General features: G+C 42.4%; 5 protein-coding genes, 1 non-coding gene and 2 pseudogenes across 11 annotated transcripts; 5 read left to right on the top strand and 3 right to left on the bottom strand.

Annotated features, from left to right (window-relative positions):
- Window positions 1-14,226: 14,226 nt before the first annotated feature.
- TMOD2 (tropomodulin 2) lies at window positions 14,227-70,912 on the top strand. The gene is made up of 10 exons (XM_059701257.1): window positions 14,227-14,359; window positions 29,387-29,584; window positions 31,116-31,272; window positions 36,093-36,215; window positions 39,791-39,877; window positions 44,747-44,877; window positions 46,667-46,774; window positions 58,806-58,949; window positions 65,277-65,421; window positions 67,405-70,912. Exons 2-10 carry the CDS (start codon window positions 29,459-29,461, stop codon window positions 67,437-67,439), a joined length of 1,056 nt encoding a protein of 351 aa, XP_059557240.1. The 5' UTR covers window positions 14,227-14,359; window positions 29,387-29,458; the 3' UTR covers window positions 67,440-70,912.
- A 20,603-nt stretch (window positions 70,913-91,515) lies between these two features.
- On the top strand, window positions 91,516-169,146 carry TMOD3 (tropomodulin 3). 2 transcript variants are annotated; one of them, XM_059701234.1, is made up of 10 exons: window positions 91,518-91,688; window positions 126,907-127,098; window positions 128,323-128,479; window positions 149,442-149,564; window positions 150,830-150,919; window positions 156,821-156,951; window positions 158,466-158,573; window positions 162,381-162,524; window positions 163,737-163,881; window positions 165,212-169,146. In XM_059701234.1, exons 2-10 carry the CDS (start codon window positions 126,973-126,975, stop codon window positions 165,244-165,246), a joined length of 1,059 nt encoding a protein of 352 aa, XP_059557217.1. In that variant the 5' UTR covers window positions 91,518-91,688; window positions 126,907-126,972; the 3' UTR covers window positions 165,247-169,146. The 2 variants fall into 2 exon arrangements, with proteins under 2 accessions (XP_059557226.1, XP_059557217.1); XM_059701243.1 differs by lacking the exon at window positions 158,466-158,573 and having other exon boundaries at window positions 91,516-91,688.
- On the bottom strand, window positions 120,303-120,945 carry LOC132214340 (E3 ubiquitin-protein ligase SIAH1-like; annotated as a pseudogene).
- A 2,210-nt stretch (window positions 169,147-171,356) lies between the features above and the next one.
- Window positions 171,357-185,125, bottom strand: LOC132237162 (RNA polymerase-associated protein LEO1-like). 2 transcript variants are annotated; one of them, XM_059701207.1, is made up of 9 exons: window positions 182,919-185,125; window positions 182,170-182,315; window positions 181,088-181,172; window positions 179,331-179,506; window positions 178,477-178,611; window positions 175,682-175,817; window positions 174,682-174,805; window positions 173,660-173,757; window positions 171,357-171,754 (listed from the first exon to the last, which is right to left on the bottom strand). In XM_059701207.1, exons 1-9 carry the CDS (start codon window positions 182,997-182,999, stop codon window positions 171,701-171,703), a joined length of 1,035 nt encoding a protein of 344 aa, XP_059557190.1. In that variant the 5' UTR covers window positions 183,000-185,125; the 3' UTR covers window positions 171,357-171,700. The 2 variants fall into 2 exon arrangements, with proteins under 2 accessions (XP_059557190.1, XP_059557201.1); XM_059701218.1 differs by having other exon boundaries at window positions 179,331-179,425.
- Window positions 185,126-190,155: 5,030 nt separating this feature from the next.
- On the bottom strand, window positions 190,156-218,950 carry LEO1 (LEO1 homolog, Paf1/RNA polymerase II complex component). Its single transcript, XM_059701191.1, has 12 exons — window positions 218,784-218,950; window positions 212,228-212,980; window positions 209,897-210,001; window positions 207,102-207,196; window positions 205,582-205,727; window positions 204,739-204,823; window positions 200,678-200,772; window positions 199,716-199,850; window positions 198,187-198,322; window positions 196,026-196,212; window positions 193,377-193,474; window positions 190,156-190,401 (listed from the first exon to the last, which is right to left on the bottom strand). Exons 1-12 carry the CDS (start codon window positions 218,839-218,841, stop codon window positions 190,297-190,299), a joined length of 1,998 nt encoding a protein of 665 aa, XP_059557174.1. The 5' UTR covers window positions 218,842-218,950; the 3' UTR covers window positions 190,156-190,296.
- Window positions 218,951-225,110: 6,160 nt separating this feature from the next.
- Window positions 225,111-225,220, top strand: LOC132225185 (small nucleolar RNA SNORA11; annotated as a pseudogene).
- Window positions 225,221-225,365: 145 nt separating this feature from the next.
- Window positions 225,366-225,491, top strand: LOC132225191 (U6atac minor spliceosomal RNA). Its single transcript, XR_009450813.1, has one exon. It is a non-coding gene; the product is annotated as a U6atac minor spliceosomal RNA (small nuclear RNA).
- A 26,303-nt stretch (window positions 225,492-251,794) lies between these two features.
- MAPK6 (mitogen-activated protein kinase 6) lies at window positions 251,795-285,863 on the top strand. Of its 4 annotated transcripts, none has more exons than XM_059701152.1 (6): window positions 251,795-251,951; window positions 270,474-271,654; window positions 271,947-272,091; window positions 278,168-278,332; window positions 281,805-282,006; window positions 283,485-285,863. In XM_059701152.1, exons 2-6 carry the CDS (start codon window positions 271,100-271,102, stop codon window positions 284,584-284,586), a joined length of 2,169 nt encoding a protein of 722 aa, XP_059557135.1. In that variant the 5' UTR covers window positions 251,795-251,951; window positions 270,474-271,099; the 3' UTR covers window positions 284,587-285,863. The 4 variants fall into 4 exon arrangements, with proteins under 4 accessions (XP_059557135.1, XP_059557160.1, XP_059557155.1 ...); XM_059701172.1 differs by having other exon boundaries at window positions 251,801-251,965; XM_059701163.1 differs by lacking the exon at window positions 251,795-251,951 and adding an exon at window positions 252,449-252,606.
- Window positions 285,864-288,358: the final 2,495 nt, after the last annotated feature.

Here is a 288,358-nt window from a genome sequence, read left to right as displayed (position 1 = left end):
TTGTGCACTCAGGGGGAGAGGGGGTCCCTCAGCCTGGCCTGTGCCCTCTCGCAGTCTGGGACCCCACGGGAGATAACGACCTGCTGGCTTAGGCCTGCTCCTGGGTGGCAGAGAGCAGGCCCAATCCCTAGGTGCAGCCCCTGGTTGGGCTCAGAGCAGGGCCGATTGGGGAGTTGGGGCACCGCCCCATCATGCACAGAGCAGGGCAGATTGGGAGGTTGTGATGCTACCCTCAGTCACGCTCAGGGTAGGGCCAACTGGGGGGTTGGGGCACCATCCCCTGTCACACTCAAGGCAGGGTCGATGGGGAGGTTGCGGCACCACCCCCTGTCACGCACAGAGCAGGGCCAATCAGGGGGTTGGGGCGCTGCCCCCTGTCACACACAGAGCAGGGCCCATCAGGGGGTTGGGGTACCGCCCTCTATCACCCACAGAGCAGGGCCAATCAGGGGGTTTGGGCGCTGCCCCCTGTCACGCTGATCCCGGTGCTGGGAGGCATATTATCCTTTTACTATATAGGGTAGAGGCCTGGTGCATGGGTGGGGCCGGCTGGTTTGCCCTGAAGGGTGTCCTGGATCAGGGTGGGGGTCCCCACTGGGGTGCCTGGCCAGTCTGGGTGAGGGGCTGAGGGCTGTTTTCAGTCTAGGAGTGACTGAAGTTCCCAACCGCTCCTTTCTTTCTTTTTTTTTTTTTTTATTCTGGGCCAGCTTTACCTTGAGGCTTGGCTCCAGCTCTTAGGCCTCCGCGGCTGAAAGTAGGTTTCTGGCCTTTGCTTACAATGTTGCGAATCTGCTGGCTGAAATCCAGAGGTATTTGTTCCAATGTTTCTTAAACTGCCCGCTCAGAGGCCTGCAGCCGCAGGCGGGGAACATTGGTTTCCTCTGTCACTGAGGCAAGCAAGCCTCATGTTAGTTTCAAGCTGCCTGGCTGCCGGCTGCCATCTTGGCTGACAGTTAATTTGCATATCTCGCTGATTAACCAATGAAAAGGGTAGCGGTCGTATGCCAATTACCATGTTTCTCTTTTATTACTGTAGATATTATAACAGCTTTATTAAGAAATTATTTACATGCCATATAATTATCCATTTAAAGTATATAATTCAATGGGTTGCATATTCATATTACATTACTAGTCTTTTAATTATGGTAAATTGCATATAAAATTAGCCACTTTAACCATATTTTTTAAAAATAACCATATTCAAGTATATAATTTAGTGGTATTAATTATATTCACAAAGTTGTGCAACCATCACCACTGTCTATTTCCAAAACTTTTTCATCACTCCAAACAGAAACTATAACCACAAAGCAATGCGGCCTCCCTATCCCCTGGTAGTTCCGCATCTACTTTCTGTTTCTATGAATTTGCCCATTCTAGATATTTTATGTAAGTAGAAACTTACAATATTTGTCCTTTTGTGTGTGGTTTGTTTCATTTAGTATAATATCTTCAAGATTCATTTGTGTTGTAGCATGTATCAGAGCTGCATTTCTTTTTATGATTCAATAATATTCCATTGTAGGGCTATATCACATTTTGTTTGTCCATTTATCTGGTGATAGACACTTGTTTCCACACTTGCTATTGTAAATAATGCTGCAATAAGCATTTATATATTACTATCTGTTCAAGTTCTTGCTTTCAATTTCTTTGAGTAAATATCTAGAAGTAGAATTGCAGGGTCATAGGTAATTCTATATTTAGTTTTTTGAGGAACCACTGAACTATTTTCCATAGCAACTATACCATTTTACAATCCCATTGGCAATATATGATGATTCCAAATTCTTCAAATCTGAGCAAATATTTTTTCCCAGCCTATGGCTTGACATTTCATTCTTTTAACAGTATCATTCTCCAAGCAAAATTTTTCAGCTTTAATCAAGTCCAACATCATTTTTTTTTTCTTTCATGGATCTGCTTTTGGTGATGTGTCTAAAAAGTTATCACCAAATCCGAAGTCACCTAGATTTTTTTCTATGTTATCTTCTAAAAATTTTATAATTGTGTGTTTTGCCTTTAGGTTTATAATCCATCTTATTTTTTTGTGAATGGTGAAAAGTCTATGTTTAGAGTCATTCTTTTGCATATTGATGTCCAGTTGTTTTTCAATACCACTTGTTAAAAAGACTAGTCTATTAAATTTCCTTGGCTTTGTTGTCAAAGAGAAGTTAACTCTCTTTGTGTGAATCTATTTCGGGATCTCTATTCTGTTCCACTGATCTATTAATTCACCAATACCACATTGTCTTGATTACTCTGGCTTCATAGTAAGTCTTGAAAGTGAGTAGTGTAAGTCCTCATGACTTTATCCTTCAGTATGGTATTGGCTATTCTGGGTCTTTTGCTGCTCCATATACACACTGAATCATTTTGTTGATATCTACAAAATAACTTTCTAAGATTTTGATTGGGAATGCATTAAACCTATAGGTCAAGTTAAGAAGAATTTACATCCTAACAATATTGAGTTTTCCTATCCATGAACATGAAATATCTCGCCATTTATTTAGAACTTCTTTGGCTTCTTTCATCAGAGTTTTATTTCCTTCATAAAGATATTATACATAGAGAACCAAGATGGCGGCATAGGTTAACGCCGGAGTTTGCTGCTTTGAACAACTACTTCAAAAGTGAAACCAAAAAACGGAAGGGACATCACCCAGAACCACAGGAATGCTGGCTGAGTGGAAGTCCTACAACTAGGAGGAAAGAGAAACGCATACGGACACTCAGAGGAGGCGCAGTGCTGAAGTCAAATTCTGAGGTGCGGAGTGCGAGGAGCGGACTGGCGGCGGAGGGCGCGGTTGTTGTTTTCAATCGGGAGGGAGTCGCAGACTCTGAGCACCAGATCCGGGCGAGTCTTTAGGGACCCAGACTCAAACAGGAGAAGCGGGACTGTCTGGCTTCGGTCAGAGCGAGTGCAGCTCTCTCTCCGAGCTTTGCAGCGGGTGCTGGGACTCAGAGAGGCAGAGCCCCTTGGGACAGGACTGAGAGCCACCATAACTGCTCTCTCCGGCCCACCCTGTTGATCCTGTGCGACCCGCCCTACCCAAGCCCTGCACAGAGGCATTTGCCGGATAGCCTCAGGCAAAGGCTAGATTAGCACCTCCCTAGAGGACAGAAGTTCTCTCACTGCTGACACAGCTGATTCTCATAGCCACTTGGCCTGGAGGTCAAACCCTCCCTGGAATTAGCTACAACAATCAAGATTTATCTATAAGACTTCGAACAAAGACCACTAGGGGGTGCACCAAGGAAGCATAACAAAATGCGGAGACAAAGAAACAGGACAAAATTGTCAATGGAAGAAATGGAGTTCAGAACCACACTTTTAAGGTCTCTCAAGAACTGTTTAGAAGCTGCCAATAAACTTAATGAGATCTACACGAAAACTAATAAGACCCTCGATCTTATATTGGGGAACCAACGAGAAATTAAGCACACACAGACTGAAATAACGAATATTATACAGACGCCCGACAGCAGACCAGAGGAGCGCAAGAATCAAGTCAATGATTTGAAATGCGAGGAAGCAAAAAACATCCAACCGGAAAAGCAAAATGAAAAAAGAATCCAAAAATGCGAGGATAGTGTAAGGAGCCTCTGGGACAGCTTCAAGCGTACCAACATCAGAATTATAGGGGTGCCAGAAGATGAGAGAGAGCAAGATATTGAAAACCTATTTGAAGAAATAATGACAGAAAACTTCCCCCACCTGGTGAAAGAAATGGACTTACAGGTGCAAGAAGCGCGGAGAACCCCAAACAACAGGAATCCAAAGAGGACCACACCAAGACACATCATAATTAAAATGCCAAGAGCAAAAGATAAAGAGAGAATCTTAAAAACAGCAAGAGAAAGAAACTCAGTTACCTACAAGGGAATACCCATACGACTGTCAGCTGATTTCTCAACAGAAACTTTGCAGGCCAGAAGGGAGTGGCAAGAAATATTCAAAGTGATGAATACCAAGAACCTACAACCAAGATTACTTTATCCAGCAAAGCTATCATTCAGAATTGAAGGTCAGATAAAGAGCTTCACAGATAAGGAAAAGCTAAAGGAGTTCATCACCACCAAACCAGGATTATATGAAATGCTGAAAGGTATCCTTTAAGAAGAGGAAGAGGAAGAAAAAGGTAAAGATACAAATTATGAACAACAAATATGCATCTATCAACAAGTGAATCTAAGAATCAAGTGAATAAATAATCTGATGAACAGAATGAACTGTTGATTATAATAGAATCAGGGACATAGAAAGGGAATGGACTGACTATTCTTGGGGGGGAAAGGGGTGTGGGAGATGTGGGAAGAGACTGGACAAAAATCGTGCACCTATGGATGAGGACAGTGGGTGGGGAGTGAGGGCGGAGGGTGGGGCAGGAACTGGGAGGAGGGGAGTTATGGGGGGGGAAAAAAAGGAACAAATGTAATAATCTGAACAATAAAGATTTAATTTAAAAAAAAGAAAAAATAAATAAATAAATAAATAAAAAGATATTATATATATACCTAAGTATTTTTTTTCTTTTTATGTTTCTTTGTACTAATGCAAATGGTGTTGCTTTTTTCAAATTCCAATCAGGAAAGCAATTGACTTTTATAGACTGACCTGTGTCCTACAGCCTTGCTATAATCACTTATAGCAACCTCACTCCAGGAGGTATTTTTAAAATGATTCTTTGGAACTTTCTACATAGACAATTATGTCATCTATGAACACAGAGTGTTTTATTTCTTCCTTCTCAATCTGAATATGCCTTCCCCATTGCCACACTCCACTTCTTGACTGATTGCATTAACTAGGACTTCTACGATGGTGAATAAGGAATAGCAAGGGGAGACCTCCTTGTCTTGTTTCTGATTTTATGAGGAAAGCATCTCATTTCTCATCATTAAGTATGATGTCAGCTATAGAGATTTTACAGATGTTCTTTATCAAATAGAAAGTTCTCTGTTTCTAGTTTTCTGGGAGCTTTATATTATAAATGAATGTTGGATTTTGTCAAATGCTTTTTCTGTATCATATGATTTTTTTCTTTAGCCTGTTGATTGACTGCTGAACCAGCAATGTATACCTAGGATAAATCCGATTCATTTGTAATATATCTCTTTTTATGCATTGTTGGATATGATTTGTTAATAATTTTGAGGATTTTTGCATCTATTTTTATGAGAGATATTGGCCTGCAATTTTCATTTTTCTGTAATGACTTTGTCTGATTTTGGCATCAGGCTAATGCTGGCCTCATAGAATGAGTTAGGAAGTATTCCTTCTGTTTCTGTTTTCTGGAAGAAATTACAGCAAATTGATATCATTTTTTCCTTAAATACTTGGTAAAACTCACCAGTGAAACTATCTGAGGCCATGAGAAAGCTAATAATGATTAGAGCATAAATAAATTAAATGGAGATTAGGAAACAATAGAGAAAAGTCAACAAAATTCAAAGTTGGTTCTTCGAAAAGATCAACAAAATTCGCAAACCTTTGGCTAGACTGGCCTAGGAAAAAAGGAGACTCAAATACCAAAATTAGCAATGAAAGAGGAGACATCACTACTATCCTTACAGAAATAAAAAGGGTAATAAGTGAATATTATGCACAATTAAATGCTAACAAACTAGATAACTCAGGGGAAATGGATAAATTCTTAGAAAGACACAAATTAATGAAACTGACACAAGAAGAAATATATAATCTAAGTAGATGTAGAACAAGAAAAGAGATTAAATTCCCAACAAAGAAAAGCCAAGGCCCAGATGGCTTCATTGGTAAATTCCACCAAAAATTTAAAGAATTAATACCAATGCTTCACAGATGCTTTCAAAAAACAGGAGAAAACACTTCCTAACTCATCCTATATGGTCAGTGTTACTCTAATACCAAAACTAGTCAAAGGCACCAAAAGAAAATGGTGGACAGAAAAAATTCTCAACAAAATACTAGCAAACCAAATACAACAACATATAAAAAGGATTATACACCATGACCAAGTGGGATGTAACCCAGAAATGAATGACATCTGAAAACCAATGTAATATACAATACAGTGGGGCCTTGACTTACCAGTTTAATTCGTTCGGAGACTGAGCTCATTAAGGAGCTCGTTAACTCAAATTACTCTATCAACTCAATGCAAAAAATCGGCCGAGAGACAGCTGGTATCTCAAAAAACTCGTTAGTCGGGACACTCATAAGTCAAGGCCCCACTGTATTAATAGAATAAGGGGGAAAAATCCCACATGATCATCTTAACTTATACAGCATAAGTCTTTGATGAAATCCAACACCCTTGCATGGTAAAAGCATCAAACAAAGTAGACAGTAACTTCTACAAACAAAAGAGAAAGGAACTTCCACAAACTGATAGAGTGTTTACTACTAAAAAATACCATCAAGAAAGTTAAAAAAGAATAATCCACAGAATGGTAGAAAATATATGCAAATCACATGTCTGATAAGAGATTTACAACCTGAACATATAAAAAATATAAATCGATAATAAAAGATGAATAACCCAATTAAAACATAGGCAAAGGATTTAAAGACATTTCTCCATAGGAGATATAAAAGTGGTCAATAAGCACATGAAAAAAAATGATCAATATCATTAGTCATTAGAGAAATGCATATCAAAATCACAATGAAATACCACTCCACATCTCACTGGTTTGGCTATAACTTTTTTTTTAAAGGCAGACATTAACAAGTGTTGGCAAAGACATGGAGAAATCAGAACTCACACATTTCTGGTAAAAATGTAAATTGGTGCAGCTACTTTGGAAGTAACCCATATGATCCATAAAACCTAGCAGTTCCACTCCTAAGTATATACCCAAGAGAAATAAAAACATATTTCTATACAAAAACTTGTGCACAAATGTGCATCGGAGCATTAGTCATAATAGACAAAATGTGGAAACAACCTAAATGTCCATCAACTGACAAAGAAAATGTGTTATATTCATAAGTGGAATGTTATTTGGCCAGAAAAAAAGAGTAGAGTACTGATACATGCAACAACATTGATGAACAGTGAAAACAGTATGCTAAGTGAAAGAATGGGAGGCTTAAAGATCACTGTGGGAAGCCACCACATGCCAGCACTGTCATGAGTGTGCACCAAGGAACCCGGGAGGCTGATGGACCTTGAGCGTCAGCAGGGCTGACACTAGGCACCGATTGTTCATGTTGAGATAGCAGTGGCTCAAAGCAATTTCCTGACCTGATAGCCTCCAAGTAAATGTTTACTGGACCTTACTGGTCATTACTGACGTTTGAGACTGTCTGTCTGCTATGTGCTTGTTGTGCTTTACTGGGGGCAAGCTGTGTATCTAAAACGGAATAAAAAGCAGACAGGGCCAGGACTCGGTGTGTCTCTTCAAGAAAGAGGTTCCACCTGGCCCCCCAATGCCTTCTAGATTCATATTTCTTGTATAGCATTTTCATTTGTACGTCGGCCCTTCCTTGTAATCCTGAACCTCGCCGTGCAGGTCGCGGCAGATCACATGTTTTACGATTCCACTTATATAAAAGGTCCAGAATAAGCAAATTCAGGGAAAACAGAAAATAGATTAATGGTTTCCAGGGTCTGGGAGTTTGATGAGAAGAGGGAGTGACTGCTAATGTGTATGGGGCTTATTTTGGGGGGTTTGAAAATATTAGATTGAGTGACAGTTACATAACTCTGTGAACACACTAAAAACACATTGAATTGTACACTTTAAAGGGGTAAATTTATGATCTGTGAAATACATCTCAATGAAGCTGCACTTAAAAATACAATAAAGCTCCATCACTCAGCTTCAACCATTATTAATTCATGACCAAGCTTGTTTCATCTATACCCCTGCCCTGCCACCCAACCACCACTCTCAGACTGGATTATTTTAAAAGCAAACCCCAGCCAAACCGATTTGACTCAATGGATAGAGCATCAGCCTGTGGACTAAAAGGTCCCAGGTTCGATTCCGGACAAGGGCATATACCTTGGTTGTGGGCACATCCCCAGTAGGAGGTGTGCAGGAGATGGCTGGTCGATGTTTCTCTCTCATCGATGTTTCTACCTCTCTATCCTTCTCCCTTCCTCTCTGTAAAAAACCAATAAAAATATGTTTTTTAAAAGCAAACCCCAAATATCATCCTATATAATAAAGAGCTAATATGCAAATGGTCATCACACCCTCATGCTGTCATGCCTTAATGGCTCAGACACTCAACACTGGGGAGAGAGGAATGGGGACCAGCCAGGCACAAATGAACTCGCAAGAGAGGAATGGGGACCAGCCAGGCTGTGGCCCAGGAAAGGGACAAGCCGCTCACCCCGTGGTCCCAGGTGCCAGTGCCTGTTGCTGCAGCCTGGGCAAAGCCACCCGCCCATGGTCCCCTGTGGCCGCGGCCAGCCCAGGTGAAGCCAGCCCGGGCCCTGGGTACCTGCGGCTGGCCAGAGGGAGGGAAGCACAGGTCCCTGGTGCCTACGACCAACCAGAGGAGGGAATCCTTGGTCCCAGGTGTGGGGCAAGGCAGAGGCGGTTGGGGCGATCAGGCCAGCAGGGGAGCAGTTAGGGGTGATCAGGCTGGTAGGGGAGCAGTTAGGGGCAATCAGGCAGGCAGGCAAGTGGTTAGGAGCCAGCAGTCCTGGATTGCAAGAGGCAATCAGACATTCCCCAAGGGGTCCTGGATTGAAGAGGGTGCAGGCCAGGCTGAGGACTCCCCCTCCCCCCGCACAAATTTCGTGCGCCAGGCCTCTAGTTTCTTTCATTAAAAAAATCAGTATTTTTCAGTAATATTCAGTAGTATCTCTCTACAAGATAATAACTCTTTAAAAAAATGTAATGAGACCATTATCACATTTAAAATAACACCCTAATATAATCAAATACCCTATGTTCACATTTTTCCCAATGTGATTTTTAAATTTCTATTCAATTTATTCTTTTAAAATGTGCTTTTATTGATTTGAGAGAGAGGGGAAGGAAGGAGAGAGAGAGAGAGAGAGTGAGAGAGAGAGAGAGAGAGAGAGATATGAGAGAGAGAGTGAGAGAGAACCACACGCACCCCGGGATCAAGTCTGCAACCTAGGTATTTGCCCTGACTGGAATTGAACCATGACCTTTTGGTGCACAGGACTACATTGAACCAACCAAGCCACACGGGCCAAGGCTCCAAATGTGATTTTTTTAAATAGCTGCTTTGCTCAAATAAAAATCTACACACTGCACTGGTTATTTCTCTCTTGTTTCTATGTATCTATAAGCTCTCCCTCTTTATTTTTCTTGCAATTTATTTATTGAAGAAATGAGCTGTTTGTCTTGTAGAGTTTCTCACATTCTGGGTTTTGCAAATTGCATTACTGTGATGTCACTTAACATGATCAGTATTATAGTGACTCGCTTTTAGATGCTTGCTGCCAATTACACCATAAATATGACTTAATTCATGGTTCATCAACACAATCACCAATGCTATAGTGTTTACCATATTCTTTGTAGCATACTTGAGACAAATTATTTAATTTAATCTGCATAACAACTCTGTATGGTGTTATTATACCCAGGCTAGAGATGAAGAAAATAGGCATAAAAACAAAAACACAAACTTGGCCACAGTCAACCAGGCAGTAAATGTCTGCGTTCAAACCCAGGTCTGTCTAATGTTAACACCCATACTTCTATCTATTACATGACAATATCCCCATCTTTTGCCTGTGGCTTGTGGTTCTTGTTTGTTTTTTATCCACTCTAAGAAGTAGTGTTTCAGTCCACCCAAAGAACTTTCACATTTCATCCGTAACACTTAGTATGCTTTCAGCTTCAAGTAACAGAAAACTCCATCTCAAATTGACTCAACAATAAGGATATTTATTATCTCACATAACAAGAAATCCAGAAGTAGGGCAGACCAGGGCTGATTGACTTATGACTCAACAACAACATCATTCTATCTCTTCATTCTCTTATCATCAGTGTGCTGACTTTGTCCTCAGGATAGATCCCCTGATGGTTCTAAGATGGCTATTCCAGTTTCAGGTAACACAACCATACGTAAAAACATCCAGTGGAGACAGTGGCATATTTCCCTGTACGTCTCTGTTTAAGAGCAAGAAAACCTTTCCCAGAAAGCCTTCAGTAGACCTCTCCTCAGTTCTCCCTAGCCAGAGCTGGGTCACATTGCCACCTCTAATCGCTCACTGGCCAGTCAAGTGGATCCTATCCCTCTTGCCCATTACAGGTTTGGGAGCACACCTCTGAGATGGTAATAGGGTCACCTTCTCTATTGGGTGAACACCTTGCAGGCTTCTGTAAACAAGAAGTAATAGGATGGGATGGATGCTGAGTAGGCAAGCAATAGTATCTACGACATGTTTCTAATGAGGTATGTACATTTTCCATTGTGAATAACAAAAATACTTCATTGTAACAGCCACGCAGAATTTCTTACTTTCTACCAAGTGACTTTTACTGTTGATGTATCAGCTTCTTTATGTTCATGGAGAGGAGACTAGGCAAGATGGTCTGTCAGGTTCCTTCCAGCTCTAGGATTCTGTTTCAATTTTACTTTTTCATTTTTCAAAAAGCAAATTGAAAACTTAAACCTACAAGATATGGTCCAGAAATAATGATGGGTTTCAACTGATCATAGGCATGGCTGACATCCTTTTCTCCCTTAAAAGATTTTTTTTAAATACACTTTATTGAGTTTTTTACGGGAGAGGAAAGGAGAAGGAGAGGGATAGAGAGTTAGAAACATCGATGAGAGAGAAACATTGATTCCGCTGCTTCTTGCACTGGGGATGTGCCCACAACCAAGGTACATGCCCTTGACTGGAATCGAACCTGGGACCTTCCAGTCCACAGCCCGATGCTCTATCCACTGAGCCAAACCAGTCAGGGTAAAACATTTTTAATTAAATATATTTTTATTGATTTCAGAAAGGAAGGGAGAGGGAGCGAGAGATAGAAACATCAATGATGAGAATCATTGATCAGCTGCCTCCTGCACGCCCCCTCCCGGGGATCAAGCCACAACCAAGTCATGTACCCTGACTAGGAGTCCAACACTGACCTCCTGGTTCATAGATAGATGCTCAACCACTGAACCACACTGGGCAAACTCCTTTAAAAAAATCTTTTTTTATAAATATATTTTATTGATTTTTTACAGAGAGGAAGGGAGAGGGATAGAGAATCAGAAACATCGATGAGAGAGAAACATCGACCAGCTGCCTCCTGCACACCTCCTACTGGGGGTGTGCCCACAACCAAGGTACATGCCCTTGACCAGAATCGAACCTGGGACCCCTCAGTCCGCAGGCCAATGCTCTATCCACTGAGCCAAACCGGTTTGGCCTTTAAAATTTTTTAGATGTAGATTTAAGGAACTAAACAGACTGAAACTTATGATATCTCTCCACTAAGGTTTTTTTAGTTAGTTTGTTTTTTGAAATGCAATAACCATTTATTTTAGATTTTAAAAATAGCTATTTGGGAAGCACAATTCAGGCAGAAACTCAGATAGTGTTCCAATTAGGAGACAAAGGCAAGGTGTATTTATGAGAAAGGAAAAGGAAACAATGACATCATTAGAAGGAAAGCATTTCTAATGGTGCAAATAACATAACATAGTGTCTGTCCATTAAATTTTAATGTAAAAAATAGAAATTTTAAGTGTTCTACCTTCCCCACTCATCCATTAACACCTACTAGCTTCTAGCCCTCCTAGTACAGATGAAGATTGATTAGAAGTTCCTTTTCATAACTTTTTCTTTAGTTTGGTGTCAACATTGACTATCAGATAGCTCATGCATCTTTGCTTTGGCTGCCAACTATGACTTTAACTTAAGAGATCATTTTTATGCCTGCTTCTTTTCATAGTTTTTGTCTGAATAATGCTCCACTCATTTCATCATACACAGGCATTTTACACTATTGAGTATCTTTGCTATATCAAATCTTTGCTACTCTTTCTTTATCTGAATAAAATTGTTTTATTATTTTCAGTGTACGCCTAGCATCAGCTTTCTCTGGGGAAACTGCTGGCTTGATCTGTCAGCAGTCCTGTCATTTATCAGAAGGCTATCATTTGTGACAAATGCACAACACAAATTCAAGATATCATGTCTGCTTCACAGGACGTTTGGAATAACAAATGTACAGGAAAACATGGGAATGTGATTTAAGCTGGTTTGGTCACACCTCCGTTTCATTGAACTCTTTCCAAGCTCAGACTTGTCATTCTGGTGAGGAGACCCAGGGTGCAGTCCATAACCACAGATGATAGTGGAAGCCACACTGGTTTCTCAGTCAGCAGCTCCTGTGTGCCATTGTTCAGCATGCTACTTCCAAAAGCTTTAGACCAGTGGTTCTCAACCTTCTGGCCCTTTAAATACAGTTCCTCATGTTGTGACCCAACCATAAAATTATTTTCGTTGCTACTTCCTAACTGTAATGTTGCTACTGTTCTGAATCGTAATGTAAATACCAGATATGCAGGATGGTCTTAGGCGACCCCTGTGAAAGAGTTGTTCGACCGCCAAAGGGGTCGCGACCCACAGGTTGAGAACCGCTGCTTTAGACACTTCGCCTTATTTTCTGATGCAGCCCACTTGCTGGGGACGGTATGGCCCTGTTTTGAAATGCACAAAGGAAAGACAGTGCTGAGGGTGCCTCTTTGGGGAAGGCTCAGAGTTCCCAGCGTGGAAGGAGAAAAGATAGGCTTAATGACCAGCTGAATGACCTTGAATGAGTCATATCTCCTCTCTGTACTACCTAGCACTCTGGAGAAAAATCTTCACTCTGCATTTCATAAGTTATTGCAAAAATCAAGTGAGAACATGAATCGATAGGAAAGTATGTTCACAAATGCACAGGAGTGTTATTATTTGAAAAGAGGGAATTTCCTCTGCAGCGCTGTTTTATTTTGTGGTTACTGCACAGGTTTTGACAGATTATGATTCTGTTTTACCTCCATTCACCCTTTGCCTATTTCAGACAGAGATCACACCAGCAATGCTGCACCCGTCCCTCCAGTTCTTTTTTCTTCCACCACATCTCTGAGACGCACGTCTCACCGTAGTGTGAAATACTGCATAGTAGCTACTTACAAAACTCAAAGTACCTTAAACCGAACGTCCAGCTAAGTGCTATAAGCAAGAGTTACACTAGGAGTATGCAGCAAGGGTTCAAAAAGGAGATCGCGTCTAACTAGAAAAAGCTTCTGGAAGGTAACCCCATTATGCCGTATATTTTAGTAATTTCGGTATTTGTCCTATGTCACCGCACCCCACTTCCAAAGACAAGACAGTATTTTCTCTATCTTTGTAGCTCCCAAGAACCTGGCAGAGAGGACAGGCGGCTCCCGGCAGACCGGCGGTGCATGTTCAGGGATAAAGTGAACCAGCTAAACAGCTGACCATAAACCGGTTGGTTTTAACATTTATTTGCCCAGCCCAACACGGCCCAGTTATCTTTAGCTCAGCATTATATGTAAGGCTTTCTGGGTAAAAAGGTGTGCGGGGGGGGGGGGGGGGGGATCCCTGTAACTCCCAAGGAAGGAACCTTTATTGAGCATGTGCTAAGCGCCAGACACAGGCGCTTTCACTCAGGCACCTACTACGCGTTTGGTCCTCACAACTCATGCTTTAACCCTACTTTACAGGTAAGGATACTAAGGCTCTCAGAGCTAAGTTGTTCAGCCTCCCGTCTAATGAAGCCACAGCATGTGCGAGGCTCTCAGACACCCTCGCCCTCGCCCCCAAACTTCAGATCTGCTCGCTCACCTCCCCATCCCCAAGCATGTACCCCAGCTTCCCACGCCTGCGCCCCAGGCCCACGGAAAGCCAGTAAAACCTAGGGCAGGCCTGGTCTGTGTCTGAGCCTGGTCCGTATCTGAACTGGGTCTTGATAAGACCTGTGCGTAAAGATGCTCACTCACCCAACAGCTCCCCACAAACTTGAAGAGCCCTTGCCACCCTCCCTATCTGTAGCCCTGAGCTTCTCAAAGAGCCTGCACAGCTTTTTCCTAAGGCTGAGGCTATCCTCGCCTGCAGAGCGCTTATGGGATTCGGACGCAGAATCCGGGAAAAATCGCAGGGGAGGGAGGGAATGGAGAGCCCCGGGCGGCGGGGACCAGGCAGGGGGTCTCGCCTCCGCGCGGCCGCGGCCGCTGGAACTACGCTTCCCAGCCTGCTCCGCTGCTGCCGCGCGCCGGGCGCCGTGCCCGCCGGCCGGGAGCCGCCTGTTGATCGCGCGCCCGCCTGGCCACGGCGCGCCCTGCTAGTGGCCCCGCTATTTCGAGCTGACGGACTGACGGCTCGCACCGCCGGCTCCGGGATGGACGCACGAACGGGTGAGCGCGCAGGGGCTGGGTGGGGGCCAGCCGGGACCAGGCGCGGTGTGCAGCCCCGGTCCGTGGCGCGGGGATGGCCGCGCCCTCCTGCAGCTGGAGGATGCTCCGTGGCGTCGGCGCTCAGCCGACTGGCTGGGCGCGGAGAGCGGGGCCGCCTGGTGCCTCCCGGCCGCGCGGGCTGCGCGGGGCTACGCTGAGGAGAGCGCTGCACCGGGCGACGCGGGCGGGAGGCAGGGTCCCACGCCTTGCACTGCGGCTCCGCAGCCTCTGCAGCCGCCGCGCCGCTGCAGTGAGGGCGCGGTCTCCTGCCCTCCCCGGGCTGCGGTGCTGGGTTTTTCCACCCTGGGCTTTGTTTCCCACTTTCTCCTCTCCTGTGAACGTTTGACAAGCTCCTGGAGCCCGATTTACGCCTCTCCCTGCATCGCCTCTCACTGCACCGTTACCTTGGGCAACAGAGAAGGGTGGACCCCGGCTAGCGTCCTTTTCTAAGATCTCCGGAGCTGTCACCCACAGGCGTTTCAGCTTTCAGAGAGCGGCCTCATGTAGGTCCTCGGGACCCTTCTATTTTTCCTGGTTAAAGAAATGGTAGCATGTGCTCCCTTGAGTCTTCTTAAATTTCCCGTTGATGTGCAGAAATTCAGATTGATTTTTAAATGCCATAATAATAATAAAATATTAATAAAATTCTTCTAATGGGAATTGTTACTTAAAGTATCCAAAGGGGATGCAGGCCAAATGCAAATTAGCAATGAAATGGTACGGCTTCGTCCTGCCCTTCAAACATCTGAATCATGAGGCACTTGGAAAGGGGATGAAAAGAACATCGGAGCAGGTGCTTTTAAGATGGGTTCTTGTCCTGGCTCTAAGAAGCTGAGCGACTCTGGGCTAGTCCCTTCACCTCTCTGAGCCTCTTCCTCCATGTAAAATGGGACGTCTGGGTAAATGATTTCTAAACCTCTGTTCTCCCAGGACTCTCATATCAGGGAACTGAAGAGATGAGGATGCTCTGTTCAGCACCATCACGAAAGCCTGATTGTGACAGAACAAGTGGCTTTACCCTAGTGAGGAGCAAAGATTGTTAGGGCTTAGGCCATCTAATCTTTTTAAAAAGTGATTTCCTCTATCTGTTCTCTTTAACCCAATAAATATGTGTAACCATTTTTTTAATTTTTGTAGATGACTGTAAATTTTGTAGGCAACGTGTTATGTTCGTTTTTTATTTGCTGAAGGTGAGGTCAGGGTGAGGCAGCAGTGGTAGACGGGGTCAGTAAGGCTGTGGGGAGAAAGCCCAGCAGGAAGTAACCAGAGAGAGTATACACTGAGGAAACAGAGGACAGGTGTTGGTGGATTTATGAGAATAACAAATGCTACACAATAGAAGGCATGAGAGAGCCAGAAAAGCAGTGCAGTGCCAACACTGCCATAACTGATTCAGACAAGGACTCACCCATGGTACTAAACCTCTGAGCAAAAGGTTGTTGGAGAACAGGATTCTCACATTATTTCAAAGTATCTCACCAGAGGTCACCTAGGAAACCTGTGCCCTTCCAGGGGAGAGATGAGGAGGTTATCACTTTAACCTAATGGTCAGGCTTACCGGTACCTAGAATGGGTCTCCTGTCGGATGCAATAAGGCCATAACTTCACTATGGAGTGTTCTTGCCAGAAAGACTGGAGGACGGGAGTGTGGTAGATTAAAATACTCAAGTGTTGTGACAGCCTGTTCGGGTGTGTAAACTAGGGATCCTAGATCAGGGAAAAAATGGCTATAAAAGATGATTTGGCCCTAGTCGATTTGGCTCAGTGGATAGAGTGTCCTTCTGCAGACCGAAGGGTCCCAGGTTGGATTCCCGTCAAGGGCACATACCTCAATTGCAGGTTCCTCCCCGGCCCCGGCCCTGGTCAGGGCATGTGCAGGAGGCAACCAATCAATGTGTTTCTCTCACATTGATGTTTCTCTGTCTTTCCCTCTCTCTTCCACTCTCTCAAAAAAAATTAATTAATTAATTAATAAAAATAAAAGATTATTTGGTGCAATTGGGGAAAGTTGAATATTAGAAAATATTATGGAATTACTTTTAATTTCCTTAGGTGCAGTAGTGGTGCTGTGGTTTTGTAGGACACTGCTCTTATTCTTTTGAGATCTCAGTGGGTGTTAGAGGCAGTGTTATGACATCTGCAACTTTCAGCTGGTTCAGGAAAAAAAAAAAGGTCTAAGAGTGGGGGAGCAAGCTCAGAAATACAGCAAAGTGATGACATTTGGTGAGTCAAAGACAGTGGTATATAGGTACTTATCTTTTGCCTTTTGGTAGATTGAAACTCTTTAAATAAAATAATTGGGGGATATTAATAAAATAAATAAATAAGGAGAAAGCACTGTGGAGGGCTGTGGGGTTGGTGACAGACAGCTGCAGTGAAGCTGTGGGGAACTCATAGTAAATCTGTGGCTTCAGGTTCCCAACATTGAAATCCCATTGCAGGTATGAGTGGGGTCAGGGAAAGTTCCCTTTTTTGGTTTATTTTGGCTACTATCAATCATTGTCTTAGGACACCCCATCTCCTAACTCTAACCTCAAATATTAATAATTCCCAAACCTTAGAAATTCTAGCCCTACCCAAGAACCATCTTGAAATACTGTCCCTTTCCTCTCTATGTTCGAGATCTGTGTAAATGTAGAAGGACATCCCAGGTGGTGGCTCTTTTTATTTTGGGTTAGGGAAGTGTTGGGGGAAAGACATGCAGCTTTTTGATAGAACAGAAGTTGTAGGGTTTCCTTTCATTCCCTTTATTTGTAGATCACTTACAACCAAATGTTTCCTTATAGACTATGAGTGGTTCAAAAAGGTTCATAGAAGGCATGTGCAAAAGAGACTTTCTATTTCCAGACCAAGAAAACAGAAATAACTTTTGTTTGTTTGTTTGTTTATTTGTTAATCCTTACCCAGTGATATTTTTCCATTGATTTTTAGGGAGAGTGGAAGAGAGAGGGAAAGACAGAGAGAAACATTGATGTTAGAGAAATACATCGATTGATTACCTTCTTCATGTGCCTGAACAGAACCTTTTGTTACAAGGATATTTTTACTACCCCTGAAATATATATGTATTCCTGTTTTTAAGTTTTGCCCTCCTGTTTTGGCATCTCTTTCATGTGTTTTGCCAGTATCCTGGATTTCCCTAGTGACAGTTGAATAGAGTGGGAATGCGAAGATCACCTCTAGTACTGTGGATAACAGGAGTTCATGGAACAGGGCAAAAGGCTAGCCATGCCAAACCTGGACACAGAAGTAAGAAGCAAATCTGAGGCACCAGTCCTAAGAAAGAAACAGGAGGCCTCTCACCAGAGTGGTTGGAGGGGTCCAGTGTCTAGTGAGCAGGGCTGCTGTTCTGCCAGTATATGCAAGGAAGACCATCTCTCTTGCATATAGCTGACAACCATTCTGACTGGGCAGTACCCAGTCCATACCAGTTGCTAAGTATTTGGATCACTTGGTAAGCATTCGTGAGTCAAGGTCCACACAATACCCATAAGTCATAACAAAGCTTTGGTCAAAACCTGGGATACAGATGCCAGAGAAAGAGGCCAGATAGGTGGGTCAAAAACTACATAAGCAGGCAGAAGTGAGTCAAAAGACAAAAAGTAGGGAACCCATAGTGCCAGTCAGTCAGGAATTGAAAAGCTCATAACTTCCTGAAGGCAATAGGAGAAGACACGGCTAGCACCAATAGGCAGCTAAAAACTAAAATGACACAGATACCCAAGTGGAATGCAAGGAGGTAGAAACTGGGACTCCCCAGCAGACGGACAATAGGGCCAGACAAAGGGGAAAGGCAGCAGCAGGGAGTAGAACCTGACAAGAGAATTGGAAACCAGGTGGCAGTCTGGGCAGACAGCAAGACTTTCATGCTAAAGAGCTTCTGCTACAGCCAAGAAGTTTCTTGGCTACTTCCTTCCCAGGTGGAAACCTATCTCATATTTTCGAAAGCCTACACATGGTGGCTCGCTACACCTGGCAACACTGACTCAGAGCTCTTATAGGATGCTGCCTCTCTATATTCAACAGATCCTGACAAGGATAACAGAGGGAACAGATACCTCAAATAGAAGATTATGCCCAGACCAAGGACAAATGAGAAATGGTTTTGACTGAGGGTTTGCATGCTGTAGACTCTGAACCTAGTACACACAGGATCACATTCAGCATCATCTCCACCTTCTGAGCTAGTACTGGTTTTTGCTCGTTTTGTAGAGAAAGAAACAGAGGCTCAGATTTGTCACCCATTCATGGATCTATAACCATTAAACCCAGGGCAGGTTGACCCCAGGGCTCATGCTTTTAGTCTTCCATCTTCTGAACCTGGAGGGGGATGGTCACTGGAGGGCACATTGTTTTAAAAGGAGACTTTTAAAGCACAGTTTGAGCTATGCTAACTTTTGTGTTGTAAGATCAGAACAAATAGTCTCAGATACAAACTCTTGATCCCCCTTTCAGCTTGTTCCCTCCAATTGCCTTGTCACATTTTTGGCCTGAAATTCCTCCTTATTCCAACCTATTCTCTGTCCTTTATCTCCTGCAAGAATATTCTAGAATATGGCAGAGGCCATTTGGTTGTTTTAAAAAAAGAAATAAAAATTGGGGGATATTAATAACATAATAAATAGGTAAATAAAGAGATGACTATGCCATCTTAAAATAGCTGGATTCCAAAGCACAGGCTATGTGTTTTGTACACATCTTTGTATTTACCCACAGCTAGAAAGGAATTAAATATGTAAGATCAGTTCAAGTTTTATTAGAGGATATGTAGGTGTGCTGATTTTATTCTAATTTATTTGTTTTAGGAAATGTAGATTTGGCTCTTGTACAGATTGGCTCTTATAAAAATTATTATGAAGTATTGAAGATGTGTGATAAAGAATAACAACTTTTCCCGTACCGACTACCCCCACTTGGGATTAAATCATTGCCAATACAGTTGAAGCCCTAGTCCCCCTTCTCCAATCAAATCCCCCCCACTCCCCGCCCAGTGTGGTCTGTCCTTTTCATGAGCAGTCTTTTGTGTCTTTCCTAGGTAGGTATGTACTCCGAAGCAACTTCTGGCACCGTTTTCCCCATTTAAAAAACTTTTCACTAGGTTTTTATGAGTAGTTTTTGTTTGTTCTTTTGTAAAAATTACTCTCTGGTTTGGATTGATTTTAATAAATAGGGCTGCTTGTTTTGGCTTTGGTTATACGCCTTTGCCTATAGGCAGGGCCAAAGGCTGGACACTTCGTGTTGTATCTGATTTTCCTTTTCCATACCACAGTTACACAAAGAAGGTAGGGGAAAGAAAAGCAAAGAAAGCCACCCTCCTTGACTTCCTTCTCAGGGCTTGTACCTTTAGGTGATAGTAAGAGTTACCTGAGCGCCCAAGGCATTCTTTCTCCTGTTTTCCGTTTTCCTGACTTGGCGCAGTGTGTGTGCCCACCTGGACTCCTGAAGCTGTATTTGGCCTTGCTTCATTCCAGGGTGCACACTAGTATCTTGTTGCATGCTGAGCGCTTGCCATGGGACAGACACTCTTCCGGAGGTGAGGCCGTGGCAGTGCTTTGCAAACTTTCCACTGTGGCATCACTAACAGGAGGAGAGGATAAATATGAACCCTTCTGGGCCTGGGTGGGGCTAAAGCAGGTCAGCCATGAGCCAGAAATCTTCGACTTGATTTTAAAGGCTATGTGAATGTTGTGTTCTTTTCCATAGTATATCTGTATTTGTTACTAAAAAATAATAACTAGCTTTCCCCCAAATCTTCAACTCAAAGTTGTACTCCAAGAGGATACACCTTTTATTTTTTTCTCCTCTGGCTTTGCGATCCCTTAGTACATTGACACAACAAATGCACTTTTACCAGGGACTGTTGCATAGTGTTAACATATGATTGTAGCCCTGGCTGGTGTGGTTCAGTTGGTTGGGTGTCATCCCATGCACCAAAAGGTTGGTGGTTTGATTCCCAGTCAGGGCACATGCCTGGTTGTGGGCTTGATCCATGTTGTGCTCTCACATTGTGCTCTCACATTGATGTTTCTCTCTCCCTCTCTCTCTCTCCCTCTCTCCCTCTCTCTCTCTCTCCCCCCTCTTCTCCCTCTCTCCCTCTCTCCTTCGCTCCTTCTCGCCCTCTCTCCTTCTCACTCTCCCTTCTTCTTTCTCTAAAAATCAATAAAAATATTTTTTAAAAACATATTATTGTAACTACTTAATTAATTGTCTCTCTCACTGCTAAACCATAAGCTCATTTGGGGCATAGGCTATCATCTGTTTTATTTGCTCCTGTTGTCCCAGCAGCGTCTGGCAAACACGGGCTTTCAATAGATATTTGTTGAATGAATATGCAAACCTGAGCTGGAGAAAGAATATAAAGAATTTTGATGTTGTCCCTGTCATCTTAGAGTTTGTGGTGTATTCGGAGAGAGAACCATAGATGTAACCTACATGAAAAGATAATGGGAGAGCAAGGAATGAACAGCAAATTGTTAACATAGGCAATTCGAGTTGAGGAAGCAGTGGGCTTATGTGGTCTCAGAAAATTCCATGACAGGGGGTGGAAGCAGTGGATATAGGAATGAGCTCTGGACCAGTGGGTCACTTCACCTCTCTCAGCTCATTTCCTTCATCAGACATTTGTTGCACAATATTTGTTGGATGCCTACTCTGGTTCAAGACCTGTGCTGAGAGCCAGGATTACAACAGTGACTGAAGTCCCCACCCTCACAAAGATAAGCAAGGAAGACAAAGATAAGATAAGCAATTTCAATAAAGTCAAGGAAAGCTCTGACTGAGGGCTATGCCACCAGGATGGAGAGTAACTCAGACCTTGCCTGGGGGTCCAAACAAGGCCTCTCTGAGGAGTTGAAGCTTGCATTGAGACTCGAAGATGAGTAAGACAGCAGTGAGCGGCGGAGGAGGGGATAGGAGTGCTCTGAGCAAACAACATAAGGCATGATCCAGGAACTGGAAGTGGTCCAGGAGGCTGGAGCCAGGAGGAGATGGAGGAGTTGGGGGGAGCGGGGCGGGGGGGAGTGAGGATGACAGAGGCCAGACTGTGAATCTGAACTGTATCCTCTAGGCAACAGGAAGCCTCTGGAGTATTTTATTTTATTTTTTTTTTTAATTAAATCTTTATTGTTCAGATTATTACATTTGTTCCTCTTTTTTTTTTCCCCCCATAACTCCCCTCCTCCCAGTTCCCGCCCCACCCTCCGCCCTCACTCCCCACCCACTGTTCTCATCCATAGGTGCACGATTTTTGTCCAGTCTCTTCCCACATCTCCCACACCCCTTTTCCCCCCCAAGAATAGTCAGTCCATTCCCTTTCTATGTCCCTGATTCTATTATAATCAACAGTTCATTCTGTTCATCAGATTATTAATTCACTTGATTCTTAGATTCACTTGTTGATAGATGCATATTTGTTGTTCATAATGTGTATCTTTACCTTTTTCTTCCTCTTCCTCTTCTTAAAGGATACCTTTCAGCATTGCATATAATCCTGGTTTGGTGGTGATGAACTCCTTTAGCTTTTCCTTATCTGTGAAGCTCTTTATCTGACCTTCAATTCTGAATGATAGCTTTGCTGGATAAAGTAATCTTGGTTGTAGGTTCTTGGTATTCATCACTTTGAATATTTCTTGCCACTCCCTTCTGGCCTGCAAAGTTTCTGTTGAGAAATCAGCTGACAGTCGTATGGGTATTCCCTTGTAGGTAACTGAGTTTCTTTCTCTTGCTGTTTTTAAGATTCTCTCTTTATCTTTTGCTCTTGGCATTTTAATTATGATGTGTCTTGGTGTGGTCCTCTTTGGATTCCTTTTGTTTGGGGTTCTCCGTGCTTCTTGGACCTGTAAGTCCATTTCTTTCACCAGGTGGGGGAAGTTTTCTGTCATTATTTCTTCAAATAGGTTTTCAATATCTTGCTCTCTCTCATCTTCTGGCACCCCTATAATTCTGATGTTGGTACGCTTGAAGCTGTCCCAGAGGCTCCTTACACTATCCTCGCATTTTTGGATTCTTTTTTCATTTTGCTTTTCCGGTTGGATGTTTTTTGCTTCCTCGCATTTCAAATCATTGACTTGATTCTTGCGCTCCTCTGGTCTGCTGTCGGGCGTCTGTATAATATTCGTTATTTCAGTCCGTGTATGCTTAATTTCTTGTTGGTTCCCCAATATAAGATCGAGGGTCTTATTAGTTTTCGTGTAGATCTCATTAAGTTTATCGACAGCTTCTAAACAGTTCTTGAGAGACCTTAAAAGTGTGGTTCTGAACTCTATTTCTTCCATTGACAATTTTGTCCTGTTTCTTTGTCTCCGCATTTTGTTATGCTTCCTTGGTGTACCCCCTAGTGGTCTTTGTTCGAAGTCTTATAGTTAAATCTTGATTGTTGTAGCTAATTCCAGGGAGGGTTTGACCTCCAGGCCAAGTGGCTATGAGAATCAGCTGTGTCAGCAGTGAGAGAACTTCTGTCCTCTAGGGAGGTGCTAATCTAGCCTTTGCCTGAGGCTATCGGGCAAATGGTTCTGTGCTGGGCTTGGGCGGGGCGGGTCGCACAGGATCAACAGGGTGGGCCAGAGAGAGCAGTTATGGCGGCTCTCAGTCCTGTCCCCAGGGGCTCTGCCTCTCTGAGTCCCAGCACCCGCTGCAAAGCTCGGAGAGAAAGCTGCACTCGTCGCTCTGACCGAAGCCAGACAGTCCCGCTTCTCCCGTTTGAGTCTGGGTCCCTAAAGACTCGCCCGGATCTGGTGCTCAGAGTCTGCGACTCCCTCCCGATTGAAAACAACAACCGCGCCCTCCGCCGCCAGCCCGCTCCGCGCACTCCGCACCTCAGAATTTGACTTCAGCACTGCGCCTCCTCTGAGTGTCCCTGTGCGTTTCTCTTTCCTCCTAGTTGTAGGACTTCCACTCAGCCAGCGTTCCTGTGGTTCTGGGTGATGTCCGTTCCGTGTTTTAGTTTCACTTTTGAAGTAGTTGTTCAAAGCAGCAAACTCCGGCGTTAACCTATGCCGCCATCTTGGTTCTCCTCCTCTGGAGTATTTTAATAACAAGAGCAGAGATGTTTAAAAAGATCACTTTGGTTATTTGTATGTCGAATAGGTCAAGGGGGTAAGAGGGATGATCCGGTCAGTGAGGTAGAGTGAAGTAGGTGGGTTCTTAACAGATTTAGGTGAAGAAAGGATTTGGTGATTGATGGGTGGAGAGGAGACAAGGAAGACAAGGTATCAAGGATGGCTCCCTGGTTTCGGGGCCAACCTCCTGAAGTTAAACATTCTAGAGGAGGAGAAGCTGTTTGGAAGGAAAGATGATGAGAGTACTTCTGACATCTGAGAACCTGAGGCAGCCAAGTAGAGATGTCAGTTCAACAGTTGGAAATATAAAAGTCTCGCCCAGCTGGTGTGGTTCAGTGGTTGAGCATCGACCCATGAACCAGGAGGTCACATTTCTATTCCCAGCCAGGGCACATGCCCAGGTTGCAGACTTGATCCGATCTGCAGTAGGGGGCTTGCAAGAGGCAGTCAATCAATGATTCTCTCTTATCACTAATGTTTCTATCTCTCTCCCTCTCCCTTCCTCTCTCTGAAATCAATAAAAACATTTTTTTAAAGAAAAATGAATATATAAATCTAGTCTTCAGGATCAAAGTCTAAAACAAAGATACAGATTTGGGGATCTTCGGGGTATGGGTAATAATTAAAACTTTGGAGGAGATGAGTTCCCCCAGGGAAAATGTGTAGTGTGAGAAAACAAGTTCTAAGACAGGACCTTGCAGCCTGCCAGTATTTAAGGTGGAGGAAGAAGAATTGTCAAAAGAGACTGAATAGCCCGGCCAGTGTTACTCAGTGGTTGAGCGTCAACCTAGGAACCAAGAGATCACTGGTTCAATTCCCAGTCAGGGCACATGCCCAGGTTGCAGGAGGCAGCCAATCAATGATTCCCTCTCATCATTGATGTTTCTATCTCCCCCTCCCTTCCTCTCTGAAATCAATAAAAATATATATATTAAAAAAGAGACTGAGATGGAGTGATCAGAGAAGTAGGAGGAAAACCATCTATGCTGCTGGACGGGGTGATCGTTAAGGCCTCAGTCAGCTCTGACAGTCTGTGGTCCCAGAGCTGGAATCTAAGCCAGAGCACATGGATAAGCCATGAGGACAAAGGAGGACATTCCAAGTAATATTACTATATCAGCCAAGATCCCAATAAAAAACAGAGGACACACTCAAACTGAATAATTAGAAGGAATTTTAATAAAGGGGCTATTTACAAAGATGTAGGGAGGGTTTAAGGAGTCTGATGAGGCAGAAATCTGGCCCTAGCCACAGAGAGATCCTTCACCACCCCAAGGACTACAAAGGAGGCTGCCTGATAGGAGATGTGGCCTCCGGGCCCACCTCCCTCCCCTCGTTCCTGCTGCTTGCCTCCTATTGGCCAAGCAAAAGTCAGAGCGCAAGGAAGCCACCGAGGCTGTGTAAATACATCATCTTCCTGGGGCACAGAGCAGGGTGGGGAGCGGATGTGGAGGGGCAAACAAGATATCCAGAACAAGTATGTGGGAAAATGGAAGTGAATGGATAAGAGCATGCATGAGTTTCTTATTGCTGCTGTCACAAATTTGGTGGCTTAAAACAACACAAATTTATTATCTTACAGTTTGGGGAGCTAGAAGTCCAAAGCAGGTTTCATTAGGCTAAAATCAATGCGTTCCTTTCTGAAGGCTCTGAGGGAGACTCCACTTCCTTGTCTTTTCCAGTTTCTCTAGAGCCCCCCTCTCTGCCCCTTCCTCCACCTTCAAAACAATTGCATCTGCTTCTGTGGTCACATCTTGTTCTCTGACTCCTGCTTTCTGCTTTCTTCTTTTAAGAGCCCTTGTGATTAGTGGAACCCACCCAGATAACCCAGGATAACCGCCCCAGTTAAAAAATTTGTATTTAATCACACTGGTCTCTTTGCCATGTAAGTAACATTCCCAGGTTCTGGGGGATTAGCATGGGGCATCTTTAGGGGGCCATTATTCTGCCTACAACTTAGAGTGAATAAACAAACCATTTTGACTGGATTGGAGGGCTCCCTAGGAAAGTAATGAAAACAGGAAGCGCAGATCAAAGCCGAGTTATGGAAGCTTTAAATGCTAAACTGTCTGAATGTTTTTCTGTAGAGAAGAAGGAGCCACTGTAAGTCCTCCACCAGGGTAGTGGCTTGTTAGCAGTGTTAAGAAAGATGATCTGACCGTGGTGCTCTGGGTGGCTTAGAGGGAAGAACAGAAACCTTTCAAGATGCAATTAGAGTAGTCCAGGCCCAGTGGAACAAAAGTCTGAAACGAGAATGACAGGAAGGGATGGTGTGAAAAGTACAGTGCAGTAAGATTCTACAAGAGGGCTAGCCAACTGGATATGGAAGGAAGGGGAGGAATCTGAGCTTTGGAAGTGTCTCACTGGTAGATTAATGGTACGATCTAGAAAATCAGGAGAGCAAATCTGTTTCCGGGGAAGATGAGTTGGGGTATAGTCGTAGAGTCCTGGAATAGCAATACAAATAGAATCTTATCCATGTTAAGATGCTGCCTATTGTAAACACATGAATATTTTATGTGCCACTAAGGAAAGATTAAAATATGGTACATGCCTTCTTAAATATACAATTTTTACTTTATTGAAAGAGCTATCTTAGCCTTACACCCAGGTTTTTGAAGTCTTTTAATTGACATACAATAAATTGCACATATTTAAAGTGTATACAGTTTGATATGTTTTGACATACGCATGCATCTGTGACACTGTCAGCACAATCAAGGTAGTTCATAACCCCAAATTGCCTCTTTTTTTATAATATATTTTTATTTTTTAATTAGAGTTGAGGTACAGTATAGTTTCAGGTGCACCACCCAGTGATTGGACATTTATATAACTTACAAAGTGATCATCCTGATAAATCTAGTACCATCTAACACCATACATAGTCATTACGATTTGCTGGCTATATTTCCTATGCTGTACTTTATATCCCCATGACTATTCTGTACCTACTAATTTGTACTTCTTTTTTTTTTAATTCTTGTTGTTGAAAGTATTACATATATTCCCTTTATTCCCGCTAGCCCACCCCTCCTTCCAGTTCAGGCCTTCACCCCCCTATTGTCTTTGTCCTTTGGTTATGCTTATATGCATGCAAGTTCTTTGGTTTATCTCTTAACCCACTCCCCCCCCACCCCCTCCCTCACCCATCCTCCCCTGCCTTCCCTCTGAGGTTTGACGGTCTGTTCGATGTTTCTGTGTCTCTGGATTTATTTTTGTTCATCAGATTATGTTATATTCCACAAATGAGTGAGATCATGTGATACTTGCCCCTTTGTAATTCCTCCCCCTGTCTTTCCCTACCTCCCTTCAATCTGTAAGCAACTACTGATTTGCTTTCTGTCATATAGATCAGTCTACATATTCTAGAATTTTAGGTAAATGTAATTATACCATATACATTCCTTTGGGTCTGGCTTCTTTCATTCAGTATAATTATTTTGAGGTTCATCCATATCATCATGTGTATCAATCGCTCATTTGTTTTTATTTCTGAGTAGATTCCATTATGTGGACATACCACACTTTGTTAATCCATCCACCTACTAATGACCATTCAGGTTGTTTGCAGTTTTTGTCTGTTACAAATAAAGCTATTCTGAACATACACAGATTTTTAAAATAGCATACCATCCCTGTGCAACATAAAAAGGGAAAACGCAAGTGAAATGAATTGGCTGATATTCTTAAAACTTCTTCATGTTCAGATCCCAACTTTCTGAATCATTTTTGACTCATAGTCATCAATGTCTGTTTTGTTTCCACCCAGTACCTCCTCTTTGCCATCAAAAATGGTAATTTTATAAAAGTCATTGATGTTGGGTCTTAAACCATTCTGTAATTATACGGAACTGGCCTAATCTGGACCTTCCTTTGGGAGTGTTGCTAAATACGCTTGAGTCGCCACTTCTCCCACTTCCTCCCCACTAGGTTTTAAAGAGTCCCTGGAATTGTTTTCCAATTCCCTGACACCTATTCTGCTAGTTTTGAAGCTGGTGCTTTTGATATTTATGCATATGTAGACTGTGACAAGTCTTTCTTGACTGCTGCTGTGTCAGTAGTTGAGAGCCATCAATTGTAAGATAAATGTCAATTTCAGAATGTTATATTGTCGGAAACTGTTCATCTTAGAATCCATAGGTTAGGTAGTTTAACCAGTTTGTTTGATGGCTAAGAGCCTGGCTGATTGAGATCCTTGTCCACAGTCACACAGTAAATTGATGGTAGCTGGGACCAGAACAAAGTATATATGGTGTAGTTGGTTTCTCTGACTTCAGTGGGATGAATTTTGTTTTGTTTTTACTGGAATATAGCCATTGAAACTAAAAGAAGGTGGGCTTATGAAAGGGAAAGAGAGTTATATTATATATGGAAATGACACAAATAGAAAACCACAAACTTGAATATGGTGAATAGTTGAATTAATAAGGAGAGGGAAACAACATTCTTTCCATGACAAACCATTTTTCATTCTTACTGTTTCAAGTATCTTATTAAAAACAGGGCTTCTCAGATCATTCCTCTACTTTAAAAATTTGGAGTGGCTCCTTATCTCCCAACAGAATAAAGCCCGGGTTCCTAGGCAAGGCATATAGGGAAGGCCCTTCACAGATGTCTTCCTTGTCTTTCCTCTTCCCTTCCGGCAACTCTCCCCTCTAGACACACAAGCATTCCCCAACTTACCATGTACTTTCTTACCTTTGTGCCTTTGTTTACACTGTTCCTTTTTCCTAAGAATGACCCTTCCCCATTCATTTCCACCCTATGACCTCTATGATCTCTTCCTTAAAGTTTCAAACTCAACCTCTTTTTCCCAGTGTCCCCTCAAACCCTAGATCCTTTTATCCAATAATTATCTCCTTATATGTTTAAACTTACTTTATACATTAGTTTTGTTATAACACTTATCCTATTTGTGTGTCTCACTGAGCTGTGATCTCCTTGGGGAAGGGTCATACCTTGTTTGCCTTTGTGTTCCTGTTTTCTAGAACGCTGCCTGGTAATTAGTGGGCATACAGCAAATATTAATTGCCTTGAAAGATCTGACAGATAGTAATACTTCCTAAGGAGAAACACAATCAATTGAGTACATTGTTATTTCCTAAATGTGGTATTATCTTTCAAGGGAATACCTGTAAAATCCTCTGCGAAGAAGAAGGGATGAGTAAAAATTTCACTGTGAGTGGAAGTTTAGGGGTGAGGTGGTATAAAAAGCGGGGATTGAAAGGGGAATGGACTAGGAATGTAAAGAATTGAGCAGGATGGCCCAGGAAACAAAAAGGAAATAGGACTAAAAGAGAATGGGAAAGGAGGAAAGAAGAACAGAAAGGAGAACAGTGGAGAGGGTGAGCATGCAGCCAGGATTTTAGAATCTCCTTAGTCTAATGGCAGGGGAGCTGCTGGACAATGCTTTCTCACATGGATGTTCCAAACTCTCTTTCTGAATGAACCCCATTTTGTATTCTTCACATTACTCTTTCTCTGAAAAGACACAAGTGTGCTGCTCACAACTGCCGTACAATTGGTGCATTGTTCTTCACTGTGTTCTGTGGAAAGCTGGAGGAGGCAGAGTAGTATAGTGGGAAGGCACTCACGACCCTGGGAATCAGAAGGCCAGGCACATCCCAGTTCTGGAGCCTCAAGCAAAGCACTTGGCCACTCTTCACCTCAGACTCTTTATCTGTAAAATAGGTTATTAATACCTGTCCAGGCTTTTTTTCCAGGTTGTTGTAAAGATCTAAGTAAGTAAAATAATATACATGAAAATACTTTGTAAGTGGTCAGATTGCTCTACAAATGAAGATAATATCACCTATTTTGTTGAATTATTTGTCCAATAGAGAGACTCCTCTGGCAGATAGCATAGCCCTGTCTCCTGTTAATAAAGCCTGTTTGCAGAAAGGAGATAACAGTGTTTCTTTCTCATTAGTGGCATTCTGAGGTCTCAGGACGCTGGCCCATTTAAACGTTCACGGCCCATGAGAAGGGCATCTGAGAAACCATGGCGCTACCTTTTCAAAAAGAGTTGGAGAAATATAAGAACATTGATGAAGATGAGCTTCTTGGAAAACTCTCAGAAGAGGAATTGAAACACTTGGAAAATGTTCTTGATGACCTAGATCCCGAGGTTAGTGACCTGGAACTGAAGCAGCGTGGTTAATGATAGTCCCGGATAAATGGCGTGGCATGTCCTTAATTAATGGTGTAGAAATCCCTTAGCTCCAAATGCGAATTCTGTGTTCTTCCCTGATTGGTCCTGAGTCACTTACTCTTCGAAATTTATGGAAAATCTCAGTAACCGCAATCTGTAATATGATTTCTCAAAAACAAGTTTAATGTAAATGGGGAAAAGTAGTTTCCATTGATTGATGAAAGACTAGTCTGACTTGGGTGAAAAGAAGGGAAAGAGAGAAAAGGAACAAATCTTACTGAGTTTCTTCTGTGAATCACACATTCTGCTGGACATAAAAGCCCCTTAGGTAAAGTGTATTATCCCCATTTCATAAATGAGGGGATAAACTAGGAGAAGTAATTTACCTAAGATCCCATACTAGTAAATGTCAGAGATGATATTTAAACCAGGTCTTTAACCCCAAAGGCAGATCTTTTCTGTATCTAGTTTATTTAAAATGTATAGCCCTGGCCGGTGTGGCTCAGTTGGTTGGGCATCATCCTGTACACCGAAAGGCTGCCAGTTTGATTCCCAGTCAGGGCACATGCCCAGGTTGCAGGCTCAGTCCCCGGTAGGGGGTGTGCAGGAGGCAGTCAATTGAGGTTTCACTCTCACATTGCTGTTTCTCTCTCTCTCCCTCTCCTTTTCTCTCTCTCTAAAAAAAATCAATTAAAAAATCTTTTTTTAAAAAAATGTATGAATAACTTGAAATCCTTGGTGATCCTACAACAATAGGTAGATTAGAATAACTGACCATAATATCAAATACACTTACGTGGAGCAATGCTCTTGATATTATCAAGTACATTAATATGTTTATGGGCTCTTGAAAAGCTAAGTAACTTGTTGTAGTGTTTCCTTCAGACCTGCTGGTATTAGCTTAAACTTAGAATCAGTGGCATCCAAAATAATGGTTTCACTATAAATAAAAATGTCACTAAAAATTATTTGTATGATAATCTGATGTGGCAGGTACTTTGGATACTGTATTTACTTTTAAAAATATAAGTATTCTGCTTGTATTGTTTAAACTTAAGGAAGGAATCTCTAAGCTTAATCAAGCAGGTACCATAATGTTCGCTTACCTGCTTGGCCGGTTCCCCAGGAGAAGGGTTGGAAATAAGAGAGAATAGCCATATTGGCTCCTTTGTAGAATCTCCATATGACTGCCTGGGAGCACCTTGGGTGCAGATGTGGCCAAACCTAAGTGGGATCTATGAGGCTGCGGAGGGAGGCTGGCCTTGTGCTGTCACGTTCTAGAAGGCAGCTGCAGAAGTCCCAGAAGCTGCTCCAGCCACGTGTGTGTGCTGCCTGCCTTCGGGAGCCCTCTTCTCCTCAGCGCAGGATATTAGAGCAGGTAGGGCCTCAGATGCCAAAGAACCCCACCCTTAGCTCACACCTCCCCCATGTACAGCAGAGGAGGGAGGGTCACAGGGTATCAGTTGGGCAGGCACCTTCCTTCCTGCTCACACCTCTGTCTTACCAGAGTGCCCTGCTACCAGCTGGATTCCGACAGAAAGACCAGACACAGAAAGCAGCCACCGGCCCCTTTGACCGCGAGCACCTCCTCATGTACCTGGAGAAGGAGGCTTTGGAACAGAAAGACAGGGAAGACGTTGTGCCTTTCACTGGAGAAAAGAAAGGTAAGGGCCGCAGGTGGCGCCTCTTGGGACAAAGGTGCTCCTAGTGTATGTCCTGGAAGGTCAAGCCAGGCAACTGACCTGGGAATGGGAAATAAGCCCATCACTGAATTCAGTGGTTAAAAGAATCATGGCTGATGGATACAGGTCAGTGTAGACATTTGTCCAGACCCATAGAATGTATACCCCCAAGAGTGAGCTCTAATGTAAACTCTAAGCTTTGGGTGATATCAGTGTAGGCTCATTGGCTGTAACAGATGCACGACTCTGCTGTGGGATATCAATAGAGGGGGAGATTGGCAGTGTGGGGCTAAGGGGTATATGGGAACTCTCAGTGCTTTCCTCTGTGAACCTAAAAACTGCTCCCCAAAATAAAGTTTATTAACTAAGTAAAAAAAAAGCATGAAGGTTAATTAAATGACTACTTTGAGTGTGGTGGTACTCAAATTAGTTCTGTAAAAAAAAGAATTCTTGCCGAAACCGGTTTGGCTCAGTGGATAGAGTGTCGGCCTGCGGACTGAAGGGTCCCGGGTTCAATTCCGGTCAAGGGCATGTACCTTGGTTGCGGGCATATCCCCAGTGGGAGATGTGCAAGAGGCAGCTGATGGATGTTTCTCTCTCATTGATGTTTCTAACTCTCTATCTCTCTCCCTTCCTCTCTGTAAAAAATCAATAAAATATATTTTAAAAAAAAAAGAATTCTTAACTCCCAAAGAAAGTTTTAGGAGTAGGAAGTAGAGTTGTGCCTAAGAGAAGGTCCCATAAGCATGAATGCTCTCAGGCCAGGGCCTTCCCCGCTGCAGAAGTCTACTCCATGTCTAGGCATTGGCTATGTTCCTAGATGTTACCTTAAGGGGTAGTGCAGTAAATCATTCATTCAGCATTGACCTCCTCTGTGCAGAGCCGAGTGTCAGGTGCTGGAGTCACAGTGAGTAAGATCCTGCCCTGCCCTCAAGGAGCTTGTGGTCTGTGAGAGAAACACTATGATAGACCTGGGAAGGCTGTGAGATAGGCACGACAGACTCAAGACAGGAAAACCTTCCTCCTTCGCTCTCAATCCTGAGCCCCTTTGGAGGAAAAAGTGGATATCACTCGCCTGTCCAGGTTCTTCAGCTACAGACGGCAACTTGGGCCCATGGGTACTAATAAAATCATTGATAATCTCATGGCGACCACAGTCTAAAATATATATGTATTTTTAATTGATTTTTAGAAAGAGAGGGAGAAAGAAAAACATCTCAAACATCAATCAGCTGCCTCCTGCACAGCCCCCACCAGGGATCGAGCCCATAACCCCAGCATGTGCCCTAATTGGGAATCGACCCAGCAATCCTTCAGTGCACAGGACAGTGCCCAGCCAACTGAGCCACACCAGCCAGGGCTACCACAGTCTTTTAAAAACACAAATCAGATCATGCTGCTTCCCTGCTTAAAACCCCAAATCCTTACTGTGCTTCTCATAGTCCCGGGAGAGTTCTCCCGGCCCACCTCTCTGACAGCCTTCCCTCGCTAAGCCTCAGCCCCAATATCTTCATTCAGTTCCCGAACCTGCTGAGTTTTTTTCCCATCTCAGGGTCTTCTTGTGGACTCTTCCCTCTGACCCACATCCCCATATTTTGCTTTCTAAGCCTCAGCTTAAATGCCCAGGCCTCCAGCTTTCCCTCTGTCTAGAATAGCCCCTTTCTTTCTGCCCTGACACTCATTTGTTATGTTCACAGCCCCGTGACAGTGTTTATCCTTTGTTTATTTGTTTTTGGTTTTGCTTGTTTTCCACATTAGATTGAGATCTCCATGGTGGGGTTGTGTCTCTCTTGCATCCTGGCACAGAAGCTGACACGGGAGGCACTCGATAAATATGGACTCGAATGAACGCCATTTCTGAGCTTCTGTGGGGGTGGGAACGCAGCTCCCCTGCTGGCATGAGTCACAGCAGTGCTGCCTCCGCTTATACTGCGCCCCAGCCCTCCTCTGAACCAGGCATGTTTGACGGGTCACGCACCGTGGATGGTGTTATTTTATTAAGAAAGTAAAGGTGAACAGTGACAAATAACCAAGGATTACCGTAGAAATATAAACTCTTTCTAGGGCAACATAGTTGCTATTGAACTAATTTAATTTTGAAATAAAAAGTAAATTATTTAATGTCAAATTTTCAATAAAATTCCTGTTAACATCCAGTATTAGGGTAGTGACTGAATAACAAGAGGAAAACTGTTGTGTTCTGTTCTCAGAGTAGAGGTTTGAGGAGGAGCTGTGGTAAATTCCCCTCTCAATCCAGATCAACTTACAGATGGTTCACGGGGGAGCTAGGGGTGCAGGAGCGTCTGAGTTATAAATGGGGATACGAGAGGGGAATACAGCTGCACAGGTAGCTTAGGAGAAGATTGAGAAGCAACACAGTTGAGCGAAAAAAAACGAGTTTTCCACAAAGAGCAGAGGGATGAAGGTGAGGTGGGGGAGTCTACAGGGCCCCGGGAAGGACCAGTGGGTGCTCTGGAAGCCGTGGGGGGCTATAGTGAGGGCTCAGGAGAGGGGAGGCACACCTCAGTTCTGAAGGTCGTGTGCCTGAGCTACATTTAATTCTCTAGTGTAGTTTTTTTCACTGAGAACTTACTTGGTCGTTCTCAAGGAATGGCTGTGCGGCAGCAGTTGTTCTGAATGCCGATAGCTGTGGGCCACCTGTGCAACTAGTGTGGGGAGGAACCCTGAACGGTACCAGGATTACTCAGAAATCCGATTTTGACTTTGGACCCGAGATCATCCAAGCCAGAAAGACAGTGCTTCAGGCTGCAGATACTATGAAAATTAAGTCAGGAATAGCCCCAGTGTCTGAGATGCTACTGACTGGTTGATTTTCCCGCCCCGCCTCTCTTCTGGCCATTCTCCTGTTTTGTTTCCCTGTGTGCTTTCTTCCCTTCTTGGAAATATGGCAGCTTATATAGTGGTCAAAGATAGAGACCTGTGGCCAGGATACCTTGGCCTGACCACAAGGAGCGGGCCCTCTTTGGCGTGCCCAGGGGTCAGCTGCTGGCCCCTGTTTCCTTGTCCAACCATTTGAGGATCTGGTGAACCGCCGGGAAGTGTAAAGCCCCTGTAACCAGGGACGCCTCCTGGAGCGTTTTCATGAGGGAGACATACTGACTTTGGGTTTCCCCTTGCCTTTCCCATGGGAGTAGGGAAGGCCAGACTAGCCAAGGAGACCTAGAAGGAACTTGGGTCCTAATTGGCTGAAGCTGAAGCCAGCTGTCTGTTCTACCCCAGGGGATAAAGAGGAGAAGGAATGGAGGGGTGAGTCTTTAGGGAACTCTAAAGATCACCATGGAGGAGACCAATTTCAGAGATCATGCCAAGAAGTAAAAGCAGCTCCAAAAAAGAGAGAAACCAAGAGTCAAAGCAGGAGGAATTGGGAAGAGTATGAGTAGGTCTGGGGCATCGCTCTGGTGGCCCCAGTGTGTCTTGACCCCACCTTTGTAAGCCCATGTGGGATGTGGGTGTGTGGCCTGGCTGTATTCACATCCTCCCGGCCGTGTGATTATTAGTCCAGAGGTTTGGGCAGCGCGGGGGTGGGTTGGGGTGTGGCAGATATTGGCATATTCAGAAGTGAGTAGGGGCAAAATGAATGTAATTCGATTGAACAGGGTAAGGTGGGAGATGGTGGCAGAGAATGTGCACGTGGAAGCACAGAGAGCCCTACTGCCCAGACCCCCACGTCTCTGAGTACGTCACCCCTGCTTATTTTCTTTTAAATCAGGCTGACTTTGGTATGCTGTAGAGAGGTGGCTGCGTCCCAGGTCACTACCTAGTCACGTGATCCTAGATAGAACATCCTACTGGTCTACCATCTCAGTTGGTGAGAGGAAAACTCTGGATGATCACATTTGTCCCTTAGGAATCCCAGGGCCATTTGGATGAATCTGGTCGGAATATTTGCAGGGTCCAAGACAAGAACACAAACAGAAGTCCAAGTGCCTTTTTAAAAAAAAAAAAAATTTAAGTTAACAAACTGTTAAAATATGTTATATCCTATAAGTATACGTAGGCCAGTACTCTTGGGTTTCCAAGAGTTCTACACAGGGATGTCTCTCCTTCTCTACCAGGACCTCAAATGCATATGGTTGACACCTCCGCCTGCATATCCAAGCTTCATTCATACTCATCCACCACTGCCTCTCCTTGGCCTGGGGGTGTACATCCCAGCAGTGTGACCTGCACTCAGGAGGGTGGGCATGGAGAAGGGATTCATGCAGGCCCTGGAAGCAGGCTCAGGGCTCTTGGCAAAGAATCCCAGGGTCCAAGGTGCCTGGGTGTGGTCTGGCAGGCAGCCTCTGTTCTCAGTGGGAATGTCCCTTTGTCCCGTGATTCTTCCCTTGGTGGGGCAGAAACGGTGTGTGTGTGTGTGTGTGTGTGTGTGTGTGTGTGTGTGTGTGTGTGTGTGTGTGAGGGGGGGGGCATGCAGCCAGAGGAGACCAGAGCTGAGCTCTTTAAAGTTGGGGTCCACGGCAGGGCCCCCCTTTGCCCAGGTCTAAGGGCAGTGCTGCTGATCGATGGGAAGGAGGGAGGTAGAAGCCATTTCTCTCTGTGGTTAAGGACTGCAGTCTCCTTGGATGTCAGTGCTGTAGAATGCAGGATTCCTCCTCTGACCTTCCCCCTTCTAATTGTGGATTATCGATAATGGCATTATCCCAGCAATTTAGGCATCCCAGTTGGATGTGCAACGGCCTAATGACTCGGCTCTTAACAGCCAGAGCTGCATTCTCTGGTGGCCCGCTTCCCCTGCAATAAGCAGCCCACACAATGGTTTTTGTTTTTCTTCTGACTTAAAGGGAGAGTCTTTATCCCCAAAGAGAAGCCCGTGGAAACGCGTAAAGAAGAAAAAGTGACCCTTGATCCAGAACTGGAGGAAGCTTTGGCCAGTGCCTCCGACACTGAGCTCTACGATCTTGCAGGTTAGTCCTCAGCTCTGGGCCACTTTCCTGTTTCGTTCTGTGGCCTCCAGGTCGGCACCCATGGCAGCGGCCTTTGAGTTTCTCCGTAGCTACTGGCTTTTATTGTGATACCTGGTTGGCTTCAGTCTTTATGTAGCTGTAAGACTTGATACAGGTGACTCAACCTCTCTGAGCAAACATTCTGCTGAATTTCAGCTGTAAAATGCCCCAGTGATACCCATCCTACCAAACTCAAGAGTTTCTGTGAGAAATCAGAGAATAGAGTTGAAGGAGTGCTGAGGACTTACACAATAAAATAACAGCCCCTGTGCTTTCTAAAGAGCTTTCACATTTGGCACTTTATCATTACCACATTTCCATGATGTTCTTGCTCTTCCCCAGTTGCTGTTCCATTTTGATCCCCACTAACAGATCTGTTGAACCCAACTATGGAATGGGGGTAATTACTGTTACGTTCATGTAGTGTGGTAAATCCACATTCAGCCCAATCTGCTGACTTTTTTTCTAGTTTTCTTAACAGTAGCAACAATACAATAATTATTGGCATTATTATTTGAACTGGTTATACATGCAGATAGAAAAAGCCCCAAAAGTACAAAAGAATATTTAATGGCCCTAGCCAGTTTGGCTCAGTGGATAGAGCGTCGCCTGCAGACCACAGGGTTGGTTGCAGGCTCCTTCCCGGCCTGGGCCCTGGTCAGTGCTCATGCAGGAGGCAACCAATCGATGTGTTTCTCACATTGATATTTCTCTCTGACTTTCCCTAAAAAAAAAAAAAAAATCAATGGATAAATAACCTCAGGTGAGGATTAACAACAACAAAAAGAATATGTAATGAAAGTAAGTCTCTCACCCTGATTACATAAGCCCCATCCCATTTCTTGTCTGTCCTTTGAGAAAGAGTCCATGCATATACCTGCGTATTTGTGTGCCAATGGGATGCACTTTCTCCAAATAAGATGGGTATGTGGATCATGAGGGTCATTAGGTCATCACAGGGAGAGGTGTTTTTAAAAAAAATAGTTCATAGTTTTAGCAAGAATTCTCACGTTTTTATTCCATTGGAAGGCATATTACTATAATCTTTGTCCTCCTAGGACAGGGGTGGGCAAACTTTCTGACTCGAGGGCCACAATGGGTTCTTAAACTGGGCCAGAGGGCCGGAACAAAAGCATGGATGGAGTGTTTGTGTGAACTAATATAAATTCAAAGTAAACATCATTACATAAAAGGGTACGGTCTTTTTTTTTTTTCTAGTTTTATTCATTTCAAACGGGCCGGATCCGTCCCGCGGGCCGTAGTTTGCCCACGGCTGTCCTAGAAGAACCAGCTATGCCTTATTCTAATAGCATGCAAACGGTTCCAGCTACATTTTCATTCCTTCTGTGATATCAGTGGTCAGTTTTAAATTCACGTATTTGAACCCCTCTCAGAAGTCACTGCAGCGTTGAGGCACCTGTGCCACACAGTTAGGAAGGTGCTTAGCAGTGACCAGTCTCCTTAGCCCTGTGGTTGCTGGGGAGGGATCATGTTATGGTGACTGTTGCCTCTCGGTGTGTCCTGGAATTGCCCAAAGGGAGAATGCAGGGCTGGGCTTAAATTCCCAGGAAATGCCTAAGAAAGAAAGAAAGAGATAAACACCCATCGTTTGGAAGATCCTGAAATTCATGCAGTAAAACCAGGGGGATAATCCCCAAAGAAAACTGCCATGTTCATTTTTCGTAGCCTCCCTCCCTCAGCAGTGCCCCTCAGCACCAGGAGGAAGCCCCGCATCTTCTCTAGGATGGCTCTCTCTGGAAGAAGTAGAGCTGCCAGCCTTTGAAAGCGTGTCAACGCCCTGCCCATGTTACTCTAGCAGACCGAGAGCAGAAGGACAGATTGTTCCTCACGCGAGCACCCCCACAGTGGCCGTATTTCTGGGTGGTCCCCCGCCATACCAGTCTAGTTCTCAGCTCTGCTGGTCAGGAGATTTGATCTTGTCAGTGCACGTAGCAGCAGTCTGATTGGGGCCAGGCAGTGGGGACGGGTCCACCTGCCAGGTTCACAGGAAACAGGTAACACAAAAATTAACACTTGGCAATGGGAGCCAAATTATAATTAGAAGTTATTAGTGAGAATGGGGCCAAAGCAAGATACGTTTTTTGGATGGTCTCAGTAAACTTGTGCTTATCAAATAGGGCATCTCCCTAGATAATGCCAGAAACACAGTAATAAATGCTTATTTATGGATAAGAATTTACAAAGCACTTAGAACAGTGCCTGATGCATAGGAAGTCATTTCATCTTTTTTTTTAATCCTCACCTGAGGAGTGAGGATATTTTTCCATGGATTTTTAGAGAGAGTGGAAGGGAGGGGGAAGTAGAGCAGAGAAAAAGGGGAGGGAGAGAGAAACATCCATGTGAGAGCGATCCATCAATTTGTTGCCTCCCACACACACCCCTACTGGGGTGGGGATCGAACCTGCAACCCAGGTATGTGCCCTTGACCAGGAATCAAACCTGTGACCCTCTGGTGCTCAGGCCAACGCTCTAACCACTGAACACACGGGCCAGGGCAGTCATTTCATTTTTGTAGTAGGTAAAGCATAATTATTATCCCTATTTTACAGATGGGGAAACTGAGGCTCGGAGGCATTTAGTAACTTCTCAAGTCACACAGGTAGTACATGACAGTATTCATATTGGCTGACTGCTCCTGGGTGCCCTTTTAACCCTAGACTTGCTGTTCCTTATGGCGTGCTGGCCTCCTGCCTCCTTCTAATGTGCAGATTACAGTACAGCTGACGAGGAGCTCAGAGTTAACAGGAGCTCTGCCCCCTGTTCACAGATGATCGATTCTGGGATCCTTCACCAGGTGGCCGCCTGTAATTTCATTAGCAAGGGGAGAGCTGGGATGCAGTTGCAGCTTCAGCCTGCCTGGTGTGCATTCTCCCCCAGTGCTGTTTCTCGCATGCTGTGCTGCCCCCTGGTGCCAATTCCATGTAGTACAGGAGCCTCAAATCTCAGCATGCTCAGCCTTCCGTTGCTGGTGTCTCTTTTATTTCCCACCGTGAGATGCTTTAGACAAGGAAAGGGCAACTTCTCACGGCGAGGCTTATATTGAAAAAGACCCACGATCTTTCTGCTCTTTGCCGCTGAAGAAATACATGCCATCATTTCTATAATGTCAAATCTTAAAATATCCTTAGGTTCAGTCCGACCCTCACATTTTACAGATGGGAAAGCTGATGAGTTTGAATCTACTTTACTAGGAGGTCTTAGCAGGTTTTCAGTAATTTGGGACCATCACTAGACCATTGTCCCTCAGATCCCAAATGGTGTCACAGGTACAGATGTAGAAAGACCTGTATAGATTGCTGGTGGTCTTGCAGGGAGGGTTTTTGTGTATGTGTGTGTGTTGATATATCAGTTTATTTAACACTATACATGTACCACACACTGTGCAAGGAAGTATGGGTCCGGAGACTTATCTTTATGAGACAAAGAATTGTTCTTCAAGGAACAAATTAACAATGTGGATATCCTAACATGTTTTTCCAAACTTAATGTTTATTCGCTGATTTTTTTTCTTCCAGCTGTTCTTGGAGTCCACAATTTGCTCAATAACCCAAAATTTGATGAAGAAACACCCAACAGTAAAGGTGGCAAAGGGCCTGTGAGAAGTAAGTTGGCGTGGAATCTGCGGTTCTGTGAGGCTTGGGAACCTCCATGTGTTGCTGGGAGGAAAGGCCTGTTCACTGGGCCTCCTAGTGCATCCTGACCTCTGTGCTGCAGCCTTTGAAGGTGGCTTTATCAGTTCACCAAGGATCACTGGGCTCTGGGCAGTCAAACCAGGATAGAGTAGCTGATCATGGGAACTCTGTCTGGCAGTGTAACTAGTAACAATCGATTGTTTTGTCCAAAACACACTTTGTAGTTAAGTCCCTTCCATCAAAAGGTAAAGTTGCTGATAGGTTGCATAGTTAGCATGGAATGCAGAGTTTCCTGTTCGCAAGGTTGTTTTAATCAACTGTCGTATCTTAAATAAGTTCTTTTCTCTATTTCGGTGTCTTTTTGTCTCAATAATGGATGCTTGTCATTAGAATTTGAATACCCACATCCCCCAGAGAGCATGAAAGACACACTGGGATGGATTTGCTGGCACAGAAGTGCCAGACCATTCCCTGGCGAAGTCATTAGACCAGCCGTGGGATCCGGCCCGTTTGAAATGAATAAAACTAAAAAAAAAAAAAGATCGTACCCTTTTATGTAATGATGTTTACTTTGAATTTATATTAGTTCACACAAACACTCCATCCATGCTTTTGTTCCGGCCCTCCGGTCCAGTTTAAGAACCCATTGTGGCCCTCGAGTCAAAAAGTTTGCCCACCCCTGGCATAGACTCTCCCACTTACTCATCGGTCATCTTCCAAATACCGACTGTGTGTCATGGGTTTTATCTTTAGGTACAAAGATAAAAGATGGTCACTACCCAAAGGAGCTTATCTACCCATAGTAGGGACAAACCAATAATCAGGTAATTTTGGACAATGTGATCCAGGTGCTGTGAAAATTCCACAAAGATCACAGCTTTTCCGAGATTAATTCTATTTTATTCTCTTTGATGAAAACTTGGGAGATGCTTTCTAGTCTCAGCAGCATATGTATAAATCATCATTTATTCTGGGTAATTTACACAGACAACAAGCAATGTTCCTTTTATTTTCTTTCTGGTTTCTTATGCATACAGATAAAGAATGTTCATCATTGTTAATTCCAACATGAAAGGGTAACATTCTGACAACATGTTTGCTGTTAAAAGTCTGGTGCCTAACCTTCTTGGCTCTTATACATAGACATATACTGTATATCATTAACTTTAAAAAAAACACATTGTTTTTTAGAGCATTTTTAGGTTCACAACAAAAATGAGAGGAAGTCACAGGGATATTTTATATATCCCCTGCCTTTCTACATGGATGGCCTCCCCCATTATCCACTTCCTGCAACAGAGTGGTACATATGTTAAAATTGATGAACCTACATTGACACATTGTTTTCACCCAGAGTCCGTAGTTTACATTAAGGTTCATTCTTGATAGTGTAATTCTGTGGTTTTGGACAAATGTATAATGACATGTATCCTTCACTGTGGTATTATACAGAGTATTTGTACTGCCCTAAAATTCCTCTGTGCTCTGCCCCTCTAACCCCTGGCAACCACTGATCTTTTTCTGTCTCCATAGTTTTGCCTTTCCCGGAATGTCATATATTAAAATCATACAGCATGTAGCCTATTCAGACCAACTTTCTTTCTCTTATTAATATGTAAGGTTCCCCCATGTCTTTTTTCATGGCTTGATAGCTCATTTCTTTTTAGTGATGAATAATGTTCCATTTTCTGAATGTACCACAGTTTATCCATTCACTCTGCAGTACATCTTGGTTGTGATTGCTTCCAAGTTTTGGCAGTTATAAACAAGTCTGTTATAAACACTTATGTGCAGGTTTTTGTGACCAAAACTTTTTATCTCCTTCAAGTAAGTATCAAGGAGCATGATTGCTGGATCTTATGGTAAGAGTATTGTTAGCTTTCTAAGAAACCATGAAACTGTCTTCCAAAGTGGCTATATCATTTTGCATTCCCACCAGTAAAGATGAGAGTTGTTTTTGCTCCACATCCTCACCAGCATTTGGTTTTGTCATTGTTCCAGATTTTGGCCATTCTGATAGGTATGTAGTAGTAGCTCATTTTAATTTGCACTTTCTTGATGACATGACGCAGAGCATCTTTTCATATGCTTATTTTCTACCAGTATATCTTCTTTGGTGAAGCGTCTGCTAAGGTCTTTGGCCCATTTTTTTAAAATATATTTTTATTGATTTCAGAGAGGGAGCGAGAAATAGAAACACCAGTGGTGAAAGAGAATCACTGATCAACTGCCTCCTGCAAACCCTCTACTGGGGATCGAGCCCGCAGCTCTGGCATGTGCCCTTGGTTGAAATAGAACCCAGAACCCTTCAGTCCCCAGGTGGACGCTCTATCCAAACTGGCTAGGGCTTTGGCCCATTTTAAAATCAGGTTGTTTTCTTATTGTTGAGTTTGAGTTCTTTGTATATTTTGGATAGCAGTCCTTTATCAGATATGTCTTTTGCAAATATTTTCTCCCAGTTTCTAGTCCATCTCCTCATTCTCTTGACAGTATCTTCCAGAATAGAAACTTTTTTTAGAAAAAGATTTTTTTATTGATTTTTAGAGAGAGAGGTGTGGCGAGCCGGCAAGGCCATGGCATACTCAGCTCCACATTTGGGCGCCTTGTGTACTGTGCCAGCTCAGCCAGGTTCAGTGAGCCTTGAGAGGGGGCAGTGAAGGATTGAGAAAAGACAGACAAGAGAATGAAAGCTTTGACTGGGTGGGACGCTGTCCTCTCTGATGGAGAGCTAGAGACAGCGCCACGAACTACAAGCCGTGTCTTTATTTTATAGCCATATTCCACGAGGCAAAGTAAGGGCATGGTCAAGATGTTTACAGCATTCTCATGGGTTTCAATCCTACTCAGTTACATGTGCCTGAACTCTATCAAGCCCACATCACTCAGGTATGTGGGGCCACATGTTCGGACCATAGGTTCAAGCTTGCAACTATAGCTGTTGGCTATAATTGGGCTGGGAGGGCTCTGCCCTCCAAGCTGGGACTTGCACGTGGCCATGAGAGGACTGTGCCCTCTCATTAGTCCGAGGCTTGAACCTGTCCAAACACTGCAGCCGCTCCCCACAGAGAGGAGGTGAAAGGAAGAGAGAGAGAGAGACATCTGTCTGAGAGGGGAACATCAGTTGGCTGTCTCCTGCATGCCCCAACCAGGATCAAGCCCACAACACAGGCATGTGTCCTGACCAGGAATTGAACCAGCAACTATTCGGTGCATGGGACAACGCCCAACCAACTGAGCCTTACCAGCCAAGGGCACAGAGTAGAAACTTTTCATTTGAATTAAGTCCAGCCTATCAATTTTTTCATGGCTGCCTTTGGTGTTATATTTAAAAATTCACTACCAAACTCAAGGTCATTTAGGTTTTCACTTATGTTATCTTCTAGGAGTTTTATAGTTTTGCATTTTATATTTAAGTCTTTGATCCATTTGGGGTTAATTTTTATAAAAATGTAAGATCTGTGTTTAAATTCATTTTTTGCATATGGATGTCCCATCCTTTTTCCATTTCATTACCTTTGTTCCTTTGTCAAAGATCAGTTGACCATATGTATGTAGGTCTATTTCAGGGTTCTATTCTAGTCTACTAATTTGTATATTCTTTCACTTTTGCCACTCTGTCTTGATTACTGTAGCTCTTTTAAAAAAAATCCTCACTTTATTGATTTTTAGAGCGAGAGGGAGAGAGAGAGAAACATCAATGTGAGAGAGAAACATGTGCCTTGACCTGGAATCAAATCTGTAACCTTTGGTATAAGGGATGACACTCCAACCAATTGAGCCACCCAGCTAGGGCTTGATTACTACATCTTTATAGTAAGTCTTGAAGTTGAGTAGTGATAGTCCTCCAACTTTGTTGTTCTAAAGTGTTATAGTTTTTCTCATACCAATTTTGTACATATTTTTTAGGTTTAGACCTAGGTATTTTATTTTTCATTAACTTTTTTTTAAAATTATGGTTCTAGTCTCGTACCAGTACATGTAGGTTTGCCTGTTCTTTTAGTGAATAGATAGCATCTTATTAGGTAATTATGCTATAACTTATTTAACCATTTTCACATCGATGGACATTTTATCCTGTTTTACTGTCACCAGTAATACATCAATGAACATTCCTGAATGTATATCTTTATGTTTTTATGCTATTTTTTCTGTAGATTAGACTTCTAGATATAGAGTTTCTGGGTCATAAAGTTTCTACATTTTAAATTTTGACAGGTGATGCTGGATTACTCTCCCCAAAATCATGCACCAACATTTCCACCAACAATACAGGGATTCCAAAAAAATGTATACACACTTAACAATTGATAGCTCAATTGATGTTTCTTTCTTTTCAGATTTAACACATTGGAATTAATAATTATTCAAATTGTGTATACATATTTTTGTATTAGCAAATGTTGTAGTGCGTTATTAATAATTATGTATAACAGCATATTGTAAAAATTAAGTTACAAAATTTTTACTAAAACGTCCATTACATTCTGTTATATTGGCTGGGCTGCAAAAATATTCGTTGTGGGCTGCATGCGGCCCACGGGCAGCGAGTTTGACATGCTTGCAGTAGGTCTCCTGCACTTTTGGCTCCATGCAGTGTCAGCTACTGAGACTTCTCATTGCTGTTGAGAAGCATCCATCTTTGAAACTGTAAGTCAGAGCCATACCATTCCCATGCTTGTTTAGTTGAGAATAAGCTTACTGTCATTGATAATAAAGTATTATTAGGATCAAAGCATGTGAAAGAAAGGTTATTTGGCGGTGGGGGCGGGGGGGAGGATCATCACTGATTTTGACAGGAGAATCCTTTCTTTTCTTTTTTTTTTTAAACTTGTGTCTTAGATGTGGTCAAAGGTGAAAAGGTCAAGCCTGTATTTGAGGAACCACCCAACCCCACAAATGTGGAAGTAAGTCTGCAGCAGATGAAAGCTAACGATCCCAGCCTCCAAGAAGTCAATCTCAACAACATTAAGGTATCTCACTATGACTGTTGTCAGTCACTTGATTTATCGTGAGTTTAGCAAACTTAAAGGGGATGACTGATTACCTAGTTGAAATCTTTTGAGTCACTGATTTTGAGGCAAGACATCCCATTCAAAAGAAGAAGTAGGTTTAAAAAAATGATTTCTAGAATTCTTGGAAACAATTAATAGTCGTTGTGTTAAGTAATATACTGGTTATCTATTGTTGAATAGCAAATTACTTCAAAACTTACAGGCTTAAAAGAAGAAACATTGATTCTTTCACCCAGTTTCTGAGGATCAGGAAACAGGGAGTGACTTAGCTGGGTAGTCTGACTCAGTGTTTCAAAAAGGCTCTAGGCAGGCTGTCCGCCAGGGCTGCGATCCCTTACAGGCCCGCCTGAGGAGTAGGATCTACTTCCTGGAAGGTGCACTCCCGTGGCTGTTTATAGGAAGCCTCTGTTTTTACCTGTGTCCACACATCATGACAGCTGGCTTCCCCCAACATGAGTGATCCAAGAGAAAGAGAACAGTCAGGAAGCCACAGTGTATGTTATTACTTATTCTCTGAAGTCACACATTGTCACTTCCACTTTATTCTATTTGGCAATAGGTCATGTGACTCTCAAGTAGAGGTGTGTGTGTGTGTGTGCGCGTGCGTGCGTGCGTGCGTGCGTGTGTGTGTGTGTGTGTGTGTGTGTTGTGTATGAGAGAGAGAGAGGGAGAGAGAACGTTGTCTGACATGTTTTGTTCATTCTTGTTGGGCCAATTTTTAGCATTTAATAATATCAGACTTTTGCCCTAGCCGGTTTGGCTCAGTGGACAGAGCGTTGGCCTGGGGACTGAAGGGTTCTGGGCTCAATTTCAGTCAAGGGCACGTGCCTGGGTTGTGGGCTCGATCCCCAGCAGGGGGCATGCAGGAGGCAGCCTATCAACGATTCTCATCATTGATGTTTCTGTCTCTCTCTCCCTCTCCCTCCCTCTCTGAAATCAATAATATATTTTAAAAATAATAATAGACTTTTATTGAGTACTCGTTATGTACCAGATTTTTTGCTAAAAACTTGAAATTCATTATTTCATTTAATTCTTAGTGGGACTTAAAGAGGTTAAGTTGCTCACAGTCCCAGAACTAGTCTGTGGAACATGTAAGACTCACGTCAACCTCTGGCTGCACCCTATGTTGCCACCCTCCCCAGTGGTCAGTACCCGGCTAAGTGCTGTAGAAGAGGGAGTACGTTTCATTTTTGTCTATTCTGAAGAACTTATTGTTAGGAGAATAACACTAAACAAATCATTAGGACACAGTGTGGTAAGCCCCCAAATGTTATGGAATTGCAGGTAAGGAAAACTTTGATTCTGCCTATGAGAGCCAATAAACAAAGGAGGTAATATTTTAGCTGAGTCTTAAAAGAAGAGTAGGAATTAATCAGAGAAAGGACAGAGGAATTTCCAGATAAAGGAAAAAGCATATCTAAAGGTATAGAGGAGAGAAAGACCATGGTATATTAGCAAGTAGGTCAGTCTGGTTAGAACACAGAGAATGAAAGAGAAGAGGGAATATGGTAGGTGCATAATTTTTTGGTTAGTAAACAGAAAGGCGATGCCACAGTGTCTTGTTGTGTTACATTCCCTTATTAGACACAGCGTGGCTATTGGTTAGGGATGGCTTCAGTTGTTGGAAGATGGATGATAAATGTCTTTTAGAGGAGTTAGCATGCAATTAGTCATCCAAATATATAAAGTACTTAAAAGCTATGGATCCTTGGCTTATCAACTCTCTGTACCTTCCCCATCGTAGAACATTCCAATTCCAACCCTGAGAGAATTTGCAAAGGCTCTGGAGACCAACACCCATGTCAAGAAGTTCAGCCTGGCTGCCACCCGCAGCAATGACCCTGTGGCAATTGTGAGTAAAGTTCTTAGAAATAAATAACGTGAAAAGATTAAATTCATTATAAACTCTTTAATTTGTCTTATTGACAATTTTTAGATCTGGTAAATTTATTTTCTACAGTTAATAAACAAAATAAGTTATAATGAGACAATAAAACAAGACCCAGTTGTCAGGCACTTTGAATTAAGTAGAATTTTGTTAGCAATACACTTTTTAGAGGAAAGAAACAGGATTAGATGAGGCATTTAGCTAAACAAATATTTAGATTTTGTTCTGGGCTTAGTACAAATTTTCTGAAACTTTTGCATCTGTAATAACATTCTGTCACAATCATAAGATCCCAAATCCTACAGGAACTTGGCACATATAAAAATATTAAAGTATATTTCATTTTAATCTTTAAAATGGATTAGTATGTTTCAGAAATATTTTAACAACTAAATCCTGAAACGTTTTGTGTTTGATATTGTTAACCAGAATATGAAAATAAAAAACCAAAGCCCTATTCCCTCTATGCACATTAGATAGTCCAGCTAAACAAGGAAACCCTTGACCCAATTAACTACTACTACAATCACCATCATCAGTGTTACTCCTCCTATTAATAGCTAACATTTCTTGAGCAATTAGTAAATCCAGCACTGATCTCTATACTTTACACAGGTCACCTCACCTAATCCTCACTATGTTATTATCAGGTATGTACTATTATTAGTTCCCACTTTGACAAATGAGCAATCTGAGGCTCAGAGAGGTTAATTAACTTTTCTAAGGTGACTCAGCCAATAGGCAGTAGAGCCAGGATTCACCACCAGGCCTTTTTGGTTCCTCAACGAGGATGCTTAACCATCAAGCTATGCTGTATTTACACACAATGCCTCCCTGTCAAACATTTGCTAAAATATGTCAGTTATCAGGAGCCTGAGTATCTCCCTGTGGTTCTACAGCATCTAATGCTCAGCTAGAAAATCAGAAGTTTTATTTACTTGATGCAGTGATTTAAAGCAACAGGTCTTTTGGAAGATCTGAAATACCATTAAAAACAGACAAAGTGAAAGTCATGGCGCTGGCACGGGGTAGATGTTTGAAAAACACTTGATAAATGAATGAAGGAGTGTGCCCTCCAGCCTCTCAGCAGTAGAGAATATTTCCACGATTACATAAGTTGATATTTTCACCAGAAATTATTACTTACCTAAATTTGTAAGTTGAGAGCAGTTTTGAATTTAAAATCTATCATTAAATTAGGAAAAGAGCACAACTAGATCATTGGTAAAATGAAATTAACAATTTAAGGATTCTTATCTGTATATCACCCTATACTAATAAAAGAGAAAAATGGTAATTGGCGTACAACCGATACCTTTTTCATTGGCTAATCAGCGAGATATGCAAATTAACTGTCAGCCAAGATGGCGGCTGGCAGCCAGGCAGCTGAGAATAGGAGGCTTGGTTGCCCCAGCGATGGAGAAAGTCAAGGATCCCCGCAGCTGCAGGGCTCTGAGCTCCTGAAGCAACAACTCCAAAAGATACAATGTTTTAATTATAGAAGCTAAAAGATGGCGATTAATTTGCATACTCAGGCTCCAAGCAGAGCGAAGCCAAACAGCCCTGAAGCAGCAGGGCAGAGAGGCCTCAGGGCCTGGGATCAGCAGAGTCAAGAGGCCTCCCGGCCCCAATGATCAGCGGAGCCCAGAGGCCTCCCGGCCCCAGTGATCAGCGGAGCCGAGAGGCCTCCCGGCCCTGAGATCAGCGGAGCCGAGAGGCCTCCCGGCCCCGGTGATGAGCGGAGCCGAGAGGCCTCCCGGCCCCGGTGATGAGCGGAGCCGAGAGGCCTCCCGGCCCTGAGATCAGCGGAGCCGAGAGGCCTCCCGGCCCCGGTGATGAGCGGAGCCGAGAGGCCTCCCGGCCCCGGTGATCAGCGGAGCCGAGAGGCCTCCCGGCCCCAAGTGATCAGCAGAGCCGAGAGGCCTCCCGGCCCCAAGTGATCAGCGGAGCCGAGAGGCCTCCCGGCCCCAAGTGATCAGCGGAGCCGAGAGGCCTCCCGGCCCCGGTGATCAGCGGAGCCGAGAGGCCTCCCGGCCCCAAGTGATCAGCAGAGCCGAGAGGCCTCCCGGCCCCAAGTGATCAGCAGAGCCGAGAGGCCTCCCGGCCCCGGTGATCAGTGGAGCTGAGAGGCCTCCCGGCCCCGGTGATCAGCGGAGCTGAGAGGCCTCCCGGCCCCGGTGATCAGCGGAGTCGGAGGCCCGGCGATCAGCGGAGCCGAGAGGCCTCCCGGCCCCAGTGATCAGCGGAGTCGAGAGGCCTCCCAGCCCCGGTGATCAGCGGAGCCGAGAGGCCTCGCGATCAGCGGAGCCGAGAGGCCTCCCGGCCCCAAGTGATCAGCGGAGTCCAGAGGCCTCCCGGCCCGGTGATCAGCGGAGTCCATAGGCCTCCCAGCCCCGGTGATCAGCGGAGTCCAGAGGCCTCCCGGCCCCGTGATCAGCGGAGCAGAGAGGCCTCCGGCCCCGGTGATCAGCGGAGCCGAGAGGCCTCCGGGCCAGGGATCAGGGGAGCCGAGAGGCGTCCTGGCCCTGGGATCAGCGGAGCAGCGAGGCTTCCCAGCACCGGGATCAGTGTGACAGGGTGCGGAGCCCCAACCCTCTGATCGGCCCTGCTCTGTGCATGACAGGAGTGGCGCTGCAACCTCCCTATGGACCCTGCCTTGAGTGTGACAGGGGGTGGTGCCCCAACCCCCCAATCGGCCCTACCCTGAGCATGACTGAGGGTGGCATGGCAACCTCCCAATCCGCCCTGCTCTGTGCATGACAAGAAGCGGCGCCCCAACTCCCCAATGGGCCCTGCTCTGAGCCCGACCAGGGGTTACACCTAGGATTAGGCCTGCCCTCTGCCACCCGGGAGCAGGCCTAAACCAGCAGGTCCTTATCTCCTGATGGGTCCCAGACTGTGAGAGGGCACAGGCCAGGCTGAGGGACCTCCTCTCCCAACCCCGAGTGCACAAATTTTTGTGCACCGGGCCTCTAGTTTTATATAATCTCTGCCTTTTAGATTTGTTTTCAATAAAGCAAAAATATTCACAGTGCATTTTGTATGTAAGTGACTAAAGGGATGATGTACAAAGAAATAACTTGTCACTCCTACTTGATATATTATCTATATATATAACTAGTAGCCCTGCGCACGAATCCGTGCACCAGAAGCTCTCTGCAGGGCCTGGCCACTCTGCGCCCGCTGCCCAGAGGCTCTCCGCGGCCCATAGGCCCATCTGCGGCCAGGCACAGAACGCTTGCCTCGTCCCCCCTCCCCCACGAACTGTTCTGTGCCCTCTGCCCAGAGGCCCTCCACAGCTGGGGTGGAACGCTTGCCTCGTCGCCATGGCGACAAAGCAAGCATTCCACCAGGCCGCTCACACTACCCACTCTCAGCAGCTGTCCCCCCAGGACTGGGGGACTCCCGTGGGGCTGAGTACTTTGTGACAGAGTGATGGTTAATTTGCATATTACCCTTTTATTAGATAGGTTAGGCTAAGCGACTGTCTGACTGGTAGCTATGATGCACAATGACCACCAGGGGGCAGACGTTCCGACCAGTAGCTATGACATGCACTGACCACGAGGGGGCAGACACTCAATGCAGGAGTTACCAAGCTGCGGTGACTTGGCAGCAGCGGTTCTTAGGTGACGCATCCTGGGACCAGAGACGAGGGAGCCCGATTCCAGGGTGCATCACCCAAGAACCATCCTCTCACAATCCAGGACCCCTCGGGGGATGTCGGAGAGCTTGTTTCAGCCCCACCCGCAGGCGAGGCTGAGAGACCTCACCTGCTGGAAGGACCCCGCTCACTCTGCAGATGCCCTTTAAGCCGGGGCGCCACCCCAGGTGCGGCTGGCCAGGGAGGAACCATGGAAGGTTGACTCCAGGGTGTATCCAGCCCGTCTTGCCCAGTCTCACCCCACTAGCCACCTTCTAATTAATTTCCTTTCAATGTGCATGGATCTGTGCACCGGGTCACTAGTTTAGAATAAAATGGCAGGAATGGAAATAATTTCTAATCCATTTTCAACACTACTAATAAATAATCTAACCTACTCAGATCACATAGATAGCTTTCTAACTGAACTAAGTAAATTCCAAATGCTGGTCACACAGTGTGCATTCAACATATAGTTTTTGCATTAAAAACAGTATCAAAGAAATTACTATACAGTGGGGCCTTGACTTACGAGTGTCCCGACTAACGAGTTTTTCGAGATACGAGCCGTCTCTCGGCTGATTTTTTGCTTTGAGTTGCGAGCTAAAATTCGGGTTACAAGCCAGCTTCAGATACCCCACCGCTAGTTGGCGCAGCGAACGTCACAGTGAACGCCACAACATCAGCCAGCATTCAATTCATTGTAATGGTGAAAATTGATTTGACATACAAGTAATTTTAGTTACGAGCTCCGTCACGGAATAAATTAAACTCATAAGTCAAGGCCCCACTGTATAGTAATTTCTTTGATACTGTTTTTAATGCAAAAACTATGCACACTGTGTGACCAGCATACCATACAATTGTGAAGAAGAATTGCTGTCCTTCAGGGTGTGAAGAGAAAAGACTTTTTGGCTTTATACCAAGATGGCCCAGCTCTCACCTGGATGCCCATAGATTAGTGGTCTGTGAGGTCCGAAAGGTTGGCAACCTCTGCCCTAGATCAGTGGTTGGCAAACTGCAGCTTGTGAGCCACATGCGGCTCTTTGGCCCCTTGAGTGTGGCTCTTCCACAAAATGCCACGTGCGGGCACGCATGTACAGTGCGATTGAAACTTTGTGGCCCATGCACAGAAGTCGGTATTTTGTGGAAGAGCCACACTCAAGGGGCCAAAGAGCCGCATGTGGCTCGCGAGCCGCAGTTTGCCGACCTCTGCCCTAGATGATTCCCCTTTCAGTTATGCCATTGTTAGGAAAGAGCCTTTGTATAGTTTGAAAATTGGTTCGTTACCCCACAGGCTTCAGACTGTTTATGACTAAACGCCTCACTGCTGAGAAGTAAAAATCAGCATTAAAGCAAAGAGCTTCAAGACACTTTTCTATGTAAGGTTCAAAACTTGATTCAACAAGGCACTTGTGAGATCATTGCAAATGTAGACAACGTGTATGTAAGATTGCATTATCTCCATTTTACAGAGGAGGCAATTGAGGCTCAGAGAGGCTGAGTAACTTAACTAAGATTAAGCATGTGGCCAAGCCAGGAAGTGAATTTAGTGACCTGTAGTTAAGTTTAGTTCACCATGTGCCAAGTACTTCCATATAACCACAACTATAGAAGTGAGTATTGACGGAACTTGCCATCACTTGAATGCCAGTGTAGAGAAAAGACCCAAATGTGTAAAAAATGCTATTATTATTAACAATGATGCCCCAGAAAAATCAAGAGTTTATTACAGCACTGTACAATCAAAAGAAAATGACAGCCACAAATGTAAGCCATATGCATAATTTTCAATTTTTCAGTAGCCACATTAAAAAACAAAGAGCCCTGGCTGGTGTTGCTCAATGGTTAGAGTGTTGGCCTTCACACCAAAGGGTCCCAGGTTCGATTCCTGGTCCCAGTTGGGGCATGTGCAGGAGGCAACCAATGCTTGTGTCTCTCTCACATTGATGTTTCTCTTCGCTCTCTCTCTCTCTCTCTCGCTCTTTCTCTCCCCTCCCCTCACTGCCTCCCTCGCTTCTACTCTCTGAAAAGCAATGGAAATATCCTCAGGTGAAGAATAACAACAACAACAAAAAAAAACAAACCACAAACAAAAAACAAAAAGAAATAAATGAAATTAATTTTAACTTTAATAATATATTTTATTTAAACTAATATATTCAAAATTTCAAAATACAGGTTGAAAATATAATGAGGTATTTTACCTTATTGTCTTCATATACATCTTTGTGCGTTTTACATTTACAGTGCGTCTCCATTCAGACCAGCCATTTTTCAAGGCCTCCACAGCTGCATGTCTGGTGGCTACCATTTGGATGACAGATTTAGACATTGCAGAAAACTGCATTTCATACAGCACTGTAAAGTACAGAAAGCAAAGCCTTCTCTTTAAAGATGTATTTTTACCCTAATTATTTCTATAATATTTAAGAAATCTAGTCTTTGTTTTACTAATGTTATCATCCCCAGCACATGTAATAGATGCTCAAATATTTGCTGAACTTAAATGAACTTGGGCCTACTGCCCAGGGTTATGTTTGGCTGGGTCTCCCCTGTTTTGTTCAGTATGAGAAAAGTGCTCTCTCAAGTTTAAAAGAAATTGGCAAGATCTGGCTGCCTGCCAGGAGGTCTTGCAGCTTTTTTATAAAGGCATAATTGCTCTGACATTTTGTTATGCTAATAACGAAAGTACATCTCAAAGCCTGAAGCGTCCATAAGGAAAGGCCTGATGCATTTCCTCTGGTGCTCTAATTAAAATGTGTACATTTATTTCTAATTAAAGACCTGGCACTTTGATTTACACGCTGTACAATCACGTCAGTCCAAATCTTTGTACTTGCTTTTTAGTTCAAGCAACTGCCTGACTAATACGCAGGATTATTCTTCTAGTCCGGTGGTTCTCAACTCAGGGCAGTCTGGAGATAATTTTGGTTGTCATTACTGGGAGGGGTACTGTTGGCATTCAGTGGGTCTCAGAGACTGCTAAACCTTCTACAGCACACAAGACAACCCCCCACAACAAAGAATTCCCTGCCTCAAATGTCCACAGTGCAGAGCCTGAGAAACCCAACTTGGATACCTTCTCCTTTCTTCCTGTTTCTTCCTCCATAAAAACAATTTAAATAGTTTAGACCAGCGGTTCTCAACCCGTGGGTCGCGACCCCTTTGGCGGTTGAACGACCCTTTCACAGGGGTCGCCTAAGGCCATCCTGCATATCAGATATTTACATTACGATTCATGACAGTAGCAACATTACAGTTATGAAGTAGCAACGAAAATAATTTTATGGTTGGGTCACAACATGAGGCACTGTATTTAAAGGGCCAGAAGGTTGAGAACCACTGGTTTAGACGTTCCTTGTTCTATTCCCCAGAATAATCACTATTGGTTTGTTTTTCATTCTTCTAGTTGTTGTCTTTCTAACTTTAATTAAAGTGTCTGTCAATCCTGGCTGAATGTTAGTCACCTGGGGAGCTTTTCAAAAATGCAGCTATGGACACAGACAATAGTGTGATGAAGGCCTATGGTGGGATGGGGGTTGGGTGGAGGGGGGCAGAGCGGTGAGGGGTGAGATGGGGACATCTGTAGTACTGTCAGCAATTTAAAAATGTAGCTATCAAGGCCACCAGGTTCTGATTTCATTATTCTGGGTTGGGGCCCAAGCATTGGTATATATTTTTAAGGCTTCCAGGTCATTCTAATATGCAATCACAGTAGAAAAACACTAGTATACATACATTTTTATTTTTAATTTGCCATCTTAGATAATTTTTTATCCTCCATTAGACAAGATGAGGCAATTCTGAAGTTACTGTACCTTCCATCCCTCCTTGTTCTTCTGTCACCAAATTGTAGTCATTTTATTATCGTCACACATTTGAGCTTTATGTATTTTATATCCTATTTTAAAAATAAATATATTTTTATTGATTTCAGAGAGGAAGGGAGAGGGAGATACAAACATCAATGATGAGAGAGAATCATTGATCGGCTGCCTCCTGCACACCGCCACTGGGGATCGAGCCCGCAACCTGGGCATGTGCCCGGACCAGGAGTTGAGCCGTGACCTTCTGGTTCATAGATTGATGCTTAACCACTGAACTATACCAGCGGCTTTATGTCATATTTTATGTTATCATATGGGTTGACTCCGAATTTGAAACTTATTCTTAGCACTTACAATTTCCAAGTGCCTTGAAATTGAGTGACTCTTTTTTCCATGTAACTTATTTTTTCTTGCTAGAAACTTTGAGGACTCTCTCTCTCCTTGGAGTTCTGAAATTTCACTTTATATGCCCACTTTTGAGCCTTTTTTTCCTCTGAGCCTTAGTGGGTGCTTTCAGATAAAGACTTATAGCTGCCCGAGCCAGTTTGGGTCCCGGGTTAGATTCCAGTCAAGGGCACATACCTTGATTGCAGGATCCTCCCTGGCCTGGGCCCTAGTGGGGGTTCGTGCAGGAATCAACCAGTCAATGTGTTTTTCTCACATCAATGTTTCTCTCTGTCTTTCCCTCTCTCTTACACTCTCCCTAAAAAATCAATGGAAAAATATCCTCAGTGAGGATTAACAACAACAACAAAAAGACGTGTAGCTTTCTTCAACTCTGGGAAATTTTTTCCTGTTACTTTGTATTTTTTTGCTTTCTCTTTTCTTTTTTGTTATTGTCCTTTTGAAACTCCTATTGGATGAATGTTGATCTTCTCTTAAACATTTCTTAACATTAATATCTAATATAACACTTCTCTCTTTTATGTTGGTTTTTCTCACATGTCTGTCAATCACTGGTTGCCCGTTCATATTTCTGAATAGAGAGCAAGTTTGATTTGGGTAAGCCAGGATCACTTCCTCTGACTCACCACATGGCAGGCTGCATATTTTGTTAATTAATTTTGATTCCACCCTCCTCAAATATAAGCTCACTAGGAGAGATTTTTGTTTTCTCTACTGCTGGAACATAATAGTCTTTTTTTGAATGAATGAATGAATGAATGAATGAATGAGTGTTTTCCAAGCAGGCAGGTGAATTGACTGGCCACCGTCTTCGTAGTGAGGGTATGAGGAGCCGGCAGGCAACCAGGGCTCCCCCACGAGCGCTGCCGTTAGGAGGGCTTCATCTGCAAGGGTAGATTTCTGTGTGTTTCACTCCTGGGCAATAGTTGCCTCTCCCTTCCTTTCATCCGTATCGTACCTGGTGATGGTCTGGAGGTGCCTCCGTTTCTGCACTGCTTCTCTCTCGGGTCCTAGCACCCTCACTAGAGGCTCTTCTAGGAGATTTTTCACTGATAGTTGTGCTGGCAGGTACTCTTTTCTGGGAAACCACAGGGAGGGGTGGTGTGTTCTCCACATACTCTAGTTGTCCCATTTGTTCCTAAGACACTTCTTTTTTTTTGAGAGAGAGAGAGAGAGAGAAACATCCATCAGTTGCCTCTCACATGTGCCCAACCAGGGAACAAACCGAAAGCTAGGTATGTGCCCTGACTGGGAATCAAACCCTGGAACTTTCAATGTACAGGACAATGCTCCAACCCAATGAGCCACACGGGCCGGGGCCTAAAGCAGTTCTTTTTTTTTTATTATTAAATCTTTATTGTTCAGATTATTACATTTGTTCCTCTTTTTTCCCCCCCATAACTCCCCTCCTTCCAGTTCCCACCCCACCCTCTGCCCTCACTCCCCACCCACTGTCCTCATCCATAGGTGCACGATTTTTGTCCAGTCTCTTCCCGCATCTCCCACACCCCTTTCCCCCCCAAGAATAGTCAGTCCATTCCCTTTCTATGTCCCTGATTCTATTATAATCAACAGTTCATTCTGTTCATCAGATTATTTATTCACTTGATTCTTAAATTCCCTTGTTGATAGATGCATATTTGTTGTTCATAATTTGTATCTTTACCTATTTCTTCTTCTTCCTCTTCTTAAAGGATACCTTTCAGCATTTCATATAATACTGGTTTGGTGGTGATGAACTCCTTTAGCTTTTCCTTATCTGTGAAGCTCTTTATCTGACCTTCAATTCTGAATGATAGCTTTGCTGGGTAAAGTAATCTTGGTTGTAGGTTCTTGGCATTCATCACTTTGAATACTTCTTGCCACTCCCTTCTGGCCTGCAAAGTTTCTGTTGAGAAATCAGCTGACAGTCGTATGGGTATTCCCTTGTAGGTAACTGAGTTTCTTTCTCTTGCTGCTTTTAGGATTTTCTCTTTGTCTTTTGCTCTTGGTATTTTAATTATGATGTGTCTTGGTGTGGTCCTCTTTGGATTCCTTTTGTTTGGGGTTCTCCGCGCTTCCTGGACTTATAAGTCTATTTCTTTCACCAGGTAGGGGAAGTTTTCTGTCATTATTTCTTCAAATAGGTTTTCAATATCTTGGTCTCTCTCATCTTCTGGCACGCCTATAATTCTGATGTTGGTACGCTTGAAGTTGTCCCAGAGGCTCCTTACACTATCTTCGTATTTTCGGATTCTTTTTTCATTTTGCTTTTCCAGTTGGGTGTTTTTTGCTTCTTCGCATTTCAAATCTTTGACTTGATTCTTGCGCTCCTCTGGTCTGCTGTTGGGAGTCTGTATAGTATTCTTTATTTCAGTCCGTGTATGCTTAATTTCTAGTTGGTTCTTTATCATAACATCGAGGGTCTCATTAGATTTCTTGTAGATCTCATTAAGTTTATCAGCGGCTTCTAGACAGTTCTTGAGAGACCTTAAAAGTGTGGTTCTGAACTCTATATCTTCCATTGACAATTTTGTCCTGTTTCTTTGTCTCCGCATTTTTTTTATGCTTTCTTGGTGCACCCCCTAGTGGTCTTTGTGCGCAGTCTTGTTGTAGGTAAGCCTTGATTGTTGTAGTTAATACTAGGGGGATTTGACCTCCAGGCCAACTGGCTGTGAGAGTCAGCTGTGTCTGCAGTGGGAAAACTTCTGTCCTCTGGGGAGGTGCTAATCTAGCCTTTGCCTGAGGCTATCCGGCAAATGGCTCTGTGCAGGGCTTGGGCGGGGCGGGTCGCACGGGATCAAACAGGGTGGGCGGAGGGAGCAGTTATGGCTGCTCTCAGTCCTGTCCCCGGAGGCTCTGCCTCTCAGAGTCCCAGCAACCACTGCAAACCTTTGAGAGAAAGCTGCCCTCGAGTTCCGACCGATGCCAGACATTCCCGCTTCTCCCGTTTGAGTCTGGGTCCCTAGAGACTCGCCCAGAACTGGAGCTCAGAATCTGAGCCTCCCTCCCGATTGAAAACGACAACCGCGCCCTCAGCCACCAGCCCGCTCCTCGCGCACCTCCGCACCTTTGTATTTTCCGCACTGCACCTCCTCTGAGTCTCGGTATGCTGTTCTCTTTCCTTCTAGTTGAAGAATTTTCCCTCAGCCAGCTTTCCTGTGGTTCTGGGTGATGTCCGTTCTGTCTTTTAGTTGTATTTTTGAAGTGGTTGTGCGAGGCAGCATTCTCCGGTGTTTACCTATGCTGCCATCTTGGTTCTCCCCTAAAGCAGTTCTTTAATGAAATGCCCCAGTCGGGACTTACTTCTGGCATGTTAGGCAGTTTTGTGCTAATTTCTCCATCAGTCTTTCTGTTTTCTGTATTTTAGCAATTCTTCAAGATAATAGCCCTCTTTTATTTGGGGGTTTTTGGGGGGGGGAGGCATTGTTTTTGTTGTTGTTGTTGTTGTTGTTGTTTTCTTTCATGTATTGTGAGGGTTCCGCTTAAAAGTTATATCTTTTCCTCATGAAGGGAATACTTGGGGAGGAAGGGGAGCAAGCAGGTACATATGTGCAGGCTGCAGGCTTGAACTGGACATCTCTAGTAGGTTTGCCACTCTGAATGATGACTTTGTTCCAAGAGTTATCTTTAAGGAGTTCTGATTTCTGGATGACATGAAATGATATGACTAAATCAGTAGTGTCTAAATGCTATTCCGTGGTCAAGGTCTTCTTTTAATCCATTCATATAAGAAGGGGCAAAATAAAGTAATTCTGAAGCTAGATCCTTTGTACATGTTTCCTAACGTTAAACTGCCTTTTCTCAAAAATGACATTGATAGTAATAACAGATGGCAGTGGAGTTTTGGGGGGTTTTTTATGTCCTTACTCAACAAAGCAAAGTTGGTAATCCTATGTCAGTATCTTAGTATTTTTTTTTTTTTTTAGTTTTGCAGATATATGAAATTCATAAGTTTGGGCTGCTGGACTAAACATTTTTTTTTTTGAGTTTTAAATTATCTTTTCGCTTTGAGGTGAAAGTATGATTTAACTAAGTTTTTAAGTACTGTAAAAAAGACTCACTTAATTTGGGGGTGGGGACTTCAGAAAATAAATCTTTAGAAACCCTAATGGTTACTTCATTTTTGAATAATAAGGCTTTTGCAGATATGCTGAAAGTGAACAAGACCTTGAAAAGTCTAAACATAGAATCCAATTTTGTAACTGGAGCTGGGATCCTGGCCCTGGTGGAGGCACTAAGAGAAAATGACACCTTGACAGAAATCAAGATCGACAACCAGGTAAGCTGACCCACAGGCTGCATGTGAAAGCACGCCACAAAGGAGTGAGTTAAAAGACAAAATTCTGTTGTTCGATTTTATGGTCTAGCTTTCCTATACATTATAAAAGCTGCAGGCCTACGAGGGAGTTGGGGAGAGCATGTTCCTAATTAAGCATTGCACAGTGGGACAACCTGAGTTATAAAGAGCCATCTGGCCCCCAGCCCTGGGCTGGTCAGGCCTGGAGGAGAAAGAGCAGGGGGGGCAGAGGTGTGACAGCTGCTTTGTTCAGCCGTCATCACTGTGGCCTCTCAGCAGGAATCTCAACCCATGCCTGCCCCAGCCTTGCTGTTGCCTATCACTGGGACTGTGGCTACAGAGTGGCCACTCCCAGAGCCAGACTTCCTGTCGCTGGATGGAGGTTCCCAGAGCTGAAAGAGCAGAGCGGGCTCCTGCAGTCTAGTGCTGGCCACAGAGCCCATTTAAAGGACTTTGGGTTCTATGCCTGGCCGGCGTGGCTCAGTGGTTGAGCATCGATCTATGAACCAGGGGGTCACAGTTCGATTCCTGGTCAGGGCACACGCCCAGGTTGCAGACTCGATCCCCAGTGTGGAGCATGCAGGAGGCAGCCAATCAATGATTCTCTCTCATCACTGATGTTTCTATCTCTATCTCTCTCTCTCCCTTCCTCTCTGAAATCAATGAAAATATATTTTTTAAAATAAATAAAGGACTTTCAGGTTCTAAAGATGGCCTGGCTTAGAGTAGCATCAGGACTCACGCACAGAGCAGTCATAATCTCAGCTCTGATCCAGTGTTCCTCAGGGACCCTCACCAGCCAAAGAAAGTTGTTTTTCCCTGGAGCCACCACTTCCTGTCCCCGGAAGCCCTCTCTTTCCCAGCATCAGCCTGCCTGCCCTACTTCCAGACTTGCTCTGCTGCTTCAGCTGGCTCCTGCTCACAGGGAGCAAGTCTCAGTTCTCGGCATGTAACCCTGCTCCTTTGTCACAGGGAAGTGTCTACAGTGGGACTCAGTGAATCTGAGGGGTCTAGACACTGTACAGTAGGAAGAAAGGGCCCTGAAATGGAACCGAAAGAGGAGAGAGCAAGGAGACTTGTACTGCGAGCATTCTCTTGTGGGGTGGCGGGGGGAGGGGAGAGATATTGGGGGAAGTGCCTCTTGAAAGTGCCCCCTGCATTTCTGAGAAATTTCCTGGTCTAGACCCTCTAAGATCTGATAAAGCCCCAGCATCCTACCCAGGACTTTTTTTTCCCAATATATTTTTATTGATTTCAGAGAGGAAAGGAGAAGGAGAGAGAGATAGAAACATCAATGATGAGAGAGAATGATTATCAGCTGCCTCCTGCATGCCCCACACTGGGGATTCGGCCTGCAACCGGCATGTGCCCTGACCAGGAATGGAATCGTGACCTCCTGGTTCATTCATAGGTCGATGCTCAACCACTGAGCTGTGCTGGCTGGGCCAAGTCAGGACTTTTGCCTACGCCTGGAGACAGGTTCCATGGACAGCTCTACTCTGTTTTTGCTGACCAGGACCGTAGGACTGTCCAGCCTGTACTCCTCCTGGGCCTTGTTATTAGGGAAGTGGGAACCCCACCAGGAGACAGGCAGCCTTCCTCACCATCCCCAGAAGGGATGCATCACCAAAACAGCTTTCCAAATGCAGGGCTGTGGGGGGCTGCCCAGGGGGAAGACCAGACACATTCAGGGGAAGCTGATGCTGTGTATGTTGGTGAGTGTCCAGCTGCTAGTAAGTTAAGGGTCATCAGGAAGCAGGAGAGCAGGAAAACAAGTGAGAAAAATGCCAGAAGGAAAAGAAGTGATAGCTCGGGGATATTTTTCAGCTAGAATAGTATCAGGAAGAAGATGAGCTCTCTTAGTAACTATTCCCAGGAGATCTAAGACAGAAGTGAACACTTTATTCCAAGTATATTTATCTTCTTGTGTTGGTTTACTTTAGGCCATAGTGGAATCCCATATCTGAAATAATGTTCTAAATACTCTATTCCTAGTAAAATACCATCTAATTAGGGTTGCCAGATAAGATACAGTTAACTTGAATTTCACATAAGCAACAATTAATTTTTAGTATAACTGTATCCCAAATATATCATGGGACATACTTATACTAAATCATTTATTTGTTATTTATTGAAATTCAAATTTAACTGGGTGTTCTGTATTTTTATTTGCTAAATCTGACAACCTTATATGTAGTGAGTGAGCTGAAATCCTAAAAAGTTAGAATAGAGAGGCTTTTTCTAATGCATGTGAAAAAGAACCTAAAATGCAGTCTCTCTTAAATCCCCACTAGATCCCCAGTAGGGAGCATGCAGGAGGCGGCCAATCAATGTCTCTCTCTCTCTCTCTCACCCCCTTCCTCTTTCTCTCTCTAAAATCAATACAAACATTTTTAATAAGCCCTGGCTGGTGTGGCTCAGAAGTTAGAATGTCAGCCCAAATACTGAAAGTTCTCCTGTTTTATTCCTGGTCAAGGGCAGGTATCTGGGTTGTTGGGTTCAATCCCCACCCCAGTCAGAGGCAACCAATCAATGTGTCTCTCTCACATTAATGTTTCTCTTTCGCTCTCTGTCTTCCTCTTTCCCCCATCCCTCTCTTTCTCCCCCTTTCTCTCTTTTCCTCACTCCCCCTTTCACTCCCCGTAAAAATTAATGGAAAAAATATCATCAGATGAAGGTTAACAAAAATAAAACAAACAAATAAATTAAAAAATCCCACCTAAAGTATCCTCACCACGCCTCTTCAGTCATCTGGGCATGGTTTTGTGTAATTTTTCAACTTTAGTCCCCCTAAGTATGCCTCTGAAATGACTTCTCTTTACTCGTGACAAAGAAGAGGATTAAGTTCTAGAACAACTGGAAAAATGTTTTGCTTTATTTTAAGAATGAGGAAATTCATAAACAAACCTTGATTTCCATCCACAATTTTGTTCACTGACTCATAGACTATTAGAAGTAAATCTCAGTTTCCTCCTCTGTCTAAGGAAGGGTTTGAAATAAACTAATCTCTAAGACAGTTTCCTCAGGCAGGGCCAGCAGCTGAGACCCAATTAATATCATTGCAGTAGGAAACTGCACCAGAATGGAGGCCTGCTGAGAACCCCCCACTGTGTGGGTTCCAGGTAAATATGTAATGACTTAATCAGTGCCCTGTGAGAACAATCGGTAATGCATATTCATGAATAAATAAATTGGAGTAGTGAAAAGAGGTTACTTAAAGAAAAACAGATGGTGCCCTGGCCAGTGTGGCACAGTTGGTTGAGCATCATCCCCTGCACCAAAAGGTCACTGGTTCGATTCCTGGTCAGGGCACATGCCCAGGTTGCAGGTTCAATCCCCAGTGAGGGTGCATTTAGGATGTGGGGGTACGTGCAGGAGGCAACCGAATGATGTTTCTCTCTCTCTCTCTCTCTCTCTCTCTCTCTCTCTCTCTCTCTCTCTCTCTCTCTCTCTCTCTCTGAATCAATTTTTAAAAAGACATTAATAAAAATAAAGAAAAACAAAAGGTGATCTGAAGAAATGTACGCTTGAACTTTTGTTTCTTTTTTTTTCCTTTGTATTTAGTGACTTAATAAAGAGAAACATACTATCCAAATTATAAGAAATTCTGGTGCTCATTTCGTGTCCTGGGTTTATACAACATAGAAGACCTCAAATAAAAATTAAAAAAAACTCAGGCTGAGAAAGAAAGATGCCCTATGTTATATTACTTCCTCCCCCTCCCACTGTAATTTTCAGCTCCTACATCCTTTATATCAACACGCCATCCTCCAAGTTATCCAAGTGCTGGACCCCAAATGCTTGAGAGCTGTAAGGGGAAATAAAGGGGCTTTTATATTATCCCTCTCAGTCAGCCACATCCGCCATGAGCTCCTGCTGCCCTTGGACAGCACCACTTGGCCCATTCCAGGGGCATAAGCCGTAACTGTGGCAGCCCCGCCCTGAGGTTGGATCTCAGTCCTTAATACAGTCCCATTGTTCAAAAGTGTGTCATGAGCTAAAGTTGCTCATGATACTGTGAGGTCAGTATCCCTTACTTTATTGCTGCTCCTCCCTCCCATAGATCCGCATTGCTTAGAATGCTGACTCCACCCTGTGGATTCCCAAAACTGTTGTCTTACTGGCAGTACCACATTTTGTTAATATCTTGGCAAGGGACTCATTTGACAGGTTGCTAGATGAAAAGAAAGATAAAGAGCAAAGGACACAAAACTTTCTCCATAAACTTTTTGTTTGCTAGCATTTTGGAATGAAATAAAGTTGGTGTTCCATTTTAATTCTTTTTTAAAACATACTTTTATTGATTTCAGAGAGGAAGGGAGAGAGAGAGAGAGATAGAAACATCAGTGATGAGAGAGAATCATTGATCGGCTGCTTCCTGCACTCCCCCTACTGGGGATCAAGCCTGCCTGCAACCCAGGCATGTGCCTTTGACCGGAATCGAACCTGGGACCCTTCAGTCTGTAGTCTGACGCTCTATCCACTGAACAAAACTGGCTAGGGTGTATTTTAATTCTTATATTAAAATTCATTTTAGATGAAATAAGATTTAAATATTACAATATGCAAAATCATAAAACAAGTGGAAAAGCATCAGGAGTGGAGACTTTCTAAAATGACATAAAATGTAGATTAATAAATTTGACCATATGAAAGGGAGAAAATGTCTTTAAGTAATCAAAAAAAGAAAAAAACTGAACAAAGTATTTTCAGCAAATTTGACAAAGGGCTAATTTCCTAATATATAAGAAATTTACAAGCCAGTTTTTTTTAAAAGCCCAGGAAAAATGGGCAAATTACAGAGATTGGTAGTTTAAAAAAAAAAAAAAGACATACAAGTGCATGAGAAAATCAATTGTTCTTATTCATAATTTGAGAAAAGCAAATTAAAGCAATTAAATATATACAAGTAAAATATAAGTTTCACTTATTGAATTGACAGGGATGACAAGATTGGTAATATCCCATGTTGGTTAAGGTAAGGAAAATAGTAACTCAAGCACTGTTAGCGAGTGTAAAAATTGTCATAGCCTTTGAGGGTAAGTCAGTAATATGTCAAAAATTAAAACATGCTTACGCCTGGACCCTGCTGAAATTTGCCTCCCAGGCACACTTGCTGAAATGCCCCAGGATATACTGTGTGTGCACGGAAAGGTCCCTGCAGCAAGGTTTGCAATAGTAGAAATGGAAAGCGATGCAAAACAGTCATTAGGACCTGGCTGCAGACATTATGATGCATTACTACAGTGGAATGCTGGGCAGCTGTCCGATGAGGTAAACATGTACTTACCTACATGAAAAGGTGTTGTTAATCTTAAAAGAAAAAGAAAAACATCTTTCAGAACAGTATGCTACTAGAATCCATTTCTGTGAAAAAAGTATAGGTGTGCATAAGATTACATAGACACATGAATGCATAGAAAATGTTTAAGACTACATACTCTATACCAAACTGGCTTTCTCTGTGGGGAATGGGAATATTAGGGGGAGGGAGCTTTTATATTTTATACACTTTATTGTTTGCTTTTTCTAAACAAGCCTGTCCTTTTTACTTAAAAATATTTAATGAATATATTCTGAAAAAATATACTGTGTCCCGTAAATTTAATTTTAAATTCTTATTTTTACATGCTGCCATTTTTAAACATCTACTTTTAATGTTTTTATTACTCTATGTATCAACTTAAAAGACAAGCAAAATACATCTTTTCACAAACATAAAAAAACTTACTTTTCTGTAGCCTAGTAACCCCTTCAGTGCGTGATAACTCACTTGACTATGGTAAAGCCTCTTGGGGATATCCTAGTGCGACTCTGCTGAGAGAGAACGGCCCATTAATTGATGGTCTTTCATTATTTTTGGATACGGATCCCAGAATAGAAAATTCAATGATTGGATTGATTGCTATAAGACAGTTTCCCTATTTAAAAAAACAACAACAACAAAAACAAAAAAACACCCTTTATTTAAACCATAAACACTGGGGTAGATTGGAAACACCAAATACTGGTTTTGCTTTCATTTTACGTCTGGAATCATCTTTTCCTTCATAAATAATTGGCTTAGTCCTCTCAGGTTAGCATGCCAGCTGATTTGGCTATCTGTTGGGTTTTGCTTCTAGACAAGGAGCAAATGACTGCATGGAAGAAAATAACTCAAGTGACTTTTTCCATTCATTTGGAGACTTTTGGCTCTTTGTTTTGTTTTGTTTTTGTCCAACAAGTAGCCACGTAACTTTTCCACACAAGTAACTGTTTCCTCGTTCTTCTTGGTCATCCTATGTATGTACCTGCACCTGCAACCAGAGACAGCAGTTGGGAACAGCCGTAGAGATGGAAATTGCCCAGATGCTCGAGGAGAATTCAAGGATCCTCAAATTTGGATATCAGTTTACCAAGCAAGGGCCTCGAACGAGGGTGGCAGCTGCCATCACGAAGAATAATGATCTGGGTAATGCGGCCATACTGTGGTGCTATTAGCAGCTAGAAAAGCATGATGACCATTCATTTCTCCACTTCAGCTCTAACATCTCACCATCCCACTGGCCTTTGGTGCCAGCCCTTCATCCAAGGCTATCTATTACATGGTCATGGGAATTTTCATCATCTTCACAGTTTAAGCTTTATTGTAGCGTTCTCTCAAGAACTGTTTGCTCTTTTTTCCAGAAAACCTGTGAATTTTGTTTGGTTTCCTTTATGTATTTGCTTCTCCTTTCCTTACTTATTGCATGTAATCACCCTCTGCTGTTACCTGCACCAGGAGATGGATGGACACAATGGCATGGACATTCCCAATTCACTTTGTTTGTGCCTGACTGTGCTTCTGTAGTTGGGTTTAAACATGGTTATGCCTGATACTTTGGTAATTTACATGTGAAATGAATCGGTGGGACTATGCTATGAAGGGAAACGCAGAAGTAGCTTTTTCAGCTAGCCTCTCGTGAATGTTTCCTGCTGCCCACTCTCTGCTGAGGATCTGTTCATATTTCTTCAGTTCACATGAGGTGGGGCAGGTCCTAATCAACCACAGCACAGAAGAACGGGACAGGCTGGGAAGGCGTGGTCTGGGGACATCCCTGCCACTTGACGCAGCATCACAAAAGGGCATCCAGATGTAGACAGTCCACTTGGCAAGCAGTTAGCCAATAGCAGGCCTCAGTCCCCGGTTTGAGGTTCAGGGTCAGAAAACCAGACTTTGGACAGGGGAACTGGGCACAGTGTTCTGCGAAGTATGGTGCTGGCCACAGGGAGGATTCAGATAGTAGACAAGATAGAAGGTGAAGGCTTAGAACCAGCAGGGAGCAGGTGAAATTAGTGTCCAGTTCTCTGCCCGCACATGCTGAGCCAAGCCCCTGAGGCCCAGCCAGAGTGCAATGTGTGGCATCTGGGGGCTGGCTGGGCAGATGGCAGTGCTGGCCTTTGGGCTGCACAGGGTGAGGCTAAGGAGGCATCCCAGCAAACAGGGCTTTGGGGAAGGGTGGAGGCAACAGTAGGAAGATGCGTAGGAAAAGCAGAGGGGGTCCACAGCCGAACCACATGGAGACGAAAGAAGAACAGGCACAACGAGAGGTTTGAAGTAAATGGAGGGGCCATCCTGAGCCCAGGAGCAGTAACTGTGGGCTAGACCTTTGCATTTTCGCAGCCGAGGCAGGAGTAGGCTGGGCTATTTAAAGTGGATGATTTGCCAAATCCAGGAAGGTGAGAGTAGCTCTCCTGCTACCCACTAGAGGAGCCTGCAGGCGGGGACATGAAAGGGGGAAGAAGACGGTGGCAGAAACTGGGAATGGGCAGCCAGGCAACTTCTTGGATACCAAGAACCAGTTTAAGGGAACCTTAATCTCTAAGTTTGGTTGCCATCTGAATCACACCTTCCTGGAGGTTGATATGTAGGAGATTTGATTTAAAACAGGTTTAGAAACTTTGAACTTTCTATTGCAGATCCTCCTGGTCTGCAAGCCATAATCTGAATTAATAGGTTGTGAATGTGTCATCCTGGGGCATTAAAGCTAATAGGTGATTGAGTTGCACAGAAGCTGAGAAGGGCTGTGGATAAGTGACCAAGAGACTATTTGGATGGTTATATGTTATATAACCTTAGTCCCCCAGGGACTACAGTGGGACTAAGTCTCATTTTCTTGAGAATACATTGTGGATCTATTCTACTCCATAGAACTGGGAAAGTCCTAACATTCAAATTCTTTCCTATCAGACGTAGCTTTATTTAAATGTAAATCCAACATGGCACTGGGTTTATTCTCTCAATCTTTACTAAGAATGAGAGAATAATCCAGTGGGTAATTGAATATTGAAATTTAAGACAACTGTATCCTCCAGTGTGTGAGGTCGCTGTTCCGTGTGATTAATGTTGTTTATCTGAAATTTAAGGAGTATCCCTTCACCTTGTCATTTTAACCTTTCTTTCTTTCTTACATAGTTCGTAAAAAGCGAGTTGAAGGAGACCGAAAGTAAATTCCTACAAGAAGCGAGGTTTCACCACGGCAGCCATTTGAAAACGAACAAAAGCGCTTCTCCCCCACCGGGACTGTTTTACCAAAGGTGGTTCATTTCCGTTAACCGCAAAACTCACATTTAATGTTCATTCTTTTTTAGCACGACTTACTTATCTGGGATTTTTAAATACATACGATTGTTTTATTTGCTCGTGGGCGCCCCTGGCAACTTGCACCAGTGGACATAGGCAGGTCTTAGTGGGTGACAACGATCGAAAAGGATTTAACCACTTTCACATTGGGTTGTCTCGCTTACGTGGACTTTTTATAACCACTGAAAGGCGTTTAGTATGTAAGTGTGTTTGTAACTGATGATGATAGAGGCCTATCTCTGTTTACATGCATAGCTTTGAGTTAGGCTAAATACAGCAGAAGTGTTCTGCTGACCATATAAGAAGTTAGTATTGCCAATCTTTCACTGGGTGAGAAATGCGACCCAATTTAGCACAAATTCTTAGTTCCAGAAATATCACTGAATGCACATGCCCCACTGATCAAAAATCAATGGGATCATCTTCATAAAAACAAGACAGCATTATGATACTTTAACATAGCCTCAGTAAAGAAGTATAAAGTGTTTATTAACCCACAAATATAGCTTCAAGCCAGACTCACAGGTAGCAAAATTAATTGGCACACCTACCTTTACTAATTATTCAACATAAATGCAATCTTTAACATGACTCTGATGGATAACTTTTTACAAAGCTGTTTTAAAGTTCTCCAGACAGGATGGGATATTTTTAAGCTTTAGTAAGAGGGAGGCTTTTGAAACAATACACGCCCAAATAAAACAATAGTAATTGTACATTAATCAAGGCTGTCTGATACACATGACCGCACTATTGTGGCAAATTTTAGAAGGATTTATTGCTTTTTCTTTAGTGTAACAAGATTGCAGGATAAAAGGTGAACATTCAAGTTAATTATACTGATTTTAGTCTACATGGCATGATCCATCCAGATACTTGCAAACATCAGGAAAACGTGTGAAGGATCACTTATCCAGATGTTTGTCATCTCAAGAACGAAGGCTGTGAAAGTACCGCGGCAATGATTGCATGGTAGTATGCATTAATCTTGCAGAGGTCAGATGCTGAAATAAGGAAACCAGTGACTACAGCCTTTGGCCCAAGTGCACACGTCTCTGATAACTGTCAGTGCCCACGGCTGTAATTGGTGGCACTCTTAACATTAGCTTTTATGTCTCCCTTCCTTATTCCCTTCTCCCTTTCCTTCCAACTCTTCTTTTTCTTTTCTTTGTAATGCTGAGTCTTGTAAAGGCGGCATTCCTAGTGCTGGTAATAGCTGGAGCTAAAGGGGTTGCTGACTTTGGCAAAGGTGGGCCCAGCCCAGGATTTGTTTAGTAATTGAGTCTTCCTGCATTGCTTGATAGCAGTAAAACAGGTTTAAAAAAATGATAAATTAATTCACATATCATTCTTGCTATATGTAGAGCACATGGAAACCATTTCAGATAGATAGCCTTTATAAAATTGGACATTTACCTGTATTTTAAGTTCTCACCTCTGTAGCCCTGAAATTCTTGGAAACATCTCATTTTCTTGAGAATACTTTACATTTTGGGGGGACTAATGAGCAGAACATGTTGACATTTTTAGAACCCTAAAAATTCTTTAGTTTCCCACTACGTCTCCCTATCTATACAAAAAAAAAAAAAAAGCACAGTAAATAGTATTTAATGGTTTTCAGTCTGATTTTTCCTTTCCCCTTACTTACTTAGATGTGAAATGTTGGAGCCAGCTCATACAGGCTTACTGATTATTAAATTTTCAAGAATTTTTGCGAACTGGTTGTTAAACATGGCCATTATTAAAAATTAAATGTCATGCACTTACGATTAAGTAAGCTGTATTAAGAACAAAAGTAATACTCAAAAGTACATTTACTATTTCCTGTGCTCTTACGACTATTTGCATCTGTTGTTGTCGTATGGCAGACATGCTATAATGTTGTACTACTTACATCTCTTCTGAACTCAGAAGTTCAGGACCTCTTGCTGGAAGTTTGAAATTGGCCATGGTGGTGGGAGTATTTATACCAAGGAAATTAGCAAATTTTACAAATCAGGGCTTCCTCCTACCCCATGCCCCCCAGTTTCTGGTTTATAAACACGCATTAGCAATGTATACAACTCCTTTTTTTTTTTTTTTTTTGTATACATATGTTTTGGTTACCATGTTGCCAAAGGGGAGAACATTTCTCTTCTGTTTCTTTCTACTAGCACTTTAGATTCATTGCAGATATATTTAAGTGCTAAGTCCCTGGCATGACCCTGCAAGTAGGACTTTTTCCTTTCTTTTCTCATTTACTCTTATTCTTACCTTCACCCCTAAGAAATCTTGAATTCTACAGTGTTTTCTGCAGCACCAAGGTGCTGTCGACTGGGGGCTAAAGCAGTTTCTGACAAACCCTGGCAGAAAGCAAGAAAAAAAATCAGAATTTAATAGTGACAGTACTGCAGTTGTTGATAGCATTAAAGCAAGATAATGGGGTATTATCAAAATTTAGCACTGTTTTAGCTTGTAAAAGTTGGCTCACATGTAATAGAATCTATGAAATCAAATATTTATAACTAACCATTTTATCTTAATATTGCCTAGGTTTTAAAAGTAGCTTGAAAGGTGACATTTTCATGAGTATTCACATATGAAAGATAACTATTAGAAGATACACTTACATTTTGGAGAGCCTATAAATCATTTAATTAGCCTAGGACTTCATCTCTCCATCTTCCCAAAGTGTGCAAGTAGTTTTTTCATTATTATGAGCATGATTAATTCCTTACCATTCATCATGGTGGTGCATAATGTATATAAAATATTTTTATATGTATGCATTTGCCAAATATGATGCTGAGATATTTGGCAACATCTGGACAACTGATTGAGGGAGATCATCTCTTCCCAGACCACCTCCTTCCCTCTTTTAGATGTGTATAGGCCCACAGTAAGTGCAGAATCACTCACCAGGGCCTGCAGGCTCATATCACAGCGTGACTCGTAAAAGGTGACTTTTAGAAGACAATTTCTGGAAGTCTGGAGATCACATCACTAGTCCAGCACTACATCTCCCCACCGTACAGAAGTGTGTAAAGGATGCTGTTTCATCGTCATGGGCATGAATCAATCTTTTCCTTTTATCTTGTTAGGGCCTAATGTAAATAAGAGTGTGAGTGTGTGTGTGTGTGTGTGTGTGTGTGTGTGTGTTGCCAAATATCTAAATAACTAGGTGTTTGGCTACATCTGGACAACCGATTGAAGGGAGATGCTCTCTCCCAGCTCCTTGTCCCTTGTCCTTTTTAGAGTTACTGCAGAACCAGGTTAATGTGAAATCACTCCCTGGAGTTTGCATTTTAGGTCATCAACCCCCAAATTTCAGTGTGCATGGACAACAACCTTAGGGAATAAAGATTAGAAACTTCGCAATCATTTCATTGTTTCAGCACCAAATCTCTCCGTATGCCTGAAGTTATAAGTAGAAGCCCTTTCATCTTCATCAACATGATGCAGCCCTTTCCTTCTGTCTGTGTAGGGTATACTCTATATCAGTATTTTGTACATAAAGATCACTAATTACTGTACAGAGCTCTTTGGCTAAAGCTGGACAACTGATGGAAGGGAGACGCTGTCTCCCAGGCCCTCTTCCCGTATCCCTCTCAGAGTTGCTGCAGGCCTAGCTTAGATAGAGAATTACTAACCCATCTGAGAGCACACAGATTATCTTATATAATAAAAGGGTAATATGCAAATTGACCCTAATGGCAGAATGACCAGAACAACCGCTTTTCCAGTCACTATGAGGTGCACTGACCACTTCTCTGTCCCTTTCCCTGGCCAGTAGGCTCCAATCACCTTATGGTAAACGGGGAATCGGGGGTGGGTGGCAGGGACACGGGTGGCACCAGGCCAAGGCCTCCACCCCACCATTCATGGTCGCCCCACACATAGAGAGCGACCCGCAATGGGGGTGGGGCTGGCGAGTGGGCGGGAACAGCCGACCTCTTGGTCCCTTCCCCCGGCCGTCAGGCTCCAATCGCCTGATGGTGAACGGGGAACTGGGCATGGGTAGTGGTGGGGGCGGGGCTGGTGAGTGGGCAGAACAGCCGACCTCTCAGTTCCACCCCCCCAGCCAGCAGGCTCCGATCACCTGATGGCGAATGGGGAACCAGGGGGGGGGCGGGGACCGGCTGTGGGCAGCCGGGGAAGATGGCCCTGATTGCAGGCCAGGCCTAGGGACAATACCTCTGCACGAATTTCGTGCGCCAGGCCTCTAGTTGTACAATAAAAGCCCATCTCCACTTCAAAATTCAGAAATCCCAAATGCCTGTACTCCTCAAAACCATTTCCCTCCGGGAAGCCTGGGACACCAGTCACAGCAGCAGCAGCTTCTCTTCCAGGCAGAAGCGTGGCCCCTAGCAGGGCACCAGCATTAGGGAGACCCGTGTGCTCTGAACAACTGCCATGAGATCGGGTCAGACGCTCAAACTTGAAAACACTGGTCAGCATCAGCATGCTTTAAATTCTCAGAAGAGTTTGCAGATATTCCCTTTTTCGTGGAGATGAGGCGCTTAGCCCTCTCCCGGGCACTGTGAGGGAGACAGGAAGCACAAAAACTCTGGATTGGTACAATTGATACATGTTTCTTGGGTTTTGAGGGTAGAGTGCCTTTTTGCAACGTGGATACCATCTTTAGTGCAAGTATTTATGGCATCAGCACAAGTGGGCAGGGGTGGTTAAGTTGTGGATTCTGGGTTCTGTGGCCTGTTACCTGTACTCAGTGGAGCTGTTTCTGGAATCGGGTTTTAAGTCACGATCCTGAAGCTTCCTTCCTCTCATGCACTAATGCAGTAATAGCTACTTTCATTTTTAAAAAGTCTTTATTGCTGAAAGTATTACAAAAGTCCCCTTTTTCCTTCATTGACCTCTTCTAGCCTGCCCCCCTGAGGCCTTCACCACCCTTCTGTCTGTGTCTGTGGGTTGATCTCTTGCTACTTTCATTTTAATGAGCAAAGAACTAAGATGAAATGTTTTAGCTCTGCCTTCCAGTGGCAGTTTTTCCTTTTGCTCCTCACTTCAAGTCTCCCCACCACATACCGTGCCATCCTCAAAGCTAAAGGACTGAGACACGTGCAAAGAAAAGGTGTGAGAATGAATGGAAGCATCAGGCAGAGCATTCTGGATGAAAATCACATGACCCCCTCCCCCAACAAACGAAGGGAGGAAAGTACCTAGAACCCAGGATGGATTCATTGTTTTCATGCTACCAACTCTGGATTAGATTGGGTTTCGTTTGTGGTTCAGGAGTTTAGTAAAGTGGAGAGGCTGAGTGAGGTGGAGAAGGAAGATGGAAATTAAAGGTCTTAATTTGCATAATAGCAGAAGTAAACTCTGCTCAGCTTTCCCCCTTCCCATCTGCCCATAACATCAATGATTGAACATTCAGTAGATGGATGGAGGCGGAGTTCCAAGGTTTAAATTTTGAACCTGCCTCTGGGTACTGTGCTAGGAAGACTGTACATGCACCAGAGATTATCCCAGTTTTTGGTGCATCATTGACTTGGAGGAGGGTGAAGAAGACCAGACATGTCTCTGGTATCTTCCATGGTAGTCATTCTGAGCACGTAGGCTTTGCTAGTTGGTCTGGTGGAAGGGCACCATATTAACAGATTTAGAGACTGACACCTAATCCCATCACTTAGCAGGTGTATATGATCATTTATTTGCCTGCCAATTATCCTATATAATAAAAAGCTAATATGCAAATAGACCGAACAGCGGAACAACCAGTCACTATGATGCGCACTGACCACCACAGGGCAGATGCTCAATGCAGGAGCGGCCCCCTGGTGGTTAGTGCGCTCTCACAGGGGGAGCACCGCTCAGCCAGAAGCCAGGGTCAGGAGCAGCGAGCAGGCGGGCAGTAAGGAGTGAGGGGTCCCAGACTCTGAGAGGGATGTCCGACTGCTGGCTTAGGCCCACTCATCAGGGAGCAGACCTAAGCCATCAGTCAGACATCCCCCGGGGGCTCCCAGACTGCAAGAGGGTGCAGGCCGGGCTGAGGGACCCTCCCCAAGTGCACGAATTTTGTGGACCAGGCCTCTAGTAGACAATTTAGGGGGGAGAGCACTGGATTTGGAGTTAAGAAACCTGGACACTTGGCTCCACACTTTCTTAGCTAGGTGACTTTGGAGCAAGCCACTTAGTCTCTCAAGCCTAAGTTCTTCAGCTATATTATAATGGAAACAATACCTTCACTAACTACCTCACAGAGTATGGTGAAAATATAATCAGATAGCAGGATGAAAATACTATACTGGAAAGACTGTAGAAAAGTAGGAGATCATTTTTATAATCTACTAGAGGACCGGTGCATGAATTCGTGCATGGGCAGGGTCCTTAGGCCTGGCCAGCGATCAGGGCCAATTGTGGCCTTCTGGCTGCCAGCCGGGTCCTATCTTCCCCAGCTGCTGGCTGGGGCCTTCCTTCATTCAGCGCTGCCCCCTGGTGGTCAGCGCATGTCATAACGAGCATTTGAATTTCCGATCTCTGGGTGGAACTCCCAAGGGGACACTTTGCATATTAGCCATACACACACACACACACACACACACACACACACACACACGCATATACATATATATCACTAATATTTTCCACTGCGTCTTGAATCTTTTATTTTCCTCTGACCAACAGTTACATCACCCACATCTTTTTGAGTATGGGGAATGGAAGCATGAGTATGATGGAGGGGACTGGGATTACTTTATTTTCCACAAAGTCATGGGAGGGGTGGTTGATGGGGCAGTGCGTGTGATATACCAGTGATGTGTGTGTTAGGGCGTTTTTCTGAGTCACTTTGACAGCTCCTTGGGACAGGTCAGGACCCTTGCAGAGAGCCCAGGGCTGGACACAAGGGGGAAGCAAACAGTGACGAGGGTCTGGGACACTGCTGCCCTCCTGTCAGCTCTGTCACCATTCAGGGTGGGGCAGGCGGTGGCCTGAGGTGTGACCAGGGGGGTAGGAGAAGACTGTCCTTGGGGCTCCAGCAGCTGTGTAACGGGCTGAGCTCGGTAGTGAAGGGAGGGCAGTATCCCTTGTGCAATCAGCTCTCCTGGGCAGCAGCTGCCTTGTTATCACCAGCAACCTTAGCCCTGGCCAGTATTGTTTTCTGCTAAGAAGGATCTTCAAACCTAGCCTCACAGGACTTTCACAAGCACTTGGAGGCAGGGACTCTCATCAATCTTTGTACTTTTAGTAACATCTAGTAAGGTGCCTTGTACAAAATGGGTGCTTAATAAATGTTGCTTGAATTGTCCTCCGGCTCCAAATAAATAAATAAATAAAAATGCTCCATTTGTCACCATGTATTTTTGGAAAACAATGCTGATTTGGATATCAGTTGTGTGTGACTTTGGGCAAGATTTTCCACCTACCTTGACTTCATCTGGAAAACGAAGTGAGCGGATCGGATCCCGTCTCAGGTCCCTTCAGGCTCCTGAATCTTGGGATTCTAACCTGTTCCCATTGCAGTTTCATCTCTCCTCACAAGGCACTGTTCAGAGGAAGAGGTCGGAACTGGCCACCGACAGACAGACAGTTGTCTCTTCCTCCTCAGCAGTTTTTACTGTCTTCAGAGTAGTTCTCTGAAAGGATATTTTAACATATTTAATATTTTCTCCTCAAAATCGGTGGAGGAAAAGGGGAAATGCAAAGGAGGAAACAGAGCACAGTTAACAGCAGGTTTTTCAGAGACTTTCATTTAAAGTGTGTGTGTGTGTGTGTGTGTGTGCGCGCACGCGCGTGCATGTGTGTGTCTGAGCACATGTTGACTGGATTACAGAGAAGCTGATCAGAAGTACACTGTGCAATTGAGAGTAGCTGGGCCAGGATATAAAATTTTCCAGGATAGAGAGGAATTGGCCATATGTGGAATGAAATGAATAGAAAAAAGGAGCATGTTAAATTTTATTTTAGTAGTAAACATTGCCAGTGACAATCCTTAGTTAAGAAAGAAATTGTACTGACCTAAATTTCTATCTCTGCCACTTGGGTTGTTGTTGTTTTTTAATACAACTCTACATGGAATATTTATATTTTAATTAAACCTTTATCTTAATTTTGTTTCATCCATTTGCGGGAAACAAATAAGCATTTTTCATTGCACTTAAAAATGTACAATACTTGCATGCCACCAATCTGTAATATTTTACAAGTTTAGATGCCTGTAATGTGGACTTTATGTGTACCTGTATTGTTTTGGAAGAGAACAAAGGAAATAATACTCTGTAAACTGTTTAAACTTATATTGGCAACATTTATTTGGCTAGCAGTTATTGAAAAATCTTGTTGTATTTTTTTATGTTGAAAGTTTTTAATCAAAGGTGGACATTTATTATATTAGTTAGGGAATTAATAACTAATTTGCTTTAAATGTGAAATTGAACATTGTGAGGGAATTAAATGTGTGATAAAGCAAAATGTAATGAAGCGCAAAATACTTTTACCCTGATCCCAGTTGGCACAAGTAGTGCAATGTTTGGCCCTTAGGAATTTGCCAGCCAGACTTAATGCTAAAGTAAATGTATACTGTTTTAATTAATCAAGATCGTTTTGCTTTGAAAGATAAAATCTATTTGTTTGTGTCTGAAATGAAATTTCCAAGTGAAAATGTGTACAGAACATTAGAAATGAATAAACTTTCCTTTTAAAATGAAAGTAAAGACTGATTGAATCTGGTTAAATTTTAGACACATTATCTCTTTAAAAATAAATAGTTGGCACCATGTTAGAAAGGAGAACTCATTATAACAGAAATGCACATATTCAACTAAACAGTTAAAATTTATTAATACACGCCCTAGCCAGTTTGGCTCAGTGGATAGAGCATCGGCCTGTGAACTGAAGGGTCCTGGGTTCGATTCCGGTCAAGGGCACATGCCCGGGTTGTGGGCTCCATCCCCAGTAGGGGCCGTGCAGGAGGCAGCCAGTCAATGATTCTCTCTCATCACTGATGTTTCTATCTCTCTATCCCTCTCCCTTCCTCTCTGAAATCAATAAAAAAAATTAAAAATTTATTAGTACAAATGGGAACAAGAATACAGACAACCCAAATGGGTTAACTGTTTCACCTTGAAATTTTTATATTAACTTTGGACTTAAAGTTTTGGATAAAAATCACAAAGTTACCTATCAAGGTTTGCCCTGGAAAAACAAGAAAGCCTACTCTTCCTGCCCTCCTGCTGAACTCTGCTTAACTCTTTGTCACTTAAACTGATGACAAGGTCCAAGAAGGAGCATTTAAGACCTATTCTAGTTTCTTGTTGCTGTTTCAGACCTTATCGTGAACAAGGCAGGATAGTAATTGTTTTTATTTAAAGAATTCTCTTTCAATCGATGGGGCCATAATGAATAGGAGTTACAAAGTGTGAACTTTGGGGTCATACTTGCCTAGTTCAAATCTCTCTTCTGTTAGTTGTGTGAATTTCTGCAAAGTGCCTAGCCTCAGTTTCTTCACCTGTAGACTAGGAATCATGGTCATACTTCACGGTGGTACTATGATGAGGATGAATGTGTAAAACACTTAGAACAGTGCTTGGCATACAAAAGGCCCTTAGGTGTTTCTATCCTAAATACTAACCTAAATAAATGTCCATGGATCTTAATGCCAACAAAGTTTTCCATTTTATGCTGACAATGTCAGGAATTTAAGCAGGACTGAATCTTACTCAGTTTTGTGTTTCCTTCTGGCAGACAGGCCCTCCCCTGTCATTCCAAGAATTGACTATAAACAAGACAGCTAAACTCTGGAGTTACTCCTGACCCACCCTCTCATTCCGCTCTGCTCCTCCCGGCTTCCCTGATGTCTCAACTTGTTTGTACTTGCTCTGCTTTCTGGGCGCCCTCCTTTGGATTTGGCAGCCTGGCGTGGGTCTGCCGTAGGTTAGACTTGACTCTGCTATGGACCGCCTCCTCTCGGTTTAATCATTCAGCCTTTCTCTCTGCTGTATGAAATGGTGCCCCACACCCTCTCTGCCCCAGCTGCTAACCCACTTCCCTGTCCTACCACTCTGGGAGCATGAGCAGATGCTCACAACCTCTAGCAAGTGTCCCACATGTCACAGTACCTCAATAGGAAGTAGATGTATGTGTGCTTGAATGAGGTTGGGCTATGCTTTAGGCCCAACCAACCTAAGAAGGGAGATGACGTAGGAAAATCAGGAAGGTGCATGTCTCAAAAGGTGTATGTGTTAGTGTCTTTAAAGCTAGACCACTGAATCCATCAATCCTGGGCAAAACTCTAGAAAAGTGTAATACCCACCTCAGTGGTTTATAAGCACCAGGAAGTGAAGCAGTGACAGCACAGATTCGTGTAATGAGTAATAGGAAGTCATGAGAGTTTTGTCAAATGAACACACTGTATCTGGGTTTTAGCAAGATGTTTGCCAAAGCCTCAGAACATCCTTGAGACATGTGGGCTGCATAACAGTGCAGCTAAATAGTTAAATGACTGGCTTAAACAATCTTTTTTGACTCTTGATCATAAATAAAGGCATGGAAGAATTTTAACCGGAAGGGCTTAGCCACTGCAGGGCTCTTTCTATGGCATGTTTTGAACAGCAGTTCACCAGTAATCTATAATAATAATAAAAGAGTAATATGCTAATTAGACCAGACGTCTTCCTGATGAAGCCGGGGCCTAAGGGAAGCCAGCCCGGGTCCCGAGTGCCCGTCAGCGGCCGGAGGAGGGACCTGGGCCCCGGGTGCTGGAGGGAAGCCAGTGCCAGCAGCGGGGGAAGAAAGACCTACTCTTGCACGAATTTTCGTGCATCGGGCCTCTAGTTTGAATAGAGTACTGATAAAATAACTACTGGGTCTCTAGCTGATGGGCCCTAGGAGGCCAAAGTATAAGCCTGTACCTACTCAGATAAAAATTTAACACAAGTCCTGGCCAATTTGACTCAGTGAATAGAGCATCAGCCCAGGTTTTATTCAGGTCAAGGGTATTTACCTGGGTTGCTGGTCTGGGTGCATGGGAGAGGCAACCAATAGATGTGTCTCTCTCATATCAATGTTTCTCTGTCTCTCCCCTCCCACTCTCTTTAAAAATCAATTTTTAAAAATTGAACACAAGTAACAATACAGTTGTCTACTTTTAATACAAAAAAACAACTACTATGCCCTTGCCAGGTAGCTCAGTTGGTTAGAGTATTGTCCTGATATGTCAAGATTGTGGGTATACAAGAATCAATTAATGAATGCATAAATAAGTGGAACAACAAATCCATGTTTCTCTCTCAAAAAAGTTGATTAAAAACTCAACTATAGCCCTAACCGGTTTGGCTCAGTGGATAGAGTGTCGGCCTGCAGACTGAAGGGTCCCAGGTTCGATTCCGATCAAGGGCATGTACCTGGGTTGCGGGCACATCCCCAGTCAGGGGTGTGCAGGAGGCAGCTAATACATGTGTCTCTCTCATTGATGTTTCTAACTCTCTATCCCTTTCCTTTCCTCTCTGTAAAAAATCAATAAAATATTTAAAAAAAACAAACTCAACTATAAAAGAAAGAATGGGGAAAATATGACTTAACTGTCATCTGTTTGGATAAAGACTTTGATGTTGACTGATTGAAAACTAACTGTGAATAAGCAGTAGAATGTGCCTGCCCAAAAGCTAACTCTATCTTAGTGACAGTAGTCAGAGTCTTGGCTTTTTTGGCCTGTGTGTTGGGCCTCAGCTTTCAGAATGCCTACTTTAATATTATTTCCATTATCCTTGAACTTTGACATGGTTAAGTGTAAAAGTTATTCTTATATCTAATCAGTAACAGTGTCACTGATAAAAACAAAGTATGTTATTTAGATTTGTTATTATTATGCAAATATTCAGATACAGGCAGTAAAAAATCTGACTTATTTGTTGAAATTCTATCGAAGTATAAATGCATAGTAGCTATTAGATAAGTAAAATGCTGTAATAATTGTGGATTATTAAAGATATATTTTATGTTCAAAATCAATTCAAAATAAAAATCATTAAGAATGTTCAAATAGATAAATAGGGAAATAGGTTGACAGTTACTACAAATATAGAGAATGTAATAGCTAGATAACTTAGGAAGAATGTTATTTTTTAGTTAATATTTACAAAAATTTAATAATATGAAAAAGAATAAGCAGAGATTATATCATAACTCTGTTCTTTGTAGAAATGTTTAGTGCACCTAGCATTTACTATTGAAAACCAGAATTTAATTCTTATTTAACTCCATTTAAGACCTTTATCTTTTTCATCCACTCACCTCAGCTGAAATTTGAATCTCTAGTGACTAGGAGAGTCTAACAGCTGACAGTGTTGTGAAATTATTGTTCCTATACTTGTATATATTGTAAGTATACAATGTTAAACTTTATCATTTTAGCGCTAACATTTAAAATAAGAATATTAAAATAGTACAATTTAAATTTTGGGCCCTAGCCTGTTTGGCTCAGTGGATAGAACATTGGCTAAATTTTGGCATATTTAGGTTTATTTGTGTAGTCTAGAAGTTTGTTATTTGATGGTGATATTTGTCAGCAACTTGGCTTCAGCTGAAAATTCAAATTCTCAGCCCTTTGGTATTTGGCAAAAATGTGTATGTAGTGCACCTCCAGTGGAAGCATAATAGGGTATGAAAATATGAGGCATGTCAAAATTAATTCCACCTAATGGCATTAGGGAAGTTTAAGTGAGAAACAGGCATTTGAGATGGACAATGAAACATGAGGCTTCTAACAGACACAGATGGGTTGACAGGGATGGATATTTCAAGCCAGAGTTTGCTCAGATTCTTTTGTATGAAATTGCCCCACCATGGTGTTTATCTTCTGATTCCTACCTCCCACTGTTTTAATTAACTCCAATCTTCCAGAATGAAATCCTTACACCTTTGCTTCAAGTTTGTGTCTTTAGCTAAAATATTCTCGGCTCTCCTATAAAATACATTTTTAAAAAATAGTTAAGCGTATCAAGGGAACTATTCCCTAAAGGAACCCTTTGATAACAAGAAAGTTGCTTCTGGCAACTAGTTTGCATATGATGATTCAGTGTGACATTGCTTTATGAGTTCCTCTGGCTGCAAGTTTAAAGATAACACTAATTAGGGCTTGTAATACATCCAGTAGAATTCCAGTGTTGTTTTATCACTTTTATTCTAACCCAACCCTGAAAACTAACAGAGCTGTACTCTGTCCCTTACTCAAATATTTTACCCAACAGCCTCAGATTTGTTCTCTTTAGTGTGTTGAACTTAAACTTTTCCATTACTTGAAGTGGGATTAAAGGCATGGGGGAGTGGTGCCATACCACTTCTGTTTTCTAAGATCACCTTTCACGGAATAGGCAGTACAGCATTCCGCTTTTGCTAGGTCAGTCTATAGTCAAAACAAACCTAAATCTCAGTTAACTTCTTGCTCACATTACATGTCAGTACCTGTGTTTGGTGGAGGCACTGATCCACATGACTTCTCATTCTGGGACCCAGGAAGGACCATCCTCTGTTGGTCCATGACATTCTCTTGGTGAAGGGAGAGAGTAAGCACACAAGTAAGAAACACAATGAGCCGAAACCGGTTTGGCTCAGTGGATAGAGCGTCGGCCTGCGGACTGAGAGGTCCCAGGTTCGATTCCGGTCAAGGGCATGTACCTGGGTTGCGGGCATATCCCCAGTAGGAGATGTGCAGGAGGCAGCTGATCGATGATTCTCTCTCATCGATGTTTCTAACTCTCTATCTCTCTCCCTTCCTCTCTGTAAAAAATCAATAAAATATATTTAAAAAAAAAAAAAAAAAAAAAAAAAAAAAAAAAAGAAACACAATGATCCTTAAAAGCTCCTACTCACAGCTGTCATAGAGTCACTTCCACCCACATTTCATTGGCCTAAGCAAGAGTCATGTTTGTAAGCTTTGTGATTACAATAGGGCAACATTTGTGTGAAGAAAGAAGAAAAACCTCATTACCAGATCATAGCCAAGCCCACAGACATCGTCGACAGGGAGGCACTGCAGGTCACATGGCAATGGAGAGGGTTGTCCTTTCCTCTAGAATTTAGTTAATTTACCTTTTCACTTATTTATGTAAATGTAATGTTCCAGTGTTCCTTTTATTTTCCTCTTCAAGAACTGTGTTTTTCTAACTATAAGCTAATAATGGCAACCCATGAAGTATAGTCCTTTCAAAAGAGAAGTCCGTGCCCATTTCAGGGTGAGTTCCACTGGGTCTTATTCTGCGAAGCCAATGCTCTCATAGCTGGTGTTTATATCTGTACCAGGCCCTGGCAGGCATTGACTGGAAAACTCTCTGGTTTTGTTTCCCAAAATGAGGAACAGGAGGCAGGGGCAAGACTTCAATATTTATTTACAAACATTTATTCAATACCTACTGTATGTCAGGCTCTGTTGCAGATGGTAGGAATAGTCCTTTTTGAGCTTATGCTAAGCACATAAGCAAGATGATGTTAAGTAGTGACAAGTGCTATGAAGCCCAAGAAGTGAGGAAAGGGGAGAAAGACTGGGTAAAGGGACCAGAGAAGGCCTTTTAAAAGTGACATGTGAGCAAAATATTAAAATGAAGACATGAGCCATGAGTATTTGGGAAGAAAAACATTCTCCTGTGTAGTGCAAAAACCTTGAGGCAGAATACATTTGGTAGGATTCGAGAAACCTCAGAGAGGCTAGTGTGACTAGAGCAGAGTGAGAGAGTGGGGTAGGAAATAAAATAGCCATGCAAGGATTTTATTTAAAATAGTAGAGGCATGCTCTGGTTTCTCTTCAGATCACATAAATCTTTCGCCTTTTACTAAAATAGTAGAGGCCCAGCGCACGATTGAAATCATGCGAGGAGGCGACCCACCTCCTGCCTCCCACCTCCCGCCTCCTCGCCCGGCCTCCCTTGCGTGCCTTGCTGCGCACACAGCCTCCTGCTGATTGGTCATTATGGTGTGACAGAGTGATGACCATTAGCATATTAGCTCTTTATTATATAGGATAATGGGAAGCCATGAGTGGATTGGAGCAGGAGAGTGACATGATCTGATTTGTTTTAAAAAGACCATTCTAGCCCTGGCTGGTGTGGCTCAGTAGTTGAGTGTCAACCTATGAACCCAGAGGTTGCGGTTTGATTCCCAGTCAGGGCACATGCCAGGGTTGCAGGTTCAATCCCCAGTAGGGGGTGTGCAAGAGGCAGCCAGTTGATGTTTCTCTGTCTTATTGATGTTTCTTTTCCTCTCACTCTTTTTAAAAATATATTTTTATTGATTTCAGAGAGGAAGGGAGAAGAAGATAGAAACATCAATGATGAGAGAGAATCACTTATCAGCTGCCTCCTGCACGCCCCCTATAGGAGATGGAGCCCAAAACCCGGGCATGTTCTGTGACCGGGAATCAAACTGCAACCTTATAATTCATAGGTCGCTATTCTTTTTGGTTTTTTTGTTTGTTTGTTTGTTTTTTGTTAATCCTCCCCTGAGGATATTTTTCTTTTTTCTTTTCTTTTTTTTTCTTTTTTAAAATTTTTTTATATATATTTTATTGATTTTTTACAGAGAGGAAGGGAGAGAGATAGAGAGTTAGAAACATTGATGAGAGAGAAACATTGATCAGCTGCCTCCTGCACTTCTCCTACTGGGGATGTGCCCACAACCCAGGTACATGCCCTTGACCGGAATCAAACCTGGGACCTTTCAGTCCGCAGGCCGATGCTCTATCCACTGAGCCAAACCAGTTTTGGCCCTGAGGATATTTTTCCATTGATTTTTAGAGAGAGTGGAAGAGAGAGGGAAAGACAGAGAGAAACATTGATGTGAGAGAGACACATGGATTGGTTGTCTCCTGCATGAGCCTTGATGAAAGGCCTGGGACAGGGAGGAGCCAGCAACATAGGTTCATGCCCTAGACCGGAATTGAACCCAGGACCCTTTGGTCTGCAGGCATACGCTATATCCACTGAACCAAACTGGCTAGGGCAATATAAATCATTATTCTTAACATTGCTGGTCCCATATGTGGTATTGAATATACATGGGTTTAGGAGATTCACATTTGTAGGCCTTGTGATTACAATATGATAACATTTATCTGAAGGAAGGAGAAAAAATCAAGCACCAAGTAACATCTATCCTATCTAATAATAGAGAAACATGGTAATTAGCCGTACCTACACTACCCTTCCCATTGGCTAATCAGGGTGATATGCAAATTAACTGCCAACCAAGATGGCGGCCGGCAGCCAGGCAGCTTGAAGCGAACAGGAGGCTTGCTTGCTTCAGTGACGGAGAAAGTTCCCCACCTGCCTTGTCGGCCTCTGAGCTTTCAGTTTAAGAAACATTGTTACAAATATAGAAGCTAAACAAAACCCTAGAAACCTGCTTTCAGCCAGCCAGGATCTCAGAGCTGGAGTGAGCAGGGCTTCAACAGTGTTACAATTATAGAACCCAAACAAACCCGATACCTGCTTTCAGTAGCCGAGGCCTCAGAGCTGGAGCCAAGCCTCAGAGCTAAAGCTGGCCCAGAATAAAAAAAAAAAGAAAGAAAAAAAGGACAGGTTGGGAGCTTCAGTCACCCGCCAGCCTGAAAATGGCCCTCAGCCCCTCACCTAGACTGGCCAGACACCCCAGTGGGGACCCCCACCCTGAAGGGTGTGTGACCAGCTGCAAACAGCCATCATCCTCTCATCCAGGCTGGCCAGGCACCCCAGTGGGGACCCCCACCCTGATCCAGAACACCCTTCAGGGCAAACCAGCCGGCCCCCACCCGTGCACCAGGCCTCTATCCTATATAGTAAAAGGGTAGCATGCCTCCCAGCACCGGGATCAGCGGAGCAGTGAAGCCTCCCAGCACCGGGATCAGCGTGACAGGGGGCAGCGCCCAAACCCCCTGATCGCCCTGCGGCTCTGTGTGTGACAGGGGGCAGGGCCACAACCTCCCTATCCGCCCTGCTCTGTTCATGGCAGGGGAAGGCGCTCCAACCCCCTGATCAGCCCTGCTCTGTGCCTGATAGGGGGGAGCTCCCCAACCTCCTAATTGCCCTGTGGCTCTGTGTGTGACAGGGTGCGGCGCCCCAACCACCCCTCCCCACGGGCCCTGCTCTGTGTGTGAAGGGGTAGAGCCATAACCTCCCCATCGGCCCTGCCCTGAGTGTGACAGTGGCGGCACCCCAATCCCCTGATCGGCCCTACTCTTTGTTTGACAGGGGGCGATGCCCCAACTCCCCTATCGGCCCTACTCTGTGAGTGACAGGGGGGAGCTCCCCAACCCCCTGATTGGCCCTGCTCTGTGTGTGACAGGGGGGAGCTCCCCAACCCCCTGATGGGCCCTGCTCTGTGCGTGACAGGGGGGAGCTCCTCAATCCCCTGATGGGCCCTGCTCTGTGCGTGACAGGGGGCAGCGCCCCAACCCCCTGAACGGCCCTGCTCTATGCATGACAGGGGGTGGTGCAGCAACCTCCCTATCGACCCTGCCTTGAGTGTGACTGGGGGCGGCGCCCCAACCCCCCAATCGGCGCTGCCCTGAGCGTGACTAGGGGTGGCATCGCAACCTCCCGATCCGCCCTGCTCTGTGCATGACAGGGGGAGGCGCCCCAACTCCCCAATCGGCCCTGCTCTGAGCCCAACCAGGGGCTGCACCTAGGGATTGGGCCTGCCCTCTGTCACCCGGGAGCAGGCCTAAGCCAGCAGGTCGTTATCTCCCAAGGGGTCCCAGACTGCGAGAGGGCACAGGCCGGGCTGAGGGACCCCACCTCCCCCCTGAGTGCACAAATTTTTGTGCACCGGGCTTCTAGTATATATATAAAAGGCTAATATGCAAAGTGTCCCCTCAGTAGTTAGACTGACTGGGAGTTCGATCACTCGCTATGACGTGTGCTGACCACCAGGGAGTGGCACAGAATGAAGGAAGGCCCCAGCTGGCAGCCTCTAGGGACCCTACCCGTGCATGAAATTCGTGAACTGGGCCTCTAGTTATTTTAGAAAAAGGAACTAAAATACAATTCAAATATTTGTTAGGAAAAACTTAATATGAGTAACTAAAGGAAACAATATATTTAATGTATGCCTAAGCCCCATATTGGAAGGTCAGGAAGGAACTATGTATATTAATTCAATCAATGAATTAAAAGCCATTTCTGCCTAAAAAAAGCAAAGCAAAATGAGCTATATTGCAGAGGAAAGTCTTTCTTAAAATAAATCATATCTGATGGTCACAGTCCTCTGCTTGTTCAGGAATTCCATTTTATCAGTTTCCCCTGGAGTGATGGCCCAGAGGTGTAGCAGGAATTCACAGGAGACTTGCTGGTAAGCAAAGTGTGTGTATAGATAGATAGATAGATAGATAGATAGATAGATAGATAGATAGGGGCCCGGTGCACGAAATTCGTGCACTGGCTGTGTGTGTGTGTCGGGGGGGGAGTGTCCCTCAGCCCAGCCTGCCCCCTCTCACATACTGGGAGCCCTCAGGCGTTGACCCCCATCACCCTCCAATCGCAGGATCGGCCCCTTGCCCAGGCCTGACGCCTCTGACAGAGGCGTCAGGCCTGGGCAGGGGACCCTCATTTCCCCCCATCACTGGTTCTGCCCCCAGCCCAGGCCTGATGCCTCTGGCCCAGGCATCAGGCCTGGGCAGGGGACCCCCAGACCCCTCCGATTGCTGGCTCTGCCCCTTGCCCAGGCCTGACGCCTCCGGCAGAGGTGTCAGGCTTGGACAGGGGACCCCCATCTCCCCCTGATCACTGGCTCTGACCCCCGCCCAGGCCTGAGGCCTCTGGCCCAGGAATCATGCCTGGGCAGGGGACCCCCATCTCCCTCTGATCGCTTGCTCCACCCCCCACCCAAGCCTGACGCCTCTGATCCAGGCTTCAGGACTGGGCAAGGGGACCATCATATCCCCCCAATCCCCGGCTCCGCCCCCCACCCAGGCCTGATGCCTCTGGCCCAGGCATCAGGCCTGGGCAGGGGACCCCCAGCCCCCCGCCCAGGCCTGATGCCTCGGCCAGAGGAGTTGACCCTCATCACCCTCCGATCACCAATCACCGGATCGGCCCCTTGACCAGGCCTGAGGCCTCCGGCAGAGGCGTCAGGCCTGGGCAGGGGACCCCCAGCTCCCCGCGGTTGCAGGCTCCGCCCCTTCCCAGGCCTAACGCCTCTGGCTGAGGCATCCAGCCCGGGCAGCGGGGACCCACAGCTGCAGCGGCCCCGCGATCGTGGGCTTCACTTTAGGCCCAGGCAAGGGACCCCTAGCTCCTGGGACTGCCAGCTTCGACCGTGCCCAGCTCCCATCGCTGGCTCCACCCCTACTTCCTGCTATCACTGCCAGGGCGGAAAAGGCACCTGATTCTCCGATCATGGCTGGGGGGCAGGGCCGCCTTTGCCCTGCCCCCCAGCTCTTAGCTCCCCCCTGGGTTTCCGATCACTGTCAGTGGCAGGGGGCTTCTTCCTGCTTTCCCTTTCGCCTCCCTGCATTGTGCATACATATGCAAATTAACCGCCATCTTGTTGGCAGTTAACTGCCAATCTTAGTTGGCAGTTAATTTGCATATAGCCCTGATTAGCCAATGAAAAGGGTAGCATCGTATGCCAATTACCATTTTTCTCTTTTATTAGTGTAGATATATACATATATGTCTATTACTACACTTTCTATTCTGTTCCATTAATTTATCTATTTGGCCTGGCTGATGTTGCTCAATGGTTGAGTGTCAACCTATGAACTAGGAGGTCATTCCTGGTCAGGGCACATGCCCGGGTTGCGGGATCCATCCCCAGTAGGGGGTGTGCAGGAGGCAGCCAATCAATGATTCTCTCTCATCATTGATGTTTCTGTCTCTCTCTCCCTCTCCCTTCCTCTCTGAAATCAATAAAAATATATTTTAAAAATAATAATATTCGCTATATCCACCAACTTTTTCTGCTGACCTGCATTGAGGTGTTATTCCCAAGATGGCAGCAGAGAATCACACTCAGAACATTTTTTAAAGTCACCATGTACTATGAAGCAAGTTTCACCAAACTGCAAAGGATTAAAATTACATAAAGCATGTTTCTTGCTCTGTTTGGGTTTAGTCTAGAAATCAGCAACAGAAGTTAACTAGAAAGTCCTTATATTTAGAAATTACAAAATACACTCCCAATTAAACCCCCAAATACCTCACAATTGCAGCTAGACAATAATTAGAACTGAATGATAATAAAAAATACTACATTACAAGACTTTCAGAAAAATGTGCAGTCTTAAGTGCACATATTAGGAAAAGAGACAAGTTGAATATTTACAGGTTTTACACCCTTCTTGGAATCTACAATAGTAAATTAAATCCACAGAAATTAGAGGAAAGGAACTGTGCATGTAGAGTTGTCTGGAAGGGTATGTACTTAAAAAAAAAGCAGTTTTTACCACTTGGGGGAGGATTTTGAATTAATTGTATGTTTCTGTTTAGTTTAAGTGAGCTGCAACAAATAAAGCCATTTTCATTTTAGAAAAAAAAGTACTAGAGGAAAACATGGAATAGTTAAAAAATTATAAGAACCTAAATTGCTGTGGTGAGAACACCAGAGCCTTTTCTTTGGTCACCCAGTTAGTCTCTCGACAGTCAGAGGGGGGAAATTATTCCAAACAATTTAGCCCAAATTCGCTCCTTTTCTAATTTGCACGTCTTCATGTGTCATTGCAGCAGTTCTGATGGAGGGAATTCCTAAGGCTTTGGTCTCTAAAATAGATCTTAGCCTGGGTCTGCATTTACAAGCCATGTTCTTCTGGACATGGAACAAACCTCTTAGGGTCTTTTTTTTATTACTAATAAATTTATCATTTTTATAGTTTTCCACTTCATTGTTGAAAAATTTAGGCTTAAGACTCAGCTTTGTTCCTGAAAGCCTTTAATGTTGGCCTTGGCAATGCTCAAGTAAACTGGGACCACAACTGTATATTCCTAAATCCGCTGTCCAGTCTAGAGGATGTGCTCACGGAAAGGTGCTCCCATGGGTGGTCTCACTTAAGTTTGCACCTGAGACTTGTACCCCAGAAACAGTCCAGGCACACTTTTCTGGTCCTCACAGGCTGGCTGTACCTGCTCCCCGACCCCAGCTCACCTCTAGGCCCCCTCATTGGACCCCATTGCTCACCTCATGTTTGGCGTCATCCCAGGTCTCACTACCAGGCCCCACCGCTTGGGTGGACGCATTTCAACTTATGTCTGCTGTTAGGGTCCAGCCCCAATGTTGGGAGCCATTAGAAATATTGGCTTAGACAAAGCCATCTTAAAAACTATAAGTTTCTGGTTCCTCCAGAAACTCCTAATTACCAGAAACCACCTGTGTCTTGCAAATTGGCCAGCAGTTAAAGATAAACTACCCTCACACAGCTGCTAAATCACACATCCCCACTGATAAACACACAGCCATCCAGAGCCTGCTAAATCACACATCTCTGCTGATAAGCACAGCCATCAGGAGCCTAATAAATCTCTAGTAATAGGTTACTGCCCATAGACCCCTTTACCCACCCCCCTTCCCTAAAACAGTATATATTCTGCCGCGGTGAGAATAAAGTTGGAGGCTTGATCAGGACTGACTTGTCTTGCCTCCATTCTTTCGTGTCCCTTGTTTGTTTCATTCTCCTAGGGTGTCTCTTCATTCCCCCGTTGTTGTCCCACAGGTCGGGGCACCCCAACAGGTCCAGGGGTTCCCCATAGGTGTGGATGGAGGCAGCGTTCAGTTGATCATTATAGCCAGGTTCTCTAGCCAGGATCTCCAGCCAAGTTCTGTCTTTTATTGTCTTGTTACATCTGTATTTATACCAGTTGATTTTAATCCTGTCAATTTCTATTCCAAAGGTTAGGGCATTTCTTATCTCCATTCCAGGGAATAAAGATTATGTAGCTTAAGGGTGATTGTTCGTAATTAAGGTGATTAACTACCCACCTGGCATTTAGTTAAGGGGTTTTATTCCCTCCCTAACTTCAGGGAAAAATCCCTACCTAGGGAAACAACCTTTCTCGGAGAGGTGACCTTGGTTAAAACACATAGCACCAAGAAGGTGAGCAAACATATTAAGAACAGTATACCATATACGACAGGTTCCTTGAAACATATGCTGTGCAGATGTTTCTTCCCTGCAGCGACTGTGTCAAGCAGCAAGGATGAACCGGCTTCCGGCAGTCTGCCTCACTGCTCACCTGAGGTGTGGACGGAGGACTGTGGGTCGTCCTGGTCCAGCTTCTCATCTCAGGTCCTCAAAAATACCTATATGTTAACTTCTAAAGAAAAATAGAGCTATCAAATGAACCCAGATATTAATTTCACCCAGAGTACCGTTTCCCTGGACTGTGGTAGAGAATTTTTTTTCATGTAATTAGGACATGATCAAAGATTATTTTACATTAAAGAATTTGATGAGGTTTAGGAGACACGTTGATCTGATTAACAGTGGAAAGCATGCTAGTATGTGAGTCAGAATACCTGTGCTTTATTTCTAGATCTCCAATTACTGGCTGTGTGACCTTGTGCAAATTACTTAAATTGTCTGGCTCTTAGTTTTCTCATCTGTAGAAAACTAAGTGGAAAGAAGATACTAACACTATTTTTTAGGGTTATTTTGAGGATTGGATAAATATTATAAGTGAAGTGCTGGCACACTGCCTGGTGTGGACTAAGTATTCAATAAATATTTGTTGAACTTGAACTCTGTAGGAAGTTTCTCTCAGAAAGTTATCTCCAAGAATATTTGAGAGTGATTCACACTAAGATGCAATAGCCACACGATTTATTGTTGATGGTCTTCTAAGAGTATTTGCAATTTTGGGGGGGGGGGGGTTAAAATGCCGAATCATCTGTTATCTTTATTGCTCGGATTATTGGATACCAGTTGCATGAAATTCCAAGGTGTTTACCTAGGCTACTCCCTGCTCTGAGTGGAAGAAGTAGATGCCAGAAGAGGTTTAGCCATTAGTAGGTTCCCACACTGGGTGTAGCTGGAATGTACCTCACCGAGGCATTTCAGTCCTCTTCATGGCTACATTTTTGAAAGATGTGTATCAAAGCTGAGCATTACTCCTAGGAACGGTTTACTCCTAGGAATGGTTTACTCCTGAAGAGCAGGCCAGAAAAATTCCCAGCGACTGACTAAAGCCATCGCTGTTCCCTCTCCTCAGAGTCATGCACAAAAGACAGCGCTCCACTGTCCTCTGAAATATTCCCACTCTCTTCGTTCTGTCCTCCAGACTACCCATCTGTCCCAGTCCCCTCCTTTGATCAGCTCTCACCCTCGTAACCTCAGCTCCACCTCTCGGTTAAGAGCTTGAAGCAGAAATGGGAGGAAGGAATGGGGCGGAAACTGCTGTCGCTGTGGCATCATCCCTGATTGCAGGCCTAAAGAAATCACTAGGGTCACTACGCCCTTGAGATGACATCCTCTTGATTTATAACCCTCTTGTGCCGTAGCTTTTGTTTGTTTACCTATCAATTTATCATAACAAGTTCAAAGGACTCGATGCCATGTCTCGCATCAACTACCCCAAGGGTACGTACAATACAAGCCATGCCATGCGTGCCTCTTTAATAAAACTCAGAGGAAAGCTATACCAAGGAGCCTCTCAGCGGTTCTCAACCTGTGGGTCGCGACCCCTTTGGCGGTCAAACGACCCTTTCACAGGGGTCACCTAAGACCATTCTGCATATCAGATATTTACATTACGATTCAGAACAGTAGCAACATTACAGTTATGAAGTAGCAACGAAAATAATTTTATGGTTGGGTCACAACATGAGGAACTGTATTTAAAGGGCCAGAAGGTTGAGAACCACTGCTCTGGCTGCTGCTCATAGCTCCAGAGGGTAGAGTAGAGAGCGTCGTTCCAGGCTGGAGGGAGGCCTGGTATCCACAGCTGCTTCCAATGTCTCGAAGATTGTAAAGCTGGGGTTCTGCGCTGAGCTTCTCCCTGTACGCTCGAACTACAACTCCCAGGGTGCCCTGCGACCTGGGAGTGCGCAGGCGCGTGGGTGACGGAGGGGGAACCAGCCTCACAGACAGCGCGGTCGTGTTGGGGTGCTACTGGCGGGCGGGTCCGGCAACTCCCTGGGAGGCAGACGGGCGGGTGCCGGAACCGAGCTGCGGCAGTCCTCGCGGGTCTGTGAAGAAGCCGGTGGCCCCAGGAGGCGCCAGTCAGGTAAGTCCAGCGGGTGCTTTCCAGGAAGTCCGTCTGCGGGCGCGGGCAGGGAGTCGCACCGGCCATGGTGGCTGAGGAGGGAGAGGTTGCTGCTCTTCCAGCCGCCGGCCTGGGTCTTCTTCCCCACGGGTCCCTCGCAGGGAGCGGGGGACGCTGAGGGCGACTTTGGGGTGACCGGGCCCGGGTGGGGGCCCTGGGGCGCGCTGGGAGGCGCCTGCGGTGGAGGCGCGCGAACCTTGAGCTGATGAATCACTTGGGGGCCCGGCCTCCCCGGGTTCGGGACCGGCCCCCTCCCCACTCCTCCTCTCCCCTCCCCTCCCCTCCCGCCGCCTCCACCCCACCCAGGCGTAGCTCGGGGGACGGTCATCTTAAAAGGGTTTTCTCACCAGTACTCTTCAAAGGCTTCTGGTTGTTCAAAGTCCGAAAGGAAAAAAAAAAAAAAACCACCTTAGGGCACACCCTTTTTTAAAATTAAAATCTGGCTTGTCCTGCGCTCGCGGGTTTGATCTCTCTGCTCTCTCTCTCTGTCTTAGAATAAATTCCTGGCTCCCCAGTAGCACAGCTGGATCCGGCTGTGAAGTCGCTTGTGTGTTGGTTTCTTTTGAGGACCTTGTACTTTTGCCTACGGAGGAGGTTGGTGCGTTTCCTCGGCAGGCCTGCATTCTGACTATAAACAAACGAGAAAGAGCCGCGGGTTTTTGCTTTTTTTGTTGTTTGTTTTGTTTTATGTTTAGTTAAGAATCGCGTTTCCGACTTGCCCTTGGCTTCTCTTAAAACCAAAAGTCATCCGGTAAGGAACACTGCAGCAAAGCTTATCGCAGGAGGTCATACTTGAACAGGAAATAAGCCTGTGAAATGTAAATTAGTTATGTGCGGTCTCTCTCGGCTTGTAACATTTTCATGCAGCTCATGTTTCTTTTTCTGAGAATCCTTTAGATGATTTTTTCCCCCGACAAATTAAATTGATTAATTAATTGGTCTGTCAAAAAATAATACGCTTAGAAAAATAGTTTTGTCCAGCCTCATTTACTTGTGCTAGTCTCTTGTTCCTAGTTCTAGGCACTTTTTTACCCTATCGCTTCTTTGAGAGACCCTAGTTTTATTATAAATGTTTAGAATCTCCTTTCTAACACATTCCTATGAAAGGAACAAAAAGGGAATGAAAATGTCAGATCCAGTATGTTCTCACTCTCAGCTTGCTTACTTTTTTTTAAAATATATTTTATTGATTTCAGAGAGGAAGGGAGAGGGAGAGAGACAATCATGGATCAGCTGCCTCCTGCACGCCCCCTAGTGGGGATTGAGCCAGCGACCCAGACATGTGCCCTTGACGGGAATGGAACCCGGGACCCTTCAGTCCGCATTCCCACGCTCTATCTATCATCCACTGAGCCAAACCGGCCAGAGCTCAGCTTGCTTACTTTGGAACCTCTCAGGACTTCCAGCTTGCTCATCTTTAAAATGAGGCTGTTGACCCTAAGATTATTCCAGCCCTAAACATGTCTGATTTTTAAAAATTCATGATTTTATTCAGGAAACATGGGCCACAGGTGTCATTCCAAACCCTGTGCTAGGCATGAACGAACAAAAATGAGTTCTGGAGGCTGTTACTGACCTGCTCAATTTCCTGTAATCATATTTTTATGACTAATTCCAAAATTTTGTTGTAAACCCTTCAGGCCCTATTGCTCTGTAATTAGCTTCACCTAAAGTTAAGACGTAAAGTCAAACTCCATTACAATGATTGGTTTTAGTCTAATCAGATTTTCCTAGTCTCAGCTACTGGCCCATTTAAATAAAACACAGGTTCCCTGCAACACAAAGGACTTGAATGGTGTAGGGTGGTGCTTCTTAAACATTAACATGCATAAATCATCCGGGATCTTGTAGGTCTGAAATGGGGCTCTAGAACTTGCATGTCAGACCACACTGAATATCAAGGGTTGGGAGATACTTTAAGGCAGCGTTCTCAACCTGTGGGTCGCGACCCCTTTGGCGGTCGAACGACCCTTTTACAGGGGTCACCTAAGACCATCCTGCATATCAGATATTTACATTACGATTCATAATAGTAGCAACATTACAATTATGAAGTAGCAACGAAAATAATTTTATTGGTTGCGTCACAACATGAGGAACTGTATTTAAAGGGCCAGAAGGTTGAGAACCACTGCTGAGATGTTCATAGTGACAGTTTAAAGACAGGTGCTGAGCCCGGCCACTGTGGCTCAGCATTTGAGAGTCAACCAGGAACCAAGAGGTCGCTGGTTTGATCCCCTCAGGGCATATGCCCAGGTTATCGGCTCCATTCCCAATAGGGGGCCATGCGGGAGGAGGCCCATGTATGAAATTACTTTCCCATTGATGTTCCTCTCTCTCTGTCCCTCCCCCTTCCTCTCGCTCTAAAAATCAATAAGAACATATTTTTTAAAGAAATAAAGGTAGGAGCTGATAGCTGTGATATTAGATGCATAGTAATTGCTTTTTCCAACTCTCAGTTTTAAAAAATAATCCTATTCCATAGAGGGTTGGGGTGGGGGGTTGGGGGGACGTGGTAAGAGATCAACCGAAGGACTTGTATGCATGCATATAAGCATAACCAATGGACACAAGACACGGGGGTAGGGGAGGCCCGGGGAATGTCAAGGGGGGGGGGGGCAAAAAAAAGGAGACATATGTAATACTCTTTGTAATACTTTAAGCAATAAAACAAAATTTTAAAAAAATAAAGGATTGCTATATTAAAGAAAACAACAACAACAAAATAAACCTACATTTCTATGGGAAAAAAAATAATCCTATTCACTTTAACAAACGTAATTGTTTTCACAAGTTTTTTTTCTACTCTCTCTCCTTCCCTTCTTTCTCTGCGCAGAATCCTCTCAGTGTTTTCTCCTCTCTCATCCTCTTCCGTCTTCAGTTGTTTCATTCACATTAATTCAATCATTCACTGATTCAACATGTGTCTTGCCCCATCTTGTACAAAGCACTGTCTTAGGCTCATGGCGAATACAGACATTAAGACACGGTTTTTGTCTGGGAACTACTCTCTTTGAGATGAGGCATAGTACAGAGTGCTGTAAGAGCCATCTGTGGGGAATAAAAACATGCGGTAGGAGTTCAGAGGGAGAGATCTTTTACAGTTGTGGGGACAGGAAACAAATGAAGTCATCTTTTTTCCACTCACTGGTCATCTCTGTCTTCCCAGGCTATACTCTGTATACTGTGTGAGTTTATGTGCCATATCTACAATAGAATACAGTATAATTTTGTAAATTTATTTACTTGGAACCTGGGGTGAGCTTGATATACACGACAATTGATTAGATATGAGTAAATCATAGGAAGAGTGAGAGGTGGTGAGGATAAAAATATACCTGGATAGAGGGAGGGGAAAGATGAAGAGAAAGGAAGAAAGAGGAGGACCCAGTAAAATAGAAGGAAAGATCTCAGTAGGTTTTCAGGAGTCTGTCTGATGTACACTGCTCTTGCTATTTAGGCTGTGTTATCAACTGTTAAAGATCAAATTAGCTGGCATTCTTCATTCTTTTCAGTTTCCCTTAAATTTAAAAATTATGGGCTCTTAATTAAAATAATTGAAGAGAGTATTATTCTCTAGGCTGTTATAGTGGCTAAAGCACTATTGTCTTTCTATCCTCAACCTTTCTTGCTGACATTTGATTTACATGCCTTATTCTCATTCAGTTTTATCTCAAACCTCCAAAATCACAACTATAACATTGTATTGAGAGGAAAATGATATAGAAAAACAGAAAATTCAACTGGACTTGTAACAATCCATTTGGTACACATATTGAAATCCTAAAAAATCAAACTTGATTTGCTCTTTATGAAAAATTAACATGAACACATATATCTATCTACCCATACATGTCTGTAATCCATTAGATTATTTATAATAATGAAGGAATAGAGATGTGAATAATCCAAAGAGGCAAAAAATTGAAAATGTATGTGTAGTAATGTAGATTTCATTTGAAACATCCTTCACCTATGCCTTGAAGCAGATTCCTATTTTGTATGTTTTATGAGGTATATTTAACATTCAGTAAGATGCGCATATCTTTTTTAAAAAAATATTTTTATTGATTTCAGAGAGGAAGGAAGTGGGGGAGAGATAGAAACATCAATGATGAGAGAGAATCATTGACTGGCTGCCTCTGCAACCTGGGCATTTGCCTTGACTCGGAATGAGCCGTGATAGGTGGATGCTCAATCACTGAGCCACACCGGGCAGGCAAAATGAGCATATCTTGAGTGTCTAGTTCAAGGAGTTCTGATAATTTTATACAATGTAACTTAAACCAAGACAAATTAGAAAACATTTCCATCACCATGGAAAGTTCCCTCATATCCCCTTCCAGCCATTTCCTTCACCCACCCTTCTCCAAAGGCAACCACTTTGATTCCACATTTCTAACACCACAGATGTGTTTTGCCTAGTCATAGACTTCACATAAATGGGATCGTACAGTAGTATGTGCTTTTTTGTGTCTGGCTTCTTTCATGTAACAATGTTTTTGAGATTTTTCTGTGTTATGTATCTGTGGTTTTGTTTTTTTGTTTTGTTTTTTTTATTACATCAATGTGAGAGAGGAACATGGATTGCTTGTCAACTGTACTCACCCTGACCTGGGATCGAACCCCAGCCTAGGCATGTGCCCTGACTGGGAATTGAACCTAAAACCTGTTCGTGTAAGGAACGACACTCCAACCAATTGAGCAGGGTTTGTTGTTTTTTCTCCACTTTTTTTTTTTTTTTTTTTTTTTTACAGAGTGGAAGGGAGAGGGATAGAGAGTTAGAAACATCGATGAGAGAGAAACATCGATCAGCTGCCTCCTGCACACCCCCTACTGGGGATGTGCCCGCAACCAAGGTACATGCCCTTGACCGGAATTGAACCTGGGACCTTTCAGTCCGCAGGCCAACGCTCTATCCACTGAGCCAAACCGGTTACGGCTTCTCCGCATTTTTAATGTCACCAATTTTTAGTGTTGTCAGCCTTTTTTATTTTAGCCACACTAGAAGATGTAAAATGGTACCTCATTATGGTTTTAATTTGCCTATTCTGGACATTTCATATAAATGAAATCATATAATATGTAGTCTTTTGGGACTATCTCTTGCTCTTATATACTTAACAGTTCATTTTGAGAATCACTGAAATACATTGATTCCTTCACAGATGTGTACACTTTTTTACCTGTGAAGATATACCCTCCCTCCGTACATATACTCAAACACCTACACGCACTCAATAAAGAGGGAACACAAACACACCAAGACAAACTTACACACCGAGGCAACTGATGCACAGAGATAACCCTTTGCAATTAAACAGTTTCATATCTGGGGATATCTACTCCCAGTAAGCACTGATATCACTACAAGTACCTACAAGTGAACACAATTCCTGAAGTATGTGGGAGAAATGAGGGCTAGAGTGAAGGAGAGCATGATGACAAGTTACATTTATTTAAAGTGTATTCTGGTGTTTAAGGCAACTCTTAGTGCCTTTAGTTAAGTTTTTTAAACAGTAGCAATTGTCTAATAGGCATATATTTAATATGTATATAGTTATGTATATAGACTTGTAGGTAATTCCTTAGCCTGTTGCATAGAGCAAGCCCTTTGAGCAGGATATTATTAATCATAATTATAGAGTAAGGGATTTGCATATGGAAATTATAACTAACAAATTATGTTGATTCGCTGGGTGTGGGGTTATCACTTTAATGAGGAATTATTAAAGACTATTTACTTGATTATATGCATACCAGTGAAAAAAAAGGAGGCCCTTCAAGTATATACAATCTGACATCTATTCCGGCAGCCTTTACCCTGGGTTAAACATAGCAAGATTTGATATAATACCAAGATTTATTTTTGTTCATGGGGAATTCAAGTTAACGTTCTTAAATAATTGCTTTTTTCTTTTCTTTTTTTTTTCTTTATTATGGCCACTGGGGTCCTATGGCTGGAGTATGGAAGTGGGTGGGAGGTGGGAAGTGGGTGGGAGGTGGGTAAGAAAGTTTGATTCTATTGGGAAATATCAATAAGTATGTGATTATATGAAAGTCAAAGCCCCTACAGTAACAATACCCATCCCCCCCCCTCTGTTTTTCTTCAGTTTGTCCCTAAGATTTACTATTTCTCAGAGAAATCACAGAACTATGTACAAAAATGGACCACAACACATTTGCACATTTTCTCCCCTGCAAGGGCTTTGGTGCAGCTCGGCCATTCTGTTAGTCATCAGCACACCCTCTACACCTACCTCTAGTTTACTGAGCCCCCATTATTCCTCCTTGTCTAACAGTGTCACGTCCTATGTACCTAACACATAGGACAGTGATGGCGAACCTTTTGAGCTCGGCGTGTCAGCATTTTGAAAAACCCTAACTTAACTCTGGTACTGTGTCCCATATAGAAATTTTTTGATATTTGCAACCATAGTAAAACAAAGATTTATATTTTTGATATTTATTTTATATATTTAAATGCCATTTAACAAAGAATAATCAACCACAAAAATGAGTTCGCATGTCACCTCTGACACGCATGTCATAGGTTCGCCATCACTGACATAGGACAACATCTCTAGTTTGCTCTCCACCAGAGAATATCTCTTGACACTGCATTCAGCCCCTTAGCCTTCCCTCTGCCATATCATCTTTTCTTCCTTTCTTTTTTCCAGTGCCACAACCTTAATTCTGATCTATACCTTCTTTTGAGTAGGATACCTCTTCAAAGAAATGTTGTTTGAACTGGTTGCTGAAAGATGTGAAAGGATTCAAACTTGAGAAAAAGGGGGAAGGGTTGCTGTGTATCAGGTGTAATGAACAGTGTGATGTGAGGGCTGGAGGCAGAAATGCATGGAGATGTATTTACCTTGGCTTTGATACCGGATATGCGAGAATCACTCCTTCCCCTTCATTTCCTCTCCTTTCCCTGGCTCCCTTCCCATGTACTTTGATCTGTTTGCTTAGTATATACTTCTCCCCACCTCTATCTAGCTAAACTTATCCTTCCTGACCACCCACAGTGATCTCTGAACTTCTGTAGCACCAATTTCAGTACCATTTTTTTGACAGTTAATTATATATTGCCTTGATTTTTTTTTTTTTCTAAGCTTTAGGTGCCTGTCTCATTTTCCCAAATAGAGTGTTAGTCAAGGTGTTTAGGTCTCAGGAAACACAAACCCACTTAAGCTAGCCTATTAGAAGGGATGCCACTTAAGCTAGCCTGCTAGAAGGGATGCCACTTAAGCTAGCCTGCTAGAAGGGATGCCACTTAAGCTAGCCTGCTAGAAGGGATGGTGTCAGGGCTGGCACTTGCAGTGGCTGTTACTGTAAGGCGATAGAGGCCCCTGAAATGAACCGTAGCTGGGACCCAGAACAGGCACTGGGAAAGTCCCTGCCCTCCTTCCTCCGTCTTTGTCCTATGTGGACTCTCTTCAACTTCTTCCTGTGCCTCTCAGCTCCCTTCTAGATGTTAATTTGATTATCTTGATTACTGAGTTTTTGTTGCCCTCTCCAATGTTGCACCTGAGGCAAGTGCCCCATCTCCCCCCCCCCCCATCATCACCCCCCCAGCTCTAGCACTGCTCCATTCTCCCCTCTACAGACTGGCTTTCTCTTGGCTTCTGCTTCCCCTCTTAGTAGCTTCAGCTTAAATGTGACTTTGGCGTGCTGTAATGCTGCCTCCAGACCGCATGATAAATGATCTCTCAACTGAGGTTTTATTTCCAGCTTTCTAGATTCCTGGAGAATTGAATTCTTTTCTATCTTGCTTGGGTTGGGGGTAACCCCTGTACCAAACATCTGTGAGGGAGGGGGCATTATTATGTGGTTGCTTAGGCTGTATACTTCACAGGGCCTGTAGTAAGGGTGGTTCCAGACAAGGGGATTTAGGGTTGGTCATCCCCAAACATGCTTGCTTTGATACTGGAGATCAGGTATCTTTTTTGTAGCTGTGCTGCATTTAGCAGATTAACAGCCAAAAAGTAGGCTTGTTTCTTATTTAGTATTGTTTATTGCTATGGCTCTCTGACCATTTGACCATTAGGGTTAACTTTTGGGCATAATAGGCTAATCAGAGCCATACACACACACACACACAGACACGCACACACATATATATATTTTGTTTTTAATCCTTACCCAAGGTCATGCCCCTCATTGATTTTCAGAGAGAGAGAGTTGAAAAACATTGATTGGCTGCCTCCCGCACACACCTCAGCCGGAGATCGAACTCGAAACTCAGGTATGTGTCCTGACTGGGAATTAAACCCACAACCCTTGGTGTATGGGATAATGCCAATAAATTATTAAAATTTGTTTTATCATAATTTGGAAAATTTATAATTTTGAAGCAAATTAAATATATTTTGAACATATTTTTCTAGTTCAGAAAGACTGGGGATGTAGGATATTGATAATCAGTTAAACAAAGAGTAATAATAGGTCTTTACTGACTTTGTCCCCAGTCCAATTAGAACAGTGGTTCTCAACCTTGGCTGCACATTAGAATCACCTGGGGATCTTTTCAAAATCCTGATTTCTGGGCCTCTTCCTCCGGAAATTCTGTTTCTTTGTTACTAATGTTGTGGCCCCACCCCATAACAAAGAAACAGAATTTCCGGAAAATGTGGCCCAGAAATCAGGATTTGGAAAAGATTCCCAGTGATTCTAATGTGAAGCCAAGGTTGAGAACCACTGAATTAGAATATGGTAAAACCAGGTACTCCCAACATTGATCTAAAACCTTACTAATCCCCCTTCTTATTTTACTATACATTTATTTAGTATCTACTATATTGCAGGCACTATGTTGGGCTGACAGTATAAAAAGAAGTGCCTGCCCTCAAAACCCTCACAACTTATAGAGAAGGTAGATATTTATCAAATTGATTATAGTATGGTGAGATAAATGCTAATGGAGGTGTGGGCAAAATGATTTTACACCTCTCTTCTACTGTTTTGTGTACATTCATCTCTCACTTTTTTGCATTCTCATTTTTAGTCTTACCTCTCTCTCCCAATCTCTATAATTAATTGTCTATTATATGGATCACAGTATAGTTATATCTCATTTACCTAGCATGAACTAAGGCAGTATTCCTTAAAAATGAAGTTTGAAGATAATTAATGATAATTTTATTAGCTAACTTTTTAAAAAATATATTTTATTGATTTTTTACAGAGAGGAAGGGAGAGGGATAGAGAGTTAGAAACGTCGATGAGAGAGAAACATCGATCAGCTGCCTCCTGCACACTCCCCACTGGGGATGTGCCCGCAACCAACGTACATGCCCTTGACCGGAATCGAACCTGGGACCCTTGAGTCCGCAGGCCGACGCTCCATCCACTGAGCCAAACCGGTCAGGGCAGCTAACATTTTTTTGAACACTTGCTCTGTGTTAAGAACTGTTCTAAGGGATTTATATGTATTAATTCACTTAATGAATTAATGTATTAGCTCTATGAGAAAGGCACTATTATTATTCTCATTTTACAGGTGGGAAAACAGAGGGACAAAAAATAGTTCATCATCTTACCCAAGATTACAAAGCCAGTAAGAAATTGAAATATTTTTAAAAAGCTATTTTAAAATGTAGCATAACACTTTTTCTGGTCTTTTTTAATGGAGTCCTCCAAACTTAATTTAACCAATCTGATTTGGAGGCTATAGAATTTAGACTTAATTGTGGGCATTGATGTTATTCTCTGTTGTTGAATTGTCTTTTGAGGTTGTTGTAGTTTATAGATTATTGGTAATTGCATTAAATTGTCTCACACTTTTTGTGTTTTAGTTACTTTATAGTTTTTCCTCCTGCTCTTGCTTTTTGTCAGTTACCGTCACTTCAGTAATTTGCTTCTGTTAAAGTGTAGTAACAAAAGTAATAATGTGGTGGAAAGTATTTTATAGGGGCAGTGTAATATAGTGTAAACAGCATGAATTTTAGGTTCAGGTTCAAATTCACATCCACTGTTGAGATTTTGTATATCCTTGATCAGGCTCTATCCCCTCTGAGTCTCAGTTTCTTTATCTGTAAAATGAGGATAGTTATATTTTGCAGTTATTATGAAGAGACATATATGATAAAGTACCTGGCATATAACAAGTATGCAAATAAAATTTGATTCCTTTATTTTTTTCTTCATTATATTGGAATATAGCATATGGCCTCTTTGTTAATCTGAGAAACTCAGGTAAATGAAAGAAGTATGTTTCTAAGATGTAAGATATGTACAGCTTTATTCTGTCATGTAAAAATAATAGTTTACAGTTGATGTCATGACTGTTAATTTTAGAACTATTATCCTGAACCCCTGTTTTGGGTCCATATACTACAGTCTCAGCAACCTCCTCTCCTTCTCTAAATTAAATTAAGTTGCCTTTTACTTCTGTGTGGCTCTCCTGATTTCCCTTGTTTATTATTAAAGGGAAAATGTCCTTCAGCCTTTTTTAAAAGAACATGTGCCAAAACACATCTTATGACCCAGGGGTTAGTAAACCAAGCTTCTTGGCCAAGAGCAATGATTTCTCAGACTTCCCTTCTTTCATTAGTTCTGCTTTTTCAGCTGTCACATCTTAAATATTGTTTTTCTTTCTACCTCCAACCCTGCCATTTCCCAGAAACTACCTCCATGAGTAGTATGGTTCTCATTATTTCGGTAGTTTTATGTAGTTTGGATTTTATTTATGTGTATATCTATTTGATAGTTTTGTTTTTGTTTTTACATGCAATAAACTTGAATATTTCAAGAAAAATGATCTTAAATATAATGTTACATGCAATAAACATTAATATCTCAAGAAAAACGATTTTAAATATGATAATGTTACATGCAATAAACACCAATTATTCAAGAAAAATGATCTTACATATAATATTACATGCAATAAACATTAATATTTCAAGAATAAAAGGATTTTAAGTATAATAATATTACCAAAACTGTACTAACATAGTATGATATCACAAATGTTGTAGGAAATATTAAAAGTCTGCAAATAACAGGATTACTTCTATTATATTCTAGTATATTTTTTCCCCTCTGGTTCTATTTTTATTCATCAGTTTATGTTGTCCATTATATTCCATGAGTGAGATTATATGATACTTATCTTTCTCTGACTGGGTTATTTTGCTTAGCATGATGCTTTTAAAGTCTATTTTGTCGGATATGAGTATTGCTACTCCAGCTTTTTATTTTTCTTTTCCATTTGCATGGAAATTTTTCCATCTCTTCACTTTCATCTTGTGTGTCTTTTGTTTTGAGGTGGGTCTCTTGTAGACAGCATATAGTTGGGTCATGTTTTTGTATCCATTCAGCTACTGTACACCTTTGAATTGGACCATTTACTGGTACTCCATTTACATTTAGGGCTATTATTGAGAGGTACTTATTTATAGCTATTTTAATTCTGTATGGCTAGGGTTTTCTTTCTGTTTCTTCTTCTCAGCAATCCCTTACAGCAATCCCTTTAGCATTTCTTGTAATGCTGGCTTGGTGGTGATGAACTCCTTTAGTCTTTTTTTTTTTTTTTTTTTGTCTGGGAAGCTCTTTGACTATTTTGAATGATAGCCTTGCTGGATATAGTAATCTTGGTCTCAGATCCTTGCTTTCTATTACCTTGAGTGCTTCATGCCATTCCCTTCTGGCCTGTAGAGTTTTTGATGAGAAGTGAGGTGTCAGCCTTATGGGAACTCCTTTGTAGGTAACAGTTTTCTCTTGCTGCCTTTAAGATTCTCTCTTTATCCACTGGGGTATTGAGGGCTTGTCCTGGGGGGGGGGGGGGGGGGAGTGGCTGGCGGGGTCAATGGGGGGGGGGAAGGAGACATATGTAAAACTTTAGACAATATAAGTAAGTAAATAAATAAATAAACAATATAAGTAATTAAGTAAATAAACAAACAAAATAAATGATTCTCTCTTTGTCTTTAATTTTTGACATTTTAATTATGATGTGTTTGAGGGTGGGTCTGTTTGAGTTCTTCTTGTTTGGGGTTCTCTGTGCCTCCTGAATTTGTGTGACTTTTTCCTTTTCCAGATTAGGGACGTTTTCTACCATTATTTCTTCAAACACTTTCTCTATTCCGTTCTCCCTTTCTGCCGCTTCTGGCACACCTACTATTCTAATATTGTTACATTTCACATTGTCCCACAGCTCCCTTAAGCTGTCCTCCTGTTTTTTAATTGTTTTTTCTTTTTGGTTCTCTGATTGAGTGATATTTTCAACTCTGTCTTCTAATTCACTGATCCATGTACCATATTTGATTTTACAATTTGAAAAGTTGAGGACACTGGTCTTCATTCAGAATTTTTGCCTTAACTATACGGCCAATGTCATGTTCTGTTTGTTGTTTGGATTTACTATCTAATATCAATAATTTGTGACTGTGAGGCAGTCTGTGTTTCTGAAATTCCATGACATGAATTTTAGCTGTAACTTTGCCAAATAAATCAAATTTATATATATCATTTAAAAGAGCATTCAGCTTAATATTTAAAACCCTGGCTACCAAGTCAGGTCTGTTTTCAACTTTTTGCCAGCATTGTAAATTATTTGTAATATCTGCCTATTTTGAGTTGCATGTCATGGTTATGAATAAATTGGGCTTGCCATACTTTGTTACAATTGCCATACCATCCTGATATCACTGCTGCATATTTCTGGGACTACCCTCAAAAGACGATGAAGGTATTATCATTTTACCAATCTGCACATTGTGATTTTCAGATCTAGATGTGAGGTAATCCATCAAACCATTATATTTTTCAGCTCTCAACTTAGATTGGCTTGCTTTAATGAAATTTATCCAATTGGCTTCCATTTTTTAATATGAATCGACAGTATACTGTTGAGTTAATTTTTCTGCATTTAAAATAGGATTGAATGTGTCCCGGACAGAGAGATGAAATCCATAATACTGCATTTGTGTGACTCGTGTCCTCACATTTTGTCTGGTATTATTGTTGATTACACTGTCGTCTCTGAGTCTTAATGCAGTATCTGTTCCCCAGCCTTTTTCACCATGTGGAAAATGAATAGCCTACGTCATTGCATCTAATGTAGGAAATAGGATACTGATTTGTTTCATTTTAGTGACATTCAGATTATTGGGATCTGGTTTACAATGAATGAGTTGGTCCCTTTCAAAAGGAGGTTCTCCATCTTCCTTTCTGAATATGACAGCAACTTCCGTTACACGGGGATAATTATATCTACCCAGATCACTATTACAATTATATTTAATTGCCATTGTTACTTCCATAGGAGCAATACCTTTTGCTGCTGCTTCAGATTGGGCTTCCTTTTATACCTCATGTAGCATCTTGTATGATTTTGTTAATTCGTTTATTTCATGCATGAGGTTGTTGATGTTGATCATGAGTCTTTCTGAGGAACCTTGGTTTTCTGACATTGCTAATCTTTTCCTCGTCGCTTAGGCCATGTCTAAAATGTAGAGTTGAGCAAACTTCCAAGAAACACCATCTGAAGGATGTAAAGTTCCAGTATGCTGATAAACTTGGCCGTGTGTTCTAAAACAGTGTGGTCCATATCCTGATGGTGAAGCGATATTTGCACTCATTGAAGCAAAAGCAAAAGAACTATTTTGGAATGAATATTTTCCATAACATTTTTTAGTGTCAGAATCTTCGCTTATCATTAATTTTTTAAAGTATGCTGGGTATTCTGGAAAATTTATATCATTTGGACAAACTTTACCTTTGCTGCAACAATAAATTTTCCATCAGATGGTTTTTCATCAGAGAAATTTAGTGATAGGCAAAATTGACATGTAAAGGTCATTCCACCACAACTATGTTGGTAATTACATCCTCATTTACTTCATTTTTGCTGTGAAGGCAGTTCCTACCAGTATTGGTAGTACTTGTCGATAACAGTTTTTCAGACATATTCTGTCGACAACACCGCTTTTTTTCCGGCTGCAGAGGTATGTTGTGCCAGTAGTTGGTCTTCAGATCTGGTGACGCTGCTGCTTTCTTTAGGCCGAAGAGGTACATTGTGCCAATAGTTGGTCTTCAGACATATTCTGTTGACAACTCCGGCTTCTTTCGGCTACTGAGATAAAATTGGGGCCAGCCAGACAGAGTGGGACCGCGGGAGATTGGCCTGCCTGGAAGGGACCACAGGAGGGCTTCAGGGCGTGTCTGGCCCCATCTCTCCTCGGCAGCCCCAGCTCATGCCCCCAGCCTCGCAATCCCACCTGGCACCTGCCTTGGCCTGGTGCCGCCCGCTCACCTGCTCCAGCACCCCGCCGTGGTCCTGCTGTCGTCGTCCAGGGGTCCCCAAAGGTGTGGACGGAGTCGGCGAAGAAGGAAATACACGGCGACAGTGTTCAGTTGATCATCATAGCCGGGTTCTCTTGTCAGGGTCTGGTCAGGATCTCTAGCGAAGTTCTAGTTAGGATCTCCAGAGAGGTTCTGCTTCGGATCTCCAGCAAGGTTCTGTAGCCATGTTCCCTCGCTAGGCTCTCCAGCCAGGCTCCGTCCAGGCTCTCCAGCCAGGCTCCGTCCAGGCTCTCCAGCCAGGCTCAGTCACCAGGTTCTAGTCAGGTTCTCTTGCCAATTTCTTTAGTCAGGTTCAGTCCAGGATTTTTTGCCATGTTCTCTCGCTAGGCTCCATCTCCAGGCTCTGAGGCCAGCCTCTGTCCAGGATCCCCTGCCATGCTCTCTCCAGCGAAGCTCCTCCGTCTCCAGAGAACGCTCCCGTAGGTTCCGTGCCTAGGCTCTGTCTCTCTTGGTTCTGTCTTCTAAGCTCTGTGTTCTAAGTTCTGTGTTCTGAGTTCTGTGTCTTGCTGTCTTGTTACATCTGTATTTATACCAGTTGATTTTAATCCTGTCAATTTCTATTACAAAGGCTAGGGCGTTTCTTATCTCCATTCCAGGGAGTAAAGATTATGTAGCTTAAGCATGATAGTTCATAGTTAAAGTGATTAATTACCCGCCTGGCACTTAGTTGAGGGGTTTTATTCCCTCCCTAACTTCAGGGGAAAATCCCTACCTGGGGATTCAACCTTTCTTGGAGAGGTGACCTTGGTTAAAACACAGCGCCAAGAAGGTGAGCAAACATATTAAGAACCGTATGCCATATATGCCAGGTCCCTTGAAACAGCAAGGATGGACCGGCTCCCGGCAGTCGGGGCCCATCGGGCCGGCAGTGCCTCCACTGCTGCCTGCTGCCAGCGCTGTGTCGCTGACACCTGCCATGTTCCGTGCTGCCCCCCAGTGGTCAGCACACATCATAGCAAGCGATTGAACTCCCGGTCTCCTGGTCAAACTCTCAGGGGACAATTTGCATAGTAGGCTTTTATACCGTAAATATAGATTGTTTCTCGCTGCCACGTGATTATTTACAAATACCTCATCTGTTGGTTATTGCTTCAGTTATTCATTCTGCATATGATAGTACCACTTTAGGAATGAGGTTCTCTACAGTTGTGACACTAGGTTCAGGTGGTGGGGCAGTGCCATTTTCTTTTCAGAGAGGAAGGAAGAGAGAAAAACAGAAACATCAAAGATCATAGAGAATCATTGATTGGCTGCCTCCTGAACCATTATCTGCTACTGAGGATTGAACCTCCAACCCAGGCATGTGCCCTGACTGGGAATCGAACCGTAACCTTCTGGTTCATAGGTTGATGCTCAAACACTGAGCCACACCAGCCAGACTGGTGCCGTTTTCTTGAAGAATGGCTCCCCTCTGCCAATTGACTGAGGGAACTCATTCTCTCTTTAGGTATTCTCCTCCTGGTGAGAATTACATCCTAACTCCAGGGCATACCAAATTTCTTTGATTGGTTCTCTATCCCCCACCTTCCAAGTGAAACATCCAGACACATTATGCAAATTGTAGACAGGTACCTCTTCAAACATAACTGCTTTTCTGTTTTAGTCTGAAAACAAAGCTTGGTGTGTCCCTAGATCCCTGAAATTGTTTAGCGTGAAACCAGTGGTATCCCTAAAAGTCACAAGTGTGCTGCTTCTCTGAGATTGTATATGAAATACCTTCACTATATAGGAGTGAGGCATGGTCCATTGAGGACCAGTCAGACTAGCTAGGGTACCAGACACCTGAATCAAGTATTGGAGCAAAATGGTATGGTGCACCCTGAGCATTGTTAACCTTCAGAGTAGAAAAGAGAATAATTAATGGGTTGGAGGAGCTAGGAAAGGCTTTGGAGAGAATGGATTTGAGCTAGTCTTTGAAGGGTGTGTAGAGTTTGGATAGGATGGAGAGGTGAAATTTGGGGATAGAGTAGGGTGGATTGTTGAAGAGAAGTGCACACCATTGTGGGAAGAAAATGAGGCCAAGGCGTGAAGCTGAAATTAGGATATTTGTTAGACCCTGAGGAAAGCCAGGCTGAATAGAGCAGAGCGTTCCTAGTAATTGTTATTAAAAGTAGGAAGGTGGAGTTTTATCAGGATCACCTGAGACACAGTCAAAATACAAAAACACCTAACAAATAAAAAAATTTCTAAACAAAGGAATAAAATGTAAAAGCACTGCGTCAGGAAGCAGTCAGGTGACTATGATCAAGGTCTTTAGAGCAGGAAAACAGGAGCTTAGAGTTGGGCAAGGAGTTTGTTTGTCCCTGGGAGAGAGAGCCTTGATAAAGCATTGTTTTTGTTTCCTCTCTTTATGAAGCTCCAGAAATTTTACTAGTTCCTGGAACTGGTCCAGAGAAGGGGTGGGGTCCAGAGACAGGAGGCTTTGAAGGCCTGCTCAGAACATCAGAAAAATGAGTTATTTCTCTTGAGGTTTACTTAGGGAAAAGGAAGAAACACCCTAAAGCTGGCCTCAACCCCAGTTTCAGAGTTTCTTTTAGAGGTTGGGGGAGTTTGATTATCTTTTTTTATTTCTCTCTTTCCACAACCAATAAAAAAATATAATAATAAACTTAGGTACAAGGATCCAATATTTTTTTAAATCATCACAATCCAAAGAAGGACAGAGTTTCAATTATATAGAGACTTTGGTCCCAAGCTGTGGAACTTGGGAGAATATGTGATTATATATCACTTTAAATGATTTTTGCTATTTGTTTCATAGATTGTTAGTCTTTTTTCTTAATGTTCTGAAATTCTTTTTTTTTAACCAAATAGTTCTTTATTAGCTCAAATCTACTTTAGTGTACCAGTTCATTCCCAAATTACTCTATCTCTAAACAACTAAAACTCAATGATCAATTAATCTCCGTTAGCCTAATGAACATACAAAATGTACCTCTAACATTGCACTGTAACTTCCCCCACCAAACAAAACAGGAAGAGTTGTTATGTTTAGCTGAGTTAGTCTGTCATGCAGCATTTTCATTATATTCTTTTAATTTATCTTTTTTTAAAAATATATTTTATTGATTTTTTACAGAGAGGAAGGGAGATAGAGAGTTAGAAACATCGATGAGAGAGAAACATCAATCAGCTGCCTCCTGCACATCTCCTACTGGGGATGTGCCCGCAACCCAGGTACATGCCCTTGACCGGAATCGAACCTGGGACCTCTCAGTCCGCAGGCCGACGCTCTATCCACTGAGCCAAACCGGTTTCGGCCATTTAATTGATCTTTATTGTTGAAAGTATTACAGATGTACCCCCCCCCATTGACTCTCTGCACCCCAGCCTTCAGCACATTATTGTCTGTGTCCATGGGTTATGCATATAAGTTGTTAGGTTAATCTCTCCTCACCCACCTACCCACCCGCCTTTCCTCTAAGATTCATCAGTCTGCTCCATGCTTCTATGTCTCTGGATCTATTTTGTTCATCATTTTATTTTATTGAGATTATGTGATACTTATCTTTCTCTGACTAGCTTATTTCGCTTAGTATAATACTCTCCAGGAATAGTTTGAGGAGGATAGGTGTTAGTTGTTCTTTGAAGGTTTGGTAAAACTCCCCTGTCTGGACCAGGGAGTTTTTTTTTATTACTGCTTCAGATTCATCAGCTGTTAATGGCCTATTCAGGTTTTCGGATTCTTCCTGGTTCAGTTTTGGAAGATAGTATTTTTCTAGGAATTTGTCCATTTCGTCCACATTGTCCAGCTTGTTGGCATATAGTTTAGTTCATAGTATCTTACAATTCTTGAGGTAGGTCTGTAGTGCTATAAACTTTCCTCTCAGGACTACTTTCACTGTGTTCCAGAGACTTGGGGTTGTTGTGTGTGCATTTTCATTTGTTTCCAGGAAGTTTTTTATTTCTTCCTTGATCTCATTGATAACTCATTCATTGTTTAATAACATGCTACTGAGCCTCCATGTATTTTAATGTTTGGGGATGTTTTTACTTTAGTTGATTTCTAATTTCATTCCACTGTGATCTGAGAAGATGCTTGATATGAGTTCAGTCTTCCTGAACTTGTAAAGACTTGTTTTGTGCCCTAACGTGTGGTCTATCTTTGAGAATGATCCATGAGCACTTGGGAAGAATGTATATTCTGCAACTTTGGGATGAAATGCTCTGTAAATGTCAATGAAATCCATCTGATCTAGTGTGTCATTTAGAGTCGCTGTTTCCTTGTTGAATTTTGGTATGGAAGATCTATCCAGTAAAGTCAGTGGGATGTTAAAGTCCCCTACTATGTCTGTATTGCTATCGATCTCTCTTAAAATCCTCCAGAATTTTTTAAATATATTTAGGTGCTCCTATATTGGCTGCATATATGTTTACTAGGGTTATATCCTCTTCTTGGACTGATCCTTGTAGTATTACATAATGACCTTTGTTGTCTCTTGTGATCGCCTTCATTTTGAAGTCTGTTTTGTCAGATATGAGTATTGCTATCCAGCTTTTTTTCCTTTTTCATTGCTTGGAAAATTTTTCCCCATCCCTTCACTCTCATCCTGTGTGAGTTTTTTGTTTTGAGATAGGTCTCTTGTAGACAGTATATATTTGGGTCATGTTTTCTTATCCATTTAGCTACACTCAGTATTTTATTTTTAATATATGTTTATTGATTTTAGAGAAGAAGGGAGAGGGAGAAATAGAACATCAATGAGAGAGAATCATTGATTGGCTCCCTCTTGCATGCCCCCCACTGGGGATCAAGCCCACAGCCCGGGCATGTGCCCTGACCAGGAATTGAACCATCATCTCCTGGTTCATAGGTCATGCTCATCCAGGCTACCCTGTCTTTTTGTTGTTGTTGTTGTTGTTCATCAGTTTATAATGGTCTTTATTATCCATAAATGAGTGAGATCATGTGGTATTTTTCCCGGTTTCCCAGGGGCCGGCGCAGCCTCGCAGGGGCTGGCGCAGCCTCACAGTGGTCGTCTCAGCCTCACAGGGGCCGTCACAGCCTCACAGGGGCCATCCCAGCCTCACAGGGGCCGTTTCAACCTCACAGGGGTCGTGTCAACCTCACAGGGGCTGTCTCAACCTCTCAGGGGCCATCTCAACCTCACAGGGGCCGTCTCAACCTCTCAGGAGCCGTCGCAGCCTCCCAGGGGCCGGCACAGCCTCGCAGGGGGCACCACATCCCACGTTGGGGATGAAGGTGCGAGTCATAAGCTCCTCTCACTGTCTCTCCTGCTGCTCCCTTGCATATCGCCGATGCTGGAAGTTTCTGAGAGCAGTCTGCAGGTGCTGGACATCATACTTTAACTGGTCAACACGAAGTTTGGCATTCTGTCTTTTGTTGGGCGGCTCCTTGCTTGACAAAATCTCCAGGCGTTCTTGCTGGCTGAATATCTGGTATGCTTGCTTGGATTTCGTTTTCTACTAAGTGCACAGACTGCTTGTCTGCCATCTTCCAGCGTACCATGTGAGACTGGATCTGGTGGACCTGCTTGTGCGTTTGCTGGTACAACGGTTCCATGTCGCCGGCCCAGCCGGGTCCGGCTCCGGCTTCCTCCGAACCTGATTCTGCTTCTTGAGTGTGTCCCTCATGTATGCAAGGAGTTGAAATCTACAGTTTGTTGGGTTCCAGGCTACCCTGTCTTTTGATTGGACCATTTAAGGTTATTATTGATAGGTACTTACTTATTGCCATTTTAATACTTTATGTCTATGTTTCTATATGTATTTCTTAGTAAGTCCTTTAACATTTCTTATAATGCTGGTTTGGTGGTGATAAACTCCTTTACCCCCCCCCCCCTTTTTTTTTGTCTGGGAAGCTCTTTATTTCATCATCTATTTTGAATGATAGCCTTATTAGATAGAGTAGTCTTGGATTCAGTCCCTTGCTTTTCATTACCTTGAATACTTCATGCCATTCCCTTCTCACCTGTAGAATTTCTGATGAGAAATCAGCTGACAGCCTTAAGGGAGCTCCTTTATAGGTAACAAATTGTTTTCCTCTTGCTGCCTTTAAGATTCTCTGTCTTTAATTTTTGGCATTTAATTATGATGTGTCTGGGCGTAGGCCTGTTTGGGTTCTTCTTGCTTGGGACTCTCTTTCCCTCCTGTACTTGTATGACTTTCCTTCACTAGGTTAGGGAAGTTTTCTGCCATTATTTCTTCAAACAGGTTCTCTATCCCTTGCTCAGTTTCTTCACCTTCTGGTACTCGTATGATGGGGATATTGATACATTTCATGTTGTCCCACAGCTCCCTTAAACTGTCCTCCTGTTTTTTAATTATTTTTTCTTCTTGGTTCTCTGATTGACTTTTTTTTACCCTGTCTTCTAATTCACTGATCTGATCCTTGGCTTCCTGTAATCTGCTGTTTATCCCTTCCAGTGTATTCTTTATTATTGCTATGTCATTCTTCATTTCTGGCTGTTCATTTTTCAGTTTCTGTATCTTTTCTCATGCTGTTGAGCATCCTTGTAATCATTAATTTGAACTCTATATCTGATAAGTTGCTTATCTCCATTTCATTTATTTCTTCTGGAGAATTCTCTCATTCTTTCAATTGGGATTTATTTATTTATTTTTGTCTCCCCTTTTTGGCTGCCTGTTTGGGTTTGTTTCTATGTATTAGATAGATCTGCTACGACTCCCATTTTTTTGGAGAGTCTCTAGTGCAGGACAATGTCACACAGTTTGTGACTGGCCCTCAGTACCCTGTTCGGAGCTATTAGCAATCCACAGCTTGTGGCTCCCTCTGGTGGGGTTGGGTGCATTTGGTCAGGACCAAGATGCGCACAAAGGTCTGCTTTTCCTAGCCCAGGGTCCAGAAGCCGATCAGGCAAAGCACCCAGAGATCTGCTTCTGCCTGCAGGCTGATTGTTATTCTCAGTCTCTTAATGAGTCTCAGGCTATGCACCACAGCAAGATGTAAACTCCACAGGGTGGAGCAAGAGGTTTTCCAACAAGATGGGGCAATTGCCCCACCCTCAGGCAAAAGCTGCCTAGATAGTTAAGGTCTGCCTGAGTAAGGTGTCCTCTGCAGTATGGGGAAAGTACTCAGCACAGGAATCCAGGTGACTGGTCTCTAAGCTCTATCCCCAGAGCCTCCTTCCCTGGATTCTCCTCACAGAGCTCTACTGCCCTTTGCCAGAGCCCAAGGTGAGTGGTTCCACACGAAATTTTGTGCATTGATCCTTTAAGAGGGTGCCTGCATTTCCAGCTGTCTCCCTGGCAGACAGCAACCCCACTGCTTTTCACAGTCAATGTTATGTGGGCACCTTTCTCATTTCTGGTGCTCTGGGCTGGGAATTCCAACTTGGGGTTTAGACCCCTGAGTTCTCAGTGGTAACCCCCCACAGCTGAGATATCCCTCTGGAATTTTAGAGAACTTTTATTAAAGGTGGGGAAAGTAAAACAAGAAGGGGCCTAGGGCAGTGGTCGGCAAACTCATTAGTCAACAGAGCCAAATATCAACAGTACTTCTTCAAAATAGACTCACCCAGGCCGAAAACCGACTTCTGCGCATGGGCCACGAAGTTTCAATCGCACTGTACGCGCGCCCGCACGTGGTATTTTGTGGAAGAGTCCCATTCAAGGGGCCAAAGAGCTGCATGTGGCTCACGAGCCACAGTTTGCCAACCACGAGCCTAGGGTAACAGGAGAGAGATTAGGTGGGGAAATGAGCCTAGGCTGAACTGCTTTGGCTCAATAAGAATTAAAAGAAAAGGGGGCCTTGAGGACAGGTTCAGGGAGTTTGCCCGGTACAAACTGCCACTGCCCATAGCTGCCCCAGTTGCAAGCCTTGTGAAATCCCTAGAGTTTAGGAGATGCAAGCCTGTGGGGGAAGAAAAGGAGGAAGGGAAAGTTGTGGGTGTGCTCCCGGGAGGGAGAGTGTGCTGGAACCTTTGTTTTGATGGTTTTAAAGGCTAGAGGATAGGGTCCTGCATGCCCGTGGATGTAAAAAGGAGGTGGAGAAATAGAAGAGACATCCCAATGATGGATTCTTTTTAGTGAACCCCTCAGGCTGGATTCTAATAATGGAGGGTGGCAGGAGAGGGTCCGAGGGGGAATTAAATTTACTTCAGATATATGCCCAACTTTTCTGGTCACCATTTTTGTAATTGAGAGAGAAAGTGTTTCAAAAGGAAATAGAAAAAATTAAATTTAACATCAAATCTACAATTGATTATTACAGTTTCTGTGCCTTGTTTGTGCCATATCTTTGACCTTGTGAGCTCTTAAATTCCAGTTTGAGAAACATTTATAAAGTAGGGGACCTAGAACAAGAATCTGTTTTATGCAGTTCTGGCCGGGTAGCTCAGTTGGTTAGAGCGTCATCCCCCATAGGCCAAGTTGGCAGATTGGATTCCCAGTCAGGGCACATACAAGAATCAACTAATAAGTGCATAAATAGGTGGAGCAACAAATCTCTCTTTCTCTCTCTCTCTCTCTCTCTCTCTCTCTCTCTCTCTCTCTCTCTCTGTTGATCAATAGCAATCAATAAAAACATTATTTTTTAAACATATTCTATTGATTTTTTACAGAGAGGAAGGTAGAGGTATAAAGAGTTAGAAACATCGATGCGAGAGAAACATCGATCAGCTGCCTCCTGCACACCTCCCTACTGCAGTGATGGCGAATCTATGACACGCGTGTCAGAAGTGACACGCAAACTCATTTTTTTGGTTGATTTTTCTTTGTTAAATGGCATTTAAATATATAGAACAAATAACAAAAATATAAGTCTTTGTTTTACTATGGTTGCAAATATCAAAAAATTTCTATATGTGACATGGCACCAGAGTTAAGTTAGGGTTTTTCAAAATGCTGACATGCCGACCTCAAAAGGTTCGCCATCACTGCCCTACTGGGTATGTGCCCACAACCAAGGTACATGTCCTTGACTGGAATCGAACCTGGGGCCCTTGAGTCCACAGGCCGACGCTCCATCCATTGAGCCAAACCAGTTAGGGCAACAAATTATTTTTTTAAAAGAATCTGTTCTATGCAATTTTCTCAGATTCTTTTCTTCTCATTCCCGTGGTTCCTTTCCTCTCCCTCCAGTCCAGTGCCTCCCCTCCCCCCAAACAGTACATTAAATGAAAGAGGCACTTAATGAAGGTATGTGTATATTGATTTGAAGGTAGGGAAAATGTTAAGGTTGAAAAAGGATAGTTTTTCAGAATTAAGGAAAAAAATCGTGTCTGCAGCCCAAGAAATTCACAAGGGATGAAACTGAGGAAAGATGTTAGCATTTTACCTTTTGTTCACTGCATAACTTTAACTTGCTCTTAGCATGGTTTCTTTTAGACCTAGCCTAGTTTATTTTAGGATTTTGTATGTAGTCCAATGCTTACTAACTTGGTGGATTAAGAAAATTCTTGCAAGAGGAAGAATGAGTCATAGCAATACTCCCTTTGGGAGAGAAAGAAAGAAAACCCTCAGATTAGTCTCTCCATTATATACTTGGAATGGATTCATCATTTTGATTGATGGCTGAGCACTGATGAGCTTTTCTTGCAAGCCACCTCATGTCATATTTGGTTTTGTCCACCGTATGACTGGTATAAGGCTCTTTTAGGTTAACCAGTAGAGATAAAGAGTTCTGTAACCTTGTTACCCTGAGAGACTCATTCATATGATGTTATTTCTATTTTAGTATTTTTTTTGTTTGTAACAACTTTTAGAAAAGCTTCAGCATTTTTCAATCCACCCAATCTGTTAAACAAATAACTCACCCACCAAAAAATAAAAGAATAATAAAAAAGAAGAAGAAGGAGGAGACTATGAAACATTGTACTGAAAACTGGGTAAGTTAAGGGTGTGGCTCTTGTGGCATTTGTCTTTGGTATGCACAGACTGGGTTCCCCTCAGACCTTGCTTTGTAACTCCACCAAGAAGAATAAAGAGAGGAGTGGGCTAGGACTAGGAGCTGCTTTGAGCTAGAAAAGGAAATGGGGTACTCACATGAGGGCCACAAAGTCTCTTAGTAGAGTCTTGTTGAAAGAGTATTTTTGAAGAGGTCTGAGCCATGTGTTAACTGTTTTCTTGTAATAGTCACAGAAATGATCTGGCTGCTTTCTACTTAAAGGTTGCTCTCAGTAATGTGCTTCCAATGAAATCTCTTCTTTGTTCTGTCCCTAACAAGTTTTTCTGGGCTGCCCTCAGACTTCATACTTTATTTTCTTACCTTTGGGGATATATGGATTTCATTTTTTAAAAGTTCAAGCCTGGCTGATGTGGCTCAATGGTTCATAATCGACCTATGAACCAGGAAGGAGGTCACGGTTCAATTCCCAGATCAGCCCAGGTTATAGGCTCCATCCCCAGTGAGGGGTGTGCAGAAGGCAGCTGATCAATGATTCTCTCTCACCATTGATGTTTCTATCTCTCTCTCCCTCTCCCTTCCTCTCTGGAATCAATAAAAATATATTTTTTAAAAATTTAAGATGATGTCAGTAGTAATGGCAAGAAAGACAGGACTGCTTAGCTAATCTCATACTTGGGTTGATTAGTTTCCATGAAACTTTTACACAGACTAATCAACCACATTTTCTCAAATTTCTATGTGCAGAGCAACTACCTCACTCAGATGTACCCATATTTGGGTCAACCATAACATCTCAAGAACTCTACAAAAATCATTATTAATGTACTGCCCTTGAGGCTTCATTGTATAGAAGAGTCAGTGTACAAAACAGAAGGATAGATTTAGCATCCCAATTTATTTCCTTTTAAAAAAAATATCTTTATAAAAGTAAAGATAAAGATTACTTTTATTACTATAAAAGTAATATACATCATTATATACAACGAAAGTAAAATGTTTTTCATTTTTTAGGAGTTAAATACTGTGTAATAGTGCTTAGGATGTGGTGACACAAAGTACATATTTTGTTATAATTAGTGTTATCTAGAATCATAACCTTATAAAAAGGAAATGACCTTAGGGGACTTAAAAACTCCCTTGCACTTGAGGAATCTGCTACATACTATCACAGATATTCATAATCCTCCTCTGCTTTTAACAGTGCCAGGAATAAAGAGATGACTTTCTTTACTCCAGCCTTCTCCTTCAAAGAATGTTCCTTAAGCCAGCAGAGATGAAACTCAAGCCTAACATTAAAGAAGAGAGCCTTTAGATGCTTTAAATGTTAAAATCTCTAGACAGAGATCATTTATTTTAAAATTGTTTTCAGCCGAAACCGGTTTGGCTCAGTGGATAGAGCGTCGGCCTGCGGACTGAGAGGTCCCGGGTTCGATTCCTGTCAAGGGCATGTACCTGGGTTGCGGGCACATCCCCAGTAGGAGATGTGCAGGAGGCAGCTGATCGATGTTTTTCTCTCATCGATGTTTCTAACTCTCTATCTCTCTCCTTACCTCTCTGTAAAAGATAAATAAAATATATTTAAAAATAAATAAATAAATAAAAATAAAATTGTTTTCAGATTAATTCTGAAGCCAGGTCCAAACAAAAAAGAGAAAGGAATGTTGATTTAAAATTTTTAACCAAAGCAAATTGAAACACATACTTACGAAGTTAATTGGATGTTAAACCATAGCTAGTTCAAAAGATTACATGGATATTTACCTAGAGGGAATATGTTTATCTCAACTACTGTTATCTAATATATATCAACATTGAGATACTTTTATTTGAAAATAAACTTATATAATCACTAAAAGTTTTCTTTGCCATGAAAGGATAATGAGACTACCAGCTAATAGTCAATATCTGAAACAAAGTGACAAAGCTGAAATAATACTTTGATAAGGGAGAGCTATGCTGGTTAGACACAGTCTCTCAGCAAAGGTGACCAATTTATTATACAAGGCTTTTGGGAAGCCTGGAATGCACGGACTGGCAAACTTTTCAAGGCCATAGTGACACCAATTGTAGAAGCATGATTATTTGGGGAGTCTGTTGATTGGTTGGCTGGCACTTAGAGTAGTGCTTACTGGAGGGAGTCTGCTCCTAATTGGCTGATTTGGAAGTGAGAAGCTGAAGGTGATTGATTGGCTGGCAAAGGCAAATTGTTTATTTATTTAGTTAGTTCTTTTTTTATGACTTCTTGTTAAAATGGCTACAAAAAAATAATTCTTTTCTATTTTGTGAGAACTTTAACTTTCAACATTAAATACATATAATTAGTTGCACAATGCAAGCATATACAGCAGGTCCTTGAATAACGTTTTGTTCAATATCGTTTCCCTTATAACATTCAGAAGGTGCTTGCTGCCAAAACCGGTTTGGCTCAGTGGATAGAGCGTCGGCCTGCGGACTGAAAGGTCCCAGGTTCGATTCCGGTCAAGGGCATGTACCTGGGTTGCGGGCACATCCCCGGTGGGGCATGTGCAGGAGGCGGCTGATCGATGTTTCTCTCTCATCGATGTTTCTGACTCTCTGTCTCTCTCCCTTCCTCTCTGTAAAAAATCAATAAAATATATTAAAAAAAAAAAAAGAAGGTGCTTGCTGTAGTAACTTAACTCTTTATATCAATTATCTTATTGCTAACATTGATTTCATTGTATATAATTTTGCTTAAAGTCAAAGAACTTATCGATGATGTTAGGTGAGAACTTACTGTATTGAAATTTTTTTTGATGTATAATTCAGAGTATAAGGAGAAAATCTTAAGTGGATAGGTTAATGAAAATTTTACATATATATACTTGTGTTTAACTATCACCCAGTTTAAGATATAGCACATTTTCATCACCCTAGAATATTCTCTGAATATTCTATCTTATCAATACCTCCTAATAGCTATTTCCATTCCCGTGGGTTAGTTTTGCCTGTTCTTGAATTTTATATACATGAAAGCATATAGTATGCATTCTGGTTTTGTCTAGCTTTTTATATAATACTAGAGGCCCTATGCATGAAATTCGTGCAAGAGTAGGCCTTTGCAGCCTCAGTGACTGCCTGGGTCCCTCTCTTGCAGCTGCGGGTCGGCTGCCTGGATCCCTTCCGCGGCGGAGGCAGCCTCCTCTTCCATGCCGCAGCAGCAGCTGCCTCCATCCCGTGGCTGCAGCCCCAGTTTCGTCCTGAAGGACGTCCGGTTTAATTAGCATATTATGCTTTTATTATTATAGATTCCTTTCAACATAATGCATGTGAGATTCATTTACGTTTTTGCTCATATCACTAGTTGCTCTTTATTACTCTGTAGTATTCCATTTTATGACTATTCTACAATTCATTTGTGCATTTTCCTGGTAATGGACATATGGGTCATTTTCAGTTTGGGATATTATGAATAAAGTTTCAATGAACATTTTTTACATCTTATTTTATTAACATAAACAAGCATTTCTCTTGTGTATATAACTAGGAGTAAAATTGCTAGGAGAAAGTTGGTACAAGTTGTTTAGTTTTAGTACATATTGCCAAATAGTTTTCCAAAGTGTTTGAATCAATTTGCACTCCACTAATAATTTATGAGAGTTTCAGTTGCTCCATATCCTTGTCAACACTTCAGCTAGGTCTTGAAGAATGTGTAGGGGTTTGATTGAGGACAGAGGTAGATGAAAAAGAATGCCTTCATTCTAAGAGAGGGAGCAAAAAGAAGCAAATGCATAGAAACCTAAAATTTTTTAGCATGTTTGGAGTATAGGCTGCGTGACAGGGAGCAGTTGGAAATAATATTGGAAAACTAGCTAGGACCAGGTTGTGAACTTTGTATTTTATGCTGAGGAATTTGGATTTTATCTTGTAGGTCAGAGGTTCACAAACTTTCTGAAAAGGGTCAGATAGTGAATATTTAAGGTTTTGTAGACCATCTGGACTCTGTTGCATTTATTTAACTTTGCCATTGTAGCAAAAAGAACGACCATGAAAATACATAAATGAATGACTGTGACTGTGTTCCAATAAAACATTATTTTTAAAAACAGGTTGCAAGCAAAATTTGGCCCACTGATGCTATAGTTTGCCTACCCCTGTTGTAGATACTATGAGTCTACATAAGGTTTTTGAACCAGAGAACAACATGATCACACGTGTTCATTAAAGAGAGAACAGAGAAGAGTCTGAAGACTCGGAGCCTGCCCTGTTGAAGTAGTGATGAAACTGAGGTAACAACTCATATATTGAGAGAATATGTCTGAATCATGTCATTCCAGTTGTTTTTTTAATACAGTCAATGTCAAGACCTTGCTCCCTCTAAAATATATGAAAGTGGAAGAAAATAAGTGGAGATCCAAAAGATCTAGGATATCTAATTTTCAAAAATTATTTAAATAAAAGCAAAAATTGCAAATGTCTCAGTGAAGTGAGATTGCCGAGACTCCACCTGAAAATGCAAAGCACTGCTGGTGACCGTCATACTTACCCTGTTTCTCCAAGACCAGCATGAAGTGGAAGCCGAAGTAGGACTGCATCATCACCCAGTCCACAGCCCTGGGAGACTGATGTCTGTGGCGAGGAAAACGATATCCTCTCCCTGCAGGGTGGTGATGGACTTGTGCTGAGGCGTCAGATGGGGCATCACAGCTTCCAGAGAGCCGTGCCACTTACAGGACGCACCGGGGCATGGGCAGGAGTAAGGCCGGAACTTGCAGAGCTCTTCGTGGTCTGCTTTTTCTGTGCGTGGCAGAGTCATTTCACACCCGGGCGAGGCATATTTACAAGGGGAAGCACTGAATTGGCCACTTTCTCCATCGCTAAGTTGCAAATGGATCCCAAGGGGCCCCTGCAGGTTGGACATGTGAGCTTTGGGTGACAGTTGCTACAGACAAGGTGGCCGCTCTGACATTGAAGAATGGGTGGCAACACGTAGTCAAAGCAGACAGGACACTCAGAAAGACTGGCCAAGTCATTGTTGGACGCGGTGGTTGCCCGTCAGGGCGGGCACCCTCTGCACTTGGAGGTCCCGGTAGGTAACGCTGTCACAGTCTGGCGGCTCATTTTTCTCACTGCAGTGGCCGCCATGGAGCCGTGGCCCCGTGCCTGTTATGTGTTACTTTTCTATGAATTGTAGCTTGGGGATTTTAAAAAGTTCCTGTAGACAGATGATAGATTTATGTACTTTTCTGGCACACTGGATTCACCTCTTCATCATTCAGAATGTGTTCTCCTTCCAGTAAGACAGATATCAACGCACAAGCAAGCCAGGACAGGTCCTCCCTAAGACAGAGGGAGAGAAAGCGAAGCAGAGCACTGTTCCCAGAGCTTCCCTTCCTGAGGTGTTCCTGAGCTTCTCTGCTAACACTTGGAACATTTTTAGTACAGAGACATTCCTCAGTAGAGGAGGAGAGCTGAAAGGGAAGGTATGATCAAGTTGGAGAATCTGAGAATGTGAACACCTGATTAAAGAATGATACTGATAAGTTGAGTGACTTAAGTTTTGAGCATTAGTTGCTTTGTATTGAAGCTTCTGAGAAACTTTAGTATATTACTTGGAATTTCTTGGCAAATTTCATTATATGAATCTGAAGGAAATAGCTTTCTATTGCTTTGTAAAGGAGAAAACAAGCCAAAGAAGCCAATTCCTTAAAAAATTAAATAAAAACATTTTCTCCTAGAAAATACCATAAAAACGAAGTAAGAGTTGAAAGAAAATGGGAAAGATTTTTTACATGTAACTGAAAAAGATTAATATCCAGAATATATTAAGAACATCTATTTTTTAAAATTTTTTTGTCTTTCTTGGAGAACATCTATTTTTTTTAATAACACAATTTAAAAAATGGGCAACAGATTCTTCACAGAATGAGGAACACCATTGGCCAATGAATTAATAAACGTATGAAAAGATGCTCAACTTTATCATAATTCAACAAAATGCAAGTTAAAACTACGGTAAAATATAATATCACATTCACCAGAATAGTAAAAACAAAAAACAAAAAAAGTCTGTTAATACCAACAATTAGCAAGGATGAGCAACATGAATTGTGATGTACTGAATCTTCTAGAACTATAAGGTGGTATAATCACTTTGAAAAGAGTTTGAGCCCAGCTGGTACAGCTCAGTGATTGAGCATTTACCTGTGAACCAGGAAATCATGGCTCAATTCCCAGTCAAGGGCACATGCCTGGGTTGTGGGCTCAATCCCCAGTAGGGGGCAGGCAGCTGATCAATGATTTTCTCTCATCATTGATGCTTCTATCTCTCTCTTGCTCCCCTTCTCTCTGAAATCAATAAAAATATTTTTTTAAAAAGAAAATAGACATTACCCAGTAAAGTTGAGTCTGAGCATACCCTTTTCCAGTAATGTCATTCCTAGATTGAACAGCTTTGAGATACTCTTGCACATGTATACCAGGAAGTAGATAGCAAGATGGGTTATAGCAGAAAAATAGAGGGGGGACAACTGCAAAAAACTCAGATATTCATTTATACAACTGAATACTCTATAGAAATGAAAATGAAAGAAGTACAGCTTTAAGCATCAACTCAAAACAATCTTAAATGAAAAATGCAAGTCACACAAGGATGCATACTGTATGAGCCCATATATATAAAATGCAAAATAAAAGGGCAAAACTGAAACTCTTAAGTTAAATATTTAAGGTAAAATGTAGAGGAAAGTCAGAGAATAAGTAATTCAAAATTCAGTGCAATGGCTACTACTTTTGAGGAGGGAGATGCCCTGGCATGGGGAACATGAGGGTACTAGTAATGGTCTCTCTCTGAAGGTAGGCATTCATTTTATTATTTTTAAACAATCTATTTATATAAAACCCTAATATGCAAATAGACCGAATGGTAACTGAACAATTGTTCGCTATGACGTGCGCTGACCACCAAGGGGCGCGCACAGAATGTGGCGTGATTGGCCATGGCGGGATGATGGAACAGGTGAGCAGGGGTGCCAGACCAAGGTGGAGCACCGTCGTTGTCATTGGGGTGATCCTCTGGTGGTTACTGAAAATTCTTTGCTCCCATGTGCCACTCGCACCTGCTGCCGGTGCCAGGCACCAGCCCTGATCGCCCCTCAAGTCTTCTCCACCTCCCCCTGCTCCTGAGGGGCAATCAAGACCAGCAGCTGCCTCTGGCATCTGCTGCCAGCACCCGGCGCCAGTCTCGATCACTCAGCGCCAGTCGCAAACACTCAGTGCTGTCAACAGGTTCGAGCGGCGGCTGCCAGCCCCAATTGCCCCTGAGGGCTTCTCCACCTCCCCCTGCTCCTGAGGGGCAAGTGGGGCAGCAGTCCCTGCTCACACCCGCTGCAGGTGCTGGCCCCAATTGCTCCGCGCCAGCAACGGGTGCGAGTGGGGCCGGCACCGTCAGTGCGTGGGAGTGGCGGCAGCGGGAGCAGGGCTGCTGGCAGACAGGGGACCAGGGGCATCAGCGCGAGGGACCAGGTGGGGGCGCAGAGGATGGGTCATGACCCGCCCCTGGGCCCACCATAGCCTCACTGCCCACAGTTCCTTTCAAGGTGCACAGATTCGTGCACTGGACCCCTAGTTTTTTATATAATAAAAAGAGAAACATGTAAATTGACTGTCCCTTCACTACACTCACCAGCCAATCAGGAGTAAATATGCAAATTAACCCGACAAAAATGACGGGTTAATTTGCATACACAGGCGCCGGGCAGAGAGCAGAGCGGGAGAGCCGGAGGCTTGGGGGGACATGGCAGAGTGGGAGGCCGTGGGACGGAGACAGAGCAGGAATGGAAAACCTAGAGTGCGGGGAGCACCAGGAATGCTGGGAATCATAGTTCTGGTGGCAGACGGATCTCCTAGACACTAGAGCAAAGTGAGCCTGGAGCAAGTTACTGTTGCGGTGGGGGATGGAGGGAAAGCAAAGGTGAGAGACATAAGTAAAATCAGAGTGTCTAGGAAGAATTAAAGGGAAGATATCCTAAAACTTCCAGGAAATCTCCAGCAATGAAGCAAAGGAAAAAAAAAGCCTCTATTATTCTGTGAGCAACAAACCAAACTGGGTTAGGGAGTCTCAGACAATTCGCTCATATGATTGCAAAGACAGACAGAAACTCCTGGAATGGAGAGGGCTCCCCTGAGGGCTCCCAGATTGGAGAGGGTGCAGGTTGGGCTGAGGGACCCACCCCCAGTGCACGAATCTTCGTGCACCAGGCTCCTAGTAGTATATAAAGATGCTTTGTATGACAGTTTATACTTGGAATAAAAAGCAATCTATTGGAGTAAACTATTTTACTCATTCTAAGGAATGTCATGTTTCCGACCTATAAAACCTGGGTGATATATATTGCCTTTATTCTGAATATCTCATTTCTATCATATTGTCTATTACAGTACCCTCTTAGTTGGATGACCATTGAATTTATGGCCAAGGCTGGGATACTTTTGAGAGTAAAGAAAAGAGATGCTCAAAATAATCAGTATTTTTTGAAATATTTATTGACTAAGAAATTAGCTCTATTATTTATAGTTATGTGCTGCTTAACAATGGGGATAAGTTCTGAGAAATGCATCATTGGGCAGTTTCATCATTGTCTGAACATCATCGAGTGCACTTACACAAACCTAGATGATACAGCCTACTCCACACCTAGGCTGTATGACTTAGCCTTGCTCCTAGGCTACAAGCCTGTACAGCATGCCACTGTACAAAACAGCATATGGTTAAATCAAACACAAGAGAAAATTATGGTATCAAGAGATGCAGTAAACAAGATGGGTGAGGCATTTTACAGCAATGGTTTTGTGTGTTTTTAAGAAGAAAGAATACACTTTAAAATAATATAGTAAATACATAAACCAGGAACAAAGTCACTTATTATCATTATCAAGTATTATGCACCATATGTAATTATATGTGCTGTGCTTTTATACCATTGCCAGAACAGTAGGTCTAGGTTTGTTTACACCAGCATCACCAGAAACACGTGAGTAATGTGTTGGGTTATATATTACAAGGGCTACATTAGGTGATAGGGAATTTTTAGCCCCATGATAATCTTGTGGGACCATCCTTGGATATTTAGTCCATTGTTGACGGCACATGACTGTACTGTAAACTTCAGTATATTATATTAAACTATATTGAAATGTATTTTTATATTGATTTTCCAAACATTAAAAAATAGCATAAAGTAAATAATTACTCTTGGTACATATTCTTAAACTTCTATCAATTTCTTACCTTTGTATCAAATGTCTGTTTATGAAGGGAATCTTTTTTTCAGTGTGGTCTAATTTTTTATCTTTTCTCCTAAAATTGCATGCCACCTTCTTTAAAATTGCATTTTATGGTTACTATATTTGGTAGTGCTGATACTTTCCATTGACTCTTCTCTGCAGACGGTATTATTTTTAATTGAGAAAATACACTCTCAGGATACTTGTTAAGCTTGCTATCTTAAAGTTGGAAATACAAAGTAGAGGTTTACCAAACTTAGTAATGATAACAATAATTTTTTTAATGGAAAAATTTAGGATAACTGCTAAATCTATGTAGTGTTAGTAGAACAGGTGTAAGCCAGATCTGTCTTGGGCAATTATACAAAATGCCTGCAGTTTAACATCTGCATAAGCACAATTATGTTAATTTGCTTTTTATAGGACCCAGGTGGTTGCTAGTCATTTCATTAACTGACAGACCCCTGTGGTGAACCTTCATTTCTTCTTGGGAGATGAAAACACCTAAAAGGATCCATAAAATGTTACTGAATTGAGGAGGAAAATATATTAGTTAAAATATGGTATTAAGTTGGGAAAACGGGGGGAACGGTAGCAAAGGAAATATATCCAAACTTTGAAATACTGGGCATTTTGCAGCCAAGAAAAATTTTAACACCATTAAGTCTAAAGATTATTTTTTATCCACACAGAACATTTTTGTGTTGTTGTTAATCCTCATCTGAGGATATTTTTTCTATTGATTTTTAGAGAGAGTGGAAGGGAGGGGGAGAGACACAGAGAGAGAGCATCAATATGAGAGAGACACATCAATTGGTTGCCTCCTGCACATGCCCTAACCAGGGCCAGGGATCGAACCTGCAACTGAGGTAGGATCGAGCCTGCAACTGAATCGAACCCGGGACCCTTCAGTTCCCAGGCCAATGTTCTATCCTCTGAGCCAAACTGGCTAGGGCACACATAGGAACATTTTATGAGACAAATGATCCACATATATGGCTAAAATTCATAAAAATACTTAATTTTTGCTTCACTTTTTTACTTTAAGTATCCTTTCCTATATAACAGTCCTGTGGGTAACTGGAAATATGCTGCTTATTGAGTCACCTCATAGCTTTTGGGGAGAGATCCACACAGTAAGGAAATGGTGAAGGTCCTTTCTGTAATCAGATTCTCCTGACCAACCTTGTCAGTTAGTGGGTAACATAGCATGGTTTAGAGTATTTTACTGAAAGTTTTATAGTGCTGTATTTTTTCCTTTAAAAGCGCCTTTAAATTTTTTTTAACGCACTTTTCAAAAAAAATTTTTTCCCAATGGCAAGAGGCTGCCATTCCTTCTATGGGGAATGCAATGGTATCACCCACCCCATGTTAACGTTGAGTCAGAAAATAATGTTCTTCTAAGTAATTTACAATAAAACAAATGTACCTTAAACATACTGTGCTTAAGCAAAGTAACAATCATTTGAAAGCCATTGATGGAAAAATTTGTATTTTAGCACAAATTATATAACCTTTCCCCCCCTAAAACTTAGTTATCAGAAAATCTAAATTCTGTCGAGTAGACATTTTTATGGATTTGAATTTTATTCTCTCCTTCCCCTCTTTTTCTCTCAGTTTCTTTTTGTTGTTAACAAAAGACAAAAGGTAAAGGCATTGAATGATCCATAGAAAAGGGTGGTGTGTGATATATGGTCAAAGAATATATGACATGGAAATTACTTTTCATTTAACCTAATAATAGATATAAGTAGGTGGAGATGATGTTTTAAATGTTTTTGTCTCTTCTCTCCATAGTTTAAAAAAAAATAGAAATCACTTCTGACTACATTGAATAGCAAAAACGAAGTGACACTGCAGACCATGGCATTACCATTCCGGAAGGACTTAGAAAAGTACAAGGACCTGGATGAAGATGAGCTCCTTGGGAATCTATCAGAAATAGAACTGAAACAACTGGAAACCGTGCTGGATGATCTTGACCCTGAGGTAGGTGCTAGCTGATGAAGAAAAATGAAATAATTTTTCAAACCCTTTGAAACTAAGTAGCTGCCTTTGAGCAGTTAACTTTTTCAGGACTTTTCACTGGCACCTCTTTTTTCCCCCCCATGTATATGTATAATTTATTTTTGTTGTTGAATTTATTGGGGTGACATTGGTTAATAAAATTATAGGTTTAAGGGGTACAGTTCTATAATACAGCATCTGTATATTGTATTGTGTGTTCATCACCCCAAACCAAGTCTTCACTGACACCTCTTTATTTAAATTAACTTTTTGTCTCTTCTCCAGTTTTCCCCTTCTACCTCCATATCTTTACTGACATGACTGTTCTATTTTATATATATTTTATTGATTTCAGAGATGAAGGGTGTGGGGAGAGAGAGAGAGGGAGAGAGAAGGAGAGGGAGAGAAAAACATCAATGATGATGACAGAGAATCATTGATCGGCTGCCTCCTGCACACCCCACACTGAGGATTGAGCCTGCAACCAGGGCATGTGCCCTGACTGGGAATCAAACAGTGACCTCCGATTCAGAAGTCAACACTCAACCACTAAACCATGCCAGCCGGGCAATATACTTGTTTTGTTTTTTAATTGATTTGGGAGAGAAGGAGAGAGAAACATCAACTGTTGTTTAACTTATTTATGCATTCATTGATTCTTATGTGTGCCCTGGCCCAGCATCAAACCCAGCAACCTTGTTGTCAGGATGATGCTCTAACCAGCAGAGCAACCTGGCTAGGGCTTGATATACATGTGGTGTTTTGTGTTTTTGTTTTTTTAATGAAAGTCTTTATAATGAAATAAAAGTTACTGTGAAGGACTATTATGCATATAGTCATTTAACATTCTTTTGTAACAGAATTATTTTCTGTATTTACATATATGCTAAGGTGTTATTAAGCATTAAAAACCTTTTTATTATTGTCCCAGGGCATTTTAAAAGTAAAGGGGTTTTCCTGCTAGTAGAATACTTGCTAAAGAAAATATGTTTGTACTTATTTTAATAGTAATGTAAGTGAATACTACCTAATTTAAGAAAAAACTTTGGAACACTTTTACATTGCAACCCTAAAGTCCTGTAATAAAGTGTTTAATGCCTACATCATATTCTAATCTAGAATTGTTTCTTCTCTGAGTAATCTATGCAAGCATATGAAAATCGGCATTCTTGGTGGTCATAATGGTTGATTCATTCTCTTTGGCAGAATGCCCTTCTGCCTGCAGGGTTCCGACAGAAGAACCAGACCTCAAAGTCTGCCACAGGGCCTTTTGATAGAGAACACCTCTTGTCATATCTGGAGAAGGAAGCTTTGGAGCATAAGGACCGGGAAGACTATGTGCCCTACACTGGAGAAAAAAAAGGTAAATACAGAATTTTGAAATCATTCATTAATAGCACTTGATTTTTCTTTTTCTAGACAGGTCTGAAGAAAACAGTATTTTTAGAGGTACATCATTGATAGCCTTAAAGATATAGTGCTGACTTAAAAAGTTGTTAGAAAATTTGGGCATTTAATTTACACTTTTTATCAACTTGGCCAATAAGTTCCTTCTTAATGGTTTGTTAGTGAGGTTTTATTACATAGTGATTTTTATATAGCACTCTTTAGCTCTCCTGTAATAAATATAGAAAGTGTACTGAGGTAAAACTTTTAAATCAGTAGTGTATTATAGAATGGAAATGATGTCCAAGTGCTCCTCTCTTCTAACTCTTGTCTTTACAGTGGAATGCCATAAAATAATTCAGGCCTTATTTTCAAAAGACGCTTTTTAAAGGAAATTTGATAGCCTTCCTTAGTAGTTCATAGTTATAATTGTCAATATTTTGTAATCATGGTTTTCAGGAAATTTTTCTAGTCCCAAGTCCTTCCTACTGCAGATTTCAACTTTAGGTAGTCTTAGTGGAGCCTGAGTACAGCTATATTTTTAAAATAACACTTAATATGATAACATCGGTTAAGTTTTTCTGCTTTCAGTTGAGGCTGGCCTAAGCAGCCAGATTCTACTTGCACTCTTGTATAAGATACTGCACATGAACTGTGGGGAATGGTGGGGAGCAGCCCTAGAGCTAAGGATCAGCTCCTTCAGGCACTGTTTTTACATCTGAATCCTTAGTGGTCTGGGCAGGAAGAATAGTTAGAGCATAGTGCTTTCTCCTAGTGAGGCATTAGCTGTTCATTTGCAAACAAATGAATTTGGCTACAGCTCTCTTACATATAAGGGAAGCCAAAAACTTTGTTTTAGTATTCCAGTCTCTGTAATAGAAGAAGACTAGTAAATGACTTTTGAGTAGATATTCCATAAGGTCTGCATCAGACCTTTTTAAAATTATCTATCACCCTAGCTGGTTTGGCTCAGTGGATAGAGCATCGGCCTGTGGGTTTGCAGGGTCCTGGGTTTGATTACGGTCAAGGGCATGTGTCTCAGTTGCAGGGTCGATTCCTGGCCTGGTCTGGGCACATGCGGGAGGCAACCAGTATGTGTCTCTGTGTCCCTTTGTGTCTCTCTCACATCAATGTTTCTCTCTCTCTCTCTCTCTCATCTCTCTCCCCCCTTTCACTCTCTCTAAAAATCAATGGGTGAGGATTAACAAAAAATAAAATTATCTATCATCCCCAACTCCTGTGTTTTTTCTGTAGACTGCACCTCGCCCCCACCATTTCTAGTTGAGAATCACTACCATAGCTACTTGTATTAGTCATGTTCTCCAGAGAACAAAACAGGGTGTGTGTGTGTGTAGAGAGAGAGTTATTTTAAGAAATTCACTCATGTGATGTGGAGGTTTAGTAAGTCTAAAATCTGTAGGATAGGCCAGTAGACTGGAGACTCAGGCAAAAGTAGTAATTTGAGTCCAAAGACTGTCTGCTGGCAGAATTCCTTTCTTGCTCAGAGGAGATGAGTCTTTGTGAAGACCTTTAGCAATTGGATGAGGCCCACCATTATGTTTTTACTCAAAGTTCACTGATTTAAATGTTAGGCTCACCATCATAGAAACAAACAATATTTGACCATATATCTGGGCACTGTGCCCAGCTTTATTAGCACATAAAACTAACCATCTGTTAGAGGTGTTAATGTCAAGTCCCTCAGGTGTTTGGGCCAGAAAAAGATTTAAAAATCATGCATAGTTTAAAGTGTGGAGAAACTATGCAAAGACATCAGTTCTATGTGTCATAGAAAACTCAGCTGACTATTATCATCTGTACAGACTATAGCTTCAAGTCTGTTTATATAGAACATAATTTAATGAGAATAAATATTGGTTGGTTACCTTTTACTATTATGTGTGCTTCAGATAAACTTGGGGAGTAAAACTAGGAAGAAGAATAGAGGCAGAAACAGAGGGAGGGATATGAGAAAACGAGATGGCAAGAAAAGAATATGGAATTGGAGGACAAGAAGAGAAAATAAGAGATATGAAAGAGCTGAATTGGTCCTAAGCTGACCCAGGAAGTTTCCCAGTATGATCTTGTTTCATAATCACCAGTTACCTAGGAAAAGATCTTGGAGGATTAGAGGAGGTAGGAAAGAAGGTAGAGAATTATGGAAAACTAGAGGGCCCGGTGCACAAATTCATGCATGGGTGGGGTCCCTCGGGGTGGCCTGCGGAGATCAGGCCCCAGCTCGTGCCCTCGGCCTTGCAGCCCTGCCTGGCACCCTGCGTTGGCCTGGCCCTGCCCCCTCAACTGCTCTACCATCCCACCTGCGGGGCAGCCGATTGGGGCTGGACCACCTCAGTGCCTGGGAGCTGGCAGCGCCCCCCCCCCACCCCCGTCACTGCTGCCACTGGTTGCTGTCTGTGGGGCGATCAACGGGGCAATCCGGCCCCCACACGAACCCACCTTGGCCTGGCACCTCCCGCTCACCTGCTCCACCAGCCATTGCAGTCCCACTCTCATCACGGACGGCAGCACCTCCACTGCTGCCAATGCCGCGCCCCCAATGCCCACCATGTTCCGCGCCACCCCCTGGTGGTCAGCACACATCATAGCGAGCAGTCGAATGACCGCCCAAGGCGACAGTTTGCATATTAGGCTTTTATTATATAGGATAAGAAAATAACAGAGTTGAGAAATTATAGAGGTGAGGAATATGGGTGACAATAAGGGGGGGAAATGTTGTATCCTTAACTATAGGGTGATAGTTTTTGTTTCCTTTTATATATTTAAATTTTTTTTCTTATTTCTCATGTTAGGTTTTAGATGGGTATGAAATAAATGAAAGTAGTTGAATTAAAAAGCAAGTAGTTTTACATTTACAATCAGTGGTTTTCTTTTTTATAATACATTCAGTATTTTTACTGCCACTTTTAGCTATGTATGTCTGTTTAATATTATTTATGGGCAGCTATGATGCAGTGATTAAGACCATGGCATTGAAAAATAATGGCGTTTTTATTGAAGTATGACATGTTTACAGAATATGTGCAAATCAGAAGGATAAAGATCCATGAATTATACAGTGAACACACCCATGAAATCACAAGGCATTATCAGCACCTCTAAAAGGTTTCTTTACGCTTTATCCCAGTTTGTTTCTTCTTTTCAAAGGTAACCATTACAGCTTCTGACATGATAGATTAGTTATGCCTCATTTGAACTTTATATAAATTAAATCATACATTCTGAGGACCTGTCTTGCCTACTTTATAAAGTTTTTGTGAGAACCAAATTTGTTAAAGGGTACAGTGAAATCACTGTAAAATCCTGTGCAGTGTAATCATTGTAAAGGATCATATGGTGATGTTATAACCAAATAAAAGATTTACATTCTTGGAGGAGTTATCCAGAACCAGAGAGATGAGTTTTTGAGTTTCAGCAATTCATCAGATCGAAGCAAATGCTACCACCCTAGACTCGGTGGGGTCAAGCCTTAAAGGCCATGCTACAGTGCCTTAGACCTGAAGAAGGGCAAATTCATCAACAATTGGGAACTTTGGCTGTAGAGCTCTCCTTTGAAATATAGCTAAAAGCCGGCTCTAATCTTCTCAAACTCATCCTAGGCTCTCATCCTTAAGTTAGTTAGCTTTGGTTATCATTAGTCCTTAATATACCTTCCTTTCTTTGGGTCTCATTCCCAAAATCTTGATCACATTCAGAAGATCCTCAGAATAATTCGCCTATGTGTTACTAGCATACTTCCCAATCAAGCTAAATATGAATTTTCTCCTCAACTCTGAAAATCCAAAAGATTGTTTTTTTTAAGCATACCTCTCCCATGACCCTTTACTCTGAACAGGTTAAGTCCCAAGTTTTTTACTAAATAGCTTATTTCATGGGAGATACAGACTTTCAGCTTGAGGATGCCTTCCCAGACTATAGAGGTTCTTTGTAAAACTGTTGACAAACCTATCTCTCGTAAGAAACAAAAGCATCGCCCTAGCCGGTTTGGCTCAGTTGATAGAGCGTCGGAATGGAGACTGAAGGTCCCCAGGTTCAATTCTGGTCTAGGGCACATGCCTGGATTGTGAGTCTGATCCCCAGTTTGGGGAGTGGGGGCATACAGGAGGCAGCCAATCAATGAATCTCTCTCATCATTGATGCTTCTCTCTCTCTCCCCCTCTCCCTTCCATCTCTGAAATCAATAAAAATATATATTAAAAAAAGTAATCACCTTCATGTAAAAAAAAACAAACACAAAAGCATTTGCTCTTTTGGTGTACTTACTGGTAGACTAGTTAGAATTTGTTAATGTGCCATTGGTCTCTAAATCATTTTTATACTAAGATGACTACTCTGTGATGGCGGTACTAACTTTCTGTGCCAGGAAATGTTACAGTGATGTCACTCAATTCCTTGAACTTCTTCCAAGTTACATGCCAGAATCACATAGTGATCCTTTACATTACTTTAGAGGTCAATCAGATGATACTCAATTGTTTTCAAGCAAAAAATTGGGAACCACTAAAAGGAATAGTTACCCAATTATTCAAGTCAGCTACTTTCTCATATTCTGAGACCAATTAAATGACAATTAATTATATTTATTACTCTTTCACTTTAAGTTCGCCCTCTTTCTAGAGCTAAAATTACATAGAAATGAACTGAAAATTAGATATTTCAGAATTTTTCCTTTTGACCACGAACAAAAACTATATACTCACACCAAATTTTATCTTTCTAGATCGTCTTGAAATGTTTTAAAAAGACCTAATACACTAACAAGCACACTTTCAGAGTTGTTATATATAGATAAATTAGTAATTTCATTTGTGACTTGTGAAATGATTGTTCATTCATACTTGTATATTTTACAGAATTAAAAGTGTATGTCAACATCTAAGGAGGAGGAATGGATGCCAATTAAGTGAAGTTCAGGGATTGTCTTCAATGCATTTGGGGGATATTTTGTCCTACACTGATAAATGTTCTGCTTTTAACAGTGTTGTTTTATTAGAAAAAAAAAGTATTAGGTAACTAGTAAGGCACAGCTGACAAAAGATGTATTAAGGATTGTTTTTAAGTGCATTATTTACAGTAGGTTCCACAATATACATCTGTTCATCTAAATCTAACAAGCTCATGGTAGGAATGGTACTATGGTATCAAATAATCTTTTCTATGAGTCTGCTATATTCAAAGAAACCAAAGGGTTGAGAAAATTAAAGCAGTACCAGAATTCCAATATACGTTACTTTTACTTGAAGATACAATATTAAAATGTTGGGAAGTTTTTCACCTCTTTCTCCTTGAAATTTTGCAAAATATGTAACTGAAGCATTGAGCAAGACAAGGGTGAAGGAGGGTATGCATCCAGCTCTTCTCTCATTCCTGAGAATGGTCAACATGCACAGAGTGCTGACTCGATAGCTAATTATTGTTCCTGTCATATTTTTACATATCTTGAGTATTCTGTCTCCAAGACATAATAAGGCATAAGAGCCTTGCAATGATTTTGACACTTGGAGAAATAATTCGCCCCAGTCTTTACTATTTCTTACTGATTCTTGTTTTGCTTTACTTTGCCAGGCATCTTCCTACCCATTTCTAAAATCACACTTGACCCTTACTTAAACTAAGACTTTTTTTCCTGGGTGTCCCTAAGTTTATGGACAGACCGTGCTGCACCTTGTACACTACACTTAGGTGCACCAGTGAATTCCGTTCGAGCTTCTGACTCACCAGATTGGGCTACTCCCTTCCTTGTAGAGCACAAATGCTCTCTCCCTGTTGGCCTGTGGGGTAGAGCCATGTATGTTTTTTGTTTTTTTCCCTTCCCCTCCCTGAGAAAGGAATGCCCTTGGGTTTCCTTCTCACGGAGCTCATTTTCCCCACCCTGTTTACTAAAGGTGAATTTAACCAGATTGTCTTCAACTAAATAGTTCTCATATACTTTTCAATTTATTTACTTAGAGTTACCTTAGCTTTTCAGAAAGCTTACTGTCATCACCCATCTTTCCTCACCTTGCGGAGTATATGATTTCTGTGGAGGAAAGGCAGACCTGATCCCTCTGTAAACCAGAAAGGTGGTGGTTATAACCTTTCTAAATCAACAAGATTATGTAACTGCCAATGAGCAATTATTTTCCACTAAATTCAAGAGAAAGACTGGCTCTTACTTTGTACTCACATCTTAAAGAGTTCTAAATGTCCCTTATATACCTCTAAAAAGTGGCCTTATGCCCTGCCAGTGTGGTTTAATGGTTGAGCTTTGACCCATGAAGCAAGAGGTTGCTGGTTCCATTTCTGGTTGGGGTACATGTCCAGGTTGCGGGCTTGATCTCCAGTAGGGGGCATGCAAGATGCAGCCAATTGATGATGTTTTTCTCTCTCAATCGATGTTTCTATCTCCACCTTCCTTCCTCTCTCTCTAAAATAAATAAAAACTTTTTTTAAAAATTATCTTCCCACCAGGAGATTGTCAAAGGTGGGGGGGAAAAGGAGACATATGTAATACCCTTTGTAATACTTTAAGCAATAAAACAAAAAACAAAAAACAAAATTATCTTCCCAGGTGCTAAAGCTGATATTTGAAATGGGCTGCTTAAATTAGTCATGCAGATGCTGGCATTTCCTTTTCAGACAATTCATTATATCTTCTGAATGATTCACTAATTACTCTTGGGATAAAGAGTTAGCCAGATGGATTATTCATTGCTCATGTTAAGACCTCATTTTATAGGAATCTTTCCCTGGGTAACCTTACTCACTCTGGATATTCCTTTCCCTCCAACATGTCTGTATATAATTTACATGCCATAGAATGTGGCCTTTAATTGTTCCAGAATCATATTCTGTAAGGCTTTATTATTAGGGTTTTTTTAAATTATTAATTTAGGATTCTTATGTCCTCTTGATGAATTGCTCATTTTTTTATTATGATACTAGAGGCCCAGTGGGTGGGTGGGGTCCCTCAGCATGGCCTGTGCCCTCTTTCAGTCCAGGAGCCCTTGGGGGATGTCCAGCTGACAGCTCAGCACAGCCATGGAGGTGGGAGAGGCTCCCACCACCACCACTGTGCTCACTAGCTGTGAGCCCTGCTCAGGGCTTCTGGCTGAGCAGCGCTCCCCCTGTAGGAGCACACTGACTACCAGGGGGCAGCTCCTGCGTTGAGCGTATGCCCCTCAGTGGTCAGTGTGCGTCATAGCGACTGGTCGTTCTACTGTTGGGTCAATTTGCATATTAGCCTTTTTTTATATAGGATGACCTTCTCTATTCCTGGTAATATTCTTTCCTCTGAAATCTACATTATCTGGTATTAATATAGCTAACCAACCTCGCTTTCATTTGATTAGTGTTAGCATGTTATATCTTCTCTATTTGTCGCATCAGTTCTTTGTTCCTGTTCCTCTTTTCTTTTTCTTTTTTTTTTAATATCTTCCATGTCTCTCCTTAACTTTTTAAACATATGAAATATAATTATAACTTTTAATACCCTTACTGGCTAATTTTATCATCTGTCATTGCTGAGTCAGTTCTTTGTTTTGTTTTTCTTTTAAATACATGACAAGTTTTATATCTCCCCAGGGCAGCTGGATACAGCTGCAGAAACATGTCATTTTCTTTTCCCATCATGGAAACAAATGTGAAGTAGAGAACTTTTCTGATTAGTTCAAGAAACAACAGACTTAAGTTACAAAAATATTTCCCTGTTTTTAGAGGGAGGAGAGGGATATGCAGTGTTTTGATTTTTACATCATTCCAAAATGTTGTGCTAAACAAAATTGATAAATAAGTATTTCTTGATTAGAATAAAGGTTATAAATGAAATAACTAATCAAAACCAGCACCTTTGGTTTTAATGTCAAAAGGAGAGAAGAGTTTTCTCGTGCTCTGAGGGTGGGTCATCAAGATGATGCCCAGGGAAAGGCCCTGGGTTCAGTGTAGTACTCGCTCTGGGGGGGGCTTCTTTTTTTTTTTTTAATTGATTTCAGAGAGGAAGGAAGAGGGAGAGATATGTCAATGTTGAGAGAGAATCATTGACCAGCTGCCTCCTGCATGCCCCCTCCTGGAGATCAAGCCTGCAACCCAGGCATGTGCCCTTGACCGGAATCGAACCTGGGACCCTTCATTCTGCAGGCTGATGCTCTATCCACTGAGCCAAACTGGCTAGGGCTCTGGCGGGGCTCTTGCAGGATGCTCACAAAGACCAGCGAGAGGAAGGCACTGCGTCAAGATGGCTTGGATTGGCAGGACTAAGTCAGTTTTGATAGATTGATTTGTTTTCTTGTGGATTGAATTTTCCTGCTTCTTTGTATGTTGATATATTTTATCAGATATCAAACATCATGAATTTTAACTTGTTGGATACTGGATATTTGGGTTTTTCTATAAACGTTCTTGAGCTTCATTGTTGGAACAGTTTGATCCTTTAGGGTCTTGCTTTTAAGATCCAGTAGGTGGGGGATTGGAGCAGTGTTCATTGTAGGGCTAATTATTTCTCTGAGGCAAGACCCTTCTGAGGTCTCTACCCAGTGCCCTGTGAATTATGAGGTTTTCCGGATGACTGGTGGGAACAGGTCCTATTCCCAGCCCTGCATGAGCCCAGGCACTATTATCTCTAATATTTTCAGATGTTTTTTCCTTGGCCCAAGGTAGTTTCATAACATACATGTGCTGATCAGTACTCTGCTGAATACTAAGAGGTGGTCCTCTGCAGATCTGGCTCACTCTCTGTGCAACTCTCCCCGCTCTGGTGCTCTGTCCTACAGATGCTAGCTACCTGATCTTCTTTCTGGACCCTCAGTTCAGAGAGTTCACCAAACTCTGCCTGGGTTCCTGGTCCCTGTGCTGCAGCCTGGACACTCTCCAGGCAGTAAGCTGGACTATTATAGGGCTCACTTTATTTCTTATCTCTCAGGGATCGCTGTCCTTTGATCAGTGTGTCCTGGTCACGTTCATATATTTTGTTCATTTCCAGGTTGTTTTAGTCATGTGGGTAAATCCTGTTCCTAATGCTTCAACTTGGCCAGGAGTAGAACCTCCAGAATCATATACTATAGGTAGCCAGTTTCCCAACTAGAATATAAGCTCCCCAAAGGAAAGGACCTTTTATCTTATTTTCTTTACTGTGTTTTTCTAGCTCATCATCTAGTATGTAGAAACACTCTAAACATTTGTTAAATATTTGTTGATGCGCATATTACAATACTGAGCAGGTTTCATGTATGTCGTTGGCTCAAAAAATGCATTTCCAGAATCTGCCCCCTGATCCTTCAGTTGGGTTGACTTGAGGTTTGTGTGCTTCCTGTCTAAAGGTATACCCCAAAGTCCCCTGTGGAGATTACAGTGGCCTAGTTGCCTTAAATCTTTTCTGGAACAAGGTAACTTATAAACATACAAACTGTAAAATTAGAGCCTTTCACCTATGTAAGAATGAAATAACTAAGAACCATCTCTGTTTTGGATTATATTACTTTTTTATATGCTCAGCAAGGAGGGGAGAATATCAGAACTAATGAAAAAAGGTCCTGGCAATAAAATTAACACGGTTTATAATCCCTGTCACTGATGTTTGGGACAATGATTAGGATCTTGGCAAGATATTTCCCTTTTTTCCCCCCTCTTGGTATAAACATGGTTTTGGATAAATGCCATGCATTGAAATTACTATAATATGAATTCTTATCTTGGTTTCTTCAATTTCCTTAGCTGCCATTTTATAATTGCAGAAACATTACTGAACTATTTTAACATTTTTAGCAAGCAAGAGTCATAGCCCTGTTTTTGTTTGTTTTGTTTCAGTGGGGGAGGGGGAGCGGGATATGCCATTTCATACTTGTCTGAGAGATTTTTTTCTGATCTACTCATTGTTTATTTTCATACTTTGCTGCTATGTAAAGAACCGGAACTTCCGTTTAAAAAATTCAAGACTTGCAATCTTTTTTTTTTTTTTTTAAATATATTTTATTGATTTTTTACAGAGAGGAAGGGAGAGAGATAGAGAGTTAGAAACATCGATGAGAGAGAAACATCGATCAGCTGCCTCCTGCACATCCCCCACTGGGGATATGCCCGCAACCCAGGTACATGCCCTTGACCGGAATCGAACCTGGGACCCCTCAGTCCGCAGGCCGACGCTCTATCCACTGAGCCAAACCGGTTTCGGCAAGACTTGCAATCTTAAATAAGGAAATTAAAGTCATTTAGATAGAATGCTATCTGCTGAAGAATAAAAGTAAATAACTATTTTCTCAGACATTATATTATTTTCAAATAAATACAAATATAATAATTATAAGTCAGGGCTTTTGAACATATTTTAAGGAGAGGAAAAGTAAAATTAGGTCAATACAGGATAACTCACCCTATTTTCAGAGCTATTATACAGATAAGTGCTTATTAACTTGAGTAGGTAAGAATCAGAACCATGTAGAAAGCTTTTTTAAGAATATCCATGCCTAGCCAACCCTCACTCCCTGAGTTTAAAAACACTGATATAGCCCTGGCCTGTGCTGCTAAGTGTTTAGAGCATTGGCTTGCACACCAAGGGTCTCAAGTTCAATCTCCTGCCCCCAGTTGGGGTTCATGCAGGAAGTAACCGATCATTGTGTCTCTCTCATATGGATGTTTCTCTCTTTCTCTCCCTCCCTCCATCACTCCCTCTCTTCCTTCCACTCTATCTAAAATCAATGGAAAAAAATATCCTTAGATGAGGATTAAAAAAATATATAAAAAAGAATTAACGTGTCTGTTTACTATGTACTAGTTCCTTTATGTATGTTAAATCATTTTATCAGAAAGGGGTTGAGATTTCTGTAAAGAATAATCCATAATTTGCAAAAACATATCAGAAGCAAAATGGAATACCAGTAAGTGTTAATAGATGATTTTGAATAAAAACAGTATCAAATTTGCACATTTTCCTACCCTATGCAAAAGTACAGGCACATCCTATGTAATACCTTTGCATCTCATAAAAGCCTAACATTTCACTCATCCTGTAAGACATTGAGGGCACCAATCTAATTAACCATTAGAAAGACGATCTATTTATTAGCATTTCATAGTAATTAAGATTTTTAACTTAAATCTAATTGGTATAAGACTAATTTAATTCATAGTTACAGATAGTCATTGGGCTGTAAAGTATAGCATAGGTTATGTCTAATCAATGTGCTGTATACCTGAAACTAATATAAAGCTGTATATCAACTGTAATTAAAAAATTGAAATATGTATTTAAAAGAAAAAAAAAGACTAATTTAAATTAACACACATGTTTAGAAAAGCATTTTCTTATATGGAATTGATCCAGCAGTTTGCTAGTTATGTATTTCACAGGAAACAGCTGATTTTGATTTAAAAAACATAAACACACTGTATTGCTGAATGTGTCTCAAAAATTATCTCTTTTTTTCTTTTGCATTTTAAGAGACAAACATAAATTCACTTAGGAAGAACAAAAACTCATGTTTAATACATTGCCCCTTGGTGTGTGTCGTTTTTTGTTTTGTTTTGTTTTAATTAAAATGCAATCCACATCATAGAATATGTGCATTTAACTTGTACAGTGGTGTTTAATACATTCAGTGGTGTTTAGTACATTATTAGAGTTGTGCAACTATCACCACAGTCTTAAATTTAGAACATTTTTATCATCTCCAAAAGAAACCCTGTATTCATTGGCAGTTAATCTCTATTTCTCACTTTAATCTCTAACTCTAGGAAATCAGTAATCTACTTTTTATCTCTTTAAATTTGCCTACTCTGGACATTTTATATAAATGGAGTCATACAATATGTATTTTTAACTGGCTTCTTTCACTTAGTATGTTTTGGAGTTTCACCCATGTTATAGCATGTATCAATGCTTCATACCTTTTTATTGATGAATCATATTTCACTGTATGGATCTATTTTTTCATCAGTGATGGTCATTTAGATTGTTCACACTTTTTAGCTATTATAAATAATGCTGCTATGAACATTTGTTTACAAGTTGTTGTGTAGGCACATGTTTTTACTTCTTTTGGGGGTATATCTATAAGTGGAATTGCTGGATCACATAGTAATTATGTTTAACAACTTGAAAAACTGCCCATCTGTTTTCCTTAGTGGCTGCACCATTTATACTCCCATTAGCAGTATATCAAGGTTCCAGTTATTCCACATCCACACCAACACTTGCTTTTCTTTTTTATTATAGCTGTGCAGTGATAGTGCATTGTGATTTTGATTTTCATTTCCCTAAGGACTAATGATACTGAGCATTTTTAATGTGCTGTTAGTGTCTCTTCAATTCCTTTGCCTTTTTTAAAAATGGTTTGTCTTTTTATTATTTTTACATCAATCAATATTTGTTTTATTAATAAAATTTTGAATATATTCTAGGTATCTTATGAGTTTTATGATTTGAAAATTTTTCTCTCATTCTGTGGATTGTTTCTTCACTTTTTAAAAAAATTTAGATTCTTTATTGTTTAAAGTATTACATATGTCTCGTTTTTCCCCCATTGACTTCTCCCCAGCTGCTCCCACCCCCCAGCACATGCCCTCACCCCCCTTAGTGTCTTTGTCCATTGGTTATGCTTATATGCATGCATATAAGTCCTTTAGTTGATCTCTTACTCATCCCCCCAACTCCCAACCTTTTCTGCCTTCCCTCTGAGGTTTGACGGTCTGTCCCATGCTTCTTTGTTTCTGGATCTATTTTTTTTTTAATTAAATCTTTATTGTTCAGATTATTACATTGGTTCCTCTTTTTTCCCACCATAACTCCCCTCCACCCAGTTCCCACCCCACCCTCCGCCCTCACTCCCCACCCACTGTCCTTATCCATAGGTGCACGATTTTTGTCCAGTCTCTTCCTGCACCCCCCACACCCTTTTCCCCCACCCCCAAGAATAGTCAGTACATTCCCTTTCTATGTCCCTGATTCTGTTATAATCACCAGTTTACTCTGTTCATCAGATTATTTATTCACTTGATTTTTAGATTCACTTGTTGATAGATGTGTATTTGTTGTTCATAATTTGTATCTTTACCTTTTTCTTCTTCCTCCTCTTCTTAAAGGATACCTTTCAGCATTTCATATAATACTGATTTGGTGGTGATGAACTCCTTTAGCTTTTTCTTATCTGTGAAGCTCTTTATCTGACCTTCACTTCTGAATGATAGCTTTGCTGGATAAAGTAATCTTAGTTGTAGGTCTGGATCTATTTTTGTTCATCAGTTTATGTTGTTCATTATATTCCACAAATGAGTGAGATCATGTGATATTTATCTTTCTCTGACTGGCTTATTTTGCTTAGCATAATACTCTCCAGGTCCATCCATGCTGTTGCAAATGGTAAGAGCAGCATAGTATTCCATTGTGTAGATGTACCACCATTTTTTAAGTTTCTTCACTTTCTTGATAGTACCGTTTATTTCATAAAAGTTTTTAATTTTAATATAATCCAGTTTATCTATTTTTTCTTTTGATGCTTGTGCTTTTGTTATAGGTAACAAACCATTGCCTAACTCAAGATTTATGTGTTTTTCTAAGAGTGTTACAGTTTAAACTTTTACATTGAGGTCTGTAGTCTTGATGAAAGGATAATTCTTTCTCAATTGAATTGTCTTGGTACCCTTGTAGAAATTCAGCTGACCATAAATATAATTTTATTTCTGGATTCTCAATTCTGTTTTATTGATCTAAATGTCTTCCTTGTGCACCATGCACTTGCTTGGTTACAGTAGCTTTATTAAGTTTTGAAACTGGGAAGTATGAGTTCTTCAACTTTGTTCTTTTTCAAGATTGTTTGGCTATTCTGGGTAGCTTGGATTTCCACATGAAATTTAGCATCACCTTGTCATTTTATGCAAATAATCAATTAAGATTTGTTAAGGGTTTGTTCAAGCCTATCAGTCTTGGGAAGAGCCCCTTAGATTTTGTATTCTTAGTACTAAATAAGTTCTGCGTATTTTATCCTTTGTCACAAAAGTAATTTCCTTTACTTTTAATTTTCTGTAACTAGATTTTATATGTACACATTAAACAATAATTCTTATACTGTATTAGTGTTTAACTGTCGATGAAGAAATGTGTAGTAATTACTTTTTGTATTGTTAAAAATACAATCTTGTATAGGCTAGTTACTTCCACAACAAAAATCTCTATATACAGAGAAATTCTCATAAAAAGAAATGCCAGGAGCGCTCTTTTAGAGCTATATAAAAAAAATAGCAAACTTTTACATTGCAGAAGAATTTCCATAAGCCCTTAGAAATTCTTATTTTTTTCTGATGAGATTTATTTTGTTATTTATAAGTATTAGCAAAAGTTCATGTATCGGGAAAAATTAGATATGAATAATACTTCTATGGAATGTGGATGAGGATTATAAAAGTAAACATTTCAGATTTTTATAATGCTTTAGATTCCATTGGTCCCTAGAATAAGACATAGGCAGCTATTTGATAGCTTATGTGGTTTTGTTTAGTAAGTGAATTCCATAATCCAGTGGTTCTTGAGCGTGGCTACTATGTATTAGAATCCCTAGAGATTTTTTTGAAAACCCAGATCTTCCTTATAGCACACAAGACCATTAAAGTCAGAATCTCAGGGGCTGGGACTTAGACATCAGAATTTTTGAAGTTCTCTGAGTGAATCTAATGTGTAGCCAATATTAGAACCACTGCCATAGACATCCAAAAATTCAGATGAGATCAAGCTCAGGAAAATGTAATTAATTATCCTGAAATGGCAATTAAAGGTATGCCATTTGAATTGTATGCCACTTTACTTATAATATCAACCACTGTGAAAAGTGCTATGGAATTATTGGGATGTATTGATTTGAATTTGCCTTTGTCTGAGAATCTACACTAATAAAAGATAAACATGCAAATTGACCATTCCTTCGCTATGCCTTAAGCCACGCCCACCAGCCAATCATAGCGACTATATGCAAATTAACCCAATCAAGATGGCAGCCGGCAGCCACGGAGCTGGAGCAAGCAGGAGGCTTGGTTGCCCCAATGATGGAGGAAGCCAAGCTTCCCACCTGCCGCAACAGGCTCTGAGTTCCACTCAAAGCAACAAAGTTTCAATTATAGAAGGTAAATAAACCCCAGATACCTGCTTTCAGCTGGCTGTGGCCATGGAGCTGGAGCGACCAGGAGGCTTGGCCCTGGCTGGCTCTGAACTCCTCTCAAGGCTACAAAGTTTCAATTATAGAAGGTAAATAAATCCCAGAATAAAAGAAAAAAAGGAGAGGCTGGGAGCTTCCATCGCCGGCGGGGGGGTGTTGGCCAGCCTGAAAACGGCCCTCAGCCCCTCACCCAGACTGGCCAGGCACCACGGTGGGGACCCCCCCACCCTGAAGGGGGTGTGACCAGCCTGCAAACAGCCATCAGCCCCTCACCCAGGCTGGCCAAACCTCCATGGGGTGAGGGTCCCCACTGCGGCAGGGGGGAGGGAGGGCTTGACCAGCCTGCAAACACCATTAGCCCCTCACCCAGGCTGGCCAGGCACCCCAGTGGGGACCCCCACCCTGAAGGGGGTGTGACCAGCCTGCAAACACCCATCAGCCCCTCACCCAGGCTGGCAAGGCACCCCAGCGGGACCCCCACCCTGATCCGGGACACCCTTCAGGGCAAACCAGCCGGTCCCCACCCATGCACCAGGCCTCTATCCTATATAATAAAAGGGTAGTATGCAAATTGACCCTAACAACAGAACAACTGGGAATGACTGGTCACTATGACACACACTGACCAACAGGGGCCAGACGCTCAATGCAGGAGCTGCCCCCTGGTGGTCAGTGCGCTCCCACAGGGGGAGTTCTGCTCAGCCACAAGCCAGGCTGACGGCTGCCAGTACAGCGGTGGTGGTGGGAGCCTCTCCTGCCTTCTCAGCAGTGCTAAGCATGTCCAACTGCAGCTTAGGCCTGCTCCCCGCTGTCAAGTGGACAGTCCCCGCGGGCTCCTGGGCTGCCACAGGGATGTCTGACTGCCAGCTTAGGCCCAATTCCCCAGGGAGTGGGCCTAAGCCAGCAGGTGGTCATTCCCCCGAGGGGTCCCAGACTGCAAGAGGGCACAGGCCAGGCTGAGGGGGACCCCCCCCCCAAGTGCACCAATTTTTGTGCACCAGGCCTCTAGTCAATAATAAAAGATTATTCAATAATCACCATAACTCCAAAATTTGGTACTAAGGTAATTATGTATACCATCCTATAGATAGACATTTGCTTGAGGGGAAAAGTCTACTGCTAAAGAGTTAAGTTTGAAAGCCACCAGGGTATTAGAAGAAGCAACGTGTTGAGAGTTTGGGGATCTGTGTTCAAGTGTTAACTCTGCTGTGTGACTTTGAACCAGGATATTTAAATTATACTTTATAAAAAGTAGTTAGGCCCTAACTGGTTTGGCTCAGTGGATGGAGCGTCAGCATGCGGACTAAAGGGTCCCAGGTTCGATTCCAGCCAAGGGCATGTACCTTGGTTGCGGGCACATCCCCAGTAGGGAGTGTTCAGGAAGCAGCTGATTGATGTTTCTCTTTCATCGATGTTTCTAACTCTCTATCCCTCTCCCTTCCTCTCTGTAAAAAATCAATAAAATAGACTTTTTTTAAAAAAGTAGTTAGTTGAACTGCAGGTGACCACCAGATTATAGATTCAACAATCAGATTGCCTGCTGTGTGCCAGGGAAGGATGCAGGGATGAACAGAACATTGAGAAGCTTGCATAGACAGACAGATATGCAAAATGTGTAAGTGTAGCTGTAGTGAAATGTCCAGGGAATTAAGGGAGCACAGAACTGTACTTCATCTGGTTCAGTATTGAGACAAATGCATTCATTCATTCTACCCTACTAGCAAACCCATCTCTGAAATATACTGAAAGTGTCAGATGCTTATTTCCTAAACATTCTTACAGCAGAGGCATGGTTGTGTGACCCAGAGCTGATTGGTAAGATTAGAAGAGAACACAGTTTTTCTTATAGAAGTTGACAGTTGAGAAAGTGCCCTTCCTTCCTTCCTGTCCTGACCCTGTTGCATGAAGACATGATACTTAATGTTACAAAATCGTCCTGAGACTGGTGGGCTAAGAACAAAGATCTCCATGCTGGTTATAGCCAAAGAGAAAAATGAAAAGAGCCTGAATCTTTGATGTCAAGCTTGAGCTGCTGAACAGCCACATACCTGTGGACTTATTAAATGAGATAAAAATACTTTTGATTAGAAATGCAGAATCTCAGAGCTCTCATCAGACTTTCTGCATCAGAATCTATACTTTAATGAGATCACTAAGTAAATGAGAAGTTTGAAAATCACCAGTTTAAACCACTTCTAATTGGGTATTCTGTTACATGCAGTTAAAAACATCCTTATAGCCAAAGCCGGTTTGGCTCAGTGGATAGAGCGTCGGCCTGCGGACTGAAGGGTCCCGGGTTCGATTCCGGTCGGGGGCATGTACCTGGGTTGCGGGCACTTCCCCAGTGGGGGATGTGCAGGAGGCAGCTGATTGATGTTTCTCTCTCATCGATGTTTCTGGCTCTCTATCTCTCTCCCTTCCTCTCTGTGAAAAATCAATAAAATATATAAAAACAAAACAAAACAAAAAAAAAACCCTCCTTATATATTGTGAATTGGCCGAGTGTCATTTTTTAGATAAGAAAATACTTGAGCAGAAAGACTTCTAATTCAAATGTAGAAAGTTGCAAGAGACTTGTTATTCTCACTTGAACAACCAAAATCAACAGTTTACTCTGGGTAATCATAGTTTAAAAGATAATCTATACTAATAAAAGGGTAATATGCTAATTAGACTGGACATCTTCCGGACATACTTTTGGACAAAGCCACGGTGGCAGGGGCCGAGGCAGAGGCGGTCGGGGTGATCAGGCCGGCAGGGGAGGGCAGTTAGGGGCAATCAGGCCAACAGGGGAGGGAAGATAGGGGGCGATCAGGCTGGCAGGCAGAGGTGGTTAGGGGCGATCAGGCTAGCAGGGGAGCAATTAGGGGGCAGTCAGGCCGGCAGTTAGGGGGTGATCAGGCCGGCAGGCAGAGGTGGTTAGGGGCAATCAGGTAGGCAGGCAGACAGGCAGGCAAGTGGTTAGGAGCCAGCAGTCCCAGATTGTGAGAGGGATGTCCCCCAAGGGGTCCTGGATTGGAGAGGGTGCAGGCCAGGCTGAGGGACCCCCCTGCCCCATGCACAAATTTCATGCACCGGGCCTCTAGTAATGAAAATAAAAAGCTATCAGAGATCTTGAAGACACAAATCTAAATTACTCCAGAAAGTGCCAAAACCTTCATAAGAGAGGTGATCCAGTCTTGCTCTCTCCTAACTGAAAAAGAGGAAACTACCATAGAGAGGAGTTAGGGAGCAATCAGCCTAACTTTTAACCAATGTTTTGTGACTGTGTGAGGGCTGTCAGGATAGACTAGAATCCAGAGAAGTCCTGGAGCAACGCTGTCCACTAGAACTTTCTGCAGTGGTGGAAATGTTCTATGTCTGTGCTAATCAAGTGTGGCTGTCAAGCACTTGAAATGTGGCTGTTGTGCACCTGAAGTGTGGCCATCGTGGCTGAGGAACTGAATTTTAGTTTGAATTAATTTAAAGTCGTCATATGTTACTAGTAGCTGCCACAGTGGACAGTGCATTCCTAGAGATAGGGTGAGACTGCATTACCCACCATTCTTTGCTACCCTAGCAGTGCTAGAGTACTACTCAGAGAACAGAGGCAATGAAGCAGAGCTGAGAAAATTCCCAGCTCAGGGAGACGAAGGGAGAGCCAGGGGAGTTGAATCCCTTCCAGGCCCTCCTGAACTTCACAAACTATAGAGCAGATGAGACAGGGTGGGACTGAAAGATCTGCCAAGGCTCAGAGAGCACGGAGTGGGACTGGAAAACAAAGACACCCCATGTCACCCAGAAAGCTGGCAGCCTGGGCCACACATTGGGAGAAATCGCTCCCACTCCACAGCTCAAAGAAGTAGAAAGCTCAGAAGATCTCCAGAACCTCACCAGGGTTCTCATCCCCGGCCTTGCCAAAGAGAAAGTCCTGACCCCATTCTCAAAATGTTTGAAGCCAATGGGGAACTGAATCAAACCAAGGTTGCAGCAAAGTCCACATTCAGCTCAACTGCAGAGCATGTTGATTCAGCCCTGACCTGAGTGGCATGCTCCTTTCAGTCTCTGCTATACTCATACACACTGCCCAACACACAAAGACCTAAGACACAGGTGACCCGTAGTCACGTAAGCAGTCAGTCACCAGGCTCGTGTGGCGCAGTGGTTGAGCATCGACCTATGAACCAGGAGGTCACAGTTCGATTCCATGCCCAGTTTTGGGCTAGATCCCTGGTGAGGGCTCTGCAGGAAGGAGTCGATCAGTGATTCTCTCTCATCAATGATGTTTCTATCTCTCTCCCTTTCCCTTCCTCTCTGAAATCAATAAAAAATATATTTTAAAAGAATGTAAACAGTCAATAGAAGACCCAGAGATGACCCAAATATTGGTGTTATCAGTCAGGGACTATAAAATAATTATGACAAAAATGCCAAAGAATCTGATGGACAAGGTGCATTGCACGTATAAAGCGATGAGGAATTTTGGCAGAGACATGGAAACTGTTTTCTGTGGGTTTTTTTTTTAAAGAACCAAATGGAAATGCTAAAAATAAAAAATATAATATCAGAAATTAAGATCCTTTAGATGAGCTTAGAGAAAATACCTGAGCAGCCTTGACCAGATTCCTGGGAGTTATATAGTGGAAGGATTCCTTATTCACACTAATTGATATTTTCCTTGAGCAAGAAGTACATAACTCACTGCACTAATTATAAGGCCACAAACATTCCTTTTGATAGAGCACTGAATAGATTCATCAGGCCACATATTCTCATCTTTCCCTGGTAGTTTCCTGATAGAAAACAAAATAATTGGCACTTCTGTGAATGCATACATAGGCCTTTCCAGATCTTTTAGTTGGAATTTTCACCTGTCTTGGGAGAGAAACTAGAGGCAATCTTGGTAACCTAGTCCATACCATGTGTGAGTACTGCGTCTTGTTTGGTCAGCTTGTGCCACAGCTACTAGTATATCATTATCATTTACTAGTCCCTTCGTAGTTTTAATCTTTCATTGGACAGATGGTAATAAAATACTGATTTTCACATAATAAATAGGTTTCTAGAAAAATTAGTTTCTTAATAGGTAACCTTGTTAGTGTCCATTGAGCCTTACAGGCACAGTAATCAAAAGTTTCAGACTAGCCCTAGCCGGTTTGGCTCAGTGGATAGAGCGTTGGCCTGCGGACTGAAGGGTCCCAGGTTCGATTCTGGCCAAGGGCACATGCCTAGGTTGCAGGCTTGATCCCCAGTAGGGGACATGCAGAAGGCAGCCTATCAGTGATTCTCTCTCATCATTGATGTTTCCATCTCTCTATCTCTCCCCCTTCCTCTCTAAAATCAATAAAAATATATTTTAAAAAAAAAAAAGTTTCAGACTACCACTCAGGACATACAGGAATTTCTTTGCAATTAGAACTTGAATTTCTGGAATAATTGCTTCTGCCATTCCTGGAGGGACTGTAACAATTTCTTGCTTAAGAATAAGAAAGTGAAATTTCTCTTAATCTTTTTAAAGTTTTATAGATTTTTGTGTTTATTACTTTATTCATTTATGTTTTGATTCAGTAATTGTAGAATAACTCATAATGACTCCAAAAAGAGTCTATTTATATTTTCACAAATGGGAAAATTTCTCAGATTTTTTTATTCCAACTTTTATGGTCACTGGAAGCTTATAAATACATATTGAAGATGAAATGAAATTATTACATGTCAATCTTGACTTTATTTTAGCTTCAATTGCACATACTTTTAATAATTTTTGTTAGAGTAAAATGATAATGAGTTAATAGCAGCAGTAAATTAACAAACCGCTTTATTTTACAGGGAAAATATTCATCCCTAAACAGAAACCTATCCAGACTTTTACAGAAGAAAAAATCTCTCTTGATCCAGAATTAGAAGAAGCTTTGACAAGTGCTTCTGATACAGAATTGTGTGACCTCGCAGGTACCTCCTGAAACACATTGTGAATGAATGTGGAGGGGAGGGGAGTACCAGCACACACCTCCATTCATTATGCAAATACTTCCTTTGCCTAGCAGAGCGCTATTGAATCAGTGACCATATATTTGGCTTTGTTTCTTATACTCTAAAGCTGACGCAAAGAATGTCATTTTAAAAAATTCTCTCAATGGTGAAATTATTATGTTAATGGAATTGTATTACTTGACATCTTTTCCCATGTTGCCCATTTTGAAAGTCTTTATAAAAATGTTTCATCAACTGGCGCTCAGCTAGAAGCCGTCCCATCTGAGCACTGAAAGCGCTGCCGGGCTCAACTACTGTCCCATTTTATCAGAAAGACCCCAAGGTGGGTAACTGGAAAGCAGATGAGACAGTCAGCCCTGAGCCATACTCACATTTTCCCAACTTCTCTGAAGTGTGTATGGAACACTCCAAGCCTCCCTGTTATTTTCATCATTGCCGGTTTCTTATAAAGACCAGAATCTCCTCCCCCTCCTCCCCCACACAGCCATTTTCCTAAATAGAAAAATAGGACACATGAGGAGATCTTAACCCCAAGAACTAACATGTTTGAAAAGATCGTGAAGATTCTTTAGGAAGGACCCAGGAAAAGGACAGTCAAGGTGTTTGCCACAGCCAGAGCAGGTGTGTTATTTCTGGGAGTGGTGAGGATTGATGGATTTGTAAATTCATCAGAGTGGAATGGACAAGGGGCACACTGTAGCTTCTGCCTCATTTATGCAAAAGGGCATCAAAAACAAAAACCAAATTTCTCCCAAGTGTCATTTTTGGGGTATCTACTTTAATCTTAATATGAGAATTCAGCTATACTTTCAGTATTCTACTCTTAGCTAAAATATGAATGAGAGTTAACAAATGTAAAGTAGTGAAGGTTAAGTTATGTTGCTAGAAATCTTGTGTAAAGGGTGAACAGCAAAGTAGATCGTGTCAGTTTTTTTCTTAGCCACCAGATGGAGCTAATCGTAGATTTGCATTTAAGGTTAGGCTAGCTTCAGCTGTGTCTGAATTCAGACCTATGGGAAAAATAATAAGGGCATTGATGAGAAGGAGACTAGGTGATTTTTAATTATGCTGTCTCCCCTTTTTGGGCTGCAAAATCTGTAGTTAACTGAGTAGAAAAATGTCCAGAGAATGTTAAACTCATTAATAGAAATTTTGGGTTGTAAAATTCTCTTATGTTTAACACTGATGAAAATAAAACTAATTTTCTTATTCTGTCTCCATAGCTATTCTTGGAATGCACAATTTGATAACAAATACACAGTTCTGTAATATAGTGGGAAGTAGTAATGGTGTTGACCAAGAACATTTTTCAAGTAAGTATTTACAATGCTTTGTGAATTCCAATTCTTTGTTAAATATATTTTGTTTTCTCAATGTATCAACTTCTGTGTTTACAAACCAAACTTTATGTATATATACTGGAAACCTAAAATTCCAGTTAGATGGTATTGGTATATATAACCATTGAAGAAGGAAGATTAAGTATTTTATGCTTAATGTGTCAGCAAATGTAATAGGAACCACTCTCACCTCACGAGTAATACTAATGCTAAACAATATAAGTGCTAATCAAACTTGGCTTTTGTTGACATTCTTTTTTCAGTGTTACTGATTTTCAAGAAGTCTACAACAGTGTTGGCAAACTACATTATAAAATCAGATTCAGGAGAAACCTCAGAACTATTCAACCCCCAAACCTTTTAGTCTATTTAATGAAAAGTATTAAATAGCCCAAAACAAAGCTTTTAAAAAAGTTCATGTATAGGAGCCCTGGCCAGGTGGCTCAGTTCATTGGAGCATTGTCCCATACATCAAAAGGTCACAGGTTCCATTCCTGGTCAGGGCACATACTTAGGTTGTGGATTTGATCCCCTGTCAGGGCCTTTATGGGAGGCAACCAGTCAGTGTTTCTCACATTGATGTTGCTCTATCTCTCTCAAATTAATTAAAAAACAAACAAAACAAAACATATCCTCAGGTGAGGATTAAAAAATTCATGTCTGGGATGTTTTAAAATTATCAAAGTAATATATACTTTTGTAGTATATACCTGCCCTGGCTAGTGTGGCTCAGGTGGTTAGAGTGTTGTTCCATGCACTGAAGGGTGGCAGGTTCGAATTCTTGGTCAGGGCATATGCCCAGGTTGCAGGTTCAATCCCTGGTTGGGGCATATGCGGGAGGCAATCGATCTGTATTTCTCTCTCACATCAATATTTCTCTCTTTCTCTCTCCCCCTTCTTCTCCATCTCTCTCTCCCCACCAAAAAATAAATAAATAAATAAATAAATAAACAAACAAGCAAACCAACAAACAATACCTAAGTGTATAAGGTAAGAAGTAAAAGTGTTCATAGAAATTATGCCTTCTACTCATGCACCCCTAACCCTGTTAACAATTTGGTGTATGTTTGTTTAGGCTTTGTACTATGTTTATATAAACTTATATATGTATGTGTAGTCTTTTGTTTATTTACAAAAATGGGATCATACTATAGATATTTCTTACAACTTAATTTTCTTTTCTTTTTTACTTAATTTATTGGGGTGACATTGGTTAATAAAATAACATAATTTTTCAAAATTAATACAATTGGCTGATTGTCTGAATGCTGACTATGGGCCATATTCTGTGCACAGCTCTTAAATAGAAATTGTTTTTATTTAATCCTCACAACAGTTCTATGAAATAGGTATTATTATATATTATCCTTTATTTGCATATACGGGAGCTGAGATTTTAGAATGATTGAGTAACTAACTTGAATGTCACACAAAGTCAGTGATGCGGATTTTAACCCATGCTGTGTAGTATATATTACTTAGCACTATATTGTGTTTCCTGGTTAGTTAACATATAGAGCTACCATATTTGAACATCTGTATAACACTCCATTTTGTGAGTGTTCTATGATTTGGCCATTCCCCCTATCTTTTAACTTTTTGTTGTAGAAATGTTGAAGCATACATAATAGAAGAGAGAATAATATAGTCATTACCAGGTTTTAGCTGTTTTTAACATTTTGTCAGCCTTATATAATCCATTGTCTGCCTCTCAACCCATTTACTGCCCACCCCCCTTCCCCCCGGAATATTTTTTTAAATTGATTTCAGAGAGGAAGGGAGAGGGAAAGAGAGATAAGAACATCAATGATGAGAGAGAATCATTGCTTAGCTGCCTCCTGCACACCCCCTACTGGGAATCGAGCCTGAAACTGAGGCATGTGCCCTGACCAGAAATCAAACCGTGACGTTGTGGTTCATAGGTCGACACTCAACCACTGAGCCACACCAGCTGGACAAAGACTTTCCTTTTAACATACCATTATCAAACTTAAATATTAACAATAATTCCTTTTTATCATCTAATACTCAGTTCATGTTCAGATTTCTCATTTTCTCAAAAATATCGTTTCACAGTTGGTTTGTTCAAATCAGGATTCAAATAAGGGTCACCAACTACATTTGGTTTCAGTTTTTCTTAATTTCTTAATAGTTCCCCTCCTCAACCTCTTTCCCCCTTTCTTCATGCCATTTTTAAGAAACTGGGCTGTTTTATATATATAGAATTTCCCACATTCTGGATTTGGCTGATTGCAACCTTGTGGTATCATTTTACAAATGTCTCTTGTCTCCTATGTTTCTGTAAACTGTTACTTATTTTCTCTAGGCTTGATCAGATTCAGGTACAGTTTTTTGGGTCTTAAATTTGGACAGAATGCTTCCTAGGTGGTGATTAAATCACATTAGGGTTCATGTCAAGATGGTCATATCTCTGGGGGGAATGTGTTAAGTGTCATTAGAGAGTTCAAGCCTTCTAGGTCCCCTTTCAACTTTGCATAGTTGTATCCTGGCATGTGTGTGGGTAGAGTATATACGGTGAAGAATTGGAGGTAGGAGTGAAGGAAGGAAATAGAATTTGGAATTTCTGCCTCAGTAGTTCCTCTGTGGACTGTTACCTCTCTCTGTCTCCCCATTTGCCGGGGTCCAACCCCAGCGGGTCCAGGGGTTCCCCAAAGGTGTGGACGGAGTCGGCGAAGAAGGAATGACACGGAGACAGCGTTCAGTTGATCAGCAGCCTAGCCAGGATCTCCAGCCGAGTTCTGGTCTTGATCTCCAGAGAGGCTCTGCTTCGGATCTCCAGCGAGGTTCTGTAGCCATGTTCCCTCGCTAGGTTCTCCAGCCAGGTTCTGTCCAGGCTCTCCAGTCAGGTTCAGTGTCCAGGTTCCAGTCAGGTTCTCCTGCCAATCTCTGTAGTCAGGTTCAGTCCAGGATCCCTTACCATGTTCTCCCGCTAGGCTCTGTCTCTAGGCTCTGAGGCCAGTTTCTGTCCAGGATCTTTTGCCATGCTCTCTCCAGCGAAGCTCCCCCGTCTCTAGGCGCTGTCTTCTGAATTCTGTCTCATGAGTTCTGTCTCTTGCTGTCTTATGAGTTCTGTGTTCTGAGTTCTGAGTCTTTCTGTCTTGTTACAACTGTATTTATACCAGTTGATTTAATCCTATCAATCTCTATTACAAAGGTTAGGGCGTTTCTTATCTCCATTCCAGGGAGAAAAGATTATGTAGTTTAAGCATGATTGTTCATAGTTAAAGGGATTAATTACCCGCCTGGCACTTAGTTGAGGGGTTTTATTCCCTCCCTAACTTCAGGGGAAAATCCCTACCTGGGGAAAACAACCTTTCTCAGAGACCTTGGTTAAAACACATAGTGCCAAGAAGGTGAGCAAACATATTAAGAACAGTATGCCATATATGCCAGGTCCCTTGAAACAGCAAGCATGGACCGGCTCCCGGCAAATTCCCCCTTTTTTATTTTTTAAAAGCAAGCATTAAAAAGAAAAACCTCAAACGCTCTCTTTTATCCATTTTAAGAGTAGGATTGGCGCTTTCTGCTATTACCTGAGTCCTGATCTATCACCCCAGGGAGAGCTTGCCAATCCTGCACTTTCCCGGGGTGGAAAGGCTGCAGTGGGGTTAAGGATAAGGCTCCTTGGGCCTACCTTCTCCCATGCCTCTACATTTACCTTTCTGGCACCTTTCCTTCCTCAGAAAAGCATGGACGTATTTCTTGTATAAAACGTTCTGTCTGACTGGGAGTAACCTTAATTCCTCTGCTAACAAGCATATATGTTAAAAGATCAATACGGAGTCTTTTTTCTTTAGACTCAGTATGGCACATCTTCTTAATCTAAAGATCAATACAGAGTCTTCTTTCTTTGGACTCAGTATGGCACATCTTCTCAATCTAAGTTCTGTACTATCCACCTTCTTACCCTACTTATCCTCTATAGGGGGGTCTGTAGCACCCTGGTGGAGTCCTATCCGTCCCGAGTGTGGGGTTTTCAATGGGGGGGGCTTACCTAAGGGAATCCTGTTCCAGGGGTTCCCAAAGGTGTGGACGGATTCGGCGAAGACTATCCACCCTCTTCCTACGGTGGAGTCTGATCCGTCCCGAGTGTGGGAGTTCTCAATGGGGGAGGGGGGCTTACCTAGGGGAATCCTGTTCCAGGCATTCCCAAAGGTGTGGACGGAGTCGGCGAAGACTATCCACCCTCTTCCTACGGTGGAGTCCGATCCGTCCCGAGTGTGGGGCGCTTACCTAGGGGTCCCTGTTCGGGCGCCATATGCCGGGGTCCAACCCCAGCAGGTCCAGGGGTTCCCCATAGGTGTAGACGGAGTCGGCGAAGAAGGAATGACACGGAGACAGCGTTCAGTTGATCAGCAGCCTAGCCAGGATCTCCAGCCGAGTTCTGGTCTTGATCTCCAGAGAGGCTCTGCTTCGGATCTCCAGCGAGGTTCTGTAGCCATGTTCCCTCGCTAGGTTCTCCAGCCAGGTTCTGTCCAGGCTCTCCAGTCAGGTTCAGTGTCCAGGTTCCAGTCAGGTTCTCCTGCCAATCTCTGTAGTCAGGTTCAGTCCAGGATCCCTTGCCATGTTCTCCCGCTAGGCTCTGTCTCTAGGCTCTGAGGCCAGTTTCTGTCCAGGATCTTTTGCCATGCTCTCTCCAGCGAAGCTCCCCCGTCTCTAGGCGCTGTCTTCTGAATTCTGTCTCATGAGTTCTGTCTCTTGCTGTCTTATGAGTTCTGTGTTCTGAGTTCTGAGTCTTTCTGTCTTGTTACAACTGTATTTATACCAGTTGATTTAATCCTATCAATCTCTATTACAAAGGTTAGGGCGTTTCTTATCTCCATTCCAGGGAGAAAAGATTATGTAGTTTAAGCATGATTGTTCATAGTTAAAGGGATTAATTACCCGCCTGGCACTTAGTTGAGGGGTTTTATTCCCTCCCTAACTTCAGGGGAAAATCCCTACCTGGGGAAAACAACCTTTCTCAGAGACCTTGGTTAAAACACATAGTGCCAAGAAGGTGAGCAAACATATTAAGAACAGTATGCCATATATGCCAGGTCCCTTGAAACAGCAAGCATGGACCGGCTCCCGGCACCCATTCCTTATTCCTACTTTACTTCCTAATGGAGAGTCCACCCCTTTTCCCATTGTGTAGTACTCCCCATGGGAAGAAGACCTGTGTACTTCCATCACCTTGTTGTTCTTATCAAGGCTCTGTTTCTTTAAGTCTGTGATTCTTACTGCCTTCTCAGTAATTACTAGCAGATCACAGAGAAATCATACGAGATGGTAAAGTTAACCATATTTGAACTTTATCTTAAACATTGCAACAAATAAATGGGATCATTGGTGTGTGTTATCAAGTGTATTTTAGTGGTAATTTTGTAATACACCAAGAGGCCATGAAAATAATCATTTTTGAAGGCTGATGTTTTGCAAATACAGTGGGGCGTTGACTTACGAGTGTCCCGACTAACGAGTTTTTTGAGATACCAGCTGTCTCTTGGCTGATTTTTTTACATTGAGTTGAGAGAGTAATTTGAGTTAACGAGCTCCTTAACGAGCTCGGTCTCGGAACGAATTAAACTCATAAGTCAAGGCCCCACTGTAAAATGAATTATTTTTTATGTATTCAATAAAGTTTTATTTTTATGCACAAAGGATAATTTAGAAATTGTGGGGAAGAAACTTTTAAATTAGTCCTACTGAGTGTGTGTGTGTGTGTGTTTGTGTGTGTGTGTGAGAGAGAGAGAGAGAGAGAGAGAGAGAGAGAGAGAGAGAGAGAGAGATATGTGTTACCAAGTTAATATATGCATCCACTGTAATAGTATCAGCCACTGAGACACTTGTTTTTCTCATTTGTTACTACAGATGTGGTAAAAGGTGAAAAGATGGTCCCAGTATTTGATGAGCCACCAAATCCAACCAACGTTGAAGAGAGTTTAAAGAGAATTAAAGAAAATGATGTTCGTCTTGTTGAAGTTAATTTGAATAATATAAAGGTAGGTGTGCCAGGCAAACTAAGTTTTGAATTGCTGAGTCAGGTGGATCTAGGGTGAGAGCTGGGCAGTTTTGATATAGTATAATTCTTTCTACTTAAAGGTGAAGTGTTTGCTCCTAACACTGTGGTAACACAGATTCTTCCATATTTTTAAAATTAAAGTAATACAGTGTTTATCTTACTTGCTTTTTAAAAGAGTATCACATAGAAATGTAGATCCTATTAGACTACCTCTCTCTGGCTTTCAAAGTACTGCCTACTTTTAAGAGCATTTAGTCTTTTGGGTTTTGTGTTTTTAATCAGGTTTCTTGAGGTCTAATTTATATAAAGTAAAATTCTCCTTTTTCAGTGTATTATTCTGTGAGTTTTGACAAACCCATACAGTTGAACAACCACTAACACAGTCAGATGTAGAACATGTCACACCTTTTGTCGTCATGGCCCTGGCTCTAGTCCTGACAGTCACTGATCTCTTTTCTTTCCCTATCATTTTGCCTTCTCCAGAATGTAGTGTAAATGGAATCATATAGTATGTAGCCTTTAGAGCCTGGCATCTTTCAGTTAAGATAATGCATTTGAGGTTCATCCATGTTTTTGCTTGTGTCAGCAGTTTGTTCCTTTATATTGCTGAGTAGTGTTCTGTTGTTGGGATATCGTGCAATTTGTTTATCCATTCATTAGTTGATAGACGTTTGGGTTGCTTCCAGTTTGGAATGATTATAAATAAAACCACGGTTCACATTCACATGCAGTCATATGCTTTGTGTGAACATGTTTTCATTTCTCTTGAGTATTATATCTTGATTTATCTGAATTTGGGGTAGAGGGAACATCTGGAAATTATAAGAACCAAGGGAATAAGACCTCTGCGCTCTTTTAATGGGTGTGAATGGAGGAGAGAACAACATGGGGAAAGCTAATGTCCCTACTTGGTCATTCATTTTATTCATTCCTTAAAAATTGTCTTCCTGTGTCTCTGTAAATCAACAGTAATGATCTATAAGTAACACGGCTACAGGAAATTAAAGTCTTGGGACTAAAGGGGAAATTAGTGCCTTCTAGAACTACATCTTTCCGCGTGTCAAGTAGTGGAAAGCAGAGTTAATCTCTCTTAATACTTGGTAGTTTAAACTAAGGGACTAAGAACAGTATGTCATCTGCCCCAGGAATCATACTCAGAGGTGGGCTCCCACATCTTTCTCTTTGTAGAAATGGGTCCACTTTGAATTCTCAGATGTTGACTTCCTATGATATGAACAGTTAAATGTAAAATCACAAGAGCTTCTTTAACTTAAATGCTAGAGAAATGGTGATATATTCTCTGCTCTAGGTCAACAGTTTGTGCAGATGTACCTTGATAGAGAAGTCAGACAGATATGGAGGAAGCAGTTAATTGTTTTTATTTGTAGGCTATTGTGTATTTATGTAATTCCTGAGAGCATTTTAACAAGAAAAGGTAAATATTTACTTGATTACTGGACTGAAATGTAATGTTTTGCATTATTGTTTTTTAAGAATATTCCAATCCCAACCCTAAAAGATTTTGCGAAGGCTTTGGAAACCAACACACATGTGAAATATTTAAGTCTTGCAGCCACGCGGAGCAATGACCCTGTTGCTTTTGTAAGTAACTTACATTTTTTAAAAAGTTTTCAATTACAGTTGACGTTCAATATTATATTAGTTTCAGGCGTACAGCATAGTGGTTAGACATTTATATAACTTACAAAGTGATCCCTCCCCCCCATAAGTCTAGGGGACTATTTTATATAAACTCACCATGTCCTGTGAGAAAGGAATGGCACCAAACATTAGGAGGTATTACCTCCTAATTGAGCTGCCTGCTCCATTTTACTCCATTTTCTATGCTGTATTTTACATCCCCATGATTGTTTTGTAACTATTAATTTGTACTTCTTAATCCCTTCATTTTTTTCACCTGCACCCCCAACCCTCCTCCTCTCTGGCAACCATCAGTATGTAAGTTAACTATTGATAATGTCAAAATTATAACTACATAGGGTGTTACAGAGATGGCTAAACTGTGTTTTTATGAACACAGTTTACTCCCTTTTTTCAATTGATGTTTAACTCTCTATTAAGCAGTACATGATCTACTGCTCTTTTACATTTATTTTTTCCTATATTTCCTTTCTATAATTTTTAAAAACATAAATGGAGTCATAAAATATATGCTATTCTGCAGTTTATTTTTTACTCAACAGTATGTCTTAAGAGATCTTTTCATATCAGTACATAAAGTTCCACACCAATTATTTACTATCTGCAGAAGATTCTATTTATGGATCTATAATGTTGGGTTTTGTCAAATGCTTTTTCTGTGTCTCTTGAGATGGTCATGTGGTTTTGTCCTTTATTCCATTAATATGGTATATTACATTGATTAATATTAAATCAAACTTTCAGTCCTGGGTAAATCCCTCTTGATCATGGTGTGAACCTTTTTCTTCAGTTGGCTTTGAGGACATCACTCCCTCTCCCTTTGATTCTCCCCCTGCCTCAGCTGGACATCCCTTCTCTTATCCATCCCTGTGCTGGTTTCTCCTCTTTTAAGCATTGGAACAGCCCAGGGCTCGGTCATAGGCCCTCTTCTTTTCTCTGTCTACATTCATTTTCTTGATGATTTCATTCTGTTTCATTGATATATATTATCTATAAATGCTAGTGGCTACCAATTTTATTATCTCCAGTTCATACATCTCTCCTGAACTCCATATTCTTGTCCAGCTACCTACTTAGCAACTTTATTTAGGTGTCTAAGAGACATCTCAAATTTAAATCCCAAACCAAACTCCTAACTTCCATTCCATCCCTGTTTGTCTCAGTCTTTCCTTTTTCATCAAAGCAACTTGTTTCTTTCATTTGCTTAAGAGAAAAAGAAATGGAGTCACCCTTGATTTTCCTTTCTTACAACCTTAAATGTATCCAGCCCTGTCTTCAGAATACTTGTAGACTCTACCCACTTCTCACCATTTTCACAACTACCATCCTGGTGTAAGCCACTACTTCCTCTTATCTGGATTATTGCAATAGCCTCCTAATTGAGCTGCCTGCTCCATTTTACTCACCCCAAAGCCAAGTCCTTACGTAATATCAAAAGTGATTCCTTTAAAACTTCATTTAATTATCTCATTCCTATGCTCAGAAACTCCCAGAAGCTCCCTATCTCATTCAAGTAAAAATCAAAATACCTTATAGGCCTTATAAGGACTTACATGTGCAGGCCTCATCTTCTTTACTGCCCTTTCATTGTACTATAGCCATGCAGCCTCTCGCTCTTCCTCAGATATGCTACTCATGTTCCCAGCTTAAGACCTTTACACTTGTTCCTCTTGCCTAGAACTTCCTTGCAAAAGATGTTCCACATAGCTTCACTTCATCACTTTGAGTCTTTGCTCAAACGTCACCTTTTAGGCGAAACCTTTCCTAACGACCCTATGTAAAATAGTAACCTCACTCCTACCCCCACACTCCCCATCTGCCCTACTTTCTCTTTTTTTCTTCCTCTTTGGCTCTCTTTACCATCTGATACTGCATTCTGCTTGCTTATTATTTGGGCCCCCCACTAGAATGCAAGTTCCATCAGGCATATTTTATTTCTGAATCTACAGAGTAGTAGTACTTGTCAAATAATAAGCCATCAATAATATTTGAATAAGTCTATGTACAGAAGAATGAGTAAGGGTTTTGTTCTAAGTCACATAGCTAGTTGTCACTAATAGAAAGTACCAGTGTAGATAATCTGTCCCAAGTTCTTTATTTTTTTAAAATATATTTGTATTAATTTCCAAGAGGAAGGGAGAGGGAAAGAGATAGAAACATCAATGATGAGAATCATTGATTGGCTGCCTGGGGATTGAGCCCGCAACCCGGGTATGTGCCATTGACCGGAATCGAACCCGGGACCCTTCAGTCTGCAGGCCGACGCTCTATCCACTGAGCCAAACCAGCTAGGGCTGTCCCAAGTTCTTTATAGTATTCCATCACCACCACACCGATTGCCTTTTCTTTTAAGTTAACTTTAAGCTGGATCTTCCTTCCACATGTTTTCTAGAGTTTGACCTTATGTTTGACCTTTCTAAGGGGCTATTTTATATAAACTTACTCATATTCTAACTTATCCCTCTTTCCTTCCCTCTCCTTTTCCTCTTCTCACAAGTTTCTGTTGGTAAATTAATATGGTGTTTATTTTTTTTATTTTTAAATGGATTTCAGAGTGGAGAGGAGAGAAAGATAGAAACATCAATGACGAGAGAGAATCATTGATTGGGTGCCTCCTGTATACCCCCTACTGGGGATCAAGCTAGGCATGTGCCCTTGACCAGAATTAAACCCAGGACCCTTCAATCCACAGGCTGAAGTTTTATCCACTGAGCCAAACCGGCCAGGGCTAATATGGTGTTTATTATGCACTGGATCAAATGCCTAGCACTACCATGTCCTGTGAGAAAGGGAAGGGAGCAGACTGAAGACAGAGCATTCCTTGAGGAAATGAATGTTTAGTGAGCCCCTTCTTCTCCATAGTCTTTGTGCTCTTGCAGTTCTAGTTATTTGTGATCTCTTTTGGCCTTCTGTCTTAGGCATTCTTTTTGGTCTCTGCCTTGGAAATCAGTCCATAATTTACCCTCGTTTTAGCTTTGCAGTAATCCAGCTGCGCCAGGACCTAAATGAGGAAAAAAATATTTCAAAGAGACATTGATGAAGTCAGTCCTACACAGGAACTGGCAGAAGGATGAGGGACAAGAGAAAACATGACAAAGGGTGTGGATGAGCATGAGGATTAACTAGCAATGGCGAATGTTGCCAACAGAGAATTACATGTGACAGAAAAATCTAAAGATTTGACAGGGGCCCTGTCCAGTGTTGCTCAGTTGGTTGGGCATTGCCCCATGTACCGAGGTCACTGGTTGTGGGCTCAATCCCCAGTTATGGGTGAGTAGGAGGCAGCCGATCGATGTTTTTCTCTTTCCCTAAAAATCAATAAGCCCAGCATGACTCAGTGGTTGAGCATCAACCTGTGAACCAGGAGATCATGGTTCGATTTCCGGTCAGGGCATATGCCCAGGTTGTGCGCTCAATCTCCAGTGTGGGTTGTGCAGGAGGCAGCCAAATCAATGATTCTCTATCATTGATGTTTCTATCTCTCTCTCCCTCTCCTTTCCTCTGTGAAATCAATAAAAAATATATTTAAAAAATAATAAAATAAAAATTAATAAAAATGTGTTTTCTTTAAAAAAAGATTGTGACAGGGTACATGTGCAAAGTGGATACATGTGAGACCTATGAGGTAGGAGTCAAACTCAAACAATCAAATGAGAAACATTAAGGCAGTTATGTTAATTAGTATATTTGTTTATGATATATACAGTGTATAATTGTCAGATTTTAATCTCCAAAATTTTCTTCTAGGCTTTTGCAGATATGCTGAAAGTGAACAAAAATTTGAAGAGCTTAAATATGGAGTCCAACTTTATCACAGGAGCTGGGGTTCTAGCACTGATTGATGCTTTAAAAGATAATGAGACCCTCACTGAGCTCAAGATTGACAATCAGGTCAGTGCTCTGCAGCAGTAACTTTGAGGAAGCTACAGCCCACACTGCTGTGCAGGGCTTGGGGACTCAGGGGGCGTGTGGGAGGCGGGCTTTCAGGGAGCTAATTGGGAAGGTCGCATAAAAGAGCATGAGAGGACATTGGAGGCATCTGGAATATTAATTTGATATTTTTAGTATGGGTCTTTAGTATATCCATAGAGTTATGCAACCATCACCACTGTCTAATTCCAGAACATTTTTATCATCGCAAAAAGAAATTTGCCCTGGCCTGTGTGGCTCAGTGGTAGAGCATCAACCCGAGCACTGCTCAAGGGCAGGTACCTGGGTTGCAGGTTCATCCCAGACCCCAGGCCCTGGTTGAAGCTCCTGAGGGAGGCAACCAATCCGTGTGTGTCTTTCTGTCTCTCTACATCTCCCTCTCTCTCCTTCCTTCTCTCCCTCTCTGCCCCCTTCCCCTCCTTCCCTTCCACTCTCTCAAGAAATCCTTGGGCAAAGATTAACAACAAAAAAAGAAACTCCATACCCACCAGCGGTCACTCCCTATTCACCCCTCCCACCTCTATTTTCTGTCTCTGCATTTGCCTATTTTAGACAGTTCATATTAATGGAATTGTATACCACGTGGTCTTTTGTGTCTGCCGCCTTTCACTGAGCAAAATGTTCTGGAGGTTCATCCATGTTGTAGCATATATGAGTACTTATTCTTTTTTTAGCTGAATAATATTGTTACATTTGGGTTGTTTCTACTTATTGAATATTAGGAATAAAGCTGCTGTGAACATTTATATATACAGGTTCTTGTATGAACGTGTGTTTATTTTTTGTGGGTCTGTACCTAGAAGTGGCATTGCTAGGTCATACGGGCATGTCAGATTGTTTTCTACAGCAACTGCATCATTTTACATTCTGACCAGCATGTCTGAGGGTCCCATTTTCTTCTACAATCTTGCCAACCCTTATTATTTTCTGTCTCTTTTATTATAGTCATCCTGTGGGTATGAAGGGTATCTCATTATGGAAATCCACAATTTTTTGATGTCTATATGATCAATACTGAACTTTAAACTTTTGTTTCCCTTGTATACTATAAGAATTGGGAAAATTTTAAAATACCAACAGAATCAGCATACCTCAATGTCTTAGTCTTGACTTACCTAGAAAAGTATTTTGATCTAGTTTATTAACACTATTCTTTATTTCTGATTATTCCAGAGGCAGCAGTTGGGGACAGCTGTAGAATTGGAAATGGCGAAGATGCTTGAGGAAAATACAAATATCCTTAAGTTTGGATATCGGTTTACACAGCAGGGACCCCGAACTAGGGCAGCTAATGCTATAACAAAAAACAATGACTTAGGTAAGACATACAATTGCAAATTGAATTTCTGAATCATGCCATTAACCTAATGTATTGGAGAAGCTTTGTTTGCTTTTAAAATAAATTTTAACAGAGATGACTTGGCCTAGGTTTCTAATATCTGCATGGTCCTTTTATAATGACTGGGTCAGAATTCAGTTTAAGGAAAGCTGTAGTGATTATTGGGTTGGTTAGTGGGTAAAATCAACTTCATGTGAAAATAATATTTCACAGCTTCTGATGAACAGTTTTCTACAATAAACATTTATACTTCCTATAATGTTTTACTCTCAGCTCTAAGTCACCCCTTGGAGCCATTAAAAAAGATTTCAACATTACAGTAAAATGTTTGCCCCTTTTATCAAATGCTCTCTGGTGGCTGATAGGTAAGAGTAACAAGATCCTGAAGTTGAAGACCTTGCCCTGCTACTAGTGAGCACAGCCTGGTGCGTTAGGGCCACCCATCCACGAAGATGCTGGGGGTCCTCAGATACATGTACCTTCTTTACTCCATCAGCTGAACTAGCTGGCTGGCCTCTTTGACAGCCAAAGGTTATGGTAGCCAGCTGTGACCTGACTACATTACCAGGGTCTGAGATTTTCATTACTTTGCATTTATTTTGTCAGAGCCCTGAGCCAGTTCATTTTGTGGGAGAAAAGAGAAGGAAAATTTGGAGAGCAGTAGGGTCCCAGGTTCGATTCCGGTCAAGGGCAGGTACCTTGGTTGCAGACACATCCCCAGTGGGAGCTGTGCAGGAGGCAGCTGATCGATGTTTCTAACTCTCTATCCCTCTCCCTCTCTGTAAAAAAACAATAAAATATGTATATTTTTAAAAAAATGAATGACAAAACCGTTTTCACTGTGTTCTTTCACAGACTAAGGAAGTGAACTGTACTGTAGTGCCTAATCAGAAGAGCATGCAGATATTGTTGATACTATCTAACTGTGGCTGCCTGAATGTCAATTCAGAATTTAACACAATCATTTATTATTTTTAATGGAGGTATCAACTTTTTCAGTAAACAGATGAGACAGCACAGTGGACTTGAATGCGATTGCTGACCATTCTGTTTTAGATTTCTAATGCTCTGGCTGTGTAAGCACAGGTGAGCGAGGGCATGTAGTTCTCACTTTGAAACCCCTCACTTCTGAGCAGGTAAATGACAAGGAAAAGGATGTGAATTTTTTATTTTAATGACTATGTGAATTGGAAATGGACATTTAATGTTTGTACAACTATCGCTGGATTTACAGAAGCTTGTTTGTAAAAAGCAAGTTAAGTTTGTACAAATGAACAGGGATTTCTAACTTTCTTTATTTTTCTCATAGTTCGCAAGAAACGAGTTGAAGGAGACCACCAGTAAGTCCGCCAAGGCATAACTTTGGAAGACTTCTGAAGGTCATCAGGACTCATGTTGGTGATATCAGATATAAAATTTTCCTGGGTAGAAGGGAAAAGACTGGAAATTTTTCTTTCTTTTTATTTTTTTCAACTACATGTATATTTTTCTAGTTTAAGTTACAAGTTTCAAACTGTAAAATCAATAGTAGGTGACATTTTATATTTTAAAGCATTATTTCTACTTTCTGCTAAAATCAATTTTAATTTAGCTTAATTGAGTGGTTTATGGTGGGTCTTAGTTAAAAAAAAAATACAATTATAAGAAAGTATAGGAAGTCACATGTAGAATAATATAAACATTTTAAGGACCAAATCTCTTTGTTAAAAAAAGGGACATTGCTGATATCAGACTTGCTGTGCACCTCACAGGTACAAGCACTTCAGAGCTCCTGATTCCAGGATGGGAGAGATTTCTGTGTTTTAGAACACATGAGCTTGGAGAGATTGTGCTTTTGCTTCTGTCAGGAAAGCACAATGCCAGAATTTTAAACCAGGTGACTCAAATCTAGTCGTCTGTTTAGAAGTAAAAGCAGGCCTCTAGGAGAGAGAAAATGCATTCCAGGTTACTGCACTTGTCTGATGTATCTTTAAGAGTATAGTGATGTCTACACTGATGACAGTGTTTCATTTTAATACTGTGGACTTTATTAGATTTTTGTGAAAGCCCATAGTAAAAAGCATCTGAGTAGGAAAGCTATTCTGTTCCCGTAAAAGGCAGATAGCCAACTCTTGGTTAGATAGGGTAAGAGAAAAAGAAAGCTGTTGTTTACAGTAAATGTGATGGAGGTGAAGTCTGAGGAGCATGCAAAACGGCAGTTAAACTGATGGTTCCTGTAAAGCAAATTAGAAACTGGCACGCGTCTAAATCAGTGTTCCTATATGCAGTGCAGAATTCCATAAACGGTATTTAATCATCACTCACTACAAATTTTCCAAATAGGAAATCTGCTCTTCTTCATAAACCCAGTTTTTATTGTTTCCTGTCATCTTGTGCTTTTTTGTCCATATTGTGTAAAAGTAATTTCCCATAGCAAAAGTTGTCTTCCTGTTACTCTCAAAGAATCAAAGTGAACAATTGAACAGTGTACTGTGGTGGGCAGCTGACTCCAGACCGCCAGTGCGATGGGGGATTTGGACCTGTGTCCTTGCCCTGTTTCGGGGCAGCCTCTGGACCGGAGATGGCGGAGTCTTACAGCTGCCGAAAGCAGGGGCAGAGGAATCCGTGTCACCTTGGCCTCAGAAATGCAGGCCTGGCTGTACCATTTACAGGGAGATTTTTCTAAGGGAGAATCTCATTTCACAGGAGCAGAGAAGTCTGTTGTCAGTTTTTAAAAAAATTATTTTTCTGCTCCTTCGGCTTACGGTGGACAGTTTATCCAATGACTGGGCAGCTTCCTGTGTACTGTGGTATAAGCCTTCTTAACAGGGTGTGTTTGTTGCTTTGTATCAGTATCTAATGTTTTATGTTTTAAAGGGGCCTAAGATTGACTTTGCACTATTTCCTTTCAGTTACAGGCTGCTGATTTTTTTTTTAAGTTAGGAAGTCTCTCTCTTTCTTTCTCTTCCTCTCTCTCTCTCCTTTTCATATACAACTTTGGAAACGTACTTGATTTTAGACACTGCACTGTTCCAGCAGGCTGGGGGCCGCATGGAGCAGGGGCGAGGCGACCATTACACTCTCAGCAAGGCTGCCTTGCAGCACTATCCTGTGAGTCATTACATTGATTAGTATGTTACCCCCTCCTCCATGAGTTTGTTTTTTTAACATAGGTAGACAAGCCCTTACCTAAAGTTGTATGTCATACTTATGGATAAAATCTTTAGTATGAAGAAGTTAAGTGTTTTGCTTGTACCATTCCAGTTCTGAGCTACAATAGTTCATTGTATAATTTCTGCATAAATGACTTTAAACATTCATCCGATTGGATATAGAAAAATCTTTCGAGCATTGTAATTACAGGGGAGAAAACTGATGTTTACTTTGATCTTTAAAAATATGGCACCTCTTAGCCTTTTATTAACTTCTGGAATTTCTATATTGCTCTAAAATTTTGTAATAGATTAGAGTTGTGAAGTAGTCTGGATTTTTAAACCAAAGATGTGTAAGACCTTAAATTTTGTAGTCTAACCAATTTAAACTTATCTGGTGATCTAATCAAAGAACACTTGCATTTTTAAATTGCTGGGGTTGTTTTAAAGCTTTAACTTCCCATTTTATAAAACTTTATATTTGTCCAAATTTTTTCTAGTATGTCTACATGAACTTGTATTTTAAAAATATTAATTACTAATGTTGATATTATTAAAATGGATGTTGGTGCTATATATTTGTAGCTAGTAAGTCTAAAGTATAGAAGAAATACATTTTATAAGGGTGCCTGTCATTTAAAAGACCAAATAAACATTTTGTGTTTTAAACAACTAGCAATTGTTAGAGATTTCAATGAGAATTATCTTTATCATTAAATGGCAAATTCTTGTTATTTGAATGAAATAACCCACATACTTTATGCAATAGGTGCACTCTGGAAAAGTTACATGTAAATAGAACTTTGTAAATTGTTTTTCCATTGACAATATCTGATGTTTTCATTTAAAATGGGAATTCCATGGTATTAAAAAGTTATGAGAAAAAATGTTTGATAAATGTTAGTCATGTTCTATTATATATTATATTTGCTGCCATTAAAATAAGATGAAAAGATGCATGCCGTTTCATAAAATCTTGTACCTTTGGGTCTGTGTTCCCAGGGATACCTCACTTCCTCCTTATATAATCCTCACAGATCTGAGAAGCATGCTTTTTCTGGGGTCCAAGCAACTTCCATTCTCTGCAGGCTCAGTGCCATCCCACTTGGCTCCTTCTTGCAATGCCACAATTTTTCCAGTTTCATTGAGATATAATTGACATTGAACATTGTGTTAGCTTAAGTTATACAACATAATGATTTAATCTATGAATATAATAAGACATGATCACCACAGTAAGTTTAGTTAACATCCATCACTTCACATAGTTAAAAAAATTTTTTTCCTTGTGATGACAACTTTTGAGATCTACTCTCTTAGCAACTTTCAGATATATAATACAGTGTGTTAACTGTAGTCACCATGCTGTACACTCCATCCCCAGGCCTTAGTCATCTTACACCTGAGGTTTGTACCTTGTGACCACTGTCACCCAAGCCTTCATCCCCAGCCCTGCCTCTCACAGCTACCAATCTGTTCTCTGTTTCAGTGAGTTTTTTCTTTTCACATAAGTGAGATCATACAGTATTTGTCTTTCTCTGTCTGGCTTATTTGACTCAGCACAGTGTCCTCGAGGCACTCACTTTCGAGTGGTGTTACCGAAGACACGGCATCCAGGAAGACGAGACACCGGGACGGGCAGAGCGGCTTCCCGTGCGGCCCTCAGGCTCGGCCCCATTTGTCTGCTTACGAAAGCTTAAAAATGGCACATACACATGTGCTCACACACACTGCATACAAATCTTCGTCATTTCAAGTAAATGCCCACTTGATATTTTTTAGTCTTTTGGATGAATTATATTTGGTTTTAGTTATGTTTAAAAGCTTGAAAGTTATCTTGTTACAATGCATCTTTCTTTGTCACAGCAAATAGGTATTTAAATACATTTTTTAATGCTAAAATATCCAAAATGCTGTAGATGTTTTATTTTTTCAACTTTTTAAATATGTGTGTTAATTTTTATAATACTGGTGTCTAAATATGAAATATTATTAACCTGGTTCATAATAGCACAGTGAAATTTCTTTTGAAGAACATGTACTATAGGCATTTAGAACTTACCACTTCTTTCTGGAATAAATAATTTCAATAAAGTTTATCAAATATCCTGTAGACTGTGACTTTTTAAAAATCCCTTTAATTTGGATGTTCTAAAGTTCATTCCTTGCACATTTCTTCAAGAACAAGCTTATTCATTTCCTTGGATTATTGTGTCCCACCCTATTAAAGTTAAATATAAAATTTTCAACACGTGAACATTTTTACCCACAAAAATAGAATTTCATATGGTTCAATCTAATGCCATCCATGAAACTGAATTGAGTTGACAAATGTGAAGAAACAGGGTCCTGTGACCTGATTGGGAGTCCGTCCTGCTTAATAAAGCAGTTTTTTACAATACGGCAAAGGCACCTCTATCAGTCACCTGTGTCCACCAACCAAAAGAGAAAATCAGTGAAATGTGTAATGGGTTTGAGGAAACTTCTAGGGAAAGTGTCCATTTAATTTAAAATTTTCACAGTTCTGAAACAGAAGAATAAAAAAATTCCCCTTGAATCTTCAATGTTGGCTGTCCTTTGAGGATGGGTGTTGGGGTATGTTCACTTACAGGAAGCGTTGATGCCTGTCCCCTTTGGTAGGTTGGAGGCTCAGGCGCTTGAGTCATCAGGTAACTTTAGCTCCTGTGCGTTCAGGTGGCGGTGGTGCCAGGAACTGTGGCCATGGGGAGACAGTGCCCTTGTGCTGAGCCACGTAGTGCCCTGCTTTAGGTACCAAATAAGTGGCCGACCACCGGCCTGCGGACTGAAAGGTCCCAGGTTCGATTCTGGTCAAGGGCATGTACCTGGGTTGCGGGCATATCCCCAGTAGGAGATGTGCAGGAGGCAGCTGATCGATGTTTCTCTCTCATCGATGTTTCTAACTCTCTATCTCCCTCCCTTCCTCTCTGTAAAAAATCAATAAAATATATTTAAAAAAAAAAGTGGCCGACCACATGTGGGCCCCATGTCGCCAAACATCTCTATCCTTCAAATGTTAAACTGTCCTGCACACCTGCAAAGGCTGAGGGCCTGGAGAGCCCAGTCTGTTTGCAGAGACAGCAGAGCCTTGTTGGCCACCACCCCCCGTAAAGAATAGCTGACCTGAGTGACCTCAGTGTCAGTGGAGCGAGAAGGCTCCATCGTTTCCTCCCTTAGATTTACAAGTCGGACAATTACAACTCAACAAAGGATGCCCTGCTCAACATAAACATGCCTCCAAGATGCACACACTGGGACATGTGGAGGCAGGCATAATGGAAGGAGTAGGGGAGGTGGGACGGGGGAGGACAGAGAGAGTGGCTACAGACACAGCTCAGTGTCCACCTAAAAGTATAAAAGGGAGGGAAATATATGAATCCAGGTTTTCCGCATGATGCGATAATGGGCCATTTTTCTTGGACCTTTTCTATTTAACAAACATTTTTAAAGATGTTTCTAATTAGTACTCAATTCTCAAAGGCAGAGAAATATAAACATTGAATCGTGAACTATTTATATGGTCAAGTCCAAGTACCCCTGAGTTGAGGAAACTGACTTCAGAGAAGTAACTTGCCCAAGATACTACCAATGGTTTGTTCATTCAGTAAATACTTATTAGGTACCTACTACCTTCCAGCTACACCAACCACAAAGTTAGAAGTTGAATCTGGTGTTTTGTTTCCCACTGCTCTTCTATAATAATAAAAGCATAATATGCTAATTAGACCGGACATCCTTCCAGTTGCAGCCGTGAGGGTCAGGGCAAACTGCCGCAGCTGCGAGGGACCAGCCCTTTGCATGAATTTCGTGCATCAGGCCTCTAGTTTCTCAATAAAGTCATTAATACATCTGCTCAGTATTATGGTTGTGCATAGAAAATCCTGACTCTTGTCTCAAAAAGGCTGATTTTCCTTGGGAAGAAAAAGTTTTGGACAGCAGTCTTAAGTTCTTTAAGCCTCAGCTTCCACATCTGTAAAATGGGAATAACAGTCCTGTCCTTCAACTTGTTCTGAGGCTTAGAATTGTAGTGCCCATCTAGCACCCAGTGTCCCTCCATGCTGTACCTACTCTTCCAAGGTCCCAGGGCTATGTGGTCAATGGAAAGTTAACACAGGACACAGAAGGGCCTGACCCAGCTGGCAGAACAGGGAGGACATCCGGGGAGTGGGGGCTGGGGGGCAGTACCAGAGCTAAACCCAAGCTTACCTCTGGGCCCCACCAGGGATGGGGTGAGGCAGAAGGGCAGGAAGGCAAGAAAACCTAAGATCCAGAGCAAACACAAACTGGATTTTCTAAAGTCACAGACTTGCTTCTGAACATTTTTTATTCACAACTAGGATTATATAAAAATAACTCAGTTCATCAAACAAAACATTTCATCATTGTTTTAAAACAAACTGTTAAGCCCTAGCAGGTTTGGCTCAGTGGATAGGCCTGGGGACTGAAGAGTCCCAGGTTCAATTCCAGTCAAAGGCACATGCCCGGGTTGTGGGCTCGATCCCCAGTAGGGGGCGTGCAGGAGGCAGCCAATCAAGGATTCTCTCTTATCGATGTTTCTATCTCTCCCTCTCCCTCTCTGAAATCAATAAAAAAAACTATAGTAAAAAAAAAACAACTGTTGAAAACAATACAAACAATGAGAGCAGGTTTTATGCGTCTGTCATCTTTCTCTTCCCCTGCTTTCCTACTTCTGTAGGGTTCACCTAGAAAATACGAGAGACAAAAGGTAAAATTCAGTACCAAACACGTTCCTGGCAATTTTGTCGAAAGTAGTCCGGAGCTGACTGAGGAGCCAGCCTTCGCGTGAGAACTCAAGCCCTCCATTGATGACCTGTCTGGCAGGTCAGGCAATGGAAACCGCGCTTCCCCTGAATGGCGGTCAGAGCCAGAGGGGCACTCCTCGCTCCACCGACTAGGATTTCTACAATATTATACTTGAGATGCATTTGTCCGCTTCCTTATACTTTACTCTCTAAAATTCAGCACTTTAAAGCTCGCTGATTTTTTTTTAAAGGACTACTGGTGTTTCCTGTGCTTTTAAAATTTGAAATATATATTTATACTAGGGGCCCGGTGCACGAAATTCGTGCACTGGGTGTGTGTGGGGGGGGGGGGGAGTGTCCCTCAGCCCAGCCTGCCCCCTCTCACATACTGGGAGCCCTCAGGTGTTGACCCCCATCACCCTCCAATCGCAGGATCGGCCCCTTGCCCAGGCCTGACGCCTCTGACAGAGGTGTCAGGCCTGGGCAGGGGACCCTCATTTCCCCCCATCACTGGTTCTGCCCCCAGCCCAGGCCTGATGCCTCTGACCCAGGCTTCAGGCCTGGGCAAGGGGACCATCATATCCCCCCAATCCCCGGCTCAGCCCCCCGCCCAGGCCTGATGCCTCGGCCAGAGGAGTTGACCCTCATCACCCTCCAATCACCAATCACCGGATCGGCCCCTTGACCAGGCCTGAGGCCTCCGGCAGAGGTGTCAGGCCTGGGCAGGGGACCCCCAGCTCCCTGCGGTTGCAGGCTCCGCCCCTGCCCAGGCCTAACGCCTCTGGCTGAGGCGTCCGGCTCGGGCAGCAGGGACCCGCAGCTGCAGCGGCCCCGCAATCGTGGGCTCCGCTTTAGGCCCAGGCAAGGGACCCCTAGCTCCCGGGACTGCCAGCTTCGACCGTGCCCAGCTCCCATCGCTGGCTCCACCCCTACTTCCTGCTATCACTGGCCAGGGCGGCAAAGGCGCCTGATTCTCCGATCATGGCCCCCCAGCTCTTAGCTCCCCCCTGGGTTTCCGATCACTGTCAGTGGCAGGGGGCTTCTTCCTGATTTCCCTTTCGCCTCCCTGCATTGTGCCTACATATGCAAATTAACCGCCATCTTGTTGGCAGTTAACTGCCAATCATAGTTGGCAGTTAATTTGCATATAGCCCTGATTAGCCAATGAAAAGGGTATCGTCGTACGCCAATTACCATTTTTCTCTTTTATTAGTGTAGATATGAATGAGTGAAAATGAATGCTCCACTTAGACAAGTGACCCATGTTCAGTTGAACATCCCTGTTACTGCGACATTTACTCCCATCTCTGTCTCCAGAACACAGAGTGGAGCATGTTAAGTGTTCGGCAAACACTGAAGGAAGGTATATGGCTTATGGGCACTAACATAGTGATTCACTTGTATAGTTGAGACTTAAAATATCTTTGCACTTAGGATCCTATACATGGAAAAGGAAATAATTAAAGGAAAAACATTTTAATAACATGGAAATGAAATAATGCTCCACTACCATTATACCCAAATAAGAAAGACACCCAGTGACCACAGGGGACATGGTAGACCCCTTGCTCTCCCACACTGAACTGTTCCGAGCTCTCCAGACAAGACTTGGTGCCCAAGGGCCTCTGCGTCTCCGTGGCAGGTCCACCCTGGCCGGTGTCCCCTCCAAGCCAACACTCTCCCTCACTAGGGCAACTCACTCCCAGTCCTGGCACTGCGTTCATCTCACTGAGGTCCAGCCAGGTGTGTGGGCGCCTGTTGTGTGCCTAGGCTACAAGCTCCTCTTTAGAAGCTGGCTCCTGGGTACAGGGCAAACCCTTTTGAATGGAATATGTTTGCTTTTACCTCATCACTGGTGAGTTGCTTTGCTCTCAGTAATCCTTGAGGCTTTTCTTCTTCTGATCCTTCATCGCTGTCTGACAAATAGATTCTGGCCTGTTGCTCTGAAAGCAAAGGAACTGAGACATGAGACTGACCCTCCAAGATGAGACCCATTTACTCCTGAATTTTTCTTCTGAATTCGCACTGTCACTGCCCACTGTGCGTGTTCCCTCGAGGAACCAACAGTTTTTTTAAAGTTGTGATGAGAGGTACAAACAGGTGGGCAAAGGTAGGAAAGAACTCTGTGCCAACGTGTGCTTGAGTTTCGCAAGGAGACCAGAGTGTAAATAACGAGGGCCGGCAATGGGAACTTGTGAGGGGCCTAAGGGCCCCGTGCCGCTGTGCCGAGGTAACGAAGCCACTGTGATAGCCATAACCTGCAGGTCCTCCTCCGTACAAATGCCTGTCGGCCTACTTTTGCCCACCCCTGTGTGACTGACTGGCAGAAATAACTTAGATTTGAGGTTTGTTCTCAAAAGAATTGTCTAATCACTTTTAAATACCCACAAGGCTTAGAGCACACATTTTTAAAAAACTGCCAAGTTTAAGTATTGGGTCCTTAATTATACAAGCAAGCAAGCTGCCTATCACACCTTTCCCTCCATAGGACAGAATTATTTAATTGATTTCCTTTATTTTGCGTTAGTTGCCCAGCTTAGCTTTTCTATGGGAAAGTGGTCCTAACAACAACAAAAATAACCCATAGACACAGACATTTTCTCTGCTGAAGGGTGCTGAAGGCCTGGGACGGGGGCCAAGGGTGGGCTGGACGGGGTCAATGGGGGAGAAGGGGGACATATCCAATATTTTCAATAATAAAGAATTATTAAAATAATAATAATAAGAGACCTCTGTACCGCTAAGTAACAGCAGGCCAGGGAATAAGAGCCCGCCAGGGCAAAAGCAGGCACCGTGGCTCAGATGAAATGTTACCTCCACACCGACTCACCTCCGAGTTCCCCTGGGACTGGTTTTGAATTACTCACCTTCCTCCTCCTCGCTGTCACTGCAGGACTCTTGGTAGCGGGCACTCGGGCCCTGCCGGTTCTGCTTCCCCCGAAGACGGATTGTCCCTCGGCGAGTAGAAGCCCTCAAGCGTTGTTTTTCTTTCTGTAAAGAAGCCAATAAACCAGTGAACTTAAAAATGAACAACTTTTGTGCTCACTAGAACCTACTTTTATGTGTTCCCCGTGTCTGCAGAGTACAGACCTCTCCAAGCCACACCTGGTACCTCACACAGCGCTTGCCTGTTCAGCTCTAAGGCGTGAAGGCCTCACCAGGGTGAAGAGGCAGACGGCCCCTCACACCATCCGTCCGATCAGAACTGGCACAGGCACAGCCTTGGGAGCCGCCACGTCCCCTGTGCTGCCAGTCAGGGCCCAGAGAGCAGCGACCAGCTGAGCCATGGCATCATGCTCAGCGATGCCTGAGGGAGGCCGTTTCTGTTCCCAAGAGACAGACACCTGACTGGCCCAGGCTCCACCAAAGCACCACAGAGCCCAGATATTCCTGTCTGGGCCCCTCAGCTCCCGACGACAGGGTGAGAACGTGCAGGCAGGGGCCGGTCCCTGAGCCCCAAAGTAGAGCCTTCATCCCCTTCATCTGCCTGGCTTCCCACATGTTGGGGTTCATAAAGCAGGGCCAGTATCGAATGAGTCAGGAATGTCCTTTGACCTTCCTATATCACTTCTTATCTGGCTAACACAATTTTGTGATATCTCTCAAAGGCTACATTTTTTAAAAAAAATTACGTTTTCATCTGAAACCTCACAGATTGGAGGGAGAGCTCCTGAGTGTCTGGTTTGCTCTATCTCACCCATGGCTGTTGACATTACTGTGGTTAACCACACGTTTAGGAGGTTAAGCTGGTTCCCTGATAACCACAGGAGGTAAACTGCCTGTGGCAATAAGAAGTGGCGAATTAATATTCTGGAAAGCACAACTCTTAGCACCCCCAAGTCCCAGGATAAAGCGCAGCCAACACACCTTAATCTTCTCGGTGCGCTGGCACTCGGGGTCACAGCCAGCTATTGGTATGATCCTAATCTTCTGCGTCCTTGAGCATCTGTCAGCAAGCGGCAGGGTCATCTTCTTATGGGTGGCATAGTCCATAGAGTGAGGTCTGCAGGAAAGGAACACAAATGCCTGTTTACTAAGAACACTGGAGGCAATCATAGCGCACAAACTGCTGTGGACAATGACCACCTCCCTTGAGCAGAGCAGGAGCAGGGCCCCGGCCCTGGTGCTCCTGCCCCCACCCCCACCCCCATTCTCTGGCTCCCGAGGACTGCCTCCCTCCACCCCAACCCCTGAAGAGCCGGATGGGGTGAAGTGGGAGTGGAGTGGAGGAGGAGAGGCCGTGGCAGGGTAAGGGCTTTTATAAAGAAAACCCCAACCACAATCCTAGGAGAGAAGGGAAGGGAAGCTCAGTTCCGCGAGGGAGGCGCAAAGGCCGGAAGGCACAGTTTCAGAACTAAAGATGAGTCCCTCCATCTGAGTAAAATCGGAAGGAAGGTCAAAACAAGGAGAAGGGTCACAGTGGTCTGGGGCCTCATGACCGCTCAGGGGGCCACGTGGGACAGGAGGCCCTGCACCCTGGCTAAAGGAGAGCGGGTTTAAGTGCATCAGGAGGGAGTCTGGAAGGAGAGCATGGCTGAGAGAAGGGGCGGGAGGAATGAAACTGTGATGGGCGGTGAAGTACTGTCCCAGCGTGCAGCGTGGGCACGGTGGAAAACACGCACAGAACCCTGTCCTTCAGGGTGCCACTCCAGAGGAGACCATTAGGGGGTGGGGTCTGAGCCACAGTTAGTGTGCCAGGTCTGCACGACATGATTTCATGTATTATTTGACTTAACTGATACAACATCCCTGTGAGGTAGATGCTTCCATTTTATAGATGAGGAAACCAAACATTTGTGAGATCAAGACTCCTCCTCAAGCTCACATGGTCAGATGTGAAACACACAACCTCAGAGCCACCCATGACAATCTTTAAAACAGAGCACAGGATAAACTGATGAACAAAATAGGTCTGGAGGTATGATGCATGGAACAGACTACAGATTAACCAAAGAACTTATATGCATACTAGAGGCCCAGTGCACGAATTCATGCACAGGTGGGGTCTGGCCAGCCCAGCCCCAATTGGCGGATTAGGGCTGCACCTGTCAGGAGGAGGAGGTGGCAGGAGGTTGGCTGGCTGGCCCGCCTCCGAATGGGGCTGGGGGAGGGGCCATGAGAGGTTGACCAGCCAGCCCCACCCGATTGGTGCGATTGGTGCGAGGGGGGCTGATCAGAGTGGAGCTGGCTGGGGGGAGGGGCTGCAGGAGGTTGGCCAGCCAGCCCCACACCCTATTGGTATGGGGGGGGCGGGTGACCAGGGGCAGGGTTGGCCAGGGGAGGGACTGCAGGCCGATTGGATGGTAGGGGCCCAGCAGGGGTGAGGCCGGCCAGGGAGAGGGGCTGCAGACTGATTGGGGTGGTGGGGACCCAGAGGGGGTGGGACCAGCCAGGGGGAGGGGCTGCAGGAGGTTGGCCGGCCCCATCCCCTATTGGGGTGGGGGGTATTCAGGGGTGGGGCCGGCTGGGGTGAGGGGCCACACCCCCTGATCAGGCCAGTTCGCTGGCCGCAGTGGGGATCACAGCGACTGGTCATTCTGGTTGTTACGGTGTTACGGTCGCTGACTTTTTATACATATAGATGTGCATAGCCCATGGACACAGACAGCAGTGTGGTGAAGGCCTGGGGCAAGGTGGGAGCTGGTAGAGAGGGTAACGGGGTGGGGCGGAATGGGGAACATCTGTAATACTGTCAGTAATAATAAAACAAATTTTTAAAAAACCCAGAGCAGCCCTAGCCAGTTTGACTCAGTTGATAGAACATCAGCTGGTGGACTAAAGGGTCTCAGATTCCATTCTATTCAAGGGCACGTGCCTCAGTTGCAGGCTCGATCCCTGGCTTAGTCGGGGCATGTGCAAGAAGCAACCAATCAATGTGTTTCTCTCACACTGATGTTTCTCTTTGTCTCTCACCCTCACTTTCACTCTCTCTAAAAATAAAATAAACAAATAAACAGAGCAACAGAATTATCAAGTCTCTGCACAACATGATTCTTATCATAAAATTCACCCATTTAAATATACAATTAAATAATGTTTTCATTTACAAAGCTGTGCAACAACCATCTGATTTGCACTACGGCAATCTGATGTGCGAGCTTTTCCACGGCCCCTAAGAAAAGCCTTGTGCATGCTGCCACAGTCTGTCAAGTGTCCTTCAGAGGGGAGCGGTGAGAAGGCGCCATCGTGCAGCGCCCAGGGAAGGGCAGAAGCACAGACACGCAGCACCGAGCCTGCCTGGGGTCAGGCAGCAGCCTGTCGCGCCATCTGGCTCTTCCCTTCCCTCGCCTGCATGCACACACCAACACACTCATGACCAGTTAGCTTCCCGGGTGAATTCCAGTAGAGGGAAAGGACACGCTGACCAGCAGAGCAGCACAGACAGGTCTTCAGGCCTCTGGAGGTGCACTGGTCAAGGTGAGTTCATACACTGGTCTTCTGGTTTACACACTGTCTCCTGGTGGTCTGAGAGCATGAGCTGGCTCCCCGAGAAGCTGCAGCTTGCAGCAAAGGTGAAAAATAGAACGGGAACCAGACCGTGGCCCTTGGTGAACTGTACCTTGAAATGAGGTCATCAGGGCTGAGTTGGGCTTTTCGCACAACCTCTCTCTTCCTTGTTGCTCTTTAATTGCAAATAATAACGCATCAGTCTGAATAGTTACCTGAAGGTGAGCTTGGATTTAAAGATGGCTTGTCCCTGCAGACCGGTATCCTCTCTCACAAACAGGTGGCTGTGGCTGCCCTCCAGTGGGGCTCTGTAGACATCGAACACTTCGCTGCCTAAGTGCAGGGACAAGCTGCAAACCAGAAGCAGGCGATGTTAGGGCGGCTGGTCAGCCAGTCCTCCAGCTCCCATGCTACCCTGACCACTTCACTTAAAACACGGTGGAACTGCAGGGCCCTGTCCTCATCCTGATTCCTCAGAGCATACTGTAAATAACCAACCTACTTCCTTCCAAAGCAAACGGTGGTAAAACCCATCTCCTTTCAGCTCGAAATACTGTTGTTTTGTCAACTTCCCAATCTCTACCACTTCATTAGTAAATCAGTTTTTCAAAACACAGCAATGTATAATGTCTCATAGCTCAGTAGGTAGACACCATGAATTCGATCACATCTGGGACCATTGCTAAAGTCTCCCATCAGCCACAGCCAGTTTTGCTCAGTGGATAGAGGATCAGCCTGTGGACTGAAGGGTCCCGGGTTCGATTCCGGTCAGGAGCACATGCCTGGGTTGTGGGCTCAATCCCCAGTAGGGGGCGTGCAGGAGGCAACCGATCAATGATTCTCTCTCATCATTGATGTTTCTATCTCTCTCTCCCTCTCCCTTCCTGTCTGAAATCAATAAAAATCTATTTTAAAAAATATATTATAATAATAAAGTCTCCCACCAGTGCAGCACCATGATCGCAACCCTACTTATTTTTCTCAGCTTTCCCAGAGGCCTGGAGTTTGTTCACACTCATTGCAGGCCGCCCTCTGGGGGTTTTACCGCTCCTCAGGCGTCTGCACTCACCTTCCATCTGACCACTTCACCATCCGAGTGTTGCTTTCTTTAATCTCGTTTCCCTCTGTGTCTCGGCGCACCCTCCATCGCACAGTATTTTCTACCTGGCTCAGAACACAAAGGCATTCGGCACCGGTGTGACAAGCTGCATGTTCTTTTCTTTTCTTTTTTTTGTTAATCTTTACCTGAGGATATCTTTCCATTGATTTTTAGAGAGAGTGGAAAGGAGGGGGGGAGACAGAGAGAAACATAGATGCGAGAGAGACACATGGATTGGCTGCCTCCTGCACATGCCATGACCAGGGCTGTGATGGAGCCTGTAACTGAGATACATGCCCTTGACCGGGAATCAATTGAGCCCACAATCCAGGCATGTGCCCTTGACACGAATTGAACTTGGGATCCTTCAGTCTGCAGGCCAATGCTCTATCCACTGAGCCAAGCTGGCTAGGGCACTGCATATTTTTTATTCCTTGAGTGACTTATGATCATGTGCCAAAAATCCATAGGTAGTGATAGAATAGGCTTCCAAAAAAAATAGCTGATTGGGCCACACTGCAACCCTCCTGCTACAAGTACGTAGAGATATTGGTTAAACTAACCACACATTTTGTTTAAATCTTTTCTCAGCCCCAGCGCCTAGCAGTGGAAGCAGAAACTAAATGCGATGCAGGAAGGAGTTCTTATCAGTGCATCAAGAGCTTCAAGGGAGACAGGGTGAGGCTTTGGGTCCACCCGAGTAGGCAGTTAGAACCGGCATGTCTGCCTATTGCAGGGCCACCTGAAGGGCCTCGAACCCAATGAAAGAAGGACTAAAAAAGTGCCCCCTAGTCTAATAAGACAACAAAGCTCTGGCCTTGGCTGGTTTGGCTCAGTGGATAGAGCGTCAGCTTGCGGACTGAAGGGTCTTGCTTTCGATTCTGGTCAAGGGCACATGCCTGGGTTGCAGGTTCGATCCCCAGTAGGGGGTATGCAGGAGGCAACCAATCAATGATTCTCATCATTGATGTTTCTATCTCCCTCTCCCTTCTTGTCTGAAATCAATAAAAATATATTTAAAAAACAAACAAACAAACAAAAGCTCTGGACATTCCATTAAATAACATTTTAAAAGAATAATCCATTAAGTAATTAACAAATTAAAACTCGAGACTTGTGCTTTGTCCTATTTTTTAATTCAAGTTTACCCTCCCCTTATGGTAGGAAACTCCAAGTCACAAAAGTAGCAAAAAAGTGGATCCTGCTCATGGCCACTACTAGAGCCCCTGGCAGAAGCGCATGGGAAACCGCTGTGAGAGCAATGGTAGTGCCTGGCCATCCCGAGAGGAACTGCCTAATGACAAGGTCCCTTTTTGTGCACAGTCTGAATTCCCATAAAGGGCCTGAAATAGTTCTATTGTGGGAAGTTGCTATGATCTGTCCACTGTGAAATGTGCAGGCAGTTCTATGGCCTCCCTACATTATCTTTATCCTGAAAGAGGTAGCCAACAATTTTCAAGAATTTTTGTCTTTTGTCAAAAAATTACAACTACAAATAAAAGATTAGAAAAGTGACAATTCTACAGGGATTAAAAAACGATGATGTACCTTCTCCCCTAAAAATATTTTGAAAAGGCATTTAATTCCTTGTTCTAAACTGTTATTTATTGATTGAATAGTAAATATGGAAGATCATTTCATAAGCTCAAGTATCAAGTTATTATCCCTGTATTTTACTTTATAAAATGGAAAAACTTACCAAAAGAAAGGATTAAAGTGAACTTTACCTTTATTTTTAACCTGGTTCTCTCTTCCTCATCAAGCACTGTCACGGCTGCAAATTCATCTTCATAATACTGAGGATCAAAAGGTCTAAAAATTGTTTTTAATGTCAATTAGCCATATTTAGTAATGAATATGATTAATACTACAAATTATAATCTTAACAACATGCACCAATGTGTTTTTAAAAATCCAGTAGGCGAATCACTTCATGTAAAGGCATTTAATTTCAAGGAAATATAAAAATTACTGTACTCTCTTGAAATTTGATTTAAAAATATATTACATGAAATAAAATCTAAACATGACTAAATAATTCAGTCTTCTTCACTTGATAAAATGTCTTCTAATTACAGGTGACACATGATCTATCTCTTCATATTTTCAAAGAAAAGTGTGATGTTGCCCTGGCCGGTTTGGCTCAGTGGATGGAGCGTTGGCCTGCGGACTCAAGGGTCAAAGGTTCGATTCCGGTCAAGGGCATGTACCTTGGTTGCGGACACATTCCCAGTGGGGAATGTGCAGGAGGCAGCTGATCGATGTTTCTGTCTCATCTATGTTTCTAGCTCTCTATCCCTCTCTCTTCCTCTCTGTGGAAAATCAATAAAATATATTTAAAAGAAAAAAAAAAGTGTGATGTTGCCTGGCCAGCATGGCTCAGTGGTTGATCTCCTAGGAACCAGAAGATCAAGGTTCGATTCCCAGTCACGGTACATGCCTGGGTTGTGGGCTCAATCCCCAGTGTGGGGCATGCAAGAGGCAGCCGATCAGTGATTCTCTCTCATCATTGCTGTTTCTATCTCTCTCCCCTCTCCCTTCCTCTCTGAAATCAATAAAAATATATTTTTAAAAAAGGTTAAAAAAAACTCACTTACATTAGAAACTCCATGTTAACATAAAAAAAACTCACACACCAGTAATCTATCATTTTTCTACCACAGAACATCATAAACTTATTTTTTCATTAGATGAGAAATCTCCCATCTTTGTGATTCGCCAACTCATGATAAATAAGAAAACACATTTACATTCTATATGTTTTCATTCAATATCTTGAGAAAAAGAAAACTTGAATCAGTTCTCTTACTTGGGTTCTATGCTGAGAAATTTGGGTAGCTTAATGAAATGCAATTCATTTCCTAAATCAGATCTGAAGAAGGGAGTTTCCACTTCTATGCTGGTGTCAGAAATCGGCTCTTCCTCCTGCAGGTCCCAAGGCAATCCCCGTGCATGCTAGAGAAGAACCAGGATGTGAGAGCTTGAAGTGACACTGGAAATGCCCAGCTCGCCTCTCGCACCAGGCAGATGCAGGTTTGACCAGAAGTACAATTAGACACCAGTTTAGGGATAAAGCAGTTAGCAACCCCTCCAGACCTTTCCCTAAAGTTTCATCCTCTCTTCTCCTACCCCCACCACAAAATTCACAAGAGTTAGTAGCCTGCATTACCAGAAAAAGAAAAAAAAAGTCTATTTTGCTGACATATCGAGTTTGCATAAGATATTTAACAACAGAAGTGTGAAATTATGCAATCCCTCAAAGCTAAGTAACTATTACAATTGGCACAGGTTTGAATAACTTTTAAATCAAAGGTTTTTAAATTTTGAGTCCTGACAGTCTAGCTTCTAAAGCTTGACATCAACCTCATTCTAAGCAGTTCTTTTTATGCCCCATAATATCCAGAAATTCTCATCATAGCTAAGAAAGTCACCCATTCACCAGATGTGTCAGGCTGCTGTTCTTCTCCCTGTGCTCTCTCCACATGAAAGTCAGGGCTTCTGGAAATTCTCCCTTCGCTTTGAGCAGTGGGACCAGTTGAGATTAGTGACGGTACTTACAACAGGCTGTCCTAGAACAGGTGGTTGACTGTCATCATCACTCTCGGAAGAAATATCATCTATGTTTCCAAACAGATCCATGGTCCACTAGAAGCTTTCATGTTGGAGAGAAATGCACAGTTGAAATTTTTCTGAAAAATTCTTCAGATGGTTCTTAGCCTATCACTTCAACATATTCCCAAGATTCATAAACCAAATCTCAACAAACCTAACCTCAAACGGGCTCCCTGAGCCTGGCCCTCAGAAGCCTGAGGAGAGTATCTATGGAGAAGGAAGGTGATAAATTTGGTGGAAAGCAAAGTTGTTGTGACGGTCAGCTTTCAAGATACTTCTCAATTCCTGCCTCTAATATCCTTGCCCTTGTGTGGTCCCCTCCAACATTGTGTCCTGGTTGGTCTGTGTGATCAATAGAATACAACCTCACTTCCAAGGCTAAGCCATGAACTTATGGCTTTCTTCTTCTTCTTTTTTTTTTTTACTTTTTTGGGGGGTTAATCCTCACCTGAGGATATTTTTTTCCATTGATTTTTAGAGAAAGTGGAGGGATGATTGGAGGGGGAGAAAGAGAAACATCGACTGCTTTGCCTTCTGCACATGCCCCATCTGGGGCCAGGATCAAACCTGCAACCCAGGTATGTACCCCTGACCAGGAATCCTTGGGTTTGCAAGCTGATGCTCTAACTACTGAGCACGCCAGCCAGGGCAAACTTGTGGCTTTTCTGCCTCGATTTCTCTTTTGGGTCACTGGCTTTAGAGAAAGCTAGCTGCCATGATGCAAAGGCACTCGAGCTGCTATGGAGAGGCTGTGGTGAGAAACTGAGACCTCCTGCCAAGAGCCGGGGGAGCCGGCTTAGAAACAGATCCTTCAGCCCCAGGCAAGCCATCAGATAATGCAGTCTCAGCATTATCCAATGTCTTTTAAAAAATATATATTTTATTGATTTTTTATAGAGAGGAAGGGAAAGGGAGAGGAACAGAATGTTTGAAACATAGATGAGAGGAACATTGATCAGCTGCCACCTGCACGCTCCCCACTGGGGATGTGCCCGCAACCAAGGTACATGCCCTTGACCGGAATCAAACCTGGGACCTTTCAGACTGCAGGCTGACACTCTATCCACTGAGCCAAACCAGTCAGGGCTCCAATGTCTTGATTGCAGCCTCTTGAGAGACCCCAAGCCAGCACCAGCCTACTGAGCCCGCCCTGACCCTCAGAAATTGTGAGGTATGTTAAATACTTATTATTTTTAGCTGGCCTCTCAAGGGAGGTAGCTGGAGAAGGTAAGGGGTGGTATGCAGGTCACATGAGATGTGTACCCCAACAATCCTATCTCCCCTAAGTCTTTGGGTTCTCTTCACATAATTCCAGGGAAGCTTGGACATTTCAACTTCATTAAATGGAGGTAACCATTGAGTTTGCTTTCATTAATGAACCAAGTAGAGAGCCATGTCCTGTTGTATGTGCTAACACATCAAACTCAGAATATACAAGTGCACCCAGATCAGTAAATTTGGCCCAAACTAGTGCTCCAGTCTTTCCTTCATCTCATTATTAGACCCACTTCCACACATATTCCCCAGGCTCTGCCTGTATTTATTAGCAAAATGTTGTAGTTCTTTTGGTGCATAAGCTATTTCTAGTCAGTTTGTGCTTTCTCTGCTAAGTGATGAGATCCTAGTGATGGGTCACTGGTAAAAAGTGGGTCAGTTGGATGAGTCAAGAATGGAAACTGGCCCAGGTCTTGTTATCACAGTGTTTTCAAACAGAATAGGACAGTTTCCTCAGGACAGGGAGGCTGAGTGACTGGAAATTGAGGTTTTGAGCTTTGACTGGAAATTGAGGTTTTGAGCTTCATCTGAGTCCAGATTTCCTCATTAATAGTTTCCTTCTCCACCAAATGCCCTTTCACAGAAAGACCTGATGAGGCTGTGAATTTAGTTGACGTGGTAATTCTGCAGTCACATGATTAAATGCTGTTCGATTTTCAGTGACCTTAGCCCCTCCGACTGTAAATATGAGATTCCTTCAGGGCAGTCACGAAAGCACACTGGTTCTCTGACCATGACTGGAGCTAAACATTTAAAAGACCTAAGCTGGTGCCTGGCCCGTGTGGCTCCGTTGGTCGAGTGCCATCCTGCACACCGAAAGGTTGCCTGTTCAATTCCCTGCCAGGGCTTGTACGAAGGCAACCAGTAGATGTTTCTCATGTCTCCCCCCCCCCCCCCCTCCTCTCCCCTCTCTCTAAGCATATCCTCGGGTGAGGATTAAAAAATAATTAATTAAAAAGACCTAAGCTTGTGATTTTGTTTCTGTAAGTGCCCTGGGCACTTAGAAGTATCCACCCCACCCTAGCTGGCGTATGGCTCAGTTGGTTCAGAGTTGTCCCATGCACTGAGAAGTTGTGGGTTCGATTCCTAGGTCAGGGCACATACCAGGGTGGCTGGCTTGGTCCCCAGTGGGGGTTATGCAGGAGGCAGCCAATTGAGGTTTCTCTTTCATCATAGGTCTCTCCCCGTCCCCCGTCCCCCACCCCGTTCCTGTCTCTAAGCATGTCCTCTGGTGAGGATTAAAAATAAATAATAACTAAAAAAAATAAAGAAGACCTAAGCTTGTGGTCATTTCTGGGACACGTAGAAGTATCCATCCCACACAGCAGACTTACAGCCCTCACTGCCACACAAGGGGAGCAGCCACCTGAGCCCCAACCAAGGGGGTAACCTGATGAGCAGCCTCTGCTCCCCAGTGCCGAGGAGCCCAGTGCTGCGTGCAAACCCACACCAGCCTCCAGAAAGCATCTCTGAGGATTTGTTTCCTCAGGCCCTAGCTGGGCAACAGGAAACATACCGGTTGCCTATACAGAAGTTACCTTAAAAAAATTATACTTAGGTTTCAAGTTGTTAATAACGTTACAAAAAGTATAAAAGGAGACGGCTAAGGGCTCACAGAAGTAGCAAATTCAGAGCGAAGGGGTGGGATCCCTAACTGAGCTTGTGGGACGGAGCTTTACCTCAGCATGTGTCCAGCTGCCGCTGGGTCTCTGGGGGAGCAGGGCAGAGCTGGCCTCCAGGTGTCAGCAACGCTGCAGGCTGGGGCGGGCTGCTGTGGGAGGAGCTGCCCCTGTGGGGCCAAGGAGTGCTGCCCCCCAGAGCCCTGCAAGGCCACAGGAAGCCCCCAGAAGGTCCCACCAACAAACAGGAAGAAGCAATCTTTTCTTTCCGGTCTAGGCCTCCAGCCAGGCTTCTGTGGCGCCCCCTAGCAGGGGGCTGCAGGCAAAGCTGGAAGGTGATTGGCCCCAGCATCGCTAAGCGTGGAGAGAAAGAAAAAGAAAACTGCTCCATGTTGCTTCTTGGGAAGATAGTCTACAGCAAAGGCGGTCAGTGCCTCCGCTCACAAAACCACCAGAACTATGTGACTCTCATAAAAATAGCCTTCTCCTAACAGTGGGGTGTCAAGAACAGGGCCGATCAGCCCTGGCCAGTTGCTCAGTGATTAGAGCGTCAGCCCACAGACTGAAGGGTTGCGGGTTCGATTCCCAGTTAAGGGCACATACCTGGGTTGCAGTTTGATCTCTGGCCCTGGTTGGGGTACATGCAGGAGGCAACCAATCGATGTGTCTCTTTCACATCGATGTTTCTCTCTCTCTCTCTCTCTCTCTCTCTTCCTCCCCCCCCCCTCCCCTCCCCCTTCCATTCTCTCTAAGAAGTCAAAGGAAAAAAATATCTTTGGGTGAGGACTGACAAAAAACAAAGGGCAGATGGGGGAGGCCTACCTTGGGATCATTCAGTAAAGGTAGCCAGCAATTCTAAATACCATCAATGATAAAATGTTATTTCCCAAAACAAAACTTCTGTTGCTTTAACTTTTTTTAAAAAAAATATATATATTTTATTGATTTTTTACAGAGAGGAAGGGAGAGAGACAGAGAGCCAGAAACATCGATGAGAGAGAAACATCGATTAGCTGCCTCCTGCACATCTCCCACTGGGGACATGCCCACAACCCAGGCACACGCCCCCGACCGGAACCGAACCCGGGACCCCCCAGTCCGCAGGCCGACGCTCTATCCACTGAGCCAAACTGGCCTCGGCTGCTTTAACTTTTTACACTTGCTGCAATTACAGTTGAATGTTGTTTTAATAATATATGTGTAATATTCAAATTAGCACATATGATTTATCTTTAAATAAAAATTGCAAACACACTGAAGTTACTTTGGGAACTCTGGTGATACAATCAACCTCCCAACACCCAGGGATTCAGTCACATGTGTTTAAAGAGTAGTTTCACAACAGTTCAGAATAAGTCAAGCTCATTTTGGGTGCAGTTTATATTTTCAGTTCATGAAGGACTATGCATTTCTGTGTTTAAACAGTAAACAGCACAACGATAAAAGTAAAGAAATAGAACTTGACTTCAATTCTGCCATTCTATGTAATTAGTTTTTAATTGTGTTTAATTTTTTTTCCCACTGCAGACACTGAAAACTTCTAGAATTAATCTAGGAGGAAAGGAAGAGTTGAAATTTCTGGCATTTATTATGAAATGAGATTTTATGAATTGCTATCAGTGTATCCTTATATGTAACTTTTCCTAATAATGAGTATCAGGTGCTTTATAAGACTTTTTTTGGAATTAAAATTAATGAAGTATTCTTTGATAAACTATAAGTGAAAATTGACAAATCTACCTATATTGAAAATGAATATGCATTTAAAAATTCAATTGTGCCCAGCTGATGTGGCTCAGTGATTAAGCATCAACCTATGAACCAGTAAGTCACAGGTTTGATTCCTGGTCAGGGCACATGCCTGGGTTGCAGGCTCAATCCCCCCGGGTGGCGTGCAGGAGGCAGCCAATCAATGATTCTCTCTCCCTCTCCCTTCCTCTCTGAAATCAATAAATATATATTCTAAAAAATTCAATTGTCACAAAATCACTGACAAATTTGTAAAAGATAAGTCTTGAAACAGAAACTGTAATTTTATTATTCACTACTGGGACAGGCTATTGTGTAGGTACACATTTTTCCCATTTTAAAAAATCATATTATAACTAAACAATATTAAAACATTAATTTTTTCCTTAAAAACAAACAAACAAAAAAAACTATGTTGCTTTGGAAGAGAGAGTCAGAATGAAGGCTCTTTAAAGCCACCAGAGGAGTTTCAACTTGATAGGAAAAACAGCAAAGGGACTGAAGGTTTCCGAGTTAGGAACGTGACCGATAGTGATTCAGAACCTTCTCCTGATGTCGCTTTTCTTCCTCTGTAACCAGGTAGGCTTCCCACAACCACCACACCCGGGCGGCACTAACAGCAGTAGAAGGAAGTGGGGTGCAGTCCAATCACAGGGGAAAGATTAGTGCATGTAGGAGAGCACTACAGAAAAGACACGTGTGGGGTGGATTTAAAACCTCTCTGCAACTTCTTTGTTAATTCCTACCATCAAGAGGTGTCAAACTCCCACCCTGTGAATATGGGCTTGCATCACTGACTTATTTCAAATGACCAGAATGTGGTGGATTTTGATGGGGCTTTTTTTTTTTTTAATATATATTTTATTGATTTTAGAGAGGAAGGGAGAAGGAGAGAGAGATAGAAACATCAATGATGAGAATCATTGATTGGCTGCCTCCTGCACGCCCCCTCCTGAGGATCAAGCCCGCAACCCAGGCTTGTGCCCTTGGCCAGAATTGAACCTGGGACCCTTCAGTTCTCAGGCTGACACTCTATCCATTGAGCCAAACCAGCTAGGGCTTGATGGGACTTTGGATGCTAGTCATAAAAGGAGAAAGCAAGAAATGGTAACACAGCTTCCACCTGGCTCACGCCCTGGGGTACTCCCCTGTGGAACTCAGCCACCATGTAGTGCGACAGCAGGGCCAGGACCAGGATGCGACAAGTGAGATACTCACCTTGTGTGAGAAATCTAAGAGGTGCCAAAATCTCCGTGTTCAAGATAAGTAATATTGCAGTATTTCTCAAGTTCCATGCAAAACAAGACAAAAACAAAACACCATGAACAAAATATAGATTTTAAAGAGAATCTAACCAGCTCTGCCCCTCTCCCTTGCCTTACCCTAACCCCAGTCCTGCCACATCTGTCTTTTTTAAAGGCCTCACATATTTATCACTGAACCAACCTACTAGTGCAGAAACATATTAACAAAGAGGAAAATCATTCTTCAATAATTTCCCAATAAAACACGCCCAACTGTCCAGATAGTAGTGATCTTTTCAGTGATGTGGTACATTGTAAGCAATCCGGACACAGAATAACCAGGTGAGCTACATCATGTGCAATCCCTTCTAGACCCCGCTTGGTTCTCCCCCGATGGCTCCTCCTTGAGTTGTACCTGATTTTATTGCCAGTTTCCATCGGAATCCGTTGGGGAATAGGCCATTCTGCTTCCGTGTCTTGGCCAGGAGCCGCTCGATCCTGAAAGTCCTGTGAGAAGACTTGGCAAGAGTCAACTGCACACACCACCATGGCGCACAGAAAGAGCAGATCCTGTTTTTATGTAAAATGTTGATATTTTGTTCAGCATGGGGTTTTTGACATTCGTTTCAATTTTTTAAAACGTTGCATTACATTATTTATCTTGATTACTGCAGTAGGGAGGGATCCCTCAAAATTCATATCCACCCAGAGCCTCAGAATGTGACTCTGGCAATAGGGTCTTAGAGATGTAATTGGTTAAGATGAGGTCACACTAGATTAGGGTTGGCCCTAAACCCACTGACTGCTGTGCATCTGGGAGAGGGAGATCTGGAGATACAGAGACACAGAGCAGACACACAGGGAAATGTCATGTGAAAAAAGAGGCAGAGACTGGGACCAAGGGTAACTGGGAGTCCCCAAAAGCCAGGACAGGGCAAGGAACCCGATTTGGGACTTCTAGGCTCCAGAACTGTGAGAGAATACACTTCAGTAGTTTCAAGCTACCCAGCTGGTGGTACTATGTATTAGTTAGCCCTAGCAAACTAATACAGTTATAGACATTTTTGTGCCCCTTTAAACTCTGTACCCTAGGAAGGATGCCTAACTAGCCCCTCTGGCCCTGCCCAGGAGGCTTCCTTGTGGGGGACGGGAGGGGTGCATCAGAGCAGCAGGAATTCACTATAATCTAAGACTCAAAAATCAGATAAATAAATACAAATATGAAAAAGAAAACCTAAGACTCAACATTAATAAAATCAATTCGCTTTGGGAAAAGTCAATTTCTTAAATAGAGACTTGTCTTTAAAAAACATTTTATTACAATTAAAATTACAGAAAAGCAAATCAATTCATTTCAATCAAAATAACTCATGTGTACATCATATTTATAAGACAAACTGTACAATAAAATATATAAATGTTTTCACACTTTGCGCTTCAGTCATCATCTTCTTCCTCTTCATCACTGATCACGTACTTCTTATGCTTCTTATTTGCTTTATCATCATCTTCTGCTTTTCTCTTTCCAGAAGGTTCACCTTCCTACACAGACAAAAACATTTTCAATCTAAACGTCAACAGAGACTGTTTCTAGAAAGGTTTATCAAAGTAGCTCTGAGATGAGTGACTCTATGAAAACTCAAAATCAAATAACTATTTTAAAAAGAACATTCACCAGGTGAATAAAAACGGTGGTCGGGGTCGTAACCGGTTTCCAAATCTACAAGTGCTAGAAGGCATTCAAAACAACTACACCGAGTAATTACATGTAAACTGTGAAAACACAGACCGCTGAGGACTGGCCATGCCCCCTGCCTTTCCATTGCTTTCATGTTTCCTCATGGCTCTTTCCCTTTCCCAGTTTCTCCTCCTACCCATTTTTCTACCTTTGAAGTAACTTGAGTTTTCTAAAGTTTTTGCTGCTTACAAAAATAAGGGAGGGTAAGAAGCTGTATTCTTCTCCTCTCCTATAACTTACACCCTGTTGGGGGAGGGAAGGGAGCACTTTTTGTTCTGTGTTATCCACTCTACCTGCTACTTACTATAATACAGTGATGGCGAACCTATGACACGCGTGTCAGAGGTGACACACGAACTCATTTTTTTGGTTGATTTTTCTTTGTTAAATGGCATTTAAATATATAAAATAAATATCAAAAATCTAAATCTTTGTTTTACTATGGTTGCAAATATCAAGAAATTTCTATATGTGACACGGCACCAGAGTTAAGTTAGGGTTTTTCAAAATGCTGACACGCCGAGCTCAAAAGGCTCGCCATCCCTGCCCTAGACAGACAGCTAAGAGGCACTCGCAGTTATAGATTTGTAACTGCCCAGCCTCGAAGAAGGCTACTTGATGGATCACGAGTTAAAATATCCTCCTGAGAATACGAGGAATAAAGAGAAGTCCCACAGCACTTCTCAATCTTTACTCACAGACTCCGCTTGCCAAGAAACAAAACAGCATCTGCTCAAATAAGGATCCCCATTTGCCAACAGTTCAACACACTGTAAACACATCATTAGGATGTTTCCTACATAATTTATTTGTTTTATATATGCTGCAGAGTGATTTAACAATTTCTGTCCAATTATCTTCCATAGCATGCCACTTCCAACAATGATTGAGAAATATTAAATGTTGTGATTAACAAATAATGCCAAGAATGAAATTCTGCTTCACATAAGAGCTTACAGAAGCTCAGCTCACAGAAGGCCCAAATGATCAAAATACATTAAAATCATGGATAACAGGAACATATGGTATTTTCCTGGGTGACAGAACAATCTTTTGAATAACCCTCCCACTGGAAATAACAATGATGGAAAAGTATAAACAAATCAATGAGATGGCAAGAAAATAAAGCATAATCAGAGGCCAAAAATGAAGTGAAAGCAGGAACCCACAGAGATAAGCAGAGCACGAACGCTGTCCTCCTTGAAGACATTTACCAAGTTCTGTGAACTTGAGCGTTAGCTGCTATGCCTTGCAGGGTGCTGAGGACTAGAGACAAGGCAGAATGATAGCAGGCCCCAAAGCACTACATCTTTAGTGTAATGTGAACCAGAAACAAAGTTTGCAGGGGTCGGCAAACTTTTTTGGAAGAGGCCAAATAATAAATGTCTTGGCCTTTGTAAAACATACGGTTTCTGCTGCAACTACTCAACTCTGCCACTGTAACAGGAAAACATCTACAAATGACACACAAATAAGCATGGGGAGGTTCCAATCAACCAGCCATATTAGGTAAGTGGGATGTAATTTCCCAGCCCCTGACTTAATGAATGAAAGGAAGAAATTTTTCTAATCTCAAGCATCAAAATGAATTAGCATGGTATTAAAAAGAATTCTAGGAAAATTCAGAAATCATTCTTTCAGGTCATCTAAAAAGATCTTATTTCCAGAATATAATTTAAAGTGGGCCCAGATAGCTGCTATCTAAGGCACTTGGCAGAGGAAAATATAAATCAATTCTGGAGGAATCCATCAATCTAGGCCTTTAAATTTCTTAGTTCCTGTACTTTTTAATACGTTTTTTTTTTTAATTGATTTTTTTTTTTTTTTTTTAAGAAAGAGGGGAAGGGAGATAGAGAGATAGAAATATCAATGAGAGCATCAATCAGCTGCCTCCTGCACACCCCACACTGGGGATAGAGCCCACAGCCCAGACATGTGCCCTGACCAGGAAACAAACCAGCGACCTCCTGGTTCCTGGGTGGATGCTCAACCAATGAGCAACACCAGCTGGGCAGTACCTGTACTCTTAGAATTTGAAAAGGATACTGTTAAGAATATAAGTTAAGTCCTGGCCAGTGTAGCTCAGTTGGTTGGAGCATCATCCCATACCCGGAAAGGTCACGGGTTCAATTCCTGGTCAGGGCGTGTGCAGGAGAGAGCCAATCGATGTTTCTCTCTCTTTGCCCCCACTTCCTCTCACTCTAAGAATCAATGAGCATGTCCTTGGTGAGGATTAAAAAACAAATAAACAAATAAAGGTTATATTAAAAAAAAAGAATATAAAATGTATTGTTACTCAATATTATTTCAAGCAGTATTTCATTTAACAAAAAGAAATCAGTTTTTCTACCATTAGAATTATTTCCATAACTTAAAAAAATATATTGAAAAGAAAAAGGGAAAAATAAATACACCCTCTGATCTCCCCACACTGAATGATTTCTAGTTCTCTAGTCGAGCCCTAGTATCTCAGGGTCATGTGTCTTCTCCCAGGCCTTTCCATCCACCAGGTATGCCACCCTGACCGGTATGCCCTACAAGCGAACACTTTCCTTAACACCCAGTGAAAGGTCTCCTCTGAGCAGCCTTCCAACACCCATCCAAACAGGTGTGAGGCCCTCCCCTGGGACATCCCTGTCCTGTGACTGCACTGGTCTCACTGAGCTTCAGTGAAGTGTGGGGACATCTGTGTGCTCCTGGGCTGTGAGCTTGTCTTCATTCCAGGAGCCGACTTGTAGGCACAGAGGAAACCCCTAAAATTGAATAAATTTGGTTTTACCTCATCACTGGTGAGTTTCTTTGCTTTGAGTAATCTTTGGGCCTTATCTTCTTCTGATCCTTCATCGCTGTCTGACGAATAGATCCTGGCTCGTTCCTCTGAAAGCAAAGGAATAAGGTGTTTGAGTGATTTTCAAAGACAGGTATCTATTCATTCCTGGACTTTTCTTCTGATGAGTATCTTTAATTCCTTCTGCACATTTTCCCAGAGGAAGCAAATAATTTAAAATGTTCTGATTTGAAGATAGATGTAAGTTTAGATATATTGTAATGAAGCACTTACCCTTTCAAAATACAAGAATGTTTCACCTGACCACTTTCAATATTAAAGAGGCTGTGTGCTAGGTGACTAACGAAACAGACACCACTACTCTTCCAAATAAGCTATAAAGCCCAAGTCATTCTTTCATGGAGGGTAATTAAATAATTCCAAAATGAGCTTTGAAGATAGAAAAGGTGGTTTCCTGTTCCTGTAAAGACCTTTTGTTGCCAGGTAGACATTTTGAAAGGAGGTGTAGATGAGAGGTAATCTCTGATGTCCCAGCACAGGTGGACCTCGGGTGGGATAACAGCAGCCTGTTTCAGACCAACCCTCTCGCCTCAGAACCCAAAGCCTTCTTCCCCTTCTCCCCACTCCCTACCTATCTGACTACTGGAGAGAACTGCATGCTAATGAGCTGGTCTGATAGGTTTTAAATCTCTGGAACGGCGGAACAACCAGAACAACCAGTGGCTATGACACACACCGTGGCAGCCAACCAGCCTGATCCGAGCCCCGATCGGCCTCCAACACCTCAGTCGGGGGCGGGGCTGACCAGCCAACCTCCCGCATCCCTTTCCCCCCTGCAGGGCCAGCTGGACCCACCCGTGCACGAATTCGTGCACAGGGCCTCTAGTATTATATAATTCTCTCCCTAAAAGCAACCTCAATTTTTTGTGCTTATTTTGGTTTTATGTGGTTTTTCCACAACTGATCTTTTCTGTGGGAAATTAGCATTAAGAAAAAAATAAAAGGTCCCTGTACTACAGTTCAGAACTAAATCACAGGTAGGAAGGAAGGAGCAAAGCGCGCCAGCACAGACACAGTCACTGCCAGGAAAGGAGGGGTTTTGTAGGACAGTCACAGAAGGGAGATCTAGCTGTTTTTAAATGTGTCCCTCGACAGGGACAGCTGAGGATGCGTGGTCACCCACGGTACCTCTTACATTGCACACACTCCCGAAGCTCTAACAGCTGATTTGGAGAATGAAAGCCTCACTTTTCAGATGTGGCACCCACTATTCAGACGTGAAGTCACTTGCTCAAAGCTGAGTAGTAAAAACAAGAACAGCTGTTTTAGGCAATATTTACTTAGTACTTGTGATGTGCCAGGCACTAGGTGAAGTGCTTTATATGTAGCATATCCTTCAATTCTCAAAACAACCTCGTGGTGTAAGCACTACTATTAATAGGTTGTTTTTTCATAGTTAGGTAACAGAAGGGAGGCATTATAACTTCCCAGAAGTCACCCAACTACAAAGTGGCAGAACGAGATTAGAGCAAGCAGGGTCCGGAGTCCGGGCCAAGTCTCTGGCCTTCAGGTTCAGGCTGCTCTTCAGCAGGTCATCTAACCACCGGCTGTGGGGACACCTGAGTGCAGTATTGTGACGGAGGCAGATGCCTCCAGAGTCAAGTGACCCGGTTCAAGAACTCTTCACTTACCAACTATGTTCTGAGGATCAAACAGGGTGCATGTAGAGTGGTTGGGTGTTTGCCTGGGATTCAGCAGGTGCAGGATAGATGTTAACCATTTAAAATTATTGGTATTTTTGAAAGAAGAAAATATGCAAAAAAAGAACTTTGAAAGGAATCACTATGAATTTCCTGAAAAATTTAACTTCTTGATTCCCAATTAGTAATTTAAAGAAAGTTGAGGCCTGGCCGGTGTGGCTCAGTGGTTGCGTGTCAACCTATGAACCAGAAGGTCAGGGTTCAATTCCCAGTCAGGGCACATGCCTGGGTGGTGGGCTCGAACCCCAGTGGGGGATGTGCAGGAGGCAGCCGATCAATGATTCTCTCTCATTGATGTTTCTATCTCTCCCTCTCCCTTTCTCTCTGAAATCAATGAAAATATATTAAAAAAAATAAAAAGTTGAGAAAAGTTCCAAATAGAATTGGCAAACTTTCAAACTAGGCAAACTTTCAAACCAGAAAAGCAGAAGCTGAGGGAACAAAAGTCTGCAAGTGGGAGCCACAGCAGTTTCTACTCTGTCAGGCTCACCTGAAAGAATTCTGCACTGAGTATTTCATTAAACCTTGAAGTATATCAACCCTTAAAAATAAAATGTCACCCTAACCGGTTTGGCTCAGTAGATAGAGCGTCGGCCTGCGGACTGAAGAGTCCCAGGTTTGATTCCGGTCAAGGGCATGTGCCTTGGTTGCGGGAACATCCCCAGTGTGGGGTGTGCAGGAGGCAGCTGATCGATGTTTCTCTCTCATTGATGTTTCTAACTCTCTATCCCTCTCCCTTCCTCTCTGTAAAAAATTAATAAAATATATTTTTTAAAAAAATAAATAGATAAATAAAGTGTCCAGTGAGTGGATATTCAGAGCATGCCCAATGCAAAGATAAATTTCTGAACCCTGAAATGAAGTTTCTGCACAAACTCACCTCGAATGCCCCCTTTGTATCGGTTCTTAATGGCAGCCAAGCTGATGGACTCCTCGCCTTCCTCTTCCTCATCGTATCGATCAGGTTCTAGGTAACTAGCACTCAGGCCCCGCTGGTGCTGCTTCTCTCGCATTCGGCGCTGCTGAGACTCCCTACGAATAGAAGCCCTTAAACGTTCTTCTTCTTTCTGTAAAGAAGCAAAAAACCCACCGAACTTAAAAAAATGAGCTAGTTTGGTGCCCACTTGAAACTACCTTTACGATAAAGAACATGAAATGCCTCGCTCAGGATAACACCTGTTCCCTATGTCTTCAGAGTACAGACCTCTCCAAGCCACACCTGGTACCTCACACGCGATCTCCTGTTCAGTTCTAAGGCGTGAAGGCCTCACCAGGGTGAAGAGGCAGACGGCCCCTCACACCGTCCGTCCGATCAGAACTGGCACAGGCACAGCCTTGGGAGCCGCCACGTCCCCTGTGCTGCCAGTCAGGGCCCAGAGAGCAGCGACCAGCTGAGCCATGGCATCAGCTGATCCTGAGGGAGGCCGTTTCTGTTCCCAAGAGACAGACACCTGACTGGCCCAGGCTCCACCAAAGCACCACAGAGCCCAGATATTCCTGTCTGGGCCCCTCAGCTCCGACGACAGGGTGAGAACGTGCAGGCAGGGGCCGGTCCCTGAGCCCCCAAGTGGAGCCTTCATCCCCTTCATCTGCCTGGCATCCCACATGTTGGGGTTCATAAGACAGAGGCAGGTATGAGAGGTCAGGGATGGTCTGGCATTTCTCTGAATTCCTCATTTAACTGTTCTGTATTATTGCATACAACTCTAATTCTGTTGCTATACTTTCTATGTAGCAAATTGTTTCATTAAGTAGAATGTGGTTGTACTGTCAGCAGGCCCTGGCCCGTGCTCAGTGGTTAGAACGTTGGCCTGCAGACAAAAGTGTCCTGGATTCAATTCCCTACCAAGGGCTTATACTTTGGTTGCGAGTTCAATCCCTGGCCCCAGTCAGCCATTGTTTGGCAAATGCTCAGGACATGAATCCAGGGGGCACATGTGGGAGGCAACCAGTTGATGTGTCTCTCTCACATTGATGTTTCTCTGTCTCTCTCTTTCTCTCTCCCCCCACTCCTTCCCTTTCATTCTCTCAAAAAATCAATGGAAAAAATATCCTCAGGTGACGATTAGCAACAAAACAAATCCAAAAACAAAACAAAAGCAATCACTGTCAGCAAGACGGGGATTAAGAACAAGCTAGCTGGGTTCCTCGTGCATGTCCACGGAAGCGGGGAACATAGAGGAAGGCTTGGGGACTGATTTCTCAAAGCGACCCAGAAGGGCTCTGCAGGTCCCTCCAGCTCCCTTGAGGAGAAAAGGTGGGGAAATGGAGCAAGAAGTCAGACTTCAAAGCCAGTGCCCCTGCATTCCACTGGGTTAGGCACTGTTACTGAATCTGGTTTAGTTAACTGCCTCCATGAACAAAATACAAGGAATAAAAAGCTGAGACTCAGGGCCACACCTTCAGCAGAGCCTGACAGTGAGATACTAAGACAGACACTGAGGCAACCAGAGCCTCAGCGTGCCCTGCTGCAGAAGAATGAAATCCCATGAAGCAGGCGGGGCAATGGCTGGGACCTAGCAGGTGTCAGGGGAGACTGTACCACGGCCTCCAGCTTCTCAAAGCAAGTGCTGCGCAAGGCCCATGGTGTCAATACAAGCACACACCACCCACCGTTGGATCTTGCCTAAGTGACAGCTGTGTCAGCTTTGAGAGCCTAGCAGGTGGAATGTTACAAACGGCCCTTAAAAGCCACATCTACTCTGCCCGACTCTCCTTTAGGCACTTTCTGTCCTACTTTTATTCTGTTTTAGGCTAAATCTCTAACACTTCCACGGATTTTTGTCATGGACTCTGAACCAGGCACAGGTGATTTAAACATGCTTGAAAGTGTCTGCAGAAGTTCAGGTCCTTTCAGACACCGGGTCTGTTTTATGACTGCCATTCTCTCATTGTTTGGCAAATGCCTAAGCCACGAGTCCAGCTCCCTGCTCATGCCAGCTGGAAGGAACAGAGGTGGGTCAACAAGAGGTGATTAATAAACATTTTGGGAAATGCTATTTTCAATGTCAAAAATCCCAGCATAAGCTCAGCAAACACACCTTAATCATCTCCGTGCGCTGGCACTCGGGGTCTCGACCAGCCATCGGTAAGATTCTGATCTTCTGTGTCTTTGAACATCTATCCGCAAGGGACAGGGTCATCTTTCTGTGCGTGGCACTGTCTGTAGAGTGAGGTCTGCAGGAAATAAGCAAAAATGTCTCAATAGTGACCATATACATTCGTGAGTCAGTCATACCAACATCACAAAAACACAAGACCAGCGACCATTTCTCAGTCCCTAGAAAAAAACAGGCAGGGACACTAGACTGGATATAGTGGGTGGCAGATTTTTATCTTTCTTCATTCAACAGCTCACTGAAATATTCTCATCTCACGCGCAAAGTCAAAAATGAAAAGCTGGGATAAAAAGGCTTTACAAAGATCGCCCCCTCCGCCCCCCCCCCCCCCCCCCCACCGACCCCACAGCAGTGCGTGCACAGGCCCAGGCAGCACTGACTACTAAGTGCCAGGCACAGTGGTTGTGTTTTACAGGTTGTGTGAATTCACTGCCGCAGCTACTCTGTGAGAAATTATTACATTTTATATATTAGAAAACTGAAGCTAAGCAAGGTTGAGAAAGTTGTATAAGGTCACACAAGTGGAAACAGGACTCAAATACAAGTTTATCTCATTCCAAAGCCTATCTCTTGACCATTACAATTCTCAAAAAGCTAAGTCATAACCAAGATTATTGTGCCTCACCCTAGCCAATCCGGCTCAGTGGATCAAGTGTCGGCCTGTGGACTAAAGGGTCCCAAGTTTGAGTCCCGAAAAGGGCACATGCCAGGGTTGTGGGCTCGATCCCCAGTTGGGGGCGTGCAGGAGGCAGCCGAACAATTATTCTCTCTCGTCAATGATGTTTCTCTCTCTCTCTCCCTCTCCCTTCCTCTCTGAAATCAATAAAAATGTATTTTTTTAAAAAAAAGATTATTGTGCCCTTTAAACATAAGCATTACCCAAGGAGGATGATCTGCTTAAAATCAAGGAAACAAATAGGAAATATTCCGTTGTAGTGTCTACAGTCTAGAGAAGGGGAAAGCCCTGAGCAGCTGGCCTCAGTGTTCTGGCTGCTCGGGGGACATCCCTGAAGTGGCATTGGGTGCGGCAGCCGAAGGAACAGGATGACCCAGCCTTCACACCCACCGACGCATCGCCTTTCCTGACTGCATGCACACTAGCAACCTCTACTCATCAGTCTCCCAGATCTTTACTAAAAAGAAGAGACACAATGACCAGTAAGTATTGTAGGCCTCTTGGCAGTTATAGTAACCACTTGAACTAAAAAGCTGGCATTCTAGTTTACATAACTATCTCCTGTAAGTTTGGTTAGCATGACCGGGTTCCCTGTGAAACAGCGACTGTTGGTGCACTAGACAAAACAGCCTTTGAACCCAGAGAGCTGACAACCAGATCTTGCTCTCTGAAAAACTCCACTGTGAGATTATGTCAATTGGAAGTCGGGCATTTGAACAACATCTATATTTCACTGCTTTACTGTAACAAATAGTCCATTGATAAGAATAGTTACCTGAATGTGAGCTTGGTTTTAAAGACGGCTTGTCCCTGCAGACCAGTACCTTGTCTTATAAAAAGATGGTTGTGATCGCCTTGCAGTGGAGCTTTGTAAACATCAAACACCTCATTGCCCAGGTGCAGAGACATGCTGAAAAGAAGGAACCCTTCACATGTTAAAAGCCATACAGCTTTCATCCTACCATTTTACTTCCCTTGAAATGTGATCCAACTGCTGCTTTTTCTCCTTACACAGAAACCAGAAGAAAAGAGTAAAGCCATAACATGAAAAACAACCTACCTCAAAGTAAAACAGGCTGTGACATTTACTCAGCCTCTACTACCTTCCCAGTGAAAGGTCGTTTTTCTAAACTTCCCACTTACAGCAAGCAGGTGCAATGGGGGGGGGGGCCTGCTGTGCCTTTTCCAAACTACTTTGCTGTACCCAAAGAGGAGGATCACATTTTCGGCCACCAGTCTGTATGACTCTCAACTACCTACCTCTATTCAATGCCAGGGACTAAGCAATGGAAATCTTATACAATAAAAGACTAATATGCAAATTGACTGAACGGCAGAACAACCGGGTGGCTATGACACACACTGACCACCAGGAGGCAGAAGCTCAATGCAGGAGCTGTCCCCTGGTGGTCAGTGCGCTCCCACAAGGAGAGCGCCACTCAGCCAGAAGCTAGACTCATGGCTGGTGAGTGCAGTGGTGGTGGCGGGAGCCTCTCCCACCTCCACAGCAACGTTAAGGATGTCCAACTGCCGGCTTAGGCCCACTCTCCCAAGGGCTCCCAGACTGCGAGAGGGCACAGGCCAGGCTGAGGGACCCCACCCCGAGTGTACAAATTTCGTGCACTGGGCCTCTAGTTCTTTAATAAGAGGTGGCCCACAAATAGGTCTTATTCCAAAACTTGGTTTCTCCTGGCCACACTCTGGGTATTTCAACACCCTTCGGGCATTTGCGCTCACCTTCCATCTGTCCACTTGACTATCCGAGCGTTGCTTTCTTTAATTTCATTTCCTTCTTCATCCCGTCGTATCCTCCATCGTATAGTATTTTCTACCTGTTTTAAAATACAAGTGCCTTAGAACACTGTAGTTTATGCTTTTTTCATCAAGAAACACATTAACTGTAGAATAAGCATGCATAGCTAGTGATATAAAACATTAAAGCCCTCTTTTTTTAATAACCTACAGATGTTGAATAAATTAACAACAACAAAAATATGCTTAAGTGGATTTCTGAGTTCCTAGTGCTGGAGTCACAGTGGGAACCGAGTGCCTGAGCGTCGGAGCAGACGCTAAAGCTGTGGTAGCCCTGGGAGGTGTGAAGACACAGTAAGAGCTATCAGGACAGGAGATAAGGCTTGAAGCCATGTGAGGCAGCAATTTAGAATTGGAAATCCCTACATAAAGCAGGATCTCTTACAGGCTAAAACCCCGTACATGTGGGACCAAAGCACTACGCCTACTGGCCTAGGGAGGTAAGGAGGCTCCCTGCTTACGGGTAAGAAAAAGGAAGCACCCTATGAAAATTAAAACCCCAGCATTGAGCAGATTTAGAGTCTAACTTTATCTTAACTACATAGACGGAAAATACCAGGCAGTTCTGAAAAACATTCAAGAGTTTCCTAAAATGAAAACCACTGTGAGTGCAATTAAAAACTCAGCGGGACTCCTAGGAAAATGCAATACACTATGCATGTCACTGCTGCACCCTGGGAACCCACTACAGTGACGGTGAAGACTTAGAAAAGGGTACACTCCAGGATAAAGAGAATGTGAGATAAGGGCAGCAAGGAGAAGCCAAGACTAAAAACTGACAGCTTTACACCCATGCATGCTTCCCTAGGCCTATTCCCTTCCATCAACCCTAAAGCAGCTGCTCCCGTTTCCACTTAGAATTCCTGGGTCTCCATTCTGTTAGGTGTGACTATCTTTGCAACTGGCTTCTAGCCGTTCCCTTCTAGATTTCCCTCTTTCCTTCTTTAGTCCTCCTTAAATAAATAAGCAACCATGAGGCCGGCTGATTAAAGAACTCAAATAATATGCATGAATTATATATGTTGCCATTCTGAAATTTGTTTCAAAATAGTCAGGGTACGATGGGGCCGGAATATAGATGTAACAAGATTGTCCACCTTGACAAGCATTGAAGTGAGTGATGGGTACATGAGAGTTTTAATACAGTCTTCACTAGATCTGTGTACATTTAAAATTTTCTTAATAAAGGAAACAAAATAATCTGTCACTATTTCTTCCCTCTCATACAAAATCAGTTAGCCAACTATAAATATGCAAATACATCATTAACTGAGAAGCTATTCTGAGAAATGCTTTTATTATATAAGGTGATTCAAATAACAACAATAACTGCCTCTAAGAACGGTCAGCCTAGTCTCAAGAATATCACTCAGGAAACAAAGGGTCCAGGGTTATTTTCCACCAAGCGCCGAAGTTTCAAAAGACAGTAGTCTGTTACACACCAACATTTTGTACTCTAAGCACCAAGGTTTTAGAGAAAATATTTCTTTCTAAGCTTTGGTGCTTATACTAGGGTCTGGTATACACGACCTGAAAATATAATAGATATACTGATGTATTCGCTGATGCATCATGATATAAAGACAAATATGCAAAAATCAATAAAAAGCAAACAAGTAAGGAACTACCACATTAATTTATATAAATGATGAGGAAAATGAAAAGCAGAAGAATAATGCCAGAGGCACTAAAACAGGCATGAAAAACAGACATACATGTTCCAAGGAAAAGTATTAACAGACTAGAGGCCTGGTGCTCGAATTTGTGCACGGGTGGGGTCCGCTTTGATCCAATAAGGCTGCGCAGGCCAGGGGGAGGGGACATGGGTGGTTGGCCGGCCAGCCACACCCCCTGGTCGAACTCCCGGTTGAGAGGACAATTTGCATATTAGCCTTTTATTAGATAGGACTAGGGGCCCGGTGCACGAAATTCGTGCACTGGGTGTGGGGGGGGGGGGGGAGTGTCCCTCAGCCCAGCCTGCCCCCTCTCACATACTGGGAGCCCTCAGGCGTTGACCCCCATCACCCTCCAATCGCAGGATCGGCCCCTTGCCCAGGCCTGACGCCTCTGGCCTAGGCGTCTGGCCCGGGCAGCGGGGACCTGCAGCTGCAGCGGCCCCACGATCATGGGCTTCGCTTTAGGCCCAGGCAAGAGACCCCTAGCTCCCGGGACTGCCAGCTTCGACCGTGCCCAGCTCCCATCGCTGGCTCCACCCCTACTTCCTGCTATCACTGGCCAGGGCGGCAAAGGCGCCTGATTCTCCGATCATGGCTGGGGGGCCATGATCCCCCCTGGGTTTCCGATCACTGTCAGTGGCAGGGGGCTTCTTCCTGCTTTCCCTTTCGCCTCCCTGCATTGTGCCTACATATGCAAATTAACCGCCATGTTGTTGGCAGTTAACTGCCAATCTTAGTTGGCAGTTAACTGCCAATCTTAGTTGGCAGTTTATTTGCATATAGCCCTGATTAGCCAATGAAAAGGGTATCGTCGTACGCCAATTACCATTTTTCTCTTTTATTAGTGTTGATGGGAGTTGGGAAGAGGCAAAGAAAAGGACAGCAAAGAACAAAAAACACTCTAAGCACTACAGTTAAGCACTATAACTATTAATTATGTGACCTAGAACAAGTTATTGGTCCCTGTTTACCTCCATTTTCTTATTTGATTTGCATTCACCATTAAGAGGGAGGAGTGGTGAAATTTCACTGAAAAGCTTTGGAAGCCCATGCATGTTGGATAGAAACTATTTTACATCAAAGTTCCTTAGATACTTGTGAATCTATCAGACTTGAAGAGATGGACCTGTTCTAAAAGTTCAGCTCCTTATTCTAAGGGATTTCTTTACATTCTAACACCATGCACAATACCCACTGAAAAAGAGTATTTACAGGAAACCCTTCAGATTGAAGAATTTAAAATGCATAGCTCCCGTTTTAGTATGAGTGCAACTGCTTCTTGTTCTTTGGTACAACTCAGCTCTGCAGCATCTGCTTTATCTACATCCCCCTGATTAAAGGAAGATTACAGGCCCTCCTTGGATAGAGGAAACAAGACAGTACAAAGTATCAAAGAGAAGCATTACCAGGAACTTAGTACAATAAAAATCTCTCCTAAGAGCAATCAGAAGAATACAAAGAAAGTCATAAGGGGAAGTGTTAGGTATGAGTAACAAATTCTCCTATTGTATATGATTTGTTTATCCATAGATCAAAGAGCCTGAAGAATTTCCTCTTTATTTTTAAATTAATTTCAGAGAGAGGAAGGGAGAGGGAGAGAAAGAAACATCAATGATGAGAATCATCAATTGGCTGCCTTCTGTCTGCCCCCTACTAGAGATCAAGCCCGCAACCAGGACATGTGCCCTGACCGGGAATCAAACTGTAACCTCCTGGTTCAGGGGTTGATGCTCAACCATTGAGCCACACCAGCAGGGCTGAAGAATAATTTCCTCTTGCAGGAAGTTGCTGCAACTTAACTCACAGTACACATGGAAAGAGTTGTTTATAAACACCAAACTATAGTACTATGTATTATGAAGGAAGTAGCTAATAATTATTTCAAAGCATCAAAAAAGTGTAACAGCGAGAAAAGTGACATATTTATAGAGCAAAAGCTATATATTTTCTTCCTAAAAAATAATTTGAGCCCTAGCTGATTTGGCTCAGTGGATAGAACATCTGCCTACGGACTGAAGGGTCCTAGGTTCGATTCCAGTCAAGGGCACATGCCTCAATCCCCAGTACGGGGTGTACAGGAGGCAGCCAATCAATGATTCTCATCATTGATGTTTCTATCTCTTTCTCCCTCTCCCTTCCTCTCTGAAATCAATAAAAATATTTTTTTTAAATCTGAAAAGGAATACAACTCATGTATTGATAAAACAGGAAATATAAAAATCATTTTCAAAAGCTCAAGTCTCAAGTTAGTGTCTCCAGGTTTTACTTTAATTAAAGAAAAAAAAGAAAGGAGTAAGCATAGAACGGTACCTTTAGTTTTAACCTGGTTCGACCTTCTTCATCCAGCATTTCCTCATCTTCAAATTCATCTTCATAATACTGAGGATCAAAAGGCCTAAAAATTGTTTTTTTTTAAATAAAATATTAATCATACTTTGTAAAGAATATTATCATTGTTTTATAATAACATACCTAACATACCACTATACTAAAAAATCCTAATGTAATTAAAATTCATAATGATCAAATATCTTCATGTTCAACTTCTAGGAAGTATTCAAATTATTTCACTTTCTTGAAATTTGGTGTGGATACACATTGCTGGAAATAAAGTGCAAGCAAGGCTAAATATTCAAAATATTCTTCATTCTTATATAAGTCTTCAAGGAATAGGCTGTACCTGCTCTAGTTTTCCATATCATTTTGCTTGGGGAGAAAAGCTTAAATTGCATAAGAACTTGCATGTCATTAAAAAATAATACCCATGAACACTAACTAACTGTCAAAAACCATTAGGTTTTCTACATCAGCAATGGCTGCTACAGTGGACATTTGCCATTTCTCTAGCAAATTTCACTACTTTCAATTTCAGCGTTTATAGAGCAATACCAGCCCAAAACACCCAAAGCTTATGTTGTCTATTAATTACTAAGTATTAAACTGCTCAAAACAATTATGAGCATTAAAAGTCTCCTTCATTGATATTATAGTCTATACTTTTTTCTGTCACAGAATATGCTTGATTTATTTCTTCAGAGATCTAGAACCGATTTTTCATTTTGTGATTAGTCAACTCATGTAAAATAAGAAAAACATCAACATTCCACATATTTCTATCCAACATCTAGAAATACTTTTAACTGATTCCCTTACCTGGGCTCTACACTGAGAAAGTTGGGCAGCTTAACAAAATACAAGTCGTTTCCTAAATCAGTGTTTACTTTGGGTATTTCTACTTCTATTCTGGTCTCAGGAATTGGTTCCTCCTCCTGTTGATCCTGAGGCAATCCATTTTCATCCTAGTAAAAAAAAGCATAGAATTTTAGAGTTTTATGGGATCCTAGGAAGGGTCTAGCTCAATTTCCACATTTTAATTATTTAGTAGGCAAGAAGCCTACTGAGACATCAATGTTAGGGCTAAAGCAACCCTCAATCCCCATTCCTACCCACTCAGCCCCCCAAAAACCTCATGGGAAACAAGATCAGTTTAGAAGCATCAATATAAGAAAATATGTTTCGTAATTAATCTTCTACATACTCACCAACAGAAGTGTGAAATTAATCAACACTTCAATATGAAGTCACTCTATTAATTAAGATCAGAGATTATCAACACAGCACACATACACTTCTTGGCATGGACAAGAAAAACATTTAAATCAATGGTTCTCAAATCGCAGGTCCTTGCAGTATAGTCTCGCACAACGTGGCACCAACCTCATGCTGGGCAGTTCTTTCTTTTTTTTACCTAGTTTCCCCTATGGTAACATCTGACAAATCTATAGCACAATATCACAACCAGGAGAATGACCCTGATAGAGTCAGATCACTTCCATACCACAAAGACCCACACTGCCCTTTTATAGACACACCCACTTCGTTCTTGCCCTCATCCCTCCTTAATCTCAAACAACCATTAATTTCTTCTCCATTTCTATAATTTTTGTCATTTCAAGAATGTTACATAAGTGGAATCACACAGTATGTAACCTTTTTTCTTTTCATTCAGCATATTTCCCTGGAACTTCATCCAACCTTTTGCAAGTATTAACAATTCAATCTTTTTTATTTCCGAGTAGTATCCCAGTGTATGGATGTGCCAGGGCAGTTACTTCTACTCCCACTTAAAAACAAGAGTTCCCTGTCTGGCTGGCATGGTTCAGTGATTGAGAATCCACCTTTGAACCAGGAGGTCAGGGTTCAATTCCCAGTCAGAATACATGCCTGGGTTTCGGGCTCGATCCCCAGTGTGGGGCGTGCAGTAGGCAGGCAATCAATGATACTCTCTCATCACTGATGTTTCTATCTTTCAAGAAAGTCATCAGTTCATTGTATTTTCATACCATAATTCAGTTATCAACTTCCTCTTCTTGGTGTAAGAGAGACCCTTAGCCTCAGAAACTTTTTTTTTTTTTAAATATATTATATTGGTTTTTTACAGAGAGGAAGGGAGAGGGATAGAGAGTTAGAAACATTGATCAGCTGCCTCCTGCACACCCCCTACTGTGGATGGGCCCGCAACCAAGGTACATGCCCTTGACCGGAATCGAACCTGGGACCCTTCAGTCCGCAGGCTGACGCTCTATCCACTGAGCCAAACCGGTCAGAGCGCCTCAGAAACTTTTTACTTAGCCTTGAATAAAGGCCCAGTGCACATTGGTAATTTTACTTACAATAGGCTGTCCTGGAGTAGGTGGTTTATCTTCTCCATCACTCCCTGAAGATATATCATCTGCACCTCCAAAGAGATCCATCGTTCCACTGTTATCTTCAACAAAGGAGGGAAAATGTGCAGTATTAATATCCATAAGAAAGATTCCTCAAAGCTATCACTTCAACATATTCCCAAGGTGTCTGACCACACCAGGAAACCCCCCAGCACTACTCTGAGCCTGGCTCTCAAAGATCTTGTCCAAAGTGTCTGTGGAGAGGAAAGGGGGCAACTCCAGTGAAGGGCACTTCTTTCACCCTTCATTTATTGCATCCTGTTCTACTTTCCTTTAAACCCAGGAGCCCAGATATCCTCCTACAGTCTATATACTCAAATCTGGGGCTTAAACAGCCCATTCCAGCCTATTCTCTCCATAGTCTCTCAAATTTTAAAATTATAGGTCCATGTCTACCCTCCTCACAAGCAGAACTACACCTAGATATAGGGAAAACAACAGTAATAATCAACACTAATAAAAGAGAAAAATGGTAATTGGCATACGAGCTACCCTTTTCATTGGCTAATCAGGGCTATATGCAAATTAACTGCCAACTAAGATTGGCAGTTAACTGCCAACAAGATGGCGGTTAATTTGCATATGTAGGCACAATGCAGGGAGGCGAAAGGGAAAGCAGGAAGAAGGCCCCTGCCACTGACAGTGATCAGAAACCCAGGGGGGAGCTAAGAGCTGGGGGGCTTTGCCCTGCCCCCCAGCCATGATCGGAGAATCAGGCGCCTTTTCCGCCCTGGCCAGTGATAGCAGGAAGTAGGGGTGGAGCCAGCGATGGGAGCTGGGCACGGTCGAAGCTGGCAGTCCCGGGAGCTAGGGGTCTCTTGCCTGGGCCTAAAGCGGAGCCCACAATCGCGGGGCCGCTGCAGCTGCGGGTCCCCGCTGCCCGGGCCGGACGCCTCAGCCAGAAGCGTTAGGCCTGGGCAGGGGCAGAGCCTGCAACCGCGGGGAGCTGGGAGTCCCCTGCCCAGGCCTGACACCTCTGCCGGAGGCCTCAGGCCTGGTCAAGGGGCCGATCCGGTGATTGGTGATCAGAGGGTGATGAGGGTCAACTCCTCTGGCCGAGGCATCAGGCCTGGGTGGGGGGCTGAGCCGGGGATTGGGGGGATACGATGGTCCCCTTGCCCAGGCCTGAAGCCTGGGTCAGAGGCGTCAGGCTTGGGCGGGGGGTGGAGCAAGCGATCAGAGCCAGTGATCGGGGGGAGATGGGAGTCCCCTGTCCAAGCCTGACACCTCTGGCGGAGGCGTCAGGCCTGGGCAAGGGGCCGATCAGGTGATCAGAGGGTGATGGGGGTCTACGCCTCTGGCTGAGGCATCAGGCCTGGGCAAGGGGCAGAGCCAGCAATCGGAGGGGTCTAGGGGTCCCCTGCCCAGGCCTGATGCCTGGGCCAGAGGCATCAGGCCTGGGCTGGGGGCAGAACCAGTGATTGGGGGAAATGAGGGTCCCCTGCCCAGGCCTGACACCTCTGTCAGAGGCGTCAGGCCTGAGCAAGAGGACGATCCTGCGATTGGAGGGTGATGGGGGTCAACGCCTGAGGGCTCCCAGTATGTGAGAGAGGGCAGGCTGGGCTGAGGGACACCCCCCCCCCACCCAGTGCACGAATTTTGTGCACCAGGCCCCTAGTCTATATAATAAAAATCACCAAAACTACAACCCACCTATCAACACTCTCATGTCTCTTCTTGATTCATTTTCTCCTTAGTTCTTATCACTACCCAACACACTATATATTTAATTTATTTACTCAGTCTCCCTACCCTACCCTGACCCCACCAGACTGTGAGCTCTACGAGAGAGGTCGTTATCTGTTTTGATCATTGCTATAATTCCCAATGCTCAGAACAGTACTGAAACACAGGAGATTCTCAATAAATGTGAACAAAATGAAAGAATAAATATCTAATTCTACCAACAACCCTGGAAGATGGTTAGCATCATCTCCCTTTTATAGATCAGAAAACTGAAGGGTAGTAATTAATTTGAACAAAATCATATATTTGGAAAGTAGAGCTACCAAGACTCTAACTTGGATCATCTAATTTCAAAATCTATGCATATAACCAGAAGTTAGTTATAGATCCAAAGAGCATGCTGTTCTTGTTCTGTCCAGCTCTCCTTTTCTCTCTAGTTGACGCTCTAAATGTTTGCTTTAGTTATGTTCCTTATAATCATTTATATAAGCTATTTAACATTAATGCATAATTACCATTCAGCAGAATAACTGTGTATAATCAAAATTGTTTGCTATAGCTTTTATACTAACATCTTCATTGCATAATAATTTGCCGTTTGAAACACAGTCACCCATAGAGATGAATGGGTAGATCTTTTATCATTACAACAAATCTACCTTCTCTAATACTGGGTTTTCATGAACTCTTCACCTAATCCATAGCTCAAAGCACCAGGTTCTTCATTTGATATTAACCTGCTAAGAACTTAAGAAGAAGCTGTCCTGGAACTGTCATTCAAACGGAAGAATGAACACTGCTGCCTCCACCTGAACCAGAGCCTCAGCCCCTAACAACAGATCCACTCTAATTAGAAATGAAGAAATAGGTTCTTCAAGTGATGCAGCAAAAAGAGTTTCTCATATCTGTACAATTCCCCTGTGTACACTCAGTGTATCTACATTCTTTCTGTGGGTCTTGCAATCTGGGGTAAATGCTCAGGGTTGGGCGTGTACTATAGTTAAATGCAAAAAGAGGAATGAAAATCAACATATTAAAAAAAGTAATTGAAGTACCTTTTGGTACCTCTGTGTCACTATCCGCTTCTGAATCAGACGCAATTGCATTCTTGCGTTTCATTCGCAAAACTTCATCTTCACTATCACTGCCTCGTGCAGATTCTGTAAGAGTAAAATCAGAGGTTCTGCATAATCAGTCATATTTCATAGATTTGAATTTTGTGCTTTAATAGCAACATTGAGGATAAACATTGTAAGGGTGTACCCATACAACAGAAAGCTACTCAGTATTGACTAAGAAGGTACTATTGACACATGAAACAATTTGATGAATCTCAAATGCATTATGCTAATTGCAAGAAGCCTAAGTGAAAGAAAGAAGTCTACATTCCATATGATTCCATTTAAATGATAGCATTCTCAAAAAGACAAAACTTTAGTGACAAAACAGACCAGTAGCTGTCAGGGGTCAAAGGTGAGGGAAGAATGTGTTAACAAAAGGGATAATATGAAGAAGTCTTTTAGGGTGACAAAACTGTTCTGTATCTTGACTCTGGTGGTGGTCATTACACAAATCTATACATGCATTAACATTGAAAGAACTGTACATACATACACAAAAATCAACTTACTGTAGTTAATTAAAAAATAAAGGTAATAATTGCCCTGACCGGTTTGGCTCAGTGGATAGAGCATCGGCCTGCGGACTGAAGGGTCCCAGGTTCAATTCCAGTCAAGGGCATGTACCTTGGTTGCGGGCATATCCCCAGTAGGAGGTGTGCAGGAGGCAGCTGATCAATGTTTCTCTCTCATCGATGTTTCTAACTCTCTATCCCTCTCCCTTCCTCTCTGTAAAGAAATCAATAAAATATATTTAAAATAAATAAATAAATAAATAAATAAATAAAGGTAATAAACATTGGTTTCTGTAAGTAGAAAAACTTGGTAGAATGAGAAAAGCAGTACTGAAACTTATGATTAAATTTATCTGTAACTCATTAGAGAAAAAAAAGGTAAAAATATTGCAATGGAAGAGACGAACACATCACTTATCTGGATGGTATAATTGTTCACCTAATTGTAAACTTTAAGAAAATCAACTGAACCACTGTAGAAGCTAGTTAATTAAGCAGAATGACCAGCCAGCTACAAGATTCCCTACTATAACTCTAGTCTTAGGTTAGTCTACTATTATTTGAGAAGTAGAACACGGCCTCAATGATTCTGACAATAATAAAAATAACTCTACCTAGAACTAGTTACTACGTCTTATATAGGCCCATATCCATCTCTGGAAATCTTCTGACCTCTTTTTCTAAATAATGCCAAAATGTGTTCTTGAAAACTATCCTGTGAGGTATGTATTACAGGAGAAAAAAACGCCTCCACCGAAATTTAAGCTAAGGAAATAGGACTGATATGTAGTTATAATCCATCACCTACAAAAATGAAACAATCCAGGTATGACTTCTGGAAGACTTTTAACCTAATCAAGGTGAATTTTAGTAATACAACAAATAAATAAATAAGATCGCTATATTTAAAAAAGTATTCTATTATGAAAAATGTGTCAACTTGAGAAGAATAGTGTAAACAACTATTATGAAAGGGGGTCCAGAGCCAAAGGCCATCTGTATGTTTCCAGTATTCTTTAGGGAATGAGTGTCTGACATAAGCACATCTCCCTGTGGTCAGAATGCATGCTTCAAGCTATCATAGTTCAAGGAGATCATCCAGCTGTTTTTCCATTTTCTGGATGTTATGTTCCCCAGGCAGCCTGCTGATTATTATAGACTGGCATCCAATGTAGATTTTCCCCAAGGGAAGAATACAATGATAAGAGAAATCATTGATCCTCTTGAAACAATTTTGCAATTTAATTTTCTTGTGAATTTAATGAGTTTGAGTAAACTTGGAACCTGATTATCTCTGGATGATCAAATTTTGGATTTAAAAATCTGAGCCAGAACATGTTGTTCACACCTCAGTACAGCTACGCCATGGGGACGTTTCAATGGTATTGTTTTTTCCCCAACAAGCAAATCTATTCTCCCCTGAGGCAGGCTCTTCAGTTACCCGCAGAAATGGAACCACCTCTATTCATTTTATAACTACTCTCACACCACACATCCTTCTCTAAGACTGTCCTCTTTAAATTTTTTTCTTCCTGATATAGTATCAATTAACAAATGGGAGGGGGATAGAAATAATGCAAAGATTAGGAAAATTTTTAAAGAGAAAAATGTATAAAATTAGAAAAGGCTGAAATGAAAGGACAGGAGAGAAAAAAAATAGGGTACTAAAGATGACACTGTGAAAAGAATAAATGGGATGTACCTGTATCGAGATGCTTCTACTAACCCATTTTGACTCTCATAAATGAATTACCTGATTTATGGTCTTGTTCTTCTTCATCATCTGAATGCCTGCGTTCTTCGTCTGAGGCCTGTGGCCTTTCATCATCAGAATTTTGCATTTTCTCCTCATCAGACATCGGTGGCCGTTCATCATCATCAGAATTCTGTTTCTCATCATCATTATCAGAAGCTGCTGGCTGTTCATCATCAGAATTAACCTTCTCCTCCTCAGACAGTTGTCTCTCATCATCTGAAAGCTGAGGCCTGTCCTCATCATCTGTATTCTGCATTTTCTCATCATCGTCAGAATTCTGCAACTTATCTTCATCAGATCCTTGTGCCCTCTCCTCATCATCAGAATTTTGTATCTTTTCATCATCCGACTGGTCGCTTTTATCTTCTCTGTCCCATTTTTCATCATCTGAATGTGCTTTTTCAGAACCTTCTGCTTCTGAGTGATGGCTCCCTCCATCTGATCCATGACCTTCATCTTCTTCATCATTATGGGCTTCCGATCCACTATGCTGATCGACATCTGAAGGGTCGTTGTCTTCACGGTCAGAATGCTCAGAAGGTTCTGATCTATTGTCTGACCTTTCAGAGTGATTATCACTCCCACTCTGATGAGAAGCTCCCTCGTCTTCACTGTCATCTCCAAACAGTTCTTTATTACTTGGTTTTCCTGAATCACCTCTTTCATCCTGATCACTTTCGCTTCCAGATGCATTACTGCCAGATGCTGCATTCTCTTGATCAGAATCCGAGTCTGATCCAGAATCAGAATCTATAGAATCATATAAACACTGGGTGATGTCAGCAAAAAAGAAAGGCAGAGTAAGGAACATCAAAAACCCATCACGACATAAAAGCAATGAAAACACTTGTTAAAAACTGTTAGTATCAATTTTCTTGGTACTCTGGAAACTAACCAAAAGTTGCAGCAAGCAGGAGAATCCTTAACAAAAACCCCAGCTGGCCCTAGCTGGGTTTGCTCAGTGGTAGAGCACTGGCCCGTAGACTGAAGGATCCTGGGTTTGATTCCAGCCCAGGGCACGTATCTCAGTTGAAGGCTTGATCCCTGGCTCTAGTCAGGGCGCGTGTGGGAGGCAACCAATCGATGTTTCTCTCTCTGTGTCTCTCCCTCTCCCTTCCACTCTCTCTAAAAATCAATGAAAAAAATACCTTTGGGTGAGGTTAACAAGAGAAAAACCAGCTGAATTTTTAGAGAGAAAACAGAACATTGTGGTGTTTTACACCTTTTACCCCCCACCCCCGCCCCGCCAACCCCCCACCACTCTCTGCCAGCTACTCCCCAGCTCACTTTGGGTACCAGCCTGAATTTCTGACACACACACCACTACTGGAAGGAGCAGAAGTGACCTCATTCAAAGAGAATCATGGGAGCTAGTTTTGATGCCTAGCAAATCACTGAAGGACTGGCTCAAAGGGCTTGACTTTATCTCACCTAACATGGAACTTTCTCAGTGTTGAGGCAGCTACTTGGGAGTGTTTGTTAAAAACAAACCAAAAAGCTTTGGAGGAAAGGCTGGGGAATGACATAATATGGGGAGTAAGAGCTTTTAAAAGTTCCCACATATTCCTAGCGATCAGGAAGAACATATGCTTAGGGCTGTGCACATGCTCAGGAAAGAACTGAGGAAGCCCTAAGCTCTCACTGCTGGCTGACCTCAGGCTCCACACAAGCAGAAAGAAAAGGCAAGGACAGGCTGTAAACTGCCTGTTTGAATGTAGACAGCATGCCCCAACATATACACAGAGCTGATCTGTAAAGACTGGGAGGTTTCTTTTTTAGGGGGCAGGGGGAGGGGGGTATTCTAGGCATTTAAGGAAATCTCTGTCCAATCACTAGCTGACCACTAAGCTAATGGGACACAGATTTCATTAGCCACACACAACGAAGACTGCAGACAACCCAATTTAAAAATGAACAAAAAACTTGAATAGACTTTGCAAAATTAGTTCAAAAGACTAAACAATAATTACTGTGACAAATAGCAACAACAAATCCTAGGGAGGTGGAGGAATGTGTTTTCATGAGTTGTCACATCATATAATATTCAAAGAGCCTAATTATCAACAAAAAAATTATAAAGTATGCAAAGAGACAAAAAAGTATGTGGCCAATGCATACCCAAAAAAAAAAAAAAAAAAAAAAAAAAGGCTACAAACTGTCTCTGAAGAAGCCCAGACAATGAAAATGATATCTTGCCAAATAAAAACTATCAATAAAACCCAGCCGGTAAGGCTCAGTGGTTGAGTGTCAAACTATGAACTAGGAGGGTACGGTTCGATTCCCAGTCAGGGTACATGCCCAGGTTGTGGGCTCAGTCCCCAGTGGGGGGCTGTGAGAGGCAGCTGATCAATGATTATCTCTCATCACTGATGTTTCTATTTCTCTGCTTTCTTTCTGAAATCATTAAAAATATATTAAAAACCAAAAAAAATCAATAAAAAGACAGATATTATTTTAAAAACAATACAGAGCCCTTACCGGTTTGGCTCAGTGGATAGAGCGTCAGCCTACAGACTGAAAGGTCCCAGGTTCGATTCCGGTCAAGGGCATGTATCTTGCTTGTAGGCACATCCCCATTAGGGTGTGTGCAGGAGGCAACTGATCAATGTTTCTCTCTCATCGATGTTTCTAACTTTCTATTCCTCTCCCTTCCTCTCTGTAAAAAGTCAATAAAATATATTTTTTTTTAAATATATTTTATTGATTTTTTACAGAGAGGAAGGGAGAGAGATAGAGAGTTAGAAACATCGATGAGAGAGAAACATCGATCAGCCGCCTCCTGCACATCTCCTACTGGGGATGTGCCCGCAACCCAGGTACATGCCCTTGACCGGAATCGAACCTGGGACCTTTCAGTCCGCAGGCCAACGCTCTATCCACTGAGCCAAACCGGTTTTGGCTCAATAAAATATATTTAAAAAAATAAAAAACAATACAGAAATTCTGGAGTTGAAATGTACAATAACTGAAATGAAAATTTCATAAAGGGCTACATAGCAATGTGAGCAGTAAGAAGGAAAAATCAGCAAATTTGAAGACAAGTTCATTAAGATTATCCCGTGTAAGGAACAGAAAAAGAAAGAAAAATGAAGAAAAATAAATCTAAAAGGCTTGTGGGATTCCATCAAATGTACCAACATATACACAATGGGAGTCCCAGAAAAAGAGAAAGATTAGAAGGAATATTTGAAGAAATAATGACCGAAAGCTTCCCCAAATTTGATAGGAAAAAAAAACAAAAAACCATCAACCTACATTTCCAAAAAGCTCAATGAATGCCAAACAGCATAAAGTTAAAGAGAACACCTAGACACATCATTTTCAAACTGTGACGACAAAGACAAAGAAGGCATCCCGAAAGCTGAAAAAGTGAAGCAATTTGTCCCACTCAAGGGGTTCTCAATAAGAACAGCTTTTTCTCATCAGAAAGCATGGAAACCAGGAAGCAGATTCAAAGTGCTGAAAGAAAAAGACTGTAAACCAAGAATAATATATCCAGCAAAACTGTGCTTCAAAAAACGGAGGACATATGAGCATCAAAAGAAAAAATACCTTGGACTTCCTCAAAATAAAAAACTTCTGTGCAAGGAAGGACATTATCAAGAAAGTGAAAAAACTGCCCTAGCAAAGGGAGTGGCATATATAGGGCTCTCTATATAGGTAATATATAGGACTATATTTCCAGACTCATCTTCCTGATGAGAACCTCCTGGAAGATTTCTAAAAATGTGAATAAATTGATGGAATTCGAGGGGGAAACACACACACACACACACACACACACACACACACACACACAATAATGCACTTTGCTTAGGAAAAATGGAGATAACGTTACTTTGAGCTTGGAGGGTTGCAAGAATTCTGAACTTGGAGAGAACCAAGATGGCGGCATAGGTTAACGCCAGAGATTGCTGCCTCGAACAACCAATTCAAGGGTACACCTAAAAGACGGAACGGACATCATCCAGAACCACAGGAAGGCTGGCTGAGTGGAAATTCTACAACTAGGAGGAAAGAGAATATCATACCCAGACTCAGAGGAGGCGCAGTGCTGAAGTGAAATACTCAGGTGCAGAGTGCACGGAGTGGGCTGGTGGCGGAGGGCGCGGTTGTTGTTTTCAATCGGGAGGGAGTTTCAGACTCTGAACTCCAGATCCGGGCGAGTCTCTAGGGACCCAGACTCAAACAGGAGAAGCGGGACTGTCTGGCTTCGGTCGGAACTTGAAGGCAGCTTTCTCTCCGAGGTTTGCAGTGGTTGCTGGGGCTCTGTGAGGCAGAGCCCCTAGGGACGGAACTGAGAGCAGCCATAACTGCTCGCTCAGCCCGCCCTTTGATCCCGTACGACCCGCCCTGCCCAAGCCCTGCACAGAGCCATTTGCCAGATAGCCTCAGGCGAAGGCTAGATTAGCACCTCCCCAGAGGACAGAAGTTTTCCCACTGCAGACACAGCTGACTCTCACAGCCAGTTGGCCTGGAGGTCAAATCACCCCAGTATTAACTACAACAATCAAGGCTTAACTACAACAAGACTGCACACAAAGACCACTAGGGGGTGCACCAAGAAAGCATAAAAAATGCGGAGACAAAGAAACAGGACAAAATTGTCAATGGAAGATATAGAGTTCAGAACCACACTTTTAAGGTCTCTCAAGAACTGTCTAGAAGCTGCTAATAAACTTAATGAGATCTACAAGAAATCTAATGAGACCCTCGATGTTATGATAAAGAACCAACTAGAAATTAAGCATACACTGACTGAAATAAAGAATATTGTACAGACACCCAACAGCAGACCAGAGGAGCGCAAGAATCAAGTCAAAGATTTGAAATGCGAAGAAGCACAAAACACCCAACTGGAAAAGCAAAATGAAAAAAGAATCCGAAAATACGAAGATAGTGTAAGGAGCCTCTGGGACAGCTCAGAATTATAGGGGTGCCAGAAGATGAGAGAGAGCAAGATATTGAAAACCTATTTGAAGAAATAATGACAGAAAACTTCCCCCACCTGGTGAAAGAAATAGACTTACAGGTCCAGGAAGCGCAGAGAACCCCAAACATAAGGAATCCAGAGGACCACACCAAGACACATCATAATTAAAAGGCCAAGAGCAAAAGACAAAGAGAAAATCCTAAAAGCAGCAAGAGAAAGAAACTCAGTTACCTACAAGGGAATACCCATACGACTGTCAGCTGATTTCTCAACAGAAACTATGCAGGCCAGAAGGGAATGGCAAGAAATATTCGAAGTGATGAATACCAAGAACCTACAACCAGGATTACTTTATCCAGCAAAGCTATCATTCAGAATTGAAGGTCAGATAAAGAGCTTCACAGATAAGGAAAAGCTAAAGGAGTTCATCACCAACAAACCAGTATTATATGAAATGCTGAAAGGTATCCTTTAAGAAGAGGAAGAAGAAGAAAAAGGTAAAGATACAAATTATGAACAACAAACATGCATCTATCAACAAGTGAACCTAAGAATCAAGTGAATAATCTGGTGATCATAATAGAATCAGGGACATAGAAAGGGAATGGACTGACTATTCTTGGGGGGGAAAGGGGTGTGGGAGATGCGGGAAGAGACTGGACAAAAATCGTGCACCTATGGATGAGGACAGTGGGTGGGGAGTGAGGGCGGAGTGTGGGGCAGGAACTGGGAGGAGGGGAGTTATGGAGGGGAAAAAGAGGAACAAATGTAATAATCTGAACAATAAAGATTTAATTTAAAAAAAAAGAATTCTGAACTTGGTCTTGAGCTCCTCCCTTCTCATTTCAAATACAGTAACTCTGGATGTGAGGGCGATCTGGCTGCGACATCTGTCACCCCATTGATCAAATACAGTAACTCCTATTCGTATTGCAAACTCAAATATCCAGCAGAAATACTGCCATGCGTCATAAACATTCATTCATTCATTCATTCATTCATTCATCTTATCAACAAATCCTCCATCTCTCCTCTCCAAACACACACCCCACGTGCCCCACCATCTAATACCAGAGTCCTGGTTTCTGCACCAGCTCTCCGAGGACACGCACTACCCCGTGTCCCTCCCAGCCCCTAGCCCAGACATCTCAAGCCCCCCGCACGCCACGGCCTGTCTGAGTTTGTTCAAGAGGGCGCCATCGGTCCCCCCGTCCATTCGCCCACCCATCCCTCCTGCTCCTGAACACCTAATCTCCACGCGTTCACAAACAGCCCTTCCCCTGCGCGAACCTGCGCCAGACAGGTCCGAGCAGGACCCCAAGGCTCCGTGCCTCCACCCCTGCCCCGCGCCCCTCTCGCTCCACGCACTCCCGGGATCTCGAGGCGCACACTCTACGTGTGCCACCCCCCGCCCCCACCCCCGCCCGCTGGGGGAAGGCTGGCACCGCGGAGGGAGGCTGGCACCGCCGGAGCGCAGGGGGCGCTGGGGCAGGAGCGGAGGAAGTGCGACCACTGGCACGTAGCGTCGCGGCGCTCGCAGACCCGGAACAGCACTGCGGGCGGGATCGGGCCGCAGAGGGCCCGCCGCGCGCCCCTCCCGCGAAGCCCAGTCGACCCCACCTTTACGCTCCGCATCGCTGTCGGCGTCGCTCCCGAAGAGGTCCTCCATATCCGCCATGGCCGCGGCACATCTGCCGTTGCCTCGGCTGCGGACTGCGCCGCGGTTTCTTTACGGCACGGAACCAGCGGAACGCGGCAGTGTCGCAAAGACTCGCTACCAGGCTCCTTCCCTTCTGTGACCTAGTTTCCCCCGAACACCAGGAACCGAAGCGGGCGGACTCCTACACGTTCACATGGAGGGCAAAACCCGCCCATTCTTCAATAGCGGCTCTTATTGGCGGGGACTGGGTGTCGGTGGAATGGGCGGTGCTGGGCAGACGGGCCTCTGACTGTGGTAAACCTTCCTTTGTTTCATATTGACAAGTGGTTCTCAAATTGTTGAGAACTCCAAAGCGCTTTTTTTTTGGTGTGTGGGTTCTATCTTTTGCTATTTACCGTATTAGTAATCAAAGCATAAATTTTAAAAATTCAGGTTAATATAAGTAACATTTTTAAAGTTTACATGACTAAATTTTTCTAAGAAAAAAAATAGAAGAGTGAAATTGTTTCACAGTTTTTAAAATATCTTTACTGTTTGGTTTAAGTCAGCTGAATTCTCATACCTGCTTTTATATCCAGTCTGTTAAAAGAAGAAGGCTGAATTCTCACACCTGCTTTTACATTCTACCTGTTTTGCCGCATAGGAAGAAAACCTGGCTTCATGCAGGTATGTATGTAATTGGAAAAGGGAGGACCTTTCAGCGGCCCCTCCTACCAAAGGGCCTTCCTGCGACCACTTGCAGCTTTAGAGCCGTGTTATCTCAAAAATTAAATATTTCCATCAGCCTGGCCGGTGTAGCCCAATTGGTTGAGCATCCTCCTTCACACCTAAAGGTCACCGGTTCAATTCCCGGTCAAGGCATATACCCAGGTTGCCAGTGTGATCCGGGTTGGGTGTGTACAGGAGGCAACTGATAGACATTTCTCTCTTACATGAATGTTTCTTCCTCTCTATCTAAAATCAATAAAAATGTATTTTTAAAAAATTTCCATCCTAATCCAGGATGCACATTATGTAAAAAAAAATTGAAATAAATATTTCACAAAACAATACGTCCTTACTTCTAAGGCGCAGTCTATTATTCTTATTCTCCTTTGTTTTATCCCATTTCAGCTTTATGTTAGTTTTATTTTTAATGCTGATAGGCAGTGCACCCATTAAATATGATTTCATGATTTACTAAATGATTGCAAACTGCACTAGAACACTATTCAAGAGGGTTCCATTGGCTTATTTTGCCAAGAAAAAAAATAATTTTGCTAGGAAATGTGGCTACAATTGTACATTGGAAAATCAGACAGTAATAGTTTTCATAATAGGTTAGTGCTAGGTAAATCCTTTTGCCTTACAGAAGCTCAAAAGTGCCTTGCTCACATTAAAGAACTGGGTCTCTCTCTCTCTCTCTCTCTCTCTCTCTCTCTCTCTCTCTCTCGTGTTTTTGTTGTTGTTATTGTTGTTAGTATTCACCCAAGGATATGTTTTCTATTGATTTTTAAAGAGAGTGAAAGGGAGGGGGAGAGACAGAGAAGAACATGGATGTGAGAAAGACACACCAATTGGTTGCCTCCTGCACACGTCTGGACCAGGGCTGGGCATCAACTCTGCAACCAAGGTAGTGCCCTTGATTAAAATCGAACTCAGACCTTCAGTCTGAGGCCCATGCTCCAACCACTGATCCAAACTGGCTAAGGCCTCTTTTACAAAGCTTAAAATTTTGTTTTTAAAAATGTACATCTTGTGTTAAATTATTACCTAATTAGGTCAATATAAGGGTTTTGACCTTGGACAAGCAACATGCGTTTTTAGTTTGGAGATTATGAGATATATTTTTTTTTGCAAAAAATTGTGCCTGACAAGGTTCAAATGGGAAAGACATGGGACTGAGTATGTTATCATCAGTCCTAGAGCTGTTGTGTATAAAGTGGATGATGTAAGAGTAGGTAGATGGGGTCACTTTAAAACTTTCTGGAATACTGGAATATTTTCTTGAGATTCAGTTTCATTTTCATTTAAAGTACTATCCTTGAAAAGTGTATTGATTAAATTTTAAATTGAATTACAGTGAAGCATGTTGAACCACCATACCCCTATCATGCATAGCAGAATTAATGTGTTTCCCCAAATGGACAATTCAAAGCAAATAACTTCTGATTGTTTTTGTTTGTTTGTTTCTACTATACCTTATGCTGATCATTTCTCTTCCATTCATTGTCTTTCTTTAGATGGGAGGTAATACATCAATTAGATTTCAGCTCAATTAATAATCATTTCCAGTGTGGCTTGCCTGAGATTATACCCAGGTCACTTTCAGTGATGTTTAGAGTGTTAATAATACTTTTTCATTTACTACCAGAGATGGGAAAGTTCATCCCATTGGGTTTGTGTTTAACTAATTATGTTGGGGTCCAGCCCCAGCAAGTCCAGGTGTTCCCAAAGGTGTGGACAGAGTCAGCAAACAAGGAATGACACGGAGGCAGCAGCGTTCAGATGATCAGCATAGCCAGGTTCCCTCTTTATTCTCCTGTTACATCTGTATTTATACCATTTGATCCTATAAGCATGCCTCTGTAGTTACAAATGGTATATTTTGGGTCCTCCCTTAACCTTCTACAGTTCCTTGTTTCATGTCCATAGTTTATCTGACCTTTGCCAAAAAATCCCCTCTCCATCTAGTTCTGTTGATTTTAATCCTGTCCATTCTATTCCAAAGGTGTTATCTCCATTCCAAGGTCACTACTCTACTGTTTTGTTAAACTACAAGGAAGTAACTGAAGGAGATTTTCTAAGTAAAGATTATGTAGTTTAAGCGTGATTGTTCCTAGTTAAGGTGATTAACTACCCGCCTGGCACTTAGTTAAGGGGTTTTACTGATTTATTCCCTTCCTTAGTCCTGTTAACCTCTAACTCCAGGGAAAAATCCCCACCTGGGGAAACAACCTTTCTCAGGGAGGTGGTTCTGGTTATAACACATAGTGCTAAAAAGGGGGGAGCAAACATATTAAGAACAGTATGCCGTATACACCAGGTACCTTGAAACATATGCTGTGCAGATGTTTCTTCCCTGCAGCGACTGTGTCAAGCAACAAGGATGGACCTCCCTCCGGCATAATTAAGATAATTTCTTTTTTCTTTTCTTAATTTCGGGCCTCTCTCTTTTTTTAAAATATATTTTTAGTGATTTCAGAGAGGGAGGGAGGAGAGATAGAAACATCAATGATAAGAGAATCATTGATCAGCTGCCACCTGCATGCCCCCTACCCTGACTGGAATTGAACTCTGACCTCCTGGTTCATAGGTCCACACTCACCCACTGAGCTACAGCAGCTGGGCAAGATAATTTCTTGATTTACTCCCACAGATGAAGAATTTCATCTATTAGGTGCGTAAGATTGAATAAAACAACTCCAAGAGTAACTTTACCTTGTTTCCTCGTTTTTGAGAGATTGTCTCTTTTCTCCATGTTCTGCCTTCATAACGTAAGGAGAGATCCTGAGGATAGTGACTTTGAAACACCGTAATACCCCTACTCAAAGAACAGGGACTCAACTGGGGTGAGTGATTGCATTGCCACACAATGTATCCTTACATTCTTACAAGATAAAAAAAAATCTTGACAACTCATAAATTATACGCTCATATCAAGTTGCAAAAAAGGAATATGTGTTTTTAAATTTGTATATCTTAAATACTTAGGGGGAAAACAATGGTGTAATTAAACAATACATTAACTGAAAATTCACTCCATTTATGGTAAACTGCCAGTCCACAGAAGGACCATGTGACTTATTTCTGGGTACTGTAGAGGGAGCTAGTTTTCAGAAGGGGCATATTGGTCTGAATTAAAGGAAGGAAGAGAGAAGCAAGCAGTGGGGAAACTCATTTATTAGAAGACACCAAACATTTATTCACTTATAGTATGCTTTTATTAGATTCTTTACTGAATTGGGTTCCTGCAATAGGTGCTATAAAAAATAGGATTATAAAAAAAATAGGAATATAAAAATACTAGCAGCCTAGCCAGTGTGGCTTAGTTAATTGATTGTCATCCCAGGCACCAAGAGGTCGCCAGTCAATTCTGGGTTGGGGCACATGCCTGGTTTTCAGGCTCGATCCCCAATAGAGGGCGTTCAGGAGGCAGCCAATCGATGTTTCTCTCTCATTGATGTTTCTGTCTCTCCCTCTCCTTTCCACTTTGTGAAATCAATTTAAAAACACACATTTTAAAAAATAATAGATGAAACATAATCTAAAATATCTAAAGAATTTTAGTTTCAGAAGTAAATTATGAACTATGTACAGGTGCTGAAGAATGGAAAGCCAGAAAATGATCATTATGAAATGGGGGTTAGTCAGAAAACATTGCTTAGACCAGTGATGGCGAACCTTTTGAGCTCGGCGTGTCAGCATTTTGAAAAACCCTAACTTAACTCTGGTGCCGTGTCACATATAGAAATTTTTTGATATTTGCAGTCATAGTAAAACAAAGACTTATATTTTTGATATTTATTTTATATATTTAAATGCCATTTAACAAAGAAAAATCAACCAAAAAAATGAGTTTGCGTGTCACTTCAGACACGCGTGTCATAGGTACGCCATCACTGGCTTAGACAGTGTTATAGTGTGAATGTTTGTGTCCCCTTCAAAATTCATCTTGAAATCCTAATATCAAAGTGATGTATTAGGAGGTGAGCCTTTGGGAGGTGATTAGGTCATTGGGGGGAAGCCATAATGGATAGGATTAGTACTCTTATCAGAGAACTCTATAGCACTTCTGTGAGGAGACAGAAAGGGCTGGCTTTGAACCAGCTGTCACTTAAATGCAATCATACTGGCCCCTTGATCTTGGACCTTCTGGCCTCCAGAACTGTGAGGAATAAATTTCTATTACTTATAAGCTACCCAGTCAGAGGTATTTTGTTATAGCAGCTCAAACAGACTAAGACTGATAGGCTAATTCAAGCTAGATTAATGAAGTAATGTGAACGAACCCAGTTTTCAGGACATAAAATTGAGCAGAACCTAAAATCCAACCAAGCAAGACTTAAGCTAGTTTATCAAATCTATTCTCTGATTCACATGAAATTTCAGAAAGAACACTGGGGATAAAGAGAACATTAAAAAATTTATGTATAGGAAAATCGGCTGTGGCGTTAAAGTGACACTGGACTTCTCAATAACAATTTTTGAAAGTTAGAAAGCAATGCAGAATTGTTAGAAAACAAAATCCTCAAGGCAAATGATCCGCTCTCGAATTCTATATCCATCAAATTATCATGAAGTACAGGGGAAGAATAATGATATTGGGCAGAAGCCTGCCTCTACCTCAGCGGTCTAACTGCCCTGAGGCTGTGATTCTTTGAAGAAGCCCGAATAGATCTGGCTGAGAGACCAAATGGGGAGGCCCTGAAACTACATAAAGAGAGATCCGGACAGCCCCCAGCTGCTGCAGACCCCTTGCCTTTCCAGCTCTAGCCCGAAGGCAACCTCAGTGAGAGACCCCAGGCCACAAATGCCCAGCTGAGCTTTCCTCCATTCCTGTCTCACAGAGACCAGGAGACAATAGTGGGTGTTGTGGCATAATGCCTCTACATTTTGAGTAGGTTTGTTACACATCAATGCCAATTGTAAGTTACTCAGAAATTTTACAATCTATGAATTGTAGTCCACCAAAATGAGAGACGAAACCAAGAAAAAAAAAGCTTTAGAGGCAGGAAACCCACTTGGAAAGAGGTAAAAGAAATGAGCAGGATGATAGGTGGGCCTGTAGGCCTACAGGGCTGCTGTTCTAAACTGGAGCAAGGGGACAGAAGGTCCAAGAGAAAGCAGGCTAAGGAGGAAATGAATTAATGGAATACCTGCTACATTTTCTCATCCAATAAGGATTTTAGTGCTTTCTCTGTGTCAGAAACGAATGTAGGCACTGGAAATACAACAAAAAATAAAATAGACCAAATGTCTGTTCTCAGAAACTTGCATTTTGGTGGAGGATGAGACACAATAATGGCATATACTGTAATAATAAATATATTTTATATACATATACGTTTTAAGTTTATATATTGATATGTTTGAATATTTTGAATGAGTATTTTTTTGTAATCAGTATATTAAAAATGTGTAACTGACACATTAAAACCAAGCAAACAGAAAATCAAGGCAATTATTAACGCCAAGAAAAACAAAATGAATGCGCATACAGCATACTATGTGGCTAAGCTGATAATAACGAGTTAATACTTTTGCCAGCTACTGTTTTGTTTTGTTTTTTAATAAAGTCCTCATATTGGGTGTAGAGAGAGCAGAGCGCCTGAAGAATGGCTTCTCTGTGTACAACACGTGCAACAGCAACTTGGGCTTACTCCTCACGGGTGGCAGAATACTATGGCCTTCCTGTGACTGTGACATTACACCCTATACATAAAAAAAAGAAGTCCTCATAGATGCTAATATACAACATGGATGAACCTTGAGAACTTTTTTTTAATATTTATTTCAGAGAGGAAGGGAGAGGGAGAGAGAGATAGAAACATCAATGATGAGTGTTGTATGATAGGAGAGAAGGTTAGCACTCCCCTTGACAAGAATGGAAGAGGCTCTCGGGCCTAACAACACGCATACGGTTAAGGCATTGCCACCTACTTCGTGGCATCTAACCACTGTTTTTTCCAGTCAGAGAAAGATAAGTACCACATGATCTCGCTCCTTTGTGGAATATAGAGAACAACATAGACTGATGAACAGGGACAGATCCAAAGACAGAGAAACAGCGATCAGACTATCACTCCCCAGAGGGAAAGTAGGGGAGGGAGCGGGTAAGGGGGAGAGATCAACCAAAGGACTTGTATGCATGCATATAAGCCAAACCAAGGGACATGGACAACAGGGGGATGACAATATGAGTGGGGGGGGGGGGGGGAGGATGGGGGTCAATGGGGGGATAAGGACACATTTGTAATACCTTAACTAATAAAGAATTTAAAGATTAAAAAAGAAGAAAGAAAGAAACATCAATGATGAGAGAGAATCATTGATCAGCTGCCTCCTGCAGCCCCCCACACTGGAGATTGACCCACAACCTGGGCATGTGCTCTGACCAGGAATCAAACAGTAGCCTTAGGTTCATAGGTCGACACTCAACCTCTGAGCCACGCCAGCTGGGCTATATTGCTGTTTTATAGTTAAAGAACCTGAAGGAAGCACAGAGAAGCTGAGTGGCTTTGCCGTAGGCCACTTAGCTAATAAGGCTTGCTTAGTCATAATATTGTAAACACTGAATATTTTAAGTTTAGTAGCACTGCTTGACTTTTATAATGTCACACACACACTTATAATTTCAGTACCTGAATAAAGCTGCTATTAAAATTTAAGTGTGTGTTTGTGTGTGTGTGTGTGTAAATAACATGTAAATGGATAGATTATCTCTGGGAGACTGCAACAGAAGCTGGAAACGGTGGCTTCCCCAGAGGAGAGGAGCCAGGGGATTTGAGGATAGTAGGAAGAAAACATCACTTTGTATTGTGTACCTTTTTGTATTATTTTAATTTTGTCCCAAGTAGCTGGATTGCAAAATTAATTTTTTATATATATATATATATTTAATATATTTTTATTGATTTCAGAAAGGAAGGTAGAGAGAGACAGAGATAGAAACATCAATGATGAGAGAGAATCATTGATTGGCTGCCTCCTGCACGTTCCCCACTGGGGATGGAGCCCACAACCCAGACATGTGCCCTGACCGGGAATCGAACTGTGACCTCCTGGTTCATAGGTTGATGCTTAACCACTGAGCCACGCCAGCTGGGCCAAAATTAAATTTAAAAGAAGTAAAAAGATAGATACCAAAATGTCATTACTGCTTAGTTAACTCTGGATGCTAAGATTTTTTAAAATTTTGTTCTTTTCTCTGTTTTCTAAATTTTCTAAAACAAACATGGATTAGTTTTAGAATAGGAGGGGGGAAAAATCTCCTTTAGGGAATATGTATATCCTTCATTCAACTATATTTTTCTTACTAATTTGGCATCTAGGATTCTATGACTAGAAGTGTTCAGATCTGAAGAATGTGTAAGTCTGGGTTCTTGAGCTAATAAATGAAAGTTGTTTGGTCATAATCCATGGTGGACTCTAATAATAATTATTTTTATGTAGGACCTCAGTTTATTCAGTTGGAGTTATAAAAACTATGTAAATGTAAAGCTGGTTTGCTCATGGAAGAGTTTTCAGGCAATAAAAAAAAAAGACAAACATCACATAATAAAATTTAAACTGTTTTCCAAAATGATAGCAAGTCTTTTCCCCAAATCTCTTTCCTGTCATCATCATTAATCTAACTCACTTTTATAAGATTCAGCTGTCAACTCCAAAGCACTGGTATATAATTGCTCTCTGTGCAAATGTGAGTTTGGAAAAGTCCCAGGGCACTTCCTATGAAAATTTGCATTTATGTTAAGAAAAAAGAAGGGAAGGTAATGAGTCAGAAATGATTTCTTAGGAGTGAAGCAAAGATGGTCCCTTTGCTCTTGAATCTAGAGTTAGATTTAGGGACTGGCTTCCCTGAGTAGGTTGGATTTAGTCTCTCCCAGATGCTTAAGGGTTACCAGGGAGCTATGTCCTTAAAAGACCCATGCAGCAGACCGGATGAGGTCAGTGCACTCCACATTACAGAGCCGGAACTTCAACTTCTGGTGGAAGGCGTTGGAAGGAACAAAGAAGGGAGGACACAGAACGGGGAGGGCTGGCTGCTGTGGGTGTGGGTGTTAGTAGAGCCAGCCGAATGAGTAAAGTGATATGCAGCCAGGAGACCAAAGAAATTGAAAATGAGAAGTATGAGGAAGGAGAAAAAAGAAGGAAAAATCGATGAAAAAGACAAAGGGAAAGGAGGAACCATCCACGAGAAAAGAGGGTGGCAAAAACTTTTTAAAAGAACATAATAAATTCGTACAAAGACTATTGAAATAAAAAATGGGGGGAAAAACACACTCTTAACAGGATAACCAAAGAGAGAAAAAAAATTAAATGTTATAGACTCTCCTGCCAGCCAATATCCTAACAAATCAAAAGGAACCACTAAAACAGATTCGGCTCAAACAGAAAAGACAAAATTGAAAATTTCAAGCTGTCAGAAGGGAGGGGATTGTGGGTCCGGGTGAAAAAGGTGAAGGGATTAAGCAAACAAAACAAAACTCATAGACACAGACAACAATATGGTGATTACCAGAGGGGGAGGTAGAAGAGGGTAAAGGGGGGGTGGTGAACACACAATATACAGATAATTTATTACAGAATTGTTCACCCGTAACCTGTCACCCCAATAAATTCAATTAAAAAATAAAGAAAAAGCCCTGAAAGTTTCACTACAACAAAACCCTTTAAATCTCTTCACTAGATACCTTTATTCAACTGGTTATTTTATTTTTGATGAAAATTTTCAATATTTCATTTTTTTCAAATAATGTTTTATTTTCCAATGACAGTTAATATACAATATTACATTAGTTTCAGGTATATAACATAGTAATAAGACATTATATTACTTACTAAGTGATCACCCTGATAAATCTGATTCTCATCTGACACTCATTCAATGGGTTATTTTAGAATCTGTGAGAATACAGCAGAAATATCATCTCATTGTAAGGGGGAACCGTTGGCATGTAGGCTGTATCTGACCCTCACCATATTTCATCTAATCCATAGAGGGATTTCTAAAAGGAGATACACCATACTTCATGCTTGCAATTGCCAAAAGGCATTATGGTATTAAAACCATTAATGGTAATATGGCAAAAGGCCACAAGATGGTGATAGCATACCCCAAATTCTCTCCTTCCCCCCCCTCCCAAAATTCTCTCCTTTCTCTCTCTCTCTCTCTCTCTCTCTCTCTCTCTCTCTCTCTCTCTCTCACACACACACACACACACACACACACACACACACACACACACTTACCAGTTTTCCTTAACACAAAAATTGCCTCAGGAGAGTGTTTGTGGCATTGGTGTGAATGAGAGAAGAGATTTGAAAATCTAACTTTAGACAATAATCAAAACACAACAAAAATTTAAAAGTATTTTTCTTTTTTAAAAACATATTTTTAGAAGTATTTTTTGGTTTTTCTTTTTTTCCCAATTCAAAAACAACAAAACACTAAGGAAACATTTTTTCAGCTGTAAGCACTCTGATTTTTTAAAAATATATTTCATTGATTTTTTTACAGAGAGGAAGGGAGTGGGACAGAGAGTTAGAAACATAGATGAGAGAGACATCGATCAGCTGCCTCCTGCACACCCCCTACTGAGGATGTGCCCGCAACCAAGGTACATGCCCTTGGCCAGAATCGAACCTGGGACCCTTCAGTCCGCAGGCCGACGCTCTAGCCACTGAGCCACACCAGTTAGGGCCAGGCACTCTGATTTTTATGTATCTACTGATAAAGCAACACACTTAAAGTAACTGTTACCTTTTGGGGAAATGTTACATTTTTTTCTTCAGCTTCATAAAATGAACTTTCCCTAAAGAGTCCAGTGAAGATTTTATTTCCTTGACTGCAATTTATTTCCTTATTTATTAAGGGCTAATCCCTTACCTTAAAATGGTGTGACATTTTAGGTTAATAATGGTTCATATTGTCATATGGATACATTTAACTTTCCAACGTGCAAACACACATGCATATACTTTTTTTATCTGCTACTTAACACAGAAACAAAATTTGGATGGAGGAATAGGCTAGAATCCTCAGCTTAAAATGCCAAAAAAGTAACTAAAGGGAAAACAGCCTGAAGTTTATTTGAAAGTCATTAAGACTTTATTTCCAAAAACAATATAAACAATTAGAAATATTTTTCTATTCAGCATCAAGTAAATTCTTAAAACAACATTAAGTTCTAAATATTGACCAGAAGCTGATAATATGTATCAATAGGTCATAAAAACATTCTTATCTTTGATTGTTAATTCAACATCCAGGAATTTATCTTAGGAAAATAAGAGATTCACATGAAGATGTACACAGGTGTTTATTATAGCATTACTTCTGGAAATGAAAAATTGGCAATACCATAATAGGGAATTGAGCAAATAAACATCCATAAACTGAAATACTATGTAATCATTTAAATTATGTTTTTCAAGGCATTGTCATATACTGGTGAGGGAGTATAAAAATGAGACAACCTTTTTTTAAAAAAATATATTTTATTGGTTTTTTACGGAGAGGAAGGGAGAGGAATAAAGAGTTGGAAACATCGATCAGCTGCCTCCTGCACGCCCCCCATTGGGGATGTGCCCGCAACCAAGGTACATGCCCTTGACCGGAATCGAACCTGGGACCCTTCAGTCCACAGGCCGGCGCTCTATCCACTGAGCCAAACCAGTCAGGGCAAGACAACCTTTTGAAAGGGCAATTTGGCACTATTTATCTAAATTGTAAATGGGTATACTCTTTGATTCAACATTTCCATGTCTAGAAATTTATCCTGAGAAAATAATTTGACAGATATGCAAATATACATGGGCAAAATGTTCATTGATTCAGCCTACCCCAGATATCTGTCAGAAAGAGTTTAATAGTATACAGGAAAAGCTTTCCATTGTCCCCAATCCTTCTTTCTCCACCCCTTCCAATTTCAAGGCATGATTCAGAACGAGAAGGTTAAGCCCTGGCCAGTATGGCTCAGTTGTTTGGGCGTGGTTCCCTGCTTTGAAAGGTTGTTGGTTCCACTCCAGGTTGGGACACATGCCCAGGGTTGTGGGCTCGCCCCAGTAGGGGGACTGCAGGAGGCAGCTGATTGGGTGAAGATTCTTTTTTTTTAAAGAAGGCTACAAAAGAGTTCGAAGATACCTCTCCGAGTCAAAGGATTTGCAATCTAATGATTGCCCTTGCAATAAAGAGTTAAAATAGAGAAAAAATATGACAAAACAGCCTAGATTTTTGTACAATGCCCTACTTTGGAACAGATTATGAGAATCCAGGCTAAGACCAATACAAAAGAAGCAGATTGGTCTCCTGCTGCAGTTACATAATTCCTACGGGGAGTGAGGAATTGGGGCCATCTCTCTGCAGGTGAAAATATTTTATTCACTGCGTAAAGTAATGCATATGTCCTAGAGGCAATGTCAATATTTAATAACTTCCAAATGGTACACCATTTGGGCAGGATAAAAATATAAATTTCCATAGGCAAATATGAATTTGCTTTGGGAATAGATTTTTTTCTCTTGGCATACTAACACAACCTATTGCATCATGTTGGAAAAAGATAAACACCTTCATTTCCTTGCCCTTCAGATGATAAAAGTAAACATCTTTCTCTCCTATGAAGTAGAAAATGTAGGTCTCAGGCCAGAAAGGACTACTAGGAAATTGGGTTTTGAAGAGTGTACTATGTAAGGAAAAAGTAATATAAAATATATAAACCTTTATTATGTTTCAATTCAACAAATATGTGTAGAGCCTCCACCATGTGCAAGGCTACCAGGGAGTAAACAAATGAAAAAAAAAATGCTACCAATACCCAAGGAACTAGTATCCATCTCCTAGAAATGTTAATGAGAATGTCAGGAATGGCTGTATGTTATAGATGCACACAAAAGTCTATGGGGGTCCAGGGTTGGGAATACTGGCAAAGGCTTTGGTGGGAAGTGAAGTATATCTTGCATCATGTAGGGCTTTGACCTTAGAGAAGCGATGAGAGGATGGATCTGGCAGAACACCAGGATGAATAAAGGCACACAGGTAGAACAGCTTGGACACATTTTAAGAGAAGTGAATAATTCATTTAGTGGAATCTGGGGTTGTTGATACAGCTTTAGGACATATGAAATATCTCCCTATGGGAAAAAAAATCTAACAAAATTAGTCAACTGAGATTCCATTTAAACGAACCTAGCAATATTAACAGAGTTCTGATAGAAAAAGGAATAGAGGAAATGGAAAAGAAGTGGAAAGTACTAAAGCAAGATACCCCTTTCCTAAATATGCATGTTCATATCTACTAGTATATATTATCCTGAAAACCCAAATGAAAAGAATGGTGAGGGCCCTAGCCGAGTAGTTCAGTTGGTTAGAGCATCACCCCAATATGCCAAGGTTGCAGGGTCCTTCCCCAGTCAGGGCACATACAGGAAGTAACCACTGAATGCATAGATATGTGAAACAACAAATCGCTCTCTCAAGTCAGTAAGTAAAGCTTTTTAAGAAATGGTGAGAGAAGGGAATTTTCAGTTGAGCAGTCTGTTATGTACTGACCTGTGTGAGCCATATGGTTCTGGTAAATGATATGGTCACCATCATAGATAAAAAATGGGCTAAGCAGGCAGCTTTGGCTCCCAACAAATATGAATTTAACAGACATGATGACAGAAATAGATCTAGCCAACAATAAAAATGGAAGTGAATCTCAGAAAAATGGTTCTATTTAAAATGAACTAAAAAATGAATTAATGGTCTGCCACTTCTTCCTCCACCTTCCCACTCTCTGCCCTCCCCTTCCTGCACAAATCAATCCAAAAGCCAGTACATGGGGCCATGCAAGGCGGGTGTCTATGGGAGGAATGTGAATCCATGGTGGTCGGGAGGTGTAAGGAGGGCATCTGAGTAAGAGATTAGCCTGGTGCAGGTGTCAGAGCCCGAGAAGGGCATCTGTATGGCATGAGGCCTGACTGGGATGAAGAGAGTGTCTCTATGGGGAGTGGATACCAGCATGGTATCCTGAGCAGAGTGAGAATGGTATCTCTACAGAGGGGCAGTCTATGCTAGGTGTTGAGGCCCAACAGATAGCTATTGTTGGGGTCAGATAGCTATCCACATGGGGCAGGGGAAGGGGAGAGGAAGAGAGGAGGGCTAGCATGGATGCCGAGATCAAAATAGGTAACAAGGGCATCCATGAAGGAAGGCCATCTGTCACAGGGTGTCAGACCAGGGCAAAGAGGGTGACTATGCAGGGGCTGGTCCACCTCAAGGCACTGAATCCCAAACAAGATGCAGAAGCTATCTGGGCAGAGCAGCAGCTCAATGCAGGGTGAGGAGGGTGTCCACACTGGGGGGGACAGGAGCAATCAAAGGGGCTTCCACTGATCAAACATGGAACAGTTAGACTGTCAAAATAATTACAGTAATGGATTGAATAAAATTAGAATTCCTTACCCAGTATTTGTTTATGTACAGAAGATTGTTTATGTACAGAAGGATTGATCATGAGTAAGTATATGATGGGAATCAGGTTTCTCACTGGTAGAGATAGCAGTTATATATATGAAAAGTGAAAAAACAAGAATGAACTAGTTGGTGTTGGATTAGAATTGGAGTAAGCTCATGAGTTTGAAAATATTTAGATATAGAAGTAAATGTGTGTTTGTGTAAACATGTAAATATACATATATGTATATTTTTTACATACTATTACATGTATTTCATACTAGAGGCCCAGTGCATGAAATTCATGCACTCGGGGCAGGGTGTCCCTCGGTCCAGATTGTGAGAGGGCACAGGCCAGGTCGAGAGAGCCCACTGCTGCACGATCAGGGCCAGGGAGGGATGCGGAAGGTTGGCCAGCCAGGGAGGGACCGCATGAGGGCTCCAGGGTGTGTCTGGCTCCTCTCGCTCAGTCCTGATCATCCGGACCCCAGCAGCAAGCTAACCTACAGGTCAGAGTGTCTACACCCTGGTGGTCAGTGCACGTCATAGTGAGCAGTTGAGCAGCCTTAGCATGTCATTAGCATATTACACTTTGATTGGTTGAATGGCCAAATGGATGACCGGACACTTAGCATATTAGGCTTTTATTATATAGGATCATCCCTAGCTCTGTTCACTGTGAAAGCCTAGAACAGTGACACCTCAGTAGCAATGAGAACACCTAAGACCGAGATCTTAGTTTCTAAATGCCATTCTCCACCAAAAGGAACAAGAGCTCCTTGGAGAAATGGCTGATTCTAGGACTGGGGCAGGGAAAGTACAAAATCACCTTGGACTACCTTGGAACAAGCCAGAAAATACAAAAAGAATGATGGCGACATGGCAAGAGGATAAAGAAGCCAATTTGGCTTGGCTGGCCTGGCTCGGTTATTGAGCGTCAATCTATGAACCAGGAGGTCATGGTTCGATTCCTGGTCAGGGCACATGCCCGATTGCAGGCTTGATCCCCAGTGAGGGGTGTGCCGGAGGCAGCCTATCAGTGATTCTCTGTCATCATTGATGTTTCTATCTCTCCCTCTCTCTTTCTCTCTGAAATAAATAAAAATATATTTTTTATAAAGTAAGCCAATTTAAAGGGGCTTCCACTGATCAAACATGGAACAGTTAGACTGTCAAAATAATTACAGTAATGGATTGAATAAAATTAGAATTCCTTACCCAATATGGATATAAATAAATGAAATAGGAAGTTTGGTGACGAATGGGATAGCCTCAAAGTATTTCCTCAACCAAAATAATTACAATGGGGGAAAAGAGTAACTTTAGAGTGGCAAAGCCTGGCAGACACCACCTTAATCAAGTTAACGGCACCAGTCATTTGCCACCTGATGGGATGCAATGAGCACACTGCATCACTCCTCTGATAGTTCTGCCAAAGATGCATAACCTGAACCTGATCATGAAAAAGCCTTAGACAAACCCAAATTGAGGGACATTCTACAAAAATAAGTGGCCTGTCATCTGAAAGACTGTCCAGATCATAAAAGTAAAGATTAGGGAACTGTTCAAGACTGAAGAAGACACAACCAAAAGCAATGCATAATTTCTGGTCAGGATCCTTTTACTGTAAGAAGAATATAATTGGCAAAATTTGAATGGGGTCTGAGGATTAGACATTAACATATCAATGTTAAATTCCTGATTTTGATAGTTATACCGGGGTTATGTAGATGAAAGCTCTCATTAGTAAGAAACACACACTACAAGTATTTGGGATGATGGGGCATGTTCACAATTTAGGCTCTGCAGGAAGAAGCCTCTGAGTCAGAATTTGGTGTCCAGGATGCTTGTTAGGGAGTGCCTTTGAGATCAACACCTGCGGTAGGGAAGAGAAGGAAGCAGGCTTAAACAGACGGAAAAGCAAGCTGTGAGGAAGGCCCAGCAACCTCAACGGACCCCAAGGGGAGCTCTGGAGCTGAAATGGCCCTTCAGCACTGTCCCAAACCAGGTTGAAATGTCTGGGCTTTAAAACCAGGCCTTGATTAGTCATTGGATGAGGGCTGTGCCCTAAAAGGTGTGAGCTTTGAGGAGGCAGCTCTCTGCAGCTGTAGGAGCTGATAACTGAAGGCTGTCTGCCAGACATTATTTCAAGTAGCTGGGACAAGAAGTCCTTTTGCAAAGGGAGATTTCAGTGACTCATCTCCATGTTCATTCCCTGTGCTGCTCTCAGATCCACTTCTTCATATATGTTGAGGAATAGCTTCTCCATGTTTCCGATGAGACTCTTCTGGGGAAACTTAGAAGACCTGCCTGGCCGGTGTTGCTCAGTGGTTGGGCATAGACCTATGAACCAGGAGGTCATGGATCGATTCCTTGGTCGGGGCACATGCCTGGGTTGTGGGAAGCATGCAGGATGCAGCCAATAGATGATTCTCTCTCATCTTTGATGTTCCTATCTCTTTCTCCCCCTCTCCTTTCCTCTTTGAATTTAATTAAGATATTTAAAAAAAGAGAAGAGAAGCCTTCATTGCTGCAGCTGGTCTTAGAGCTGCAGTTAAAACTTACAGCCTCCCTCCTCAACCATCCTTTCTAAATTTCTCTCCTTCTCAGCCACACTTCTCTTGGTGACTTACCTGGGTGCATAATGTAGATTCCCATCCCAAAGAGATGTGAGTTCCTAGTTGCCATGTCCTTGCTCCATTACTCATTTACCATTGCAACAGGGCAAGGGAATAATAAGAAGTATCCAAGTAGATTGGGTGCTAAAACATTCTTAGTGTACAACAGCAGACATAACTCCCTGCGATTAGGCTTAATCTCCCACCAAGCTGTTCCTCTACTTTTGGTCCACTTATCCCTGGACACTAGGAGTTTAAAATACCCAAGCAGTAGTTTTAACTAGTAACTCAAAGGGACTTTTGCTGTATCCTCTTGTGGAAATATTCCCTTTTTAGAAACCAGGTCCTCTAACCCTGCAGAGTCCTGAATAGCAGGAACAGGAAGCACACATTCCCTAAGGGGTCATTGGGAGTGATGATAAGCAGGACCACTCCTACTTCCATATTTTGCTTCTCAGACCTATGTACAGGATGGGCAAAAGTAGGCTTACTCAGTGGTGAGTATGCGAAACAGAGTTTATTCTTGTTTTATTATTTATTAGTTATTGTATTATTTTCCATACAAATAATTGTATACCTACTTTTGCCCACCCCTGTATTCTTCCTGTTGGGGACACTGAACCATATAAAGATCTGTGATTCGATGTGTTTAATGGAACCTGGAAGATGGCATTCACAGAGCACTGCATCTGAGCTACATTGCAGCTGCGCCTTCAGCAAGATGTTCCAATGCTCTGTTGGATCAGGGCACATGCCAGGGTTGCAGTAGTCAGGGGTCCTCAAACTACGGCTCGCGGGCCACATGCGGCCTGCCGAAAACATTTGTTTTTTTACTTCAAAATAAGATATGTGCAGTGTGCATAGGAATTTGTTCATAGGTTTTTTTTTAAACTATAGTCCGGCCCTCCAACGGTCTGAGGGACAGTGAACTGGCCCCCTGTTTAAAAAGTTTGAGGACCCTTCCAGTAGATGATACTCCCAGTAGACACCACGGTCATGGGTCCACTTTCACACCATCTTTGGTGTAAACTGGGTCCCCTAGTCTGATGCATTGTTATATGAAGTCCCTTGCTGGTGGATCAAACATTGTATAAGCCTAGGGAGAGGCCTGAAGGTAATACCCATAACCAGAATATGTCTCCATTCCTGTCAGAAGAATCACAGGCTCTTTCAGGGTAGAGGGTCCCAAAGTAGTCAACTTGTCACCAAATGGTTGGTTGGTTTTCTTGAGGAATAGTGTCACATCAGGAGCTCAGCATTGGTCTCTTCTGCTGTCAAGGTGGACATTAGCCAGTGGCAAAAACTAAATCAGCCCTGATAAGTGGGAACACATGTTGCTGGGCCCAGAAAGCCTCAATCGTTTCTACTATGGTCGCTCATTCACTCATCAATTGTGCCAGCAATGGTGTGGTCAGTGACAGAGGCAAGTCAACTGGCTGAGTCCATTTATGTATGAGGGATTTACTGCTGCCATTTGCTTTCTTTTCTATGTGCCACACTTTTTTGTTCCGAGTATTCCTATACTATTGCCTTCTTTGGTGTTGAAAAGATATTTTCCACCCAGCTGGTGTGGCTAAATGGTTGAGCACCAACCCATGAACCAGAAGGTCATGGTTCGATTACCTGTCAGGGCACATGCCAGGGTTGCAGTCTCGATCCCCAGGGCAGGGTGTGCAGGAGGTAGCCAATTGATGATTTTCTCTCATCATTGATATTTCTATTTCTCTCTCCCTCTCCCTTCCTCTCTGAAATCAATTTAAAAAAACATATTTTAAAAAAGATATTTTCCAATGTACCATTTTAATTTCCTTGTAATTTACACACACACACACACACACACACACACACACACACACACTAGTGCACGAATTTGTGCACCTTGAAAGGAACTGTGGGCTATGAGGCTGCAGTGGTCATAGGGGTGGGTCTCGGCCCATCCTCCGCGCCCCTGCCTGGCCCCTCCCACCTTGGCCCTGGTCCCCTGTCTGCTGGAAGCCCCGCTCCCACTGCTGCTGCTTCCACATGCTGACGGTGCTGGGCCCCGCTCTCACTCGCTGATGGCATGGAGTGATTGGGGCAAGTGCCAGCAGTGGGTGCGAGAGGGGTCAGCGCCGGCAGCGGGTGCGAGAGGGGTCAGTGCTGGCAGCGGGTGCGAGAGGGGTCAGTGCCGGCAGCAGGTGTGAGGGGGTCAGTGCCGGCAGTGGGTGTGAGGGGGTCAGTGCCGGCAGCGGGTGTGGGGGGGTCAGTGCCGGCAGCGGGTGTGAGGGGGATCAGTGCTGGCAGTGGGTACGAGAGGCAGCTGTTGGCCCCAATCGCTCCTCAGGAGCAGGGGGAGGTAGAGAAGCCCTGAGGGGCGATCAGGGCCGGCAGCTGCCACTCACACCCACTGATGGTACCGAGTAATTGGGGCTGGCGCCGAGCGCTGTGAGTGGCTGCGAGCAGCGGCTCCAGCACCGGCAGCAGGTGTGAGCGCTGGGTGGGACTGCGGCGTGTGGGAGCAAAGAATTTCAGTAACCACCAGAGGCTTGCCTCCATGACAGCAACCGGCGCCCCGCCTTGGTCTGGTGCCCCCACTCACCTGCTCCACCATCCCATCGCGACCGATGCCCGCCATGTTCCGCACTCTGCTGCCTGCTACCAATGCCTGCCATGTTCCACGTGTGCCCCCTGGTTGTCAGTGCATGTCATAGCAACTGGTTGTTTGGTTGTTCCGCTGTTCAGTCTATTTGCATATTAGGGCTTTATATATATAAAGATACTAGAGACCCGGTGCATGAAATTCGTGCATGGGTGGGGTCCCTCCACCTGGCTGGAGATCAGGGCTGATCAGGGCCATCTAGCCCAGTCCCGATCGGAGATGATCAGGGCCAGTGGTTGGGGAGGGACCACGGGAGGGACCATGGGAGGGCTCCAGGATGTGTCGAGCCCCGTCTCACCCAGTCCCGATCGGCCAGACCCCAGCAGCAAGCTAACATACCGGTTGGAGCATCTGCCCCCTCGTGGTCAGTGCGCATCATAGAGACTGGTCGGTCCACAGCTCGGTTGGGCACTCAGCATATTAGGCTTTTAGATATATATGAATTAAATATTAATTCATAACAATCTAGTTCAGATTAACACCAACTTATTTTTAAAGATACACAAAAACTTTGCTCCCAAATAGTTCCATTCTCTTCACCTATTTGTTTTCTTTTTCTTGTACAGACTGAGCAGTACCCTTATTGGCTGCCCATCTATTTTTCATTGTGATACCATGTTTTATTAACTATCTCCATAACTCTCTGCAGGCCAGGTGCCTCTGGTTGTCACTTTGGTCTTGCCACTTATTATCATACTTATGTCCACATGGTTTCTTACAGGTGTGTGATGCTATGTGACTCAATTATTTTTGAGTTGTATCATTTCCATTGATAATAGGAGCTTAGTTTTATAGCAGCATTTTCTACCACAAGTTCAGCCTGCAAGAGAGCCACCACTGAGCTTCATAGCGATACAGGTGCCCTTTCACCAACACATTCTTTATTGCTCTGGTGGATGGTATGACCTTCAAGTCTTCCTGTGGAATAGTCATCTGATGGTTTTTCTGGCTTTACACAATACACACTAGCATGCCCACGGCTCTGAGTCCTTTTATAAAAATTGAGATAGAGTTCACATACATAAAATTCAACACTTTGAAATGTAAAACCCAGTGGTTTTTAGTATGTTCACATTGTTCTGCAACCATCCTCAGAGTCTATTTCAGAATATTGTCATCAACCCAAAATGTAACCCTGTGCCATTTAGCAGTCACTCCTCATACTCCCCTACCAACAGCCCTGGAAACGACTGATTTACTGTATGTCTCCATAGATTTGCCTATGCTGGACATATCATATAAATGGAATCATACATTATGTGGTCTTTTATGACTTCACTAGTGGCCCAGTGCATGAATTCATGCACATTGAAAGGAAATTAATTAGAAGAAATATGTTAATATCGCTATTCGCCCTTTCTCTATAATAGAAGTGTCATCCAAATTCACAATCAACAATGACAGATCAAAACACATGTGTGCAATTTGTGCCAGCGATAGCTTTATATATATAGAATAAACTTGCTTAATTAGGCCTGCTTTCTTATTTAGCTAAACTTTTTTCCAGCCCAGTGAACCCCCCCAAACTTCTCTTTCAGGTAATTGTCAGCAACACAGCAGTAAGTATGAACACAAAACAGATTATTATATAGATCATACAGGGAGAACAAAGGGTAAAATATTTAACTGCAGTAGTGTTTGACTATATTCTGTGCAGTGAGAAAACCTGAAGTCATTTTCAAGGTCTACCATTTCTTACTTCTTTGCAGTTGAGTCAAATTTCTAAGCTTTTTAAATATCTGTTTTCTGGCTAAAGAAGAAAAAATAGGATTCCATCGAGTCTCCAACTACCTACTCTAGGACTTCTGTGAGGATCAAATGAGATGAGGCACAGAAAAATGCTTCACAGACATTTTGTTAAAATGTAAAATGTTTCCACCTAGCTATAAAGCAAGTCATGTTTCTGGGCTGAAGAAACTGCAAGAAGGCTAATCACTCCGGAGAGGAAGCTGGGCGTTGCTATGTGACATCATTACGCTGCGCCCACAGCCACTGTTTCCGGGCTGGGCTGGGCTGTGGACTACATTTTGCACCATGGGGTCTTGGCACATCAGCTGCGATTTGGTGGGGTGTCACTCCAGGGTGGTGGCAGGGCCTGTGTCCCACTTGGGGGAAGCTGAGTATTGCTTTGTGGGCGCCAGGTCCGCGGTGTGGTGCCATTTCTCTGTAAATGGCCAGTGCGCATCATGGCAGCTCCTGCGTTGAGTGTCTGCTCCCTGGTGGTCAGTGCACATCATAGCAACCGGTCAGATGATTGGACACTTAGCATATTAGCCTTTTATATATATAGATTCTTTCAATTAGCATCATATTTTCAAGGTTCATCTATGTTGTAGCATGTGTCAGCCTCATTCTTTTTTTATACTTGAATAGTATTTCATTGTATGGATTTAGTATATTTCATTTACCAATTATCAGCTGATGGATATTTGGGTTTTTCCACTTTTTGGCTGTTATGAATACTGCTGCTATTAATATCTGTGTAAAAATTTTTGTGTGGACATGTTTTTATTTCTCTTGGGTATATAACTTAGGAGTGAAATTGCTGGTCAAAAGTAACTTTATGTTGAACTTTTTCAACAATTTACACATTAAATATTTAGTTCCGTTTTCTCTGCCCTCCCACTGCAGGTTATGAAAGCCTCTTTACATGCTACCAGAGACCCTCTAGTTTTCACACTTGGTTTTCAGATGCTGCTAGTTATTCTCTCAGCTTTTTGTTTTCTTTTCCTAGAGTTTCAAGAGAGCTAAGCAATAATCATCCAATCCCATGGTTGCTATAGTTACTATTTCTTTCATATGTTGTTCCTGTTAATACATTCTTTTATTAGTGAACTATCTCAATTCACCACTGGTCAAAGTTTTCATAACTGACTGCCACCTTGTGAAAGGGGCTATCTGTGCTCCATCTATCACCGGTAAGCGATCCAGCTCAAAAACCCCATCTTATCGACTGCTCCCTCGGACCACTCCTGGTTCCAATGCAGGCAGTTTGGGTTTCCCAAGAAGCAGACTCCTAAGATAGATTTTGTGTTCAGGATAATTATTTGGTAGAGCTTTTGGGATCAATACAGGTGGATGGGTGGGGAAAGAAAGAGGATTGGGCAGAAGAAGTTGACCTGAGAGACAGGCTGATAGCCTCGGCTAACCACAATGAGAGCTCTTGTGCGAGAATGACCCAGGGAAGTTGTCCTGCACAGGCCTGAAATAGCCAGGCCTTTCTAACCTTGCCTTGATCAGTCATTGGTTTTGGAAAAAGGGCATCTCCTTGGGCAAGGTGGCTCTCTGCAGATGAGGCAAAGAGGGAAACCATGAGGGAAATGACAGCTGACAGCTGTGTGCTGACCGCAGTCCCCATAGCAGAACAATAAGTCCTTCTTTAAAGGGCAGCTGGTCAATGCATCTCAATGTCCACCATAGGTATCATGTTATCAACGTGTATTCTAAAATTTTTCAGGTAAAAATAAAAAAGTTCACTATGCTACGTGTGCAATTTTTCTGTAAGTTTGAAATACTTTCAAAATAAGTAACTGTTGTTTTAAATGAACATACTTAAATTGTGACTAAGGAAACACCCAAAACAGTCTTCTGTTGCTGCTATGAAGAAAGGGATATGATGTCGAAAGACAAAAATTCATTTGAATGAGTAAAATATGGATCACCAGGAGAGTTAATAGGAGATAAGACTGGAAAGGCAAGTTGAGGCTTCATCCTTGCTGGTGCAACATACCTCAGAACAGGACAAGAAAACGCCTATTTCATCACAGCTAGACTGCCCTTCAAGTTCACCTCACCACCTCTGAGTAGGTAAAGTCTTCCATATTATCTTAAAAAATGTTTGTTTAAATATGTTTTTATTTTTTTAAGAATATTTTTTAAAAATATATTTTTATTGATTTCAGAGAGAGGAAGAGAGAAATACAAACATCAATGATGAGAATAATTGATTGGCTGCCTCTTGCACACCCCTACTGGGGATCGAGCCCGCAACCCAGGCCTGTGCCTGCCTGGGGATTGAACAGTGACCTCCTGGTTCATAGGTCGAAGCTCAACCCCTGAGCCACACCAGCTGGGCCCAGATTGTCTTTAGTAGCTATTTCCTACCTCCTCCTGCCTTTTGTTCCCTTCCTTTCCAAGGCCATCATGGAAGTTGCAATGTGGAGATGTCTTTGTTCAGCTTCCCTGTACTGGGATGAAGATTATTTTTAGGTTTAATCTCTGAGTCATAGAAGGAGGAGGGAAAGAACCATTTTAATCTCTTTTCCCTCCTTCATAACCTGCTGTACAGCTAAATCAGTTTTTTTAAAGTATCTTTCTACTTCTTTCCCAAGAATCGTTTGCCTCTTATTTTTCTTTTGGAACAGTATCTATAAACCTTCACCAGAGGCTTGTAAAAATGGAAGCAGTTTTCCTCTGATGAATGGACCACAGGCTAAATGAAAGGAGAATGCCTCAAGCTGCTGTTATGTAAGTAAATCTATTTATTGTAATCCTGATTGCTAGGAGCTGAGAGGTTATATCCCGTTACTCCTCATCCCCTTCTCGCTGCCTCCTCAGCTGTGCCTGCCTCTGGCCTTCCCCTTTTGTCTCTCCTTGTCTGAGAGTAGAAGCGACTCCTGTTTTCTTCCTTTTTTGTTGTTGTTAACCCTCACCAGAGGATATTTTTTCCCATTGTTTTTCAGAGAGTGGAAGGGATAGAGAAAGAGAGGGAGGGAGGGAAAGAGAGAGAGAAGCATCGATGTGAGAGACATCAACTGGTTGCCTCCTGCAGGCACACACTCAGACTAGGGGTGGGGAATGAATCCGAAACCCGGGCACATGCTCGTGACTGGGAATCCAACCCTTCACCCTTCAGGTGTGGCTGACACTGTAACCACTGAGCACCCGACCAGGGTGTCACTCCTGCTTTCTGGGGGAGGTGCAGGCCTTCTACCTTTGCAGTAACATGCTTGAACATGTCTCCTGCTTTAGTATTTGACCACATTTCTTTGATAAATAAGCATGGAATCAGGGAATACTACACTTTTTAAAGTTTCTACCAATTTACATCCTTAAACATTGAAATAAAAGCTCTACCCAACTAAGTTACCAAGAAAGTGGGATGAGCCCAGCTGGCGTGACTCAGTGGTTGAGTCTCGACCTATGAACCAGGAGGTCGAGATTCCATCAGGACACATGGCTGGGTTGCAGGCTTGATTCCCAGCAGGGGGCGTGCAGGAGGCAGAGGATCAATGATTCTCCTCATTGATGTGTTTATCTCTCTCCCTCTTCCTTCCTCTCTGAAATCAATTAAAAATATATATGTATATATTTTTAAAAGTAGGGAGAAAATTCTGGATGAATTGAATGAAAGAAGAGAGAGCTGGCTTAACTTCAGGAAACCATGGTTTAAACAGGCAAGCTTCTGTACGCAGATATTAATAACACCCCTTATTTATACAGTGCGGTGTTAGCATTTTCAGAGTGCTTTCACACACATTATCTCATGTAATCCTTGGAACAATCCTTCAAGGGAGGTGAGGCAGGTGTTATTTATACCATTTAAAGATAAGATTAAATGACGTGCCTAGAGTCTAACAACTAAGTGGCAGAATTGGGGCAGTCCCCAAATCAGCTGACTACTGTTGGTGCCAGAATACCACATGGATTCTTTCTACTTCAGAGTGGAGCCCTCAAGGGTTACTGCTGGGGGACTTGTCTTATTTAAAACTTCCATGGACTGCCTGAAAGTGGGCTCATAGAAGAAAAGTCACTGGGCTGAGATGTCCTTAAGCTCTCCACAGTAGTAAACACAAAGCAGATGGATCTAAATGGAAAAAAAGAGAATTGCACAAAGTTATGAACAAAGTGTGGCAAATGAGTTTCATTCTGCACTGATTTTGGATAATGCATTTAGGATTGTTAGTCTGAAGTACACTTAAAGGAAGATGAGCTTGGAGCTATATTTTATTCCAAGAAAGAGAACCAGGAGTTATTTTTGTTTCCTAAAGGCATCCTATATAATAAAAGGGTAATATGCAAATTGACTGAATGGCAGAACGACTGGTCGCTATGATGCACACTGACCACCAGGGGGCAGATGCTCAACGCAGGAGTTGCCCCCTGATGGTCAGTGCACTCCCATGGGGGAGTGCTGCTCAGCCAGAAGCCTGGCTCACAGCTGGTGAGCACAGCGGCGGTGGCGAGAGCCTCTCCCGCCTCCACTGCAGGCAGGTGGTAAGGAGCAAGAGGTCCCGGATTGCGAGAGCCCTGGACTGCAAGAGGGATGTTTGACTGCCAGCTTAGGCCCAATCCTAAGCCAGCAGGCGGATATCCTCCAAGGGCTACCGGACTGCGAGAGGGCACAGGCTGGGCTGAGGGACCCACTGGAGTGCACAAATTTCATGCACCGGGCCTCTAGTCCTATATAATAAAGAGGTAATATGCAAATTGACTGTCACACCCGCACCCAAGATGGCTGCCCTCATGTGGTCCCAAGATGGCCACCACAAGATGGCCAACAGGGGAGGGCAGTTGGGGGCGACCCGGCTGGCAGGGGAGGGCAGTTGGTGGGGATCGGGCTGGCAGGGGAGGGCAGTTGGGGGCGACCGGTCTGGCAGGGGAGCAGTTAGGCATCGATTGGGCTGGCAGGGGAGTGGTTAGGGGATGATCAGGCTGGCAGGCAGAAGCGGTTAGGGGCAATCAGGCAGGCAGGCAGGTGAGTGGTTGGGAGCCAGCAGTCCCGGATTGTGAGAGGGATGCCTGACCCCTGTGGGATCGGGCCTAAACCAGCAGTCAGACATCCCCCGAGGGGTCCCAGATTGGAGAAGGTGCAGGCTGGGCTGAGGGACACCCCACCCCACTGCATGAATTTCGTGCATCGGGACTCTAATATAACAATAAAATGCTAGGCCTCATTGCCAAGAAAATGGAAAACAAAACTGAAAGCTTTTTGCCCTACCGGGTTTGGCCCAGTGGATAGAGCATCAGCCTGTGGACTGAAGGGTCCCAGGTTCGGTTCTGGTCAAGGGCACATGCCCCAGTCGCAGGCTTGATCCCCAGTGTAGAGCATGCAGGAGGCAGTCAAACAATGATTCTTTCTTACCATCGATGTTCCTGTCTCTCTCTCCCTCTCCCTTCCTCTCTCAATTCAATAAAAATATATTTAAAAAAAACACAAAAAACAACAAAAAAAACCTGAATGCTTTTGACAAAATTATTTTGTCCTATATTCAACAAACCAGTAATGAAGTTGTACCTGGAATCCATATAATAAAAGGCTAATATGCAAATTGACTGAATGGTGGCAAGACCGGTCACTATGACGTGCACTGACCACCAGGGGGCAGATGCTCAATGTAGTAGCTGCCCTCTGGTGGTCAGTGTGCTCCCACAGCGGGAGTGCCACTCAAGCAGAAGCCCTGAGCCAGGCTCACTGCTGGCAAGCACAGCACTCTGCGGCAGTTGGACATTCCCTGCAGGCTCCTGAACTGCGAGAGGGCGTAGGCCGGGCTGAGGGACTCCCCCCCAGTGCAAGAATTTTGAGCACTGGGCCTCTAGTCATTCATATAATTATGCAGCAAACCCCTAAAAAAAGTCTAGTAGATACTCTAGGTCAGGGGTGGGCAAACTTTTTGACTCGAGGGCCCCAATGGGTTCTTAAACTGGACCAGAGGGCAGGAACAAAAGCATGGATGGAGTGTTTGTGTGAACTAATATAAATTCAAAGTAAACATCATTACATAAAAGGGTACGGTCTTTTTTTTTTTTTTTTAGTTTTATTCATTTCAAACGGGCCGTAGTTTGCCCACGGCTGCTCTAGGTCAGGGAAAAGGGCAACTACAATAACCTCAGGAGAAAGTTGCTTTAAAAATATATTATACATTTCAGAAAGGTAAACATTTGGAGAAAATCCTTACCTTTCTGAAGTTTGTGTCATAGAGGGCAATTGCAATTGCAAAACACTTCATTTTTTTTAAATCAATGTAAACTTTATTATTGTTCCCTCAGAGAAAAACACTTCATTTTCAACAAACATTTATTGAATGAACATTATATTCAGGCACTGTGCTCAACACTAGAGCTTACAATGAGTAAAACATTAAGTTCACAATCATTGTCAGAGAATACCAGACTGGATAAATCTTCAGCCCAATTCAGCACAGCTTTTCTTGTGTTCTTAATGGATTAGGATCTGGCTTACAGGGCAGTTTCTGGGGTTTGGTTGGTGGGTGTTGGTTGCCAGAGACCAATCAACCCTGGTGAACCTGCAATCAAGTTCTTCAAACTGTCAATCTGAAGGACTGGACTCGTCCTACCACTCAAAGGATAAAGTGAAGTTATAACTTAAAAAAAAATTAATGACCCAGTATTTTAAAAAATATATTTTTATTGATTTCTGAGAGGAAGGGAGTGGGATAGAGATAGAAACATCAATGCTGAGAGAATCATTGATCGGCTGCCTCCCGCATGCCCTCTATTGGGGATCGAGCTGCAACCCCGGCAGGTGCCCTGACTGGAAATGGAACTGTGACTTCCTGGTTCATAGGTCGATGCTCAACCACTGAGCCACAGTGTCTGGGCAAGTTATAACTTTTAATAACTCCTCAATTACATTTAGTTGTTTACCTGGGTCTTACAGATACCATTCTTCTCTATGGTCTCAGCAATTTGAGCTACGAAGGTACAGAGTCCCTGTATGACTAAGTTATGTTCTCAAAAGTTGATTTTTAGCTTGGTTGTCTGAAACTGAAAATACATTTTCCCCAGAGAAATAATGTGACAAGTGCTCGTTAGGTTTCAGGCCAGCTGTGAGAAGCCCATGTGGCCCCCACGCAGACTGACAGAGAGGATTAGAGCTGTGACCCACAACACTGTTTCTATGGGAAAATGTGCGGAACAAGGTCTTCCTTCCTCCCCCACTTCCTACCTCCTGTGTATTTACTGTGGGAAATGCGGGTCCTGAGTGTGGGTAGCTGGGAGCTGTGGCCTTGGATGCCTTATTCACAGGGCAGAGATATATTCATTCTCTAACTTCTCCTACCCTAACCCTGTCAGTGAGGGGGACTGAGGGTAGGCGGGAAGTCTTCCCTGACTCCACCTTCTTCAGAGTAGGGCTGTTGGGACTCTTTTGGAGGCGGAAGTGTGTGTGTGTGTGTGTGTGGGGGGGGGGGGGTGGGTTTCAAAGCCAGCTAAATTACTTCTGGGGCCCCTTGTTCAAAAAGTAGGAAATGATGCAGCTAAATAATTAAAATATAAAGCTTCCCCCCTCCCTTTCTTCTGGTTTCTCTCTCTTGATGTGGCATGGTATTATAAATTTAGATGGATAGTTAACTATTACAACTATTAAATATCATTCTAAGTAAGAAAAAATAAATATTTAAATTAAAATGAATTTTTATATTGTACAATACTAGTGTGAAATACAAATATAATAGCATTTAATTCCCATGTGAAATCACCCAAAAGACACAACTCCAATTTTGTAGCTCATAAAGTAGTCCCTTCTTACCCACAGGGGATACGGTCCAAGACCCGCCCCACCCCCCATAGACACCAGAAACCATATATATATATATATATATATATATATATATATATATATATATATATACTGTTTTTCTGATACATACATACTATGATAGTTTAATTTATAAATCAGGTACAGTAAGAGATTAATAGTAATAAAAAATAGAACAATCCTAACAATACACTGCAATAAAAGTTATGTAAATGGCTTTTGGGCCATTTTTATGTAAAATAAGCACTGTGAGCCCTAGCTAGTTTGGCTCAGTGGATAAAACCTTGGCCTGCATACTGAAGGGTCTCAGGTTCGATTCCAGTCAAGGGCACATGCCTGGTTTTCGGGCTCAATCCCCAGTAGCGGGTGTGCAGGAGGCAGCTGATCAATGATTCCCTTTTATCACTCATGTTTCTATCTCTTTTCCCCACTCCTTACCTCTCTGAAATCAATAAAAATATATTTAAAAAAGTAAAATAAAATAAACACTGTGATACCTAAATAGTCCATCTCATAACCTAGATGGTTACTAAGAGACTAAAGCGTGGGTAGTTGGTAGCATATACAGCACTGATATGCTGGACAAAGTGATGATTCACATCACAGGCAGGATGGAGCCGGACGGCTAGAGATTTCACTATGCTACTCAGAACAATGCACAGTTTAAAACTTATGAATGCTTATTTCTGGAATTTTCCATTTAATATTTTCGGACCGTGGTTGACCACAGGTAACTGAAACCATGGAAAGTGAAACCGTGGATAAGGAGGGACTACTGTAAACAGGAAAGGGTGGTTCCTTAGAGGACATCAAAGTATTGTTACCAGAGTAGACTGGATACAGGGTAGAAAAAATAATGAATTCTTACTCTCTCCCTGTCCCCAATCTCTTGCTCAACTAGTCTATCCTTCCCATTCATGCCAGAATTATTGTTCTAAAAAACTAGTGCGTCATCTAAATTCCTCTCCTACTACCGTTAGCATAAATCCAAAGTTCTGGCATCCAATCAAGGCCTTCTCAATATGATGCTAACTTGTCTTCATTTTCCCAGGCCTGTCGGACTTGTCCCATTTTCCATAGTGTGCCCTGTACATTCATGCTTTTGTACATTCTGCCCTCTCATTCAGCAATGTCTTTTTGCTGATGGACTCAAGCCCAGCTCAAATATTCTCTCTTGCAAACTAACCTTTCCTGAAGTCTCCCATAGTCATCAATTGTTCCTTCCAACAAGACAAGTAATTTGCATCTCTGCTCAGGAAGCACTCGTCTCAAGCTGCCTTATGGTGTACTTACCTGTTCCTCTCCTGCATTCTTCCACTAAAACAGGGCTTTCAAACACTTTTAACAATAGCATAGTTCACAGCAATAATCAGCAATAAATAGAAATACATTTTACGTTGTGATCCAATTGGCACACTTATATATCCCTTATATTTCATTAATTTTAAGAAATACTTTCTCAATTTTAATAAATCTGAAATAAGGATGTAGCAATAGGCTATCATATTTTGGTAGAATTTTCGCTTTCTGAATAGTACATAAAATAATGGCATATCACAATTGATGACATTGTAGAGTTGTTGAAATATGGTACATGATTGAAACAAAAGCTCTGCAAAACAGTATATACCCTTTGTTATGGGTGATGCGAAGGGCTCTAGTTTTTTGCTCTTATCTCACTAAGAAGAAAAGGCAGGTTATAATCCACCAAAATGAATTCATTATTCACCAATGAAGTTGTGGGAAGTTACCGAGGACTGCAACTATTTACAGCCACGCAATAGGATTAAAAACTAATACTTTACAATGCAACCGTCTGCATAAACATAACTTTAATTTCAAGAAAGTCTTGCCCAAGAAGGAGTTGCAAATAACTTAATTGCAGTTTCAGGAACTTCCTCAAAGTCCATTTCTCTGAACAGGCTATTGACTGATCTCGCCTACATCAGGATAAATAGTCCCCCCTATTGGGTTTATCAGACAACTGTTTACTCTTCTAGGTTTGCTTCAAGACCCTCCCCTCCCTGTGTACAGTCATCCTGAACAAATTTAGCCGTGCTCTTTCACGGAACAACCTATCTTTTTTTTAAAAAATATATTTTATTGATTTTTTACAGGGAGGACGGGAGAGGGATAGAGAGTTAAAAACATCGATGAGAGAGAAACATCGACCAGCTGCCTCCTGCACACCTCCCACTGGGGATGTGCCTGCAACCAAGGTACATGCCCTTGACAGGAAGCGAACCCGGGACTCTTCAGTCCACAGGCCGATGCTCCATCCAGTGAGCCAAACCGGTTAGGGCCGGAACGACCTATCTTAAACCAGATCCACCAAATCTTCAAACGACCCTACTCTTGACCTCCCTCTTTGAGACACTACTAAGACTGTCAACGTAGTGGTCTCTCTTACTGCTGTAAGCAGTACACTTGGCTTTGCTTCATCCACAGGTTATTTTGGGGGTCTCTGTTGGAAGTCAGGAGCTGGCCTTGCATCTTAAGCTCCCTGAGGAAAGGCACCATGCGGGTTACTTACTCTCCTCCCCGCTGCCTCCTGGTAATCCAACACCGATGGGTGAGGGAGGAAAGGTGTCTTAGGAATCTGCGGGGAGCAGGGCAGTGAGGGGTGCAGGTGGGGAGCTCTTGTGGCAGAGAGAGAGGCTGCATCTACAAATTCAAAATCCTGCGGTTGGAACAAGCCGCCCCTTCCTCCCGGTTTTACTCACCATCTCCTCTTCACACCTGGTCCTCAGATGGTAGCGTTTGAAATATAAAAAATACAAAACATTTAAACCCCATCCCAACCACTGAACTTCAAGACACAAGAGCATCTTTGAAGTGGTCTTTGCCTCACGCTTGAAGCTTGAAGATGGTCATAATAATGGACACGGCTGCCAAACGTTTGGTTCTCATTCAGGAATGGTGATTAAGTCACTGAAAAAATATGTTGACCTGTGTCCCTACATAAATTTCACATAAACCCTGGCAAGGTTCCTTGGACTCAATAAGCCACGATAAAATACGTTTGCATTTCAGCCAAGCGGGCCCATTAGGCACCAGTCCGTATTTCCCATAATCTCCCGGTATGTATTCCTCTCCACCTCAGCTCTTCTGTCATATTGGCCTAGACCAGCGGTTCTCAACCTGTGGGTCACGACCCCTTTGGGGGTCGAACGACCCTTTCACAGGGGTCGCCTAAGACCATCGGAAAACACATATATGCTTACATATTGTTTTTGTGATGAATCACTATGCTTTATGTTCAGTTTGTAACAATGAAAATACATCCTGCCTATCAGATATTTACATGACGATTCATAACAGTAGCAAAATTACAGTTATGAAGTAGCAACGAAAATAATTTTATGGTTGGGGGTCACCACAACATGAGGAACTGTATTAAAGGGTCGCGGCATCAGGAAGGTTGAGAACCACTGACCTAGACCCAGTTGCTGCAAACCGCCCCCCCCCCCCCCCCAGGGCTCTCCTGCTCCCAGCATTGCTCACACTGGTCCAGAGCGGGAGCACCCTCCCCCTCACCTCCTCAAGTTAAATCAGTGCCTTCTGATAGAGCTGAAGGTCACCCTGGGGACCTCACTCAGAAGTCTTCCTCCATCCCTCAGGCAGAATTAACGGCCTTCTGAGCAGTGTCCCTCTAACAGGCTGGCCTGTAAGCGGGCTCGCGCCTTCCAGGGCACCATCTTCAGGTCCAGCCCTGCTCCCGGCCATCCTGGGGACGGGGCCCAAGGCCTGTTCCTGCTGGTTGCCCAGGGCCCTGCATGTAGTAGCTGCGCAGTAAACGGGCCTCAGGAGTTTGGCACTTCGTGCTTTCGTGCTGGGGCAAGAGCGGAGCAGGAGGCTCGCCCGCCCGCCTCCCCGCCAGCCCCCGGCGGGGCCGGCCCACCGAGGCGGCCGACGGGCCCGCGTGACTCCGGCCGCCCCCGCCGCGCCCAGTCACGGGCGTTGGAAATTCCGGCGCGTGCGGACGCGCGCGGGGCGGCGGGGGCGGAGGGAACCCGTGGAGTGAGCCTGTGACGTGGGGGGCGTGGCGGCGAGAGGCCCCGCCCCTCTCCCACTCCCTCTCCCTCTCTCTCGGGTCGGGGTTACATGGCGGCGACTGCGGCAAAGCGGGAGCCTCCGAGACGCCGCTGCCGCCCGCAGAGCCGGAGACCGGAGCCGACCCTGGGGGCTGTCCGCGGGCCCCGCACGCCCTCGATGAGTCGGAGGAGTCCCGTGAGTGTGTGTGTGTACGTGTGCGGGGCGCGCCGCGGGCGGCTCGGGAGGGCGCCGCGGCGGGCCCGGCGGAGGAGCCGGCTCCCTCCTCCATTGTGTGTGACCCTCCGGCGGCTGCCGTTCAACAAAGGCGCTTTTGTTCTACCTCCCGCCCGCCCGCCGGCCCGCCCGCTCGGGCTTGGCCGGCGGGTCCCCGCGCGGGCCGGCGGGCCGGGGTCCCCGCGTGGGGCCGGCGGTGCGGCCGGCGCGCCCCTCCCACCCGTGCGGCACGCCCCTCGCCGGCAGCGGGTCCCGGCCGCGCCCGCCCGCCCGCCGGCCCCGAGCCCGGCGTGCCGCCGCGGCCCCTCCGCCCTCGCCTAGTCCGCGGGTTCGAAGCCCGGCCCGGCCCGGCGGGCTGGGAGGGGCGGCCGGGAGCCGGAGGTGGCGCGGAGTCTCGCCCGCCTGGCGCGCTGCCGGTCGGAAGGCTCCCGCGTCTCCTCCCCCTTCCCAGGCCAGTGACTCGGCCTCAGCTGACTCCGCCGGGCAAAGTCTCCGGCGGCCTCGGCTAAGGCGCAGCGCGCACCCTCGCCGGGCGCACACCTCCCCGGCTCGCCGCAGAGCCGTGAGTCCTCTGCCTAAGTTTTGAGTCTGGCCGTACAGGAGACGCAGCAAACTCGTGAGTCGGAATCCCCCTTTTCCTCCTGCAGCCTGGCCTTCGTCCGCCCGGGCCGGGCCGGGGAGCGGGGGGCCGGGAAAGGACCCCCGTGGAAACGGGTTTTGTCAGTGCACCCCCGGGGGCCTGCGCCGCGCCTTGCCATTTGACTCGATGAGGTGCGCGGACAAGGAAAGGTGTTTTGGCCTCCTTTGTTCCTAGTTTTGTAGGAAGACTCAACTGGGGCAGGTGGTAGGTGGGAGCTCCGGGAAGCAGGATCTTTTTTTTTTATCCCTTTCCTGGTTTTTCTCTTGCTTGCTCATTGGGAAAAGTCCAGTGAAGGGGACTGGTGATGTGGAATTGGAAGCCTACTGGGTTTGCAGCAAAAGTCGTGTGGGGTTTTTTTTCCCTTCAGTGCTACAAATGCCCTTAACAGTCAGTCTCAGTATTAACTTTTTTTTTTTTTTTTACGCATACAAGATGATGTGCTGAGAAAAAAATTAACGGGACAAAATGGAGCGCAAACAGCTTCAGAGTAATTTTCTGATTGCTCGATTCTTCCTGCCTTGTTATATTTTCAAGTTCTGATTGGACATAGCCTCTCGTTTCCACGTTGGGAAACTGAGCTGGAAAGAGTAATCTGACTAGGAATCCTAGTCACTGAATGGAGGGTCCAAAGAGGGGATTGCCTCTAGAGTTTCTCTTAGAAACGCCAGATTTTTTTAACGTTTGAAAAATAGTGTTTTATTGGGTGGAAGAAACTTTGCATGTCTTTAGCGAGTAGTAGTTCAAACATGTTTATGAAGGAAGGGCTTGCTAGGTGCCAAGGTGTGTAAAGTCCTTTCACACACATGCATGTTACATCACTTAAGAGTATTGCCTGTGAAACTTGTAAAATTGCTTACTGGTGTCCTAAATTCAGTAATTGCTGTCATCCAGGAAATGCCAGATTTGAGCAGGACATGTTTTTATCATCTAGAAATTACTATTCAGATTAAAAGGAAAAAAAAACCTTCTGGGAAATGGAGAATTGTTTATAAAAACCTTTACATATCACCATAGTTTGAAGGTCACTTATTTACAAAAGAGGATTAGTGTTTGATTACTTTCTGTAAATTAAGAATCTAGAGAAGATTGATTTGAAGATCAGTTAATTTTGCAGCAGAAAAAGCACATGTTCCAGTGACAAGTCTTAGTCCCAGATGTGTTGCAGTGTTTTGCATAAGTTCATTTAAGCTTCGTGGGAATTCATAACTGACAAAATGGAAAGGTTTGCTGACTCAGGCTGGTACATTGCTGAAGGGGATGGGGTCGGGTAGGAGGAAGCTTGAAGTGCTGCAAGTTTTGAGTTGGGTGATGACTCATCCTGCCCACGGGCTGCTACGTGGCCTTTTTTTTTTTTTTTTTTAATACTCTGTAGTTTTTTAAATGATAGGCTAACATGTTTCTGTCCACATTATAATTCTCTCTTTCTCAGGAGGAACCACAGTTTCTCTAAAAAAGTGATGGCTTCTTAAATTGCATTTCAAAAGGTTATCATATATCCTACAGGTGTTGGAACATGTATTGAAAGATAAAATTGCTGGTCAGTTGCTGAAATTAAATGTTTGGTCCTAACTGGTCTTTGGTTCTTACTGAGAGAGATTTGTTACAGATTATTTACAATGGACAGTACTTTTATGGTAGAAATTAACCTTATGTTTTCATTGGTAATGTAAAAGTTATCTTTATAAAATCTACAAATTAGTTTTAAGTGGAAAAGGTACAGAAATATTGCATCTGAACATGAGCACTCCACTCTGATGGAATTATACATAGTGCTTTCTCCAGATCTAAGTGAGTTTTCAGCTTAACAAAGATAACTTGAAATAGGTATTGTTACAGGCACTGTTTTATATATATATATAATATATTATATATATATATAATATATATATATATATAAATTTTTTTAGAAAGGGAGGAAGGGAGAGGGAGAGAGAAACATTGATGTGAGAGCAAAACATCCATGGTCGTCAGCTGCCTCCTGCATACCTCCTACCCCAGGGGATCAAGCCAGCAACTAGGCATGTGCCCTGATCCCAAATCAAACCGGACAACCTTTTGGTGCATGGGACAACATCCAACAGCTACACCGGCCAGGGTGGCACTGTTTTTCATCAGTTTTTTAAAAAGATAAGCTGAATGTACAGTTCCAAATTTAGGACATACACTGAAATTTGGTAATTAAGATATTTTGACTGATTCTAAAAAGCAACTGTTTAGCAGGTTGCCTTAAAATAAGATTGAGAAGAAAAAAAAATTGAGACTGGCAGCTTGTTTTAAAGATGAAAAGAAAAAACTCCCCATTCCCTCACTTCTTTTTGTATACTATTTTCTCAAAATGACGTATTTGAAGAATTTTGTGAGCAATAAAGTGTATTGTTAATGTGAATTAAATATTTGGAGAGATTTTGGAAGAGCATTGCATAATTTATATAGAGGAACTTAAAAAGGTTTAATTCCAACCTTAAAATATATTTCCTACTAAAAGAAATATAAAAATACAAGTATAAAAGTATTACAGATTTTCAAAGCATTCTATCACTTAGAGGTTGAACAAGTACTTCCTTTGTGTGTGTTTTTAAGATCATAGGTAATTAGCTGTTGTGCATAATTAAGAATTTATAAACAAACTGAATATCTTAGCCTCTTTTCAGTGAGGTATATTGCCTTATGAAATGGTTAGCCTTACCACTGCTATGTGGTTCCTTGTTCTTAGTCCCACATGAACCATGAACTCCTGTTAAAATGGAAAGAAGATGCCTCAAAAGTAAATTCTTTGTGGCATTGTTGGCTGCCTCTTGTCATCTCCTTCAGCTTGTTTTGTGAGCTGTTACATTACTCTAGCCTGCTAGTGGTAAGGGGATTTAGGTCAGTTTTATTGCTCCAGAGCCATGACTGAGACTTTACAAAAACAACAATAATGTTATTGTAGTTAATGGTTTTTTCCAGGGAATTGTTTTTCATGTGGAGCTGATGCTTTTAAGGTAACAGTGTAGACTGCATCCAGCATTGTTTCCCCCCCCCCCCCCTCAATGAACTGCATCGTTAGAAAATAGAATGTGCCCCTCTAATAGTTTTAAAAAGTTTGTCTTTCCTATGTGCCAGCCTTTTAAATCCATTTCTGAAAAGTTGTACAGAGATCAAATGTTTATATAGCAAACAACGTTTTCCATTTAAATTTATGTCTTTTCATGAAAAAACAATGGTATCACAAAAATTGTTAGAACTCTAGCATTCACTTTAGGAAAGAGCCTACCTCTGCAGAGAGTATGAAGTCTCTGTGCATTTAATTCTGTACAGCCATAAAACTATAAAACGTTAGTCTGTACAAAAGGGTCATGGACATTATCTTGCCCCTGGCACATCATTTGACAGCTAAAGAAACAAAGGTGCAGAGAGATCTAAGCATGGTGGGAGTTTGTTAGAAGTGCAGAATCTTGACCCCGTTTTATGACCTACTGAATTAGAATCTGCATTTTAATAAGATTTGCAGGTGATTCAAATGTGCATTTCTGGGAGCACTGCTAAGTGATGTATACATAGTTGCTCAGCTGATTAGTAACTGATTTGGAAAATTCAGGATTTGAGTTGCCCTTTTAATGGGCCCTCCTGAAAAAAGTCAAGAGGGAAATTGAGGATATAATTACTGTCCAATAGAAGTTTTTGTGATGATTAAAATATTCTGTTCTGTGCTGTCCAATGAGGTAGCCGCATATAACTATTGAGTACTTGCAGGTGGTGCACCTTAGGGACTGAATTTTTAATTTTATTTCATTGTAATTAATTTATATTTAAACAGCTGCAGATAGCTAGTGGCTACCATATTGGACAGCACAGATCTGGGTGATCTTTACCCACATTAAATTTAAAATAATCTAAGCTATAATTTAATAACTGATTAGGCTCAATTTAATAATTTCCCTCTTCATTTATAAATTGGAGAGATGGGAGGTTTCTAACTACCTATTTTTCTAGTATGCTCAAATATTATTTTAGTAATTAAAGCAGTACCAATTTTCTGATTGATACTCCTGTGTTCAATAAAGTAGATAATATCAGTTACAAGAATGTATATTTTTCCTTTTGTCTCAATAAAATTATTTTCACTTGGACTAAAAAATTAAAAATAGCCGTTAAATAAGTGTTTCTTCATTATCTTGAGAGCTTTGAGGGGACAGTTATTCTCTTGGCCTAGTAGTACCTCCAGGCTTGTTGCCACTTGATAGTTGCCAGATTGATATGTCATTTGTTATTTATTCCAGGTACAGAAACATTGAGTGTTTCTTAACCTCCCACCTTATGCAGTGGGAAGATTCTAACCCTAGAGTACGTCAGACTGGCCTGTGTCCAACTTTTGACATTTACTATATGTATGATTTCAGTGAAGCTGCTTGACCCCGCCCTCCCCCCCCCCCCCCCAGGACATCTGTGCTCTTGTTTGCAAAATGAGACTTTTACATGGTAGTGGTTCTCCATAACAAATAATTTGTTACACAGAAAATGCCTGGCACTTAATAGGTTAATAGGTACTCAATAAGTATGAATTACCTTCTCTTCCCCTACTGCATAGCTTTTATAGCCTTCTGTAATTTAGTCTTATGCTTAAGATTCCAGCCAAGTTTAAGACATATTCTGGTTTTAGGTCGTGTTGGTTCCCGTTGCTCACTAGAATTGTGTGTCTTGCTTCATTTGTGTTTATTGCTTGTGGATTCCACCACTTGTGCTTTGGGTTCCTTTTCTTGACTTCTCAAGGACCCATCTCTCGTCTTCATCATAAATTTTCTCCTTTCTATTGGGTCATTGTTATTAGTATACAAATGTGCTCTATAGCTATACTGTCCAATATGGTAGCCACATTTCAGTTGTTCAGTAGCCATATGTGGCTATGGCTGTTGGCTACCATACTGGTTAGTGCAGATGTAGAAATCGCTGATAAATCCTCTCATGATTTCACATTCTTCTCCCCTAGCTATTACTAAATTTTGCTCATCTTCTTTTAAGCAAATTTTCAAGAGTTGTCTTGTATACTCTTTCCAGTTTCCATTGCTCTTCAACCTACTCCAGACTGGCTTCTAGTACCATCTCACCACTGAAATTGTTCTAGTTAAGGTTACCAGTGAGTTACATTTGCCAAATCCACATTATAGGATCTTGTACTAGCCTTCAGTATAGTTGACAACTGTTTTCTGCCCATTCACTTGCTTCTCTTAGCTTATGAGACGCATGGTCATCTTGTTTTTCTCCTGCCTCATACCTTGTCATACTTTTTTTGTGTGTGTGCTAATCCTCACCCGAGGATATTTGTTTCCATTGATTTTTAGGGAGAGGGAAAGACAGAGAGAAACATCGATGTGAGAGAATAACATCAATTGGTTGCCTCCTGCATGGGCCAGGGAGGAGCTTGCAACCAAGGTGGGTGCCCTTGACCAGAATCGAACCTGGGACCCTTTGGTCGGCAAGCTGATGGATGCTCTATCCACTGATCCAAACCAGCTAGGGCTCCATTGATTTTTAGAGAGAGTAGAAGGGAGGCCGGAGAGACAAAGAAACATCAATGTAAGAGAGACACATGGATTGGTTGCTTCCAGCACTCGCCCTCACCGGGGCCATGGATCAAACCCTCGACCGTGATGTGAGGACAGAAGCTGTAACCATAGGGCCACACCGCCTAGGGCTCTTGTCATGCTTTTCTAGAGGCTTCTTTCCTCTTCCTGCCTCTAAGTATAGGCATATCTTAGAGTTTAGTCCTGGGTGTTTTTTTTCCCTTCTCTTTCTAAATTCCTTCCCTATGTGGTCTCCTTCAACTTACTGTTTTACATACACTGTGCATGTGGATAATTCTCAAATTTATGTTTCTGGTTTAAACTTCTTGTTTGAACTCCAGACACGTTACTTAGTTGCCTGCTTGATATTACCACTCAGTTATCTAAATAGACGTTATCTAAATAGACTTAACATTTACAAACTAGAACCCTTTCTCCCATATTCTTCTTGTTCCAGTCTTCTCCATCTCAGTAATTGGAACCTAGGAGTTATCCCTGAATTCTCTGGGTTCTTTATCACTCATATGTACGCGATCATCAAGTTTTCTTGGTTTCCAAAATATCATTTGATTTTATCTCCTGTTTGACATATTCATTTCTACCAGCCTAGTCTCAGCCATCATCTCATGGGCCTACTGAAGTAGCTTTTAACTGGTCTCTACTTTCACTAAACTATCTTCAGTTCATTCTCTTCCCAGTCACCAGAATTTTAAAAATATAAGTTAAACCATACCAATTGCTTAAAGCCTTTAATAGTTTTCCTTATCGCTTAGTTACAAAATGTAGGATCCTGCCTCATGTGTTCTTTTCAACTTATCCAACCTTATCTCTCTACTAGTGCCCCGGTGCACAGATTTGTGCACATTGAAAGGAAATTAATTAGAAGGTGGCCTGTGGGGTGGGGCTGGGCAAGATGGGCCAAACATACCTTGGAGCCAACCTCTCATGGACCCTTCCCCGGCTGGCCGCTCCTGGGGCGGCACCGTGGCTCGAAGGGCGTCTGCGGAGTGAGCCGGGGTCCTTCCAGCAGGTGGGGTCTTTCTGACTGGCCTGCAGTGATTGTGCCAAAACTGGCTCTCTGACATCCCCTGAGGGGGTCCCAGATTGCGAGAGGGCAGTTCTCAGGTGGCGCACCCCAGAATCTGGCTCCCTCCTCTCTGGTTCCGGGGTTGGTCACCCGAGAACCGCCACTGCCAGGTCACCGCAGCTCAGCAGCTCCTGCATTGAGCGTCTGCCCCCTGGTGGTCAGTGTGCATTGTACCTACTGGCCAGTTGGATGGTCGCTTAGCTTTTTATATACATAATTAGTTCCCACACCCTTTCCTCAAGGTGCTGTGGCTACACTGGCATCTTTTCTTTTCCTTCAAAATACCAAGTTCTGTCTTCTCCCATCTCTTAGCAATGTTGGTACCTTCTCATTTGGGTTTCAGCTCCTTAGAAGGCCATTTCCCAGACATCCAATCATAACACTTGGCTAAATCTAAATTAGGTTATTAGTTTACTTGTTAAGTCTTCCTTAGAATATAAACTCTTTGGAACGAGGAGAACCCTTAATTGTCTTATTCTCCAATGTGCCATTAAACAGTGCCTTGCACATGTCAAGTGCTCAGTAAATTTTTGTGGACTATAAAAAATAATTTGATTCCTTTAAACTTCTAAAGGGAAAAAAATATACTAAAGATTGCATTGTAGTTAATGTAACATGATTCTGGACTGGGTTTCTTTTAGTTTTTTTAGCTTTCAAGTACATTATTGGTGCAGTGGCAGACACTTAGTAGTATTAGATAGGATCTGAGTATTATACCAGTGTGAATTTCCTGACTTTGATGATTATATTTGGTTATGCAGAAGAATGTCCTGTAGGAAATACACTTTTCTCTCAAAGGGTTGGGTGTGTGTATATGTGTGTACTGTATTTGTCAATTAGAAAATTACATTATTACATGAGAAAAGATCATGGGCTTTGGTTTAAAAACCTGAGATTCAAATCCCGCCTCTCTCACTAATGTGTGATCTTGAATGCATTATTTAAGGTTTCTAAAATAAACATCTTAAGACCCATTTTGCAATGTTGTTAGGAGAATTTAGTGTAAGAGTTTATGCCTGGCACAATGCTTCATACATAATACCATATATATGTCTAAAGCTTTACATATACATAATTCTTTTTTTAAAATATATTTTTATTGATTTCAGAGAGGAAGGGGGGGGGAGAGAGAGACAGAGAGAGAGAGAGAGAAATGTCAATGATGAAAGAAAATCATTGATCAGCTGCCTTCTGCACGCCCCATTCTGGGGATTGAGCTGGCAACCCCGGGCATGTGCCCTTGACTGGAATCGAACCTGGGACCTGACGCTCTATCCATTGAGCCAAACCAGCTAGGGCCATAATAATTCTTAATGAAGTTTACTATTATCCGTTAGTCTTTTAAAATGACTTCCTTTATAATATAAACAAATATGTTAAAAAGTTAATTGCTTTTATAATAGTTTATAACATGGGATAACTATGTATCAAATATGTTATTTATATCCTCAAATTAGATTTGGGACCATGTTCCACAACAATTTTTTAATATCTTAAAACTCTATACTTTTAAAGCAGAAAGTAGAGCACCTTGAAATTATTTCAGTTAAAATACATATATGTATCCTGATTCACTTGGTTAATTTCCATTTCCTTTAGAATTCTCAGTGAATCTATGGTTTTTAAATAGCAATGTATTAGTTTGTATGATTGATGTAAAAGTATATCAAAACTGCTTGGCAAAATAAATCAGTTCTTAAAATTGGTGATTTATTTCGTTTTTTTCCTTTCTTTACTCTCCATTGATGGACATGTGATTAAGTAAACATAACGATCAAAAAAGGGAGAAGGTATTTGAAGATAACCTGTTAGCCTTTCATTACTTACCATAGTCTATTTTAAATCATAAAGCTACTTCACCAGTACTATAAACCTTAAGATTGTATGATTCAGTTTACCCCTTTCTAGCACTTTGTGCTCCTGCTATCTTTTTATTTATTATTATTTTTTTAATCCTCACCTGATGATATTTTCCCACTGATTTTCAGAAAGAGTGGAAGAGAGAGGGAAAGACAGAGAGAAATATTGATGCAAGAGAAATACATTGATTGATTGCCTCCTGCACATGCCCTGACCAGGGCCGGGGATCAACCTTGCAACTCAAGTATGTGCCCTTGATTGGGAATCGAACCCTCGACCCTTTGGTCCATGGGCCAGCGCATTAACCATTTAGCCACACTGGCCAGGGCATAGTAGTTTTTAAAAAATATATTTTTTTTTATTGATTTCAGAGAGAAGTGAGAAGGAAAGAGAGATAGAAACATCAATGATGAGAGAGAATCATTGATCAACTGCCTCCTGCATGGCCCCCACCGGGGACCGAGCCTGCAACCTGGGCATGTGCCCTTGACTGGAATTGAACCTGGGGCCTTTGAGTCCGTAGGTCGATGCTCTGTCTACTGAGCCAAACCAGCCAGGGCCATAGCACAGTTTTTAAGTTGCCTACTAAGTACTAGGTACTATGCTCAGAAAATGTCAATAAAACTACTTAGTCTCAAACTTTTTATTTTAAAATAGTTAAAACAATGAGGAGGGGAATGGTGCTCTGGAAATTGAGGATCAGAGTATCTGAAGAATAGGGATTAAATTAAATTAGATTGGGGAAGATGGCAAAAGACAAGGGAAGGAAAATTAGAGAAGAGAGGACTATTAGAAAAGAGAGGACTCTAGCCAATGTGGCTCAGTGGTTGAACATTGACCTATGGACCAGAACGTCACAATTCCCATTCCTGGTCAGGGCACATACCTCGGTTTCAGGCTCGATCCCCACTGTGGGGCATGCAAGAGGCAGCCAATCATTGGTTCCCATCATTCTTTGTGTATCTCTCTCCTCTCCTTTCCTCTCTGAAATCAATAAAAATATACTTTTTTTAAAAAAGGGAAAAAAAAGAGAGGAGAAAGAAATGTTAGTGGAACAGGGAGGAATCTACTACAGTGCTCTAGGATTATGCAGTCTTTGAGATTAAATTTTTTGTTTGTTTTGTTTTTTGATCAGCCCCTGCTATACCTTAATGCCTAAAACAATGCCTGGCATATAGTAAGCACTTAATAAGATTTTTTTGAATAAAAATGTAATGGATGGATAGAAGAATTAAAGCTGTTTTACTCAAAGTTGTTCAAACATTTTGTCTTTTTCTGCTTCTGGGACCATGTTGGGATTACATTTTCCACTCCCTTGAAGTAGGTGTGACCATGTGACCAAAGGTGAATAAAATCTGAATAGAGTGAAGTCTATCATTTTTGGATATAAGCTTTGGGTACCAGTGAGATATTTCCATGTTCTCTTTGCTTTTGGTACATTTGAGTAGTAATGGTAGAGATGGTAACCGCTTCTACAGTTTGTGGGACTTGTTGCATGAGCAAGACTTAGTAAGTCACTAAGATTTTAAAAATATATATATTTTTATTGATTTCAGAGAGGAAGGGAGAGGGAGAGAGAGATAGAAACATCAACGATGAGAATCATTGATTGGCTGCCTCCTGCACGTCCCCTGCTCAGGATTGAGCCCACAACCTGGGCATATGCCCCGTGACCTCCTGGTTCAAGATTGATGCTCATCCACTGAGCCATGCCAGTCGGGCCAAGTCATTGAGATTTTGGGGGGTTATTTGTTACTAAGCTATCCTGACTGCTACAGAAATTTATATTTTCATCTTGTTGGACTCTTAGATGTCTAAAGGTACTTGAAGAAGGAGGCTATCTGCATATCTCCTGCTTGTATATTTGCTCCAATATTTCCTTAATGTTAGGAGAGGAGTCAGTAGTGAGGGCTTGGGCAAGAAGAAGATAGGAGAGGGGATGAAAGGTTATTATAATTATTTTTAAATTTCTAGCCTTAATTTTGTAGAAGGGATTGTTTTTTTAATGTGTAGTGTAGAGTGGTTGAACATTGCCCCTGTTTGAGTGCATCACTATAATACATGCTTGTGAAGAAACAAATCCATGAAATAAAAAACTTGTACTGTGCTTTCGTCAGCTTTTAGAATTGGAAGGGTCTTTAGAGATTATTTGACTATTCTGTTTATCTGGTCGGTAAAGTTCTGATATTCCAATATGGATACCCTAGAGTAATTAGCAACTAGATAAGAGCATCAAAGTAAGCATAGTGGCATTTATTTTATAACTAGTGACCCAGTGCATGAAATTTGTGCACATTAAAAGGGAATTAATTAGAGGAAATATTTTAATATTGCTATTTGCCCTTTCTCTATAATAGAAGTGTCAGAGATGAAAGAAAATTAGTAAAATGTATATGAAAATCTTCCTCCTGTCAGAGTCTGGGGTGCGCCATGGGAACCAGAGTCAAGTTCCTGCCCACCCACGTGCTCCTTGAAGTTGCGCGAGACCCAGATCTGGCTGGCCCCACCCCCATTGGGTGAGATCCAGACCCAGCTGGCCCCACCCTCATCATCAAGCCCCACCGGATGGGGGGGCGCAGCCTCAGGTGGCCTGGCCCAGCGCCAGGGCGGGGGGCGCGGCCTGAGGTCCCCTGGCCCAGGCTGGGAGGGCACGCCTTGAGGTCCCTGTCAAGCGCCTCCGGGTAGGGGGCATGGCCTCAGGTCCCCTGGCCCGGTGTCGGGGCAGGGGATGCAGCCTGAGGTCCCCCAGCCTGGCGCTGGGGCGGGGGGCGCGGCCTGAGGGCCCCCGGCCCAGCACCAGGGCGTGGAGCATGGCCTGAGGTTCCCTGTTAAGCCCTACCAGGCGGGGGGCGCAGCCTCAGGTCCCCTGCCCCAGCCCAGCGCCACGCAGCCTCAGGTCCCTGCTGATTGCTCATTAAGGCTCATTACGGGAACTTGGCCTTAGCTGTGGGTGCAGCCATCTTGTTACTGCATGATGGTCAATTTGCATATTCTGGCCTTATTAGCTAGGCCTAGACTAGAGGCCCAGTGCACAAATTTGTGCATGGGGGGGGGTTGTCCCTCAGCCCAGCCTGCACCCTCTCCAGGACTGCTGGCTCCCAACTGCTCGCCTGCCTACCTGCCTGATTGCCCCTAACCAATCCCCTGCCAGGCTGATCGATGTCTAACTGCCCTCCCCCGCCGGCCTGGTCTCCCCCAACTGCCCTCCCCTGCAGGCCTGGTCCCTCCCAACTGCCCTCCCCTGCAGGCCTCGTCACCCCCAACTGCCCTCCCCTACAGGCCTGGTTCCCCCCCAACTGCCCTCCCCTGCTGGCCTGATCACCCACGACTGCCCTCCCCTGCCGGCCATCTTGTGTCCACATGGGTTGACCATCTTGTGTGTTGGAGTGATGGTCAATTTGCATATTACCTCTTCATTGGATAGGATGGCCTTTTAAGGTCAGAGGAAATTAAAATGTATTTAGGTAAAGACTTAGGCAATTTAAGAAAGAAGTTGGAAATGGAAGAGAAGTGGTTTTTTAAAATATATTTTTATTGATTTTAGAGAGAGGAATTGAGAGAGAGAAACATCATTAGCTGCCTCCTTCACAACCCCCTACTGGGGATTGAGCTAGCAATCCTGACACGTACCTTGACTGTGAATGGAACTGGTGATCTTTTGCTGCATGAGAGGATGCTTAACCAACTGAGGCACACTGGCCAGGGCTGGAAGAGAAGTTTTTAAAAATTGGATACTTTGCTTGCTGCCGCTGTGTAATCATCTGTCTTTGACTTTGAAAGTTTAAGTAGCTAGTAGTAGTTCCTGATAGTAGGCAAAGCCTGTTAGTCTTTGGTGTTTTAATTTTAAGGTTCTCCCTGCCATCCCAGGTTTCTAAGATCATTCACTGACACTGATTTGCACTCTGGGGCTCTTTTAGGTCCAAATCCTGAGAGGGGTTCCTGATAACTCTTACGACTATTCTACATTAGGAGCAAGGGCTTTGTTAAGAATGCATATTAACAAACAGTTAAGCCGTAGCCTTTGGGCTTCTCTGCCCTAGAAACTTAGTAGCTTTAATGAGAGCTTGAGACTTGAATTTAGGGGAGGGTGACTGCTACAACACCACCTCTCTGTGCCAGGGTTAGGAGTCAGTCCTGGGTGAATATAAGTAGATCTCAACCTTTCCCTTCTCCCCAATAGCAGCTGGGGTTTTGGCTGAGAAGATGTGAGGCTGGCTGGATTCCATTTCACTCAAATTACTCAGTTGACCCTGGAGAAGAGCAAAATAGGCAAGAGCTGTTGAAGAGGGAGGAGGGGGAGAGCTGTCAGTGAGTTTGATCAGGCCAGATGACCCATATAAGCATTTATCCTGAGAAGATGCAGGGTGGAAGATGGAGGAGAGAACCAGAAAAGTAACTGTTATGCATAAGGCCCTCATCTCAAACTTGCTTTGCACATCCAGGCTCCCTTACTGACTGACCCAGGCCAAGTTGTAACTGGATAAGAGGGAAAGACTATCCATTTTCTATAGAATGGAGGTGATGGGACAGAGTGAAGTTATTTCTTTTGCATTTTATAACTTTACTTTATACACTTAGGCTTGACTCAGAGTACCTGTATTTCTCTTGGTCTGGGGGCTAGGCTAAATGACAAGAAAGCAGGAGGTAATTTAGGGAAGAAAGGAATGCTTGATGAGATAGTTGTGTCTAGTGTAGTTCCAGGAAACTGTCTTGCAAGCTTAGGAAGCTGATACCCAGCCTGGGCTACATAGAGAGCTTTTATTTCCTTCTTATGGTGGATCGCTGAAAAAAGATCACTGGTAAAGCATAAAGCCAACTTCAGTCTTATAAATCATTCTCTGTACTTCATTCCATTAATCAAATTGTTAAAAACAAAACAACATTGACCTAGCTAATTAAAACTTAGTGCTCTCTCTCCAAGCAACACAGTATCAGCACTGAGGTTGGTAGGAATGGGTAACATTTGGAGGTAAAGAAATGGGAAGGATGCTGGGAAGGGTCATTTTAAGTTAATGTATCATCTTAGTTTTCTTTTTCTTTTCTTGAAGTGTGTGGAAAGTACACAATGATGTGGAACCCCAGATCTTTCTTAAGTGTAAGCCTTGAATGTTGCTTTTATGAAGTAAAACATGAAAGATGGTAGAGAAAATGGTATAAATGGGACATTTCTAGAAGTTGTTGGTGTGGTTGGAGGATACTCTGACCAGTAGTTTGCTGGTATAGTTGAGTGATGCCAAGGAGCTGCATGATTGATGTGAAAGATGGAGATGGTTGGAGAGATCAGGATTTGGAATGGCTCCTAGAGCACACATACATCCTGATCTCTCTAATTAGGTCAGATCTCCCAGTGTAGGCTCTCATAGCATCCTGTGCCATTCCTTGGTGGCACTTGTGTCCCCTTTGCATTCTTCTTCTTCCTGTGTTACTTTATTGTCTCCAACCATACTTGTACTGGTAAACTTCGTGAGGGCAGGGCTCAAGTCTGTTTATAGTTACCACTAGAGGTCTGATGCATGAAAATTTGTGCAAGAGTGGGCCTTCCTTCCCCTGGCTGCCAGCACCGGCTTCCCTCTGGCACCGGCTTACCTCCGGGACCCGGGCTTTCCTCCTCCAGCCACCCACAGGCACCCGGGCTGCTTCCCTCCTCTGGCCGCCCACAGGCACCCGGGACCCCGGCCAGCTTCCCTCTGGCCCCGGCTTTGTCAGGAAGGACGTCTGGAATGACGTCAGGAAGGATGTCCGGTCTAATTAGCTTATTACCCTTTTATTATTATAGACTAGAGGCCCAGTGCACAAAATCGTGCAAGGGTGGGGTCCCTAGGCTTGGCTGGTGATCAGGGCCTATTGGGGCTGTCTTGCCCAGTCCCGATCAGGGCCAGGCCTGCTGCTGGCTGGACTGGGGGAGGGACTGCGGGAGGTTGGTTGACCGTGGGAGTGCACTGACCACCAGGGAGCAGCTCCTGCGTTGAGCATCTGCCCCTTGGTGGTCAGTGCACATCATAGCAACTGGTCGACTGGTTGTTCTGGTCCTTTGGTTGTAACAGTAGCTTAGGCTTTTATATATAGAGATAGATAGATTTTATCCCTGGTGCCTAGTATACTGACAGGCACATAATATATAAATTAGCAAATACTTGCTGAATGAGTGTGACTGATTTACTGGATCCACTTTATCATGCAGAGATATAATATTACCTCCAACTTACTGATTAAGGTGGGCTTACTTTTCAAGCTCCTGGTTGAAAAGATGCTCCAGTAGCTTTTGGTGTTAAGGATGTTGAAGAACTTTGAAGAATACAGAACAGTGAGGCAGATAACTGTGCAAACACTGTCATTGTAAATAATGGGTTCTCCCCTCTCCCCAGTTTTATTGGTGTAGTCCTCACTTTGTAGTAGAATTACAGTTTTGTTGTTAAATATTACCTTCTTTTTTAGAATGGTCTCATATTTCTGAAGTCTGTTCAAGGCTTTCAGTACTAGTATTGTCATCATCTGAATCCGTGAGGACTGCAGTTCTCAGCATAGGCACAAACTCCTACCTTTCCTGAGATGAATTTTTACCCACCCTCTACCCCTGTGAGTGCAGATCAGTCACTGAGATTTCTGAGAAGGTGTTTTCACCCTTCTTTCTGATCTGAGATGCTTGGTCTCACTAAAATTTAAAGAGGGCAGATGTGGATGGGAAGGGGTTGTTGAGGAGAGGTCTCACTCTCATGGCTGCAATTCCTACTATAGTGCTATTCTGTCAGATAATAGTGGTGTCATTTTTGACAAAGCGCTATTTGTGCTGGACTGTGATTGCTCTATTAGTGAACTAGAAGCTTAAGAGAGTACTTAAAGATTTTACTGTTCTTATGTTAAGTCTATAGAACTGACTTAAAAATGTGCATTTATAAAAAAACTTAAAACTTGAGCTTTAAGGAATTATCTATATTAGGGCAGAAAGGTAGGGGCAAACATTCTACTTCATGTGGAAACTAGAAATAAAAAAATTTCAGAAGTACTGGAACCTTTGAAAAATACTGTTTTTCTAGGATATTTGGTAGTATCTAGGAAGCATCAACAAGTATACAACTAGAAAAAATTAACAAGGGGACACATTAAAGTTCTTTAAAATATGAAGTATTTTTTTAATTCAAAAGTTAATTTGCAAACATTAACTTTTAAATGTTTTACTACAAATTGACTGACAAGCTACAGAATTTTTAGGAGTCTGCTTGTTTTCTTTTTTTTTCTCTGATTTCTGAGAAGCAGACAAAAATTTGCAAACTGAAGAAAACATCTCTGTTACAGTAAAACAAAGAAAGCTGTTATGCTGTTGCTGTCCTTCATAATATTAAGCAGATACAAGAAGCACTCATTTATTAAAAGAGCTCAGGGATAGTATCAATTTTTGTTAAATAGTCCCTGAGTTCTTAATATTATCAATTTCTCTTTCACACATAATTTTTCATGTTTGTTGATTTCTCAGAATTGAAGATTTGCTCACTTTGAGCAAGTGCTATATCTACACTAATAAAAGACAAAGATGCTAATCGACTGTACCTTTGCTATGCCCCAAGCCACGCCCACCAGCCAATCAGAGTGACTATATGCAAATTAACCCAACCAAGATGGCGGGTGGCAGCCACGGAACTGGAGCTAGCAGGAGGCTTGGTTGCCTGGGCGATGGAGGAAGCCAACCTTCCCACCAGCCCTGAGCCGGCTGTGGCCTCCGCTCATGGCAACAAAGTTTCAATTATAGAAGACAAATCCCAGATACCTGCTTCCAGCCAGCCTCCACTGGGAGCTTGGGTGGCTGGGGGTTGTGGCCAGCCTGCAAACAGCCATCAGCCCCTCACCCAGGCTGGCCACACCCTCATGGGGTGAGGGTCCCCGCTGGGGGACTTGGCCAGCCTGAAAACGGCCCTCAGCTCTTCACCCAGGCTGGCCAGGCATCCCAGGGGGGACCCCCACCCTGAAGGGGCTGTGGCCAGCCTGCAAACAGCCATCAGCCCTCACCCAGGCTGGCCAGGCACTCCTATATAATAAAAGGGTAATATGCAAATTGACCCTAACAGCAGAACGACTGGGAATGACTGGTCACTATGACACACACTGACCACAGGGGGGCAGATGCTCAATGCAGGAGCTGCCCCCTGGTGGTCAGTGCACTCCCACAGGGGGAGCTCTGCTCAGCCACAAGCCAGGCTGACGGCTGCCAGTACAGTAGTGGTGGTGGGATCCTCTCCCGCCTCCTCAGCAGCGCTAAGGATGTCCGACTGCAGCTTAGGCCTGCTCCCCGCTGGCAAGTGGACATCTCCTGAGGGCTCCCGGGCTGCCAGAGGGATGTCTGACTGCCAGCTTATGCCCATTTCCCCAGGGAGCGGGCCTAAGCCAGCAGGTGGTCATCCCCCGAGCGGCTCAGACCACGTGAGGGCACAGGCCGGGCTGAAGGACCCCCCCCCTCCCCCAGTGCACAAATTTTTGTGCACCGGGCCTCTAGTATTTTTTATATTCTTGTATTTCCACATGTAGAGTATGTAGGAATATGAAGCAGGTGAGAAATTAAGCCAGATTATCTGTTGTACAGAAGCTTTACTACCGTGAAACAGCTGATGTGTTTGAAAGTCCTAGTGGTTCTCTTAAGTCACGGCTGAAGGTGATTGGAAGTTGTCACATCATGTTCAGAATGGGTTGCTTTATTTCATACTTGATACAGTTTCTCGTTGTCTTTAAATGATTGACCCTTTTCCTAGCAGTTTTGGCTCATTGGATAGAGCATCAGCCTGTGGACTAAAGGGTCCTGGTTTCAATTCTGGTCAAGGGCATGTACCTTGGTTTCAGGCTCCTGGTTCTGGTCGTGGGGCATGCGGGAGGCAACCAATCAATGCGTCTCTCTCACATTGGTGTTTCTCTCCGTCTTTCCCTCTCTCTTCTACTCTCCCTAAAAATCAGTGGAAACATAACCTTGGGCAAGGATTAACAAAAACAAAACAAACAAGTAAATGATTGACCTTTTGAATAAAGGAATATTGCACCTGTGCCACCTTTTAGATCAAAAGTCAGTAATAGTAACCCTTTCCATTTAGGGATTAGGCTGTATTACTTGCATATACATTTAAATGGCTACTACATTGACCTTCTAGTTGTTTCTTAGACATGAGACACTCACCTTCAGTGCTCACCCCTCAATCTGGAACACTCACATAGCATCCCTAAGGTCCACCCACTCCCATACTTCCTCCTTTAGAGCTTTGTTCCAGTACCACCTTATCAGATAGGCATTCCCTGACCACCCTCCCTGCCCCCTTTTGTAGAGTTGAAGAAAAGAGCATTTTCTGCAGTGGTAACTATTCTTTTTTCTCATCTCCTAGGTTGTATCAGAGTAAGATGGACGGTAGCTTTGATTGTGATTGTGGTGAGCTGGAGCCACCTGATCACTAACAAAAGACATCTGTTAACCAACAGCTGCCAGGGCTTCCTGTTGAAATATACAGCAACAAAGGAAGACAAGAAGCAAAACGGAAATAGTGCTTACCAGCACCTTAGAACGATGCTGCTCAGGACCAGTCCAACACTGAATGTATCTGCACTGTGAGGAGAATGTTCATAGAAGCCTGTTGTGTGCATATTTATTCACATTTTTGTTAAATGTTAAATCGTTTAGCACAGTAAATCTGAGTGCATAGTATGTCATTTCATTCCGTTTGAGTTTCTCGAGTGTTTTCTTTAAATGTCTGCAGAGTTGCTGCCCCTTTCTTGAACTATGAGTACTCCAATCTTTTTAATTCTCAATATGAGGAGAGCTTTTTGAGCTTTAAATCCAAGGGGAACTCAACGGGCCTGGTTGGCATATGCAATGAACATCAAGAAACCATCTTGCTGTGGAAGCAAAATTGTTTTTCTTCTCCCTTTTTGAAAGATCCTTTTGATGCCAGTTTTCTTCCTTGTTTACACAGTTCAACAATTCGAAAGGAAAAGGCAATAGTAGGGTTTCAAAATGGCAGAGAAATTTGAAAGTCTCATGAACATTCATGGTTTTGATCTGGGCTCTAGGTATATGGACTTAAAACCATTGGGCTGTGGAGGCAATGGTTTGGTTTTTTCTGCTGTAGACAATGACTGTGACAAAAGAGTAGCCATCAAGAAAATTGTCCTTACTGATCCCCAGAGTGTCAAACATGCTCTACGTGAAATCAAAATCATCAGAAGACTTGACCATGATAACATTGTGAAAGTGTTTGAAATTCTTGGTCCTAGTGGAAACCAGTTAACAGATGATGTGGGCTCTCTTACCGAACTGAACAGTGTTTACATTGTTCAGGAGTACATGGAGACAGACTTGGCTAATGTGCTGGAGCAGGGCCCTTTACTGGAAGAGCATGCCCGGCTTTTCATGTATCAGCTGCTACGTGGGCTCAAATATATCCACTCTGCAAACGTACTGCACAGAGATCTCAAACCAGCTAATCTTTTCATTAATACTGAAGACTTGGTGCTGAAGATAGGTGACTTTGGTCTTGCGCGGATCATGGATCCTCATTATTCCCATAAGGTATGTGGAAAGCCAGCTCAGACAGACCTTGATTAATGTACATCATTAGGAATATGTACTTTTGTATTTCCTTTATGTATTGTGGCAGAATTTTTAGTTATTTATATTAAATTTTACATAATACAGTACCTTTTTACTTTTTATCCTCACCTGAGGACATGCTTAGAATCAATAATATTTTAGGATTTCACAATTATGGTTATTTTTTGTTTGTTTTGTAGATCCAGGATCCTTTATGTACTATTCTTCTGCTAAAGTAAAAAATTAAAGTATATTTTTATTTCTTTTTCAGGGTCATCTTTCTGAAGGATTGGTTACTAAATGGTACAGATCTCCGCGTCTTTTACTTTCTCCTAATAATTATACTAAAGCCATTGACATGTGGGCTGCAGGCTGCATCTTTGCTGAAATGCTGACTGGTAAAACCCTCTTTGCAGGTTAGAAAGTTAAAATATATGGGGTAAAATTTCAGAAAGAAATAATTTTGTATGTATCTATGAAGAAATACTTATCTAAGACTTAAAACAATTTATTAGAGTCTGGAATAGTAAAATGTAAAGATTAAATGGTATTTTTAATATTTTAAAAGTTGAGAAAACTTATTCACATATTCACTGAATTGTTTACTCAGTTAATTTAGTGAGAATTATAGTGTTCTGCCCTGGCTGGTTAGCACAGTTGGCTAGAGCATCATCATTTTATGCTAAGGTTGTGGGTTCAATCCCCAATCAGGGCACATACAAAAAGCAACCAAAGAATGCATAAATAAGTGGAATAATAAGTCAATGTTTCTCTCTTTTTCTCTCAAATCAATACATTTTTTAAAAAGAATTCTAGTGTTCTTTTGTATGTATTTCTTAAATATAATTTTGTATTTCTTAGATCCATGACGCTTGTTGGTAATCTGTGTCAGAGATACCTGAGTTGCCTAGTTCTGTCAGTTTTTGTCACTTCCTGGTGACATTTTTTAGTTATTACTGAAAATCTAGAAATTCTTTCTTTGCCTGCCCTGCCCAATCATCCCTGTTGTTTGAGCTGCCATATCCTGTTGCCTGCCTACTGTGATCTTTCAGAATCAAACAAACCAACTCAGATATATTTTGCTGAATTTAGTGCTATGAGGGAGTCTAAAGTGTGTGTGAGAGAGAATTTAGTCAAGATGGGAAGAGACAAATAATCCATGGAAAACACCAACTATCATAAAGAAAGTTTTGAGTTGGTATAAAATTACTTAGTACAGACTCTAAAAGCTACAAACCTAGAGAAGCTATATCAGTAATGGCTGGAATGGAAGACATAAAGGAGTCAAAGGATTTTTCACTATATAGGAATAGTGAAGAATTTTGAAAGGTGAAAAGAGAGAGAGAAAAAGTGATATCTATTTATGGATATCTGTATAAATAAGGGCATGAGCCTGGTATATATGAATCAATGAGAAAAGTTTGATGAAAACAAGGTGTAATATTTATGATTGGTTAAGTTGGGGCCAGAACACTTAGGAAGTAGGCAGAGGAGTTTCCATTTGAAAAAGTAGGAAATAGTAGAGTACTGAAGATTTTTTGTTAGAGAAGTGATGTGTTGGTGATTTGGGTATTTTTCTCTATTTTGACTTACCTTTTTTCCTCTGTAACCAATGTTAGAGTGGGCCTCCCACCATCCCCAGTTTGTATTAAGAGCAGAAGGAAGAGAATGGAACAGAGTCTGCTTACAAAAGTAATAAAAGAAAGATTAGGGTGCATAAGAAAACTTTATTGAAAGGATGATGTATATAAGTGCCCTTAAATTTTTTTGATACTGATACTTATAGCACTCAGCTTACCTAACATTAACTAATCTATTGGAATTTTTCCCCCCTAAATTTATCTGGAATTTCTTTCATGATGTGTGATAGTGATTGAATTTCATTGTAGAAAACTGTGAGAAAATACCAGTGATTACTGGAAATGAAATTGTTAAGTGGATTGAATTTTTTCTGAGGAACAATACTGTAATTACAAGTTATATTCCAGCATATATAAAATAATTATTTTATTATTTGTTGTTCTGTGACAAATTATTTCAAAACTTAAGTGGCTTAAACAACAAAGAATTATTATCTCACAGTTTTTAATGAGTCAGGAATTAGTGAGTGGCTTCGTTACCTGGTTCTAGCTCAGATTTGCTTAGTCAAGATGTTGGTTGGGGTTTCAGTCATCTGAAGGCTTGCTGGGATAGGAGGTCCCACTTCTAGATTGCTTACTCACATGACTTTAAGCAGGAGGCTTTACTCAGTTCCGACTGTGGGCTTGCTTGAGTATCTTCACAATATGGCAGCTGGCTTTCCCAGAACTAATGTCCAAAAGAGAGAGCAAAGGAAGTTAATGTATCTTTTTTAAGGAAGTTCACATACCATATAGTTCACCCCCTTAAAATATACAGTTCAATATTTTTTTAGTATATTCACAGGATCTAATTTAGAACTTTATTCCTCTCTGAAAGATGCCCTGTAACCATTAGCACTGTTACATGAGAACTCTTAAATTTTTGAAGAAATTTCACACTGTTTTCTAAAGCAGTTGTACCATTTACATTCCCGTTAGCAGTGTATGAGTTCCAATTTCTCCATATTATTACCAACACTTACTTAAATTGTGGTCTGTCCTATTGTCTGTCTTTCAGATGTGAGATAGTGAAAGTAGTATTTTATTGTAATTTTGATTTGTATTTCCCTAATGATTAATGATTTTGAGCATATGTTTATTGGCCATATCTTCTTTGAAGAAATATCTATCCATTACCTATTTTTAAAAATATATATAAATATATTTTAAATATAGTTTATTGATTTTTTTTTACAGAGAGGAAGGGCGAGGGACAGAGAGTTAGAAACATGGATGAGAGAGAAACATTGATCAGCTGCCTCCTGCACACCCCCAACTGGGGATGTGCCCGCAACCAAGGTACATGCCCTTGACCGGAATCGAACCTGGGACCTTTCAGTCCACAGGCCGACACTCTATCCACTGAGCCAAACCGGCCAGGGCAAAATATATTTTTATTGATTTCAGAAAGAGAGAGGGAGATAGAAATATCAATGATGAGAAAATCATTGATTGGCTGCCTCCTACATGTCCCCCACTGGGGATAGAGCCCGCAACCCAGGCATGTGCTCTGACTGTAAATGGAAGTGTGAACCCCTGGTTCATAGGTCAATGCTCAACCACTGAGACCCGCCGGCCAGGCTATCCAGACCCATTGCCTACTTTTTTAAATTTATTTTTTATTTTTTTAAATATATATTTTTTGTTGATTTTTTACAGAGAGGAAGGGAGAGGGATAGAGAGTTAGAAACATCAATGAGAGAGAAACATCCATCAGCTGCCTCCTGCACACCCCCTGCTGGGGATGTCCCCGCAACCAAGGTACATGCCTTTGACCGGAATCGAACCCGGGACCCTTCAGTCCGCAGGCCAACGCTCTATCCACTGAGCCAAACCAGTTAGGGCCCATTGCCTACTTTTTAATTGGGTTGTCTTTTTATAATTGAGGTGTAAGAGTTCTTTACATACTCTGGATACAGATCATTTATTAGATAAATGATTTGCATGTATTTTCTCCCATTCTGTGGGTTATCGCTTCATTTTCTTTTTTAAAAATATGCTTTTATTGATTTCAGAGAGGAAGGGAGAGGGAGAGAGAGAGAGAAACATCAGTGATGAGAGAGAATCATCGATTGGCTGCCTCCTGCATGCTCCCTACTGGGGATTGAGCCTGCTACCCGGGCATGTGCCCTGACTGGGAATTGAACCGTGACCACCTAGTTCATGTGTTAGTGCTCAACCACTGAACCACACTGGCCAGCCATCACTTCATTTTCTTGATGGTGTGTTTTGAAACACAGATGATTTTAATTCTGATTAAGTCCAATTCATCTGTTTTTTTTCTTTTGTCACTTCTGCTTTTGGTGTCATATCTATGAAACTATTGTATAACTTCTAAGAGTTTCATAGTTTTAGCTGTAAATTTAGGTCTGTGATCTATTGTGAGTTAATTTTTATGCATGGTGTGAAGTAGGGGTCCATTGTCATTCTTTTAACCTGGATATCTAGTTATTCCGGCACCAGTTGTGGAAAATATTATTCTTTCTCTTTTGAATTTCTCTGACCCCTTTGTCAAAAATCATGAATGCAAAATATCTTTTTGTTACACAGACTCAAAAGTGACACACTGTCACTTGAGCTTTATTTCATGTGTTAGAAGCAAGTCACTAAGTACACCTAACACCTAAGGGGAGGTGAGTTGGATATCACCCTCTGAAGAGAAGACTATCAAAGCATTTGTGGACATATTTTAAAGTTATCACAATAATATTGTATCAAGAAAGCAAAAATTTTTTTTTTTTAAATATATTTTATTGATATTTTACAGAGAGGAAGGGAGAGAGATAGAGAGCCAGAAACATCGAAGAGAGAAACATCGATCAGCTGCCTCCTGCACATCTCCCACTGGGGATGTGCCCGCAACCCAGGTACATGCCCTTGACCGGAATCGAACCTGGGACCTTTCAGTCCGCAAGCCGACGCTCTATCCACTGAGCCAAACCGGTTTCGGCAGAAAGCAAAAATTTAATTTGTTTAATTTAAAATCTAGGTAATGCTCCAAGTTGTATGAAATGGGGTCAGAATTTACTGCTGTATTGATTAAACAAAGATAGTGTATTTTTAAATGTTCATTTAGTATATTCAGATATTGTTTACAAATAGCAATAAAAAGAATTAGATAAAAAAACAAACCACCTCTAAATAGGATAACTTTTATTGTCAACTCATGTAAACTTTAAACATTTAATGGAATTATTTGTGAAAGTATTTGAAAGGTCCAGCTGTAGTTTCCTTCTAATGCTTTATTGGTAGGTTTGTGAACCGTTCGATAAAAGCAGCATGACGAGAGATCTAAGTGTTTATTAGGTATAGGCCTCTCAAATGAACCGAGCAATAAAATGGCAGGGACTAAGCATTCATTGGAAATCTGTGTGTTTTTAACCTATAAGAAGTGTGCTGGCCTTATTTTTGGTACTTAATATATCAGTTGGATCTCTAATAGCTTCTCAAAACTTTCTTTTTCTGCTGTCTTCCTCATTATAGTAAAGCAGCCACTTTTTAGTTGCTTAGGCCAAAATCATCATCCTTCACCTTGTCAGCACAAATCCTGTGGGCTTTTCCTTCAAAATATATCCAGAATCTAACTGCTTGGTATTATCTGTATTGCTACCGCCCACCCTCCAGTTCAGTCAGCTAATATTTCTTTCCTGGTCTAATACAGGACCCTCTACATAGCTTTCCTGCTTCAGTATTTGCTATCTATAGTCTAGTTGCCACATAGCAGCAATAGTAGTTCTCTGAAAACAGAAGTCAGATTATATCATTTCCCTGATTAAACTACTGGCTTTCCATCCAGTTCAGGATAAAGCAGACCCTTTGTGTTCTCATCTTAGGCTGGGATCTGTTTCTTTGCTCCACTCTTCCTCAGCTACACTTGCCTAATTGTTAGACATGCCAGCCTACTCTCTCCTCAGGGCCTTTGGGCCTTTTCCCATCTTCCTGGAATTTCCTTTATCCATATGAATATATGTATGTTCCCTAATTTTCTCAACTTTCAACTTCTCAGTGAGGTATTCCTTGATCATCTTCTATATATTAACACTACCCCCAACAATCCTGTGTTCCCCCTTAGCATACTCTATTTTTCTTCATAGCATTTGTCATCATTTAACATAAATGTTTACATTTATTATCTGTTTTTCTTCACTAGATTGTAAACTACATGAAGGTAGGGACTTGGTCTGATTTGTTTCATAGCTATAGTCTAAAGTGCCTTGCTTATAGTAGGCACTCAGGAAAAATTTGAATGCTGAATGAATTTCTAGAAATTAGTGGAAAATCAAAATGAATGGTTGTGGGTTTTGTTTTGTTTTTGTCACCCATTTAGCCCAAAGTCTCCTCTTTTATTTAATAGTGGTCCTGAAATACTAACTGAGCCTAATACATAATTATAAAACTTTTTGTTTTGCAAATCTAGTTCAACCTTCCATTTTATTGATGATGAAATCAAGTCATCACCATGTTAAGTATTCCCAAAGTTATATAGTCAGTTAGGTAGTGGTATAGCTAAGACTAGAATCCAAGTCTCTTGAATCCCAATTCATTGATTCCCCTTTCCCCCCTGACTACTTTGATGCCTTAACATGAGGCCAGACTTTAAGAGTTAGTTTCTTAGGGAAATAAAGAGCTAAAACTAAATATATTAATAACTAGAAATTGAAATAGATAGGCTTTTTGAGAAGATTAATGATATTAAAAAAAACAATGAAACCTGCTGATTAATGATTCAGTTAAAACCATTTCTTCCCCAATGGTCATTACAATATTTAAGTTAACTTCTTAGAGCTTTAGAATGTTTATTACCAAATATGTAAACATTGAGGATTGTGTTTGTTTATGTTATATTTGGTGTGGTTTTTTTTATCTCATTCAGGTGCACATGAACTTGAACAGATGCAGCTGATTTTAGAATCTATTCCCGTTGTTCATGAGGAAGATCGTCAGGAGCTTCTCAGCGTAATTCCGGTTTACATTAGAAATGACATGACTGAGCCACACAAACCTTTAACTCAGCTGCTTCCAGGAATTAGTCGAGAAGGTATTGTGACTCAAGAATAACCGTCACAAAGTGTGTGTGTGTGTGTGTGTGTGTGTGTGTGTGTGTGTGTGTGTGTGTGTGTGTGTAAGTAAGCAGGATCTGTGTAGGAAGATTTAGCTTTTTATCCTTAGATGTATGACTTTCTCTTAAAAATAGTCTTTAGATATTTAAGGCATACCTAACGCTTAAACTCTCACTTTCTCTTTCTTGGCCTGGCGCTTAAGCTGGGATCTGTTTTCTTTGCTCTTTTGAATCATTTTCCACATTTCAAAAAGTGCATACCTCTCTCCTGGTTCTAACTCCTTTTACTTTTCCAGTTTATACCTCTATCATAGGTGAGCATATTGTTGGATCATTGGCTTTCACTAAGCTGGAATGGAATTCTGTGAGGGTTATATAAATACGTATGAGTAAGAATGATTTAGGTATGAAAAAGTGAATTTAGTTGGGTGGGCGGGGAGGAGATAAGCAAAGGCTTCAGGACAAGGAGGAAGTGGAGGAATGAGCAAAACTGTGCTGAGCAAACACATTACATAAGTTTGCAGATTGGTGTTAGTATTAAGTGCTAAAGTGAAAGTTTGTGCAAGCTTGAAAGTAGTAGGAACTTAGGGAGAATCAAAACGTTGACCACTAAAGCAATTTCATATTTAAAAATACTGACATATCTTTAGATTTGATATAAATAAGATACAAAAATCTTTAACTTTTACTAGTATAGTAATCTGTCATAAAAACTTTTTTTTAGGAAGAGCATTAGACATGAAAAATATCTTCTTTAAAAGTTGATTGTGTCTTCTATCTTTAAGAATTATATTAAGAGACATCAGTGTCAGGATTATATAATTCTGTCATGAATCACAAAGTTAGAGATACGTAGTTTCCTAAACATCTTAAACATCTGAATTATACACCCATTATTCATATTACCAATTCTGATTATTGTATGTGGTTCAAGTGGGTGTGTGTCAGTGTTTTAAAGTAGCAAGTGTTTTGAGAGGTAGTTAGGCACTAGACTGCAAGTCATGTTGACATGGTCTCCTTCCCTCCCCCCAGATGTGCTTGGAACTCATATAGTAAATGCCTAAATAAAAAGGAAGCAGCTATATTTAATTTCAACAGGTTTTGTGGGCTTCCTTTTAAGTAGTTCTACATTCCTAACCAGTCTTCGCTGTCCTCACAATCAGATTCCATTGCTGGTTCTCGTGCTCCTAACCTTATAGCCCTGTCACGACATCCTGTTCATAACTGAGTAGCAGTCACATAGCACTTGACTATGCCTCAGAGTTTTCTGTGGGAACGTTTTAAAAATGCAGACTCTTAAGTCAGAATCCAGAGGTGGGGTGGGGACCAGGGCAGGTATCGGTGTTTTTAAAACCTACAGGTACGGCCCTGCCAGCCAAGTTGAAAGACACTGCTTAGGGATCAAGTGGTTAGGCTCTGGAGTGTGTCGTTGCTCTATTTCTCTGTCTTATCAAAAGAGACAAGCTAGAAATATAGGACATTGCTATTCAAGCATTGTAATCTAGCTAAATTTGAATCTTCTTTTTGCTACCCTCATTAAGGTGGGACCATGTCTCAGTCAGCTACAAACCAACCTGAATATTTGGCTCATGGCTGGAATTTATTCAATATGTGTTGAACGAGAGGCTTTGATAATGGATTCATTAAGTTAACCATTGGAGAAATATCCTTGGTATTCACAAGTGGCAGAACTGTGCTCACTAATGCAGAGTGTTTAAAGTTCTTGAGACTAAAGATCTACTTCATAGATATGCTCTATATGAATTCACACATTAAGACTAGGTCCCTTTCTAGGTAATGTCTTTAGATGAATACCTTCTTTTTCATTTTCCTCCATCATACTTACTTCTCATCCTCCCTTTCTCTGTAGTTTACCACATAGCTCTATATCTTAGACCCATTTCCTCTAGAGCAGTGCTGTCCAATAGAACTATCTACAGTGATGGGAATGCATATACTGTATATGCATACACTTGGGAGCTCAGCGTGGCTCCCAAGTTTCTTATTTCTTCCTCTTTTTATTTGCTGCCTATAGTTCCCAAATGCTAGGGATTTTACAATATGGTCCTCTTGTGTAGTTGAATATATTTCCTCCTTCTCTCTGAGAATGGTGATTGTGCTGGGTCACCCATCCATGATTCTGTGCCTTCCAGTCTCTATTGCCTTGAGACGTGTGGGTCCAGGGGTAGTTAAGACTGACTTTTCTTTTTGTTCAGGAGAACCAAGCACAGTTTGATTTATTGTGAAATGACCACCTAGGTTAGGGTAATATAATAGAGGAGAGCGGGGAGCAAAGGAAGGAATCTCAGCCCCGGGTCACTGAGGGGTGTGAGCCTCATTAGGTTTCTTCTCTTTAGTCTTTATGAGACTGATCTGAGGGTTGAATGAGCTTAGTTTTAGAGAGAAGGGCTATCTTTTCCTTTGAGACAGAAGGTAAGGATAATAGGATGTGTGACAGACCATAGTGAAGAAGCAGGAATTGAGATAAATGTGAAGTGGGTTTACCTGTTGAGACTGATAGGGTAGACTGAGAGCGTAAAGGGATAGTGTAGAACATTGCTGAACACAATAGCAAAGGCTAAGTTGAAATTCTACAGTATGAATTTGTAGTGAGCCAGGTATATATGTGATTTTCCATCTAGCTCTCATCAGTATTATATGGCTAGGAAGCAAAGTAGATGGTGGAAATGATTCAGAGTTGAAGATTGGTATAAGTTATAAGGCATATGAATGTGGTGGTGTAAGAGCAATCTTTAGGCTGGTGATAGTGTGGTTCAGGCGGGGTAAGGAGCTTAGGAAGATCTAATAGCCTGCGTTAGTGGGAAGAATTATGTGTACAGTAGTTCCACCAGGGCCCTAAAATGATCAAGTGCATTATGTGATATGCTGGCATGAGATGGTTGTGAACAGAGAGCAACAATTAGTATAACAGCTAGTCAGTGAGATGAGGGAGGAAAGGAAAAAGTCTTTTTATTAAGCACTAGATACTATGTTTTTAAGTTTTTATACCTTATAAGATATCTGTCTATCCATTTTATACATGAAGAAACTGAAGTTCAGCAAATTTAAGTAACCTAGTGAATCAGTGAAGTTAGTGAGTTGCAGAGCTGAGATTAGGACCTATGTATTAGGTTGAGCCACATGAAATTGCTGTTACTCAACCATTTTTGACTGACAAAAATGGTAGTTTCATATGGTTCATATTAATATATTTCTTTTCTTTTATAATTGACCATAAAATGAGATTTGGAGTACATTTCAAATTTTTGCTATGTTTATTGAATAAATGTCTTTTCTTTTTAAAATATATATATATATTAGATAGGCTAGTTTTATTTCTCTGACAAAACTTTAATTAACTTACCTTTTAATTGTATAGACCTTTTTTATTTCCTTTATGAGTTGCTGGACCTTCAGTTTAGTTAAGGAGTTTTAACTCTTTCTTTTGCAGCACTGGATTTCCTGGAACAAATTTTGACATTTAGCCCCATGGATCGATTGACGGCGGAAGAAGCACTTTCCCATCCTTACATGAGCATATATTCTTTTCCAATGGATGAGCCAATTTCCAGTCATCCTTTCCATATTGAAGATGAAGTTGATGATATTTTGCTTATGGATGAAACTCATAGTCACATTTATAACTGGGAAAGGTAAATTGATCCTAAATTAGAAAAATATTTATTGTATTTTTAATAAATCATAATACAGTGAAGTTTATTTTTAAATTATCTAACAATGTAGAGTTCTTAAAAAATTAGTAAAAGTCTCTTTTGGTTTAAAAGATATTGGATGAGAAGAATCAACCTTATACTATATCTCCATAAGTATCTCAAATTTTTACATATAATCCATTATGTCATAGGATATAAATTATCATGATATTTATATTGAAATGTTTTTTCTCATGACAAAATTTATTTTGGAATGGTTAACATAAGTTCAGTATAAGGAACTTTGCTAGTCTGAACCATATAAGACATCAAAATGTATACTATTATACATTTTAGTTAAAGGATTTCTTCCCTCTGCCACCTTTTAGGATTTCTAAATTCTAGAGAAGTTGGATATAATTATCTTAAAAGTGGGTTGGTAACAGATAATGAATCAATACTATTTAAAATCTTCAGGTGATTTTGTTATTTAGTCAGATTTGGGAATCCCCAATGACAATCTTAAAAACTTCAGGAATTCATATATTTCTTTATTTAAAAGAAAAATGATTGCTAATTAATAAAGAAGTTGTTAATGTTGAAATTAGTTTGTTTACTCATTGCATTTTTCCTCCTGAAATGTGGAGGTATTTCTGAATATGTTTACACACATCTACCAACATTTTTTGTTTTTCTTCCACATGGACATTTCTACCACATATATACACATTCTTTCCAAACATACCCAGATGTATTCCAATCTCTTCATTTTTTATCATACTTAGTTGAGTCATCTAACCTCTTTTCTGTTCCCACCTTCCCATCTCCCCAATTGTTTTCGTGTGTGTGTCTCCATCTGCCTCTACCTGGGCATGGTGTGGTCTCCTTGCTGTGATGTGTCAGTAGAGGATACTGCAAGGATACTGCATTCAGTAGCACATACACATGGAGAGTTCCTTTTCTACTCACTGGTGATGAGGTCCAGGAAGCCTTCATCTCTTTCTAGTCTGCCTATTACCAGTAGAGAGAAAATCTGTAAGAGACTTGATTGAGATTAGAGATCTGCATTTAGTGGCCATGAAGTGTTTTGTCTCTGTAAAACTGTGCTGGAATTAACCATCGACATGCCACCCACTCAGATGTTCACCTGCAGTTGTATTTAAGGTGGATGAAAAATAGAGAAAAGAGGAAATAAGTGTGAAATTATAATTGGTCTTATTTAAGAATGGAGGTCCCAGAGTTTTTTATTATATATTTCATTGGTAATTACCAAATATTGCTTCATATTTTTCTTTATGGTTACAGATCTTACCTGTCTATTAAGATTATAAGTTCCTGTAGGGCAGGGAAGGCTTATAGCTTTAAACTCTATTATCCCCTCATAGGCCTATTACAGTGCTTTCATGTAAAGGGCACTCAGTGAATTTGCAAATGAAATTTGACACCTGGATTAACAGTAATGTATTGATTTTTTTCAGATACCATGATTGTCAATTTTCAGAGCATGATTGGCCTATACATAATACCTTTGATATTGATGAAGTTCAGCGTGACCCAAGAGCTCTGTCTGATGTCACTGATGAAGAAGAAGTACAAGTTGATCCTCGAAAATATTTGGATGGAGATCGTGAAAAGTATTTGGAGGATCCTGCTTTTGATACCAATTACTCCACTGAGCCTTGTTGGCAGTACCCAGATCATCATGAAAACAAATATTGTGATCTGGAGTGTAGCCATACGTGTAACTACAAAATGAGGTCATCATCATATTTAGATAACTTAGTTTGGAGAGAGAGTGAAGTTAACCATTACTATGAACCCAAGCTTATTATAGATCTTTCCAATTGGAAAGAACAAAGCAAAGAAAAATCTGATAAGAAAGGCAAGTCAAAATGTGAAAGGAATGGATTGGTTAAAGCCCAGATAGCTCTAGAGGAAGCATCACAGCAACTGGCTGAAAAAGAAAGGGAAAAGAACCAGGGATTTGACTTTGATTCTTTTATTGCAGGAACTATTCAGCTTAGTTCACAACATGAGCCTACTGATGTTGTTGATAAATTAAATGACTTGAATAGCTCAGTGTCCCAACTAGAATTGAAAAGTTTGATATCAAAGTCAGTAAGCCGAGAAAAACAGGAAAAGGGAATGGCAAATTTAGCTCAATTAGAAGCCTTGTACCAGTCTTCTTGGGATAGCCAGTTTGTGGGTGGTGCGGAGGACTGTTTTCTCATAAACCAGTTTTGTTGTGAGGTAAGGAAGGATGAACAAATTGAGAAGGAAAACACTTATACCAGTTACTTGGACAAGTTCTTTAGTAGGAAAGAAGATACTGAAATGCTAGACACTGAGCCTATAGAAGATGGGAAGTTTGGGGAGAGAGGAAATGAGGAAGGATTTCTGAATAACAGTGGTGAGTTCCTCTTTAACAAGCAGCTTGAATCCATAGGCATCCCACAGTTTCACAGTCCAGTTGGGTCACCACTTAAGTCAATACAGGCCACATTAACACCTTCTGCTATGAAATCTTCCCCACAGATTCCTCATAAAACATACAGCAGCATTCTGAAACATCTGAACTAAAACACTCAGCAGACATTTCTCTTTGTATTCTTCATGAAATGTGTTTGTCTTTTTTATTACTAGTGTTTAAGTCCATTTTTTTACTTGAATCAGATGGTTTCATTTAGAAAGGATTTTATTAGTTCTTGGTTTTTAAAATCCAGACTTTTTTCCTACATGTGAGATGGTTTTCATTTTAACTGGCATGTCATTTGCACACAAAAATAAAAAATAGAGCAAAATAATGCAATGCAGGAGGAGACAAAAGAAATGCACTAAGACAAGTAAAAAACATTCTCTCATAGAACAATGATCTGTTTTACAGGAAACAAAAATCTTGCCTTGAAATTTACACAGTGAGACTGTATATAATTGCATGGAAATATCTATTTTTTTCCTAAAACATTTTTCATTCATGAGTATTTTCAAGTTTTTCATACTGTACATGTTTCTTAAAACACATGATACCAGCAGCAACTGAAAATGAATGCCGAATTTGGTACACATGTGTTATCTACCTCAAGGTAACAAAAGTATGTGGCAAAACATATACCACCCATAGTGCTTCACAATATGCACTTCTATTTAGCCAGCGTTTATTGTAGTAAACTATTCTTAATAAGATTCACTCACCATTTATAAATGTTCTGGTATGCGTTCTTTATAGTGAAGTGTTATTACATCATCACATCTTATTTATTTTAGCAAAGCAGTATATTTTCTGTATTTAATTATAAAGAGTTAACTTAGTTTTTGAAATTTATTTACAAATACACTTTTTCCATTTGGCACTATGGTTTGTTGCCTACTTAGCTGAATATATAATGTCAGCTTATCCTAAAGGCTGTCCCTGTACTTAATTTACTTAAGTATTCATTTTAAGTAAAGTGCTCACTGTGTATAGGAATTTGTATTTTGGAGGTGCTTGATCTATCTACAAAGAAAAATTAGGAATTACTTTATTATAAAATGCTCCTAGAAGTCTTAATTGTGTTTATTTTTAAAAAACAACTGTAATGTTAGACTTGTGTGCATGGAAATAATTAAGGTACATCATAATTGTAGTTTAAAAGTTGTACATGATAAGACATATTTTGTTTTTACTGTATGTTTTTACTGAATGATCTATTCCCCATCCTAAGGCAAGCATGAATAAAATTAGGTTAAATGTAGCATGTGGCATTGCAGTCTCTTAGAATTTGTTTCATCCATTTTATTTTATTGAATTGAATACTGTCTGTATCTTTTTTTGGTTATCCTGTTTGAAGAAAAATGACAAATAAAACATGGCCAGCAAATATGGCTCCTGTGTAACTTTTTAGGTAATTAAAATTACCTGCTAGAATGAAAATTACTAGCAGAATCTGTATCTAGTTCCACTTTACAGCATTTTTGAATTATGGCTATAGTTTAAGCTATATTAGACTAAAGGCTTAAAAGAAAAAGGTTCTTTATCTTCATGCAAAATCTCTTGACTGACCTTCACATAATTAAATGGAATTAAAGCTTTCTGTAGTCATGTGCTGCTTAGCGATAGGAATATGTTCTGAGAAATGCATCCTTAGATGATTTTGTTGTGCAAACATCATAGAGTTCCATTACACAAACCTAGAAGGTATAGCCTACTACACATCTAGGCTGTATAGTATACCACTGTCTTATATGTGTCATTATTGAAATGTTATGTTGCATGACTGTATATTTCAAAACTCAAGATGTGTATAGAAGCTTTGAGCTGCATAGTCAGAGGAACCTCCTTTATATGTGTTTTTTCTCCAATACATCTTTTTTTAAATTTTTTTTTATTATTTTTTTTATTAAATCTTTATTGTTCAGATTATTACATTTGTTCCTCTTCCCCCCCCCCCCATAACTCCCCTCCTCCCAGTTCCTGCCCCACCCTCCGCCCTCACTCCCCACCCACTGTCCTCATCCATAGGTGCACAATTTTTGTCCAGTCTCTTCCCGAATCTCCCACACCCCTTTCCCCCCCAAGGATAGTCAGTCCATTCCCTTTCTATGTCCCTGATTCTATTATAATCACCAGTTCATTCTGTTCATCAGATTATTTATTCACTTGATTCTTAGATTCACTTGTTGATAGATGCATATTTGTTGTTCATAATTTGTATCTTTACCTTTTCTTCCTCTTCCTCTTCTTAAAGGATACCTTTCAGCATTTCATATAATACTGGTTTGGTGGTGATGAACTCCTTTAGCTTTTTCTTATCTGTGAAGCTCTTTATCTGACCTTCAATTCTGAATGATAGCTTTGCTGGATAAAGTAATCTTGGTTGTAGGTTCTTGGTATTCATCACTTTGAATATTTCTTGCCACTCCCTTCTGGCCTGCAAAGTTTCTGTTGAGAAATCAGCTGACAGTCGTATGGGTATTCCCTTGTAGGTAACTGAGTTACTTTCTCTTGCTGTTTTTAAGATTCTCTCTTTATATTTTGCTCTTGGCATTTTAATTATGATGTGTCTTGGTGTGGTCCTCTTTGGATTCCTTTTGTTTGGGGTTCTCCGTGCTTCTTGGACCTGTAAGTCCATTTCTTTCACTAGGTGGGGGAAGTTTTCTGTCATTATTTCTTCAAACAGGTTTTCAATATCTTGCTCTCTCTCATCTTCTGGCACCCCTATAATTCTGATGTTGGTATGCTTGAAGCTGTCCCAAAGGCTCCTTACACTATCCTCGCATTTTTGGATTCTTTTTTCATTTTGCTTTTCCGGTTGGGTGTTTTTTGCTTCCTCGCATTTCAAATCATTGACTTGATTCTTGCGCTCCTCTGGTCTGCTGTCGGGAGTCTGTATAATATTCGTTATTTCAGTCCGTGTATGCTTAATTTCTAGTTGGTTCCCCAACATAACATCAAGGGTCTCATTAGTTTTCTTGTAGATCTCATTAAGTTTATCGGCGGCTTCTAAACAGTTCTTGAGAGACCTTAAAAGTGTGGTTCTGAACTCTATATCTTCCATTGACAATTTTGTCCTGTTTCTTTGTCTCCGCATTTTGTTATGCTTTCTTGGTACACCCCCTAGTGGTCTTTGTGTGCAGTCTTGTTGCCTTTAAGCCTTGATTGATGTCGGCAATACCGGGGGTGAGTTGACCTCCAGGCTAATTGGCTATGAGAGTCCGCTGGGTCTGCAGTGGGAGGGCTTCTGTGCTGGATCTCTAAGGCGGTGCTAATCTAGCCTTTGCCTGAGGCTATCCGGCAAATGGTTCTGCGCAGGGCTTGGGCGGGGCGGGTCCCAGGGGATCTACAGGGCTGGCCGGACCGAGCAGTTATGGCTGCTCTCAGTTCCTTCCCCAGGGGCTCTGCCTCTCAGAGTCCCAGCAATGGCTGCAAACCTCGGAGAGAAAGCTGCCTTCGAGTTCCGACCGAAGCCAGACAGTCCCGCTTCTCCCGTTTGAGTCTTGCTCCCCAGAGACTCGCCTGGATCTGGAGCTCAGAGTCTGAAACTCCCTCCCGATTGAAAACAACAACCGCGCCCTCCACCACCAGCCCGCTCCGCGCGCGCACTCAGCACCTGAGTATTTCACTTCAGCACTGCGCCTCCTCTGAGTCTGGGTATGATATTCTCTTTCCTCCTAGTTGTAGAATTTCCACTCAGCCAGCCTTCCTGTGGTTTTGGATGATGTCCGTTCTGTCCTTTAGTTATATCTCTGAAGTGGTTGTTCGAGGCAGCGATCTCCTGCGTTAACCTACGCCGCCATCTTGGTTTCTCGATATGCTGGTTCTTGAACCAAGTGTTTTTTACTAACATCAAGTTGAGTAGCTGAAGCAAGTTCTGCC

This window comes from Myotis daubentonii, chromosome 1 (genome assembly GCF_963259705.1).
Source record: "Myotis daubentonii chromosome 1, mMyoDau2.1, whole genome shotgun sequence".
Taxonomy (NCBI): domain Eukaryota; kingdom Metazoa; phylum Chordata; class Mammalia; order Chiroptera; family Vespertilionidae; genus Myotis; species Myotis daubentonii.
This window is presented reverse-complemented; position numbering and strand designations above follow the sequence as displayed.

Excerpts from the sequence above, each read along its gene's own strand:
- LOC132237162 (XM_059701207.1), bottom strand. The coding sequence starts at position 182,999 with ATGGATCTGTTTGGAAACATAGATGATATTTCTTCCGAGAGTGATGAT. Across the intron at positions 181,173-182,169 it reads TTTCTCAGCATAGAACCCAA|ACCTTTTGATCCTCAGTATT; the intron begins GTAAGAGAACTG and ends AACAATTTTTAG. Across the intron at positions 175,818-178,476 it reads AAATCCAAGCTCACCTTCAG|ACCTCACTCTATGGACTATG; the intron begins GTAACTATTCAG and ends CCTTTCCTGCAG.
- TMOD3 (XM_059701234.1), top strand. The coding sequence starts at position 126,973 with ATGGCATTACCATTCCGGAAGGACTTAGAAAAGTACAAGGACCTGGAT. Across the intron at positions 149,565-150,829 it reads AGAATTGTGTGACCTCGCAG|CTATTCTTGGAATGCACAAT; the intron begins GTACCTCCTGAA and ends CTGTCTCCATAG. Across the intron at positions 156,952-158,465 it reads TTAATTTGAATAATATAAAG|AATATTCCAATCCCAACCCT; the intron begins GTAGGTGTGCCA and ends TTGTTTTTTAAG.
- MAPK6 (XM_059701152.1), top strand. The coding sequence starts at position 271,100 with ATGGCAGAGAAATTTGAAAGTCTCATGAACATTCATGGTTTTGATCTG. Across the intron at positions 271,655-271,946 it reads ATCCTCATTATTCCCATAAG|GGTCATCTTTCTGAAGGATT; the intron begins GTATGTGGAAAG and ends TTTCTTTTTCAG. Across the intron at positions 282,007-283,484 it reads CACATTTATAACTGGGAAAG|ATACCATGATTGTCAATTTT; the intron begins GTAAATTGATCC and ends GATTTTTTTCAG.
- TMOD2 (XM_059701257.1), top strand. The coding sequence starts at position 29,459 with ATGGCGCTACCTTTTCAAAAAGAGTTGGAGAAATATAAGAACATTGAT. Across the intron at positions 29,585-31,115 it reads TTGATGACCTAGATCCCGAG|AGTGCCCTGCTACCAGCTGG; the intron begins GTTAGTGACCTG and ends CTGTCTTACCAG. Across the intron at positions 36,216-39,790 it reads TGAGCTCTACGATCTTGCAG|CTGTTCTTGGAGTCCACAAT; the intron begins GTTAGTCCTCAG and ends TTTTTCTTCCAG.
- LEO1 (XM_059701191.1), bottom strand. The coding sequence starts at position 218,841 with ATGGCGGATATGGAGGACCTCTTCGGGAGCGACGCCGACAGCGATGCG. Across the intron at positions 207,197-209,896 it reads TGACACAGAGGTACCAAAAG|ATAACAGTGGAACGATGGAT; the intron begins GTACTTCAATTA and ends CCTTTGTTGAAG. Across the intron at positions 200,773-204,738 it reads GAACCAGGTTAAAACTAAAG|GTAGAAAATACTATACGATG; the intron begins GTACCGTTCTAT and ends ATTTTAAAACAG.